The sequence below is a fragment of the Bos javanicus genome, chromosome 27 (genome assembly GCF_032452875.1).
Source record: "Bos javanicus breed banteng chromosome 27, ARS-OSU_banteng_1.0, whole genome shotgun sequence".
In the NCBI taxonomy this organism is placed as follows: domain Eukaryota; kingdom Metazoa; phylum Chordata; class Mammalia; order Artiodactyla; family Bovidae; genus Bos; species Bos javanicus.
This window is the reverse complement of record NC_083894.1, coordinates 32,070,095-32,358,452: the sequence shown is the minus strand read 5'-3', so window position 1 is coordinate 32,358,452 and position 288,358 is coordinate 32,070,095. Positions and strand designations below refer to the sequence as shown.

The 288,358-nt window shown below is 42.3% G+C and overlaps 1 protein-coding gene and 2 pseudogenes across 5 annotated transcripts; all 3 read right to left on the bottom strand.

Moving 5' to 3' along the window:
* Window positions 1-77,151: 77,151 nt before the first annotated feature.
* Window positions 77,152-85,931, bottom strand: LOC133240109 (small ribosomal subunit protein eS25-like; annotated as a pseudogene).
* Window positions 85,932-86,559: 628 nt separating this feature from the next.
* Window positions 86,560-87,343, bottom strand: LOC133240144 (exocyst complex component 3-like; annotated as a pseudogene).
* Window positions 87,344-94,707: 7,364 nt separating this feature from the next.
* Window positions 94,708-241,143, bottom strand: KCNU1 (potassium calcium-activated channel subfamily U member 1). 5 transcript variants are annotated; one of them, XR_009734066.1, is made up of 28 exons: window positions 240,917-241,143; window positions 237,138-237,254; window positions 222,250-222,311; window positions 221,064-221,154; window positions 219,724-219,835; window positions 218,495-218,570; window positions 216,543-216,618; window positions 212,488-212,658; window positions 211,292-211,383; window positions 208,801-208,911; window positions 196,492-196,597; window positions 194,865-194,947; window positions 193,735-193,804; window positions 192,405-192,557; window positions 184,335-184,447; window positions 183,874-183,942; window positions 180,267-180,356; window positions 180,034-180,128; window positions 168,601-168,709; window positions 123,990-124,086; window positions 120,203-120,427; window positions 118,685-118,871; window positions 111,199-111,270; window positions 107,972-108,111; window positions 101,506-101,700; window positions 96,931-99,096; window positions 96,042-96,175; window positions 94,708-95,050 (listed from the first exon to the last, which is right to left on the bottom strand). XR_009734066.1 is itself a non-coding variant. In XM_061404456.1 (26 exons), exons 1-26 carry the CDS (start codon window positions 241,103-241,105, stop codon window positions 98,938-98,940), a joined length of 3,060 nt encoding a protein of 1,019 aa, XP_061260440.1. In that variant the 5' UTR covers window positions 241,106-241,143; the 3' UTR covers window positions 96,461-98,937. The 5 variants fall into 5 exon arrangements, 3 of the variants coding, with proteins under 3 accessions (XP_061260440.1, XP_061260441.1, XP_061260442.1); XM_061404456.1 differs by lacking the exons at window positions 94,708-95,050; window positions 96,042-96,175 and having other exon boundaries at window positions 96,461-99,096; XR_009734067.1 differs by lacking the exons at window positions 94,708-95,050; window positions 96,042-96,175; window positions 96,931-99,096 and adding an exon at window positions 103,096-103,218 and having other exon boundaries at window positions 101,634-101,700.
* Between the last annotated feature and the right edge of the window lie 47,215 nt (window positions 241,144-288,358).

Here is a 288,358-nt window from a genome sequence, read left to right as displayed (position 1 = left end):
TTCAGTCGTGTCAGACTCTTTGTGACCCCATGAATCGCAGCACGCCAGGCCTCCCTGTCCATCACCAACTCCTGGACTTCATTCAGGCTCACGTCCATCAAGTCAGTGATGCCATTCAGCCATCTCATCCTCTGTCGTCCCCTTCTCCTCCTGCCCCCAATCCCTCCCAGCATCAGAGTCTTTTCCAATGAGTCAATTCTTTGCATGAGGTGGCCAAAGTACTGGAGTTTCAGCCTCAGCATCAATCCTTCCAATGAACACCCAGGGCTGGTCTCCTTTAGAATGGACTGGTTGGATCTCCTTGCAGTCCAAGGGACTCTCAAGAGTCTTCTCCAACATCACAGTTCAAAAGCATCAATTCTTTAGTATTCAGCTTTCATCACAGCCCAACTCTCACATCCATACATGACCACTGGAAAAACCATAGCCTTGACTAGACAGACCTTTTTTGGTAATGTAATGTCTCTGCTTTTGAGTATGCTATCTAGGTTGGTCATAACTTTCCTTCCAAGGAGTAAGCGTCTTTCAATTTCATGGCTGCAGTCACCATCTGTAGTGATTTTGGAACCCCCAAAAAATAAAGTCTGACACTGTTTCCACTGTTTCCCCATCTATTTCCCATGAAGTGGTGGGACCGAATGCCATGATATTCGTTTTCTGAACGTTGAGCTTTAAGCCAACTTTTTCACTCTCTACTTTCACTTTCATGAAGAGGCTTTTGAGTTCCTCTTCACTTTCTGCCATAAGGGTGGTGTCATCTGCACAATTGAGGTTATTGATATTTCTCCCGGCAATCTTGATTCCAGCTTATATTTCTTCCAGTCCAGCGTTTCTCATGATGTACTCTGCATATAAGTTAAATAAACAGGGTGATAGTATACAGCCTTGACGAACTCCTTTTCCTATTTGGAACCAGTCTGTTGTTCCATGTCCAGTTCTAACTGTTGCTTCCTGACTTGCATATAGGTTTCTCAAGAGGCAGGTCAGGTCAGGTGGTCTGGTATTCCCATCTCTTTCAGAATTTTCATCATGAAGCCTAGACTTATGCAAAGGGGGTCTCCGGGATTAAGAAAGGAGTTTAGTTTACCAGAAACCCAGATGATGATGATGTCAATTACACATATTATATTCAAATTTTATGCCAATCCTAATTCACAAATGGAATGTTACATTGATTTCTTAGAGATTAAAATAATGCAACGTCACAATATTTGCCTTTTATGAAAAATCTTTTCATGGAAACAGAATTGGAGAATATAAAAGGTATTCTAGAGCCTTCTGATTCAATCACACACATCACACAAGAAATTCACTTATAACTGAGTGAAATGAAATGAATGAATGAAATGGAAACTCATTTATAACTGCTGCAATTAGCAACAGAGCACAGTTAAGAGCATGAGTTCTAGGTATGAGCAGACCTGGGTCCAGATTCTTCCAACGCAATCCTAGCTGTGTGACCTATAACAGGACTCCCCTGTTGGCCCAGCTGGTAAAGAATCCACCCACAATGCGGGAGACCTAGGCTCGATCCCTGGGTCGGGAAGGTCCCCTGGAGAAGGGAACAGCCATCCACTCCAGCATTCCTGCATGGAGAATGCCATGGACTGTGTAGTCCATGGGGTTGCAAAGAGTCGGACATGACCGAGCCACTTTCACTTCTTGATCATACTGTTCCCTTTTCCTCTAGCCTATAAAATGGAAGGACTCGTACTATCAATTCATATGTCTGTGGAGAAGATCAGTTGATCAGATCAGATCAGATCAGTCACTCAGTCGTGTGCGACTCTTTGTGACCCCATGAATCGCAGCACACCAGGCCTCCCTGTCCATCACCAACTCCCGGAGTTCACTCAGACTCACGTCCATCGAGTCAGTGATGCCATCCAGCCATCTCATCCTCTGTCGTCCCCTTCTCCTCTTGCCCCCAATCCCTCCCAGCATCAGAGTCTTTTCCAATGAGTCAACTCTTCCCATGAGGTGGCCAAAGTACTGGAGTTTCAGCTTTAGCATCATTCCTTCCAAAGAAATCCCAGGGCTGATCTCCTTCAGAATGGACTGGTTGGATCTCCTTGCAGTCCAAGGGACTCTAAAGAGTCTTCTCCAACACCACAGTTCAAAAGCATCAATTCTTCGGTGCTCAGCCTTCTTCACAGTCCAACTCTCACATCCATACATGACCACTGGAAAAACCATAGCCTTGACTAGACGGACCTTTGTTGGCAAAGTAATGTCTCTGCTTTTGAATATGCTATCTAGGTTGGTCATAACTTTCCTTCCAAGGAGTAAGCGTCTTTCAATTTCATGGCTGCAGTCACCATCTGTAGTGATTTTGGAACCCAGAAAAGATCAGTTGATACAATTCATGAAAATCAATAAGCATCCAACGGCAGTTGCCTTGGAGGTTATGATACCAGTGTTCTCACTGGGATCACGTCATCATTACCACCATCAACATCCAACTATTGTTTCAGTTCAGTTCAGTTCATTTCAGTCACTCATTCCTATCTGACTCTTTGTGATCCCATGGACTGCAGCACACCAGGCTTCCCTGTCCATCACCAGCTCCCAGAGCTTGCTCAAACTCGTGTCCATTGAGTCAGCGATGCCATCCAACCATCTCATCCTCTGTCGTCCCCTTCTCCTCCTGCCTTCAATCTTTCCCAGCATCAGGGTCTTTTCCAATGAGTCAACTCTTCGCATCAGGTAGCCAAAGTATTGGGAGTTTCAGCCACAGCATCAGTCCTTCCAATATATATTCAGAACTGATCTCTTTGAGGATGGACTGGTTGGATCTCCTTGCAGTCTGAGGGACTCCCAAGAGTCTTCTCCAACAGCACAGTTCAAAAGCATCAACTCAACTACTGTTTGAGTATATTTAATGAAGACCCATATCCTACAATGCAATGCAGTTCATTTTGTTGCTCCATAGCTCTCATTATTAGCAAGCATCTGCCAGTAATGCCTTACTGGCACTTTAATGTCCCCTCTCTGAGCGTCCTGTGCCTCAGATGTGAAGTAAAGCAAATATTCTCACTGAGACTGCCAGCTCTCCCCTTGAGAGTGTCAGTCAGTTCAGTTCAGTTGGTCAGTCGTGTCCGACTCTGCAACCCCATGAATCGCAGCACGCCAGGCCTCCCTGTCCATCACCAACTCCCGGAGTTCACTCAGATTCACGTCCATCGAGTCAGTGATGCCATCCAGCCATCTCATCCTCTGTCATCTCCTTCTCCTCCTGCCCCCAATCCCTCCCAGCATCAGAGTCTTTTCCAGTGAGTCAATTCTTTGCATGAGGTGGCCAAAGTACTGGACTTTCAGCTTTAGCATCATTCTTTCCAAAGAAATCCCAGGGCTGATCTCCTTCAGAATGGACTGGTTGAGAGTGTACTGTCACTTAAATAAATCCTCTCTTGGCTTTCTTGACCTCCTGTCAGCTCTACATTCTTTCTGCAATGAGACAGGAACATACCCTGCAATAATACATCGCTGGTGGAGCCAGCCAGGAGATTTCAGCAAGCCTCAGTTTCTCATCTCCTTTGTACTTGAGAGGCACTGCCTGAATTCCTGCTTCTCTCTCTCTTTTATGCTTTCTTACTGACTTCAGCGTTTTTGGACCTACTGCCACAACCATGTGGAACCATAAAAGTCCCTAGGGTGCTCGCCCCAGAAATCTCCCTGGAGAGGGCGAGTCCTGGAAAGTACTAGCGAGAGAAAAGGTCTCTCAGCCCTACTTCTTACTCTTAACCTGACAGCTATCCCAATATTCCTTTGCACATGAGATTTGTTGAACAAGACTATGGGCTAATGTGGCCTACAACCTCAAGAAACATCTCAAAACCTTATACCCTGTCTGTTCCAGCACAGAGGCAAGGACCTAGGGCTATTTGGCTGAATGCCCCAGGAAGTTGACCAGATGGCCGCAATCAAGGTCCCTGTGTTCTCGCAGTGGGTAAGTGATTCCTCACACCTACCATGACTCCGGACCAGTGTATTTCCACAGCCCCACTCCTGACAGACAAAACTTGAATTTACATCAAAAAAGTTCTTTCCTGTAACCTCTCTGGGGCACTAATAGGTTTTTGGCCTAAGATTTACTACATTACAGCTTCATGATGAAGTTGGAGACAAAGAGCTATGTTTTCAGAGGCTCTGTCAATACCCAGCGGGTCCCCTCCAGACAATGAGGCTACTGTGAGGAGATAACCTGCTGGGACGGATTCTGGGTGGCTTGATTTAGGAGGTGCACACACCTGCCAGGCACCACAGAGCCATCGCAATGCCAGAGGAATCCGGATTTCAGAGGGAGATGGAAGCACTGGAGTTGCGGATCTGCTTCATAGGGGCACAGCTGGGGTTCTCATTTCCCTCCCCGTTTTAGGATATGTACTCTTCAGTAGCTGGATGGTGTTTTCAGTGTAGTCCTAACCTACCAAGTGTTTCCACAGTTGATTCTGACTTCCTGTCCTCTCATTTCGTCTTTACCAACCTGCAGAGGTTCCAGTTCAGGACCGCAGGGACCATGTTTTCTTTGAACTCTGTGCTCTGGGACTGAGGTCAAACCAACACCTTCATAACCTTGAGAATGCGATTACTGCCAACTCCCTTGATCACTTTGAAGTGAGTCACGATGCCATCAACATGCTATCAGGAGAGCCTTTGGAGTGTTTCAAATAATAAGTTTTGAAATGAAAGTAAGTAGTTACAAATTATAAACACCAGCACCCCAAAGAGGTTTGGAATGAGAATAAGCCGCCGTCACTACTGTTTGGGTCAGAAACACACGATTTTTATTGTGATTTACAGATCAAGAGGCATAACCACCGTGACCCAAAATATTCTTCTCTCTGTCCCACTCCTCATGCAAGCCCTGGCCGATTAAATTACTGAAATTTATATGACTGAAGCCTGTATTTCTGAAAATGTAATTCTTTGCATATTGGTCTCCTTGCTAGAAAGCACCATGAGGCCAGGAATTATATATTTTCATTTTTCTTAAAAAAATGTTTTGTAAAGGCCTAGCACATGGAATTTTTTAAACTAATGTTTATTAACAAATGGATAGAATTTGTGTGTTCTGATTTGCGACATGACACCGAAGAAATATATAACCTTGGTCAAATTTCTTCATATCTCTAAGCATCTAATTCTGTGTCTCAAAGACAAAAGAACTTTTACTAAACGATTTTGGGAGTTTCTTTTCACACCAGAATTCTAAAATACTTTTTCTTGTTTCAAGATGCCTGTGGTTTGGTTTTACCCAAATTTGATTATACCACAAGGGAAACAGTAAAGCTGAAGTTATAGGCCGGTCTCTAGAAATACTTAGAATAAGTTAAGTCAATGGCATTTCTAGGGCCCATTAAGAATTTTAACATCTTTCTCTGTGGTGGGTGGTACAAACTGCATTGTTAATTTGTGCATTAATAATTCCTAGGGCTGAAATTAGAGAGAGGGAAATATAAGTCCTGACAGTGCTTCTCCCCTCTGTCAAATATTAAAAATGGGTGAAACGTGGTTAAGATAAGTATAAATCATCATTAAAAGGCTTAACCTATTATCTTTTCTTTTTCACTTGCCTTTATGAAGGCTCAGAAAAGAAGAGATTTTGAGAGAATTGAAAAGAGAGAAGAGATGACAACTGAAATGCCTCAGAAAGAGCTGAAACATAGGGAAGACAGATCTCAGGTGTATCTCGAACCCACTGCAGTCATCACTTGAAAAGAATTTTAAGTAGAAGAAGTAAAATGTTTTTCTTATGTAAACCCTTTGTCTGAAAGTAACAGGAGCCTACCTATGGGAATTCTAATATACCCCTTAAATATTTTTTAAAAGAATCCACAAGTTTCTAGGATTAAAAAGAAGTGCAGGGTAAAGCTTGATTTGTCCAGTCACCTTCTGCACCAAGTTTCTGTTCTAGGATAAATCACTGGCCTCTTTCTCTTTTTTCTTTAACTGAAGTATAGTGGATTTACAATATTGTGTCAGTTTCAGGTGGGTAGCGAAGGGATTCAGTTTTATATATATATATATGTTATTTTTTAGTCACTAAGTTGTATCTGACTCTTTGTGACCTCATGGACTGTAACCTTCCAGGCTCCTCTGTCCATGGGATTCTCCAGGCAAGAGTACTGGAGTGAGTTGCCATTTCCTTCTCCAGGGGATCTTCCTGACCCAGGGATTGAACCTAGGTCTCCTGCATTGGCAGGCAAATTCTTTACCACTGAGCCATCAGGGAAGACTCAAGTATGTATATATACACAATAATGTATACACACACACACACACACACACACACACATACACATCATCTGAATATATTCTTTTCCATAGTCTCTTTCACCCCCAGCTCTGCTGTCCGTTCCCTGAAAGGACTCTTCCCCTGCGTGGACACACCTTCCTTCTTGACCCATCAAGCATCACTAGCCCAATGCCATTGGGTGTGATAAACTTAGTAATATTTGGAGTGAAATGGAGGGCTCCACAGGATAGCACAAAACCACGTATAACCTGAAGCCATGCTTTCAGCCTTCTTGCTGAGTTTTCAGAAAATACTTGGGCCCTGCCAGTGGTTGGAGCAGCTTCCACCATTGCTCTAGGATGGTCCCCAGTCTCTCTCTTGTTCTCCATCTCAGTATCCCCTTTCTCTTCTGAGGCAGCAAAGAGAATGTCCCAGCCATTTTCTGGGTTGGATTTGACTTAATCCTTAGACTTCTGTTACTTTTCCATCATTGGAAGCGTCCAGAGAGACTCAATGACACGCACCCTGTGTAGTCAATAGAGAAAGGGCTCAAATTTCTAAAATGGCACTTTTATCTTGCCTGGACATGGGCATATACAACCCCTAATATTTGAAACCATTTTGTTGTCTTCATAATGATGTCTATTTTTGCCATCTGAAGTGGCTTGCATCATATTTTGACTCCAGTTGGCCAGCATTTCCCACCCAAACAGCTACAAGAATTTTTTTTTCAGTCATCTAAATATTTATCCCTTTGCCTATCCAAACTTGACCATACACCAGTGTCATCTACGGAGCATTTTTAAAATGCATTCTCTTGAGTACCATCTCAAGCCCAGTAAGAAGGATTTGGGGAGGGGGGGTGTGTCCTGAGTTCAGAGTCCATGATTCCCAAATTTAGAACTCTTCACATGGTATGCTTGGGGGGCTGCCCTCAGGATCGGTCATTCGGAGCTGCCGCCATAAAGCACGATGGTCCGCTGTGGTCAGTCCAGTTTTCTCTGTTCTTTCATGCTTTCCCTTCCCTTGTATGTATTCTGCCTCCTCTTTCCCTTCTCACCCATCATGTACTAAGTTCCCAACATGTGCCGGGTACTTGGCCTCTCATCATTTTGCCCTGTTGTATTAGAGTCAGCCCACTTTTAAGTCTTCCTGTTACCCCTATCCCCAATTGTAAGAAAGCAACCTTGTCTTCAGAAGCATCTGTCGCCTAAGTCATCATCCCCCTTCTCGTATCCAAATATTTCAGGAGCATTTGAGAAGTCTTTCCCAAGTTGCTATGACACTGCTTTGGAAATATTAAACTGTGAGTCTTGTGTCTCATTGGATGGTGACCATTATCATTTACACTGGGTCAGCTCTTCACTTCCATCTTTTAAAAAATCATTATAGCTGAAAATGTCTTAATGACCCAGTAAGGCTGAATGCACCATTTATAATAATTTCTAGTTAAGAGACAATGAGGAAGATCCATCTCTTAGAAAACCAGTTTGGCACCTCCCAGGACAGTCCCAGGCCCAGGCAGAGGATACCCAGCTCAATCTCTCTCACTTTCTTTTTTATAAATTTTAATACAATTAAACCAGACCATTTAGGAATTATTCTAATCCCAGTTTCAAGTCCCATCCTTTTCTCCAGTCATGCACGTATTTAGACTTTTTATTCCTTCATTAACAAAGGGAAAATGCAGGCCATTATGACAGTTAGCAGACATAATTTTAGACAAATACAACTTCTTATCAAATAAGCCTGCGATAAGTATTTGATGAACAGGGCTCTTCAATATAACTTCCAACACTAATTTAATGAGAAGTATCAAATGAATTTTTTTTTATTCTGATGTCTCCCATGAGACAAATGATACTTTGCAGGCCTATTTTTAACAAATGAATTATTGACTTAAACTGGCACAATTAATCACAATATAATGGGATCAGGGGATGTTAGGGGCTCATTCATCACAGTTGATGATGAGTACCGACTCTTCCGAGAAATGAAACTCTTTAATCACTCCTAGATTAACAGTTACATGCTTTCAAATTTCGATCATAAGGAACTGGCAGCCTAGAATGAAAAGGAGCCAGTGCTGGAGGAGAAAATGGAAAGAGAGAATACAGAGTTTGTTGTTTGCGGTCAGAAATCCTACTTTTTGCCAGGACTCTTCGGTGAAGACAGAAAAATGATTCATTAGAAAGGTGGTGCTGGGGATGGGCAGAACATCAGAACGACAGTGAACATTCTTGCCATCTGGGCTTAACTCTCTCATTGAAAAGCTGTGTGACGGGACTTCCCTGGTGGTCCAGGGGTTAAGAATCGACCTGCCCGTGCTGGGGACATGGTTCAACCCCTGGTCTGGCAAGATTTCACATGTTTCAGGGCAGCTAAGCTCAGGGACCACAATCACTGAGCTCGCACTCTAGAGCACAGCCTCTGCAACGAGGAAAGCCACCGCAACGAGCAGGCCAGGCGCCGCAGTGAGGAGTAGCCCCCCACTCACTGGAACTAGAGAAAGCCCACTGAAGGTCCAACAGAGCCAAAAATAAATGCTTAAACTTTTAAAAAATAAATAAAATAACACATTAAAAAAAAAATCTGTGTGACTCCTGACAAACTGCTTGACATCTCTGAACTTCCTCTTCTTCGTCTGCAAGATAAATATGGTACCATCTCTCCAAGAATCAAGCCACATAACCCACGTCCTCAAGTTCTGGACAATTAGGAAGCAGAGCTCCTTTCATGTGTTGCTTATCGTTGTTTTAGGAATTGTTTGTTTTCCATCTCCAGCACCCATACCTGCTAGACATTTTTTGACTAATTGGAAAAAGATACACAGTAAAATGTGATAGCCAAATAAGGAACTCAGAACTAAGGGTAGGTCTATCTGCTATCTCAACGAGCTTGACAACTTCTCTCCCAAACCCTGCTGTTATCGAAAGATAAGTCACATGTGACTCTTGTTCTCCAGGAGTTCACAACCCTATTAGTCAGACAGACAAGAGAGTCACATCATTTGGACATAAGAAAAAGTAAAAAGGCAAGCCAGTGAAGGATTTTTTTTTTTTTTAATTCAAAGCTACGCGAACAGTTTGAAGAAAAACAAATAGCACAGAAAGGAAAAGCAACTGATCCCTTCCCCATGTGGTGACTGTACTTTGCCATTTGCCCAGTTCATTCCAGGTTTACACTCATTTTCTTTCTTTCTTTCTTTTTTTTTATTTCTTAAAGTTTTGCTCTAACCCTTCCATATTTTTATTTTTTAATGAAGTATAGTTGACATATACTAGTACCAGGTGTACAAGATAGTATCTTGACATTTTTATAGATTATATATAGGCTATATTCCCTGTGCTCTACATTACATTCTTTTTTTTTTTTCCAAGTACAATTATTAATGCTATCCACTTTTACTCTCAAAAGTGTCTTGGTTTTGACAATTTCGGTTAAACTAATTTTAGCCATTTCTTTCTTTTGTTACTACCAATATCTAAATAACGTGGTTATATTTTGATTTTCTCTTTTTCTAAACAAAAAATATTTTACTTATTCAGCTGTGCCACAGGATCCTCTTTGCAGCATGTAGGATCTTTAAGTGGGACCTAGTTCTCTGATCAGGTATTGAACCCAGGCCCTCTGAGTTGGGAGTGCATAATCTTAACTTCTGGACCACCCGGGAAGTCCCTTGATTTTCTTTAATTTATCATTGTTATATATAGTCCGCAGACTTTTTACCTATCTAGAGATTTATGTAGTTCACACCTTCCCTGCTTTCTTGCCCTTTCTCCCAATATAGTTAAGTAAGAATCCTAAGTTTCTTCCTTTGTTCTATCTGAGACTTCTAATTAAGCCTCCATGAGCTATTCTGTAAATAATATTTCTCTGGACTCCTGATTTTTGCAGTGGTATTAACACCCCATCATTCCTCCCATTTCTACATCCTCTTCTACCTCTTAACGGGCACCTGGGATCCCTTTCCTTTTACATCATCATGTGTCATGACTGAGTGCTTCATCCCAACACTCAGAGTTTTTCTGCTTATCTGACTGGACACAGATTGATACAGTTATCATTGGAATAGGCAAAGAAAAGAGTTTTAGAAAGGCAGGGAGAAATTAACAGAATTACAATAGTAGTAGAAGACTATAAAGCATATTTTTTTAATCAAATAGGAAAAAAATGTTATGTAGGTCCTGAATAATATAATTAATAAGGCAGTATGTGTAAATATGTATATATTGATCTTTGTATCCTGCAGAGAATACTCTTTATTTTCATCATCAATAAAGCATTTATGAAATATTGATCTGCATTATGTCCCAAAGAAAAAACTTAAAAAAATAATTATAAAAAGCAGGCACTTGGATCAATGGATAAGCCTGGGTATTTGTAACAGACGTCACCAACGATGGTGTGGTGCAGGATTAGAAAAGATGTGAAAGATTCAAAAAAGCATTTGTTTAATATTGTGACCTTGTGAAGGTAGGCAGCCTTGACCCTCACTTCCAGGTACTCGCAGCCTCACAGGGGATGGGGGGCATTTGAGGCAAGCATGGGGCTGAAATTAAGCACTGTGTGTCTCTTGGGTCATGCTGAAGGTGACGATGCTCTGTGTCAGGGAGTGATCAAAATAAGGTTGTTTCAAGAAATCAGATAGCGAGAAACCTAAGAGCATTTTAATTTTATCCAGTTGGATGTGGGAGCCACTGGTGGTTTGAAATGTTTTAGGAGGATTAACTTCAGGGGTGTGTAGGATAGATGGCTGTTGGGGGGCAGGGCTGGGGACAAATTGGAAAGTGGGATCCCACTAGAGAGAAGAGCTTGGCCACAGAGGAACTCGTAAAGAGAGACTGAACTGCAGGTGGTGTTTTAAAAACGTGGGGGCTGCTTTGCTATAGGGAGGAAGAAGATAGTTAAAAGTGACTCTACAGATGTATTAATAAAACCTGGATGACCACTAGAATGGGGTCAAGACTGACAGAAATAGGTTATTAGTGTTTTCCAGTTTCTAAAATGCATTTTCAAACTTTTAAGAGAGATAACCACTTTACAAGCATCTAACTTCTTGCCTCTAAAATCCGGCAGATATTACTCAGAAATAATCATGGGGCTTATTCTGCATTGGAAACTAGGAAATGATGCAAGACAAGCTCCAGAAAACTGGAGGTAATTTTACTGGATAAATGAGGGTAAAAATCTGTAATATTTGGCCAAGAAGAAATGCATTTTTGGCATATGGAAAAGCAATTTTCTTGCGAAGTAAGCAGAAGAGACCCAATCAAATCCTTCCATCTCACCCACGAAAGGTTCTGGGCAGTGAATGTTTGAGAATAGACACTCTCTGAAATGGTCAGGAGGGATATAGACACCCATCAGTTGTCCTTGGTACCAATTAGGCTTCAGAGGCTGCACCAAGCAGATGGCTGATGGGGACTCTTAACCCTGGAACAGACAGCAGAGGACGAAGAAAGGTCTCCAGGAATTTCTGACTGCCCCACCACTCCTGGGACAAATTCACCTGCAGAAACGCCAAGTGACCACCAACCTGGTATTTCCATATTTCTCTAATGTGGGTGAATTCCAGTGCAAGTCTTTCTCTTTTCTTTTGGGGGCCAAAAATATTTTTGGTACAACATCCATGCCAGAAACCATGTCAGCTTATAATACCTTAATAACTTCAACTCTTACCTAGCACACAGAACTCTTTTTGCCATGATTTTTAAAGAATGAAATAACGTTGGTTTAAAATATTATGTTCATTTTAGGTGTTCAGTATAGGTGATTCAATATTTTTACAGACCATACTCCACATAAAGTTATTACAAGATATTGGCTGTACTTCTTGGATTGCACATTACATCCATGTATTTTATTTGTTGTTTTGTTGTTGTTCAGTCGCTAAGTTGTGTCCAACTCTTTGCCACCCCATGAACTGCAGCATGCCAGGCTTCCCTGTCCTTCGCTGTCTCTCTGAGCTTGCTCAAACTCATGCCCATTGACTCAATGACGCCATCCAACCACCTCATCCTCTGCCATCCCCTTTTCCTCCTGCCCTCAATCTTTCCCAGCATCAGGGTCTTTTCCAATGCGTAGGCTCTTCACATCAGGTAGTCAAAGTATTGGAGCTTCAGTGCCATCATCAGTCCTGCCAAAGAATATTCAGAGTTCATTTCCTTTAGGATCGACTGGTTTGATCTCCTTGCTATTCAAGGATAGTTTGTACCTCTTAACTTCCTTCCCATCACACCTCGCCCCTTTCCCCAGCCCTCTCCCCACTGGTAGTGGCTGGTTTGTTCTCATGCAGAACTCTTTTTAAAAAATGCACAAATTGAGAAAAATCACTGGCTCAAAGATATTCTACAGTTTAAAAAGACACCATTCCACAGAATCAGAGCAAGTTTCTTCCTATAAAACTCAAACTGCTGCAATTGCTGAAATTTTCTAATGTACACTCTCTGCAACACTTAAATAGAAACTACATTTTGAAATTTGAGCAGTATCACAGAAGTAACAATGCAAAATCATGAAAGACTGAATGAAAATTTAAAAACTGCAACTATAGAATTTAAAACCTGCATGTGGCAGTGAACAGCTGAGGGGATACTGCCAACAAGCTGAATTTTGAAAATAAAGGCATAATTCTAGACACTCTTTCAGAACTGAAAGGAGCAAACAATAAATGAAAGTGGCGAGGGAACTGTGAAATGATCTGGGAAATCCGAAATGTGCATAAGGGAGTGAAGCAAGCAGAAAAGCAGTGAAAGGAAAGTTTCTTGAGAGAGTTCACAGAGAGCTAGAGGATGAACAAAAATCATACCTTAAACACACTTGATGGAATCTGGAATTGAAGACGAATTTTCATTATCTAGGTCTAGATCTATTTTCTTACCAGACTCTAGACACTCATGTTCCTGTTTTAAAATGTCAGTCTCTGGGGCTTCCTTGGCAGTCCAGTGGTTATGGCTCTGTGCTTCCACTGCAGGGGACACAGATTGGATCCCTGTTCATGGATAAAACCCCACATGCTATGAGGAGCAACTAAGAAAAAAAAAGAATGAAAAAAAAATCAACATTCACTAGTTGTCTGTAATGAACATGTATTGCTTGTAATATTAGAAAGAGAACAATCTATTAAAAATAAAAAAAGAATTTTAAACATTATCAACACTTAAAATGTGTAAATGGAACTTAATTGCTTGGCTTTTGAAATCAGTTGATAAGCTTCATGCAATTCCAATAAAAAATTCTAAAAGAATTATCTTTTAACTTGACAAAATAATCAGAAAGTTCATCTGGAAAGTTTTTGAAATATTCCACAAGGAAAAATATATACGGAGATGCATTTGTAGATTTCAAAGGATTTTATAAAGTGGCTGTAATTAAGCAGGGATAACAGTAGAATAACATAAAAAGGTCTGGAACAGACCATAGTGTATAAACTAATCAAATGAAATTTAACACTTTAAATCAGTGGACAGAGATGATTATTAAATAAGTGGTGTTGGAACAATTGGCCAACAACTGGAGAAAATAACTAAATTCTTGCTTCATATCACTTATCAAAGATATTTTTAGATGGATTAAAAAGATAAACATAAAAATGAGTCACGAATGGCTTGGAAGAAAATGTAGATTGGCATCTATCTGATATCACATAAAAGCAAAATGAGAAAATATGGAGGAACATACTGATAGATTTTAAAAACATGAAAGAGTGAAAACCCATATTAATCAAAAACTATAAAGTTAAAAAGTTTATGATAAATTGGGGAACTATGTGCACTCCTTATATAGACAGAGGTTGTTGTTCAGTCACTAAGATGTGTCTGACTCTTTGCAACCTCACTGACTGCAGGCTTCCCTGGCCTTCACTGTCTCCCAGAGTTTGCTCAGATTCATGTCCATTGAGTGATGCTATCTAACCATCTCACCCTCTGCCTCCCTCTTCTCCCTTGCCTTCAAATTTTTCCCAGCATCAGGGTCTTTTCCAATGAGTCAGCTCTTCACAACAGATGGCCAAAGTATTGGAGTTTCAGCTTCAGCATCAGTCCTTCCAATGAACACTCAGGGTTGACTTCCTTCGGTCAATTAGCTAGTTGGATCTCCTTGTAGTCCAAGGGACTCTTAAGAGTCTTCTCCAGCGCGGGCTGAGGCGCCTCGGCCGGGAACCGAGGGGAGCGGTACGCGGCGGGGCCATGAGCGGCTCCAGGGCTCCGGGCCCCGAGGTGGGCGCCTCCGGGGCAGAGCCCCCCGGCGCGGCGCTGAGCGTGGACGTGGCAGGGCTGCTGGCACAGCTGGCGTAATTTAAAAAAAAAAAAAAAAGAGTCTTCTCCAACACCACAGTTCAAAAGCATCAGTTCTTTTGCACTTAGCCTTCTTTATGTTCCAGCTCTCACATCTGCACATGACTACGGGAAAACCATAGCTTTGACTATACAGACCTTTGTCGGCGAAGTGATGTCTCTGCTTTTGAATATGCTGTCTAGGTTTGTCATAGTTTTCCTTCCAAGGAGCAAGCATCTTTTAATTTCATGACTGCTGCCACTGTATAACTATACATGTACAAATATGAAGTTATAAATATGCTTGGAAAATTTGAAGGGAAAAAATTAAATTCCATAGTAGAAAATGGGAAAGAAGCATAACAGGTAGGCATTTTCAACACAGAAAGAGTATGGTGGTCAATACATTTATGAAGATTGGTTAAATCTAATGGATTAGTTTGCTACGGATGCTGTAACAAATCACCACAAACTTAGCCATGTTTAAATGTTAAGCATGTAAAGCAGGGAACCAAACTATGATTCAAATCTTGTTAAAATAGATTTGAAGACAACTAAATGCATACCCTCACCTATGAAACTGGAAGAACATACCCACTTAATGTTAATATTAGGAGCGGATATCTCTGAGTTGGGAGATTATGGCAATAGCTATTTTTCTTTATATGTATATATATATACAATGCATATATAAATATATAAATATGTATTATATATAATATAAATATAAATATATAAATATAAATATATATAAATATATAAAAATATATATATTGCTGTGAACACATTTTACTTTCTTTTTAACTCTATGATCCCTGTTATGCTGAGGATATGCATACCCTCACCTGTGAAACTGGAAGAACATACCCACTTAATGTTAATATTAGGAGCGGATATCTCTGAGTTGGGAGATTATGGCAATAGCTATTTTTCTTTATATGTATATATATATATATATAAAGCATATATAAATATATATAAATATATATTATATATATAATATAAATATATATAAATATAAATATCTATATTGCTGTGAACACATTTTACTTTCTTTTTAACTCTATGATCCCTGTTATGCTGAGGTCCTAATCGCTGTACTACTTAACCATTTGACCAAAGTGAGATGATACGAGTTGGACAGTCTTGAGAGAGGAGAAGCAGACAGTGATTTTAGTTTTTTATGGTAAAATGATAATGGGACATCTGGGTATCACTTGAACATGAACTCTGGGGTCTCAGTGATATGGTGGGGATGGAGGTACAGACACTACCAACTCTGGAGCTGTACGTGGTGAAGCCCTAGAGGAGCCATGCTAGCTTTCTGGCACCATGGAATATGATTCTAGTAATCTGTAATCCTCAAAACCCTACGATTATGAGCCCAGATTCTTTCTACTTTCTTCTCTTTGTGTACATCTGTGTGCACTGGCTGTCTGACCTGCAGTAACTCATTTCTCCAATAAAACATTAATGAGTGAAGATCTATATTTCATACTGAATGAAATATTTAAAATGATCATTACAGTTATATTTTCCTTTAGTTATTTTTCTTGTTTTGTGGAGTGGCCATGGAGTGCAGCCTTTTGGGGTTGTCTATCCCTAAGAAATGGAAACTGAAGCCCTGTAATCAGGCATATCTCAGTTCTCCTTGCTCAAAGATGCATATAACAAAATCTGTTTCAGACATGATGTTGCAAAAGAGAACATGACATGCGATATGATGGTTGCTGGGGAGCGTGCATCATAGGAACACAGACTACCAGCTCTGAGAGAGATCTACATTTGGCATCTAGGAGTGTAATATTTCCTTCTCTCCTGAGCAAAACTGGTAGTGAACTGCAGAGTGGCATTTCACAATAACTGCAGAACTGAACACAGGGCTCTGGGTGGAAAGCAATGATACTGTAGAAACCAGTAGCTCCTGCAGTGCCTGGCCCCTGCTTCTTGGGCAGAGGCCTGAGGAAGCAAAACAGGACTATAAGGCACTCTTCACAGAAACTCTGAGAACCCAGCAGAATAGCGGATGAAATCAGATATCATAGGACAAGTGAGGCTAAGACGATGGGGGTTGATGCTGAAGTGGCCACATGGCTATAGAGACATTGTAGCGTCACCTTGCATAGACTAGCAGCCAAGGGCCAGCAAGGGAGGTATGCGTGTCAGTGGACACCCCTCTAGACAGAAGACATCAAGGTCCAGATGTCTGCCCCAAAGGCCCTGACATTGTTTAAGAGCCTTGAACTTGGGTGCAGCTCCAGAAAGGTGGGGGAAGAAGGGCTGAAACGACTCATTTGATGATGAGTTTATTCCTCCCCACCTGACTGGGGTTTCAAGTTGTTATTAACCTCATTTCATGGACTGGATTCCTGCCAGCTGAACCCATCAGCCCATCAACTGGGTCTCCTTCCTTTTGGAATGAGGGCAAATCTGGGGGAGAGAAGACAGTGGGGCCTAGGCCTAAGACGAAAGAAATTGCAGCTTTTTGCAGCAATTTCTATTATGCATCACGATCAGGTCAGAGGGAGCTCTGGGCTGGCCGTTTGTACTTTTGAGCAGAGGCTGAACTTTAACTCTGGAATCGATGCTGTTCCTAAATATCTCAAGGGGGGCTGGTAGCCAAAAATGCTTTTATTTATGGCCATGTCAGGAAGTTAGAATTGAGGGGAGAGGCCTTGGTTTACAGAGGAGAGGAAATCCAGGGGCCCAGGCCTAGGGCTGGCCCTGTTTTCATTCACTGGTTCCATTTAACAGCTTCTCACAACATATGCCGTTTACATTATGGTATCCGGCACATGTAGACTTTGGCTGGGATTATCCTCTTGAGTTTAGAATTTATGATGGTGCAAATAGACACCAAATTGAAGACTAGGCAAGTGGGCATGCCAGAAGAAATGAGTGGGAAGGGGATAGACTTTATTCTCTTTCTTCTGAGTCATGTTCACTCTGTCCTCATGAACCCAAGAACAAAGGGATCTCCTTTTCCCCAAAGGGAGGCTGGGCAGGAAATGAATACTCTGAGATTCTGCTCCAGAATTGGGGAAATGTACTGAAAAGTTTCTGACTCTTTCTCTTTTGGTTCCCCAGAGCAGGACGCTTAAGAAGGGAAGGGAGGCTACTAAGCTCCCCTTTTTTTGTTCTGAGAGAAATGAGGTCATTTGAGCAAGAAAATAAGCAGACTAGTCATTTAACAGCAAGAACCAGAAATCTTATAAATACTTCCTTGTTAGGGCAACACAGCAATTTACAGCCAAACTCAAAACAGGGACCTTTGAAGTGAGAGGGAGTTAAGTTTGCTTAAAGGCTGTGGGCATGTTGGTTGGTGTTGCTGATGAATGATGTTTAAAAAAATTACTTTTGGAGAGTTGATCCAGTCTGTGTGTAATTACATTTGGTTAAACAGAGAGTAGTTGGATTTTTTTTTTAATTTTACAAATATTTATTTGCATTTACATTATTCATACCTATTATTTATACGTTGTTAAATAGAAACCTCGACATTCAAAAGGGTGTGTGTGTGTGTGTGTGTGTGTAGATCGTTAGTTTCAGTTGCAGAAACTAACGATTTCTGTTAGTTGCAGAAACTAACGATTTCTAGTTTCAGTTGCAGCAATTTCTAGTTTGTTACATGCATGACCATTAGAATGGCAAAAGCCGAAGTTTTACGTTAAAGTACTTGATTTTGTGAAACAGCAAGAAGAGACAAGAAAATTGTTTCTTTTATATTTTATAAGAAAATTAATCATTTTATATATAAATATAAAGAGTAAAATACTAGCAGAATTTCAGAGATATAAAAATACCTATAATTAACATCTGCCCCTTACATGTGATATATAGTATAACCAGTCAATCCCACAGTAAAACAAAAAGATGAAGTACAATCTAATATTGTGTTATGTTGGGCTTCTATTATATAAATTGTTTTGAAATGAGTAGGCAAAAAAATGTTCACTTAATTGTATGGGGAGGGAGGTGGGAAGGGGGTTTAGGATGGGGAACACGTGTACACCTGTGGCGGATTCATGTCATGTATGGCAAAACCAATACAATATTGTAAAGTAATTAGCCTCCAATTAAAATAAATAAATTTATATTAAAAAACTTCTATCTAAATATTTTATTAAAAGGAATTAATATGTAACGGGTATCTATGTACATAATAAAAGGAAAGGAATGTAGCCATTTAAAAAGTTTGTCTAGAAGCTTCCCAAGGACCACTGGTGCTAAAAAACCCGCCTGCCAATGCAGGAGATACAAGAAGCACGGGTTTGATCCTTGGGTCGGGAAGATCCTCTGGAGGAGGGTATGGCAACCCACTCCAGTATTCTTGCCAGGAGACTCCCAGGGACAGAGGAGCCTGGAGGGCTACAAAGTCGGACACAACTGAAGGGGACTTAACACACACACACAAATACTTGTATCTGAGAGTAATTGTTAAGTGAGGAAATCTGATATAAGGAAAGAAAAAAAACTTGGAACGCGATGATTCAAGTGATGATCTGAATACCATATGCAAATTATAATTTATTTTATGTTCCCTGGGAGCATACTTACTTCTTATATCATGAGAGCATCTTTGGGCTGAAGAATCTGAGGCGGCATCAAACACGACGTCTGGGTCCTTTTTGAATTTTCACCATGAGGAAGAGAAGAGGCAGTGAAAGAGAGCTGGCATTTAGCTAGTCACCTGACCTTGGCCAGATCCTGTCAGAAGCGCTTTATTTTTGTGTTTGTTTCCACTTTATCTGTAAGGGGACTAAGGCACAGAGAGGTTAAGTAACTTCGCTAAGCCCACCCGGCTAGAGAGAAAAGGATCCTGATGTAGAACCGAGTCTGTCTTCCTGCCTTCTGTCCTCATCCCACTCACTCTCTCTGGTTTTAATGTCCGCCAATCTGTCTACACTGATTTTGGTGGAGTCACTACAGATCTTAGTTGCCACAGCTGACCAGCACTTTTTAATATTTCCCTTCTTTGGTCAGTGGTGTGTCACACGGCTGACCACTCATTCCTTTCCTGAAATGCTTTCCTTCCTGAAGTTTGGTGGCTTTATCCTTTCTATGAAGTGTCAACTTTCTTGGCTTCATCGTATCTGATGTGGTTACCACAGATGGTAAGGTTCTTAGCAATATTTATTAACATGTTCTAGATACTATACATCATTCTTTCTTAAATTTCACAGCTATGCTATGAGGTAGTTATTGTTATTAGCACTAGTTAGCGGAAAAGAAAGCTGAGGCTCTGAAAGGTTTGTGTGTGTGTGTGCTAGTCTCTCAGTTGTGTCCGACTCTTTGGGATCCCATAGACTGTACCCCTCCAGGCTCCTCTGCCCATGAGATTTTGCAGGCAAGAATACGGGAGTTGGCTGCCATTTTCTATTGCAGGAGATCTTCTCAACCCAGGAATTGAACCCAGATCTCCCACATTGCAGGCAGATTCTTTACCATCTGAGTAACCAGGGAAGTGCCTGCAAGGTTTAATAAGCAGAATAGAATGAGGCAGCCACTAAACTATGGAGCCAGGATGAAAGCTGAGGTGGTCAGGCTCTCATCACAGGCTTGCTGGGATTCCTGTGCCTTTTCACGTGCTATGTCCTCCACACACTTGAGTAATCTCACTCCGGGTCATGCCTTCCTCTCCCTCGTAAACGTTGATGACTCTGTATCTTTCTTGAGCTCTAGACCTTGAGTCCAACTGCTGAGATGGACCTGGTCACCTGGACCTCCCCCAGGCTCTTCACCCTGAACTGGGTCCAGATGGTTCCCCGCATCTCCTTCCTGTCACCATCGAGGCTGTCACCTTTCAGGCAAGTTATTTAAGCCAGAAATGGGGTGGAGTCCTTAGAATCCTCTTTTCTCTGGACTTGGTCACACCCGACCCCAGACAGGGAGAAGAACCCTCCTAAACCCCTCTCTCTTTTGTTCTCCGTTCCCTCTCCTCTCATAGCTTGGGCTTGAATAGCACACTCTCAGCTTCTCCATTAGGCCCATTTGGGACCCTCCTTACCTGCTTTTCTAACTTTTAGCCTGAAAACCTCTATCTCATCAGCAAGTTGTGACTGTTGCAACATCAAGTGTTATATCATACTGAATTCTTCAGGGCCAGCATACTAGGCTCCTTCCTTCCTTCCTCTATTCCCTCTTCTTTCTTTTCTCACTCTACACACTCCTTCTTTCATCCTTCCTGCCTCCCCTTCCTTCCTTCCTTCCTCCCTTCCTTACCTCCTTTTAAAGCAGGGGACTCCTATTTGCCTTGAGACTAATGAGAAGTCCTGATATATACAACAGATGGAAGCACGGAAGCAGGCACTGTAGTTCACCTGCCCGGCCTGCCCCCTCTTCCCTGTCTGGGCTTCGTCCACTCACTCATGGGTACCTGCTGGCTGAGTGCCAGCTCTGCACGAGCCACCCTGTCCTAGGCAGTGGGAATAAGGAGAGCAAAGATAACCCTAGGCCCCTGCTGTCCTAGGGCTCACGATCCTGTGATGGTAGACATGTAGGAGAAAGGCGAGAAAAAAAATAAGGGAATGCATATAATGTCAGATGGCGAGAAGAAAAATGAGGCATAGTAGACTAGGAAAAGCTGGGGTGAGGGTGCATTTGTTGCTTAGCATAATGTGGCCAATTTAGCTACTACTTCTCTAGCAGCTAAATCTCTGGAAGGAGGTGACACAGAGGGTCACCTAGGCCCTCCAGGCCTGGGGGATGGAGTGTCAACACGCTGAGGTCCCAAAGCTGGGAGGCTGGTGTGGCTGGCGCTGAGTGGGTGAGGGGACAGGGCAAGGTCAAAGAGACGCAGGGACACCCAGGAAGCCACCTGGACGTGGAGGGTCGTTGTGCTGACTCAGATCTACCAGTCCTCTGAGCAAAGCACAGAGCCCCTGCAGAGTTTTGAGAAGATCAACAGAATGTGATTCTGAAAATAAAGTGAGGACTTCCCTGGGGGTCTGATAGTTCAGACTTTGCTTTCCAGCGCGGGGGGTGCAGGTGCAGTGGTCGGGGAGGTAAGATTCCCACATACCTCTTGGCCAAAAATTCAAAATGTAAAACAAAGGCAATGTTGTAGCAAATTCAATAAAGACTTTTAAAACAGCAGGTGAAAGATGGTGTGGTCTGAGCAGGAGAGGGAAGGGTGGGCGGTGGAGTGTCGGTGCAGACCCAGGACACTGTCAGAAAACTACACGTCTGGGAAAGAGACACTTGCGCGCCTTGATGAGAACCAGAGAGTGCCCTGGGACCAGGTCGTCACTCCATGCCAGCCTCCTGGGCTCCCATTGCCCTGCACTGCACAGGCCACAGTGATGCTTGTCACATCCACAGCCTACCACACTGTGCCCAGCCTCCTCCTGCCTTTTCATGCCCTGTTTCTTCTTCCTCCATGTTGACCACTTTGCAAACTCAACCTTTATTTCAGTCATTTATTTAATTTTATTTTGGGCTGATCAGGTCTTGGTCGCAGCTTCTCTCTAGTTGTGGCATGTGGGCTCAATAGTCTCACCCCGTGGACTTAATTGCTCTGCTCATGGTCTGTGGGATTCCAGTTCCCTGACCAGGGATTGAACTTGTGTCCTCTGCATTGGAAGGCAGACTCTCTACCACTGGACCACCAGGGACGTCCCCAGATTCGATCTTTAAAACCCAGTTCAAACACCGCCCTCTCTTTGCAACCTCCCCTTCGTCCCCACGTCCACGTGGATGCTTCTTCCTCTATGTGATTCAGTTTGTTCCTTATCCATTCAAGCCATCACTTGGTGTATCATAACGAATTGCTGCTTTCTCTCCTACATCGTTAAACTTCCTAAATGTCTAGATTGAATCGCTTCATCTGGTCTTCTTGGGACCTCCTAAGATGCCGGCGTGTCATGGGCATTTTATAAGCACTTATTGAATAATAAATAAATGTTTTCACTTCCAACATCATTCCAGAGTATGAGTCTAACTTCAGTAATAAGACTCGACCCTTGGGGTCAAATGTTTCTCTAGATTTTTTTCCATCGTGTGAGAGGAAGTTTTGGGATGCAACTCCAATGGAATGGTCACAGGTTTGCTTTTTTTTTTTTTTAAATGTAGATCATTTTTAAAGTCATTATTGAATTTGTTACAATACTGCTTCTGTTTTATGTTTTGGGTTTTTGGCTATAGGTCATGTGGGGGTTCGCTGCATTAGAAGGAGAAATCTTAACCACTGGACCACCAAGGAAGTCCCACAGGTTTGCTTTTACAAGAGATTTGCACATAAAGTATCCACCAGCAAGACCCTTGAGTTGGGAAAATGAGAGCTGGAGGAAGCACAGTATTGACTTAGAACATGGGCCATCCACTGTTAGGGACTCCTTGGCCATTTGGGGAGCTTTTATGAAGTTAAATGAGTGAATACAAATTGAATTTTTGTGATAAAACCTTTACTTTCTGCATCTTTACTTTCTGCATCTACCGTAACACGTATTTGGAATACTACCGCAATGTCAGCACCCTGTGTGAAGACACGCATGATGAGATTCATGAACCATGCATTGCTCATCAAACACCTTCTCTGAACTGAGCGGTTTCTTTAGGAATGGACATCTCTGCTTCCAGTCTAAGCCTTAGCTTGACACCATGGCTTGAGGTGTTACTTGTATCATCACATGTTTCTTCAAAAGTGAAAACCAAAACATTTGGATCAAAGACTTCTATTTCAAGACAGGTCTCACAAAAATACACGTGGAACCACGTTGCAATCTGCCAGCTGTCAGTTACCAGGAAAAGCTTTGCTGGAAATTCATTTTCCAGTGCATTTTTAGTAGTTGTTGATTTAAAACCAGGGAATAATGGAATGAAATAGATTCGAAGTAGGATCTGCATGTCCCTAACAGTGAGAAATAAAAATTATTATGCACTATTTCTATCCAAGCCATGTGTTAGACAGTTCACATATTTTATCTTATTGAATTCTGTTGACAGCTTTTCAAGGTATTTTATTCTCACTTTCCAAATGAGAAATTAGAGGTTTTAGGGTCACATAGCTAGTTAGGGAAGAGAGCCAGTTTCAAAGCAAAGCACTGTCAAATTGCTAAGTTCTGTCTGCTGTACCCTGCTGCCTTCCTGCCTTGGTTACTTCTTATAATGAACACTTCTATTCCTCAGATACATGCACTGTTTAAATAAGCTTTATGTGGTGTTTATAAATCATCTTTGAATAAGGTGATCTTACGGCTCGCTTTGCCCTGGATGGATACCTCTGAAGTATGTTTGTTGCCTTGGTGACATTATTAATGACACTGCCTTTCACTCTTAGAATTGTCCCGGTCTGGAAGGTGAATTATATGGTCACCTTCTCTTTGAACTTACAGTTTACACTGCTCATTCAGTTGCTTCCTGGTGAATCCTTTACCCAAGTCTTAGGGGTAGTTTTTCTTTTTAATCTTAACGGCTTGGTTCCTAGGATCGTCTAGATCTTCATAAATGCAAGAGGAAAATCCATACAGACTCATTATACCACAGAGCCAACAAGGCAGTGCAAGCTGACTTTAGTTCACTGAACAGATTGAGTGAACATTTTCCCAGTTGTTCATCTGGAAAACCAGATTTAAATCATGTTGTGTTAGAAACAGCGATATGTTAAAAAAGATTTTTCTATATACATATAAAATCTAAATACATATATAGATATGGATTTATATAGATAAATTGTGTGTATATATACACACACCCACGTGCACACACACACACATACCATGGTGGAGAACACATCTCCGAAGATTTGGCAGTTGGCAGGCAGAGACTCTGTGACTTTCAAATAAGAAAGAAGTTGATCCTCTAAGCTTATTCAAAAATAACTTATTCTGTATTTCTTTCGATCTAGAATCTTCCTTGGAGGGTAAAGCATGACCCTGCTCCGGGTTATCCAGGAGTAAAGCTAGAAAACGCAACCTTCCTTTTGTCTTAGTAAGCCTGGTCATAAGGATAAAGATCTGGCGATAAGCCTTTAAAATGTGGGCTAAGCAATTCCCTCGAGCCACTCCACTCTTCCCAGCCACTGGCTTGCCTTTTCAGGGCAGCCATTCTTCATCTGTGCTAGCTAGTCTTGTGGGACTCCACTTCCTGTTTTGTTCTGGCTAATTGAATTCCCTTGTGGGATGAAAGCATTTTGCGCTGGCTTGAGAAAGGAAGAATCCAAACGCATAAACTGTAAATACTGATGACAGCAGAATCTCATCCCTCCTGTTGTTATTTATTTTGAGATTTTTGCTGGAGCAATAGTTTTACGTTTGACATTTATATAGGTCATGGTGAGTTAATAGCCATCTGCCATCTGGGAACTCTTTTGTAATGAACATTATAGAAGACCATGGAAGAATGCTCTGGCATTTCTGATTTGCACACAAGCTGAGATGGGGCTGATCTCCACAACATGCTCTTCCTGCTCACGAGTCACGTGATCCACCAAGGTGCTCACTCAGTGCTCAATCAGGCAGGCATGGTGCCCTGGGATGCTGGGCTGAGCTTAAGCTAATTTCTCAGTCATTCTCAGATACATTCTTTTGCCAAGAAGATGAGCTCTGGATTTCAGGCTACTGACTTCAAGAAATCTCATGTGGATCTAATGGTACCTGGGCTAGACGATGGGCTTCCACTGAACCCTGCTAAGTCTGTGATAGATCTTCAAAAGAATAATAACTGCAGGAGACCATCTCAAGTGTGGTGCCTGCCGACAGCCTGGTGCCGTTAAAAGCGCACGTAGTGTCCAATTAGTAGGACTGCACTCATTCAAATCACTCATTTGAACCCTTGAAGCTTCCATCTATGAAATATCAGCCTTACTTATTTTGAAAATTATATGAAGCACCAAACACACCACTAGGTAAATAGGATTTCCCCTTTTAGTTGTTCTTTTCCCTCTTTATTCTTCTTTATCTCCTCTTCCTTCCTAGTGAGGATAGGAAGCCTTAGAGCGGTACATGTGGATGAGGAAGGAGAAACGCTTCTTTTTAATCCATGTCACTTCTTTAGTTCTGCCATTAACACTCCGGTCAGTGAGGGCCCGAGAAATTCTGACTGATGTTGTGGGTGTTGGTCAGCTCGGTTTAGTTCACCAGAGGTGTGGTTTCAGCAAGCAATGGAGCAGACAAGTACTTCACTTTACTGTGCTTTACAGGTACTGCTTTTTTTTTTTTTTTTAAACAAGTTAAAGTTTTGTGGCAATCTTGTCTTGAACAAGTCTATTGACATAATTTTTCCACCAACATTTTCTCACTTAGGATCTCTGTGTCACATTTTGGTAATTTTCATAATATTTTCAACTTTTTCATTATTACTACATGTGTCATGATGATCTGTGATCAGTGAACTTTGATATTACTACTATAACTCGCTGAAGGCTCAAAGGTGAGCATTTTTTAGCAGTAAAGTATTTCTAATTAAAGTATGTACTTTTTTAGACACAATTCTATGGCACACTGAATAAGCTCCAGTACAGTGTGAACATAACATTTACACTCACTGGGAAACCAAAAAAATCCATGCAACTTACTTTATGGTATTATTCACTTTATTGCAATGGTTTGGAACCAAAAATGCAACCTCTCTGAGGTATGTTTCAGGCTTTCTTTGTGGGCTGTTGCCTGAGAGACCCTGCAAATATTGAATAACTGTATCCCCTGTGTGAACTGTGTAAATAATTTAACATTATTTAATCGAGTGTTTATTGTCCACTTTGTGCCAGGAACTGTGACAAGCTTCGGGCATTGCTCTGCCCTGCTCCTCTGAGCTTTCTTTCATCCAATAATGATAAGATGACATAGAACAACTTACACCCCCTTTGGGATTCCAGGTCTTTCTGGGACCCATGCTCCTTGTTTGTACCCTGTAGACAATTAGATGGGCTTCCCAGATGGCTCGGTGGTAAAGAATCCGCCTGCCAATGCAGGAGACACAGGTTCAATCCCTGGATTGGAAAGATCTCCAGGAGAAGGAAATGGCAACCCATTCCAGTATTCTTGCCTGGAAAATCCCAGGGAAGAGGAGGCTGGTAGGCTACAGTCCATGAGGGTTGCAAAGAGTTGGATGTGACTTAGGGACTAAAAAACAACAGACAATGAGGTAGATGTGCTTTGGTCCTAATATTAATTTTTGTAAGTCTCTCTGCTCAATCCCTCTCATTATTTCTTTCTTCTCTGGACAGTCCTCTCTTTTTTTCTGGGATTTTCTATAGAATGTAGAATGTTCCTGAATGGGCATATTCCCAGTGTTTCCACAATTAGATGAAGGAGTCCAACTTCAGCGGTCTTTCATAAACAGGAAAGGTGGCTGGGATCCATTCAGAGAGAGATAAATTCGCAGAATCCTTTTCTTGCCTCCCGAACCATTGTCTCTTGGGTCTGGAAATGCCCCAACACTTTTGCACATAGGAATCCACAGCAGTCTCCCAACCATATGCCAGAGATGCTAGTTTTAAACATTGGCACCTTATATTTCTCTTCATCAACGTTTGCATATGGTTTAGTGAAACTATAACTCACAGGTCACGTTGGGCATTACACCTCTCCCCCTCCACAACAGAGTGGGGAGCTGGGCGTCGGGGAGTTCCTCCATAAGCCCAAGGCTTGTAAAGAAAACAATAAAATGAAACCAAAGCCCAAATCAGCAAAAAGCAATTGGGACGCTTAATTTTATTTCCTTTATTTGGAGTTTAACAGTAAGTCCCTGTTTCTGATTAAGAAACTTCTGAGTGGGAACAAGGGCCTTTAAAGAGAAACATGCTGTGTTTTGGCAGAAAAACTTAATGACTTAGGACATAAAACTTTGGTCAAAGGAGCAGTGGGCCCTGATGTCAGAGAGCACCAGGCTGAGTCTAGTAACTCATGGGGAGGGGGTCCTTCATTTGCTCTCTCTTTTTAGGCCAGGAAACAGGGGGCCTGGAATCGCTCTCATGTGAATGAACTGGCTTTGTCATGTCTGAGGGGAGGCCTATGCCTTTTCCTCCACTGAAGCCAACCCTGAGCCTGATGAGAGCCTAGTGCAGACTTATGGGAAGGAAGATGGCAGTCATGTCTGAAGGTGAAGTGAATGTCTCCTCTCGACTTGGAAAATGGCAGCGGGTGGAGGACATTTGGCCAGCAAGGGGGCTGCAGGGGTAAACCATGGAGCTGGGAGTACATTATTCTCATCCATGTGCTTTTATTTATTCATTTTTTCAACATTTATTACAAACCTTCTGCTTTTCAGACTTGACCCCAGGTCTTGGGCTAAAGTGGCCCAACAGGCACTCACAGAACCGTCCCTTGAAGGAAACTGTTACGCTGCCAGAGAAGTGGAGCAGAGTGTGCTAGGCTCTGTTTTTGAAGTTCTATAGGAGTACAGGAGAGGGAAAAATTCCTTCTACCATGACTAGGGTAGGGATGACACCACGGCAGTCTACCCAAAGGAGGGATGTTTGTGCTGAACCTACAGGGAAACATAGAAGCTCCTCGGGTGAAGTAGAGGAAGCTTCTTTCAAGCAGGAGGGGAGGTAGACTTATGAGAAATCACAGCCTGTGACTGAATTGGGCTGGAGTTCAGGATGTCGTGAGGTGTACAAGGTGTGTAGGGAGTGTGGCTGGAAGTGTGATCTGGAGGTCCTGGGTGAAGGAGTTCAGTCTTGATCCCAATTGAGAGGAAACCAGGGAAGAGCTGTGAGTAGGGAGTTAATCTGCCTGAGCTGGTAACTGGGTAAAAGTGAAAGTGTTTGTCACTCAGTCGTGTCTGACTCTTTGTGACCCCATGGACTTTAGCACCCCCAGGCTCTTCTGTCCATGGAATTCTCCAGGCAAGAGTACTGGAGTGGGTTGCTGTGCCCTCCTCCAGGGATCTTCCCTACATAGACGTGGGTTAAGAGGCTGGGGAAATATTGCAACCGTGATCAAGATGGGAGGGTAGGAAGTTCTGAAGTGCAGGGGTCAAGGCAAAGGAGAAAGCAGATGGCTCCTGATGGGAGACTTAATCCTTCCTCATTGACAGCTTTTCTCCTTCCTGTCTTCCTCTCCTTTCCTGTCTTTGCCCCATTCTCTTCCTTCTCCACCTCCTCTTCCCTTCTTTCTCCCCACTTCCCCTGTCACTCTTCAAGAAATTGACAACTCTCTTCTTGAAGAAACACAGGGTTCCAATAGCATCTAATCCACCTCTCATTTTCCTCAGAGATCTGAAAGCCCTCAAGGTGACAGAAGGCTGCATTTCCCAGGTCCACAGGCATCCTGCTTCAAGGTCTTCCTTCCCTATGACTGCACAAACTGTCATAAGGTCTCCATGGGTTTCTGATTTGGGGAGATCATGGTGACCGTGACTTCCAGGCTTGAGCTGGTGACCATCTGCCACCCGCCCCCCTCCCCACACTGAATACCAGCGTCATCTTGGGGACAGCAGCCTCACTGGGGGCCGTGGAACCTGTCAAAGGTGACCTGTGCTTCCTTGACTTGAAAAAGTATAAGGTCAGTCCTTCCACCTCCTCCCCACATACCCCAAGGGACAGTCCAGGAAGACTTCCGACACAGTTCTGTGTGTCACGTCTGGAATTGCTTCCAGAAAGGACTTGGGGCATCTTGTACCAAGAAAGGCAGACAAGGTTGAGTCTGAACTGGTCTTGAAGGCAACCATGGGAGGAGTGATTTACCAAGAAGGAAAGAGATATGGAGGACCCCACCCAGGTAAGTGGGAAATTTCAGCTGTTGGCACTGAGGCAGGAAATACCATGCATGTGTAGCCATAGATGAACCATCCTTCATCCCCAGCTCTTTCCCTACAGTTAGGGATAGGTAGGGACATCTCAGGGGCTGCCTGGAGGAAGACAGCTTCACCAGGGAAAGGGCCTTCATCACTGCAATCCTTAAGCCTTCGCAACAAGGATGTTATTGTTCCTCAGGCTTGTCTTTACAGAGGACCAGGGGCTGACCTTTGGTCCCAGCACACTTTGGTAAAGCCCTAGACAGGAGCCTAAAATCAGCCAGGGCCAGTATCCACATCACACTTCCCTGCCCCTGGAGCAGACAGGCCTTTGGAAACAGTTCGGTAACTGGCATTGAAAATGAATTTTCCATTCTGCCCTTCTCCTCAGTTTGCGTTCCCATGTGCTGGCCCTGGCATCTTTCTGGTGACCTTGTTCCATGCCTCAGCTCTGGGATTTTGTAATCTATGATGAATGATTGCCGCACAGATAAATCAAACTAGGCGTGTTCGAAGGTCAAACCAGTGCACTTGCAGCTCATTTTACACAGTCAGTTGTTTGCCACAAGTTGCCTGGAAATGGCACCTCCGGGTTTACTTTTTGGAGGAGGCAGGCACTATCTGCCAACCCAGCCACCTGTTTGTTCATCATCTGTTGATATGGCCCTGAAGTCTAGCAAATGTTACTTGTCCCTGCCTCCAGCCCCTGAGTGGTGTATGCAAATGTACATACTGTAGAATCTTGCCATTGAAACAATCATTTGTAACATACAAATCCTCCAATAATCGTAAAGTACCCTCACACCCCTCTGTTCTGTGATCTCTCCTTTGGGGGGTCCCAAGTGTGTAGCCCTGTTCCACATGGTGGCTGTCCTTGTGTGTGTATGCCCGCTCAGTCGTGTCTGACTCTTTGTGACCCCACAGACTTGCCATGCTCCTCTGTCTATGCGATTTCCCTGGCGAGAATACGGGACTGGGTTGCCATTTCCTTCTCCAGGGGACCTTCCTGACCCAGGGATCAAACTGGTGTCTCTTACATTGGCAGGCAGGTTCCTTACCACTGAGCCATCTGGGCAACTCTTGTCCACCATCAACTTCATTTCCCACCATCCGACCCTCTTTCTTGGCCACATGAGAGCCTGCTTCTTTGAGGCAGTTTCTTTTCTTGCTGGAGCACTGCCTGCTGTTTGGATTTTTACACACTGAATTTTCATAAAGTGGGGCTCATTTATATCAGGATATTTGCTTTGGCCTAATGATTCGCTAGTAAATTCCAGACCATTAGAGAGAGGTCAGTGTTCTATGTTGGGGGGATTTCAGTGAGTGGGTTTGCTTAATTTGGCCTTCCAACTTCTTTCTCTTTATTTTAAAATTAGGTTTTAGTATAAAACTAACACAGACTCACAACAAAAAATTTGACCTCCCATCTATTCCCCGAGGTAACTACTGTTCAATCTCTTCTGTAATTTTCTGGAACATAAATACATTTAAATAAACACACACGTATTCGATAGAAATTAGATTTTAAATGGCATTTCTTTTTTAAAAGTCTTTATTGAATTTGTTACAATATTTTTTCTGTTCTATGTGTTGGGTTTTTGGCCACACGTCATGTAGGATCCTAGCTACCAAGGATTAAACCTGTATCCTCTGCACTGGGAGGCGAAGTCCTAACCACTGGACCACCAGGGAAGCTCCAGAAATTGGGTTTTATTATGCACACGCTTCTGCAGCTTGCTTCCCCCCCACCCCATTTCACAGGACATATTTTCACCTTAGTGGAGGGAACTAAATCCTTCAGAGCTTTCTTCTTGCCTTCCTCTTCCATTGTGTCTCTTGTGAAAATCTCAAGTGGTGAAATGCGTATGGATGGAATTAGAAGAAACCCAACCAGGACCCAGGTTTAGGAAGCAACAGAGTTCAATGTGAAGCCAAGAGGCGGATGTTGAGAAGTACCTGCAGAACAGGGATGGGCTTTGGAGGGTGTGGATAAAGAGAAGACTGGTACTGATTCACTTAACATGGGTTGATCTGAACTCGGATGAAGGGTGTGACAGCCACAGGGGCTCATTTACATTTTTTTTCCCTTCTAAATAGTGTGAAATGTATCCACTTGCATATGCAGTAGCTTTAGCCTGGTACAAAGTTAGGCACTGGGACAAAATATATCACCACAATTGCTACCATTTCTTGACCACCTGGTTCCCAGAAAATGCCTTTGTAAGACATAACACATATTCTGCATGGTATATGTACGAACCCAGATGCCTGCATGTAAATGGCATTGGTTGCATTTTATAGTTAAAAGGAACGAGCCTTAGGGAGCATAAGCAACTTGCCCACAGCCTTAAACCTCTCATGGAACTGGTACCTCGTCAGTCACTAGCCTGACCACTGCTGGGATCCACACTCTTTCTGCCGCATCCTTTCGGCTCCCATTATGGGGACATCCTTTTAAAACTGAACAAGTCTTTGTAAAGCAGACAGACCCATTAATAAAATAGGAAGTAAAAACACCATTAGGGAGAATGAAACAGGGATTTCCCTGGCGGTCTAGTGGCCAAAACTCCCTGCTCCCAATGCAGGGGGCTTGGGTTTGATCCCTGATTGGGGAACTAGATCCCATATGCTGCAGCTAAGACTCAGCATAGCTAAATAAATAACTGATTTTTTTTTTTTAAAGAAAGAAAGAATGAAACAGCTGAGCTTCTAACATTTTGAATGAGCTTTCAAGCTCAAGCACGCTGCCTGCTCCCTTTTAACCAGCAGGATCCACAACCTAGTCCTGGATGCCAGAGGTTTTTATCAGCGGAGTCCACCCTCGGACTCAGACCCATGGAAATGAAGTCTAGAAGCTAGGCACTAATAATACCTGCTCAATACATGGAGTTTCAGCATCTCTTTGAATTTTTTTGTTAAAAGGAAGATATTTGTGACCTGGTTTAACATTATATTCCCAGTCTTGGTGATATGTCAGCTTCCCTGCCTGATTTTGAAGTTCAGTGTGTCCTTCACATTTAATTGCTTGGGTTGTTGGTTAAAGGAATGTGGTTATATTTTAATTTCTAAAGGTAATGTACATTGATTTCATGTTACAGCTCAAGAAACACTCCAAGAATTTTTCTCAACAAAGAAAATGTGTGCATATGCACACAGAGTTGGGGCTTCCCTGTTGGCTCAGTGGTAAAGAATCTGCCTGTAACGCAGGAGGCCGGGGTTCCATCCCTGGATCAGAACTATCCCCCAGGTGGCGCTCGTGGTAAAGAGCTTGCCTGCCGATTCAGGAGATGTGAGAGATGCGGGTTGGATCCCTGAGTGGAGAAGATCCCCTAGAGGAGGGCATGGTGACCCACTCCAGTATTCTTGCCCAGAGAATCCCATGGACAGAGGAGCCTGGCAGGCTACAGTCCAGAGGATCACAAAAAAACAGACACACCTGAAGTGCGCGTGCATGTGCGCGCACACACACACACACACACACATACACACACACACACGGGGACAGGGTGATTAGATGCAAGCATTTCCACCTGGGGGCTGAGACCAAGTGTCTACCTTCTAGCCAAGGAGCAGCTCTGCTTCCTAGAGCTCCGGCAGAACATCAGGAACGAAGGCCTTTGTGGGTACGCACACTTCTGAGATCAAATGAGTCCCGTCAAAGCAAAGAGGGTGTGCAGCTAGAGCAGCTAGGCCAGCTCACACTCCTCAGCCCCCTCCAGCAGCCGCCTGTGAAACAAGGCCCAAGCCCAGCATCGAGGAACCTAATCAAGCCATTCAAGGAGACAGAAGCCCTCTGCCCTGTTTGATATCTTCCCATAATGATATAAAGTGCAGTTTAATGAAGTCAGAGGGGTCCCGGGCCGCTTGCTGTGTTCAGACATCGGGAGGCAGGGCTCTCGAGCCCACGGCTGATGTTCATTACCCGTCTGCCTCCAGCCGGCCTGGCCGACAGGCAGCCGGAGCGCTCAGCTGCGTTGAAGCTGGGGCTTTGGGGGGCAGTTTTCCGGTTGCTGCAGCCCCGCCTGCATTTTGTCTACATAAATTAGACCTTGTGCAGCATATTGGCCTGTCAGGGGACTAGGAAGAAACTGTATATTGTTTCTGGCATCCCTGAGCCCTTCTGCCCCTGACATCTGCTGTGCCTGTGACAGGGAATACATTCTTGACTCATTATCCGGGCAAGTGGAATCCCACCCTGACAGGACCATTAATCAGAATCAAGCAGTCCGGCAAATAAAAGAGAGAGCCAGCGTGTGAGTGAGAGAGCGACTCCAGGAAAGAAAAGAGACACTTTCTAACTTTGGCTTTCGGTGTCATTCTGGGGTCCGGACAACCAGCAATCTGTCTTTCTGAGTGACAGGCCTGATGGATGGCCTTATTTATGTTTTTGTGTATTAAAAGACAGCTCTGCCATGGGCTTGTCATTTTCACAGAGGTTTACAAAAAGTTGAAATTTAATTTGGAGGCAAAGGAGGGCAGGGATCAGAGGAGGCTGGCGATTTGACAGCCTGCAAGACAAGAGCGGGCGCTGAGGGCATCCGCGTCCAGGGATCGGCTGGACAGAGGTGGGCAGTGAATATTGCCATGTGGGTGGGTGTGCGTGGGTGTGGCTCTCATGGGTCTCGATGGACTGGATCTCTCGGGGTGGGGGCTTTGACATGGCATTCGGCAGGTGTTAATCATTTTATTCAGATGAATGGGTTTTTGATAAGAGAATAGGCTAATGGAAAATATCCTTGAGGTATTTTCCGCATATACCTGTGGATTAACTTTCAGTGATGATTTCCATTGCTTGACACGGGACCTTCATAAATGTTGCTAGTGATGCTTCATCCAGGACACACCGAGTTCTGGATAACAAGTAGTGGTAATTTACCTGGTTCCGCTGATTAAACCACCATGGTGGACTTGTGAATGTGTTCGAGACTGTGAAAGACAGAGCTGGATAATGGGTAAATAATTCTGTGGCACGAATTTCTCAGACTGTGTCATTCCTATGCCCTAGAGTAGGACAGAGGAGAAGGCAATGGCAAACCACTCCAGTACTCTTGCCTGGAAAATCCCATGGATGGAGAAGCCTGGTGGGCTGCAGTCCATGGGGTCGCTAGGAGTTGGACACGATGTAGCAACTTCACTTTCACTTTTCACTTTCATGCATTGGAGAAGGAAATGGCAACCCACTCCAGTGTTCTTGTCTTGAGAATCCCAGGGACGGGGGAGCCTGGTGGGCTGCTGTCTGTGGGGTTGCACAGAGTCGGACACGACTGAAGCGACTTCGCAGCAGCAGCAGCAGCAGAGTAGGACAGAAAAGAGAGAGGAATAAAGGCATAAAGAGGTTACAGGAAAACATATTAATTAATTAATTATTTCCCCAGGTTTATTGAGTGTTATTTTTTCCATTACATCTTACGTAGAAACCCAAATGAACTTTTTGGCCAACCCAGTAATTGGCATATAACATTGTGTTAAAGGTGTACAATGTGTTAATGCATTTATATTTTGCAAAATGATGACCACCATAGCATTAGTGACCATGTCCATCATATCACAAATTACCACTGCTTTTTTTTGCAGTGAGGACATTTAAGAACCACAATTTTAGCAACTTGCAAGTATATACAACAGTTTTGTTAACTCTGCTCACGGCAAGGCCTATAAATAACCTTCAGTTATAACTCTTTGCTCTTGAGTCCCTTCTACTTGGCTACATCCACAGACAACCATGCATCATTTGCTTTAAATTAAAACTTAAAGAACTTCCAATCTTTGGCTTGCTCTTTTTTTACCCTAAGCACCCTGGCTCTGCAAACCTCCTCCCTGAGGGGTCCCCCCTTGGGCTCCTCCAGCACTGATGACATTGCCTGGCAAGACAAGGGAGCCACAGACAGAACAAAGCCCGCAGCTTTAGTGGGTCCAGCATCAGCCTCCAGCGGCTGTTCTTCCTTCCCTTGAATCGCTCTTGTTTCCTGAAAGGAGGTCTATGAGGTCCTGCTATTAAGCTCTGCTTTTGCCAGAATCTTTCTAGGTGTTGTCAGGTCTAGGTCATGACCCTGGAGGATCTTGGGGAGGTTAGAGGATCATTGATATATTGTACGTGTGTGTGAGTTAGTTGCTCCGTCGTGCCTGACTCTTTGTGACCCCATGATCTGTAGCCCACCAGGATCCTCTGTCCATGGAATGCTCCAGGCAAGAATACTGGAGTGGGTTGCCATTTCCTTCTCCAGATATATTGTATTGGGTTGGTCAAAAAGTTTGAGTTTTTCCATATGATCTTATAGAAAAACCTGAATGAATTTTGTGCCCAAACCAATATATTGAGAATATACAGACACAAATCCTGGAGAAGGGAACAGCAACCCACTCCAGTATTCCTGCCTGGAGAATTCCATGGACAGAGGAGCCTGGCGGGCTATAGTCCATGGGGTTGCAAAAAGTCGGACACAACTGAACGATTTTCACTCACAGACACAAATGGCGTGGAATCAGAGGGTGATGATGTTGTAAGGTAGACTATTTCAAGCTGGGGTTAAATTTAGTCTTGAAAGGAAATGTTAGTTCAGGATAAAGTTCTACTACAAATGACTGTATTTTTTTTTTTTTTTTTTCCGCGGGCCGGGAGTGCCGGCTGCCGGCTCCATCTTGGCGGCTCCACACCCCCGGCTCGATTCACTGACCATCCAAATGACTGTATTGTAAGAGCAGCCTTCTGCATTTAAGATGGAGTCATTTGCTCCTCATTCCAATTAACAAGCTGGTCAGAGGCACCAACTTCTGTGTCTAAAGTAACAGGCATTAGGCCAACAGCTGGCTAGTCAAGAAGCTGATGTCAAGTGCCAAGCTAAGTAGGACAACCATGACAGTCAAAGAATTCTCTTGGGTCGGGGAGAGTTATGGTTTTGTGACAAAGACTTATTTAGACTTCCCGAGCCAGCCCCCTTGCTGGTTTTATTGTTAGACAGTCTTGGATCCTAACGCTAGCTCCATCGCTTTTTAGCTTTTCAATTCTCAGTGTTCTTATTGATAAACAGATAATTGTAATTACTTCTTTGAGAGGTAAAGATGAAATGTGACAACATATGTATATTACATCATAAAAATGCTGGCAAATAGCAGATGCTCAAAGAACATCTCAAACTAAAGGATCTATGGGTCTCAAAGGACGAGAGTTCCCTCCTAGAGATTTCACTCATCTCTCTATTTCTTTATGCTTGGCCGGGAAACTATTTCTTTAAAAGACTACCCTGATCTTTCATTTATCATCGTAAAATGTCATATAGGGCTATGAACTATGTCTCAATTTAAAACTAGAAAATTAAAGCTTGAAAGGGCTGAGAAAATAGAATGACCTGGTGGTAAGTATATGTACAGAGTGGTGTGTGCTTGCTAAGTCACTTCAGTCGTGTCTGACTCTCTGTGACTCTATGGACTGTAGCCCACCAGGCTCCTCTGCCCATGGGGTTCTCCAGGCGAGAATACTGGAATGGACTGCTTTCTCCAAGGGATCTTCCTGACCCAGGGATTGAACCTCAGTCTATGGCATCTCCCGCATTGCAGGCAGATGCTTTACTGCTGAGCCACCAGGGAAGCCCATACAGAGTGGAGGCTTTCTAAATATGGCATTTTATCTGTCAGAAGACACCTCATCGTGTTATACTTTAGATTACATAGAGCATCACTGGTATGGAAAGGCACAGAGGCACCGACCATGGGGCATGTTTCTCAGTGGTCCTGTGGGGCTCTGAAGTCTCACCTGTCCAGGAGGAGGCTGCCCTCAGGGTCTCCCTTGGTAACATGGAGAGGAGGGTCATTAAGCTACAGAGATTGCATGGAAAGTGCCCAGTCCAGCACAGTGCTTGGAGTACAGGGCTGAGTGGCCTATTATTATGTCATAGCCTGACTCTCAGAAAACAGATTTGCACAAATGGATTGGTCTTTGACCCAGGGAAAGAATTTGTAGGCAAAAATTGTCCCCAACCACTGGGCTTCCCTGGTGGCTCAATGGTAAAGAATCTGTGTGCAAATGCAGGAATCAAAAGAGATGCAGTTTCCATCCCTGAATTGGGAAGATCCTCTGAGGGAGGAAATGGCAACCCACTCCAGTATTCTTGCCTGGAGAATCCCATGGACAGAGGAGCCTGGTGGGCTACAGTCCATGGGGTTGCAAAGAGTCCAGCACAGCCCAGCTGTGTGATTGAAACTAAGTCCCCAACCACCAGTACCCTTCAAAAAAAAAGCCTGCTATAAACAGATGTACTTACATACCCGTGTTCTCCAACTGAATATTTAAATTTGAGTGTTCTGAAACTTTTTGTCTCTCTTGGCAAGGATAATTAAGAAGAGAGGAACCTACAGGTTAAGCAGAAAGAAAGAGTACAAAGTAGAGCAGAGAACAGAAGCACCTGTGCGATGCTGCTTTAGAAGAGGAAAAGGCAACGAGACACACTAAACCTGGGCTTCCAGAAACATTCTTGTCTTCACAGCAAAGGGGGAGCAGAGACTTGTGAGAAGATGGGCTGAGCCAGTTAGGGTTAGGGTCAGGTCAGGGTTCTACTGTGCTATCAAGGGTGGAACAAGGCTTCAGTACAGGGAGGCAAATGGATTGATAAGCGCCCCCCCCCCCACTTTACTAGTTCAGGAGACCAAACTCCTCTTCATCTCCAGTCCATGGTGGGATCCCAGAGGAGAGAGGCAATAGCTGAGTCGTTACATTGAGTTGGCCCAAAGGTTGGTGTGAGTTTTTCAATGAGATGTCATGGAAAATATTCCATAGTATGTTACTTAAATATTCAGTTGGAGAGCACGGATATACAAGTACATCTATTTATAGTAGGTCTTTGTTTTAAGGACACGGGTGGCTGGAGACAGTTCTTGTCTGTAGATTCTTTCCCCAGGTCAGTGCTCAATCCACTTGGGCACACCTGTTTTCTGAGAGCCAGTCTGTGATATTAATAGCAGATCCATTTATTGAACACCCAACCCTGTGCTCCAAGCCTGGGCTGGGTCACTTTCCATGCAACTTCTATAATGTAATGACCCTTTTAAAGAAATATGGTCCTCTCCAAGGTGCCAAAGAACATTTTGACCAACCCAATAGATAAGACTATAAACATTTGGATGGAGGAGGAGCCACAGGGGGAAAAATCCTCTTGGTAACTGTATCATCTACCACTAATGAAAAGATATTTATACATACCTCACTGAAACTGAGAGCCTGAAAACCTTCTGGCACGGGGGCAGTGGTAGAGTACATGGAAACCATAGTATGGCCAATAGTATATAATTAAACATCTGCGAATAGATTTTTGATAGTCTTGCTAGTTCATTGTCTTCATTTCTTTTTTTTTTTTTTTAGCAAACCCCAAAATGCTCTTAAAGTCTTCCATTCATCTCCCCACCCCCTCTGTTTTTCCCATACTACTTTAAGTCTCTAATTTACAAATTCTTCCACTACGGGGATTTTATGGCTTGGAGAGGAAATACTACAACACCTATTCCATTTTTTTCCAGGTGAGATGGGTCTACAACTTCCTGTTGAACAGATCACCCAACTATTAGGGGAACGAACAGCTGAGTCACAAATTACTCTGGATCTGCTCTGGGCTAGTCCTGTGACCTTAAGCAAAATCAGCACATCATTTAAGCAACCTCTCTGCCCATCCCACTTAGACCTGAAGACTTGGTCATATATTTTAAAATCTTGCTATGCTGCTTTCATGGGTTGTTGAAAAATGCATGCAGATTTCTTAGCACAGTGCCTCACCCTTCCAATAAAGGATTTCTATTCTTATTACTGCATCACATTCCTATGACAGCAGTGATCAAGCCGAAATGGAAAGTCTAGTGCTGATGCATGTTATTGAGGAAGAGGAAGACAAAAGGTCACATGGAATTGGACCACGAGGCAGCGATCTCAGGAAGAGTTTCGGTCATCATTTATTTTCACACAGGAGTTAGCCAATCTCTCGACTTGGTGCAGAGATGCAGAGGTGAAAAGACACAGTGCTAGCACTCAAATTGGAGAGAATAAGTGGGCAAACACGTAATCCCTATGGAAATTGGCAGAGAAAAAGAGACAGATCTGCAAAGAAGTAGTCCCTAAGCAGCCTCTGGAGCTGGTTAGCTGCCCATGTAGTCTCTTTGATTTTTGAACAGCTGAGTACCATGGTCATTTGCTCTGCAGAAAAGGAAACTCTTTCTTGCTTTCAGTTCAGACATTCCAAGCCCTCAGTATCCTTCAAGGACCAATCTCTATTAGGCAGGCAGTTCTTCTGGGGCCCTGAAGCTCATTTGGTGAACTCAGCTGTTTGTGAAACCCAAGGGAGTTATTCATTAACATCAGTAAGGAATGCCTGACTAACATCTGGCTTGTGGGGGGCTGGGCCTGGTTAATTCTACTTGGAACAACACCAATATTAGTTCTGCTTGGATTAACACCAGCACTAATGATGACATAAGACTCTTACTTCATTAGCCTGATGAAGGGAAAATCTTGCATGTTCAGCCCCAGCCAAAGAATGGCGCACAGGTCCAAGACTCAGGGGCTGAGCTTAATGAGTAAATCAAGCTAAATGGACAGAGGAAACAACCCTCTGCAGAGGACTGCAGTGGCGTGCCATAAGGGGTACCCTGGGCCCAAGCAGATGTGTTGGTAATACCCAAGTATTTTACAGGTTATGGGGACTGCAGGCCTTACTGACCTGTCTCGTTTTTTAAGGATGGTTAAAACAACCAGAGAGTTCTTTGGTTTTTATATCTCTAATAATCAGGTCCCTATTGATAAGGGAAGAAGTGGCCTGTTCTCAGGAAAGGAGACCATCAGCAGCTTGGTTTGGAGTCCTCCTCTCCCTTCCTACCTCCACCACTGGGCTCAAGCAAGTATATATTTATAGACATACAGTTTCTCTGTTATCCACTCAGACTCCAAATATTTCATGCACGTGCCCTGAGCCTTGCCTGGTTCCAGGGCAATGGTGTAGATGAGGTCGACATCCCCACTTGCCATGACAATCAGATTTGAGTTGGACACATAAGGACAAAGAAGCAGAAAACTGAAGATACCTGGGACACAGATGGACTAGAGCGTCAATCAGCTGTGGGCAAAGCTGACAAAACCACTGAAGCCGGGGGAACAGAAGCTATTCAGGAGATGGATGCTCTGGCAGAGGGAATAGTGTTCAGGACCCTTCAGAAGAGGGAGGCTGGGGGGCAGAGGGGCTAAGAGACCACTAGTGGGCTTTTTAAAAATTAAATTATTTATATTAAATTGGAGGCTAATTACTTTAGAATATTGTAGTGGTTTTGGCCATACACTGACATGAGTCAGCCATGGGTGAGCATGTGTCCCCCATCCTGAACCCCCCTCACACCTCCCTCCCCATCCCATCCCTCAGGGTCATCCCAGGGCACCGGCTCTGAGCACCCTGTCTCATGCATTGAACCTGGACTGGCGATCTATTTCACATATGGTAATATACATGTTTCAGTGCTATTCTGTCAAATCATCCCACCCTCGCCCTCTCCCACAGAGTCCAAAAGTCTGTTCTTTATCTCTGTGTTTCTTTTGCTGTCTCGCATATAGGGTCATTGTTACCATCTTTCTAAATTCCATATATATGCATTAATACACTGTATTGGTGTTTTTTTCTTTCTGACTTACTTCACTCTGTATAATAGGCTCCAGTGTCATCCTAGTGGGTTTTGAAATAGAACTGGAAGCATAACAAGAGTGGAGAAACAGGCAGGCATCTAACCACAGTTTGCCCATTGTATTAAGGAGTTATCAGCATCTCTGTTTCAGTTGACACCTTTGAAAGTCTCTAACCTAGAAGATTGCCCTGAAATTCACTTTCAGGGAACGGTCAAGTTCTACCAGCCAATATGCTCCTACTCTTCTTTCTTAGGTTTAAAATATTTAGCAAGCTCATGGCTTTGTGGTTTGTCTTCAGATTCCTCGTAACTCCCTTGTATCTTCTAACCTGGAAATGATTAAGTCTTGGGAGCAGTGACTGTGTTTCTGCTCTCATTCTGACCCAGACATAACCAGGACTCCCACCCATGGTGGTCAGTTCGAGAAGAGTCTTGGATGGGGAGGTCCTGGAAAGGAACCAAGGGACCCCTTGGAGACAAACCCCTTCTTGGGGTTCAGTTTGGCTGCCTTCACCTGATACTCAGCTGATGAGGGTCACCTCATCCACATTTAGCTCCAACTAAATAAAGTTTGTTCATCTCATTGTTGAACTAACACTTCAGTCTCAACTGCATGTTTTTGCAAAGGTAATGGGGCCCGTGTCTAAGAGATGGTATCAATGCTCCCGATGCCTCAGAAGGCACATCCCCTTGTATTAAGTCCATATTGTATTCAGTGAGTCACGTGTGCGTCACTTCCGGTCTTCAGAAGTCAGCCGGTCTCATCTGCGTAGTGAAGGGCTGTAATTTATTCCAAAACCACGCATCTCCCTAAGGCAGGCTTTGAAGACTACAGCTGAATTCTCCAATGAACAAACAGAAAACGGTTTGCTAGTGAAACTTAATTGAGTTTATTACAATGGACATTAAAATTAGAAAAATTGGTTTTTTGCTAGTTCTGCTTTCCACTGGCCTAACAAAATGGAAAGAGACAGGAGGCAAAAGCTGGTGGATTTTGTTGTTTCTCTCTGCGCCAGAAGAGCTGAGGTCATGAGGCCTTTGCCTGTTCCCTGGGCAGCAAGGAAGCTTGGAAAGAGAGGCCAGGGGCAGCCGCAGCGTGAATTCTGGGCTCTGAGTTCTCTCGCCTGGTCTGCCCTCGGTTTGCTGACAGTGCCTGTTCACGGGAGGTTTTCAGTGCCCTGCGGCCACCCCTGGTAATGAAAGAAAACAGCTCTCAATGGTTAGCGGGGTCTTCGTAAATGTAAAACTTAATGAAGGCATCACATGAAAGGACAGAGAATCCAGTTTTAAATCTTTGAGGTTTTTTTGGCGCTAAGAAAATACATTGCATGAGATCTGATTCAGGAGGGAAATAGATCAGATTTCCATGTAGATTTCCCTGGAGAGAGGGAGGTTGGAAAGTTCATCAGTCATTGCTGCTGATTAAGAAGAGCAGGGTAGGGGACTTCCCTGGTGGTCCAGTGATTAAATATTCACTTGCCAATGCAGGGGACGCAGGTTTGATCCCTGGTCCGGGAAGTAAGATCTGTGCCGCGGGGCAACCAAGCCTGCCTATCACAACTACTGAGCCTGTGCTCTAGAGCCCATGTGCCGCAACCACTGAAGCCCAAGCACTCTCTTCAAGAGAAGCCTCTGCAGTGAGAAGCCCGCACGCGGCAACTAAAGAGTAGCCCTCACTCGCCGCAACTAGAGAAAGCACTTTTGCAGTAAGAAGACCCAGCGTGGCCAAAACTTAATTAAAAAAGCAGTGCAGGGCAAGTTCTGTATTCCTCCTTGAAAGCTGGTCATCTCAGATACCAGGTCCCAGGAGATACTGAAGCCAACAATCCTTTCAAAAGGGGATCTAATGTGGATTGAGTGTATATATTACATGAATTATATACATGACTTATTTTGTTCTGAAACTACATAGGGTAAACACTGGCCCTACTTATAGAGAGAAAAGTGGAGCTCAGAGAGATAAAGTAACTTCCTTAAAGACATGCAGCTAAGTATTAGAACCAGGACTTAATCTGTTTAAATACAATACTGGTTCCCTTTCCACTATCCATCCCAAAAAGTGTGGGGAAAAGTGATGGGTTTTAATAAATACTTTGGTGTTTAGGTAAGATGCATAACCACCTTTTCTGTGGTGTTTCTCTGGGGAGAGAAGTTAGAAGGATCAACCTTATGGTCACTTCGATGTATCATGAAATGTGTATTCCTTTTTTTTTTTTTGGATGTTCAATTTATTTTTTTTTCTGTTTACAGGGAATTTAAGGTCCAAGTGATTCTGATTGCATAGGTCTGAGTGAGAATCTGTATTTTTTTATTCTTGGGCACATTGAGTGGAATGTGGAAGCTTACTTCCCTGACCAGGGATTGATTGAACCCATGCCCCCTGCAGTGGAAGGTAGAGTCTTAACCACTGGACTGCCAGGGAAGCCCCATGTCTGTTCCTTCTTGAGCTGCATCACTAAAGTGATGTATGATCTTCTGTCCGAAGAATGATCTTCCATCTTGTCAAATCCCAAGGGCAATAGAGCACATGTGGGCCTGAGAGTGGTGGCCACTCTCGCTCTCAGTTTTTTCCTTTTTTTCTTGTCAGTCAGCTGTAGGTTTCCAGGATGGAAAATAAGCCTGTGGTCTGGTCTCTTAGCCAAGGGTCTGTGATATACTGTATCTCTCCTTCCTGACTCATCCTATCCTTGCCCCCACCTAAACTTGGGCAACTTCCCATACCAACACCATCCATGCAGCATCAAACCCTGCAGCACTAAACTGAGATGTTCTCTGGACATGGCTGAGGAACATGGAGGAGGCAATGGCACCCCACTCCAGTACTCTTGCCTGGAAAATCCCATGGGCAGAGGAGCCTGGAAGGCTGCAGTCCATGGGGTCGTGAGGAGTTGGACATGACTGAGTGACTTCCCTTTCACTTTTCACTTTCATGCATTGGAGAAGGAAATGGCAACCCACTCCAGTGTTCTTGTCTTGAGAATCCCAGGGACGGGGGAGCCTGGTGGGCTGCCGTCTATGGGGTCGCACAGAGTCAGACAAGACTGAAGCAGCAGCAGCAGCAGCAGAAGAAGAAGAACATCAAAAAAGATTAAGAAAAGAAGCAACTCATTTATCATGGATCATTTCCATTTACCTTAAAACCATTGATTTCCCCTGAACATGAAGGCATTAGAAGAAACATGAGGTAGATGTCTAGTTCATGCAGAACTATCGAGTCCTAGAAAAATTAAACCCTGGCTGGGTTTAATTTATGCGAGAAATTCCCTAAGATCAGGAATTGAGAAGCACAATCCAGCAACAATCATTTAGACCTAGAATAAGGAGGCCTGGATGCTAATCTTAACTCTCTCACTAATAAGTTACATACCCAGGAAAGTTACTTTACTTCTGGGCTTCAGGTGACACGTCTAAAATGGGGTTAACAGCATCGGTTTTGTTTACCTCCCAGGGACTTTGCAAGGCTCAAATGAGATAAAAATTGTGAGAATACTTGGGGAAGCTTGAAACATCTCAGCTACTGTGTGCCTTTTTTCTAGGAAGCAGACAAGAATTTGGGCTTGTTTTATGTAGACTGATCTCAACCTTGGCTTTGGGAGGGCTTTTGCCTCTGAATCCACCTTCTCCTCAGTAAGTCATTGGGTTTAGAGTCTGCAGACATCGCCTTATTCTTAACATGCTTGAGATCCCAGGTAAATATTACTCGGTTTGAACCTCAGCTTTAGCAACAGGATTCTTCTTCCTATTTAATGTAATCATGTGAAAATGTATATTGAGAAAGCATTTTTGAAATTACATCCCTGGTGGCTCAGATGGTAAAGAATCTGCCTGCAATGCGGGAGGATCCCTGGGTCAAGAAGATCCCCTGGAGAAGGGCATAACAACTCATTTCAGTATTCTTGGCTGGAGAATTCCGTGGACAGAGGAGTCTGGCAGGCTACAGTCCATGGGGTCACAAAGAGTCAGACACAACTGAGCAACTAACACTTTCACTCTCAGACATTTTAAAAACATTTATTTATTTATCTGGCTTGACAAAGTTACCTAGTCTAGTGGCTTTCAGACACTTTCGATTATACATACATACTCTCTCTATATATATGTATGTATATATAGACACATATATACATATATTAATATATGTAATACATATAAATATATGCATCTATACATATATGTATCAAATGTAATTTTTGTTGTACACATTTGGAATCAACTTAATTGATTTTATAGCAAGTAATGGGTCATGAGGGCTTCCTGGTGGCTCACTGGTAAAGAATCTGCCTGCAATATAGGAGACATGAATTAGATCCCTAGGTCAGGAATATCCCCTGGAGAAGGGAATAGCAACCCACTCCAGTATTCTTGCCTGGGAAATCCCATAGAGAGAGGAGCCTGGTGAGCTACAGTCCATGGGGTCACAAAAGTCGGACACAACTTAGCGACTAACCAACAAAAACAGTGGGTTATGACCTTCAATCCCAAATCCCTGATTTAACCTTGCATTAGTCCCAGTTTCCTGAACTGAGAAAGGGGCTTGTTGAAGACGCCAAGCAAACTCATGCTCATAAGAGACTTCACACATTAAGCATTGGATACATTAGCAATTATGTCATTTGTAAATAATAGCTCACCAGAATTTATACCACAGGTAAGTGGTAGAGACAAAATTCAAGCAAAAAATTGTTGTCTCCTTTCCATGTTAGCCCAGTAGGATCATTTAATTATTTTTTCTTTCCTCTCTTCATTCAGTCCAGTAAGAAATATCTAGTGTGAAATATGTCACAAGCGCTGTGGTAACCCTGGGAACAGAGGATGAATAAATCATGACTGCTGTTCTTACACAGCTGGAATATCTAGAACTGTAGTGTGCAATAGTGGCCACTCACCATATGTGGCTATTTGCATCTACATTTAAATTAATTAAAATGTAATAAAATTAAAAATTCATTTCCTTAGTCGCACTAGTCACATTTCAAGTATTCAACAGCCACAGGTGATTAGTGGCTACTATATTTATCAGCACAAATATGGAAACCATTCATCATCACAGAAAGTTCTAAAGCACCAGCAAAGAGCCTTGGCAGGATGGATAGCTACTCCTCAGATTTAGAGGATGAAGAGGAAAAGAACTCATGTGAAATGGTCTTTATCTTTCAAGGGAACTTGAGAATTTCTCAAACATTTCAGAATGCCACCTGCTGATACAGTTGAAACCTGCTTTCAGTTTGCCCTGGTCTCACATACCTGAGCAGGTGCCCCTTGCTGCTGCATCTCTGCAGCTATACTTGGATTGGAAAATAGAATCCCATTCACGAGGAAGCAAGATGAACATGCTTGATTCCAAACACAGACATTAGTCTGAGCTGGATTCATTGCCTCTCCACCTCTGCCCAGCTGCTGGATATAATAAATCCCTCTTTGGATCCACTGAAAGGCAGACCTTTTGGGGAGCATCTTGTTTACTGGACTGAAGGTCTAGGGAGTGTCTAGCCCCAAGGGCCAACTGCGCATGGGACTATGGTCCCTATCCATCACTGTGTGTTGACAGTCTGACTGGATCCTGTTTCTTGATGGTAATAGAGCCTGCCTGTTCATCTGGTGGCCTTGACCTTCTGCCTGATAACTTCCAGCTCTACTTTTGAGGTTAGATTTGTTTTGGATATTTACTGGCCAGACCCCACCTTAACTTGAACAATTTCCCCTGGACAGGTGGTCCTGACAGCCCTTTGCAGCATATGTCTACTGAAGCCTAGAAGCATTTCTCTGACATACTGCTCACATATTAAGAGAGAACCAGCACTTACAAGAATTGCTGGAGAGCAGAAACGATTCTGATCTGGACTTGACAACTTGGTGTGGATGGGATCCACTGCATTCAATGTAATGGAAAGAGGGAGACCTTTGGAAACAGTCCTGGGTTCAAAATCACAGTCATTTACTAACTGAGATCCTGAAAAGTTACCCATTCATTCCCACCATCAGGACATTTGTTCTGTAAAACAAGATATGCAAGTAGACACGTATGTTGTCTAGGATTTAATGATGTTAATGAAGGTGAAGCCTTGAGCTGGGTAAGGCTTGATGGCACTTAAGTGTAAGAGCTGTTCACCTCTGAAGGCAAGTTCCCTGGCACAAAGGAACTGATGACCTGGGGACCAGCCAATTGTGAGAAATATGTTTATACAGTCAGTTGGTTTATTTGCAACTCTGCAATGAGAAGATCCTTCACATGGGGATGAGGAACATATAAGAGAGACTGTCACACTGAGTGGTAAGTCAGAAAGAGAAAGACAAATATCCTATGAGATCATTTACATGCATAATCTAAAAACATGATACAAGTGACCTTATTTGCAAAACAGAAACAGACTTAGAGAACAAACTCATGGTTACCAGGAGGGAAGGGAAGGATAAAGGGATAGTTAAGGAGTTTGACATCAACATATACACACTGCTACATTTAGTAATATAATGGATAACCAACAAGGACCTATTGTACAGCACAGGGAACTCTGGTCAATATCATGTAACAACCGAAATGGGAAAAGAATTTGAGAAAGAATGTATGTGTAAAACTGAATCACTTTGCTGTATGCATGAAACTAACACACTATTGTTAACTAACTGTATTCCAATATAAAATAAAAGTTATAAATTGATTAAAAAATAATTGAACTTCCCCCAAGTGGAAACATGACAGGGTTGATCGATTCATTTCTGAGGTCACAATGGTCTGTTCAGCTCTTTTCTGCTCTATGACCCTCATACACATGCTCCTCTACCAGAAAGGCTTTTCTCCCTCCCAGTTAGTTTTTGGCTGAGCCTCCCCATTGAACACTCATTTCTCAGCTGTCTGTAGAGCCATCCTTTATATCCTCCAAAGAAAAAAATCCTTGCCACCTGCCTATTCTCCTCCCTAGGAGTGCATGATCTATTCATAATGCTTGTGAAAATGTGGAATCACTGTATGTGTTCATTTGCATGATTATTTGTTTAAGTTTATCTCTTGAACTGGACTAGAATCTCCATAAGACCATGAACCCAAGATTCAAGCATAAGCCTGTGCCTGACTTTGTCTGTCCTGCATGTACAGTGTCTAGCCTCATAGCATCATCCCTGTTCTTGAGGTGTGCTAGTTGATGATAGAAGAAGGTTGCGGTCTGGGTATACACTGTCCCTGGTTCATTTACATGATGAACTCTGAGAATAGATACAAAACACTGAGAAGATGTGAGCTGGGGTTGGAGATTGAATGCAGGTAACCTTGGTTATTTAACTTATATGCAGAGTACATCATGTGAGATGCCAGTCTGGATAAAGCACAAGCTGGAATCAAGATTGCCGGGAGAAATATCAATAACCTCAGATATGCAGGTGACACCTCCCTTATGGCAGAAAGTGAAGACGAACTAAAGAGCCTCTTGATAAAAGTGAAAGAGGAGAGTGAAAAAGCTGGCTTAAAACTCAACATTCAAAAAATTAAGATCATGGCATCCAGTCCCATCACTTCATGGGGAAAGTGGGGAAAATAGATGGGGAAATAATGGAAACACTGACAGATTATATTTTCTTGGGCTCCAAAATCACTGCAGATGGTGACTGCAGCCATGAAATTAAAAGACGCTTGCTCCTTGGAAGAAAAGCTATGACAAACCTAGACAGCATATTAAAAACAGAGACATTATTTTGCTGACAAAGGTCCGTCTAGTCAAAGCTATGGTTTTTCCAGTAGTCATGTATGGATGTGAGAGTTGGACCATAAAGAAAGCTGAGTGCCAAAGAACTGATGCTTTTGAACTGTGGTGTTGGAGAAGACTCTTGAGAATCCCTTGGACAACAAGGAGATCAAACCAGTCAATCCTGAAGGAAATCAGTCCTGAATATTCATTGGAAGGACTGATGCTGAAGCTGCAGCTCTAATACTTTGGCCACCTGATGCGAAGAACTGACTCATTGAAAAAGACCCTGATGCTGGGAAAGATTGAAGGCGGGAGGAGAAGGGGATGACAGAGGATGAGATGGTTGGATGGCATCACCAACTCAATGGACATGAGTTTGAGGAAGCTCCGGGAGTTGATGATGGACAAGGAAGCCTGGCGTGCTATAGTCCATGGGGTTGCAAAGAGTCGGAAATGACTGAGTGACTGAACTGAACTGAGGCTTTGGTAGGCAAATCTGGAGAAAGATTGTATGGAATATAAAATTAATGAACTAAGAGGGCATTGACAATCTCCATTAGAAATTAGGAGGAGCAGTATAATTACGCATCAGGGAGATGGTGTTGGGACTGGCTTGCTAAGGGACCTGTTAAGTTTGCCTGCATTTATTAGTGAGGCAACACATTTCCCTGGCCATGTCCTCTTGGACTTGTGAATAAGCCTGTGTCTGGCTCAATAAATATTTGCTGAATAAATGGTAGAGTTCAGATAGCTTTGAATTAAACTAAAAATAACTATTAAAAAAGCACAGGATAGTAAGTGTGTTCTATTTTACAGGATTTGGTATAACCTTGTGCTACCAGCTGGCTTTTTGAGGAAGGCTGGATTAGAGGCTCTCTGAAGTCATTTCCAATCAAGAATCCGTGGCTCTTCCAGCAACATCTTACCTTCATTATGAAAACTGCTTCGGTGAGAAAGAGATGCTGAGTTCCAGCTGAGCAAGTCAGGATACATGCCCATTCTGTTAAATAGAGGAACTGATGAGCTTTCTTCCAAGAGGAGGGTTATGCTCCATTTGGTCATAACCCTGAATCCATTGCTCCCAGGGTGTTCTGAAGGATGAAGACTGATTCCTCTGGGAGTTGAGGAAGGGTGTAGGTGGAAGTGATAGGGGTGGCTCCTAAGATAAACTGATTTCTTTCTCTCTCAAGAGCCGTTGATTTGGTGTTTGTGTGTCTGGAAGTGCCTCTACAAGCAGAGTGATGAACGTGTTGGCACTTTATATTCTTCACTGTCTGCTGTCCATCAAGGCTCCCTCTGGGGCCCAAGGAAGCAAAGTTTCCTCTCATCCTTCATGATCCAGTTCAATTCTCTGCCCTTCCCTCCATGATGGCTCACCTAACAACTCTCAAATCAGATGTCCTCTCTTTCCTCTGATATCTTAGCATTTGTTATGCCTCTTGTTCTTTCACAGGATCTTTTAAAAAAATGTTTATTTTTGGCTGCACTGGGTCTTCATGGATGCGTGTGGGCTTTCCCTAGTTGCAGCGAGAGGGGGCTACTCTGTAGCTGCGGTACATGGGCTTCTCATTGAGGTGGCTGCTCTTGTTGCAGAGCTCAGATTCCACAGCACAGGCTCAGTAGTTGTGGCACATGGGCTTAGTTGATCTGCAGCATGTGGGATCTTCCTGGACCAGGGATGGAACCCGTAGGGAAGTCCCTTTCACTGAATCTTAATCACATACAACCATGTTGCAGCTCTTACCTGGTTGAAGTATACTATCCCTTGAGGATGCCACAGTAGACCGAAAAGTGTTCCCGGAAGACATCCCCATCCTATTCCTAGGAATGTATGAATATGTCAACTTACATGGCTAAAAGGACTTTGCAGGTGTGTTCAGGATTTTGAGATGGTGAGATTACCCTGGATTATCTGCGTGGGCCCAGTGTAATCACTAGAGTCTTTCTAAGAGGTGGGATCAGAGGGTAAATTCGGGAGAGAAAATGTAACAAGAGAAACAGAGCTTGGCATGATCAGCATCAAAGATGGAGGGAAGGCCACGAGCCAAAGGACACAGGTGGCCTCTAGGCACTGGACAGGGTAAGAAAACGGATATTCCAGAAACTTCAGAAGGAACGCAGCTCTGCTGGCACCTTAATTTTAGCACATAAGATCTATTTTGGACTTGGAACCTCCTGAAATGTGAGACCAAAAAAAAAATGTGTGTTGGGTTAAGCCTTGACATTGGTGGCGATTTGCTCAGGCAGCACAAGGAAACAAATACAGACTGGCTCAGCAAACACTTGTCTGTCCTGATTAGGCCTTGTGGGACATTCTGCAGGCTGATAGAAGTTTGAACCTATTTGGAAAACAATGAAATGGCCATGAAATTTTTATGTAATCTGTTAGGAAAGTGTGGTTGTATTGTAGAGAGCCTAAGAGGCTGGCTAAGAATGCCACCCCAGCCTGCTCTGAAACTAACAGTTGGGTCTTAGCCATGCTCTTAGCCTGAGAGACAATTTGCTGGGTGGTTTGGAGCAGTTGACAAAGAGACTCTGTGTAGCTGCCAGTAATCTGGGAAGAGGAGAGAGTTTGTAATTTAGCTGAGAGTGGGCAAAGCCGCTGCCACTGACATCATGGAGCTTGTCCCAGGCAGAGGGACCAGCCTCTCCTTTCCTGCTGGACTCTCTCCAGGCCTCCGGTGGAGGCAGTGCAATGATCCCTGTGGACCTCAAAAGGCAAACTGCAGAAATGGTGAAGGAGTCCAGCTCTGTCTGGCTCCTGGTTGAGATGGTGGTAGTTAAGTAGATTTCCTCCAAGCCAAGGAAGCACAAGTCTGCCAGGGAAATCAAATTAAAACAAGGAAGGTGGAGAAATGATCTTCATTAAGAGCATACCTGCCACACTATTTCTCCAAGCCAATTTGGCACAGAACTTTGCCTCGACTGCTTTTAATAGGTGTGAACTGATGTTTTATTTAACTGTCCACCTTCTCCAGGCTCCTGATGCTGCCTAGAAAAATAAAGGTTTTAAAATTTATTTCTGAGTTAGCTGGCCATGAGTCCAGGCTTTTCCCAGGGCTACAGCCTCGGGAAAACATTAGAAAGAACACTCGTTTTTTCAGAACTAGGTATTTCATTCAAAAAACTACTGAGCTCCTATGAATCACATTGGGAACTGTCTGAACTCTGTCTGTTTTTTGGAGGGAGTGCTATTTTTGTTTTTGCAATATTTTGATTTTTTTCCCCCAGTGGTTATTCATCACTTAAATGTTCTTACTTTTTTGAATGTTCTTACTTATAATTTGCATAATTTACATTTTTTCTATAAAATTTTTAATTTTCATCCATTTTTATATTTCTTTTAAAAAATTTATTGAGATATAACTGACTTACAATGCTCATTTCAGGTGTATCACATCGTAACTCAATGTTTTTATACATTACAAAATGATTACTATGTCAAGTCTAATTACCATCTGTTTCCATACAAAGTCATAACATTACTGACTATATTGTCTTTGCTGTATATTACGTACCATTATTTATTTATTTTATAGCTGTATTTTATCCATTTTTCAATTTTACTAGTGTAGTATTAAATGAAGGCTTTTTAAAAAAGTCTTCCAACGTCCATTCAATCTGTAAATATAAACCCTTTATCTTGTTCAGTAGTGTAATTGTAAACTTGTGTTTTACTTTTTGTTTCTTGATAGATAAGTTAGTTCAACTGTTTTGCTGCTAGATTTTACAAAACCCTAATTCATTGACTTTTAGAGTTTTTCTTTATTTTAAAAAGTTACTACAGAATATTTAGCAGAGTTCCCTGTGCTATACATCAGGTCCTTGTTGGTTATCTGTTTTGACTTTAGGTTTAATTCATCAGCATTTATTTCCTATGTTTACTTATATTTTCTTACTTATACCTCCAACTTTTGGAGCTAAATATTATTTATATCCATTTTGTTTAGAAATGATGCCATTTAAGGCTATGAATGTTCCTCTGAGTACGATTTTGTTCACATTCACTAATTTCAAATGTGAAGTTTCTTTTATTGTTATTTAATGCGTAAGATTTTGACATTCTCTTTGACTTGAGGTTTTTATTAGTGTTTAAAATATTTCTGTTTGTGAATTATTTGTGCTTCTGTTATTCATTGATATCTCTTGTTTTGTTGCATGTGGTAAAAAAAAGTGTCTAGTTATCTTTGAAATTTATTTAAATTTTTTCATGTTTTATATGATCAACTTTTTAAAGTAATGTAGCATTTACATGTAAAAGGTATTAATAAGTATATTTTTATTTATGAGATTTGAAGCTTGATATACAGAGTTTAAAATTATATAGTATACACCATTTACTTTTGTTTTGAGATAATTTTCTTATTGCCTGTGGTCTGTGCTTGCTTGTGTGTCTTTTGCTATATGCTTATGTTTCTTGCGTGTCAGTTTTTTGTGAATTGCACTTTGTGTCTCCTGATTGTGAATATTTGATGTGTTTATAGTTATCACTTAGTGAAATTGAGAAAGCAAATAATATTGACAGATTATTTTCTACTAAAGATACAGAAATTAGATCATTTACACTTTACTGTCTGGATTTTGTTCTATCTTTGTATGGCTTTTTTAGTGAAAGTATTATTACTACTCTAAATTACTAAATTATATATATATAATTATATATACTAAATATATCAAATTACTAAATTTTTCATTTTCTATATTACATACCTTGACCTTGAAGAATTAGATATCTACAATCTTTTCCTTCAACATAATTAGCAAAATTACTTGAGCCCAACTTTGTGTTCATACACATTCAATTAGCTTATTCCAAATATTCTTCTTTGGGAGATTTGTGTTTGCTTGCTTGTATTGTGTGTTTTCTGATTCATTATTTTTTAAAATTTACTTATTTATATTAATTGGAGGATAATTACAATATTGTGATGGCTGCCACCCATCAACCTTTTCTGGGCTTGCAACTTCCCCAACTGAAGTGAGTTCTTGTTTCTGTTTTCAGTTTACTTGTATACCAGTTTAATCTCCCCTTTAAATTTGATCTGGAGCCTGGATGATGGATTGAAATGATTAGTTCAGTTGTTCCGCAGTCAGTGGTGGTGGAGCTACCGCCATCGGCAGCTAAAGAATTTGGTGCAAATTCAGTCTCTCTGCAGTAATGGACACAACACCACCAGGGCTGTTTCTGCTTCAAACCATGTTCTTCACATTAGGAAGAGTTTGTCGTTGCTGCAGTCAGCCTCTGTCACCATTAGGAAGTCATGTTAGAGAGAAAAAACTGGGGCACGACCATGCAAACTTCTGTCCCCACTTACAGGGTGTGTCTGACCTCAGTCAGGAAAGGAACAACCAAAGTAGGTTGTCCGCTTTTTTGCTTATGGCTTGACTGAGCGACTGAACTGAACTGAACTGAACTGAATTCACATACTCAATCTTCATTTTCATAAATTGAGGATCAGAGTCTTTAGAAAATTATTATACAGAATTTCTTGACAAAAAATTCACAAGTAGCTGTTGAACAACCTTGGACAGGAAGACACTGGAACCCACCAAAGAAAGATACTCCCCATCCAAAGACCAAGGAGAAGCCACAAGGAAATGGTAGGAGGGGGAAAATTATGCTAAAATAAAATCCCATGCCTGCCGGGTGGGTGACTCACAAACTGTAGAACAATAATAATACCAAAGAGGTTCTCACACTGTTGTGAAGTTTCTCGGCTCCACATCAGAATTTCTTAATCTTCCCATGACACTTCATAGATCTCTTAGGAACTGAAGATGGGTCGTCCACCTTTGATGACTCATTTCAGCTTGGATCAGATTGTCTCTGACACATATTTCTCAGGGCTTAATGATATAAAGTAGATCATTCCCTCCATTCAGAATAATAAAGTAGTTTTCTCTTCTGCTTCTTTTGGGTTCTTTTCAGTAGTGTTTAGGATGGGAGTTTTGTAAAGTTTCATCTACATTGCCATCCTTCCCCAAAATTCTCCGTGGCACTCTGCTGTTACTTTGCTAAGCAGCTAGTAACACAGTAATCTCTAGTGCCTTCTCTTTCCTTAGCTAATCTTATGCTTTTTCCTTTTCCTAGAATAACAACCACCTCTGTTTTGTCTGAGTTTTATATATTAAGCAAAAACCTAAAAGAGTCTCTCTCACTATGTGAAATCTTTCTTGAACATCACACCCTCCGGTAATCTTTCCCAGTTTACATAATCCTCAACATTTTACATTATTACTGGGTATAACATTTGGTACTTGGAACATAAAAAGATATACTATTTTTCTGTGTGTGTTACACTCTGTCTTCTCTCCAGCTATATTTTAGTTGCCCAATGCGAGGCATTACACACAATAGGTTGCCATACATTTTTGATGCTTATAAAAAATAACTTTTAAGCAGCAAAAAGAAAAACTAGATCTTTATAGATCCCTCCCCAATAATGACCCCTGCCCAACCCCTTCCTAGTCTGACCACCTGGCTTAGTTTAGAGTCCACAAAATAGTTTTCATTACTTTAAAGTTTATTTGGTTTTAAATTTTTCTCTGAAATCTCAATTTGAAGGGTCATCAGTAGGTCAGCTGTTTAAATATCTCTACCAGCAATGTAAATAGTGAATCAAATTACCTATTCACACAGGAGCGCTTTAATTCCTCCTACCTACCCTCCTCCCTTTTTATTGTTCTCTCTATTTTATCCCTGTGGCAAGAAAAGTTAAATGAGACTGAAAAAAAATTGCAGCTGATTAGGGCAGATAAACTGAGCTCAGGGAACTGTCTTCCTAAGCCCAATCAAGTCTTTAAAACAGATCAATTTTGTTTCCCACAGACAGCTTGGCACCTGAGATATGGATGATTTTAAAAACTAATTCGTTTGGGCTCTCTGGCTGAGCTTTAGCTTTCTAATGCCAAACACAGGAACAGAGAAGAAGGAGGAAGAAGCAAGTTGTTAGAGGATTAATATTTTCTTGATTTCCTATGCCTCCTTCGAAGATCTTTCAGTAAGTCATTTCCAAGAGGTCTTGGACATGGCAGCCTTGTAAAGGGAGGTGATGATTTAGAACAGAAATAGAGAGGGAATGAAGCTGGTAGATCTAATCCTATGTTTTATGTGCTACACACACACATGCAAACTCACACCACACTATAAAGCAACTTCTCATTGACCATTCACTCGCCCGATAGGTCAGGATCAGTCCATGAGATTGTGGCTGCCTTTGGGCTCCCCTTGGTGGCATTCAGGCACTTGCCATTCCACCTGCACAGAAACTCTTTAGGAATTCGGATTCTGTCCCTTTTACCTCTGTTGCTGCCAAAGACTTGCATTAGGGCCCACCACTCTTCCCAAAGCAGTGTGCCCACTGTTTTCATGCTGTCTTTTTTCAGATGAGGGAGGGGTAAAGAGAATGAGACCAGGATCTGCCAGCGGTCACAGGTGCTGGTAAGGCCTGGAGCTGTTGACAGAGAAACCAGCAGAGACTCTCAAAGCCTTGTTGACAAACTGTGTATGAAAAACCTCCAGCTCGGTATCAACACTTCAACACTTTCATATTGCCTAGATGTCAGGCACTATGCTGGATCCCTCTGGAGAAGGGAATGGCAACTCACTCCTGTGTTCTTGCCTGGAGGATCCCATGGACAAAGCAGCCTGGTAGGCTACAGTCCATGGTGTCCAAACAGTTGCACATGACTGGGCAACCAAAGAGCAACAACATGCTGGATCCTTCAGGCACTCACATAGGATGGAGGAGAGAGGATATACATAGATAACTAAAGTATGCAGGTCAGTTCAGTTCAGTTCAGTTCAGTTGTGTCCAACTCTGCAACCCCATGGACCAGTCTTCTCTGTCCATCACCAACTCCTGGAGCTTGCTCAACCTCATGTCCATCAAGTTGGTGATGCCATCCAACCATCTCATCCTCTGTCATCCCCTTCTCCTCCTTCCTTCAGTCTTTCCCAGCATCAGGGTCTTTTCCAATGAGTCAGTTCTTCACATCAGGTGGCCAAAATATTGGAGCTGCAGCTTCAGCACCAGTCCTTCCAATGAACACCCAGGACTGATTTCCTTCAGGATTGACTGGTTTGATCTCCTTGCAGTCCAAGGGACTCTCGAAAGTCTTCTCCAACACCACAGTTCAAAAGCATGCAGGTAGCATGGATCGATACAAAGTAAGGGCTCATTGAAGTTATGTTTACATGTGTAAAATTATGTTTAGGGTGAGAAAATTCACAAAACAAATAGAAAAAAAATAACAAACCCCCAGTGATAAAGTAAGATGCCCCATCCAGCTGGAGAATGTCACTGTCCTTCTTGATCAAGGGCTAAGTTTCTGACTTAGCATCCTTGGCAGCCCCACACATGGAGGAGCTCATGATTAGGGGACTCTGGTGAGATGATGAGGAAAGAAGGATCTTCCAGGTCACTGATTTTATGAGACTATAAGGGAGGGGAAGCTGATTATGGCTATTTTACTGTCATCCTTCTACCTTCCAAGGAGAAACTTGAGTCAAATATCCCAGCAGGTCATAGGTCAGCAATTCCAATGGGGCCATTGGTAATATGTTAGAAGTAAGGAAGACGTCAGATTTCAGCAATTTAGAGCTATAAAGTGTGGCCTTTGCTAATTCTGCAAAGGCAGATTGAGCAGGCCAAGGCAGAAGCAGGATCTCTTGAACAACAGTATCTAGGTTACACGATGTGCCCAAAAGTGCGGGAGCACTAGAACTCTTCCAAGGCTTGGGACGAGAGTTAGAGGCGCTGATACAGCATTCCCGTCTCAATGGTTTGATGCTATTCTTACTTATCAGTTCTATGCTCTGTTGCCTACCCCATCATTAATACTCACAGTCTATTGCTTTCCCTCTTTTTCCTTTTGCTCCTCATTTTTCCATTTGCTTGTTGTTTTTGTTGAGTCTCTAAGTTGTATCTGACTTTTTGTGACCTCATGGACTGCAGCATGCCAGGCTACCCTGTCCTTCACTATCTCCTGGAGCTTGCTCAAACTCATGTCCATTGAGTCAGTGATGCCTTCCAACCATCTCATCCTCTGTTATCCCCTTCTCCTCCATTTGCTTAGAGCAAGAATTCTCAGGTATGATTTCCAGGCCAGCAGCATCACTATCACCTGGGACCTTCTTGAAATGCAAATTATCCAGTCCCACTTTAAACCTCCTGAACAAGAAATTCCAGGGCTGGGTCTCAGCAATCTGTGTTTCAACAAGTGACTCTGATGTCTGCTAAAGTTTGACAACCACTGGCTGGGCATTGGTGTTCTAGTCAGTAGCAGATGGTAACACTCAGGAAAGGAGATGACGATGAATATGCATCGGTAGTCTGTCTGATGCTCCCTGTGAGAGATGCTGCTAGTTGCCTTATAAATACTTGTCCTAATTTTCTCTCTCAAAGGAAAATTGATTTTTAGCCAGACACGTTGTGCCTTGACTAACAAATGTTTCCTGGCCTCCCTTGCAGCTAAGCATGACCATCTAAGTTTTGACCAAGCGACTGCAAGTAGAGAGGTCATGTGGAAGAGGGGTTTGCTTTCCTGATTCTCTTTGTCCATCTTGCTACTTTGAAATCAATGTGATGCCTGGAATGATGACAACTCTCGAGCCAAGTGGACAAAGACTACATCCTGGGTTTTGTAGAAAGAGCTTAATTTCAGACAATTTAGAACTACTGTTTGAGTCTTGGACTTATCTTCTTTCAACTATTCTTATGTGAGAGGGAAATAAACCTTACTTAAATTACTCTTTTCTGGGTCCCTGTTACTTATGGACAAGCTTAATCCTAAATAATGTCATACTTACCGAGTCTGTGAAACAAGGCCCTTGCTTGTACTTCCACTTCCCTGATCCTTAAGAAAAGGACGTGATTTCATATTATGCTGCTAGTTGCCTCACAGGAATTCAGAGCATTTGGCAGAAAATTGCTTAATTTATCCATAGAGTTTAGGTTTAGCTTATTGACTGTTAAATGAAGCAGTGTGTAAAAGGTAAAAATAATTTTCTCATGGGTTACTTTTCATTCTGCAATGCAGTACAGGCTGCTTTGACAACTAAGGGAATATTTAGCCTCTCACCAAAGGATGAGGATTGTTCTCTCTGTTTTGCAGATTAATCAAGTCTAAGGAAAGAAGTCACAATTTAGATCATGTAATTGTACTATGAGCTCCTTGAGGGTAAAGATTGAGTCTTATGACCTGCATGCCTGGAAAAAATGCTTGGGATACAGTAAGTCTTTGATAAATTTTGTTGAATGAGTTAATTAAATTAGAAAAAATGGGGACCAAACTCAGCCTCCTTGCCCATTGTCCTGTTTATGGAGATGAATCCAGTGGAGATTAATTCTGGGTTTTCAGTGATCTGAAATGTGTTTTAGCCTGAATTTAATTTTAATTTGGAATACTGGAGAAGGGGAAAAAGTGATAATAGGAAATGCTGAATTTCTAAGAGGGAAAGCATGGCAATTTTCTTATTGTGACAGCTGAAGGTCTCTTTACAGCCTTTGTTTTTCCTATAGTAAGCTCTAATAACAGACGATTCAAGAAAATTTGGTCTAAATTGTATCTAGTTAACCAAATTCTACTCTTTGACTATTTATTGTGGACTATGTCAAGAAGAGGAAGCATTTTGATGTTATTAATCTCATCATTAACCCCCAGTCTTCCCCACTGTGGACTCCATCACTAGCCTGTTCAACTCAGCACCCCTTCATTTCTAGACTCTGTCATTGACATGACACCTCACCAAGCCTGTGAGTTCGAGTCTTTGGTTCTAATTAATGATCTAGTTGAGTGGTATCTGGTTGCAAATGTTACTCTCTAGCTGTGTGTTGGGTGAGGCACTTAATCTCCCTGGATCTCATTCTCCCCCTATTTAATGTATGAATGATGACACCACATTCACATGGTTGAAATAAATTTAAAATGAAGAGCATTTTGAATTACTCCTTGAGGAAGTTTTCATTTTCCTTAATGCCAGTAAACCCAGAGATTCCAAGTTTGACAAAATTTGTGACCTTGGAGTTCCCTTCTCCTTGAGGATTTCACCCTAATTTCTGCTCACTGTTAACGTTTAACCCTAAACTGATAGGCTGAGTTATTTTTAACAAACCAAAGAGAGAGGGAGAGGGATAAGGTAGGGGGATTTTTTTTTTTTTTTTTTTTTTAGTGAGGAAAATAAGCATGAAGAGTAAGATGCAATTAGCTTATATGGGTGCAGCTCATTCATCTGTAACACACGCCCATGCTTATTATGTGTCACTAGATGCCAGGCACTGTATAGCTCATGGCTGTTGAACCACGTGGATGTGTGTGTCTTTGATCTTACAGAACTTGCAGTCCGAGCATCTCCTTACCTCATTTCCACCTATCCTTTGTGGGAGGGATCATCTTTCTTTGATCTTCTGGAAACACAGTAAAAGTGGAGACTTGAGAGAGTGAGTCAGGGTAAGGTAATTTTCCTTTCTGGGTAGTTCAAGACTAGTTCTAGTTTCCTTTCTAAACCCACCTCTTTTACAGGTACTTGCCACTCAGGAAGTCGTCTACTCACTTCAGGTAGAGACCTTGCTTGCCCTCAGTCAAAAGGTTACGGGTCCTTCCCATATTTTACAGTTGTCATTTCAGAACACAGTCAAAAAGAGAACCACAGGGCACTCTTATTAAATCCTGTCCTGAGCTTACCATGTAACCTGTATCATGGACTTCAGTTCTGTTGCTCATAAGAACATGGGATGCAAAGAACTTTTCTTTGGAGCCCTGGTTTTCTACTCTCTAGCATTACATGTCATCACTTCTCTACTTGAATTCTCTATTTTAGCCTAACTGGTCTACGTATTATCCATAAATCAAACTGTGATTTTATTTTCCTCTTGAAAATTTAGTTCATTTTTTGTTCATTTATTTAAGTCTTTCCTTTTCCTTCAAGATTACCTCAGTTTCTACTCCATCCAGGAAGACTTCCTGAATGACCTCAGTGCATTAAGGCCTCCTCCTCCTCAGTATTTATTATCACATCACCTGGTCAGTATTTATTTGTGCCATGGCATGCTGCTGCTTATCTGTTATGGCCAAGTCTTATTTTTCTGATTTGGTTGTATTCTCTCTGAAGGCAGATGGAGATTATAGGGTCATAAGTATAACGTATTCCCAGTAAAATCCATAAATGTTGAAAACAAATTTTTAATGAAATCTCACACTCTATTAAAAGTATAGTGTATGGAATTTTGTTTTTTAAGTTTTTAAAATTATTTTCTAAACAACTCAAAATGTGGCAATATTAGGGTCAGTGGACATTTTTTTCTACTGTTAAAGAGTAGGAGTTGTAAATCTACTATATAAACTTAAAATCTTTAGCTGAAAAAAAAAAAAGGAGTAGCAAGATTCTGTTTCCAGGAAGGATGAGTAGCTCCTATTGGGTCAACTATTTCATGGGTAAGAATTATTAATTCTGGACAGAATATAAAAAATGGCTACCCAAAGACATTTATGTTTTTCCTACCCAAGTCAGGAACCAGCATGGAGGTCTACACTTGACAGAAGGTGAATTGGATAATTTTTTTTTTTTTAAGGTTTGTTGGCTAAGAGTAGACCTTAGTTTGGCCTCATGTAAAGTAACTGAAATTCTGATAGACCCGTGCAGTTTTGCAGACTGAAGAACCACAGGAATGACCACAGAAGCCAGAAAGTGAGAGGGCGTGCCTTAGAAAATAGATATACAGAGAGCAAGAATCACAGATTCTGCACATAAACATCCCAAATATCTGGTTTGTGTCTGCACCACACACGTACAGGACAGATTCCAAGCGTTAAGTAGGTCTAAAGAGCTAAATGGAGATATTAGCTGGTGTCCGTTACAGAGAAGCAGAGGTTGGTGATTGAGGCCTGAAAATTCAGACTGTTAGCACACATGCAAAATAGCAACATTCTTTGGAGGAGTAGGAATACAAAAGCACCTTCAGTCCCTACAATTATCTTTTACAATGTCCAGGATGCAATCTAGAATTACTAAACATGTTCAATAAGGAAACACGAGCTATACTCAAAAGAGAAGGCAATCGACAAAGGCCATATAACGGCTAGCCTTAAATGAGGAGGCTGAGAAGGCTCTAAGGGGCTGGGTGGCGGGGGAGGAGGGGTGGTCCAGTGGTTGGGATGACCATGGCAGGTTGTATCAGAGCTGGAGGTAGAAACCCAGCAAGAGCAGGGACATAGGAGAAGGAAGGAGAAACCAAGCACCTCACAGAGATGCTAGACTGTGGGAAGGAACACAGGGAGGGAAAATCAGCTTTGCTTAAGCCTTCTCATCATCATGGGGTATTAGAATCCTCGAATTTGCGTATTATGAACTCTATCCTCCATTCCTATAATGACAGACCTGTCAGCTTCTGTGCATGTTGGCAGGCACGTATAAGAAGGAAAGGAGATCTTTCATCAAGAGGGCGCGCCCCTGGGAGGCCCACACTCACTTCCCCGCACAGAACACACTTCTCCCATCCGCCCACTTTCTTCCCTTCTACACCTTGTCTACCACGCCTTTCTCCTGCCCAATGGCTCGCCTCTACCACCCTGAATGAATGCTTCTTTCAGCAATGGGATTTTTCCAGCTGGTTGACTTGATGAAAGCTTTATGAGTTGACATTATGGGAAAAAAGAACAAAGTGAAGTCAGTGTGTGTGTGTCTGTGTGTGTGTGTGTCTGTGTGTGTGTGTGTATGTGAATGTTTGTAGGGGCAGAGGTTGCAGCAGCTACAAAGAGCTGCTGAAAACTTTATTACAAGCTAAGAGACATTAGAAGCAATAAATCACTCATGTGTCTGCCACAGGGGAGCAGAAAACAGGTCTGGCTTTCAGGTAGAATTGGACATACACACAACTCCTCTGCTAACAGTCAGGGGCCCTGTTCCCCCTAGAGGAGATCTGCACATGGTCACAGACCTTTTCCTTTTTCTATTTCTCTCTCTTTTCTTAACCCAAAGAATAAAGAAAATCAGTTGAAAGTGTAGAATAAAAGAAAAAGCCCTTAGCCACCCAGGAGGTGAGGTGTTTAGTTTCTCCCTGCCTGTTAGGGGCAAGTTAAGAAATTAGGCATTGGAAGCCAAGGTCTTGGATTAGATGTGTATTTCTCAATTTGTTTGCATGTTTCTTGTTCTGGGGTCTTAATTTTTATCTTAATGGGGAAGGTGAACATGCTTTGCCCTTACATTATTGCGGGTTCTTCCCAAAGAACATCAGGCTTCCTCATGACCTTCACCCAGACCTTGGAATTGTCTGTAGCAGTGAGAGTACCACATGCTTTTTTTTTTTTTTAACTACTCACCCTCTCACTCCTTGAAGACAGTTGCATCTCTTTGCTCCAGTATTCTGGAGAGATCAACCCCAAGAAAGATTTTTGAAGCTTACCACAAACGACCATCGGTTTTGTTCAATGTTCCTTGGCACCTCATTCTCCAAGACACTTCTAAAGCTCCTGGGCATTTCTTGACACTCACATTGTTATCCCACAAGGCTCTGGACATTAACTAATCCACCTGTTTAATTAAACAAAGAGGCCATTAACCTGAGATGCCTTTCATGTCTTTAGAAACCCAGTAAGCTAATCAAAACTGAGCCTGAAATGCCTCAAGGTTAAGAAATCAAAGCTGAAGGACAGACAATCACAAACAGTCAATGTGTTTCTTCCAAATAAGGTAAATGCTTAAGCTATAGCCAATCCAACAATTTTCTTGTTTTGCTTCTGCAACTTTCTTATAAAATCTTCCCCTTAAGCCCCTGTTCCTGGAGCACTCCTAACGACTTCTGGTTTGGTGCTGCCTGACTCAAATTGACTTTTGCTCAAATAAACTCTTAACATCTTTTGATTTGCCTCAGTTATCTTTTAACACACTTCAGGCTGGCTTCTCCCAGGTGTATTTAAGGAAATGGACATCTCAGGGAAAGACCCTCCTTTGGATTAAAGGGCCACTGGAGCCTTTTAGTAAAAAGAGCCATAATTGTAATTGAGAGAAAAGATTATGGTTGGGCGAAAATGCTGCACTAACTCAATGATCGTTAGGGACAATTTTATTCTGTATTGTAGCATTCAAAAGAAAAATATATACTCTTTGAAGAAAACCTAGGGGAAAAACCATAAAGAAAAGAGGCCAGAAATCATTCATAATTCCATCACCTGAAGCTGTCCATTGTATCTCTGCAACATGTATTTATATATGACTGTGACACATAATATTTTCACCTCTGCTACACTTGGAATTGTTTTTGTGGCAACCTCCTGAAAGACCACCAGTTAGCTTCACCATTGGTTTGATGTGCACTGGAAACATTAAAAGAAGGCAAATCACTCCTTGGTGGCCCAGGGTGAGTGATTCTTCACTAAGTGATTTAAAAAGCTGCTATGGGGTCTGGTTCAGAACATTAACATTTGAAAATATCATTAGCAACTATTGTGACCAGAACTTGTTTACCCAGCAAACTCCATGGGAAAGACCATCAAGGAGAAAAGTCTTCAGAATTAAGAATAAATGGGTTTTTGGAGAATGTGGTTCCTTTTGCTTTTGAAAGAAAACTATTATCATTATTATTATTACCATCCCAACTCACCCTGTAATTGTTATTACAATGGCAATTTTACACTGCTTAAAGTTAGGGAAGGCATGAGTTAAAGAGAGTTGGCTATCAGGTCTCATTAAGTGCCAAGTGCAAAGCTAGATCATTTTTTGGAGGGGTTGGTTGGTTGGTTTGTCTTGCTTTGCTGAACAGCACAGCATCAGGATCTTAGTCCCCCAGACAAGGATCTAACATGCTCTCCCTGAGAGGAACCTCAGATTCTCAACTTCTGGACCCCTAGGAAAGTCCCTAGATCTTATTAATAAAACAGTTCTTTTGTCTATAGAGCTAGTTCTTCTGCTGTGCCTTATTCCACTGGATTAGCATACGACAACCTCCATTTTATGTCATGCAGTTCTTACAGAAGTTCTTTAAATTGTGCATTACTTATCCTTCTGTCTGATAGAACTGTCTGAGAACACATGCTCCCTTAATTGGAAGGGTAAGTCAATCAATGACTTTTCATCTCATGTCAAGGGCAACTACTTGCCAGGGCTGTAAACACACACACACAATCAAAACAAAAAACATCACTGTGCACAGGACACGTGGATCATCTCCTAAAATGAGGTAGGTAAGGAAGCCGACTTGCTCCCTTGAAGGATTATCCTTGGTTCTCTGCCAGCCCCCGATTGTCCAAGAGAATCAAGACAGGGAGACACCCCTAGAAGAGTGCTCTTAACCGCAACTCCACCACCATCTCCCTCTCAGCTTCCCTGCCCTGCAATTATCAGCATAACCAAATTGCCAAGCAAAGCTTTTTACAATCCACAGACACGGCCCGCGCCCTCCTCCTCCACCTGGTCAGGCTGCTGCGCTCTGCATAGGCTGTGCCTGCATTCGCCCTGCTCTGGTCTCTAGGGCGCTCCTCTCTGGGATGCATTTTGCAGCATAAGCTATTCTCCTGCTCTGTGAAGCAAAGCCAAGAATTCAAGACAAGCCTGAAATTAGAGCTACCGCAGCTCTGGGATTCAGAGAATCATAAAATCATAGAATTTTTTTTTTTTTTTTAAGTCGGAAGGGACCGTTGAGATCTTTTCAACCTGCTGATTTTACAGGATGGGGAAGTGGAGGCGGGGATTCAAGAAGGAGAATGTGGAGGAGAGCTGAGAACCCGAAGCCCTGGTGGGTGGGGGGTGATGCTAAGTGCTAGACCAGGAAGTGGGCGAGCCCGGTGGGAAGACTGAGGGTAAACATGAGAGTTTTCTAGTCCACCCCTGAGTCCTTAGAACTAGAACCTCGGTCACTCTCTCCCTCAGCCAATCACATACCACGTGTCTTCACTTATGTGACATGGCCAAATGCTTTCATCCTTTAGATCTGGGCAGAAAAGGGACATTTCCCTGCAAATCATAGCATATTAAGCTTCAGCTCATTTATTCATATTTTCAAGCAAAGCCAGAAAAGTAGTGAAAATGCTCTGGGGGGCGGGGCGGTCTTCTGCTGTGCAAAGATACTTTGTAAAAATCCAAGGATCATCTGTACCATTTTTCTAGACCACATATATGTGTTAATATATGATATCTGTTTTTCTCTTTCTGACTTACTTCACTCTCTAAAGCAATTATACGCCAATAAATTTTTTTAAATCCAATTAGGAAATTAAAAAAAAAATCCAAGGATCAATTTGTTTTTCTTGCAACAAGGGACTGAAGTCAATTTCAGGGAATGTGAGTTAAAGTGAGAATGGCATCCTTTCCAGATGTTAACTCTTGCTAAGGGCTGACTTCTACAGAAATGTCTCATTCCCACCCAAGGATTTCATTCTACTTGTCTTCCCTGCCTATTGAAAGATCGAGTCCAAGCTTCCAGGGGCCATAGGATGCTAAGAACCCATAGGTAGATCCTTGAGGCCATGAATGGTTTGCAAACTTTTGTGTGTTTGCATATTTTTTCAGAGTCCCTAGCTTTCAGCATTTTCTCAGAGGGGTGTGTGATCCTTAACGTTATAAACCATGAACCTAGATTGTTAGGACTGAAAGAGCTTGGGCTCAACTTCCCTGTATTAGTTTGCTAGGGCTGCTATTTTGGGTTCTGGATCCAATTCCAATGTGTGGGAGCAAGTCTCCCCTCCACACACTACCAAGCAATTCTGGAGACACCAACTGGGCATCCTAAAATTCATCTCAGTTCTGACCACGTCTACCTGGAGATTCCATGGGTAAAGAGCTCAGTCCCACAAGACCACCCTCCACTTCTTCTGATGCCAATTGCAAACTCAGGTTGTACCTGGGCTTCTGACTGAAAATCAACGTCAAAGTCGCTCAGTCGTGTCTGACTCTTTGTGACCCCATGGACGGTACAGTCCATGGAATTCTCCAGGCCAGAATACTGGAGTGGGCAGCCTTTCCCTTCTCCAGGGGATCTTCTCAACCCAGGGATCGAACCCAGGTCTCCCACATTGCAGGCGGATTCTTTACCAGCTGAGCCACAAGGGAAGCCAGGGCTTCTGACTGACTGGCTATAAATCAGAGAATGCCCACTCCTTGGGTTCAACAATTTGTTAGAGCAGCTCACAGAACTCAGGAACCCGTTCGCTCACTAGGTTACCAGCTTGTTAGAAAGGTGCGTGGGGACAAGGATGACAGAGAGGCCACTTCTGCCTGAGGCCACGTGTCCAAGTGCTTCTAAAGGCACAGCCCCTGTGTTCCCTCCCTCCACAGGGAGGCAGCATGTAGCGATGGAAAGAAAACCGGACCAGAAAATAAAGCATCTGTGTTCTGGATCCCAAACACACCTCTGTGACTGCACTTCACGGAGGTGGGATATTTGAGGTGGGAAGAAGCAGGTGCTCAAGGAGGGACAAGCCAGTCTCTGTCACCAGCCAGAGGTGGCGCATTCAGATCTCAGGCTTGATGATAGGTCCCTGATTTCAGGAACCCATTCTCCCTTTTCTTGGGGTAAAAAGCTTCCGCTTCATGCTTGCGAACACTAACAAATGAAGCCAATTGCAGCTGGCTGTGGATCACCTTTCGAGAGCAGGTTGACAGAGAGAACGATGCACTAGCTGGCGGCTGGCGAGTCTTCGGGGGAGCATCTGTCATCGTCTTTGCAGTGAGTGTCAGAGGGGTTTCAGGCTCCCTGTGACTGGCAGGAGAGAGCCGGGGAGAGGGGTGAGTTCAAACCCGCTGACACTCCTTGAGTGAAACTCTCAGCTTCCTCTGCCTCCTCTGAGTCTCAACAGAAACAAGTTTGGTGCGAGTTCAAGAGACTTTCAATGGCAACAATTGCATACTGCCAATTAGTGTTTTCTCTTTTTCCTGAAGGGTAGTCACCCTATAGAACACCTTTATATTCCAGGCCACGTGATGGAGAAAGGGTAGCTGCCTTCTCTATATAGCAGTAGACATTGATGCCTACATAGAGCAGTCGTTCCTGCCTTCATTTCTCTGCGGGTATTTTCTCTGCTCGAGGTGGTCTTGAGCCTTTTGGAAGATTCATTTGGGTTATTTGGGAGCCAGTGAGCAGAAATACATGCTTACTGCTGAGTCTCTGGTGAAATTGCCCTTCTATTAGCGGGATGACCAGGTGACAGGGCTGGCAGGGGTCTCAATTACTGGGAGATTTACCCTGAAGCACAGGCCATAACCCACTGACATGCAGAGTCCTTGCATTTTTCAGAGGACGGGAATTAACGGCACATGCAGGACTATGCAGAAATCCCAAGGCAGGGACCCATTCCTGTAAAATTCCTGCCTCCAAAGGTTTACCTGCTGGCAACCCCCCAGAGGTGGGGTCCAGGGGGCCCTTCTTGAAGTGGAGCCTCTTTCTTAGGGGTCCTGTTTCCCTGTGATGCTCAGAGGTGATGACACTATTTGCGAGTTGGGTACTAGGTCATGGTCCCCGCTTTCAGGCACCATTTCTGCCAGCTTCCTCTATGATCTGCTCTTTGGCAAGACCATAACTTGAGCATTTCACAATTTCCATCCTGTTGGATGTGACGGTACCTGCTTATAACTCAGGTACCATCGTATCCATACAATGTATTTTTAAAATAATAAAAGTGAGATGGAAAGAAACCTTAAAAGCCATCAGTAAGAGATTCTGCACCACGGAAAGGAGAAAAACACCACGACGACCTAGGAGAAAGAACTTCTGGAAATGAAAGGGATGAAAAAGCCATTCCAGGATCCATCTCCTGCCTCTGGCTCGGGACTCCCTTGGGTGGCTCTTGGCCCATATCCGACAGTGTAAACCAGAGATACTTTATCCTGCAGAGCGGCTCTAAACACTGAAGCTTCTGTGAGTCCATTAGTCCAGGAGTGACAGTATGCCTATTGTATCTCTTCTGATAAAACAGCAGGGTGCAAAATCCTTCTGGTCTTCCTTCTACCTCACCAAAAACATGGCTACTCCCGGAGAAGCATTCTGTGTTCTAAAAACCTAATGGCCAGCTTCCCTGATGGCCCAGTGGTATAAAGAATCTGTCTGCCAATGCAGGTGATTCAGGTTTGATCTCTGATCTGGGAAGATCCCACATGCCACAGAGCAACTACTCCAGTGCCACCACAACTATTTACCTGTGCTCTAGAGCCTGGGAGCCGCAACTGCTGAGCCCCACGTGTCGCTTTACTGGTCTGCATGCCCTAGAGCCTGTGCTCTGCAACGAGACAAGCCACTGCAATAAGAAGCCCCCGCACCGCAACTAGAGAATAGCCCCCACTCTTGACAACTAGAGAAAAGTTCAAATAGCAATGGAAACCCAACACAGCTAAAAATAAAGAACATAATGACGTTCAGAAAACGAAGATCATGGCATCTGGTCCCATCACTTCATGGGAAATAGATGGGGAAACAGTGGAAACAGTGTCAGACTTTATTTTTTGGGCTCCAAAATCACTGCAGATGGTGACTGCAGCCATGAAATTAAAAGACACTTACTCCTTGGAAGGAAAGTTATGACCAACTTAGACAGCATATTCAAAAGCAGAGATATTACTTTGCCAACAAAGGTCCATCTAGTCAAGGCTATGGTTTTTCCAGTAGTCGTGTATGGATGTGAGAGTTGGACTATAAAGAAAGCTGAGCACCGAAGAATTGATGCTTTTGAACTATGGTGTTGGAGAAGACTCTTGAGAGTCCCTTGGGCAGCAAGGAGATCCAACCAGTCCATCCTAAAGGAGACCAGTCCTGGGTGTTCATTGGAAGGATTGATGCTGAGGCTGAAACTCCAATACTTTGGCCACCTGATGCGAAGAGTTGACTCATTGGAAAAGACCCTGGTGCTGGGAAGGATTGGGGGCAGGAGGAGTAGGGGATGACAGAGGGTGAGATGGCTGGATGGCATCACTGACTCGATGGACATGAGTTTGGGTGAACTCTGGGAGTTGGTGATGGACAGGGAGGCCTGGCATGCTGCGATTCATGGGGTCGCAAAGAGTGGGACACGACTGAGCAACTGAATTGAACTGAAGTGAATGACAAAATCCCCTCCCTCAAGCTCTTGAGACACTGGCTAAAGGTCCTTTGTCTACTCTTTGCTTTAATGAAAGAGCATTCAATTAGGAAGTCAAAAGACTTGTTCTGCCACCAATTCATTTCAGGAAGGTATTAAATAACTCGGTTCTAAAAGATTTTTTTTTTCATTGTAAAAACACCATGAATTCCCCTCTCTGACTAGCACCCTCCAGCCCCACTTTTCCACTCAATTCCATTTGCCCCTTTTCCATTAAGTTGCCCAGGGGCTGTGCCCTCCTCAGGGGCCCTTGGTTTGTCCTTTTTCCATGGGTTCTGCAGTGCATCTGTTCTATTAGATGATGAGCCTGATGGTCATTGACACCTAATAGCTTTTCTGAACATGTCTTTGAGTGAAGGCTTTCATGATTGATCCTCGGAGGACATGGTGTCCAAGTCTCCTGGACCAGCACCCTCTGTCCTGGCCTCCAAACAACAGCCACTCTGTTTTCCATCTCAGGATCACTGCAACTGCCCTCACTTATAAAAACTAGGATTGGAAGGACTCCCCTGGTGGTCCAGTGGTTAAGGCTTCACCTTCCAACGCCAGGAGTGTGGCTTCGATCCCTGGTCGGAGAGCTAAGATCCCACATGCCTCGATGCAAAAAGAAAAACAAAACATAAAATAGAAGCAATAATGTAACAAATTAAATAAAAACTTTAAAAATGGTCCACATAAAAAATAAATGGTGCATAAAAAAAATACTGATTGGAAAAGGACTTTGGAAGCAATCTGAGACCCTAGGACAACATATCTCTTGGACACAAATATCAGTGAAGGTTGAGAAACACAACCATTTTCGAGAAGGGAAGGAAATCATGGAGAAACCTTGGCAAAATGTCTGGATCTAGGAATGAGATAGGGACGCCAGATGGCGCAGCAGAGGATATGAAAATATTGAGCATTAAGTCTTTCCTGGGCTCTCACTCATCTCTTATGGATGAAGGTAAAATATGACGGCGTCAAAGTGCAGAGAGATATCTGATCAATACCCTGCGATGATTTCTGAAAGAATAGGATGCTGCCATTGCCTTTTAGAACTGCTGCTTCCCTATGTGTTTGGATGGGCACAGGGGGCCTTCTGGACCTCAACTCCAGTGACCTTTCATGAAGCCTGGAACTTGCTGCTCTTGGGGTTCAGTGGTTGTCCTTGGGAAACATGGAATCATTTATTTTCATGCTATGACTCTAAAACCAAGCTATATTCTTCTGCAGAAAACCCTTACAGTATTCTGCTAAGTTGTGCCTACTTTTTACAAAGGAAGGCTGTTTGCTTGAAGAAATCCTAGAGAATAGGTATTAGCAAACTTCTCCTGTAAAGGTCTAGATATTAAATAATTTAGGTGTTTGGGCCACCCAGACTCTGTTATAGCACAAAAGCAACCATAGATTATGTGGCAACAAATGAGCCTTACCATATTCCCATAAAACTTTATTTATGGACATTGGTAGTTGAAGGTCATAAACTTCCCATATGTCCTAATACGTTTTGATTAAAAAAAAAAAAAAACATTTTAAAATATAAGGGACTTCCCTGGTGGTCTAGTGGTCTAGAATCCACCTGCTAATGCAAGGAACACTGGTTGGTCCCCGGTCCGGGAAGATCCCCCTGCAGCGGGGCAACTAAGCCCGTGTGCATGGCAACTACTGAGCCCACGCTCCAGAGCCTGCGCTCTGCAAGAAGAGAAGCTGCTGCAATGAGAAGGCCAAGCGCCGTGACTAGAGAAAGCCCACACGCAGCCATGAAGAGCCCAAAATTAATTAATTAAAAATAAAAACAAAAGAGTCATTCTTGCTCACCGGCCATACAAGAATCAGGCAGCAGAGCAGGCTTAGCCAATGGGCGGACCGATGCTGGCTGTAGAAGAAAGCTATTTACTGTGGGCATCTGTTCTTTCTAGCACTGAGTAGGTATTGACACCAGCTCTCGCTCTGACAGCCAAGGTAGGGTGTCTCTTCAAATCTGTGAGGCTAAATAAATGAGGGCAGGCCCCTCTTAGCATCTAGAATGCAGCGTGTGTACACTGGTGTGATTTCATGTATCAGATGCCTGCATGAGAAACACTGTCATGCCATTAATAACCTTCGGAGGAACACCTTGAAACTTGACTTGCCGAGGGCACGTTGCAAATGGGCTCTAATGGCTTTTATTTCTCATTCTTGTCACCTCAGATCTAATCAGCTGTTTTGTCATTTTTAATTCCTGTTTGGCAGGATTCTCCTACTCCCTCGGTACAGGCTCAGAGGAGAACTAAGCCCGCAGGCCTCTAGGAGCAGGGAGTAGGTGGGGGTGATGGAAAGCTGAGTAAATAAGGACCTTCAACCCTGGCTGATTCAGGAGGACCCAGGAAGGAACAAAAATTGCTAAATGACCCCCATTCCACCCTCACCTCTCTTCTGGGATTCACACATCCTGACACTGCTTTCTCTGGGGAAAAATATCTTTCACTCCTCAATGAGGAATGAGATTCAAGTCTTGTATCATTCTGCGTTGGCTAGGAAGAAGATGAAGGTCTGACTTAGAGGCCTCTTAAGTGGGTGACATTTCATTACACAGAGCAGTTTAGCTGTGGTTCAGCTCCTCTACATAGAAACACTGACTCCTCCCATCTGGCCCAAGCAACCAAAGGCCACCCTTGGGGTGAGCTTACTTCCCTTGGAAGGCAGTAAGGAATTGTGAATAATGGAAAAGAATCCACTCCATAAAAATAAAACTACAACGAACTGCGTGATAATTAAAAATCAATAAATAAAACTCATAAAAGCTATTTTCTAGTGTTTGCATGGTGCTAATTATCTTACCTATATTAGCGTATTTAACCTTTACTCCAACTCAAGAACATCATTGTGTTCATTTTGTAAATCAGGGGAAAACTGTCAGAAGGCAAGTTGTGTCTTAAGGTCTGCAGCTGGTAAGTAGCAGAGCAGTTTACCAGTACAGATGTATCTTGCTTCGGAGTCTATAATCTTAATTACCTTCTTGGTACCTATGCATCTTTGCTAAATCATTTCACCTCTCTGAGCCTCATTCCCCTCAGCTCTGAAATGAACTCAAGAGGATGAAATCTAACCTCCTACATCAAAATTCTGACTATTATTTTCACCCCTCCGCCTGCAGGAGTGAACAAAAGTAGACACATGAAGTCAAACACTAACTTAGTGAAAAATTAAAAGTAAATTTCCAGGGTATATCTTTGAGTCAGTACGATCTGTGTGCTGTGCTTAGTCGCTCAGTTGCGTCCTACTCTTACGACCCCATGGACAGCAGCCTGCGAGGCTCCTCTGTCCACGGGGATTCTCCAGGCAAGAAAGAATACTGGAGTGGGTATCTTTCCCACCCAGGGATCAAACCCCAGTCTCCCCACACTGCAAGCGGATTCTTTACCAACTGAGCCACAGAGAAGCCCACAGACTACTACTGGTTTAGTCACTAAGTCATGTCCCACTCTTACGACCCCATGGACTGTAGTCTGTCTGGCTCCTCTGGTCCATGGGATTTCCCAGGCAGGAATACTGGAGTGGGTAGCCATTATACGTATCTTCTCTTTTAAAAATTTTTACTGGAGTATAGTTGCTTTACAATGTTGTGTTAGTTTTTACTGTACAGCAAAGTGAATCAGCCATACATACACACCCTCTTTTGGATTTCCTTCCCATTTAGGTCACCACAGAGCACTGAGTTTCCCATGCTATATTGTAAGTTCCCATTAGTTATCTATTTTATATACGGTGTCAACAGTGCGTATATGTCAATCCCAGTCTCCCAATTTATTCCATCTGCTCCTTCCTCCCTTGCTACCCATATCTTTGTTCTGTGTGTCTGTGTCTCTATTTATGCTTTGTAACGAAGATCGTCTATACCAAGTTTTCCAGATTCCACATGTGGTGGGTTAGTCGCTAAGTCATGTCCAAATCTCTGTGACCCCATGGACTGTAGCCCACCCGGCAGCTCTGTCCATATGATTCTTCAGGCAAGAACTAGAGTGGGTTGCTGTTTCCTTCTCCAGGGGATCTTCCTGACCCAGGGATTGAATCCACATCTCCAGCATTACAAGCAGATTCTTTACTGACTGAGCCGCCAGGGAAGCCCACATATATGCGTTCACATATAGTATTTGTTTTTCTGTTTCTGAATACCTTGTTAATATAACACTGTGATGCAAGTAAGTAACAGTCCGAAAATAGTAACCACCCTCTGCTGGACTCAGTAAGGAATTGAAAAAGACCTGTTCTGATCTGACCTGCAAAAAAAACCATATAAACTATCTTGAAGGTATAAGATATAAATCAGAGCAAAGAACTTTCCATTCAAAAAGTCGCGATTCTGAATTATTTTTTAAAAAGCATTATGCTTATCACAGTATATTTTCTAAGATGAACAAGACTTGCTAACAAGATCTTCCAGGGAGGATTGAAGCTCTAGGCACTTTGGAGGCTAGCAGAAACTCTAATTCCTTTAAATGAGGGGTATTACTGTTTAACTCTGAAACCCAAAGCAGCCAATTAACTAAAGCTCCCATTCCTGGAATGTTCCAGTATTGAGCGTCAGAGACAGAGGGAAGGATCAGGGCCGGGATGAGAAAATTCAAGGCCTTCCCCTGAACGCTTCCTGACCAGAGATGAGAGCAATTTCCTTCCAGCCAATTAAACTCAGAAAACTAGGATCTATCACAGCAGGGAGATGGGGGAATTGGCTAACCTCCAATCTGTGATGCTAGCCAATCAGCTCACAGGGAGAAACCGGCATTGACCTCCCAATAGGACACGAGCTATGGCCCTAAAAAAAAAGAATCAAGAGCAAATATCTGGTAGAAGGCAGATTTCCTTTTTTCTCTTACAGACTCTACCAAGTGACCTGCTCCAACTTCACTGGTATGCTTCATTTTAGTCTTTCAAATATTGATTTTTAAAATATTCTCCAAGAGAAAGCCACTTGGGGACCTTTAAGTTGGGGTCTTCAAATGGTGCATGCCCAGATGTGTTTATTACAGGATGGAAATATGGACTTTTCCCTCTCCTCTTTCCCCTCTACCTAAGTATCTCTTTATTCATTACTTTAATTACCTAATCGTAAATTTCTTCAGGGGGTTACTTAGAAAGAAAATTAGCATCAAAGCTTGGCAGTAAATTCAGGGTCTTTTGGAGACAGTCCAAGCTGTTTCACCTGTGATTAATTAGATGATTTTTTTTCCCCCTTTAAGTGCCAGAAGGCTGTTGAGGTCTTTAAGCAGTTACATGACTGCTGGCACTAGTACAATTATGATTGATGCGTGCGTCTGGAGTCTTTGCAGCCCGGCTTTTGTTGATGGTACGTGTGTGTGTGTGTGTGTGTGTGTGTGTGTGTGTGTGTGTGTGTGAAAGAGAGAGAGAGAGGCAGAGACAGAGAGATAGAAGGACAGAGACTGACTTGGGAAGCACTAGCTTGGAAAACTCCAAAGGTTTCCAAAACCAGGGAGGTGCTTTTTTAAAAAATATGCTTGCAAGCACAAGTCTAAAAGCTCCAGGACAGGATCTTTTTATCAAACTGTCTCAGCAATTTCAGAAATGTTGCTTGAGCAGGCCTCTTCCTTACCATGAGCCACTGCAGTCTTCGTGGAGACTTTGCATAAGCTCTTTATGCTGTGCACCAAGGAATGCATATTTTCAACAAGCCTTTTGCCATATATAAAGCAGAACAGTCACACCTGTTTTCATATTTCACCCTGGTGAAATTCAACTGGGGGAGAATGTAGTCTCTTTTCAAAATTCATCCTGTATAAAATTACCTCCCCAAATTGACATAAAATCAATGTAACCTCTTAGTATATTTAGAAAAAAGGGAATCTTTCTCAGTCACAATGAACATGCTTTCAAGGATGCAACAGAGAAATATAAATTAAATGACTGCTTGATTGAGAGTGCAAGATTTTCATTTTTTCTTTATACTCTGTATATGAGGGAGAGAAAGGATCCTTCAAACCACCTGACTCAAAGTAGCAGAAAGTTCAGTGTTGGCCAACTTTTGCTGGTATCTATGTAATCTTACAAATGCCTCAGCACCTGAATTGAAGATCATCTGACATTTTCTCCACTGTCCCTAATGCCCGTGACAATGTTTATACAGTAAATTTAACATCTGCCACTCACCTGCCCTCTGAGGACTAACAGGAATGTTGGCCACATGAATTGGTGGCAGCTTTTCTGCCCAGAACAGGGGTAGCCCAACTCTTCGTAAAGAGCCAACTCTTTATTTCAGGCATGCAGGACACAAGATGTCCATCATAACTTCTCAGCCCCATGACTGCAGCAAGAAGGCCACCGAATTAAGAGATCAGCAAATGGACATGCTGAGTTCCAATAAAATGTATTTGCTGCCCCTTGGCCTGGAGTGCTGCTTCTCAGACTTTCACAGGCACAGGAAACGCCTAGGAATCTTGGTAAACTGCAGGTTCTGGGACTTCCCTGGTGACCCAGTGGTTAAGAATCCACCTTGCAATGCAGGGGATGTGAATTTGATCGCCAGTTGGGGATCCCACTTGCCATGGAGCAACTGATAAGCCCGCACACCATTGGAAAGTCCATGCACTGCAGTGAAGATCCCACGTGATCTAACAAAGACCTGGAGTGCCACATCTAAGACCCAATGCAGCCAAATAAATAAATAAAAAATTAAAATGCAGATTCTGATTCAGCTGGTCAGGAGTGCGCCTGGGATCTGCCTTCCTGACCCTCCAACCAGATGGTGGTCTTGATGCTGATCTGAGGACCTCACTTTGAGCAGCGATCTTATAGTGTCTCCTTGGAACATGCCCTTCCTTTATGTCCTGGGCATTTCCAAATACCCTGAGGCTCAGAGAACAGAGCTGGACTCTGGGTTCATTAGGAAGATGGCTGTAGGAGTAGTATTAGGTTTATACCCTTCAAATCCAGACGCTTCGAAGGTGCCTCCAGCCCGTGCGAGAGCCCAGATTTTCCTCTCCTGAATATCCCCTTCCTTGTTTTTCACCTCCGGGCTGGTTGTTTAAGGTCTCCTGCTCTTACATGGACAGATGGCTTGGCCTCAGTGCATCTGCACACAGCGCGCATCAGAGTCATCTGAACCTGACTGCCAGTACCTTTCCAGCCCCCGCATGGCAGGATCTAATGGCCACGCACAGGGCCCTCTGGCCCCTGCCTAATTGGCTGAGATGCAAAAGCTAATGTAGGTTGAGAGACCAATTAACTGGGCTTGTTTCTCCCGCCGCAGCATCTGCACATCAATTATGCTAAACAACATGCTGTATTAAGACGTTTCCCTGTCACTAGCATTTGCTGTGGGACACTCAGATCAGGGCAGAGAGAGACCACCTCTCACAACCTGCCTGAGGGATTTTTCTCTCTGTCAGCACAGACAGCTGGCAATAGGGAGCCCAGGCCTCGAACTGGGAAACCCACGACGCAGGGACACATCTGACACTAACTGGTTACCTCCTCTGGGCCTCAGTCTCTATAGATTGTGGGGAAGACGGTTCAAGAAGCCAGCCAACAGGTTGGGTGAGGGATGCTGATAACCCTGGCATGTCACCTGCTGATTCCACTAAGAAACAGAAACCCCAAGGCTTCTGGATGCTCACAGGGTATGTTCCCTAAAACTTGAAAAAAAAAAAATCCGTAACTGAACAGTTGGGAGGGGGAACATCGTTGTATTTTCTGCTACAGGTTGAGCCGTTTGTTTGTTCTGATTTCATATAGTTTTATTTTGCCAAATGCAGTTGGTGGACTGGGTTCCTGCATCTTTACCGACAGCTGGGGCATCTCCACCCTTGGAGTTTCTGGAATAAATTACTTGAGCTCTGTGCTTTGAAAGCGGTGTACTAAGTCCTTTACTAAGGAGTTCCTGAAGGGCTGCCCTGGCCAGGGAACTAGGGTTTCTCGGTCTCTCAGAGACGACAGCTGGAGTTACAAGCTTATAGTTGGGAGCTACTTTCCAGGGTGTCATATGTTGCTTTGTCAAAGAAGACTAGGTTATTGAGCTCGTTTCCAACTTTGCTTCTGGAACACTTCTGTTTAGGCTTGCCCTGAGGTTTGTTCACTGGATCTTTGTCTTGCTTGGCTGACTTTCTGGAATCTTTCTTCTTGTGCTCCTCGGGTGGCAGAGTGAAGTTGGGAGAGCAGCTGCTACTGCTGTCGCCTCTCTAAGATGTCAGACAGAAAAAAGCTGTTTCTTTTAAAAGCATATTTTTTATTTAACCACACCAGGTCTTAGCTGCAGCATGCAGGATCTAGTTCCCCAACCAGGAATCGAACCCAGTTCCCTTGCACTGTGAGTGTGGAGTCTTAGCCACCGGACCACCAGGGAGGTCCCTAGCTGGGGCCGCTTTTGTATTCCATTCCTCCCTCCTTTGAAGCTTCTCTCTGAGAATGCATTTCTTGATCTTTTACAACAACAATTTGGTTTAGAAATGCCCAGTTCATTTTGAGGAAGCTTACCAACTTTAAGACACGATGCAGTCTACAGTTGAGTTGGGAAGGCTGGACTAATTCAACATTGACTCATTTACTCAATCATTCATCAAATATTTGTTAATCACCCAGTATACATCAGGCAATCTGCTGCGCTAGAAGGCTTTTTTTAAATTCTAAGTTTATTTCACAACAGAATGGGAAAGACTAGAGATCTCTTTGAGAAAATTAGAGATACCAAGGGAACATTTCATGCAAAGATGGGCTCGATAAAGGACAAAAATGGTATAGACCTAACAGAAGCAGAAGATATTAAGAAGAGGTGGCAAGAATACACAGAAGAATTGTACAAAAAAGAGCTTCATGACCAAGATAATCACAATGGTGTGATCACTCACCGAGAGCCAGACATCCTGGAATGTGAAGTCAAGTGGGCCTTAGAAAGCATCACTATGAACAAAGCTAGTGGAGGTGATGGAATTCCAGTTGATCTATTTCAAATCCTGAAAGATGATGCTGTGACAGTGCTTCACTCAATGTGACAGTGCTTCACTCAATATGCCAGCAAATTGGAAAACTCAGCAGTGGAAAAGGTCAGTTTTCATTCCAATCCCAAAGAAAGGCAATGAGAAAGAATGCTCAAACTATCATACAGTTGCACTCATTTCACATGCTAGTAAAGTGAAGCTCAAAATTCTTCAAGCCAGGTTTCAGCAATATGTGAACTATGAACTTCCAGATGTTCAAGCTGGTTTTAGGAAAGGCAGAGGAACTAGAGATCAAATTGCCAACATCTGTTGGATCATCAAAAAAGCAAGAGAGTTCCAGAAAAACATCTATTTCTGCTTTATTGACTATGCCAAAGCCTTTGACTGTGTGGATCACAATAAACTGTGGACAATTCTGAAAGAGATGGGAATACCAGACCTCCTGACCTGCCTCTAGAGAAACCTGTATGCAGGTCAGGAAGCAACAGTTAGAACTGGACATGGAATAACAGACTAGTTCCAAATAGGAAAAGGAGTACATCAAGGCTGTATATTGTCACCCTACTTATTTAACTTATATGCAGAGTACATCATGAGAAATGCTGGGCTGGAAGAAGCACAAGCTGGAATCAAGACTGCCGGGAGAAACATCAATAACCTCAGATATGCAGATGACATCACCCTTATGGCAGAAAGTGAAGAGGAACTAAAAAGCTTCTTGACGAAAGTGAAAGAGGAGAGTGAAAAAGTTGGCTTTAAAGCTCAACATTCAGAAAATGAAGATCACGGCATCTGGTCCCATCACTTCATGGCAAATAGATGGGGAAACAGTGGAAACAGTGTCAGACTTTATTTTTTTGGGCTCCAAAATCACTGCAGATGGTGATTGCAGCCATGAAATTAAAAGATGCTTACTCCTTGAAAGGAAACTTATGACCAACCTAGATAGCATATTAAAAAGCAGAGACATTACTTTGCCAACAAAGGTCCGTCTAGTCAGGCTGTGGTTTTTCCAGTGGTCATGTATGGATGTGAGAGTTGGACTGTAAAGAAAGCTGAGAGCCGAAGAATTGATGCTTTTGAACTGTGGTGTTGGAGAAGACTCTTGAGAGTGCCTTGGACTGCAAGGAGATCCAACCAGTCCATCCTAAAGGAGACCAGTCCTGGATGTTCATTGGAAGGACTGATGCTAAAGCTGAAACTCCAATACTTTGGCCACCTGATGCGAAGAGTTGACTCATTGGAAAAGACCCTGATGCTGGGAGGGACTGGGGGCAGGAGGAGAAGGGGACGACAAAGGATGAGATGGCTGGATGGCATCACCGACTCGATGCACATGAGTTGGAATGAACTCTGGGAGTTGGTGATGGACAGGGAGGCCTGGTGTGGTGCGATTCATGGGATCGCAAAGAGTCGGACATGACTGAGTGACTGAACTAAACTGAACTGAAGTTTATTTCTAGATAGAAAGGCGGGTAGACAAATGAATAATAGTAATTCTGGGTAAGATGTGCTATTATATCTATGACAATACTCATGCTAAAGGGGGCCTGATACATATAAAAAACACAGAACAATAAAATTATGTCTGTGCATTAGGGCATTAAACTATAATGTATCCTTAGAGTAGAGTGTTATGCCCCCTTCCTCGTGATGCTTATTTCAAAAATCTGCCACTCTCCTTAACTTTTTGGAACTTTAAGAGAAAATGAGGCATAAGCTCCCTCAGTTTCCAGCATCCAGAAGCTATTTATTTTTGCATGTATTCTCATATCCATATTTCTGGCCTTGCAGAAAGAGATGTCGTTTCTTGCATTAAGGCCATTCCCTCTTGACTGACTCTGCCAGCAGTCCCCAACTTTTTTTGCACCAGGGACCCATTTTGTGGAAGACAATTTTCCATTGTCTGAGGGTGGGGGGTGGTTTGGGGAAGATTCAAGTGCATTACTTTTATTTCTATTACTATTATTATTACATCAGATCAGACCTACTGATCTGACCTTACTGCATCTCTGCTCTCTTTCTCCCTCCCAAGTTGCCAACTTTGTCCCCATTGGTTCCTTCTGCATAGCATTCGATTATGACCGAGCCTGGGGTCCATCTTAGAAATAAAGTCCTCCCTTGACCCTGCGTTGTACTAGCTACTTAGTGCTCAGGTTTGGAACAGCAAGTAGTTTTTTCCATGTGTGTTGTCCACAGTCTAATTGGGAATGACTCTCCTTAACTTCCAAGCCTAGAATTCCTTCTTTGCGTTTTTTTTTCTGTTATTTCTACTTTCTGCTCACTTGTTCTTCAAACGTCTGCAGTCTATGTTTGAGTTCATCTTTTCTGATCACGGGCCTGATATTTTATTTTTTAATTAATTAAATTGGAGAATTATTACTTTACAATATTGTGATGGCCTGGTATTTTATCTAACTGGCTGTTCAATTCTATGACTTGTCTCACTTTGCTTCTTCCTAGATCTCTACTGCTTCACTGACCAGCCTTCTCCTGTCATCTGTGGAGTCTTAATTCTCTTCAAGTGCCTTTTCATATTGTTTTGTATGACTGCTTTTTCCTTGGACTCTTCGCATTTCACAGCATCTCCGGGTGATACCTTCTTATCACCTGCTGTCACTTACCACCGTGTTCTTCCTTTCAAAATGTATTCAAGTTAACTCTTCTCCTCTGAGAGCTGGTTCCATCTATCTGCTTCTTAGGCTTCTCAGCTTGCTCCAAAGTCATTAATTTCCCACCAAAGTCTGCTATTCCTTCTGTGTTGAGGAATGGCAGAATTATAAAAAACTTGGATGTTATCATCTACTCTTATCCTTTCTCACCCTGACACCCCATCAATCAATAAATCCTGCCAATTCTATTTCTTGAGCATCTGTTAGGTCTGTCCTCTCTTCCCACTTATCTTGCCTTAATTCAGGTCTCATCTTCTATTTGGATAAAAGCAATTATATTACTATCTGATGTCTTTGCCTTTGATAAGATCTCTGATTTTATACCCTTTCAGTCTATCCAACACACTGTGGCCAGGGTCACCTTTCCAAAATACAAATCTGATTGAAGACAAAAGCACACGTGAAATATTCTGCAGTGAGCTATGACCTGTGGTGCTCGTCAAGGTATAGAGGAGAGATTCAACTGAGCCATCTGAGCAGCTGCTAGGAAGGGGAGAATAGAGGGTTAATTAAGGATGTCAATTCTAGGCTCCTATTTCTGCCCTCTGCCCTCACCCAGTATTGTGCTGGTAGGTGCTTAACAACTAACTCTCACAAAATAAACAAACCCCTCATTTGTAGAGTGTACTGGGTTCTGTAGTACAAAAACTACCACTAGGGCCAGTTTCAAGCAACCGTCACCTGAGTTTGGAAGACATTTGCAATTGACAATCACAACTTTTGTTCTCTTTCCTCATACTGAGTATTTCTACAGTGGGATCTAGGCTAAAAAAAAAAAACAATGAATTCCCTGACCACCTCTGGTCCATTGTAGGGGAACTTTCTGGCAAGCTTCAGCTGGAGTCAACTGAGCAGTGGATGAGTAGAGCCTTGCTGGGGACTGCACTGGACTTCACAGAGAGGCAATGATGGGCAGAAACTGAAACACAAATTGACGAGATGCTTGGGCTCTGTAAGCAGAAGATGCAGTGGAGTGGATGCTGACAACCTCCTGTGCAGCTGTGGAGGCCCACTATGCACAGAAGACCAGGAGGCTACAGAAAGCACAGCCCTTGCTCTTGGGCTGAGTCGCCCTCACACTGCTGCCCTGTGGCCAGCCTGCCTGGAGCCCACCCTCCCGGGTGACATTGCCTCTGCTCCCCAGAACAACACACAGATAACTTTTTTCCCCCCCATAGCTGTGACCGAATGGATTACTCCTTTCTGCACAAGATTGTATGTCATTGTCAACATCAAAAACTTCCCCCGCTTTGCTCTGGCAGCACCTGCCTTATTGATTGGGTGCCTTCTGAACAACTCACTCACACAAAGCAATTAAACCTGTCTGACTTCAAAAGTAAGGTAAGACAAGCCACGTCGAGCGGTGCAGCACTCACCTAATATGATTATTTCTCTTCTTCCTGGTGATAATAGAATTATGCAAAAGCGGCCTTGACCCAGTAAGGATTTTTCTCTTCAGAATCAAATCTCCACTCCCTCCTCAACTCCCAGCCCTCCCAGCCCCCTCCTTTCCTGTTCTGCAGCCACTCCCTAGGTACTGAAGTTCTTTGTGTACCAGCCCGCGAATCTAAGAGTTTCCGACCTGTGAAGCAGCACAAACTGATGACAATGTGGCCGGATGCCTCTAGTAGGTAAATGATGAAGCAAAAACATCCATCTCCGGCTATTAATTCATTCTGAAAAGTTTATTGATTGCCTCTCGTGTAACTGCTCAGGTGACTAGATTTCATTTAAGGAGTGAGGCTTTTTCCAGCTATTTCAGAATTCCCCTGTTTGACATTATCCTCAAATTGTCTGGATTCTGGGCAGAGGGAGGCCCTGTCCCTGGGCTCTAGTAATAGGAAGGGTAACAGCCGTATGAGCATTTGTATGGCAATGCTGGTTGATATATCATTAAAATAGTTCCCTTAAGGAGCTTCCCTGATGGTCCAGTAGTTAAGATTTTGAGCTTCCTGTGTAAGGGACCACAAGTTTGATCTCTGGTTGGGGAACTAAGATCCTGCATGTACGTAGCGTGATCTAAAAATCAACCCCCCCCAAACTTCCATGATGGTTGGTAAATAGTCATTGCCTTAAGTCAGGGGTCCCCAACCCCGGGAGACTGGGTCCATGGCCTATTGGGAGCCCAGCCACACAGCAGGAGGTGAGCAGCAGGCAAGTGAGTGAAGCCTCATCTGCCTCTCCCTATCCCTCCCCATCCCTTGCTTCACCTCCTGAGCCCTCCTCCCCTATGCCCAACCCCCACCACCTTCTGTCCCTGTTAAAATTTTGGAAAAATCAACTGAATCAGCTGATGTCCTCATGTGTAGCCTCTCTAGTGACAGCAGATCCAAATACCAAACACAGGGAAAAAATCCCTGTGTAAAATCAACTGACCATTCAGAAGAATTGTTCAACTGTTAGGTGACCTTTCCTGTTCAAAACAATGGAGCAGTCCCTGCTAGGGTAGAAGGCAGCCAGATACAGGGGGACTCAGGAGATCCAGGTCCTCTCCTGGATGCAAAGGCACTAGTCTGGTCTAATACCAGCCCTACTCAGTTACCATGGAGAGACCGACAACCTGGCAGGTCCCAGAGGAGATGCAGGGAGTAGAAACAGGAAATATAATTTCCTTGCTTCTGTAATAGATTACCTTAAGTCACATTTTAAGAAAGGTAAAAGAAAGGGCATAGAAAGAGGAATTATATAAGAACTCCAGAAGCAAATAAACAATGTTATGGAATAAACTGTATATGTTCCCTCCCTACAGACAGCATTCAATCTGATAACAGAAGCCACTGAGCCACGATCTCTGCCAGGGAAGCCCTTTATAAGGATGCCAGTGTACACACCAAGAGGGCTTTTTTCTTACCTAACTCCTTCAAAATGTAACTCCTCAAATGTCAGATAGTTTGGGAATTCAAGAATAGTTGATTGGCATCCATCGACCCTGCCCCCAGGTCACACTTTCACTCGGGCCCTGCACAGCACTGCTTTTGGCCAGAGTTCATTTGCTTTCCAGCCAAAATCAGCTAGGACTTTTGCTTCTGTCATTAGGGTCGATGGGTGTTCTGGGGAGGCGCTCTCACTGCAGAATAAATACACCCTGCAGAGAAAACGTGCTTTGAGGCATCGCTAGCTGCCTCTCTTTGGAAGTGACTGAGAAGGGGTGGCCTTACGTACATTTTAAATGTTTGGTAGAATTCAATAGTGAAGCCATCTTATCCTGGACTTCTCTTTGTTGGACTATATTTGTTCCCTGTTAGAATTCAAAGGGCATTTCCCACAGAAATTGAGCAAACAATTCTGAAATTTGTTTGAAACCACGAAAGAATGTAAATTGGTGCAGCCACTATTTTATTAGTTGATTGTTATTGGCCTTAAAAATTTTTTTACATGCTTCTCCTCTTTTTGATTAATCAAACTTTTTTTTTCATTTTGCTCTTTTCTCGTTCATTATGCATTCCTTGTATTATTCTCTTAGTATTTATCCAAGAGATTATGATGTGTGTCTCTCACTTAATAAAGTTACTAAAAAGTAGTATTTTCACCACTGTCTTCTATCAATTTCCAGCAAGACACAAATGTTAGTTATCTTAAATTCCATTTATCTCTCTCCCATGTTTATTTTAAATTCCACAAAATGATATTACTATGCAAGGAGATCCAACCAGTCCATCCTAAAGGAGATCAATCCTGGGTATTCATTGGAAGTACTGATGTTGAAGCTAAAACTCCAGTACTTTGGCCACCTGATGTGAAGAGCTGACTCATTGGAAAAGACCCTGATGATGGGAAAGACTGAGGGCAGGAGGAGAAGGGGACGATAGAGGATGAGATGGTTGGATGGCATCACCGACTCAATGGACATGGGTTTGGGTGGACTCCGGGAGTTGGTGATGGACAGGGAGGCCTGGCGTGCTGTGGTTATGGGGTCCCAAAGAGTCAGACACGACTGAGTGACTGAACTGAACTGAACTGATTGTTTAAAAAAAACAATGTTAACTTGTATTTATCTATATATTTCCTTTTTCTGCTCTTCATTCTTTACTGCATTTCCATTTATGAATCTTTTCTTTTTGTCTAAATAATTCCTTTTAGCATTTCTTTTAAAATATTAGTTTGAAGGTGATAAAATCTTTTACTTTCTGTCTGGTAATTTTTATATTTGGCATTTATCTATAAATTATCATTCTGGGCATAAAATGATAGGTCAGCTTTCTTATTTTTAGAACTTTAAATGTGCTATTTCCCTGCTTCATTGTTTCTGTAGAAAAGTCGACCTTCAATCCTGTTGTAACTTTTTTGGGTATAATGTGTCTTTAAAAAAAAAAAAAAAACTTCAGATGCCTTTAAAATCTTCTTCTGCTGCTGCTAAGTCACTTCAGTCCTGTCCGACTCTGTGCAACCCCATAGATGGCAGCCCACCAGGCTCCCCCATCCCTGGGATTCTCCAGGCAAGAACATTGGAGTGGATTGCCATTTCCTTCTCCAGTGCATGAAAGTGAAAAGTGAAAGTGAAGTTGCTCCATTGTGCTCTACCCTCAGCGACCCCATGGACTGTAGCCTTCCAGACTCCTCCATCCATGGGATTTTCCAGGTTTAATTCGAAGATTTTTTACTATGATGTGTTTAGGAATTTTTTTCATTAGTCATGGTTGGGGTTCACAGAGACTTAAATGCATGTGTTGATGTCTTCAGTTTAGGCTAATTTTCAGTATTTCCTCAAATATTTTTCTCTGTCCCACATGCTCACGCTTTCTCTCTCTCCTATTTTTCTTGGACTTTAAGTACATTTTTGCACCTTATTTCCATGTCTCATATGTCTCCTAAACACGTTCATGCATGTTTTTCTTTTCCAGGATTTACTCTGTACTTTTTTTCCCCCTACTAACCTGTCTTCCAATTCACTAATTTTACCTTCCTCTCCACTCAAACAGCTGTTAACCCACCTCTGACATTTATAATTTTATTTCTTGTACTTTTAAAATAGTTTTTTGATAGATTATAATTCTCTGGTAAATTTCTCCAGTTTGTTTTCAGGTCTGTGGAGAAGTTTCAACTCTTTTATTAAGCAGCAGGGTGGAGACCCCCAGGGAAGGAAGACAGAGCCTCTTCCTTCTCCACATGTCTTTTCCACTGTGATAAACGTTCAACCATAAGGCATTTTCCAGCAGAGTCCTGCCTCTCAAAGGATATTTACACAGAAATGAGAGAGCTAAAGGAACCACAGGCAGTAGGGCACTTGTTCTTCAAAAAGCCGTGTGTTCTGACATCTTGCAGACATCAGCTAGACCCCACAGCAAACAAACACGAGGGCCTGAAACACCCACTGAGAACCACCAGAATCTCTCGCTTTAGCACATTTTTGAGGGTGGGGGTGGTGCATGCAGAATGAGCTACACAAAGCTGGAAACCGTCAGGCTACTTGAGAAGTCACACCACGTTCAGACTGAGAGTTATGATTCCCTTGAAGATGGGCACATAGCTTGGATTTCCTGCCATCAGGCCCTGCTCCAGAGCCTCACTGATGGTTGACTTCATGTCCTGGTAGGTGCCCCCTTGGGTGGCCAGCAGTGGGCCAATGCAGTCATCCTTGGTGTCTGGGTATTTGCTGATCAAAGTTGAAACCTCCAGGCAGAGCACAGAGGGTTTGCTAATTTGATGACTTCTGCAAGGGTGGCAGTAGTGATACTCTGCCCACCTGCATCTTTACCAAATCTGGAGACTTCCGGAACAAGAAGTGGAGCTGTTCCGCCTCCCTGACGGTCTTGTGCTACCTGGCGCTCCAGGATGAGACGTGCTTCTGTGTGGTGGCCGATAGGGACCCCACCCCCACTTGCTGTCACCCTCTTTCTATATGATTTTGAATTTTGGCAACATCATTGAAATATGCTTCCATAGTAACACAGACAATGGCTACAGTTTTGAGCCTAACAGCCACTTCTTTGCCATTGGCTCATCTAGATGTTGCTCCAGATCCCAGAAGACCTCCTCCAGGTAACTGCTGCAGCCTCCTTGCAACAATGGTATCTAAAACCCCATCCATATTTGGTTCACTCTTCCATTTCATTTTTTTAAGTTAATTTATTTTAATTAGAGGATGATTACTTTACAATACTGTGGTTTTTGCCATACATCGACATCAGTCAGCCACGGATGCACATGGGGCCCCCCCCATCCTGAACCCCCCTCTCACCTCCATCCCCATCCCATCCCTCTGGGTTGTCCCATTGCAATGGCTTTGAGTGCCCTGCTTCATGCATCAAACTTGGACTGGTCTTCTATTTTACACATGGTAATATGCATTTTTCAATGCTAGAAAGATGGGAATATATTCATGGCAGCAAAAGAGACACAGATGTAAAGAACAGACTTTTGGACTCTGTGGGAGAAGGTGAGGGTGGGATGATTTGAGAGAATAGCCTCCATTTCATTTTAAAAATACTTTCTCTTTAAACTGACCAGGAGTTCCATAAATGTCTGGCAGTTGTGACAATTGCTGTCATATCCTGAACATAACATAACCCGTAACAGCGTGGGTGTTGCCAGTATTTCAGATGTTCTATCTACAACTGAGTTTCATCTCTATAAGAGTCAAATTCATAGAGTCAGAAAGTACATTGGTAGATGCCAGGGCCTGGGGCGGTGGGGTGGGGAGTCAGTGTTTAATGGGGACAGAGTCTCAGTTCAGGAAGGTGGAAGATTCAGGAAATGGATGACGGTGAGAGCTGCACAACAATACGAATGTACTTTAGTCTCCTGAACTGTACAGTTAAATATGGTTAAAATTGTACGTTTTATATTGTGTGACTTTTACCAAATGCAACATTTTTTTAAAAAGAAAGAATTCATTTACTGAAAACACTAACTAGTTCCTTTATCTTAAAATCTTCACTTATCTGGGTAACAACTTAAAGAATCTGTTGGAAAATCTAGAAGATGATGGCAGGGAGTGTTCCCACGTGGGTCAGCTCTGGGCTCAGTCTCTTTCATGCCATCCTTAGTGTCTGCATCTAGTGATTTCTGCAGCCAGACAACGGTGTTTGAAGAAGGAGCTGACATGGACATACGAAGCAGTTCAGACACCACATCTGAAGGAAGTATAACCTCTAGGCACTGACGTCCATTTCTGGGACCAGCTCCATGTTCCCCACCATCTCTGTGCTTGTGTTGGTGTTCAAGACCCACGTCAAACAGGCTCATCATTTCTTTTGCTTCTAGATCTTCCCACGAGATTTGTATCCAGGTTCTCAGAGCTTGGTGGTTGAGGAGGTTTCTGAAAATCTCATAATGGGGAGGAAAGCACTCAATCGTGGGGTTTTTGGTAGCAATGAGGTCATCCAGGACATGCTTCCATATGACTTCCAGGTGGGAGATGGACCACTCCTTGTTGGATAACCTGCGGTCTGCCTCTGTGCCCTCAATTCTAGCAGCCTTGATTCTGTCCAAGAGCACAAACATGGTTGTTGTTCAGTTATGTCTGACTCTTTGTGACCCTGTGGACTGCAGCACACCAGGCTCCCGTGTTCTTCACTATCTCCCAGAATTTGCTTAAATTCATGTTCATTGAGCTGGTGATGCCATCCAACCATCTCCTCTGTCACCCCCTTCTCCTCCTGCCTTCAATCTTTCTCAGCATCAGGGTCTTTGCCAATGAGTCGGCTCTTTGGAAACATTTCCTCCTTCCAATTCTTGGACCTTCTAGGAAGAACAAAGCTAGTTTGCATTTTTTTTTTATGGTTAAATATGCACCAATTTTTCTTTCCTTGCCAGATCCAGACAACAGAGACCAGCAAAATGGGGTCACAGGGACGGTGGCCAGGGACTTCTGTAGCATCATCCACAGCTGCTTGGCCAGCTCAACTGAGATCCCCTGTTTTCTCCTGAAGGAGCTATGGATGAGGGTCATGTCCACGTGGTGGTGCTTATGCATCAGCTCATCCCAGGGGCACCCCTGTTTCAGGTCCCTCAGGTTCCAGGGGGCCTGCAGGAGCACCCCTTGCTTAATGAAGTCCAGGGACTCCCTCACAATCTGGGGCCCCAAGAAGATATTCTTGAGGTTCTCCACAGCTGTAGTGAGCTGTCTGTGCTGCACGATTGCATCCTCCCTCCGTACTTTTTTGTTCGGCTGTGCTGCATCTCACTGCAGCACGCAGGGCTTCTCTGGTATGGCACAAGCACTTCTGCATTGCGATGGCTTCTCTTGTGTTGGAGCATGGGCTCTAGAGCATGGGGGCTCAGTAGTTGCTTCACAGCACATGGGATCTTAATTTCCCAATCAAGGCTCAAAGCCGTGTCCCCTGCCCTGGAAGGAGGGTTCTTTAACTGATGGACCACTAGGGAAGGCCCCGTCCTTCACTTCCTTGATGCTGTCGACCGATGGTGTGGATGATCCCTCCCTCTCTAGTCCTTGCCGATCTTGGCCAGGGCCCTCGCGATGTCTGTGACTTTATTCAGTGCATTTTGAAGCTGGTTCCAGCCCATGTGGTTCCCCGCATGGCTCGCCGTCCAACTACGACTGGATAGCATCCTCAGTTCACACAAGCCTTTCTCCGGACCTGTCTTCTGTGGTACTGCTCCACTTTGTCCTGCTGCTCCAGGCCCCAAAGCACCCCAGCAACCTTTAAAAAAATTTTTTTTTAAATGATAGAATAATTGTTTTACAATGTTGTGATGGTTTCCGTCGTACAGAATAAGTCATGACTGTGTATATATCCCCTCCCTCTTAAGCCTCCCTCCTTTGGGATCATTGTTGCACCAGCCTCCCAGACTGTCTCCTTCCTGGTTAGCAAGCAGGCAGAAACCCCTCCTTCCCTGTGTCAGAACAACATTATCCCTCAGCTCTGCCACTGGTGTCCTGTGGGAAGTGGCATCCAGTTTCTTGAACGTGTCTGTTACAGTTACTTTAAAGTCTGTCTTGCGTAGTATATCTAGATCATCTGTGAGTCGTCTCCATTATCTGTTTCTTTCCTCTTGATTTGAGGCCATTTGAATCTCTCTAATATCATTCCTGGGCTTCCCTGGTGGCTCAGCAATAAAGAATCTGCCTGAAATCTGCCTGCACAGAAGACTCTGGTTCGATCCCCAGGTTGGGAAGATCCTCTGAAGGAGGGCATGGTGACCCACTCCAGTAATCTTGGCTGGAGGATCCCATGGACAGAGGAGCCTGGCGGGCTACAGTCTATAGGGTTTCAAAAGAGTCAGACGTGACTGAAGCATCTTAGCTTCAGTAAATGGTAATTATTTACTTATTTATTGAAGGCAAAAAAAGAAATAAAAGATACTGTGGACAATGCTGCGTCTCAGAAACCTGAAGGCAGCAAGGCTTGTTGGTCTGTCTGGAGGCTCATTTATCTTGCTCAAGAAAAGCATCAAACAAGGCAGATATGAGACTGACTCCAGTTATTTTTATTGAATGTTGGATTCCGTACATAAAAAAGTGTAGACACTCTGAATCATGCTAACTTCCAGCAGAGAGAATCTGTTGACTTTTTTACTCAGTGAGTTACTTAGAGTAGGGGTTGGTCCCCTTGATACAGTTTAGGAATGGGAGGCATTAAAGCTGATTTCAGGCTTTGTGAGGACTGGTCTACTTCTAGTCTGAAGTCGAATCCCGAAGGAAAAGCTTTCAAGAATCTCAACTGAGAACACTGGGCCCATCGCCCTCACCCAGCCTTGGATGCCAACTTCACCCCACCAGCACTTTGAAACTGGCCGAAGCTCTGCTTGGCTTTTTAGATTCTTCATTGGCCTTTCCTTTTGTTTGCTGAGCCTCTTATGTTGGAAGTATTAGTAATAAATAATATCCTCAAACACACACTCATTGTTTCCATTCTCTTTTCTCTAAAACTTAGTCCCTTCAATTCCCACCTGCCTGGATAAACCTCACCTCCATTTTTTTTCCCGTCCACCCCCATGTGTCTGCTGAATGCCCTTAACCTTGAATTCCAACCTGATCTCTTGCTTGGTCTCACTTGGCCAGTGCCCTGAGGGAAAAACATCAGAGAATGGTGAACTCACCTCAGTGCTTTTCTTTTCTCTTGGATCTTAGCCTTTGAAGTTCTTACTGACTGTGTGGCTCTATGATTACTTCAAACAGGTATTTTAAAATCTTTTAAAACCAATTTTAAACATTTTTTCTTGGAGTAGGGGTTCATCTGCTATAGTTACTCTCTCATGACTATGAGAAACATATTTAACAGCATCATATTTTATGTAAAAATCAGAATTCTCAATTTCTCTTAAAATTAAAAAAAAAATTCTGGACATCTGGACCCACATTCTTGCATAGAAATAATGGCTACAGGTGAGTAGTCTCTGTCCTCAACTTTTAGGTAAGATGCTCTGCAGTTTTATTATGTGGATCACTCACTGAGCCCTGAGAGTGAAAAAAGAAGTCCGCAGTAAAGATTTGAGTGATGCTAATACCTAATCACGTTGTATAAAAGGCAAGTATATAAAGTTGTATAAAAGGGAGTGTTGAGGATGTGTAGTCAGGAAAGTGAATGGACAATTAAAAGATGGTTGTATCACGCAACTCGAGAGAAGAGAATGTTTCCGAATGGGACAGGGGTTGGGAGGAGCAGCTGTGCGGAATCCCACTCAGGCTGCAAGTTGGACAGTACTTAATACTCTCCTCAACCCAGTGACTTCAAAAGAACTGATGATCTTACGGTCTTTTTAGCAGAATCATGGGAGTTGCAACCAGAGCCTGGGGTGGCTTAAGGAGTGAATCAGAGCAGTGGGAATCAAGCAGTGATGTAGATGACTAGTGAAAAAGCCTGGCCGTGTCTGGAAGGCAAGAGAAAGACTGGCGTCAGGAAGGATGGCAGCCAAGGAATACATTTCAATGGTCCTTCTTCTCTGCCTTCTTGATGCATCTGCTGGCCTTTCCCGGGTTTCCTGCAAGATGAAATGCGGCAAAGATATTTTCTTGAAGATGAGAAAGAGGGAAAGCTGATCAACATTTCATATTTCAGGCAAGAAAGTAACAAGGCTTGCTCGGCTCTCCGGAGGCTCCCTGAGGTTGCTGGAGAACAGAGGAAGTGAAGGCAGAGAGAAAAGCCCGACTCTAGCCACTCACCTGAGCTGAGCCGCCCTGCCCTGTATGAAGTCATCCCCCACCCCCGCCCTGACAGAGGTAATGAACAGAAGACAGCAGCGAAAAGGCTGCCTGGTTTTGCCTTTTCAAAAACCAGAGGAGGCCTGGGACATTTCCCTCCCCCGCTCTCCACCCCCCGCCCTGCCACCTCGAGCTTCAGGGGTCTGTTAATTGGCGCCCCAGTAAAATTACAGGAGCAGTCTGCCTGATAATGATTGTAAATGACAGGGACGATCAGGTTTACCTTTTGACGTCCCCAGGGGACTGCGGTTAGTTTAGTCTGAACTTAGCATCAGCTGCTAGGTTCCTTTCTTCTCAGCAGGCAGGGCTGGACTCATCCTGTATCCTTTCAAACCTCATTAGTGTGAGGGCTTTTCCTCCCTCTCTCTCGCCTCCTCTCCTCTCTTGCCCGTGATCCTTAAGCATGCCAATCTAGGAACCCACACAGCCGGCTTTGAGAGGTTCCGCTCTTTGTTTCATTGACCTGGAAGGAATAACCCATGCCTTGGTGCTGAAGGTTGTTTATTATTCCTCCAGGAAAATATTCACCAACTTGACTGAACTTTAACCTCCCTTAACTCCTTTATGGTTTGAAAGGTACTCAGCTTAAGGATTTTATAACTAATTAGAGATGTTTGGAATGTATTGTAGGTCTTAAATAGGAGTGAACACGCCAAAGAGCTAAATGTTGCAGGGCATAGTTTTTATTAAAATCCAAACCTCCAGATCTTCTCATTTGCCAGGAGTCACCACGTGTGCATGTGCTTATGTGTGTATGCATATGTGTATATGTAGGTGTTTATGTGGATGTGCAATTTATATTACAGATATATATCACATATATCTATGTTGCACATATATACATAAACACATATATACTCCTTGAAAGCCCTGCTTCTCAAAGTTAAACGTATGGATCACTTACACATCTTGTTAAAATCAGAATCAGATTCAACAGGTCTGGGATGGAGCCCACCTTCAGGTATTGTAGATGTTGCTGGTTTGGGGACCACATTTTGAACACCAAATCCTAAAGAGATCATCACACATCGCCTTCCAGCTTCTTCAGGGTAACCTGGTTGTCCTCCTTCTTAGTCCTTTAAATGCTGCTCCAGTGTTTCTCTAGGCTTACGTGAACCATCCATTGGATAGGCGGCATTTTTGCTATTTCTCAAAATATCTGAAACAAGTACTCTGGTCTCCTGACTCCCATGTCCTTTCTGGTGATCACTGCACTGGTTATTGAAGGTCTATATCAGGGGTCTGGGAAGATGATGGAGAAACTGTAGGGTGACCCATGACCTCCCTCTCATTTATATGATATCTTTTATGTAATACATACATCTCTTAATTTTCTCTGGGGAGGAAGACTGTAGCTTTCATATAATTTCAGAAAGGTCAATGTCTTTTAAAAAAAATCATAAAAACCACTGAGTCACATACTGTTAAATTCATTGTACATTTTATCTTGTCTTCATGTCAGTCCTTCAATTGATAAGAATTGAATAATCATTATGAATTAAGTATCTGCCATATTACCAAAGGATCTAGTGTTATGACTTGTATTAAAATGTAAAGGGTACATTATATCTCTAGGTAAAGGGTTTCGTTCTAGAGTTATGGTGTCACTTGGCACATAAGTCTAGGAGGTCCTCTGTGAACTTTATTTTTCAAGACTGGCAACAGAAACGCTCACATACTGGCAATGGTTGCATATACCGCCATATTTCTTTAGCCATATTTTTGGTACCCATTCCTCTAAAATGCTGGCAAGTAAAGAACTTTTCATTCAAATTTCTCTGCTACATTGAAAGTGAGACCATTTGAGGGCTAAGTTTTTACTCTGAAGGTCCAGAGGCTAAGTTTAGATTAGAAAATAAATATAAAAACTATTAGTCTGTGCATATGAATATGCACAGGGCTTGTCCATCCCTTCCTAGGCATATTTTGTTTCTACTGAAACTGCTATATGGATAAAACGGCTCAGGGAAATGTGGCAAAGAAATAGTACTGTCTTTGCAGTAGATATTTGGTGGTACCTCTTCCTAGGTCATGAACTAGCCTCCCTTCCCTGAGGACAAGTCCTGCACTCAGAGGTACCCTGTTCCTCATCCACTGATAGCTGGGATGGAGAAGCCAAAGCTTAGTCCTTTCCGTACTTTCTTTCAGAAATCAAGATCTGGTACCCTGTTCCTCATCCACTGATAGCTGGGATGGGGAAGCCAAAGCTGAGTCCTCTTCGTACTTTCTTTCAGAAATCAAGATCTGGTACCCTGTTCCTTATCCACTGATAGCTGGGATGGAGAAGCCAAAGCTGAGTCCTCTTCGTACTTTCTTTCAGAAATCAAGATCTGGTACCCTGTTCCTTATCCACTGATAGCTGGGATGGAGAAGTCAAAGCTTAGTCCTTTTCGTACTTTCTTTCAGAAATCAAGATCTGGTACCCTGTTCCTCATCCATTGATAGCTGGGATGGAGAAGCCAAAGCTGAGTCCTCTTCATACTTTCTTTCAGAAATCAAGATCTGATACCCTGTTCCTCATCCATTGATAGCTGGGATGGAGAAGCCAAAGCTGAGTCCTCTTCATACTTTCTTTCAGAAATCAAGATCTGGTACCCTGTTCCTCATCCATTGATAGCTGGGATGGAGAAACCAAAGCTGAGTCCTCTTCGTACTTTCTTTCAGAAATCAAGATCTGATACACAGAAACAGGACAGTTAAATCTCTGATGTGCCTTCAACTCTAGCTGTAACTTTGGAATTGCAAGGAAATATATTTTGCCGTGTATACAGAAAAACAAAGAAAGTCAATCTGTAAAAAGAGAAAGATGAAGATGACTTAGCTAAACTTGAAAAATTTTAAAAAGGATCCTTGGTCTCTGACAACTTTTATTACAATCACTCTTTTTTCCCTACGTATATTAATTTCATTACAATGAAAGCTTTCCCAATACAAATTTTTTTCTCATAGATGAATATTTTGTTTCATTTCCTCTACTTGTGTTCTTAGAGGCACATGTTTATAGGTGCTGGGGTTGAATTAACTAGGTTTAAATATGGATTCGATCACTTACTAGCTAAATTCAGTAATTTGGATGCACTCATGCTAAAGTTTGTTGTTTATCTGAAATTAAAATTTAACTGGGTATCCTTTCTGGGAACTCTATTTGTGACATGGTTTCTTCCTTTGTCAAATGGAGGTAGTGATACCAAATTGACAAGGATGTTGTGAAAAACGTCAAGGATATCATAAACATTATGTAAAACCACTTAAGAGAAATAGAGTTTATTATTCTCTTTCCTCCTCCTTTATCCCTGTATCGTATTTATAACACAAGAAGGCACTTCTTGCCAGGCTCACTGTGCATGTGTGCTAAGTTGCTTCAGTCTTGTCTGACTCTTTGCGACCCTACAGACTATAGTTGGGTGACAGGCTCCTCTGTCCATGGGATTCTCCAGGCAAGGATACTGGAGTGGGTTGCTATGCCCTCCTCCTGGGGGTCTTCCTAACCCAGGGACTGAACACACATCTCTTATGTCTACCTGCATTGGCAGGTGGGTTCTTTACCACCAGTGCCGCCTGGGAAGCTCATGAGGTTCACCAATTGGGAGTAAATACTTCCTGGATGTGCTGAACTTTTACTCTGTTAACAGAGTAATACCCAGGCAAAATGACCTAATTATGCAGTTTACAAGGAAGTGGACTGGTTCCTCTTGGAACACGGGGAAATGTTTTATTACCTCTCGTGAGCTGCCTTTGTTCTTCAATAAGATGATCCGGAGGGTTATATATTTCAACCTACCTGACTTCACCCAGGTACCCCATTTGAGGACACTCTAATATTCATTTTTGTGCCAGGCCATGCCTAGGCTTTCATTATACACAAATTGCTTTCCAGTTCAAACAAGTATCTCTCCAAGTGGCCACTCTCATCTCCTATAGAAAGAGATGAGGAAACAAAAAGTAAGAGGGAAAAAGAGAAGATGATAATATACTAGTTCACTAGTTGCTTGTTTGAAGATAAAGAATGTAAGATGCTTGATTTGGGGCTCTTTATGTCTTGTCTCTTATGTCTAAGTCCTTCTCACTTTTATCTTGATGACTCATATCCTCTGTCTGGAGGAAACCCAGTCAAGTACTGAAGAACGTCTTTGACATAGCTCCAACCATCATGTTTCCTGCCTAAGAGATACAGAGCGATGCACTTCCCTTACAGAGGCATTTATCATCTATTTCTTTATTTATCACACCAAGTCCAGTGGGATTAAATCAAACTTCTGTCTCTTCCTAAACAGTGTGGGCTTGCTGGTCTACCCGCCACTGCACAATTGGCGCACGATGGCAGACTTCCATGCTTATCTTCCATGTTCAAAGTCACCATCTCTGGAGATGCTGTGTAAAGAGTGAGCCAGGAGCCCCTGGGGAATAGCGACAAGTTTAGTCTAATGGTGAAAGGCATAGGCATCTTCCACTGTGGTTTCCTCCATGCTTTCTTTTCCATTTTCTTCCACAGTTTCACCTGGGTATGTGCAGTGGTGATGAGATGAATGTTTACTGCCCAGAGTCAATATTGCTTGCTTAGAATCAGTAGCAGGGATTGGTTTGGGCTCCAACAAAGGGACTGGCCTATGGGGCAGTTGTGATACACTCTCCCTGGCCTGGGCAACTAGAGGTGTTTGGTCAGGACTTACGTCTGGGACCGTCTCTTTTTTCAGTGGCATTATATTTATAATCTCATATGGAGCTGAAGCTTTACTATCCTTTTTGTAACAAGAGGTGCTGAAAGGGATGGCGCAGAACACGAGATCCGAGGGCAGCAGGCTGAACTCATTTTCTGGCCGGGTAATCACAAACCTGTAAGAAAAGCCAAACTTGAATTCTGTACCCCTGCAGCTGGGACAGTGTGGGTGCAGGGAGTGACCAAAATAAGAAAGTCAGTTGGCTGGGGGACAGAAAAGGAAAGATTTGTGTTGCTTTGCTTTATTTGGTTTCTGATTAATAATTAAAAAAAAAAAACAATCTTTGGTGTGGTGCAATAGGAGAGGCCCTGGACTAGTAACTGGGAGACTAGTATTTTCATCCTTTCCTCTGAAACCAACCATCTTTGATCTTGGACATGCTGTCTCCCTTCTGGGTCCTGCTCTTCCCATCATTTTAATGGGAGTGAGGTAGGACCACGGTTTGGGCTAGTCATTTTCTGATGGCTTTTCTAACTCTAGGCTCTGGGCTTGCCTATTCTCCCAATCACCGCAGTCCACAGCATTTCCAGAGGTGTTGGGGGGAAGCGGATGGAGCCCAGACATAGACAGACAGAGATGGAGGGAGGAGATGTCAGTATCATTCATGCTTTCCAGTGCCATTTCCTGAGCATCATACTCCTCTGCCATCTTTGTGGTCAACGCTCTACAGCCATACCACCCTCCCTCTTGACTCATCAGTGTCATCCACAGAGCTCCATGTTTATTTAAGCCTTTGGCACGTGGGATGCGTTTTCTCTCCAACTCCAGGGCCGCTGTCACCTGACGTGCCTGCAGTGCCTGCATGATTTATGACTCCAACAGGCAGACCAATTTCTTTGACTTCCACTCCCCAGCGATCTTTATCTCCTAACCACTTTCCTGGCCACATACTGATGTTATGACTTCCTGACATATCCTGCCAGCTACAATCTTACACTTCAATCAATCACTCTCTGCCCGCAACTTCCCATCACTCTTTCTCTCTCTTGTTTCCTTACTCTGAGGACCACTGATCTTGAATTTCATCAGGATTTCCCATTCCCCTGTCCTTTTGTAGTTTTGCTTCTACGAATCCACCATAAACTCCTTCTTCCATCCTTTGCAGCAATTACTGTACCTTTTACCTCTGTTTCCACTCCCTGTGAACTTTCCCCTCTCTTCTCTCAGCAGGGGCTTAGCCATCTGTTGCTGAGAAATCCTAGTGTTATGTTATGTAAACATTCCCGGAAGCTCAACCCTCATCTGCAGCCAGGTTGACCTTGGCATCCTTTCTTTCCCTTCTCTTCTCCTTTGAGCCGAGAAATTGTCTTTCTTTGTATTCACCACAATTCCACTTGGAGTGATTTGACTTCCTTCCCCTTTCTCCTGAAACAGTCCATTTCCACTCTGGTATTTTTAATTTCTCCTTCTCTACCAAATCCTGCGCACTCCCACCATGAGACTCTCAGCCTGGAAGTCCATCGCTGTGCTGTCTACAAACGGCACCATCTTTTTTTACTCCTCCTCCCTCCACATACATTTTCTCTGTCTTCCCTCCTGCTGTCACATTGATCTTTCTTTAAACTGAAATCTCTACATATCGCTCCCAAGACTTAGATGGACCAAGCACAGTGGCTAGAAGAGGCACTCAATAAATACTTACCCAGTGAGCCCAGCAGTGAACAAGTGGATTTTTCAAAGTGGACAGTGGCTTTCAGCTTTAAAAAGTTGCACAGCCATGGGTCAGGGGTAACTTGCAAAATAACTCAGACTTAAAATCTGGGTGTACATCTCAAACTTCATTGGGGATAAAGATCCCATTCTCTTCACATGGCCAGTACTAACTGGATCCCAATCATCAGGGTTCATTCCTATTATTGATACTGATCCTACATATCTACTTCCCCACACCCTTCATTGCAATGAGAGGCCTTGAATTCTGGCCACCCCTTTCATTCCTGAATGAAGTAGCTTTGGCCTTTATGTTTGGATGGGGGCCCAGCACCTTTTGCACCAGCGTACTTCCCTTTTGTGCTCTGGATTGCGCTCTTCTTCATCTATCATGCGGTATAAGCCGAGGCACAGGATTCCAAGATTATTTAATGAGCCGCAGAATATTTGTCCAAAAGTTTTTCTTGGCTGGGGAGAGAAAAGAGAAAAACACATGCCCAGTGGCACTTAAAATTAAGCCACAGCAAGCATTGGAGTTGTCATCTGCCTTTCCTCCCGGTAGAAGCCTGGCAGACCCGAGAGCCACCTCCTAGTACCTTTGTGGTGGTAAGTGGCCAGGAAACCAGGTTTACCATTAGTCTTGAGCATCTCATACCAGCAACTGTTTCACTCTGGTCTTTGAAGAGCCTCTGATGCACGGGGTGTTGCGAGGTGTTATGCTCGCTTTTATCAATACTGATATGTTTTGGTAACGACTAACAAGGAACAATGAGCGCCAGGTTGGAAATGCTGTTTTCAAGGCATGCCATGAGCTGGGATGTTAAGTGATCTCCAGAGAGCAGTCTTCTTTTGACCCTGCTCTCAGGTTACTGCCAACAAGGCGCTACAAGTGGACCTCAGCTTTCCAAAGCAGCAGCAAATGGATCCTGGGAATTTGAAAATGAACAGTCTGTTTAGGTCCGTGATACCTCAGGGTAAAGAACAGAGCGAGGCCCACACATCAGTGGAGAAGAAAGGGTTTACCAATCTACTGACACCTCTGGCACCAACAGGATGTGGCCAGCGGCAGCCGTCCTGGGCTTAGAATTGCTCACAAGTCAACCTTAGACGAGGAGCCCAGGACCACAGAGATTTGAAGGACTAGACCACGGAGGGAGCTTTGGAATGCTGTGTGTACTGGGCAACCAGATGCACAAGGCATGGGGTTCACCCTTCTTGGTGGTACCTGCCGAGACACGGCAGGCACAGAGGCTGGAGGTTTGTGAAGAAGGGGTTCTGCTCATGTCCCTATAAAGGCCAGACTCTGACAGCGACACTGGGGAGCCGAAGGCCACGCCACTCAACACCAAACCCAGGGGCGTCACACTGACAAGTGGACTCCTCTTTGCAGGGCTGGACTTGACTCAGATCCCCAAATGCCAGATGCCTCACTAGAATTTTCCAGAATTATCTTTTCCTTGCTGTAATCCACTGTTTGCTAGTTCTGAGGATCGAGAAAACTCAGGCATTTTTCACTGGCTGGCCCAATAAGATTCTTAGACCGAACACGGAGTCCTTCTGCCTGATTTCAGATGACATGATCCAATTTCTTTAATAGCTAAAGTGTAGGGAGAGTGGGCGGGCCCTTGGTCAGAGTGCCTTAGAGGGACCCTGCTTGGCCACTTGGAGACAATATGGTCTCAGGTAAGTACCTCAGCTTCTTGATCTGTTCAATGAAATTAAATGATACCTACCTTGTAAATCCTTGGATAAATTAAGTGATTTAAAAAAAAAAAAAGCAGACAGGTCTAAGCAAATGCTCAGTGAATATTAATCATTACACTTATCATTAGTATCCTTGTCAAAGGACAAAGTTGTTGAACCCCTCTGATGCTTCCAGCGCACTTTATTTTTTGCCTGGAAGATGAGGATCATATCAACTGCTTGATATAGCTCAAGATAAATATAACATGTGAAAATGACTGTAAACTGGAAATAACTATGAATATGTTACATTAATTTTTGTTATCATTGTTATTATTTATACAGTATAAGCTGTCTAGGAACGCAGACAGGTTGGATCCTTTCCAAAACTCAGGGAGGTAAGGACATGGGAAACTATTGTGAGAAAGAAGAGCTGTACAGCCACTTTGGAGAACAGTGTGGAGATGCCTTAAAAACTGGGAATAGAACGGCCACATGACCCAGCAAACCCACTGCTGGGCATGCATTCTGAGGAGACCAGAACTGAAAGAGACAGATGTACCCCAATGATCACTGCAGCACTGTTTACAATAGTCAGGACATGGAAGCAACCTAGATGTCCATTGGTAGATGAGTGGATAAGGAAGTTGTGGTACACATACATAATGGAATACTACTGAGCTATAAAAATGAATGCATTTGAGTCAGTTCTAATAAGGTGGATGAACCTGGAACCTATTATACAGAGTGAAGAAAATCAGAAAGAGAAAGACCAACACTGTAAATTAACACATATATATAGAATTTGGAAAGACGGTAACAACAATCCCACATGCAGGGCAGCAAAGGAGATACAGATGTAAATAACAGAATTTTGGACTCAACGGGAGAGGTGAGGGGGGGATGATTTGAAAGAATAGTGTTGAAACATGTTCATTACCATATATAAAGTACATAAAGACCAGTGCGAGTCTGCTGCATGAAGCAGGGCACGCAAAGCCAGTGCTCTGGGACAACCCAGAAGGATAGGATGGGTGGGAGGTGGGAGGAGGGTTCAGAATTGGGGGGAACACATGTATACCTGTGGCCGATTCATGTCAAAGTAGGGCAAAAACCATCACAATATTGTAAAGTCATTATTCTCCAATTTAAATAAATTATTATTTTTTTTTTTTAAAAGAAGAGCTGACTCACTTCAATGTCTGACAGGACGGTCTGGTTTAAGGAGAGCAGCCCCAGCTTACACCGCATCTTTCCAGGTAAAATCGTAGAGTAGCTGGTATTCAGCCCAAGTAACTTTTCTTTATCCAGATGTTGTTCCAGCTGAAAATTCATCCCTCCTGTCACTAGCATCTGAAGTAACTCTACAACATGGTAGTTGTAGAAAGCCTGGAGAGCAAGGAGAAGGCACGTACAAAATCAGAAGAGCTGCTCTGTAGACCGTGGAGGTGAGAGAGGTGGGAATTACTGGGTATGGCTGACTGAAATGGATCCGATGGTTCAAATCTCTGTCTCTCATTATCATTAATTTTGTTAAAGATTTTTTTTTTTTTTGGACATGGATCACTTTCCAAGTCTTTATTGAATTTGTTTCAATATTGCTTCTATTTTATGTGTTGTTTTTTGGCCTTGAGGCATGTAGGATCTTATTCACTCTCCAACCAGGGATTGGATCTGGACCACCTGCATTGGAAGGTGAAGTCTTAACCACTGGACCACTAGGGAAGTCCCATCATTGTCCTTATTAAAATCAACCAAAAGCTGGTGGTTTGGGTATGGTGCTGGGTTAAGCAAAGTGCAGAGAAAATAACACTTACCGTATTCCCGCTCCTGAGGGAGGGCTCTAGCAGAAGAAATTAATGGGTAAATGATACTGACACCATGGTAGTCCCCACTTCCAAAAATGATCAGAGGAGAATAGCAGGCCATAGACACCCTAATAATATCAACATGTATTTAAAAATATGCATTTAATGAGACATCAATATTTTCCTTAGGTGGTGGTTGTTTAGTTGCTGAGTCATGTCTGACTCTTTTTGACACCATGGACTACAGCATGCCAAGCTCCTCTGTCCTTTACTATCTTCTGGAGTTTGCTCAAATTCAATTCCATTGAGTCAGTGATGCTATCTAAGCATCTCATCTCCTAATGGCCCCTTCTCCTCTTGCCCTAATCTTTCTGAGCATCAGGGTCTTTTCCAATAAGTCGGCTCTTTTCATCAGGTGGCCAAAGTACTGGAGCTTCAGCTTCAGCATTTCCTTAGGGGACTATAGATATTATTATTGTCTATTCTTGAATCTTCTGGATGTGGATCTACTTACATTCCTTTTGATTCTGACCTATGTGAGGACAGGTATTATCTCTCATAGCTATTATAGAACACTTCAAAAACTGTATGTGTTGAGTAAATGAATGGAATTTTAGAATATTTGACATCAAAATGAAGCCAGAGATTGATGTGTGGTCAACTTAGTTTGAAACTAGCTTGAGTCGGAATAAGCATAGCCATTTTCTTAAGCTTCTTTTCCAAAGGATTCCTACATAGTGTGTTGACTAGGCAGTGACGTACATGGAAACATCACTGTAATAACTGCCCATGAGGTTTTCTCAAATCTATTGTTATCTATGTAAAGGTTTTAATTTCCTACCTTTGTCTTAGTTAAATTGGGCTTTCATTCCAGTAGAAATAATTTACGTGGCTATATAGCGCTTATGTAAAAATCAGTACTTTTGTTTTCATTATAAACAATAGGAATGACTTAATTGCTATTGAGAAATTTTACCATTGACTTTCTCTGTCCAAATTCAGGGATTTGCCTCCTGAAGCCTGGGTTGTGAGAGGGGCCTCTTTACGAGTCTTCTTCTCATTTGCGATCCATCACTCAAAATGCTTGCAGAAAGATTGTCTAGAAATACAAATTTGGACTTTCACTGTCAGACCTCTGCTGGAAAACCGAGCTCAGACTCATTTCTGTGGCATTCAAAGATGCACAAGATCTGACGTTCCCTCCAGGGCACACTGGTCTCTCTGCAGCCGCTCAAGCTACACACTTACTCCTTCATGCCCTTGTTTTGGAACATCGGCTTCATCTTTCCTTTATGAAACTGGCAGACTCTTCACGGGCCTCCTTATCAGAGTGAAATTTTCCTTGCTTTGCGATCCTATGGTCACTGGCTTTTATTCTACATTTGAGAGCTAACTGTTTGTAGGGAACATATCCAGGTTTGAATCTTGGGCTGGTGTGTTCTAGCAGAATACCTTTGGACAAGTCATGCATTCTCTTAGCCACAGTTTTATGATCTTAAAGCTGACATGATAATACCCATTTTTGAGCACTATTTGTGGGATTAAATGAGATACGCAGCGTGCACACTGAATTCTATTATCTCTGACATTGGTTCTCAGGGACCTAGATCACCTGGAGTGATATTTGTGAGAGCAGATTTCCAAGACCCCTGATCTACTGGATCAGAATTACCAAAGAGGAGTTGGAATCAAAATTTAAAGGACACCTTTGGTGGTTTGGACACCGGTGGTCCTCAAACCACACTGGGAGGGAGCAACGCTGCCTTAAATGAAGTGGTCTTTCAGACAGACATAATCTACTCAATATTCATGTTCTCAGGAGTGCATTGGACCAAGCAGGTGTAAAAATACTAAGTGCAAAGATGGTTTCAAATAATTAATTATTGTAAATAATTTTAAAAATTGAGTGCAAAAACAGCTGTAAGAATATTGAGTGCAACTGGCAGCTGATTTTTAACAAGTAAATGCGTATTTCTAGGAAAATATAGAGACCACTGGAGAAGGTAAGCTGGGAAAGAATATAATCTAAGTCAATTAAGAGAAAATAAAAAGAATTTCTATAATATTTTTCAGATTAAAGATGACTTCAAATGCTTTCTCCATCCTCACATCCAGACTGCAAAGATTCCCTAAGTGACATTCCTTTCTGTTGTGTCCTGTGACCTCCCAGAAGGATGCTTAAGGATCCGGCTCCCTGAAATCCAGGAGGGTGCAGAGGTTGTAAATCCAGGCTGGGCCACAATCCGTTTAAGAACAAGTGGCTGCGGTGCAGAATGATCAAACATAATGCTGTTAGGATAATTCTCCACTGATTAAAGAAAAAGGTGTAACTTCTAGGGTTATCCTGGTGTCCATGGCTCTGGGGAAACGTACTTTACATATTTAATGGAGAGAGGCTTAGCTTTTGAATATATCATTTCTTCAGTGTTGACATCAAAAGGCTTGCAATTCTATATTGGGGGAAATAATGGGATTTACATGTCACCCTTACCCTGCGAGCTCATCTAATATCCTTATTATTCAGGATTTCATAGCACTACCCTATGGGTCTCTTTCTTTTTTTCTTTCCTCCCTCCCTCTCTTTCTTCATTGTTTCTTTCTTTTTTTTTTTTTTTTACTTTGTCAAGAAAATATGCAAGTTGAAATGTGCTTGAAATAGTCTAGGGCTCCTAAACTTGGAGAATGTTTCTAATATAATCAGATTTACTAGAATTTGGAATTCCAATGCTAGAAAATATTGTAGAAAAGGGTTTTAACTTTGAACTACAATGAAGCTTGAGGTCTCTCTCTTAACCCAGGATATCACTCCTTAACACAGATGCTAGCAGCCTAGCTACTTGCTGCTTTTTCTTCCGAGAGTTTCTCAAAAGGCCTGAAGACCAAGATTTTTTGAGTAATACTTCTGAGAATGAGGCTATATGGGAGGAAAAACTGAGTGAACTTGAGAAACCAGATAACTTCTGTTACTGTCCTTACCTTCTTATAAGTAAAGGAAAATGCCTTCTCTTTTATGTCTAGTTCTGAAATTTTATTATTATAAAGTTTTGCTCCCATGGATGTGTGTGTGGAGGTGGTCTGGGTGCCCCACCCCTAGAGTTTTTTATACTTTGATTTTTAAAAATTTGTATTTATTTTTGGCTGTGCTGCATCCTCACTGCAGCATGCGGGCTACTCTGGTGGTGGGGCGTGGGCTTCTCACTGTAATGGCTTATTTTTGCAGAGTACGGGCTCTTGTGCTCAGGCTCAGTAGTTGTGGCACACGGGCTTAGTTTTTCCATGACATGTGGGATCTTCCCAGATCAAGGATTAAATCCGTGTCCCCTGCATTAGCCACCAGGGCCCCTTCCAGATTTTAATCTTTATAGCATCTAACTATAAAGGATTTATCAGTTCATTTCAGTTGCTCAGTCATGTCCAACTTTTTGCAACCCCATGAACTGCAGCATGCCAGGCCTCCCTGTCCATCACCAACTCCCGAAGTTCACTCAAACTCATGTGCATCAAGTCGGTGATGCCATCCAGCCATCTTATCCTCTGTTGTCCCCTTCTCCTCCTGCCCCTAATCCCTCCCAACATCAGGGTCTTTTCCAATGAGTCAACTCTTCGAATCAGGTGGCCAAAGTATTGGAGTTTCAGCTTTAGCATCAGTCCTTCCAATGAACACCCAGGACTGATCTCCTTTAGGATGGACTGGTTGGATGTCCTTGCAGTCCAAGGGACTCTCAAGGGTCTTCTCCAACGCCATAGTTCAAAGGCATCAATTCTTCAGCGCTCAGCTTTCTTCACAGTCCAACTCTCACATCCATATATGACCACTGGAAAAACCATAGCCTTGACTAGACGGTCCTTTGTTGGCAAAATCCTTTATAAACTATAGAGATTAAAATTACACGTTATAGGTGTGTTTCTCCAGCTGGGCCAGGTGTTTACAGTAATATTCCAGGGGATACCTGAAAGTACTGTGTTGGCTGAATCAGAATATTTGGAGGAAAAATCCACTATTTTTTTTATTTTAAAAAATGACAGGTGTATCGGGATAGAAGGGAGAAGTGCATGAAAATCTCAAACATAACATCAGTGCTTCCAAGTAGGGACGAGTTCACACCACTTTATTCGGGTGCAGCTCTCTCCCAGGACATGTGAGTTTCTTCTCCTTGTGTTTCTCACTGGCTATTTAGCACAGAGCAGTTTTCAGAGGACTTGTGAGAAGGGGGAGGAAATAGAGGCAACCTAGACTGGGGTCAAGGAGGGACCTCGCCCTGTTCCAGAAGCTGCAGAGGCGTCAGCCCCCTTCATCCGAGGCAGCCTGTCCTGAACACACCTGTCGGTAGCCCCGCCCTCTGCAGAGGAGGGCACGGGGGAAACACACATTTTGATTCTAATTATAACCTCTGACTCTGCAGCCATGGAAACCGAGCTCTTAGTGCATCAAGCTGGACAGCAGGCAGGAAGAGCCCAGTCTAGAAGATGCTCCTTGCGGAGGGAAATGATGGGATGAAATGGACATGTGGCTGAGTGGCAGACGAGACTCCTGACTGGGACCTGGAGACATGACTTGGAACAGAGGGGAATAGGAATCTGGTTCTCTTATTTTCGGCCTGTCGGTCAGATTCTCTAACTTCTAAGTAGTAGTTTCTAAAGTCTTCTTTACAACTGAAATCCTTCTTCTAATCAAGCCATATGCAGAAACCTCATGCGGGATCCAGCTGAGAGTAGAGCTGTTCTGATTGGGGGAAAGTGGTGGGGAGACATTGGGAGCTGGAGCATCCTGGTCCCCTTCTCCCTCTCCATCCCATGGCAGCTCTGGAGCACCCCGGGAGGCAGATTCCTCCAAGCACAACCTCAGTGTACTGAAAACACACTCATCATCACAGAAAGAGACTTCTAGAGCAGCAGTGGATCTGGTTGCAAGATCTAACTCTGGAACCTTAGGGATTTGTCACGTGTGAGTGCAGTAACCTTTTGCACCTTATTTACCCCTTTAGGCTTCAGATTCCTGATCTAGGAAACAAGGCTAGTGGGACTTTCCTGGTGGTCCGGTGGTTAAGAACTTGCCTGAGAATGCAGGGGACACAGGTTTGATTCCTGATCAGGGAACTGAGACCCCGCATGCCACGGGGCAACTAAGCCGGCGAGCCACAACTCCTGAGCCTGCACACCCCAGAGTCTATGCAGGCACCACAACTCGAGAAAGCCCATGCCCAGCAATGAAGTCCCAGCACAGCCAAAACTAGATAAATAAATAAAAAGAAGGCTAGGAATTATATCCTCCTAATTGGGTGGATGGGAGAATTAAACAGATAATGTGGGTAAGGCATTTAGCAGAGAACTTGGGCCCAAGGAAAAGCCTGAGGGATGACGTTATGACTGTTCCTAAGGTGGGTTCCCTGGTGGCTGAGATGGTAAAGAGTCTGCCTGCAAAGCGGGAGACCAGGGTTTGATCCCTGGGTTAGGAAGATCCCCTGGAGAAGGGAATGGCAACCCACTCCAGTATTCTTGCCTGGAGAATCCCATGGACAGAGGAGTCTGGGGGCTACAGTCCATGGGGTCGCAAAGAGTCAGACATGACTGAGCGACTAACACACGCTACAAGGCGGGTTCTATGCTGTTGATGTGCATATTCCCCCTGGTATTGAGTGTCCTGGCTCCAAGGGCTTTACGTTTCTAATCTTAAAAATGCAAGCTTCCCTTGCCACACAGTTATGAGAAAAGGCAAAATAATGTCAAGTGTTTCTGGAAAATCAGAGAATGCAGAATTGCGAGGCATCAGTTAGCATCATCCCTGGACCCCCACGTGCTCTGCCCTAGGCAAGGGGCTGGTCGTGTGGGCTCCTGGGCTTTGTGGCACTCACCGTGGCCAGGAGAGAATCTAAGAAGCTGCCAGAAAAGACGGTGCCAGTGGCGAAGGAAGTGCTCAGATGCAGGTTCGTTCCAGAGAAGTTCCATTCCATCCCACTGAGCTGTTCAATAAAGTGGATGTTGGAAGGATTTTCTGCAAGAAAAGAGGCAAAAGGGAAAGGCAGGCAGACAAGTTTAGGAACACAGGACTTTCAGAGCAGACTGACCAAGTGCGGGGGGTTGAGGGGAGGGGGGAACCATTGCTCAAAGGGACAGATGCCACTATGGGGTCCATGTGGGACCTGCCTCAATTTTAGTACTTTTTTTTTTTTTCTTTCCGAGTATCTTCATCCCCTGAAGATGGGATATCCTTTTGAGTACCTTCACAATCAAGGAGTTATTCTTGGATCTTAGGCTCAGTTTCTCCAAGCAAGTATCCTGAAAATCACTCTGTATAATTTGTCTTTCAAGCCAGGACACTTTGAGGGGAAGGTGGGGAACACTTTCAATGATCACACAGGTATAAAAGACATAAATAGAACATCTGCTCACCCCTGTCATTGTCTTTTTCTCCATATACTGTTTCACAGATGGCTTGGTATTTACTTAGGTTCTTAGAGTCATGTGGGTCTAGAATGAGTTAATCAGGGCTTCCAAAACTTAGTGTGCAAAGTGAACTAACTGGGGATCCTGTTATGACACATCTTCTGATCCACTGGGTCTAGGGTGGGCCTGAGCATCCGTGTGTCCAACAAGCTTCCAGACGCTGCTGCTACAGCTGATGTGTGGACTACACTTTGAGTAGCAAGGGCTTCAAGAATCATCCTAACCAAACCAGGGTGGCAGCGGCCGGATTATCCATTAGCAAATCTGTGCCAGCCTCAAGCTACAGCTCAGACCCCTGTAGGCAACCTCTGAGCTCAATGCAATCATTCATTTCTAGGACAGCAGAGGCACTGACTGTCTTCGTTCCATGACTATTGCTTGAAAAATGTTTTTGTATAGAGGACAGCATTGGCAGACAGTGATAATGTCTCCTACCAGAGCAAAGGGAAGTCACGCTTACTGCCCATTATAAAAGATTCTGGTACCCGAAGCTCAGGGTTCCTCTCCAACAATCAATTCATGGTGGATCCAGGTGTTATTTGGTCCTCTTCATGCCCCTTTGTGGGAACTAAGTCTAGGGAAACCAGCAAAAAAATAAGGATGCTACTGCTATTGCTGTGGGTGCTAAACTATTCACTCTCTCTGACCCAGTGGTCTTGTGTCTTCCATAAACTGGGCAGATTAACCTGTTATTATAGCTTGCAAGTTGCATGATGTCTTAGATCCTTCAAAGTTCTTGACTGTCCTATTACTGATCCAAACAAATCTATTGGACATGCAACTCAGAGCACACTCTTTCCTGAGCTTGGATTGGTCCCTCGTTCTTAAAATTATTCCTTAGTCAAGTTTGGGGGAAGCAATAGACTTCTGGTATTAGGGAATAATTTGCTTCCAAGAACTATGTATATTTACAAAAGATGAGGGAGGTATGACTAATATCAACCCAAATTTCCTATGCACACATACTTTCTTCCTCTTGTACTGCCAACCCTCAACACACACACACACACACACATACACACACACACCCCAGAAGCCCTTGTCCCGTTCTTGCTGTGTCATCCTAAACCAGTGGCTTCAGTGTTCCCAGTCGTTATCCTGCATTGTACACTCTGTACTGAAATGCTGGCTCTCAAATCCGCAGCTCTTATGTCACTGTGATCCTTCCTTGCAGCCAAAGAACAGAAACTGAGTGAACTGGCAGGAGAATTGTTCGGCTAATTTGACAGGTGCTGCCAGGTGCCAGAAAGTGTTTAGTTGAACAAAGCTGTATGTCCCTGGAGAGTGACCAGATGCATTTCTGGGGCCAGTGAGAAGCTCGCTGGTCCCCTCCCAACCACTCTAACTTATACAAAACTTAGGGTATATACACATCAGGGTGACAGATGGCTCAAAAGGGAATAAAAATAAAACAAAAAATGAGAACTGTAGCCAACAGCTTTAGGGTGGTTACGGACAGACTGGCAGGCACGAGTCAGACTCAAGGGCTCTGAGATCTTCCAACCTGGATTTGAAGGGCTAGGGCTCCGGGGCACAAGGACTAGACTGTTGCCCGCCCTCCTATGCACAGCCACTCCCAAACCACAGAGTAGTGTCACCCACTGGTTCCTCTCTATGTTCACCTGCTTCATTTCTGGAACTCTGACTTCTGCTCATCTGCTTGGTTAAAGTTTCATTTGGCTTACATACTCTGAATCATAAAATTCCCACTAACACATTTGTTACATCCTTGAATCAAGTCAAATCTCATGCCTGGGGCCAACTTTAGAGATTGACTTTGAGCTGATCCAACCTATGTTAAAGGTACCGCCCCTTCTTCCGTAACCTCCCCTTTTCTCACCAACTATTACCAGTATTAAACCCAGGGTCTCCCTGAGTGCCTCACAAACACCCCCCAGTATCCTCGAGCACCGCCCCCCTCCCCCGCCTCCCCGCCTCCCCCGGCCCCTGCCTTTCTTGCTGCCCCCAGGGCTGCTCACATCCGGGGAGGTTCCATATACATTCGTTTTCCATAAGATGTTGGTGAGAGGTAACAGCCTGGTCTGTTATTTCTGCTATGGAGCATTTCTGTTTTATAAGAGCACTGCTCAGGGCTGGGATCAAGAAGACACAGGGGACTCAGGAGCAAGCCTCTTCCTAAAGTCTGCACCCCGGGGCCTCACTGGCCTCACCCCAGCGCCTGCCCTGGGGTCATCACAGGAGAGGAAGGAGCCTGATGGGCAGAGAAGCTGGTTCAGGGAAAGCCTTTCTAACAGTTTTCAAATCAATGCCCTCCCCCCACCGCCGCGGGGGTTCCCTCTGAATGAGGCTAAGACAAGTGCTGGTCTCCTTCCCCTGGAAACTGCAGGAGTGGGGAAGGCAGGAGCCACCTCTGCCCCAACCGCGGGCCCCCGCAACACACACACACACACACACACACACACACACACACACACACACGACAGGCTCTGCTGGATGACGTCAACATCACCAATCCAATAAAAGCCTAACATAATGTCCTGCAAGCACAGAATGGTCTCTCAGTCTCCTTCTGGGTCCTCAGTCCTTTGCCGGTGGATCCTAAAGGCAACCCTGGGTCATCGAGCACACAGGCAAAGACCCCTCCCTTGAATTCTGCCCTTGAAACACAACTTACTCAGTTCGGTGAGAATGGGGATCCTTCGGTACTTTGATTTCCTGGGATTGCTACTGAAGCACTGGGCGAACTCTGCAGAACAGACAACAGGGAGGAAAGGGGTCGATAAACGTAAAGGCGGTGGCTGGTGACACAGATAAGGATGCGGAAGCGCACCGTGGCTCCTGGTGCTTTATCTCAGCAAACCGACCCTCACGCCCAAATCCCAAATCCTTTTCTATAATTAGAAAAAAAAAAAAACAAGTCTCAGCCTCTGCTTTCCAGTTTAGTGGTGTATGTGTGTTTCCTAAATCAGCAATCCTCAACTTTTTTGGCACCAAGGATTGGTTTCACGGAAGACAATTTTTCCATGGGATGGTTTCGCGATGATTCAAGTGCATTATATTTATCTCACACTTTATGTCTAATCTAAAGCCACGGCTGATCTGATGGGGGTTACCAGTCCGTGGCGCAGAGGTTGGGGACTCCCGTCCTAAATGACCTTTCAGGTGAATTGTGAAAACAGGTGGCGCTCTCCCCATCGTTGTTTATTGGCGAACAAAGTTTAAACATGATTGTTCTGCACCGTGTGGGGTCCCAGGTGATGGCTCAGGCAGGCAGTGCTTCAAACCACATCCTTTTGCTTGTAGAACTTTCAGGAAACTGTGAATAAGCAGGAGTGCCTCCCCAGGAGCGCTTGGGGATACACAGTCACTGGAGGGCTTCTGCTCCTGGTGCTTCTGCCTCTTTGGGGTCCTCCTGGCCTGAGGCTCTGCCCACATCCTCTTTCTTCTTCAGCAAGACTGCCTGCCTTCCAGGTCTGGTTGGTCTTCCCAATCCGTAACGTCTCAGGAACGCCTTAAAGACTGGGACTGGAGGTCACAGGGGCCTCCGTACTTTGCTTTTAGTTCCTGCCTTAGGAAACGAGGCCCTTCCTCTCAGTCCACAAGCCTCGAATGCCAGAGAGAGTCGGTGCCCAGCCCCGACCCAGAACACAGCCTCAGCTCGTGTTGACAAATGAGGAGTTTCGAAAACAAGAATGACACCAGAGTCTTGGTCGCCAAGTTAAACCCTCAAAAAAGGTAAAGAAAGAAAACGGAAGAGAGAAATAGGAATCTAAGATCCTGATTAAAAGCAAAGACACACAACCAAGCAAAACAAATACACGATGCTCTCATTGGGAGTTCTGCTTTAAAACTGCTGGTTAGGGATTCCCTGGCAGGCCAGTGGCTACGACTCTGGGCTCCCAATGCAGGGGGCCCAGGTTCAATCCCTGGTCAGAGAACTAGATCTTACATTTCGAAACTAAAGATCCCGAGTGCCGTGTGCCCCAACTAAGACCCAGTGCAGCCAAAACAACCAAAAAAATGCTCATTACCTTTCTTGAACTGTACTGAGAACACTATGCATGTAAGAGGGAAAAAATATCGTGAAACTTAACAGTCTACTTGTCATCAAGATTCTCTGTTGCCTTGGAAGAAGTTGAAATATGTGGAGAATCTTTTGTTTCCCAAGCCAGGGAAGTGGTGGGGAGGGAGAGTGAGATGAACAAGTTTGGTTTGGTAAGAGAGTCTGAGAAACAGACCGAGGCGTGGTCATGGGGAAGCTGGCCACTGAGACAGGTCTGGAAAAGGGGAAATCCAGAGGGAGGTTTTGTTCCCAGATGGAATGCTAAGCTCTGCAGTGTTTACCACCTCTCCCATCTCCCCCAGAAACAGTCAGTAAAAGGGCCACTCCTATTAATGCAGAGTAGAGCTGAGTACATTTCTGATTGCCACCAAAATGCTGAGTAGATTTAGGGTGAACACAGAAGCCACACGGGGTGGGGGCAACACATGCAGTTAACAGTTAGATCCGGAAGCAAATGGCCTTAGGATGTTAGCAAAACCCTTTTGCTCTCTGGGCGGAAACAGATGCCCTGGGGCAAACCTCACCCACACAGCTATTAAAGAGGATGGTTTGCCTGATGGCTAGAGATCAGATATCCAAACTCACTGGGAAATCTTATTGCTGATGGGATCTGAATACATTCAACTCTTTTTCTTAAATTTCTGGGATTGTCATCATGCAGAGAGTCTTGGGGGAACTGAGATTCTATTTGATTTTCAGAGCCATACAAGGCGTTTCATTTGCTTTCTGTCCCTTCCTTCCTTCTTCCCTCCCTCTCTTCCTTCCTTCTTTCTACCCTCATCTCCTTTCTACCTGTCCTCTGTCTATGATTCTTTAAAGAGTATCAGCTCCAGGTTAGAACTGTGAACAGCCCTTTCCCCAATTACTACGTGTTGCAATATTTGCAAATTTTTTGCAATTTGCAAATAAATTTGCAATAAACAAAATATTTTCAGATAGTGAAGAGCACTATGAAAAAACCTAAGTTTTCGGGACTGACAAGGGAGGTGGCCTTACTTAGGGTGTGAAGAGGTTTCTCTGACATTGAAATGCCATCCTGAGTGGTAAGCAAAAGACATCCAACGAGAGGGGACTAAAGGCAGGAAAGAGCCAGTATAAACAGGCTGAAGGAGGAGGAAGTTCAAGCTCCTTACTGGCCTGCAAGACCCTACATGGTTTTCCTATAATAGTTATGGGTCACCATTATAGGACTGAAAGGAGGAAACTGATAAATTTATTATCTAATAAATACTTTCAAAAAATCCCTCTGGCTGCTGTGAACAGTAGAAACGGCAAGGAAGTAAGAATGATGACATCGAATGGTTACATGCAATCTATAAATTATGTCCCACAAGATCACCTTTGAAGACAAGGAAACTGACTCAAGGTTTATATACTTTGCCCAAGATTATCAGATCAGATCAGATCAGATCAGTCGCTCAGTCGTGTCCGACTCTTTGTGACCCCATGAATCGCAGCACGCCAGGCCTCCCTGTCTATCACCAACTCCCGGAGTTCACTCAGACTCACGTCCATTGAGTCAGTGATGCCATCCAGCCATCTCATCCTCTGTCGTCCCCTTCTCCTCCTGCCCCCAATCCCTCCCAGCATCAGAGTCTTTTCCAATGAGTCAACTCTTCCCATGAGGTGGCCAAAGTACTGGAGTTTCAGCTTTAGCATCATTGCTTCCAAAGAAATCCCAGGGCTGATCTCCTTCAGAATGGACTGGTTGGATCTCCTTGCAGTCCAAGGGACTCTCAAGAGTCTTCTCCAACACCACAGTTCAAAAGCATCAATTCTTCGGTGCTCAGCCTTCTTCACAGTCCAACTCTCACATTCACACATGACCACTGGAAAAACCATAGCCTTGACTAGACGGACCTTTGTTGGCAAAGTAATGTCTCTGCTTTTGAATATGCTATCTAGGTTGGTCATAACTTTCCTTCCAAGGAGTAAGCGCCTTTTAATTTCATGGCTGAAGTCACCATCTGCAGTGATTTTGGAGCCCAGAAAAATAAAGTCTGACGCTGTTTCCACTGTTTTCTCATCTATTTCCCATAAAGTGATGGGACCGGAGGCCATGATCTTCTTTTTCTGAATGTTGAGCTTTAAGCCAACTTTTTCACTCTCCACTTTCAGCTTCATCAAGAGGCTTTTGAGTTCCTCTTCACTTTCTGCCATAAGGGTGGTGTCATCTGCATATCTGAGGTTATTGATATTTCTCCCGGCAATCTTGATTCCAGCTTGTGTTTCTTCCAGTCCAGCGTTTCTCATGATGTACTCTGCATACAAGTTAAATAAACAGGGTGACAACATACAACCTTGACGTACTCCTTTTCCTAGATTATATTGCTTGCAAAGATTATATTGCCCAAGATTATATTGCTTGCAAAGGAGGGATGGGTTCTTACTCACCAATTAGGACTTATTTCAAAGCCCACGCTCTTTTAAGGGCTCCTTTGTAGCCCTATTAAAATATACCAGGTTGGGTTGGCATTTTCAATAAAACACTGAGATCAGTTTCCCTTAAAGGGGAAATCCTCCTTCAAATTCCACTTTCTGATTCCAATTCCCTCTAAAAGGGCTTGGAAAATCCCGACTTTCAGAGGCAAATCTTCTTCTTGGATAGAGATGTGTCCACATCAGCTGGCGTAACTGTATAAGTATCTTTTCTGACACCAGCTGGGGCACAGAAACAGTTTCTGCCTGAACTCCATCCTTCCTTGTAAAGTAATGGTTAATGTGAATGGCAATTTGAATATGTATCTGATGACAGCCTGGGTACATTCTACTAATGTCAATATTTTTGCCACCTAGTAGTACACAGTATTATACCTGAAATCTTCCAGGCTGGCAGGGTGCTATTACAAAAGATTGCTTAATTGTAGATTACTGCTGTATGTTTAAATTTCAGTAGCATATTAAGTTGTCAGACTTAATTACCGTTATATGTTTAGATTATGCCACAGATTATTTAGTTCAGTACCTAGGTTTGCCAACCTGCTCTTGTGACATGACAGGGCAGTAATTAGAGCATCAGCTGAAAAATCTTAAGTTTGCCATGATGTCGTCCTTTAGCGAGTCTTCGGTCTCTCTGTCCTTCCATGTCCACCGTCCCTTGGGGGACCACTGGATGCAACAGCCTTGCTGGCCCCAGACAGGTTTTATGTGTAACTTTGGCATGGTCATGAAGACATGGAAAAGCCCGCTGAGGCCACAACAGGCTCAGCAGACATGTCCAGAGCAAGAGTTCTCAGTCTTGATCTTATCGACATTTCACACTTGTACACTGCAGGATATTTAGCAGCATCTTTGACCTCTACCCACTAGATGCCAACAGCACCACCCCCCAAGCTGTGATAACCAAAACTGTCTCCAGACATTGTCAGCTGACCTATGGGGGTAAAACTGCCCCTGGTTGGGAACCACTGTCTTAGAGGAAGGAAAAGAAAATTGCCAGGATGCTAGATGCATGTTGGTGCTCAGCGTGGAAGAGCTTTTCTCCCTCCCTTCCTTTGTCTTCCTCCTTTCTACAATTGTGAAATTGTGGAATTTCACAATCTTTTATACTCTCAGTTCTTGGAGGTGATAATTCCCATCGCCACCTGCTTGGTCTGGTGCAAGGGGAATATTAGTATGAAATGGGAAGAATGGTTAAGAGAACTGATCAGGCTTCTCTGAGGGTTGGGAATTTCTCTATGCAAACTCCAGGGAGATTCCTGTGATGCCAGAACAACTGATGAGGTTTCTGAGTGACAGTCTTTGGCTATCTCCATGTGTGTACAACCTGAGTTTACTGCTGGCTACCTCTCTTAGGTAGCACAGGAGAGCCTGTCCAGACCTCTATTTCCTCATCACACAATGGGTGCATTGACAACCACACAAGGAAATAAGCAAGGTCTACACAATATACTTTTCTCTAAACCGTCCCTTTTGTCGTTGGGGAGAGTACCTACTCATACTTCGCGATGATTCAAACACTGTGACATCTCTTCATCATCTTTCTCCCTCCCAACCCTTTCCCCTCTTTTCTCTCTCTCTTTCTACTAAACCCATCATTTGCTCTTTTAAGGGTAACCTAGCCTGCAGCAGAGTATGTGACACATACAAAATGAATATATTCTTGTTGAATGAAGAAATGCATAAATGAGAAGAATCACTAGATACATAATAAAAGAGACTAGAAGTAAAATCATAGGTTTCTATATGGTTTAGCCTGTATAGGATGTAAGATTAAAAAATAATAGAAGGACAAGTCACCTGATGATTAGCTAGGTGGCTTACGACAGTCCACCCCCAGCTGTTACTGAGTGAGCGTTTTCATCTGTATATTGATGACATTGCCTTCAGAGTGAATATTTCTCTGTCCAATTTTAGAAAGTTGAAAGCATGATACACACACACACACACACACACACACACACACACCATACAAATTTTGTGTAAATCTGAGTGCCCTCATTGCTAAGCTAAGGACTGACATACAGAACACAATGTCATTTGTATGCATCTCCAGATTAGCTCAGCAAGGGTATGGTTCACATTTTCTTAGTGAGGATTTTCAATGTAGTTTGATATTCAGGAACTGCTTTGCTATTATTTCACTTAACAAAAACCCCTGAAACTCCGGTTTAGGTTGAGTGGTGTTTGGCTGTGTAGTGCAGGTCTATGCAGTAGCTGACTTAATTCACCCACCAAAGATTTGACGAGATTATTCATTTATTCCTTTGTCCCAAGAGCCCTCCATTTTCCTTCCTAGCAACAGTACTAGGAGTCAGAGAGTGGTCTTTGGGTTTCCTGATTTCACTCGTGAACATGTCCATCCACTGTCATGACCATGAAAGCTTTGTGAAGGCTGGACTGTCTGCCCTCTTCAAGTTCCGTGTGAAGTAGGACAGCTGTGGTCAGCAAGCCACGTGGTTGGAGGACAGAGTGCCCTATCTTAATACGAAGCATCCACATCCCCAAGGGAAACAGTTGGATCTGGGGTGGGGAGGCGCCTCCAACCAAGGGTTGTGTTCACTTCATGAATTGAAAATCTGTTCTAAATACTGAAAATTATTCACCATAATATTTTCATATTAAGTGGCTAGTCATAAATTTTTGGAAATGGACTGATAGCTAAGCCTTTTCCCAATTTGGGGAGAAGGTAAGCCACGAGTCTGCCGCAGGAATATACCTGAAGCACATTTTGGGCAAGTGAGATGCATGAAAACTCCTCACAGTCCACCTACTGGCTCACTTAAGTTGACTTAATAAGTGCATGTTACGCATCCACAGATGCTTCACAAGGGCTTTACTGGTGGCTCAGCTGGTAAAAATCCACCTGCAATGTGGGAGACCTGGGTTCAATCCCTGGGTTGGGGAGATCCCCTGAAGAAGGGAAAGGCTACCCACTCCAGTATTCTGGCCTGGAGAATTCCATGGACTGTACAGTCCAAGGGGTCACAAAGAGCTGGACACAACTGAACAACTTTCACTTCAGGCATCTACGGAATGACCATAATTGTACTCAGAGGAGTATAAAGGAGGAAGAGATGCAAACCCCATCCCGAAGTGATTTCCCCACTTCTCACCATCGCTTCCCAACCTGACACTTTTAGTTTATAGCAATTAGAAAGGACTTTAGGGCTAATCTTCTAAAAATTCATGTAGTGAAAGTATCTTGAAGACTGAAAGAGAGTTAGGCTTCATTCTGTCCAAGCACAAAACTAAGAATAGTAACTTTAACGTCTACTAGCTCCAACGAGAACTAACTGGCAATAATAATACTTGTTATTAACAATAATGAAATACCAATGGCCATGTTCACTGATAATTGATTCGTGACAATAAACAGCACTTACGACTCCATGATTTTCCTTAATATGAGAAAACAGTGTTAGGGGCATTCCAGTTAGGAGATGAACGTCACTTTTCACTGGACTAGGGTTCCCCAGGACTGAACTGTCCACTAACCACTAATCCTAGTACAGAATTCTCAGAGCTGGATGGGATTTTCCAAGCCATCCAGCTCCATTTCTCCTCCTCCCCATCATGAGCGTTTTTTAGAGAGGAGTTGACTCCCTTTCCTCATCCTATCCTCTCCAGCCCCTTTCTATCGGGGTGTGGTTCTTACGTGGCCCTGAGGGTGTCCGGGCCGAGCAGCTAATTCGCAGGTATCCGATGTTGAGCGTGGCCATGATGGGCTCTGTGTCCACCAAAGTCGGGCCACTGGGTGACTTACAGGAGGAGGAAAAGACAGCACACATGGAACACTCCTCTATGTTGACCGCGTGGAGGTCCCCGGAATAGAGTGCAGATCCCTAAGGAGAGAAAATCCGGTGAGAGGACACTTCTCAGATGGCGCTGGTGCACTGGGGATGATGCAAGCTTCTGAACCAAAGCTGGCATCGAGTCACCTAGATGACTCAAGTGGGAGGAGAAGGGGGCGACAGAGGATGAGATGGTTGGATGGCATTGTCAATTCAATGGACATGAACTTGAGCAAATGCCCGGAGATAATGAAGGACAGGGAAGCTCAGAGTACTACAGTCCATGGCATCGCAAAGAGTGAGTCACAACTGAGTGGCTGAACGACAACTCAGGATAACAGTGGTGAGGAAAACATCGCATCTAAAGATCGAGAGGTCACCTCTGCATCCTCACAATGCTGCTTTTGGGGGCCCCACCTGGAACCTGGATCAATTAGTAAAGTGGCGGTTGCTCCTTTGGTGGAGAAATAGGGAGAGATCTGGTCCCACCATTAGGTGGCTGAGATGCAGTTACTGGTGATTCCTGACACCAGCTGAATCTGGAGACTTCTGGTCATTTTCTTTCCTCCCTTTCGACGGACTGAGGTGGTGCAGGGAATTTTATGGTGACTTTTTTAAAAGCAATACAACTTGCTTCCTGAGACAGCTGCTTTTAAAGAATACTTCTGATATATTGATAGCATTTCTTGAAAAATCAAACGCTTTGGTGCATCTCACACTGCCTATGTATATTTTAATCCAGGAAAATGGCGGCCTATAATGAGATACAGATCTCTATGTTGGTTCAGAGCAAAGACGATTACAACCCACAGTACCACAGGGGCCTAATGGACCCGTTTCTCAGAATTCCTCCTTTTCATACGTCTATCAAGGACCACATGGCACTATGCATTCCATAAAAGACAAGTTTGCAGAGCACAGCCTAGGAAGGCTGGCTAGGATCAGCTCAGGTGTAGACACTAGGTCAGAATCAGATTCAGAAATGCAGATAAACTCTTTACATAAAGGCCACACACATGGTCATTAATATAAACATGAAAATATGTCGATTCAAATCCTAGTCCAGCTACTTACCCACCGTGAAAACTTCGACAGGTAACTTCCTTTCTCTGTGCCTACAGTTCAGCATCTTTAAAATTTATACTATGGGGTTATTTGGAGGGTTAAGTGAATTAGTATGTGCAACCTGCTTCAAACCATTTCTGGTACCAGTAAGCACTGTATAATTGTATAAAATACTGTACAATACATTATTGATGTATTATTAGTATCATGATTAATCTTAACTAGTATTATAGTAATATATATATATAATATATAATAATATAATGTTATTATTATAATCATTATAACCATTCACTATTCCTTACTGTGACACTTACAGGCAGAATGTATATCTGGGGAAAATTCCGGATAAATCGCCATTCTCTCTGCAGGTAATCCAGAGACCCAATGAACACAATGTCCTTCAGCTCCTGACGGGTATAGTTGCTAGCTCTCAATGGCATTACAAAATTCCGAAGTCCCATCAGTGTTGAGTGGGCATCTCCAAAGATACATGCTACAATGTGGTCCCGAAACTCGTATTTTGCCTTGTCAGTTCGTTTCTAAGCATAAGCAGGCCAGACTCTGGTCATTTTTAGAAACAAGATGACAGTCCCTTAAAGAAGGCTCCTTCCCCACATTCCAACTCTTCCAGGTATATTAACACTAGCACTTTCATAACAGTAATCAGATTCTGCAAATTCTCCTAATAATATGGAACATGGACAATTATACTTTATATCTTTTCCTGGTGTTCCTGCTTATTTCACTTTTTCCAGTTTTATATTAGCTTGGAGTGCCTCCATGAAAATTCAGATTGGTATCATTCCTCAAGTTGTGAAACCACTGAACCAAATGGGGAAAATAGCTCTCATTTTCATTACATGTTTTTAGCCTCATATACGCGCTCCAGTGTTCTTGCCTGGAGAATCCCAGGGATGGGGGAGCCTGGTGGGCTTCCATCTATGGGGTCACACAGAGTCAGACACGACTGAAGCGACTTAGCAGTAGCAGCAGCAGCGTGCTATAGTGGGCTTCCCTGGTAGCTCAGATGGTAAAGAATCTTCCTGCAATACAGGAGATCTGAGTTTGATCCCTGGGTCGGGAAGATCCCCTAGAGAAGGGAATGGCAACCCATTCCAGTATTCTTATCTGGAGAATTCCATGGACATGGGAGCCTGGCTGGCTACAGTCTGCGGGGTTGCAAAGAGTCAGACGTGACTGAGCAACTAACACACACACACACAGAGACACACACACACTATCGTACAACTCCCTGAAAACTTAAAACATCCCAAATCCTGTTGCTAAACTTACGTCTTCTAGCGAATCTTGAAAATTACACCACGTTGTACAGTATGATGCAGTTTTCAGTGGATTTTCATACATATGAAGACACATATATTAGTTTGAACCACATGAAATTGCCTTCTTCTGGGTCAAAAATGGTTGACTACTGGCAACTTCATGTGGTTCCACCAGCTACACTAAATGGATTCCAGAGAACTCCAGAGTTGAGGAAATTTATCATGAAAAATACACAAAATAAAAGGTTACATTCTGTTTCATCTCAGTCATCTGATTATGCCCTCAGAATCTTATCAGCATGGCCGATTTTTAGCATCTCTCCTATACTTTTAAGCTAAGATAAAACAATATATGTGACGGATATTTAGATCAGGTTTCTCCCACATTCACAGAGACTTTTAAAAACAGTAAGCATCACTTTTATTGAAAGGAATATTTTTTAAAGGAATATTTCTGTAAGAAACATTTTAAGTCTCTGTGATTGATCTCAGGGAATGAGTCAATGTCATCTTTCGTGGTGCTGGGATGGGTAGAAAAAGCACTGATTTTGTATTCTGGTTGTCATTCATGTATGACCATAAACTAGCTAGCCTCTCTAAGCCCCAATTTCTTTACATTTAAATGATTTAAAAATAAAAGTTAATTCTGTTGTGGAAATGGGATAATAGGTTGAAATTTCAGTACTTCTGTCTTTAACTGTTTTCAATAACTATTTAATCCAATCTGAATCACACTGAATTCCTAGATTTTCAGAGAAGGACTCTTGGAAACTGGTAGAGAACTTGCTAAATGCATTGACAAGCCGTTCCTGCTTGAGAGTGTTCTACATTCCTGAGTAGATGAAAACTCAAAATATTTCAAAGGGATGTATCATTCATCCTTATGCCAGTCCATCGCTGGTTAAAGAACAAGCTTCTGTGAAACAGGGGCTGCTGAAATTTAACAGGATAGATAAGTCACATCTGACATCTCAACAATTAGAGTTTGTTCTATTAGCATAGACTGGGAAGTACTCTTTCTGAAGGGAATGGCCCCGTGAGGGGACACGAAGCTACTCATCTGGAGATCCTTTCTAGAGAGTGATATGAATCTTAACCAAATCCATTAAATAATTGTCTCTGGCTAATCCGATTAGTTTTAACTTGAATAATGATGCCTCTAACAGTATTTAATGGAACAGCTCTGAAGTCCAGAAATCGCTCTTCTGAGTAGAACTAAACAATTAGGAACAAGATACATGGCATAGGGCATTAACGGGCACAGCTAGCAAGGCAATTTCTCCAGGGAACTGTGGCACAAAACTGTCTTCCCACTGAGAAAGATGGTGGCTTCAGTAGGAAAGAGGGGAGTGCACTATTTGCTCCAAGTTGTTACTTTTCTGCAAATCGAACCAAGTTCAAAGTTGGCCAGAAATTTGCAACCTATACATTTCTCCTCTATGATCACAGTTTCAAAACTCTTAGAACCTCTTAAACTAGAAGCCCTTCTAAATTCATCAGAAGACTCGGTTATATTTCACATCAAGTGCCATAAGGGGACATCTCTCAGCAAGCTATCTGGGGACTTACTAAACGGGATAAAGAAACATCTGCTATTTCCATCTCTTGGTCTCTTGAATGCTTCCATCTGCAGTCACCTCCCAACCTTTCTAAAGATGTCCCTCCCACTGAAAACATGTTTGCCTTCCTGCTCAACGGATGTTTGTTTCATTTAAAATAAGACATACTTTCTAAAATGATGAGCTTAGGCAGTCCTAATAGTCTTCCAGTTGATATGACAGCTCTGACAACTTTGTGCTTCTGATCAAATGATTGATTATGCTTTTTATAAGAACTGGAACGTATTTTGTCAGGACATTGGCACTGAGCACAAGGATTGCGTGTGTGTGTGTGTGTGTGTGTGTGTGTGTGTGTGTAACAGAAAAAAGTGAACTAAACTACTTTTGGAAAGCAAGAAAAATACATAGTTACCAATTAGTCATAGCTGAACAAATTATACAGGGTTCTTACAACATGTAAGTAATCTTTTATTAGCTTATTTTAAATTAAAAAAAATAACCTTTTGTTAGTTAAATTTACCAGCTACTGCTTGAAAGTAAACCACTGAGATTGTACTTGAGTTTCCAACTCTGAGAATAGATGGAGATCGAGAAAGTGGGTGTCAGAGCCTGGGATTAGGATCTGAGGTGTTTACATCTTGGTTGCCGGCATTTCACTGAACTCAGTTAGTTTGTCTCCTTGGAAGGACAGAGTCAAGGACAGAATTCTACATCTATATGAATTCACCCATGCTGTGTGCTGTGGGAAGGCCAAGCACTACAGAGCTACATCCGTGGCTAATACATTCAGTATACGTATAAACAGCTTTAAGAAAAAATACTATTAAAAAATTCCAACTTTGAAAACAATAAATTAAGGAAACATTTATCTACTTTAAAAAAAGGGAAAGACTGCAGAGTTCTTGTAAACAGTATGTTCCCCTGGTACATGTAAATTAACCAGATTTACTAGCAAAACAGAAAAGTTTCAGGAGAACATTATTCTGAATAACTGACTCAGCTGAACTATTAAAGGAAGGAGAAAGTGGTTGAAGAATCTGAGCTAACGTGTTTTAAACCCTGGCATATTACCCACAAGGTTGTTGTCAAATGCCCCATCTGTTAACCTGCATATATTTAGATGGCTCGTGAGGCTGTATTTTTCCTTCAAAATGCACAGTTTACAAAGAGAAAGGGCAAGTGCTTATGACTAGCAGGAGGACACCATCTACCCTAAGAGAAGCTCGAGTCTATCTGAGATTTGGCGCCAGGTCACCTACCAGAATCATCTTGTTCAAAGGGGTGGCTCTACACCAGTGAAACATGCCGCTGCTATCGAGGCGGTCAGACTCCTCTTCCATTTCGCAGAAAAAAGTCCTAAATGTGGAGAAGGGACAGTTAGCCTGGGAACACTCGGGGCTCTGGCGAACAATGCCTGATACCAAACTTGTTGAGCCCTGAGCCCAAAGGGAATAACACAGGGAAAGCAACCTTAGGTCTGTGAGACTCCAGAATAAAGATTCATGTCTGAAGGACAGCAAGGGGTCATGTCTTCAGAGCTGAAGGCACATTAAGCACGCTGGGGCAAAAGCCAACAAGAATTGTGTGCACGTGTGTGTGTGTGTGTGACATACCAGTCTCTCTTTTTACCTTAGATTAGATGTGTTCTAAAGGTAGTTATGTCTGCTTAAGTTTTGCCCTTAGTTTTGTTACTGTTTTGATGCTACTGCTGTTTGGGAGAGATCATGAGAGATGTTTTGTGCACCCTAATCTAGAACTTAAAGCGTTAGGAGATCCAGTCATGAGTGCTATATCTCTCTCCTTAGCCTGTTTTCTTCTCCTCTCCTGTCCAGATCTTTTCTTATGGGTCCCGGTTGAAACATCCTTACTCATTAAATGCATTTTGCATCCTTTACAGCTTGCATCTCACTGGCCTGCATTTGACTAAAACTTGCTCAAACCTTGGTCTAAGTCTTGGCAAACCCTTCCATATGATCGCCCCACACTGCAGTCAGCCACAACACTTGTCATGCCATAGAGTCAATCACCAAAAAGGCTGGAGGAGGCTTAGAAAAATTCCACTCCCATCCTGAGGAACATGTGCCTGTGAGAGAAGAAAGGACACCCTAAAGGGATCACCGAGAGGTTTGGGTTAGAAAGGACTATTCAAGTTGAGAGAATCCAGGCACAGGCTGCAGAAACAACCTCAAAATCCCAAGGGCTTAATCCAACATGGGTTATTTCTCACACACACTATTCATTTTACTGAGGTGAACAGGTGTCTCTGCTCCACACAGTCACTCAGCGTCTTAAAAGGAAAGAGGATCTACCATATTAAATTGATTGGCATGCCCCCCTGGAACTCACATCCTCCTTTGTCATCAAGGCAAGAGAAGAGAAAGAGATGAGAGAGTCAGGCTCAGGCATTTAACTGCCTTGGCCCAAGTCAACCAGCCATTGTACCTCACATTTCACTGGCCAGAACGAGTCACGGGGCTCCTGCAGGCTTTATGGGGCTGAGGAATCGGGAAGCATTTGAAATATCTGCTGAGCATTTCTGTCTCTTTCAGAGACTTTACCCCTTAGTTCATGGATAAAATTCAAAGAGCTAACAGACTGAAACCTGACACTTGAATATACTGATGAGGTTGAGATTACTGGTATTCACAATTTCCCATTCTCCTTTCCTGCCTTAGCAGATGGACAGGTTAGGTGAGGCCACGTGATTCGCTCTGGCCAATGACATGTGAGCAGTCATGGTTGACATAGGGAGAAGTCCTCAGGTGAGCCTCCATACCTCCTCCTAACCCATTGCAGAGATGACCAGCCTGAGTATATGAGTGATGATGAGCTGATTCCTTGCCTTCCTGGCCCATGTTGGACATGTAACATGAACAAGAAATATGGGTTGTGCCAAGCCGCTAAGGTTTCTTGGTTGCTACCACAGTATTAGTCAGCCCTATTCTAACACAATTACCTTTTCCAAAATATTCCATAATGTGAGCAACTGAAGAAGTCCCTAACACATGTTTTCTGGAGGCAAATAAATTTTGAGAACAGTAGCTCCTCTTTGAAATTTACCCCACACCTTAGCATATGAAAGGTTCTGAAAAGTCTTGCAAAAGAGATATCATTTGAAATTTGTATAATTCAGTGTTTTACACACTTCTTTGACCATAGAAACGTTACTATTTACTTAACTACCTATACTTATTTAAACACGTCTGTTACGATGCCTTTTCCAACATACTGTACCATGGCACACTATGGGTTCAGCCCTGGTAACCTGTAGCTTAAGATAGCATTCTCCTGTAAGATTTTACTATTCATCCATAGAGTAATATGACCTATTTCTCTTTGTGCTGAAGGGTTAGGGGTATTCTCTGTGAATTAACACAGCTTGTTATTTGATACCTGGTCAAAGACTCAGACTCCAACATAATAACAAGCAATTTTTGCTCTCTTTGACCAGGTTAATTTCTAAACTGCTATGTAAAACCATAATTTTTCTGACAAAAGAACTTAGATTGACATGTCAGATCTAAAGTAATGGGATAGAGAGAGGACACAGATAGAGAAGCTGAGGTAGGAGGCTTGAGGCAGAAGGGTTTAGAAGGGTTTGGAAAAGCAGAGAGGCTAATTGCTGATGAGATCAGCCAAGGACTAGGTGCAATTCTTAATTTTCCTCTCCATTTAATCTCCCTACAAGCTTAGTGATTCCAGTCATCTACCTAGCCAGAAGACGTTGTAATATAAGCCTCAAAGTCAGCTTGACTAAAATAAGCTACCTTGTTCATTCAAATTAATGTGGCTTTTTGTGGTTTCAATATCCATAAGTCATGAGCCCCAACCCAGAACCCTAAGAGCCAAACAGGCACACTCTTAATGGTGATGGCTAAACAGGACCATGGTGATCATTAAGGGGAACACACCAAAGACCCATATCTGGTTTTGATTTTTATCAGGACTTGGAGAATGGACTGTATTACTCATTCATAGAATCTTCTTCTCCCATCATGTGTAGCTTTCTCGACACTATGCCTCAAGTGCTAATATAACGTAGCTAAGTTACCGTCAGGAGGCGGCCCTCAGTGCCCAAGTCTGCAACAACTGTGCCTACTCTTCTGCTCACTTTCTTCAGCTTTTTTTTTTTTTTTTTCCGCTTCCTCTCGTTCTTCCTCTCCCAAGTGCACCCCCCATAATGAATAAAGCGTCCTTGGTCTGGAAATGAAATGCCTTTTTGGCAAATGGAAGATGATCTCCTTCCAAGCACATTTTAACTTGACTCAGAGTAGCAAATAAGTCACTGTACACATTTCTATCATAATAAAAAGCATGATCTATGTACGCAAGCTGTCACAGACAACGTCTTTCTTCATTCCGACGTTATGGAAAACAGATAGGCCTTAGAGGAAACACCTGTTGGAGACCGGCATTAAAGAGAAGGCTGAGAAGGAGACCCGCTTCATCATAAAGGCATCCATCTGGTGTCTTCGCCAAAGCAAAACCTGATGTGATTCAGTTCACCACCCCTTAACTAAAGCACCTTCCTGCCATATGTCTCACAAATGACATGATCCTTGCAGAAATATACTTCCCTAAAGAGACGAATAAATCATCCATGAGAATGTGGAGCACCAGCAGTCTGAGGACTTAGAAACCAGGACTGGAACCTAAAGGCCGGGTCTGTTGGACGGAGAGGTAGCCGCACGGCACCATCCAGGTTATCAGAGCAACCTGAGGAGCCTCTTGGGTGAGGGCACTTTCTGTGTAAGAGAGCCTGGCAAGAAGCCAGGTGGGAGTCCCCTGAGAGGGCCCTGTTTGGGATGAGAGTGGGGGTTTGGTCACAAGACCGGCTTCTTGTTGTCTGAGCCAAGTGGGAGAACCAACCTCCAAAGGGGAGACCCCAGGAGGCACTGAACCTTGATATGTCCTTGGAGTCAGGTCTCGCCTTGTGCCTTGGGGAGCTGATGGGCTTAGTGTGCTGGGTGGGAACAGCATGACAGCCGCCCACCAGGGACGTGGGGGGCAGTACCGGGAGGAAGCCATCAGCGATCTTTGCTGACAACTGCCTTGCTTCAGGCTGCTTTGATGTTCATGAAGCAAACATCTTGTGAACCCAAGCTTGGACCTGTCCCAGCTAAGGAAGGCAGGCTCTTTCCTCTCTGCTCTCTGGAACCATTCTGAAGAAAACTGCTACTCTGCCCAGGGCCACAGCAACCTATCGTGTATGAATCCTGTCCCTTGGCAGCCGTCCCCAATCTTTTTGGCGCCCTGGACTAGTTTTGTGGAAGACGATTTTTTCCATAGTCTGAGTGGGGGGATGGTTTGGGAATGATTCAAGTGCACTAAGTTTATCATGCATTTTATTTTGAACATTATTACATCAGCTCCCCCTCAGATCATCAGGCTTTAGATTCTGGGAGTGGAGACCCCTGACTTAAAGGAAAATAGAAATAAGGGACCATGTTCCTTTGGTTTCCACTGGTGGCGCCTGAGGTGACAGAGATCCAGCCGTGCAGGGAAACCTCTATGCATAAGGCGGGCGAGGTTTCAGGGCCAGGTTGGGAAGCAAGGTTTCCCAGAATGTAAGTAGGCTTCCATATTTCCTCCAACAAACATTCTTGACTCTGATTATTCTTGAAAATGATCCAATAGAGGAGATCCTCCACTGATCACAACATCTATTAGAAAGTTCAAAAGGCACCCACAGTTCCTTTTTTGGTTTGTTTTTGCAGGGTTCATTTTTGGATGTGTTAGGAAACCCTGGCTTGCCACCCTTCCATGTAAAACCTCTCTAAAACTCCACAGGTGGCTTGTAAATTCTGAGGAGAGAGGTTGCTGGCCTGGATGCAGAACCATATATTTTTTTGCTCAAGACTTGAGTTGAATAAAAATAACATGCTTCGTCAAGTCTTAGCACAGGGAGAAGGACAAGTCCCTTGGCCGAGTGTTGGGGAGGAGAGGAAGAATGGGTCCCTGTGTCGGGGAGTTCCAGTGCCCTTCTAGGCTCAATCTTTGGGAAAATCCACTGCTACTCCTTCTTGAAAGCAGTGTTCAAGTTCTCACCAAAAATGGAGGGGGCAATCTTCAGTCCCAGATGCCTCTGGAGCTGCGGAGGATTTTTAATCTTGTGGGCTATAGCTGCTTTCTCCCCAAGGACTCAGCACAGACGTAGCGACAGGGCTTTGCAGTTCATATTTAACCCAGAAATAGTCACTTATCATCAATTCGGACTACCATCTTTTGTGTTCTGGGAGAGAGGAAATCACCTAAAATTGGGGAACATGAGGGCATTTTGCCTACTCTCTGCTTCCCCCCGCCTCTCTCTCAAACTTACACACATATACATACATCACACACACACATACACGCATGCTAGAGTCAAACTTCAGAATATGAGCCTTTATGGTCATATTATGATTTCATTTTTCTGGGTTGCACCCTGTCGCCATTTACTCATTTCAAAGCATTATTTTCACCTTGGAGAGAAACTTAAGGTATAAAAACATGGATAAATTTTGCAATCCTTTCACCTAGGAACCTGTGGATAGGCAAGCAGAAAAGGGCCCCTGGGAGCACTGAGAAGCCTTCTGCTACTGCTGCTGCTAAGTCGCTTCAGTCGTGTCTGACTGTGCGACCCCATAGACGGCAGCCCACCAGGCTCCCCCGTCCCTGGAATTCTCCAGGCAAGAATATTGGAGTGGGTTGCCATTTCCTTCTCCAATGCATGAAAGTAAAAAGTGAAAGTGAAAGTGAAGTCGCTCAGTTGTGTCCAACTCTTAGCGACCCCATGGACTGTAGCCTATCAGGCCCCTCCATCCATGGGATTTTCCAGGGAAGAGTACTGGAATGGGGTGCCATTCCCTTCTCCGAGAAGCCTTCAGGACCAAGTAACTGTGGCGGGAGCTCAGGAAGGCAAAGGGTCTATCCCACCTTCCCTCATAGAAAGGCCTCAGGGGTCGCATCCTTTTCAGCAAGAAGGGGAGAGCACGCACCAGGCTCCGTGCTGCCCCCAGCCTCCAGTTTGACCGGATCTCCTTGCTGAGAAACCTTTACTGGGTAAAAGTGAGAAAACCCACCACATACTTTGACAGCAGGCTGGTTATCTAGAAAGCACCAAGCTTTCTTGGTTCTCATGTGGGAATCTTAGGGAAGGAGAAGAAATAAGAAACACAGAGGCGGGAGGGATGATTTGGGAGATTGGGACTGACATATACACGCTACTATGCAGAAGGTCAAGAATCTGCCTGCAATGCAAGAGATCTGGGTTTGATTCCTGGGTTGGGAAGATCCCCTGGAGAAGAGAATGGCTACCCATTCCAGTATTCATGCCTGCAGAATTCTGTGGACAGAGGAGTCTGGCAGGCTATATAGTTCATGAGGTTGCAAAGAGTCAGACATGACTGAGCGACTAACACTTTCACATATAAAACAGGTAACTAATAAGGACCTACTATTAGCAGAGGGAACTCTACTCAATATTCTGTGATACCCTATATGAGAGTGTGTGCAAGTGTGTGTGCTCAGTTGTGTCAGATTCTCTGCACCATTTCCTGCTCCAGGGGATCTTCCCAACCCAAGCATAGAACCCACATCTCTTGTGTCTCCTGCATTGGCAGGTGGATTCTTTACCACTAGCGCCATGTGGGAAGCCACCCTATATGAGAACAGAATCTTAAAAAGAGTGAATACATGTGTATGTGTAACTGATTCACTTTGCTATACAGCAGAAACTAAACATTGTAAATCAACTATACTCCAATAAAAATTAATAATAAGAAGAAAAGAAACCCACTGTGGGGCAGCTAGGGACTGACTGTGGTTGGCTAAAGACTCTAGTGTCTCAGACAAGAGGCTTAAGTATTAATACTGGTCACTTGACAGCTAGAATGGGGACACTTTCTCTGCTAATCTGAAAAGCTCGTAGACAGAGAGGAAGAAGGAGGAAGGAAGAATAAAGCCTTGGAAAGCTTGAAAGCCCAGAAAAGCTTCCACATTGCCGCTGTTGTTTAGTTGCTAAGTCATGTCCAACTCTGTAGTCCACTCTGTGGACTGTAGCCCACCAGGGTCCTCTGTCTATAGGATTTTCCAAGAACTCCAAGAACACTGGAGTGTGTTGCCATGTCCTCCTCCAGGGGATCTTTCCCACCCAGCGGTCAAACCCGAGTCTCCTTCACTGGCAGGCGGATTTTTTTACCACTGAGCCACCAGGGAAACCCTGAAAACTTTCCACACTTCTACCTATATATAGATAAGTCTGGCTGATGTTCAACTGAAGAAAGGACACTGGGGTGACTGGAATTCTGAATGTTTTAAGACAAGTAGGTTCTGGTGAATTACACCTTCCAACTTCCCTCTGGATCCTGTCTCCTAATTCCTGGCATATGTAAAGTCTTCACAAAGTCATTGAAGAATGATGAACTTCGGTGGTAAAGAGTGTTGGTATGACTTTTTTAAAAAAGTCAAAATGGTATTTTTTAAAAAGAGAGGTGTTAACATCAGGACATCAGCATAGTCTTCTTTCAGTCTACTCAGGAGAATGTAAACTGTGTTCCGATGTAAACCAAGCCAGCCGTGAGGAGGGCATTTTGTTTGCTTGTAAATGCTGCTTTCCAGATGGAGTTGACCAAATCCGCGGCCTCTATTTTCCATGTTTATCACGTGAAATCTCCACGAAGACATTTCTTTCCATCCTCTTGCCTTAGAAGTTAGACCTGAGGTCAGAAGGGCCCCGGCCCAGGTGAAGGCAAGAAGGGGAGGGTGTTTCCATGAGATTAACCCACATCCGAGCTCACATGCGAGCATCTCTCTGCTAAGTTTTACTATATTTCTGATGAGTGTAAACTGACGGATTCTCTGCAGAGCATATTCTGTGAAAGCATTCATACAGGCATCTCAGAACTGAAAATTGTTACCAGACAGGAGATGGAGGAGAAAGATAAAAAAGGACAATTCCTTGTTTCCTCACCCATTCCCCAGATGGATCCTCATTTAAATCTCTTTTTATTTTATGGATATTGCATTTGGGATTTCCTACAACGTGAGGACAAATGAGGCATGACCTGGAGCAGCGGATGCCTTTAATAAGGCTGGAGACTGTGCCCTGGGCGAGAAGCCCGGGGTTGGGGTGGGGCGGGGCGGGGGTAAGCCTCACCTCTCCCGGGAACCATTTCCTTAGCTAATCTTTGTGGCATGAGGTTGTGTTTTCAAGTACTCTTTCCAGCATGTTCTAAATATCAAATGACCCCGTAAACACAGAAGTAGATTGGAATGAAAAATACGTTCCTCCCTCAGACAGATTGGGATACAATTTTCCCTGTTCAGTGGGCTAGGAACTGAATGATGGAGTCAGTTACTCGAATACTTTTGATCTTAAAAGGAAAACACATTACAGAAAAAAAAAAAAAAGAAAAGAAAAGAAAAAACACGTTAAAGGAAACAAATGCATATTTCAGGCAAAAGATTTCGTTTTGGCGGAGAGGATATACAAGTGGGAAATAGGAAACTGAAATATCTGAAAAGTAGTTTGTTTTTCATTATATTGATGTACTTTCTGAGGTTTTAAAGGGTTGAGCCTGGGTCAGATTAGGGTGACAGAAATGCTTTCCTTATGCAGTGGGGCGAGAGGCTTGGCCTTGACAATTACTAATAATAATTCCCCCCTCAAGAAATTAGGACTGATGAAGAACAGCATCCATCATCAAAATGTTACAGTTGTGAGTGTACACGTATTCTTGAGTGTGTGTGTCTGTGTGTGTAAGAAAGAGACAGAAAGAGAGGGAGGGGTATTAAATTGAAAGGGACACAAATTGTGTAGAGCAGATAAAATAATTCCAGGGTATACGGATATTACTGGATTCATTTTCTGGTAATAGGGTGTTATTTGCGAAGACTTCTTATCTACATTCCTTAGTTTCTCTGAAATCCCTGAGGCTGAAGTTCAAGATGGAGACAAATTATTAGTGTGCTGGTGATTACAGACTTTTGGAAACCCTGGAAGGACTTAATGATGTGTCGAGGGCCACGGACTTTAGACTTTTCCCCACATCTGGAAGCCATCTCTGGAGGGAAGCCTGTGGAGTAATGGCATTCTGGGTGCAATAGCATTTTTCTTTAGCACCTGTGACCTGTTATGAAGCAAGGGACGGCATGGAGGTGGAGGCCGCTCGGCATCTGTCGTGATGCGAAGCCCTCCTCCTGCGTTGGGTTTTATAGGATGGCTATTTTTAAAAAGTGGTCTGCCTTGATTAAAAATGAAAAGTTAGGATTAGTGGGCTCTGGTGGGAGAGAAATGGCTGTGATTAAAGTGATTAAACTTGGGCTGATTTTAGTGATGAAAGCTAAGAGTCCAGTTTCTTTGGTGGGAGACAGGAGTCCCAGGATGAGAGGGGGGAAGACAGGTCTTGAGCATTGTTACTGAGATGTCCCCTGGGTGTTAGGTCTTTACATTAAAGATGAGAGACAACGAGGGGAAAGGAGCAGAATGTTGATTCTGTTCTGTTCACCTCTAGCTTGAAACTGGGGCTTCTCAGTGGTACAGTGGTAAAGAATCTGCCTGCCAATGCAGGAGAAGCAGGTTCGATCCCTGGGGCGGGGAGATCCCTGGAGGAGGAGGAATTAGCAACCCACTCCAGTATTCTTGCCTGGGAAATCCCATGGACAGAGGAACCTGGTGGGCTGCAGTCCATGGAGTTGCAAAGAGTTGAACACGACTTAGTAATTGAGAATGCACACACAGTTTGAAATTAAGTTCCTGTAGCACATCAAGCACTTGACTTTCCTTATGTGTGACTATGGAGGTGACACTTATCACTGGGTTTCTGGAGGCTGAGGCCTGCTGCACCAGGAAACCATCTGGATACCCCATCACTTACCCCTACTGCCTAAGGTCCAGATGGAAAATTTGGGGAGTCATGTTTGCCTTCCCAATATTGTCTACTTGGGTGCAGTCATTTATAGGAAGGAGAGAGGGAGGGAAAGAGAGAGGGGGAGGGATTATATAAACTTTCTGGAAACAGAGAACAGATGTGTGGACATGGTGTGGAGGGAGCAGGGGTGGGAAAAATTGGGAGATTAGATTGACATACGTACACTACCATTTGTGAAATAGATAGCTAGCAGGAACCTTCAGAAAAGCATACTGAGCTCAGCTCGGGGCTCTGTGAGGATCTAGAGGGGTGGCGGGGGGTGGGGGAGGTTCACGAGGGAGCGATATATGTATACATTAAGCGGATTCACTTCCTTGTACAGCAGAAACTAACACACTGTTGTACATCAACTATGCATGCATGCTAAGTCGCTTCCGTCGTGTTCAACTCTATGTCACTGTATGGGCTGTAGCCTGCCAGGCTCCTCTGTCCATGGGATTTTCCAGGCAAGAATGCTGGAGTGGGTTGCCATGACTTTCCCTGGGGGATCTTCCCAACCCAGGGATGGAACCCCTGTCTCTTATGTCTCCTGTGTTGGCAGGCAGGTTTTTAACAATAGTGCCACCGGGGAAGCCCATAAATCAACTATACCTCATTACAAAAATCAAAAAATGAAATCACCACCAAATATACACACATTGAAATGCCTCCTGTCCCATAGAACCATGGTGAATGCACGTAAGTGAGCTGTAACTTGCATTTTTCTTGCTGCGTCTCACAGCAGGGACAAGGGCACCCAGTGGTCCATCACGAGGCCTCCAGCAGGGAGAAGTGCACGCACGCCCCTCTTCACTGCCTCTGGAGACCACATGGAAGACCCCAAGGGATGCACTGTCACGGGTTTCATCTAAGAAGCTTTGGCTTTTACAAATTAGAGTAAACTGGCATCTGTTTAGAATTATATGGCTACTTAACACAAACACAAGTAATATTTAACTAGCCAGTGAGTCATTTCCGGACTGTTTGGCAAGAATGCAAATTCTTTCTTATCATCTTTCTCTTCCATATCAAAATGTCCATGGAAAAAGATTCTAAATTATGCATGAGCTCTCATCACCCTGTGAAAGAAGAGAAAATAAACTACATGTCCTGTGACTTCTTTTCTCAGCCTCTTCTATTTGGTCATCTGCCAGGGGCCTGTTCTCCTTTACTCAGGATTCCAGAGAAAAAGTGGAACAAAACCACACCAAATTTCAGATGTCTTGATGATTACTTTGACTCTTTGATTCTTGTATCTTTTGTGGGTGTATATTAGTTTTAGTGGGAAATTGAGGCTATATAATTGAGGAGTCTGACTCTTTGCGACACCATGGACTGTATTCTCCAAGCCAGAATACTGGAGTGGGTAACCTTTCCCTTCCCAGGGGTCTTGCCAACCCAGGGATTGAATCCAGGTCTCCCGCATTGATGTTGAAGCTGAAACTCCAATACTTTGCCACCTGATGTGAAGAGCTGACTCATTTGAAAAGACCCTGATGCTGGGAAAGATTGAAGGCGGGAGGAGAAGGGGACGACAGAGGATGAGATGGTTGGATGGCATCACCGACTCAATGGACATGGGTTTGGGTAAACTCCTGGAGTTGGTGATGGACAAGGAGGCCTGGCGTGCTGTGGTTCATGGGGTCGCAGAGAGTCGGACATGACTGAGCGACTGAACTGAACTGAATTGAGGAGTCAACTGCATGTTATGACACTCTTTATTCACTTCTACTTTTCCAAGCTATTCAACACCCTATTAATCTAAACACAAAACTTTTAGTAAGAGTTTGGAATAAGAATTAATGTCTTTGCAAAATTATCCTGAAATTAATTTGTGCCTATTATTTCCAGACATCTGATGCAATAGTGGTCAGCTTAACTATCTAGAACAGGATCAAAACAATTTTTTTTTCCTGTAAAGGGCCAGCTTTGCAGGCCAAGAGACAAAACTGATATTATGTAGGTATACAGCAAGACAGAAAATAATTTTTCACAATTTCTCATTGATGATATTCATGATAATAATCATAAAGTGAAAGTCACTTGGTCATGTCCAACTCTTTGTGACCCCATGGACTGTTGCCCACCAGCTCTTCTGTCCATGGGGACTCTACAGGCCAGAATACTGGAGTGGGGAGCTGTTCCCTTCTCCAGGGGATCTTCCCCACCCAGGGACTGAACCTAGGTCTCCCATATTGCAGGAGGATTCTCTACCATCTGAGCCACCAGGGAAGCCCCAATAATAATCATAATAAATATAATTTTCTATTATAGATCTAATAATGAAAAGAAATAGATTTTCAAAAGTACTTTGATTAACTGGCAAACAAAATTAGTGTTATCATCAAAATCAATTGCAAATGCTCACATGCTAATGCTAACAAGATTTAATTCAAAAATGTATCATCTTGAAAAAAGTTTTCACACAGATAGGTACTGCCAAATACTGATACTGCCTCATGAACATATGATTCTAATTGAGAATATTCATCACTTAGGAGACATTATTAAACCCTTCTGTCTATATCTGCCTTTAGCATGTGATCATATGACAGATTAATCACCTGCAACCGAGATAGGTGGAAACTCCTTACTCGCACTGCTAAATGAACTTAAAATACAGATGTTTCCATTGCCCTCACATCAAGGTCCAAATGAACTAACTACTGGAACTGGTAGGTCTACAAGATCAGAAAATATATTCACTGCAAATATGTGTGGAAATAGCGATTGCACCATTAGTTTTAATTTCTGACATCATGGGGAATGTATAAAGGAGCATGACGTTAGTTGTGATTCAAAGAACAATAATTGTCATTTTAGTGACTTTTATCATAAAACAAGTTTCATATATAAGCTGCTTTGTCTTTTAGTTTTATGTTTGATGGTTTAAGAAAAACAGTGAATGATAGATTCTGAAGAGATCAGTAAAAGTGATCAAGGACAATTCTTATTCAGAAAAATTTCAGTCTTGACCCAGAGTTCAAAAACTGTCAAAAAATCCTTACCACTACTAAGCTCTTAGATGGCTTTGCAATAGGGTAAGTCAGGATATTCAGCTTCTGTTTCTGACAAAAATTCACAGGACTAACAATGGTGAAGTCTGGAAGAGCCAATGAAGTTCACTACTGATGCTGCTGCCCTAATAACTCAGGATAAATTAAAACATTTTCCACAAGCTACTGGCTGATTAAAAAATACATATATTATATTCATGAATATAATAAACACACACAGTACATGCCTTGCATTTTACACGTTTTGAAAATTTGTGTCACTGAATTTCTACTCCACATGTATTTTTATCAATACCACTATCAGTTGTAATACATCTTAGTAGATTCCACTTCAGATTGTACTGAATGAGTACTTTCTCACCTTTTCTGAATGTATTTTCATGTGGACGTTGTGCCATGCAGACTATTCACAGAGGATAATTTTCTCAGTTACTTCAAATTCGGCATTTGTTTCTTTAACTCACAACAATTAAACGGTAACATTTATTGACTCATAATGAGCTAAGGGAAACCCCTCAAAATCATTTGTCTTATTTTTTAAATGGCTATTGATATAGTTTCCAAGGTCAACTATTCAAACAACCATTATTGCTGGAAAATTAATGGTATTAAATGATTTCATTTTCTATGACACTGTTACTGGTGTTGCAATCAAACAATATAACTGGCTCACAGTCAGTGACTTCCCTTGCTTGGTTACCAAATGAGCCACTTATAAATAAACTTTGTTTGCAAATTCTGTTGTGATGAGATAGTCTTTAAAATTTTTCTAATTGTAACAAGTGCTTTTGAATAGGAATATCGTGATAAGTGCCTAATCTGATACCATCAATATATATTTCATTCAGTCACCACCACGAAATACTGTCACTGCGAATTAAACAGACTGCTTTGCCGTTGCAAGCCATTATACAAAACAAGTGGTAGGCTGGGGATTTAGCCTGCAGGCCATAATTTTCTAGTCCCTGACTAGAACACACCCTGACATCATTTTTTAAAACAACATTTGCACAGACTAAAAATATCACAAAGTCCACGTGGCATCTAATGGTAAATTTTTGCACGTGTTATCTTTAATTCTAATATGCTTGGGTTTTTTTTGATTTGCAAATTAAAAGTGTCAAATTATAGTTGAAGAGAGAAGTTGCTGCAAAGAGATAGTTTTATATCACCTTAAGTGATCACTGAAATTTTAATAGAAAGATAATAAAACTAAACTAGAAAAAGTAGACTTGGAGAAAAGCACTTCCAGATGGCAGTAAGGACCTCCAAAACTCCGCTCTTCCATAATAGCAATGAGAATACTGACAAAAATTCTCAAAATCAACTTTTTCAGAACTCTGGAAATTAGCCAGATGCCTGAAGCAATCTGAGAAGTGTACAATTCAAGAAAAATGACAGGATCTTGATAAGAATGGTAAGTTTTGTTGCATTGTAGCTTGCCTTATTCCCATCCCCTCTCCCCATCTCTATGGTAGCCTTGAAGTCCAAAAGCCTCACAATCACGGTGGGCAGGAAAACCAGCTTTTCAGCATCCACTGGAGGGAGAAGAATGGATTTGAACTTTCCCCCAAAGCCCTATTTACAGAAAATGTCACCATTTAGCTTATTGCGGCTCCCTGGAGACACCCTATCACAGGACTTGCCTTTATTTGACCTGACTCCAAGTTTCCTCAGTGGGAATAACTGGTTCTCCTGGGAAATTTCCCAAAAATGATGAGCAGCAGTTGTTTAAAACTGTAGATACTTGAGGCAAAGATAACAGCGTGGCAAACAAGAGGCTAATCAAAATCCTTAAACAGAAAAGCTGGAGAATAAGTCCATGGGGGTGGGGGCTTTGAACTTATTCATTCTAGGAATCTAAATCAACCGCTCGCACGTGCAAAGCTCTGCACACGATATCCAGGAAACACCTGAGGCGTCTTTCAACCCTCATATCTGGGTGACTTTGAGACTGCACAGGCAGGAAGTATAGGCTAAGGCAGAGATGGGCACTGCTGGGGTGTTGAAGGCATTCCCCAACATGCATACAGAGTACATATGATAAAATATTGCAAAAATATATATCTGATAAAGAACTTGGTCAGGAAAAATAAATAACTCTTAGAATTCAACAACAAAGACAACCCAATTAAAAATGGGTAAAAGCCTTGATAGTCATATCAATGACCAATAAGCACATGAAAAGATTCTCATCATTAGGCCCCAAGGAAATTCAAATAAAAACGACAGTGAGGTACCATTTCACTCCCACTAGGATGGCTATAATAGAAAAGACAGACAATAGCAAGTATCAGAGAGATTGTAAAGACATTGGAGCCCTTACGCATTGCTGGCATAGTCACCAATGATGTATCAGCATTGCAAGATAATTTGGCAGCTCTTCAAAATGCTATGAATAGAGTTATCACATAACCTAACAATCCTACTCCTGGGTATATATCAAAGAGAACTGAAAACATATATCTGTACAAATATTTTCACATGAATGTCCACTGCAGCATTATTAATAATGGCCAAGGAAATAAACAACTCAAATGTTTACCAACTAATGAATGGATAAACAAAACGTAGTGGGCTGATACAATGGAATACTGTTGTTGTTCAGTCACTCAGTCGTGTCTGACTCCTGGCTAACTCATATCCACCGAGTCGGTGATGCCATCTAACCACCTCGCTCTCTGTCGTCCCCTTCTCCTCCTTCCTTCAGTCTTTCCCAGCATCAGGGTCTTTTCTAACGAGTCAGCTCTTCGCATCAGGTGGCCAAAGTATTGGATATACAATGGAATATTATTCAGGCCTAAAAAGGAATGAAGACTAGACACATTACAACATGGATAAACCTAAAAACATTCTGCTAAATAAAAGATGTCAAATACAAAAGGTCTTATACGACCTAATTCAATTTTTACAACATGTTCAGAATGGGAAAATCCATAAAGACAGAAAGTATATTAATGATTTCAGAGGATGTGGGAAGGGTTGAATGGTTTTTTCCAGAGGGATGAACCTGTTCTAAACTTAGATGTGCCAGCTGCACGATTCTGTGACTATAAAAAAACCACTGTACTGAGCTACAAAGGGTGAACAGTATAGTAAGTGAATTACATCTCAATAAATATTCATTAAAAAAACAAAGTAGTCAACAGAAGGGACAAAGCGAGGTATTCTATTTGCCTTCCTGCAGGGTCAAATTCTCCTCCAATTCAGTTAACTATAACTGTACTGTGTACTATGATACATCCAATCACTGACATTAATAACGAAAACTGAACAATCCAGAGGTTAAATTATAGTCAATACATTCTTCCATAAAGAATCAGGAAAAGTGCCTACTATGCTCCTAGGAATATTTCTACCTAAAATTATGTAAACCATAACGATGCTTAGATAAGTTCTGGGAAAAGTTATCCAGAATGATTTATTCCAAGACTTTAGATTCACTGAAGTTGAAGATATCTTGCAACTATTATAAGTATCTCATATGACACTGAGATTGACAGAAAATCAAAGACTACTGGCATTTCCTCTCTAAGGCTTACAGAGAACTTCTGCATGCTTGAGTTGCATGAGAACACAGATCATGTGTGTGATCTAGCATATAATACAGTGTTTGGCACATTATGATTCAGAGGACATCCACTGAATTCCCAGTAAATATTTGTTGACTTACTGAGCGGAGAATGAGTAGCTGATGAAAGCCATTGTCTGTAAACTTGGCCAGTTGTGTTGCCATGTTACTGGTTTAAGAAAGTTACAGTAAGTCCAGGGCATCTCTCCTACTATCAGGAAATTCAGAAACAAAATTCAACTGCTTTATAGTTTACACCTTCCATGATTTTAGGGAAATTCACCATCTACTTGTAGATATATGGTAATTATAGCAAGGTGTGTTCCTGTCACCCACAAACTGGGAAAAAATAGGTGAATCTTAAAGTATAAAATCCACAGGATGAATACCATGCAACACTCGTGAGAACAAAGCAGCGGGTTATCTAGAGCTCCCCTGTTCCTTGGGAAATAAAGGTTCAGGATAGCAAGTTTAATATGATTGTGATTTAGTAGTGAACTTAATAAATACTTTCTACAAAATCTTCTCTAAACAAATCTTCCTTTGATCTAGGAAATGAGTAACTGCAACCAACATCACCTATCTGACATCTTCTGTTTTACCATAAGAAAAGTTTCTCTTCTTCTTGGACTCAAACTCTTGTGGCAACAGGTTGGGAAGATGGCTCTGAGCCTGACGTGTAAATGCAACAGGCTGTTATCAGCCTAAGGGTCCTTCAACCAACCCCTTCTGCTCTAATTTCATGTTGGTCAGGCACAGGCAGATGAGGGTTTCTTTCATCATAGGGGCCATGTATTGAATGAGCACTCCTGGAAAGACCTACCCTACGTGCTTCATGTGTATTACGCTAATCCTCACGTCGACTCTGCAGTTGCCTAAGTTTCAGATGAGGAGGAGCTAGATAATTTCATTAAGATCCTGTCATTGCTCTGTGAATAAGGAGAGATGCACTGGCCACGCCAATCTGAGCATTTAGGTTCTTAGGTGGTTTTATTGTAAAGTAATATACAACTGCTTGGTTGGTACACATCTTTTCCCAGACGGCAAATCAAAGCCTATCAAGCTGAAAACCACATTCTGATGTGTGGCAAGTAACCAGTATGAATAACATCCTACGAAAGGGCTTGAAAGCAAGCAAATATTGTTAACTTCTCCAATTCAAACATTTATATCAACATTAAGAAAGGCAAAAGTATTAGAAATTCCTTAAAACACACACACACACATTTCTGCAGTATGATGAATTCATTAGCGAACAAACAGGATATAACTCTATGTTTCAAAAGAGACATAAATTTGATCTTGTTTATAAGCAACTATTTAGCCTGAGTTTTGATGGGCAGATAATGTCTTTTGTTTTTACTATCATTATAGTCTGGCCTTTTCCAGAATGTCATATAATTTGAATCATAAAATATGTATGCTTTTTCACGCTGACTTCTTAGAAACAGACAAAATTTAAGATTTATTCATGTCTTCTTGTGTCTTGATAGTTCAGTTTTTTAAATTGCTAAATAAAATTCAATTCTGTGGATATAGCAGTTTATTATCAATTCATCTATTAAAGGCCATCTTGGTTGCTTGTAGGGTTTTTTTTTTTTTTTTTTGGTGATTCTGAATAAGCTGCTATCACATTCACATGCACATTTTTGTGGGGAGGTAAGTTTTCAAAGGTCTTGTAGGTCACCATAGAACCGTTTAACTTCAGCTTCTTCAGCATTAGTGGTTAGGGCATAGACTTGGATTACTGTGATATTGAATGGTTTACCTTGGAAACGAACAGAGATCATTCTGTCATTTTTGAGACTGCACCCAAGTACTGCATTTCAGACTCTTTTGTTGACTATGAGGGCTACTCCATTTCTTCTAAGGGCTTCTTGCCCACAGTAGTAGATGTAATGGTCAGCTGAATTAAATTCACCCATTCTGGTCCATTTTAGTTCACTGATTCCTAAAATGTCTTGCCATCTCCTTTTTGACCACTTTCAATTTACCTTGATTCATGGACCTAAAATTTCAGGTTCTTGGGATTTCTTTGGAAGGAATGATGCTAAAGCTGAAACTCCAGTACTTTGGCCACCTCATGCGAAGAGTTGACTCATTGGAAAAGACTCTGATGCTGGGAGGGATTGAGGGCAGGAGAAGCAGGGGATGACAGAGGATGAGATGGCTGGATGGCATCACTGACTCGATGGACGTGAGTCTGAGTGAACTCTGGTAGTTGGTGATGGACAGGGAGGCCTGGCGTGCTGCGATTCATGGGGTCGCAAAGAGTCGGACACGACTGAGTGACTGAACTGAACTGATGCTTAATCCTCCAGGGAGGGCTGGCATGCTGAAGTCCATGGGGTCGCAAAGAGTTGGACATGGGCTGAGGGACTGAACTGAACTGAAATGATGTTTAATTTTATAAGAAACCTCCAAACCATCTTCCAGAGAACTTTGTCCTTTTTCATTCCCACCATCAATGAATGAGAGTTCCTGTTGCTATGCATCCTTGATATTGTCAGTTTTGTTGAATTTTTGCTAAATGAATAGGTAGGTGGTGGTACTTCATTATTATTTTAATTTGCAATTCTGTCAGGACAAATGACTTGAGCATCTATTCCATATGCTTATTTTCAACCTGCATATTTTCTTTGGTGAGCTGTCTTTTCAGTTATTCTACCCATGTTTTAACTGAATTGGTTTCTTATTGAGTTTTACGAGTTCTTTGTTTATTTTGGATACAAGTCCTTGTTCAGTTATGTATTTTGCAAACATTTGCTCCCAACCTGTGGCTTATATTTTCATTTTCTTAACAGTGTCTTTTGAAGAGCAGATTCTCTTTTGTTTTCCTATTTTCATTTTTATTGATTTATCCTATAATTTTATTATTACTTTTCTTCTTCTTGCTTTAGGATTAAATTTTTTCTTTCTTTATTGTCTTATGGTAGAATCTTAGGTTAGTAATTTTAGTTACTTCCTCTTTTCTAATATATACACTTAATGTCATAAGTTTCCCTTTAGGCCATATCCCACCTATTTTGATAACCTACATTTTCTTTATAAATCTTCCTTTAGATCATCTTCTTGTACTTATGTGTTATTTAGAAGTTATTTCTACCTATTTGGGAAAATTTTCAGCTCTCTGTTACTAATTTCTTTCTGTTAGTTTAATTTCACTGTGTTCTGAGAAATATTTTTTATGATTTCAATGCTTTTAATTTTTAAATTTTTATTGAAGTATATTTGGTTTATAATTCTGTGTTAGTACTGTACAGCAAAGTTAATCTGTTATACATGTACATATACATCTACTCGTTTTTGGATTCTTTTGCCATATGGATCATTACAGACCACTGAATAGAGTTTCCTTGTGCTGTATAGTAGGTCCTTACCAGTTATCTATTTTATGTATTGCTTGTTGTCTAGTTGCTAAGTCATGTCCAATTCTTTTGAGATCCCACGGGCTGTCCATGGGACTTTCCAGGGAAGAATGTTGGAGCGTGTTGCCGTTTCCTTCTCCAGGGGATCTTCCTGAGCCAGGAATCACACTCACGTCTCCTGCCACGTCTCCTGCATTGTACGCGGGTTCTTTACCACTGAGCCACCAGGGAAGCCCATTTTATACATGGCAGCATATGTATGTCAATCCCCATCTCCCAGTTTACTCCCTCCCGACCTCCCCGCCAACCATAAATTCGTTTTTTACATCCGTGACTCTATTTCTGTCTCATAAATAAGTTCATTTGCTCCATTTTTTGTTAGTGTATTTTCTGTAGCCCAGGGTGTAGGCTGCTTTGCACACTTAAGAATGTGCATGTCACTACTGCTGGTAGTGAGACTACTGCTGTCAGTTAGAACAAGTTGATTGATAATGCTGTTCGGATCAACTACATCCTGTATGACTTCCTGCTAATTTGACCAATTACTCAAAAGGGGGTCATCAAGTCTCCAATTTTGAGTGGATTTATCTATTTCCCCTTTTATTAGCTTCAACAATTTTTTGCCCTGTGTATTTCTATGTTCTTTATGTATTTTTATGTAAACATTTAGGGTTGTTATCTTAAAGGATTGACTTCTTCATCATCATGTAAGTCCCTCTTTATCTGTGACAATTTTCCTTGTTTTGAACCGTTTTTGATTAAAATGAATTTAGCTACTCAAGCTTTCTTTATGATTAGTGTTAGCATGGTTTATCTTTCTCCATCTTTTCATTTTTAACCTATGCAAATACTTATGCTTAAAGTGGGTTTCTCATGGATAGTAGGTAATTGGGTTCTGTTTCTTTATCCACTCGGACAGTATTGGTCTTTGAGTTATTTTATTTGTGTGCTATGTTCAGTTGCTTAGTCATGTCTGTCTCTTTGCAACCCCATCGTCTGTAGCCCGCTAGGCTCATTTGTCTATGGGATTTTTCAGGCAAGAACACTGAAATGGGTTGCCATTTCCTCCTCCAGGCAATCTTCAGGACCCAGGGATTGATCCCATGTCTCCAGCATCTCCTGCATTGGCAGGTGGATTCCTTACCACTGTGCCACCTACTAAAAGTGATTATTGATTTATTAGATTGTCTACTATGTTTTATAATTGTTTGCTATTTTCTGCATTTATTCTCCCCTTACCTTTTCTGCCTTTTTATCTCTTCTCTTACTCATATTCTACTAAAAAAAAAAAAATTGAGTTCTTCTACAGCTTAAAAGTGCATTCCAATATACATGAGGAGCAAATATTGTTTGATTCCACTTATAGGAGGTACCTAGGATTGTCAGTTTCACAGACTCAGTGCATTGGTAGATACCAGGGGCAGGGCAGGAGCGGTACAGGGGAAACAGGAAGTTAGTGTTTAACGGGGGTGGAGTTTCAGTTTAAGAAGGTGAAAAACTCAGGAGATGGATGAGGGTGATCGTACGTAGAGCCCCTGAACTACACAGTTAAATGTGGCTAGGACAGTATGCTTTTTATTATGTGACTTTTACCACAATAAAAAATTAGAAAAAGAGAATACAAAAAAAGAGTAGGAGTTATCTTCAAATATGCAACATATATCTTTAACTAAACCAAGTCCATCTTCCAGTAACACTGTGCTGCTTTCTGTTCAGAGCTGGTGCTCGTAACAGAGTATCCCCTCTTCCTCGTTCCCATCTCTTATGACACTACAGTTCATCATTTCAAGTACTTCTGTGCTATAATCATCCAATACAATTTTAGTAATTTAAACACATATATTTTAGTTTAACTAAGAATAAGAAAAATTAAAATATTGTATTTTACTTGCATTTATCCCTTCTCTAATGCTCTTCTTTTCTTTATGTAGACCTGAGATTCTGACCTAGATCAATTTTTTTCTTCTTGGAAAGACCTTCTTACTTTCTTACCTTTCTTGATTTTTCTTGAAGGAGAGGTCTTCTGGTGATGTAAACTCCCTAGGTTTTTGTCTGTCTGAGAAAGTGTTTAGTTTTCCTTCACTTCTGAAGAACAGCTTCACTGCGTATAAAATTTTAGGTTGAGGTGATATTTTTTTTCTTTCAATACTTTAAATATTTCACTCCACTCTCTTCTTCCTTACAGTTTCTGACACAAAGACCACTGTAATTCTTAACCTTGTTTCTCTTGAGGTAGAGTGTTTTTTTTTTTTTTTTCTCCTCCTCTTCCTTCTTTCACAATTTTGTTTCGGGGTTTGTCTTTTTTATTTTTTTTTTTAGCAGTTTGAATATGATATGCATAACTGTAGACATTTTTATATTTATTATTCTTGGTGTGCTCTGACCTTTCTGTATCTGTGATTTGTTGTCATTAATTTTGGAACATTTTCAGCCAATATTCACTTCAAATATTTCTTCTGCTTCATTCTTTCTCTGTTCTCTTTATATTCCAATAATGCATATATTTACACATTGTGAGAAATTGTCCCATGTTTCTTCAACACAGTTCTGAGTTTCTTTAAATCTTCTTCTCTTTGATATTGGTCTGTGGAGTTTCTGATGACATATCTTCAAGCACACATTCTTTCTTGTGCTTTGTCTAGTCCACGAGTGATTCTATAAAGACATTTTTGTTACAGCGTTTTTATTTTCTAGTTTTTCCTTCTGATTCTTTCTTAGAGATGCCAATCCTCTGCTAGCATTATTCACTTGTTTTTCTGCACTGCCTACCTTTTTTATTCAGAGCTCTTAAATAGTAATCACACTCATTTTATATCTCTTACTAATTCCAAATTGATGACACCGATGAGTCTTCGTCTAACACTTGCTCTGTCTCTTCATAGAGCACTTTTCCCTTGCCTTTTAGCATGCTTTGCATTTTTTTTGCAATGGGATATGACATATTAGATAATAGGAACTAAGGCAAACAGATCTGTAGCATGAGATTTTATGATATTCTGGCTAGCAATTACACTCTGTTTAATGTCTGCTGTAGCTGTAGTTTCCAAGGATTCAACTTCCTTTAACATCTGTGCTTCTGTCTCATCTTAGGGTTTCTCAGAGAACTCTTTCTTAAATAGTGTCTACATTGAAGCTCTTTTGTCTATAATTCACTGTTGTTATACTGGAGCTTCACAGTAGTAATGTATGGGAGAAAGGAAGATTGTGTAATTTTGTGATTAAATCTCAGTTTTTCAGTGGCCCTGCATCTTGGGGCTGTAACTGTTAAGGGTATATTTTATCTCTGCCTGTCCCCTGCTCAGGTGAGATAGGAGGGCTAGAGGAGGCTGAGTGGGAGAAATGCCACTCCCTCACCATTCCCTTAGGTTTTAGATAAGCATTAGAAAACTCTTTTCCCAGGGAGAGTAGGACTTTGTTCCAGAAAACCCTCTGGGTATATTTTGCTATAGTCACCCTTCGCCTCCTTCTTCCAGTTGTTGAGGGGATTTTTGTTTGTTTGGTGGGAGAATTTGATAGAGCTCCTATAGGTGAAAGTCCCTCAAAGTGTGGATGTCCCTCTAAGTCTCCAGCTCCCCAGACCTTCTCACTCTTCACCTAGGCCACACTCAGTTCAGTTGAGTTCAGTCACTCAGTTGTGTCCGACTCTTTGTGACCCCATGGACTGCAGCACACCAGGCTTCCCTGTCCATCACCAACTCCCAGAGCTTGCTCAAACTCATGTCCATCAAGTCAGTGATGTCATCCAACCATCTCATCCTCTGTAGCCCCCTTCTCCTGCCTTCAATCTTCCCAGCATCAGGGTCTTTTCTAAGGAGTCAGTTCTTAGCATTAGGTGGCCAGAGTATTGGAGTTTCAGCATCAGTCCTTCCAATGAATATTCAGAACTGATTTCCTTTAGGGTTGACTGGTTTGATTTCCTTGTAGTTCAAGGGACTCTCAAGAGTCTTCTCCACCACTCAACCTCCAGCAATTAATAAAAATTACTATTTACATGTTCCTACCACTTTATGGCTCCAGCGGCCCTTCCCCCAGGAAAGCAGACCTCACCTGTAACTCTCTGCGTTCCAGGGCGACAATCTGCTTTATAACCTCAGTGTTCTGATGGGGGAAGAAAAGTCTAATTTTCAGTTTGTTCAATTTTTTTTCCTGTTGTAAGGACAGGAGTGATGACTTCAGAGCTCTTCACATGTTGAAGCTGAAACTGGAAATTTGGTGACGCCTTTCCTTATTCTCCATAATGCCAGTTTCAGAGGCTGATTCCTCCATGTCACAGAATCAGGCAGCTCAGTTTTCAAATACAGCTCACATTTCAGCACATCCCCTCTCTACCTGTCTAATCTGAGAACTCCCCCTTCAATAATTAAATATACTTTCTTTATGAGTCATTATGATGTGATTTATGACACGTATGTAATTGTCAGGATTACTGTGAGTAATTAAAACATGAAGCGAAGGCTGCCAGAGGCTTCAGTCACTCTCGGTGCCCTCATTAAAAATCAAGAGCTGACCAAATTATACATAGACTAGTTTGCACAAGTTTCCAGCAAAATCTAATTATGAAACTTATCCTTTCTATCATAACTCACTCCATTAGTCATGCAAATTCTGAAAATGATTAAGCTATTTCATGTGCCAGGACTGCGGAATTAATAATAAAGAGGTGAGTTGTGGTAATTAGACCTCACTATGAAACTTTATTACAAAAGGTCACTCTGGGTCATACCGCACCTTTTCCCGATCCCACACTCAACACAATATGCACACATATGTACGCACACACACACTCATGCACACACATACCTGCAAGATGGTTTAATGAATGGCATAATGGTTTTAGCTGATTTATGATAACTTTTTAAGCGAAAGCTAACACCAGGAGGAGAAAGATTTGCAAATGCCGCATGTGCATTGTCTTGGAGTTGATCAGAGAAAGAGATCCTTTCTCTGATCAGAAAGAGCAAAGCACCACAAGAAGAAATCATTTACTGTGGGGATGTTTCAAGCTACGGCAGCTGGAGCAGGAGCAAGTGATAACTTAAATCTTGAAAGAGCTTTAGATGATTGTGTTTCATCTCATCTAGTTTTACTGATAAAGGACTTAGCCTAGAGAACATATGTGGCTGCCAGTGAATAAGAGAGCCAGGTTCCAAGCTTGTCTGTTTTAATGTATGGAAGGCCCTGGACTGATCAGGAAATCGGAGAGCATCAGGGTTTTCTCAGCATGGGACCGGGTGAGAGAACATGGAAAGCAGGTCCACATTTAGTTTGCAGAGTACAAGAAAGGTAAGTCACTGTCTGGCTTGGAGAATTGTGGCTTCAGCTGAGATAAGGGAGCTGCTCTATGGAAACAGAAATACTGCAATGCCTATCCAAAAGAGGCTGAGAACTTTGAGTACATTTCTGGGGAAGCAAAAGCAAATAACAATTCAAAGATAAGGAAGGAAGAAGAGAGGGATATAAAAAGAGAGGGAGAAGGAAGGAGAAAGGAAGAAAGAAAAAAAAGACAAGCCTACTTTAAAGACAGATGTAAAATTCAAGAGCTGATACACGTTTACACATCAGACGCTGGAGGTTCCGCACTGCCAGTGTGGTCAGGTCGATGTCCGTCTGCGGGGAGCCATGAGGGCAACAAGGCAGGCGAGAGAGATGTGTGCAGGAATACGGAAATTCAACTAACTGACTGCCCTTATCAACTCCTGAACTGCCTGAAAGTTACCCTTTTGTACTCTCTCCCGGAATTAAGGGCAAAAAAGTTTCTATGCTGCCGGACAGAGAGAACTGAAATGCAAGATAGTGAAGCTGTGAATTCTGCCTAGAATGAAGCAGTCCTTGCTGTCCTGCCTGTCTCACTCAGGTATGCCTGAGTGTACCCAGATGGCATCCTTGTGCAAACGTGACACATCAACAGACAGAAGCTCGTATGGAAGGACCTTGGGAAGATGACACAGAAGAAGAGAAGGGGGGCAAGGGAGTCGGATGCTCAGCACGAGAGAACGGGTCTGGTCACTTCAAGCAGCTGCGGAAGCTCTGATGGCTTGTCTACAAATCCCTCCCAGGAAGGTGACAATGTAAAGAGGTGGTGGAGGGAGGGTTTGACATGATGGGGATGAGGAGATGAGCCAGAGGGTGATAAACTCGAGAAAACGCAGAGCTTTATAGGAGGGAACTCAAGAGTCTGGTTTCAACATGGTGGTTAAAACTTTTGACCCATGAAAACCCACTTCTGACAAATGTAGGAGTGAATAGCCTTTAAAGTGTGCATGTGTGTGTGTATTGTATGATTTGACTTTTTGCAGCAACATTGTGAGGTCAGCAGGAAAAACATCCTGTCCACAATTTGGGATGATGCAAAATTAAGTGTCTCCAAGTCCCCAGATCAGAAGCAGTGAGTCTGGGTTCCAGTCATCCAGACTCTGTGTCTACTGCTTCTCTACAATATGGGAGCACTTTACAGAACTTCTCAGAATGCATGGAGTGGAGTGTAGGAAGGTAAGTGAATAAAATTCACATTCGCGTCCTCTTAAAAAGCTGGTGGGCTTTTTACTGGGTTAGTTTTCTCGCCTCTTCCAATGGTGGCGGAAGCTCAGGACCCTGAAGGGGATCTTGTATGACCATTAAGCAGCTGCCCGACCCCTCAGAGGAGGGGGAGAAGACCTACGGGCTCCCCAGGGCATATACACTGCAAAGTGTACTAGGTCTTGGAGACTCTGTTCTGCTTCGTCCATGAAAGTGAAAGAAAATGTTAATTGCTCAGTCGTGTCCAACTCTTTGTGACCCTGTGGACTATAGCCTGCCAGGCTCCCCTATCCATGGAATTCTCCAGGCAAGAATACTGGAGTGGGTAGCTGTTCTCTTCTCCAGGGGATCTTCCCAACCCAGGGATAGAACCCAGGTCTCCTGCATTACAGACTGATTCTTTACCAACTGAGCCACCAGGGAAGCCTTGTCCATGAGAGGCCTCGAAATCCCCATGGGACTCCTTTGACTTCCTCTACATTGATTCCAAGGACCCCCCCCAACAATTCAGATGGCACAGAATCCTTTGTGAACCCCCATGTCCACCCCCCAGGATGCCTGCTTGTCTCTCACTCACTCAAAAACGTATCAAATCCTTTCAATGCATCTTTCTTTTGGTTCTCTTGGCTCTTTCTGAGGTTTTTTCTCCCCCAAATTTCTCAGCTTCGTAGGAAGAGAGTATGATACATTCACCTCCAAATGGGGAGCTGTCTCAGCAAGAGGCACTCTAAGAAAATAAAATGCCTCTGAAGACGGCATTTGTTGTTTCACTGGAGCAGATACCGCCACCTCATCTCTTGCTTGGAACCCAAACAGGGTGACTGCCAGTCAGGGATTCCAACCAGCTGGTGGAATTGGCCTGAACCATCTGACAAAGGGATCCCTCTTCCTCAACAGCAGCTTCTCTTCTCTCTCTTTCCTTTTTTTTTTTTTTTTGCTGGAGAATGCACAGTTTTGCATTTGCCCTTCATACAAATAACTGGAGGGTGGGAATTATTCAGAGAGCTCGTGTTCGACACCCCATCTGTTCATTCCTGACAGCAATATATAATGTAAGGCTATAAAAACTTGAAAAATAATGCAACATAAAAAGGGATTGACTCAGCTCCAAGAGGCCATAAATGGTAACAAATACCACTGGATGATTTATTTCATGCTGTAATCTTTACAGTAAGTCATCTTTCAGACATTTCCTTGTGACAGGTTTTAATAATATTAATGCCCAGAGCAATCCAAATCATCGCCAATAGACGTATTTATCAAGCTGCCAATCCGAGTAAATGAAATTCTATAAGCAATAATGTAACATGTTTAAAGGAAGCTAATAAAACAAGTCAGCAGAGAAATATTACTTCAAAGTATTCTCTCTCTCTAATCCAGTCCTGTATGTTATACAGCCAAAATGCAAATCTTTCCATGTTTGATTTATTGCTCCAAAAATACCAATGACCTTTTCCCAAGCTTCTGTATATTCGCTCTCACACATTCATAAAGCCTGCAGTGCATCCTGCCAGGCTGCTGAACACCAGAGTGCTTAGCATTTATTGTTATGTTTGTCTTGCTTCGACACAGGTACTTGATTGGCAGCTGCAGTGAATAACATCTAAGTTTCCGAGCCTTATTAAAATGTAACAGCTATCTGAGCTATAAACCAATCTTTACGATGCCCACTCTAGGAGGCCCGTCAAGCACACCTAAGAAAGTGACTTAATGGTTTACCAGCGGTCACGTAAATTTCACAGGAGGGAAAGCCAAGCTGCATTTTCCTTCGATCGAGCGTGCTTTGTATTAATTATTTCTCACTCACGCGGGTTGCGGGGGTGCCAGTTGTTAAAGCATTTGGCGTTTCAAACCCAGCTCCAGATCCACCTCCTGCAGGAAGCCTTCCTTATTAATCTCACCAATTCTCTGATCTCCAGCACACTGCTTGACCCACCCCACAACACAACTTCCTAAGTAATGAATCCTTGAGGGCACAATGCACATTAAAGGCACTCACCAGATATTAGATGGAAATATGCATTGCATTGATTTATTTGGTTCATGCTACAATTAATTGATGCCTATTTTTTTTTTTCTTGCTTCTCACACACATGCTCCTTGAAGACAGATTTAGTGTGTTTAGTGGGCACCACAAGTGTTTGCTATACCATAGGGTACCCCATAGGATCATAACATATTATACATATATTATTATATGGGTATTTTATGTATCTCCATACACATGTATCTATGGGCTTCCCTGGTGGCTCAGATGGTAGACAATCTGCCTGCAATGCAGGAGACCCAGGTTTGATCCCTGGGGCAAGAGGATTCCCTGTAATTTTGTAATGTTAGTCCCTAATTTGGCATAGGGACTTGGTTCCAGAATCTAACTACTTTGTCCACTTCTCTATATATTCTCTTCCCTCCTCTTCCGTTCAACGTTAGCACTCCCATCACCTAACCTCACATACTATGGGGCTCAGAGTGAAGACAAGTCAGCCAAGGGAGCTATGAAATCGTGGGTCTGGGTTGGGAGACATTTTGAAGCTGTCTCTTGCCCCCAAAAGTGATATATCCATGCATCATTCCCCTGGGAATTAGTTTCCTTCCTTCTCTACTCTTCTGTTATTTCTTGGCTTGGAAAACAATACACCTGGAAAAATACTACGACAAGATTCAATGGCTGAAATCATAAACCAAAGAAGAGTAAAGAAGGAGTAAGGTAGCTCCACAGACCTAGAGGTGGAGACGAGAGCATCTGGTGAGACAGTGGCTGATAACAATCTTTCTTTACACTCCTTCCCCTCAGGAAAGTAAAAGGTACTAGGCAGGAAAGTGGACCTTGAAAAAACTATCTAGTTGGTAGAGATACTCTATTTGTGTGGGTTACATATAAATAATTTCCTTAAATAGCTCTTAAGAGTTGGACTATAAAGAAAGCTGAGCATTGAAGAATTGATGCTTTTGAAATGTGGTGTTGAAGACTTTTGAGAGTCCCTTGGACTGCAATGAGATCCAACCAATCCATCCTAAAGGAGGTCAGTCCTGAGTGTTCATTGAAAGGACTGATGCTGAAGCTGAAAGTCCAATACTTTGGCCACCTGATGTGAAGAGCTGACTCATTTGAAAAGACCCTGATGCTGGGCAAGATTGAAGGCGGGAGGAGAAGGGGACGACAGAGGATGAGATGGTTGGATGGCATTGCTGACTCAATGGACATGAGTTTGAGTAAACTCTGGTAGTTGGTGATGGACAAGGCAGCCTGGCGTGCTGCAGTCCTTGGGGTCATAAAGAGTTGGACACAACTGAGCGACTGAACTGAACTGAAGATTTAGTCATCTGACTAAACTTTAACTTTGAAAGCAGATGAATGCAAACTCACCCGGGATGGTTTCTGCCTGTTTTACTCTGTAATATGTTCACCATTTCCTCCCTACAAATTAACTGTTAAAAACAAAAATAAAACAACCCACAGAATCCATATGGAGAGGTCAGAACCTTCTTCCAGTAGTTTCACGGATTTCGTTTTGTTTTGTTTTGTTGTTTTGGCTTCCCTCAGAATGCCTTCCTAGATGAGCTTAAGGGATGCTGATGGAAACCAACTACTTTGAGTGGAGAGTGCCAAGAGCTGTTTCTGGAAGAGTGAGCTCACAGGACAAGCAGATACTGACCTGGCCCTACACATCCTTTCTGGGATTCCCTGGTGGTTCAGGCGGTAAAGAATCTGCCAGCAATGCAGGAGACCTGGGTTCGATCCCTCAGTTGGGAAGATCCCTTGGAGAAGACAATGGCTACCCGTTTCAGCATTCTTGCCTGGAGAATCTCATGGACAGAGGAGCCTGGCAGGCTACATGGCTGCAGTCCATGGGGTTGCAAAGAGTTGGACACGACGGAGCAACTAGTGTGTGCACGCGCACACACACACAAATCCTTTCCAGTTATCTTTATCTCTGAGCCATCTCTAAGTCTCTGATTACTGATTACTAACACTAATCCACAAGCAGGATTTCTCAAAGGAGTAAAACAAGTGAGAAAAAAGGAAATGCCAGCCATGGTCCTGGAAGTTGAATACCTATGCTGTGGGATAAAGCTGCAACCAGGGATATTTAGAAAGGTCCTAGAATATTCAGATTTACCCCCAGTGTAAAAGCCAGGCACCAGGCTTGGCTAATTGCGATATCTAACAGAATATTTCAGTTCAGAAGCAAATCTAGCTAATCATTTCGGAGATGGTTTTCATGAAATAGTTTAAGGACTAGAAATATTAATAAGCTCTTTACATGTAAAAAAATGAAAACATACAGGTATTAATCATGATGATCACATTAACACATAAATAGGAACTGAGAGCATTTTAATGTTGGAAGACCGTTTGCACTGCTTTCGATTACAGAGCCTCACCAATGGATTATTTCAAATGAAAGTCTGTGGTTTGTCCCTTTTCACTTCAATCTTTCCTAGATCTTCCTGTAAACATGGACACCTGAAACGTGTCTCCAGGTGAGTATAAACTATGAGTGTGTAAAGTGGACCATATACATATATATGTATAGATATATGGGATTTACTTTACCCACTGATTCCTGTGCAGTAACACCGGAATCTTTCCCCAAAGATTAATTTATCTGCAATATATGCGTTAGTGATTCTAAAGGATATGCATTAAAAATTTCTTCCATTATCTAAACTGAACATTTTAGGAGAAGTTTGAGTCTAGAAATGGCACCTCCTCTCACACTTACAAATTACTTTATGATTTTTTTTAAACTAGCTTTTCCCCACTGGCACCTTAAACATGCATGAGCTGTAATAACACCTCTGTTTCATGATGAGAAAACTAGAAAGCAGAGAGGGAGCAACCGCCTGTGGTGATGGTGCTAGAATCAGAGTCTTGGGAAGAGAGGCAGCGCCTCCCTGACCCACGGAGGCTCCTGCAGCAGAGAAAGTCCAGCTCAGGGCACAGATGCCAGAGTCCTCTGACCCAGCCAATGCCAGTGGTGAACCCTGTGACATCTTATCTGGAGAAAGAACTGCATTCTCAATACAACCCTAGGAGCAGAGGAAACTCCAGGTTTTAAAGTGAATAAAAGGGAGGGGGTATTTCTTATCTTGACATAAGGATTTTCCATCAAATGATATAAAATAATCTACTCATTTAGAGCAATAAACAGAATAATAGTTAGAAAGGATATGTGATGTCTACATGCTTTAAGGAACATGGCTATTGCTTAAAGAGAGACAGGCTTGTAAATAAAAAGAATGGTGACTGCTCAGCTTTTCCTGGGGCTCTGAGGCGAATAGAGTAGGTTTCCAGGGAGCCAGGTTATTTAGTTCACTTTTTAGCACTATCTGCAGCAATATTTCAGAGCAAAATAAGTAAAATATCTGTTCCTTTTCATCTGGCAGCAGCAAAGATCTCAGGGAAAAAAAAATAAATAAATAAGAAATATGTAATCCCCATGGTGTAATCCTAGGGTATGGAAACTTACTTCTCTTAAATACCTCCCTCTGGCGTAATTGACTTTTCATGTGCATTTTAATAATGATATTTCAGCAGGTTGCAAGCAAGTTTTGTTTTTTTTTTTTTTGCTTCTGTTGTTGTTGTTGTAAATTATGGTTTTGGGGGAAAAAAAGTGTTATAAATCTAATTACATTTTCACTTATATTAACAAGTCAGCACAATCTTCTAGCACATTTACCAAGCAATTCCAATATTTACAGCTGACCTAATTGGTTGTGGGGTAGAAGCAATGTGAAATGGTTTATTGTCCCAGTAGCTGCGCATGTGCTGAAGGCAGCTGCTAAGGTATAAAGCTGCCTGGCGACTCTGAGGTTTTTCCTGCCTCGAGTCTGCCTTCATCAGCCAGTTACAGAATGGGAAAGAAAGTGGGAGGGAAAGAGAAAGGGGTTCTGGGGTGGGGAGAAGAGGAGCTTATTAAAGATGTCTTCTCTGAATCCTTTTTTGGCAAGAAAGTACTTTGCCAGTTACTTGGAGCTGCCTCAGACCCAAAGTTTACCTGCTATTGGCAAGTTTGCATGAAAAGGTATAAATACATTAAAGTCAATAATATCTTGAAGTTAAGTTAAGGCCAACCTTGGCCCTGCTCTTAACTTTCACAGTCAAAGCCCGTGTGGTCTTTAGCAGGGGTCCCTAGCCCCCAGGCCGTGGACTGGTTCTGTACCGTGGCCTGTTGGAAACCAGGCTGCACAGCGGGAGGTGAGCATGTTGAGCAAGCAAAGTTTCGTCTGTATTTACTCCCCATCACTCGCGTTACTGCCTGAGCACCTCCTGTCAGTTCAGCGGTAGCATTTGATTCCCATAGGAGCAGGAACCCTACTGTGACCTGTGTAAGCAAGGGATCTAGGTCGTGTGCTCCTTATGAGACTCCAACGCCTAATGATCTGAGGGGCAGCTGAGGTGGTGATGCTAACCCTAGGGAGTGGCTGCAAATACAGATTATCATGAGCACTCTAAATGCAATGCAGTTGAATCACCCTGAAACCATCTCCACCCCCATTTGTGGAAAAATTGTCTTCCACGAACCTGGTCCCTGGTGCCAAAAAGGCTGGGGACCACTGGTCTTCAGGACCCAGGCATGGGTCTAACATAGGTTGGAAATTCTCATATTCTTATGTCATTAGAGAACAGGCTGAAAAAAAAAAGAAAGAAATCGCTCCTACCAGTCAAAGACCAAACTGCTTCATGGGGAGACAGAAACTGGGTCTACCTCTCACGTTACCTGAGGTGAGTTCTGCTACAGCTTTGTTACCCCTCAGGCTTAAATGAAAATCTCACTTATCTTTACGTCCTCTATCTTTCCTTTTAATGCCACTGATGTGAACACAGACGCACAACGCCAGTACAATGTTAGCAGAGAGCTGCTTCCAGGCAAGTCTCCAGTCCACGGGTTCAATTATTTTGTGGCCAAGCGCTGTTTTCTGGGTTGTGATAATGGCTAACACTTACTGAGTGCTTACTCTCTGCTGGGAACTTGGCCAAGAGTCTAACGCTCGGTCTTCTCATCAATCCTAGGACACTAGTTGCTGTCGTTCAGTCCCTTAGTTATGTCACTCTTTTGTGACCTCGTGGACTGTACCCGCCAGGCTCCTCTGTCCATGGGATTTCCCAGGCAAGAATACTGGAGTGGGCTGCTATATCTAAAATGGATAACCAACAAAGACCTATTGGATAGCTCATGGAACTCTGCTCAACGTTATGTGCCAGCCTAGATGGGAGGGGGTTTGGGGGAGAATGGATACATGTATATATATGGCTAAGTCCCTTCACTGTTTACCTGAAGCTACCACCATATGTTAACTGACTATAGCCCAATGCAAAATAAAAAGTTTAAAGTTAAAAAAAAATAATACTGGAATGGGTTGTTGTTTCCTTCTCCAGGGGATCTTCTTGACCCAGGGATTGAACCTGCATCTCTTGCATTGCAGGTAGATTCTTTATTTCTGAGCCACCAGGGAAGCCCCAGGACATTGGTACCACTTGTTTCACAGATGAAAAGTCTGAGTCACCATCACATGGAAGTCACAAAGTCACTGAGATCTGATCCTAACCCATTCACTTTTGGAGTCCCCACCACAGGCTCCTTCTTTATCACTCTTGCCTCAACCTGCAAACTAAGATGCCGCCACACACAGCAGGCTTCAAGGCGTGCTTTAGATGCGCCCAGGAGATCCTTACCAAACATTACCTCGAATAACACCTCCCCATCTGAAATCCCCCAGCTAGGTCTCTGCCCTTTAGTTGAAATCCCTGATCTTTGATGAAAGAAAAGGTACCCCTGGGAGGAGTAATAATCGTAAACTTCTGTTTTTGTGAACGATGCAAAAAGCACATCTTGAAGCTTGTTGTGTATGATGGCATCTTAGTTCTCAGGTTGAGGCAAGAATGATAAAGAAAGAGGCTGCCCATGGCCAAGGCTACAGTAGAGACTCCGAAGGATGGTTCAAATAGTAGATATGGATGAAAACAGGGAGTAGCTGGAGACTTTGAGTCCCTGAGCAGAGGTGATGGTGGACATCAAACAGAGAGCCCAAAACACAGAATGAAAAGTCTGTGGCAATTGTCCAAGTTGCATTTATTTTTCCCTAGAAATTATGCCATCTCCTTAGTCCCTGGATAGTTTTTCTTATCTTAAATAATTTCTTTTTAAATTGGATATAATTGCTTTACAATGGTGTGATGGTGTGTTAGTTTGCTGTACAAAACATTGACTAAGGCTCTCGCAATCTTCACCCTGTCTGGTTGCGTTAGCTGGTCTTTTATATATAATCCTACAGGATGAGGTCTCATCCCCACCTTTTAGGAGATTACAAATAAGAAGAATGAAAACATGCAAAAACCAATTACTTAATTCAAATAAATAAATACATTCGGTAATTAATCAGTTGTCCTAGTATTTTTATTACTGGGTCCTGGACTGCTTCCTCATCTTATCCTCTAGCTAAATCAATGGAAATTTCCATACCCATAAGTCCTAGGAGAATTTGACTTCATTTTTCTTAAAACCTGTCCACATATTCACAAAGAGGTTTTTAAAAAAGGCCTTTATCCCTCTTTGATTACAGCCTTCTAAGTCAAACAGACAGGGAGAGAAAGAAAAGAATAATGAAAGGAACATGTTGAATTGTCCATGGCATTACTCTGACACTTTTATGAACCCTAAAGCTCTTTTGTCTTCTATTTTAAGTAATAAGAATAAAATATTGTTTGTTAACGTAAAGAACTCATTTATTCAATACATATCTGATGAATTATTCCTATACAGGCAGACCTCAGGGATATTTTCCAGTTCAGTTTCAGACTACCACAATAAAGCAAGTATCGCAAGAAGGCAAGTCACACTAATTTTTTGGTTTCCCAGGGATACAAAAGTTATGTTACTGTCATCTGTTAAGTGTGCAATAATTGCATCATGTCTAAAAGGTGTGCATCCCTTAATTAAAAAATATTTTATTGATAAAAAATTCTAACCATCATCTAAAACTCCAATGAGCTGTAATCTTTTGCTGCTAGAGGGTCCTGCCTTGATGCTGAGGGCAGCAGATTGATTAGAATGATAGTGGTTTCTTAAAATGAAGCAACAATGAAGCATTTCTCTGGAGCAGGCAATGCGGTTTGATAGCATTTTACTCCTGGTAGAACTTCTTTCAAAATTGGAGTCAGTCCCCCAAACCCTGCTGCTACTTTATCAACTAAGTTTACTTACTATTCTAAGATTCTTTCAGCCGTCTTCATCAGGAGTAGATTCCATCTCAAGAAACCACTTTCTTAGCTCACCCACAAGAAGCAACTCCTCATTCATACTAGTCTATCACGGGACTGCAGCAATTCAGTTACATCTTCAGGATCCATTTCTAATTCCAGTTCTCTTGCTCCTTCTGCCACATCTGCAGTTAGTTCCTCCCCTAGAGTCTTGAACCCCTCAAAGTCATCCATGAGGGCTGGAATCAACTTCTTCCAAACTTGTGTTCATGTTGATATTTTGACCTCTTCCCATGAATTGTGAATGTCCCATGAATTGTGAATGGCTTTGAGAATGGTGAATTCTTTCCAGAAGGCTTTCGATTTACTTCCCCCAGATTCGTCAAAGGAATCACTATGTATGGCAGCGACAGCCATACAGAATGTATTTCCTGAATAACAAGACTTGAAAGTCAGAATTACTCCTTGATCCATGGGCTGCAGAGTGGATGTTGTGTGAGCAGGCGTGAAGACAACATGAATCTTATTGTACATCCCCATCAGAGCTCTTGGGTGACCCAAGTGCATTGTCAATGAGCAGAAATATTTTGAAAGAAATATTTTACTCAGAAGTAGGTCTCCACAATGGAGGAAATACTCAGTAAACCATGTGTGAAGAGATGTGCTGTCATCCAGGTTTTGTTGTTCCATTTAAAGAGCACTGAGGGTAGATTTAGCACAATTGTCATCTAAAAGACCCTAGGATTTTCACAACAGTCAATGAGATTTGGCTTCAACTTGGAGTCACCAGCTGCCTTAGCCTCTAACAAGAGTCAGCCTGTCCTTTGAAGCTTTGAAACCAGTTTGACTTCTCCCCTCTAGCTATCAAAGGACTAGGGCATCTTCTTCCCATATATATATAAAACTATTTCATCCACACTGAAAATCTCGTTTAGTGCATTCACTTTCATGAATCATCTAGGCTAGATTTTCTGGATCTCTTCCTGCATCATCACTTGCTGCTTCACCTCACACTTTGTGTGATGGAGATGCTTCTTTCCTTAAACCTCATGAACTAACTTCTGTTGGCTTCAAACTTCTTCTGCAGGTCCCTCACCTCTCAGCCTTCAGAGAATGGAGGAGAATGCTGGATTAGGCTTTAGCTTAAAGGAATGCTGCAGCCGGTTTGATTTTCTGTCCAGACCACTAAAACTTTCTCCATATCAACAATAAGGCTGTTTCACTTTCTTATCAACTGTGTGTTCACAGGGGTAGTGCTTTTAATTTTTTTCAAGAACTTTCCCTTTGCATTCTCAAGTTGACATTTGGTACAAGAGGCTTGGCTTTTGCCCTGTCTCTGTCTCCCTCACTGAGTTTAATAATTTCTGGGTTTTGATTTCAGGCGAGAGATGCATGGCTCTTCCTTTCACTTGAACACTTAGAGGCCACTGTAGGTTTATTAATGGGCCTAATTTCCATATTGCTGTGTCTCAGGGAAAGGGAGGCCCGAGGAGAGGGTGAGAGATGGGGGGACAGCTGGTCAGTGGGGCAGTCAGAACACAGACATTTATTGGTTAAGTTCACAGTCTTATATGGGTGCGGTTCATGGTGCCCCAATTACAATAGCAGCATCGAAGATCACTGATCACAGGTCACCACAACAAAATAATAATAGAAAACTTAGAAATTACAAAAACTATCAAAATGAGATACAAAGTAAGCAACTGCTTTTGGAAGAATAGCACCAATCCACTTTGGTGCGAGGTAGCCACAGGCCTTCAATATGTAAAAAAAAAAAAAAAAAAATTAATAAGTGAAAATAAAGAGAGAAAAAAGCAGTGTATACAAACACAGTTAAAGTGTGTTTGTCTGTATGGCACTTTGCTGGAGTCTGGCACACTGCTTCTCAAGAAGTCAGATTTTCGCCAACAAATCTGAGACAAGAACTAGAAAGGCACTGTTTGGAAATTTCAAAAGAACAAATCTACTCATTCTTCTCAAATTCTTATTCTTTTATTCTCTGAAATGCCCTTTCATCTATCTTTGATACTCAGGCTCATGATGCTTCAGTTCAGTTCAGTTCAGTTCAGTCACTCAGTTGTGTACAACTCTTTGTGACCCCATGGACTGCAGCACGCCAGGCCTCCCTGTCCATCATCAACTCCCAAAGCTTACTCAAACTCATGTCCATTGAGTTGGTGATGCCATTCAACCATCTCATCCTCTGTCGTCCCCTTCTCCTCCTGCCTTCAATCTTTCCCAGCATCGGGGTCTTTTCAAATGAGTCAGTTCTTCCCTTCAGGTGGCCAAAGTATTGGACTTTCAGCTTCAGCATCAGTCTTTCCAATGAATATTCAGGACTGATTTCCTTTAGGATGGACTGGTTGGATCTCCTTGCAGTCCAAGGGACTCTCAAGAGTCTTCTCCAACACCACAGTTCAAAAGCATCAATTCTTCGATGCTCAGCTATCTTTATAGTCCAACTGACACCCATACTTACTACTGGAAAAACCATAGCTATGACTAGACTTTGTTGGCAAAGTAATGTCTCTGCTTTTTAATATGCTGCCTAGATTGGTCATAACTTTTCTTCCAAGGAGCAAGCGTCTTTTAATTTGCTTAAATATATCATTCCTTGGAGAAGGAAATGGCAACCCATTCCAGTACTCTTGCCGGGAGAACCCCAGGGTCGGCGGAGCCTGGTGGGCTGCCGTCTATGGGATCGCACAGAGTCGGACACGACTGAAGCGACTTAGCAGTATATCATTTCTAGATGTGTCTGTGTCTATCTTTATCCCTACCCCAATATCTATACCTATAATTGGACACAGATATATTTGTATCACTGGGTTTTTTTTAACTTTTTATTGAGACTTGATGAAGCTGCTTATTAAACTTCCTGGCCAAAATACACCCCTGCTAGTGATTCCTATGTATCAATTGAATATCAATTGAAATGAGGAAGGCATCTTTAGAGGTTCTAAAACATAAGGCTGGAAACAAGAGCACTGGGAACATAAGAGCTACCTGGCCTCTGAAGAAAGGTAATTCTGGGAGATAAAATGCTGGCTACTCAGTACTAAGCAGGTGTGGATTTCTAGAAGGTGATATGAAATCCTACAGTAAGGGAATACTCAATAAGTGTGTACGAAGGAAAGAAGTAAAGAATGCTTCTGATTTACCAGTGATGGGCCATATTTTATGTAAACAGAGAAGTCTGTGCTTGTCTAGAGGGAAAGTTATTTTAAAAGCTTAATATGGACAAAAGGGAAAAAAGTACCTACTCAGATAATCTCACTTGGTTAGCTTTGCAGAAAGATCAGACAAGGTGTGGAGAGAGAAGAACCACATATGGTGATTCATATCCAAGCTCCTTCTCTTGGAAAGACCCTAAAAGCTGGTCCTCAGTAGGAATTCAGACACCACTGAGGTTAAAAGATGGCATTTCTTCTGTCTGGATCATCTGAAGCACAGAATTCAATAAATGTGAAGAGCTGAGACTAGAAAGAGAGGAAGGGCCCAGCTTCCTTTCCTAATATCAGTGTGTGTGTGTGTGTGTGTGTGTGTGTGTGTAAGGAGCATGGTACCTGAAAGTGAAAAGTTGTAGGGACAGACATCCCAGGAGCCATGGCGGGCAGAGTACCCACTGGCCATTCTGATGGACTATAATTTGCTCAGAACCTGAAGGCTGCCATGGGATTAGCTGGAAGACCCTGGGAAAGAGCCAAGGAAGGAGCTGGAACCGCCACGGAAAGAGTGTTCTGGAGAAGACATGGTGAGCAACGAACAGACTTGGGCAAAGCGAAGTGAATATGCCCATGGGAAGTACCACATCACAGACCTTCTCTGGAAACCCTGATGACATGCTTCGCTGAGCTGATGGTCTTGGCTGGTGGGCCATAGACAGTACATGAAATTTGGGAAGATCTTAAACTTCAAGCCCTCTCCCCTTGAAGGAGGAAGAAACTAGTTGCAAAAGCATGAAAATCTACCAGCCAGAGAAATGAAGGCAGAGGGAAGAATCACAGCAAAGGAACCCCTTTTCGCTTGCTTGATTTTTGCTACAATCCTCACAACATTTCAATTCGGTTCTATTGTTATCTCTGCTTTACAGATGAGGAAATTGATGGTGGGCTCAAGTCTGCCATGGGGCAATGATCACTTGCTTTAAAGAGCTAAGGCTGGGCTGGACATTTGGATAAAGAGAGAAAAAATAATCTGATATCTCTAAAAAGACACGGAGAGCATGAAGACAAAGCTGACACTATTCATAAGCCCTTAGCCACAGGTTTCTTAGAGACAAAATGGAAAGGGAAGTTGTGTGGAAACTTATTTGGATTTCACCAGCATCTGTGAGGTTTGAATGTGGCAGACCCAGAAGGAGGGCTTCTACGGAAGGGCCAACAGTCCCAAAGATTTTTCATTAGAATTGGCCTCCTCTCCCAACCCAGATCCATCACACACTGCTTGAAAATTTCCACCTCTCCTTGTTTCAATGATTAGCTATCTATCTGTGTCTACTTGAGTTTATAAACACTCAACTTTTAAAAATACTGAAAGACTTAGTGTGGTTATCCTGCTACTAGTCAGTCACAACATAATATGAGTTAGTTGTATCCCAATGTTTTCTTTCTAATACCTGGTCAAAGCCAGTTTTCCTGAAAAAGTGGATTTTGATCGAGAATAGTCAATTCTGGGTTTGATCCCTGGATCAGGAAGATCCCCTGGAGGAGGAAAAGGCAATCCACTTCAGTATTCTTGCCAGGAAAATGTCATGGACAGAGGAGCCTGGCGGGCTATAGTCCATGGGGTCGTAAAGAGTTGGGCACAACTGAGCACGCACAGACACCATAGTTGTCCTGTGCGACAGTAAAGTGGACAGAACTCTCCTAAGCTCACCCCAGTGGTGTGGCCATGGGAAAGAAATCAGAAGTGAAGGCAAAGGAGGTCCAAGAGGGATTGGTATGCATTTCTATTGACCACCACATTGTGCACGGGGCTCATCTTTTCACCCTGAAAGAAACAAGAGGAAATATTTACCTTCCCCCTTCTCAAATCACATGACCCCTTGGTTTAAGGCCAGTTTCCCTGGTACCTTAGCTGGGAAAGAATCCGCCACAAGGACGCAGAACACAACTAGTGTTTGTCTATTTGCTCAACAAACCATATTTAACTACCATCTATTAAACAGACTTTAGCGTGCTAGTCTGAGATCTGAACTGCTACTTATGACATTGCTTACTGTTGCTTTTTCTGTGGGGAAAGAAAGACACCAGGGATGCAATGAAATATTGAACTATAACTTTTGAGTATGTTAAGGCCGTTTGAACGGCCTCAAGGACTAAGAATAGAAGATAGTATTTTCTGAACTTACCAGAAAACCCACTGGTGGTCTGAAGATTCCATCTTTAAAAACACCAAGCCCACTGTCAGCAAACTTATAAATAACTGTATGCTGTTTTGGAAATGTGCATGTAATACTACTAACACATCAAAAATGGGTCACAAGTTGCACCCATCACACATTTTATATTATTTCCCCAATAATACCTATTCATCTCTATTAGGCCATCAAGTCTCTTTTACCCTCGTGGTTGTTTCCCAGGACATATGTTTGCTAGTTTGCTGGTTGGAATTATCTCTGCCCCACAAAAAGAAGAACCACAACAAAACCCTCAAAACCAGAAAATGAAACCCACTCTATTTTATAGTCCTAAGTGGGAGCAAGATGTGCTGTTCATCCCATTAACACTGGATTTCAGTCAACTGAATTGACCACTCCCTTGATGAAATATCACAGAAAATTCACCCACAAATGGCATTTATCTATTGACATGCATATAACCATCTATTCAGCAGTGTGGCTTTGATCAGTTTCTTAAGCTCTGTAATTCATGAGAATTTGTCTTGCTTTTTAATTAAGAGGTGGAAGATGATTATGCATCCTCTTTAGAGATAATCTGGATGGGACACTATCACTGTCCTTGACCTTCTTTAGACGTAATCAGGAACCCCTAGTCATATAGAGGGCTGATGGGTCCAGTCTGCAGATGGACCAGGCCATGTGGACCAATTCTCCTTTTTTAAAAATTGGGGACATATGTATACCTATGACTGATTCATGTTGATGTGTGGCAGAAACCAACCCTACATTGTAAAGCAATTATCCTCCAATTAAAAATTAAAAAACATTATTGGAGTATAGTTGATTTATAATGTGTTAGTTTCAGGTACACAGCAAAGTAAAGCAGTTACATATATATGTAAAATATACATATATATCCACTCCCTTTTTAAAAAATTTCCCTATAGTTTATCTATTTTACATATAGTATGTGTATGTCAGTCCCAATTTATACGCCTCCCTTATCCCCTGGTAACCGTAAGTTTGTTTTCGATATCCATGACTCTACTTCTGTTTTGTAAGTAAGTTCATTTGTAGCCTTTTTTTAGAGCCTACATATAAGTGACATCATATGACACTTGTCTTTCTGTGACTGACTGACTTCACTCAGTGTGGGAGTCTCTAGATCCATCCATGTTGCTGCAAATGGCATTGTTTTATTCTTTTTACGGCTGAGTAATATTCCATTGTATATATGTACCGCATCTTTTTTATCCATTCCTTTGTTGATGCACATTTAGGTTGCTTACATGTCCTGACTATTGTAAATAGTGCTGCAATGAACACTGGGGTGCATGTTATCTTTTTGAATTACGGTTTTGCCCAGGAGTGGGATTGCTAGGTCTTATGGTCGTACTATTTTTAGTTTTTAAAGGACTTGCCATACTGTTTTGTGTAGTGGTTATACCAATTTAAATTCCCACCAACAGTGGAGAAGGGTTCAATTTTCTCCACACACTCTCTAGCATTAATTGTTTATACATTTTTTGATGATGGCTATTCTGACCGGTGTGAGCTGATATCTCATTGTAGTTCTGATTTGCATTTCTCTAATTATTGGTTAAAATTTTCCTTTTAGATGCCTGCTTTACACCATTTCCTTATTTATTACAGACAATAAAGAAATTAAAGACAATGGGGAAAACATCCATGATTCTGTCCTTAGAGCTGTGTTAAAGAATGGTGAGAAAAGTCAGTGAAACTCAATAGCTGAAATTGGATTTTCTGTGGGTTCTCATTATCCATGACTTGCCAATCCTCTCATATCACAGAGAAGACACAGGAAAGAATAAATGAAAGTATAAACATGGTTGGAGCATTTTATGTGTTGTCACATATGCTGTCTTTACAGTCACAAAACACTTTTCAGAGTGGAATTATGTTTTTGCAACAACTTTGCATTAACACAAATGTAACATACATGCATATATTCACACGTGGGCAATACCAACAACCAAGAGTGCATTCTTGAGAAATCTGAGACATTGTTCCTCACTCCATCATACATTCCCACCCCTAGTCATGCTATTCAGACACAGAGGGCTCCATGTGTTTCCCACGACTTGCCCGTATCACGTCTGTCACAGGACTAGAGATCCCATGCTGTTATCTTTCTCCCAATCCCACCCCACTTCCTACAGGAAACACTCTGGAACAATCCACCCAGCCCCCACTGACCTCTTCCTGCTTGACCTCTTGCCAGAATCATCAGTGTAGACCTGGAAGGGATGCTGCCTTATTTGGCCTCAAATTAATTTATCTGAATGCATCTGGTATACCCAACTAGGTTTCCTGAGGGCTAAAACATGATTTCTGCATCTAACAACACACCCAGCAGAGTGCCTACTGAGCACACAGAGCTACTCACTGCATAGTGCATTACCAACCATTTCCAAGGAAAAGGGGGGCATTCCCCAGCAGTCCAGTGGTTAGGACTTTGCACTTTCATTGCTATGGCCCTGAGTTCCAACCTTGGTCAGGGAACTAAGACCCTGCAAGCCATGCGGCAAGACCAAAAAAGACAGAGAACTATCTACAGATGCCACTGCTAGCTTGCGGATGTGAGTAAGGCAAAATTCCTGAGATTCCATAGACTCTTTCCTCCAAAAAGTCTGTAATCCTTTCATGTAGATTACCTCACTTAGGTTTCAGAAAATCCTGGAATAGAAGGCAATAGCATAGAATAGGAGAACAGAGAATGTAATTTCTAGACTTTTATATGCCTCTCAGAAAGCACACCACCGAGAGATGGCACCTTTGGGGCTCAGACGCCTGACACCTGCCTCGCCTGCTGGACAGGTACAGCAAAACCTCTGTTAACCAGACCCATCTATCCAGAACCCTCCAGTAAACAGAAACCAGACGCCTCATGCATTAAAAGAAAGACGTGGGTTACAGCAAAATAAGATCAAGGGTTTATCTCAAAATCCACATCCCTGGAAGGCTCTGCACCTACCATGTTTGCCGTCCAATTTCATACCCAGATACAAGAACTGTTCATTGCAATAATATGGAACATTTAACGAATGCTTACTCTCAGCTAGGAATCAAGTAAAGTGTTTTAAATACCTCATCTCATTCAGTCATTACAAAGAAGCTCAGGGTCTTCATCACTACTATACTCACTTAAATCAGAACTGAGACACCAAGAAGTAAAGCAACTTGCTCAAGGTCACACAGCTCAGGACCAGTGTTTGCCCTGAACACTGTGTAATGCCACAGCATGATTTCTATGCTCTGAAGAAAATGTAATATTTACTCACAGCTGATGACAATTCTCAATCATGAAAGATTTTCCTGGTATGTTACAGCTACTAAGTTGAAACGTTGCCGATATGCTACAGAATTATTTACAATAAAATCCGGGGTGATAGAACCTTTATATCACCCCTCGATTTAAAAATTAACTAAACAGATCGCACACTCTTCACCTACAACCCTGAATTCAGCTTAATCAGGGTTTTCATGGACTAAAGAGATGTAGGAATTTGAGTAGGGGAGGGAAAATTTATTGGCCCTATTTTGCAGACCTAAAACCAAACACCATCATCAATTTGTGTCTCGCGTCAATTTGCTCAAAATAAAGCGTTGGATTAATAACAGAAAAAAAAAAAAAAAAACTGGGAAAGAGCTGAAATCTTGCCCTGACACACATTTCCAGAGTAGGGGTGATCTGAATGAAAACCAGGTGCATAACCTATGGTTGTCATTGGTAAAAATGATTGGAACAATGCCGGGGACAGGTATATTTGCTTAGCTAAGTGATATTGGGAGAAGCTGTGATGCATTCATTTTGGTGAGGAACAATTGCGTTAGTCAGGATAGGAGCTGATAAAGCTAATATTCCTGTTTAAGTCAAATTGTTGTTGCCCAGCGATTCTTAAAAACTGATAGGGAACCAGGGTTCTCTGAGGTGCTTACTTGGTAGTAACGCTCAAGCCGCTATAGAAGCTCATACGTGTTTCTGAGTAGGGGTCCTGGAGTTCACAGTATTCCTCCTGGCTGTCTCTCATCACCACGACCGTTGTCCCTGCAATGGCAGAGCCATCTTGGTGAGTTGGCATAATACCCCTTTATTCTGGATTATTCCTATTGACTGAGACAGCTCTACATCCTTGACTAGGGAGAGGCTGAGAATTTCAAGCTATAGTCTAATTCTAAGAGGATGGTTGGTAGAGAGCTCTTTAATTTTCCTCTGCAGAGTTAAAGAGTGGGTGAAAATGATTGTGAAGGTGTTACTACCATATGGTCTGTTTAAAATAAGTACACATTGTGTACTTTCTTATCCATTCTGCACCTTTGTAATCTGTCACTCCTCCCATCTCACCCCCGAGTGTAGCGTTGGGGAGCCTTCTGCTGCTAGCGCGGTCTGCAGTCATGAGGTGCATGCTCAGTTGTTTCGGTCATGTCCAACTTTTTCCAACCCTATGGACTGTATGCTGCCAGGCTCCTCGTCCATGGGATTCTCCAGGCAATTCTCCAGGAGTGGGTTGCCATGCCCTCCTCCAGGGAATCTTCCCCACCCAGGGATTGAACCTGTGTCTCTTACATCTCCTGCATTGGCAGGCAGGTTCTTTACCACTAGCGTCTCTACAGGCTCAAAGAAAAGATCTCAGCCAAGTCCCCTTCTCCCTCCCCAGGTACTGGTCAGGCTGAAATTCATTGTCCTCCAATTCTGCCTCCTTTTACTTCATTTTTCCTTCAAGGCTTCCTTTCTTATTTTTAACTTTGAAGGATCTTGATCTTACACGGGATATGTTGCAAAACATGTGTGAATTTCGACATCTGGAAACAACACAAGAGCAGATCACCTTCTCATCTGCAAAATGGGGATGAGAATGGGGCTTCAAAGGGTGATTGAGGAGGATGAACGCACGGACGGGTGACATGTAGTCTTTAGATGAGCCACAGGAAGCTGCTTGGAGATGGAAAAAGCAAAAACGTGACATGTGAGCCATGACTCCTTCCTGCACCCACAGGTTGATACTCTATCTTGTCCCTCTTATTCCAGAGCAGAGATTTAACCTAGGAATCCTTTCAAAGCGCTGGGCTAGGAAGCCATGCTTGCTCAATAAGAATTGGCACTTGGTACTGTGATGAAAAGTAACATTCTAAAGGATGCTTTGGAAGTTAAATGCTTTTCTTTCATGGTTCGAAAACCCTGCATGATTTGCTTTCCTGAACCTGACTGCCAGATGATCAGAGAGGGGGACATTGCCCGGGAAGAAGTTATCAAGGAGATGGACAAAGTCAAAGAAGAGCCATCATGGCTACTCTTCTGCAGCCACCCACCTAAATGGAGAAAAGATACACATTTCCTCCTGGAAATCTAAGACTCTGTCTATACTGAGACTACTTAGAATGCAGAGTTCCTCTGGGACAATCCTTTAAGCCCGCACCTCACCAGGTTTGGGACAATGGCAGACAGAATGAGCCACAGAAATATTCTACTATCCCTTTTCTTTTGATATAATTCCTTCTGAGCCATTTTAATCTACAGAAAATATCAACCGAGTCAAAACACACTTTCGAAAGAAGAAGGACCTCCTTTGCTGATGTGATCTGTCGGCTTAAATCGGCAGTAATTGCGTCATACAGGTGTGCTAACAGCCAGGTTTGGAATAAGATCGCTCCTGACTGTAATCCTCAGAAAGCCTTCACTTTACATATGGAATTTTGATGGGGTTTTGAAGTTGACTCATGTTTCCTTATTCTCTGTTAACTTTTTTTGCCCTGGGCGGGAAAGTGGCTTAGGAAGGGAACTTCTTAAGAAATATCTGAGCGAGGACTAGCGTTTTACCAACCGTCAGCCTTTCAAGGCTAGCCGGCTTAGGGCTCCTGAGAGAAAGTGAGCTGTGGAATGTAGAAGGCAACAAGCCCAAACTGGCCGGAGAACAATGGAACTTTCGGGAAGTCTCTGCTTTCTCAGAGCCTGACTCTCCAGCGGATGATGTGTGCCAGGTATTAAAAAAAGGTGGGAGGAGGGTGGGTGGGTTCAGTGAGTACTAGGTATGGACCTCTCAAAATTTCTGCTAAATAAAGCTTTGACTCTTCCCTTGTGTCCTTTGGGATAAAACCTCTCCTTAGAATACATAAATGATTTGCATAATGCTGGCAGCTTCCTGCATGGACATAGGGGCTGGAAGGCACAGTCTGCCTGAGAATGGGTGGAGTCTCTGGCTGGGTGCTGCTGGCTCCGAATGGAAAACACCTATTCCACATGATCTCTTTGGTCCCTTCATCTCTAAATTCTATAATCATAATGGATTTCAGAAAAGGAGTCTGAAAGTGTCCTCTTTCAGAGGACACTTACCAGAGGAGGCTGTTAAGAATGTGCGACGGTCTATTACTGCCTTTCTCCCGTTTCTTCACTGCTTCAGACATTCAGAGGGCGAGAGCTCAGAATAAAATAAAACTAGGAAGCAAACTCCCCTTCTCTCAAAGAAATAGACAAGCAACTGAGTTTTCTCTGATTTCATTTTCTAAGAAAGTTTGACCACTTGATTTGTTTATATTTTAATCTATCTACAGCTGACAGTGTGGAAAAAAATTATGCTTTCATATTTTAGGCAAGGGAAAATGAAATGAAATTTGCCTAACGCTCTAAGCTAAAGGCTTATTATGACTTCTTCTCTATGGATATTCTAAAGATGGTTTCCTTATAAGCATTAGACATCAAAAAAGACATGGCAGCTAAGATATCTAAGACCTGTGGGCGACTGAACCAAAAAACAAAAGCCCTATGTAACGCCAACATCTTGATTACCTTTCTCTCTTCTTCAAGAAATGATTCCTTGAGAACGACAACCAACCGTTCTCCTTTCCTGGCACACACGATAGAACTACCTTTAAAAACATGCCCCATACATGACTTCCATGTCGAGAGCAATCATTTTATGCCTTTCTATCTCCCTCAAATCTTACCAGAGTCCCAATGAGTGAAAATAACTTCTGCCTTATTTGGCTGATTTTGAATCTGCTCCAGTCTACTCAGTAGGTACACTGTTGGAAAATTCTGCAATCTACCAGTCATTGGGACACACCTAAGAAGTGATACCAGGTCTTCCAGACAAGAAACACTGTTCTTAGGAGCTGCAGCAGCAGCAGGACAAGCAATCAAGCCCATGCCTTCCTCTTGCAAAAGGAGGGATAACATTCATCCATCTTTGATTTTTTATTTATATATCTGTTTCTGATCAAAACTTCAAGAAGATTATTATAGCTATGAAAGATGGCATGGATTGGTTTAAAGAGAGGCTAGATACAGGGAAAGATACAGCAATGATGCTGTATCTTGCTAGATACCTTACTAGATACAGCAAGGATGCTATCGTAATCATTGGGATAAGAAATATGGAGAGGGCCACAGAGCAGGTGGAGATGGACACAGAAGACTGCAGAAAAGGCAGCCCTACAGCCAAGTGCTGGATTGGCCACAAGAACAATGGCGACTGTCATGAGTACAGGAACACAAGATATTGGTGTGTGGTCTTGGTGGACTATTATCAGGTTGTTTTCCATTTTACTGGAATTAGGTGGACATATGATCCCTGACCCTGCTTTAGAGATGAAGAACCACTTAGGAACGCCTGTGCTCTCTCCTGCCCATAGCCATTGGTGCTGCAGGAGATCCTGGACAACTTTTAGCCAAGCTAGAGAGATGAGCTGCTTGACTCATTACAGGGGTAAGAACTCAGGCTTCTGGGTTTGGAATGCCCATCCCTGGGGAACACTGGCTGGGCTGACTCCCTTCTTAAAGAGGTCAATTAGTATGGGATGAAGATGAAAAAAGCGACCCGAGGCCAGATCTAAAGAAAACTGTGAAGTAGGATAAATTCAAATTAGGGCCTCCTATTCAAAACATTATTTTTGCCTCTCCCCGGGGGCTTCCCTGGTGGCTCCGAGTGTGAAGAATCTGCCTGCAATGCAGGAGACCCGGGTTCCATCCTTGGGTTGGGAAGAACCCCTGGAGAAGGGCATGGAAACCCACGCCCATATTCTTTTCTGGAGAATTCCATGGACAGAGGAGCCTGGCGGGCTATAGTCTATGGGGTCACACAGAGTTGGATATGACTGAGCGACACTCACACTCCACACTGCCTGTCTCTGGCTCCGCTCACACCTTCTTTCCAGTTTCCTCTTCATTACTCCTCTCTCCTTTTTGGCGACTCCATCATGAACATTAACATTTTAAGGACGAATATAAATTAGCTCTAGAGGGTGGCGATTAGGGGAGTTTGGACACGACTTTCCTTAAGCCCTCTCTCTCCAGCCTATCTCGTCCAGAGAACCCCGTGTGCCCCTCCCTGCCCTGGATGAGGACCACTGTTCAAAAAATTAGGTATTAAGAGAATTCAGTGCTGAAATGGCAGGCAGTGAACTGCATAGCTGGGGTTGGGAAAGTTTCTGCCCAGTAACTTATCTAATTACATAGGATTCTTCCTGCTCTGAGGGCTGGTCCTACCACAATCTTCATGCTCTGAATCCAAAAGAGATCGAGGAATGGGTTTGAATAAGTATCATCAAAAAAGCAAGAAAGTTCCAGAAAAACATCTATTTCTGCTTTATTGACTATGCCAAAGCCTTTGTGTGGATCACAATAAACTGTGGAAAATTCTGAGAGATGGGCATACCAGACCACCTGACCTGCCTCTTGAGAAACCTGTATGCAGGTTAGGAAGCAACAGTTAGAACTGGACATGGAACAACAGACTGGTTCCAAAAGGAGTTTGTCAAGGCTGTATATTGTCACCCTGTTTATTTAACTTATATGCAGAGTACATCGTGAGAAACGCTGGGCTGGAGGAAGCACAAGTGGGAATCAAGATTGCCGGGAGAAACATCAATAACTTCAGATATGCAGATGATACCACCCTTATGGCAGAAAGTGAAGAACTAAAGAGCTTCTTGATGAAAGTAAAAGTGGAGAGTGAAAAAGTTGGCTTAAAGCTCAACATTCAGAAAATGAAGATCATGGCATCCGGTCCCATCACTTCATGGGAAATAGATGGGGAAACAGTGGAAACAGTGTCAGACTTTATTTTTTTGGGCTCCAAAGTCACTGCAGATGGTGACTGCAGCCATGAAATTAAAAGACGCTTACTCCTTAGAAGGAAAGTTATAACCAACCTAGATAGCATTTTGAAAAGCAGGGACATTACTTTGCCAACAAAGGTTCGTCTAGTCAAGGCTATGGTTTTTCCTGTGGTCATGTATGGATGTGAGAGTTGGACTGTGAAGAAAGCTGAGCGCTGAAGAATTGATGCTTTTGAACTGTGGTGTTGGAGAAGACTCTTGAGAGTCCCTTGGATAGCAAGGAGATCCAACCAGTCCACCCTAAAGGAGATTAGTCCTGGGTGTTTATTGGAAGGATTGATGTTGAAGCTGAAACTCCAATACCTGATGTGAAGAGTTGACTCATTGGAAAAGACTCTGATGCTGGGAGGGATTGAGGGCAGGAGGAGAAGGGGACAACAGAGGATGAGATGGTTGGATGGCATCACCGACTCAATGGACATGAGTTTGGGTAAGCTCCGGGAATTGGTGATGGACAGGAAGGCCTGGCGTGCTGCAATTCATGGGGTCTCAAAGAGTCAGACACAACTGAGCGACTGAACTGAACTGAACTGAACCAAGACGTCTCTGCCAATTCTTATTTCATCTGAATTTCATTGGTGAGCAAAATAATGAGACTCCTTCTGAGTTTGTGTTCCCCTGGGTTCTGTGATTGTTACTGTGTGTGTGTGTGCACGCACGTGTGTGCTACGTCACTTGAGTCTGTCCAACTCTTTGCGACCGTTTGGACTGTAGCCCACCTGGCTCCTCTGCCCGTGGGATTCTCCAGGCAAGAATACTGGAGTGGGTGGCCATGCCCTTCTCCAGGGGATCTTCCCAACCCAGGGACTGAACTCCTGTCTCCTGCGTTGACAGGTGGGTTCTTTACCACTAGCACCACCTGGGAAGCCCTGTCTTACATGCAGTACTTAGTATTGGCCAGGAACAGGTCTTAGTGCTTTCAATATTAATATATTCAATTTGTATACCCTTTATGTACTAATACTCTCACTTAACCCTCTGAAATATATAATATTGTCACCAAAAGATTATTTACAGAAATCTAAAACATGCTGAGAGCTTAAATAATTTGCCTCAAGTCACACAGCAAAGAAGTGATCAATGCAGAACCGAGCGTTCTTAACCATCACATGCTTGCTGCCTCTCTCAAATGCTGGAGTTTGAACTTAAGGGGAGGACCTCTGGTATGATTCTATTCAGAAAAAAATGGAGGAGGGATTATAAATCACAGAACATCAGAACTGAAACGGCCATAGTGGTGATGAAGACAGCTGAGTTTGGAACGGAAGACGCTGACATCCCAAAAGCTGATGTGTCTCTTCCAAAGCACAGCCAATCAGTGGCACAGCTGTGGTCAGAATTCAAGTGTTTTGAATTCTCATTGAGTCCAGCAAGTGGAAGGGCTTCCTTCCCAGGAGGCGCCCATGCAGGAAACATAAGAGATGTGGGTTCGATCCCTGGGTCGGGAAGATGCCCTGGATGAGGGCATAGCAACCCATTCCAGTGTTCTTGCCTGGAGAATCCCCTGGACAGAGGAGCCTGGTGGGCTACAGTCCAAGGGGTCAAGGTTACAAAGAGTCAGTCGGATACTACTGAAGTGACTTTGCACGCACACACGCGTGGGAGGTTGAAGGAGTTGATGGGGCTAAGTGAGCTTGATTAGCTCAATGAAGAGAGAATTCTGCAATGGGAGTGGACCGGGCATACACCTCATCTGATTCTGAAATGTAAAATATTCAACCTGAAATCTGTATACTAACTTGAAGTCAGTAAATTTTCTCTTTTGTCATCTATTGGTACATTCCTAAGTCCTTTTAGAAAGTTGAGTCTCTGGGAGAATTTCCAAAACATTATCATGATTTTTAAATACATAAGGCCTAGTAGTCGCCTTCTACAGTGATGTCCTCTCTGGCACATTTTTGGTTGGAACTCTCCAGATTCATATTCAAATTCAAGTCCACTCCCCTGAACGGCCAGCCCCTGAATGTTTAATGGTACTCTGCTGCCACCATCTGGCAGACTGAAGTAAGAACAGCTAGCTCACTCACTGCCTGTTACTTAAGAATCTTGGTACCAGATTTATGAGAATTGTCCTGGATGCAGTAGAAGTGGTGATGGAGTTATAGTAAGGGAGCAAGAAGAAAAAAAAATGATCCTATTGTGAAAAGAATGAAAGATTCTGGGGAAGATCAAACATTAGATTATAAACTGAAAGGTGTACTGATTCCCTAGATACTATAAATTACTTGTTATAGAAGTGGATGAAATTTGCATTTCTACAAATATGAAGGCATAAGCCTTTTCTTTACACCAAAATCTCTCCAATTCATACTAGAGCACTTAACTTCCTGCTTTGCTACTGCTGCTGCCGCCAAGTCGCTTCAGTCGTGTCCGACTCTGTGCGACCCCATAGACGGCAGCCCACCAGGCTCCGCCGTCCCTGGGATTCTCCAGGCAAGAATACTGGAGTGGGTTGCCATTTTCTTCTCCAATGCATGAAAGTAAAAAGGGAAAGTGAAGTCGCTCAGTCGTGTCCGACTCTTAGCGACCCCATGGACTGCAGCCCACTAGGCTCCTCCATCCATGGGATTTTCCAGGCAAGAGTACTGGAGTGGGGTGCCATTGTTAGAATATAATAAAACACACTTAAAAGACAGATAAATAAAGGGGAAGTTATTCAATTTATAAAACACTTTTTGTTTTTCAAAATGACTGCCAGCACTGCATGCATATAAGTGAGTATAATTGATTTGCAAAAGTTTGATTCATACAATGTGTTTACAGGGATATGTCTACCTCATGAAACCTTGCTGAATTTTCATAAGGGATAAAGATACTATAATAAGATGATACGCAATGTATTTTTTTTCTTACTCACACCTCTTTAATCAGATATTTCTGCATTCAGACTCAACCATCCAGTCAGACTCAACCATTGCCTTAAGAATGATTCATATTGTTACAGAAGGCAAAAGAGTCAACGTTTAACTTTTGAACCCCAAACAGGCTCTTTAAGTCCTTTTGATTAACAGTGTTCTTTAGACTTAAGTGTTCAGTTGCAAATTCTACAGGTAATAGAGATTTCAGGAAATGACACAGGAATAGTTTCTTTCTATACCCAATACCGTCTAAGGTTTTCTAGAAAAAATCCAAAAAGTCAGAGAAAATAAACAGGATTAAGATAGAGCCTTTAGGTTGGAATGGAATCAGAAAAGATCCATGAACCTGCTCCTCCATGAAACAAGAGTAACTAGTGAAAATCAAAACAAACACACACACACACGAGCCCATTTAAAGTCTCTGGAAATTGTCTAGCAGGCATGCAGCAAATGAAGGAAATTTATTTTAAAATTATAACAAATCCCACAGTGTAAAGAGACCAAAAGAACATAAGGAATAAAAAGACTAGGAGTATAGGGAAAGGTTGTGTCATGTACGGATGTGAGAGTTGGTCCATCACATGTACGGATGTGAGAGTTGGCTGAGTGCTGAAGAATTGACATTTTTGAACTGTGGTGCTGAGGAAGACTCTTGAGAGTCCCTTGGACTGAAAGGAGATCAAACCAGTCAATCCTAAAGGAAATCAACCCTGAAGATTCACTGGAAGGACTGATGCCGAAGCTGAAGCTCCAACACTTTGGCCACCTGATGCGAAGAGCCAGCTCATTGGAAAAGACCCTGATGCTGGGAAAGATTAAGGGCAGAAGGAGAAGTGGGCAGCAGAGGATGAGATGGCTGGATGGCATCACCAACTCAATGGATATGAGTTTGAGCAAACTCTGGGAGATAGTGAAGGACAGGGAAGCCTGGCATCCATGGGGTCACAAAGAGTCAGACATAACTTGGTGACTGAACAAGAACAATAGAAAAGGGGGCTTTGCAGACCTCAAGACTGGAGGCTAAAAACTACAGTAAGGTATCAAAAAGTCTACAAATAATAAATGCTGGAGTGGGTGTGGAGAAAAGCAAACCCTCCTACACTATTGGTGGGAATGTAAATCGGTGCAGCCACTATGAAGAAGAGTATGGAGGTTCCTTAAAAGACTAAGGATCCATCAATCCCACTCCTGGTCATATATGCAAAGAAAGCCATAATTCAAAGAGATGCCCACACACCAATCTTTACAGCAGCACTATTTACAAGAGCCTAGGCATGGAAGCCAACTAAATACCTATGGACAGAAGGATGTATAAAGAAGATGTGGTAAATATATACCATAGAATATTACTCAGCCCTAAAAAAGAATAGAATAATGCTATTTGCAGCAACATGGGTGGAAAGAAAGAAAGAAAGAAAGTGAAGTCGCTCAGTCGTGTCCGACTCTTTGCGACCCCATGGACTGTAGCCTATCAGGCTCCTCTGTCCATGGGATTTTCCAGGCAAGAGTGCTGGAGTGGATTGCCATTTCCTTCTCCAGGGGATCTTCCTGACCGAGGAATCGAACCCAGGTGTCCCGCATTGCAGGCAGACGTTTTACCATCTGAGCAACCATTGGTGCACCTGGAGATTATCACACTAAGTGAAGTAAGTCAGACAAAGACAAATATTATATGATCTCACTTATAGGTAGAATCTGGAGGGGTAGAACGTGATATAAGTGAAGTTATTTGCAAAACCGAAATAGAGTCACAGACATAGAAAGCAAACTAATGGTTACCAGAGGGGAAAGGTGGGGAAGAGAGATAAATTAGGAATTTGAAAGTAACATACACAAACTACCATATATAAATAGATTAAATGAGGATGTACTGCATAGCACAGGAAACTATACTCAATACTCTGTAATAGCCTATATGGAAAAAGAATCTGAAAATGTGTGTGTGTGTGTGTGTGTGTGTGTGTGTGTGTTTGAATCACTTCGCTATACACTTGAAACTAACACAACACTGTAAATCCACTATACTTCAGTAAAAGATAATTTTTTAAAAGAAAATTCTATCTGGGGGGAAAAAAAAAGTCTAGTAGCTATGGCAGGGATGATGGATTTCAGCAAGGAAGGTGACCTAAATCCAGGAGGAACAGTCGCTCATTGCTGATGCAGAGGCCACAGAAGCGGACAGTTACAGAGCTCAGGAGCCAGTAAGGATGCTCCTGTCCACGGGGCTTAGCAAGTTTATGCCTGCATTCAGAGAGACTGCCACTCGGGAGAAGAGAAGAACCTTAGGGAGAAGAAGAATGCTAACGGGAAATTCAAATTCTGAATTAAATGCTGAAACACTGGGAATTAACCTAAACCATCTTTAATGTACCTGAAAGAGACTAAATTTTCAACCAGAAGGGACTAAATTATTGTGAGTTCTCGAGGTTAACTCTTCCTTCCATTAAGTGGTAAGGGTTTGCTGGTGAGCTATCCCGTTCAATTTGAGTAAAGGGAGAAAGTTTCATTTCCTCATTACTGTGTCAGAATGAGAAAATTTTACACTCCTGACAATCCGCAAAGGAACAGAGTCCTCAGGGAACGGTTTTGTTCCCAACACTAGAAGAAATGATAACTATGCCCTGTGACAGAGGTGTTAGCTAATGCTACAATGGCAATCATATATTGTGATATAAATGTTTCAGTCAGATCATGTTGTACACCTTGCTGCTGCTGCTGCTAAATTGCTTCAGTCGTGTCCAACTCTGTGCGACCCCATAGACGGCAGCCCACCAGCTCCTCTGTCCCTGAGACGGAGAATACTGGAGTGGGTTGCCATTTCCTTCTCCAATGCATGAAAGTGAAAAGTGAAAGTGAAGTCGCTCAGTCATGTCTGACTCTTCGCAACCCCAGGGACTGTAGCCTACCAAGCTCCTCCGTCCATGAGATTTTCCAGGCAAGAGTACTGTTGTATGTCAAAGACATCTTAATAAAATTAAAAGAAAAAAGAAATGGTCATGAGGGGCCACCCTTACGGCCCACCAAGCCGTCAAACAGAGGCTGAACTTTCAGACTAAAGGGAGGGAAATACATAGAGAAAAGTCAACAGGCTCATCGCCCGTGTGCCTGGGACTGAGTTGGGAGGAGGCTGCAGCTGGCTGTGTGACCTTGGATAAAATTAATGCATCTCTTCCAGAGCTCATTTGTCTAGCCTGTGAAGGGGTTGTACTAGAGAACTAGAACTAGTGAGGTTTCTTCCAGCTCTAAAAGACAGATTCTCAGGTCTGGGATGCCCAGTGGGGAAGTGTCTGTCTCTTCTTGGCCAAGTTCAAGAGAATACCTTCTTTAAGAGATGAAGCCCCTCCCCTTTCTTTGGCCACACCCCCCGAAGCTGGGCTGAGGACACAGAAAGCGCACTTGCCTGTCGCGCGTCGAGCCTTGCTTTTGCAGTCACATTTTTCAATTAGCTCGGGAGTCTGCACATCGCTGTGACAGATGGCACAGTAAAAGAAGGCTCTGGACAACGAAAGCAAATCAAGAATGACTTACGTGAGGTTTCACGCAGAAGCAGCACGGGGCTGACTCAGCCCGTCTGTCATTAAATTGTATTTGCTTTAGGGCTTTCTCCCCGTAAAGTGATAAAAAAATTTTTACCTTTTGACATCCTTTGCAGATTCAGCGATAAAGAACCCTAGTGTGTTCTTACGGAGCTTAACTTGAGCAGGTGGATTTAATATCAGCCCGCTGGAAACAGAAAATAAAAATACAGTAATTTCCCCCTCCAAATTCTGGGGCAATATCTGTTTTTACCAATGGATTCTCTAAGTTGCAGAGTTAATAGGACTCAATCCCCTTTTACTGCAGGAATTTACAGTAGAAAATGGGGATTTGACTGCATTTAATTGATCGATTGTGGACAAATATCCTGAGAGGGAGCCAGGTCAAAACTCAGTACCTGAGCTGCATACATTCCCTGGACTATGCCCTGAATCAGAAACAGTCAAAGCAATGCAGATGCAGGAAGCTTTGCTAATTTGAGATATCCAAAGCCAAAGAGGCCAAGGCTGCACAGTTGCTGGTCTTACTGTCATTCTAGTGGTGTACATACATCATTAGGCTTTTTGCCCTTTAGAAAATTCCTTTTATTGGCCAGTACAATTTTTAAACGCATGTCTTTGACTGCACTTTTGTCTTTGACTTCACTTTCATCTATCTTGATTGTAAGATTTTTGAAAGCAGGAACCACATGAACTGTTTCTATTTCTGCACCACTTGAATATTTTGATTTTCTGTTTTCTTATGGTTTGGGTGTTTGCAAACACTGTCTTATAAATTTCAACCATAATATTTTTTGATGGGCTACTCCATTGTGACTATCTGAATTCCTCAAACTCTCCCTGTTTGTCAGGCTCTCCCATTTTTATTTTCTTTAATTTAGACCTCCAATATTGTTAGGTCTTATAACCCTGTGCCTTCCCTCACTTTGTTTGTACATGATCAAAGTTCTCCTTTCCTCCTTTAAAACACACCCTTCCTATCATATTCACAATGGAAAGAGGTCAAGTCTTCATTTGGGCAAAACTTAGTCTGTTGTTAGGATATTGCAAAGTAATGTGCAAGTATGAGAGCCTTACAAAAATAAAAGAGCTTGTGCAACAAAAGCTCTTCAGATCTATGCCGAGAGTAAAAGATGCTGAATAGCTGTGTTCAAGTAGATTGTTATATGAAACCCTGTGTGGCGCTTTCTCTGAGTACTGACTGACTAACACATTCATGGAATGATTGCTTTTAAGCCTGAAAAGCATGGATTGTGCCTCCCCTGCTCCAATATCATGGGCTGATGTCCACCGCTCAAGAAGCATATGCTCAAGTTGCATCTTAATATGTCCTTTTCTAAAGGCAGGGTCCTCTGAACTCAAATTGAATACTTAGTTATGAAGATACTGTCGTGATAACTTCTCTGGTTGCATTTGCAAGAAAAGGTGAACTTTTTCCAAAGACTTGCCCCTGTCTTCATGAATCACAACAAGCTGCTCTGTTAGAAAATGCTGGCCCCTGGAACAGACTCAGGAAATTCTCTAACTGGGATCTGATCCAGCTTTACCGCTTACCAGGTGATAAATTATTCCCCAAGACAGACTCTGAGGATTACCCAGGGCTTTTGCCCATCCTAGAGCCTACTCAAGTGTATCAATTAGAAAAGAAAATAAAAAGTGAGGAGAGATAGGTTTCCCCTAGTTTTTCAATATACTTGCCTAAAGTGCAGCACTGAGTTGCCCTGCTTTTATTCTGTGTAATGACTGGGTGGATTTAGCACAGCTAGGTGACCAGAAGAGCTCCAATCACGTAAGTGCCCAGACTGAGTTCAGAGTCTCCTTTGCCCCTTGGGTGTGGTGCGAGCTTGGGAAAACTATTTACCTTTTCTTAGCTCCTTCTCCATAAAATGGAGCAAATAATTGTACCCTTCTTACAGTGTTGTTGTGAGGATTCGGGAGTTCATGTAAGTGAAATGCTTAAAGTAGTGTTGCTCAGGAACCAGCAATCATGTAAGACTGCTATTACCAATATCTTTGCCAAATCAGGATTTTATTCTTTTGATGCAACTCTGACTCTTTCAAGAGAAACCAGAGTTAAATCTATGTCAGAGCAGGGGTCTCTCTCCTTGGGGGTGGATGTCTGCTAGGAAGTAAACAGCATCAGAACTTCTTGAATATACATGAAACTTAGCTGCTCACTCATGTTTCTGGTCCACAGTGTCCTAACAGTCACCCTAATAAAGTTGATAGAAATCTGGGATGTTAAATGTGGAAACGTATTAAGAGCATTTGGCCCAGTCATTTCTGACTGCCAGTGAACAAAAATGACTGTATTATGGAGATTCAAAACCAAATCACAGATTTGGGTTTTATAAGTGGTATTTTTGAATTCTATGTCTATTTTTCAGAAGTGGGGTTTTGAATTCTCTGTCTTTAAAACTTTGCAAATAATTCTGATGTATAATCCCAGTCATTGAAGGCCAAAGATGTTAAAACCTGATCAGATGTTAAAACCCTGATCAAGCTTCTGGCTGCTCTGAAACTCAAACTGCCTTCCCTGTGAAGTAAGACACCAGCTTCCTCACTCACATCTATTTCCAGCAGAAAGGGAACTTGGACATGGGTTTAGATTTTGAAATTTTCATGAGTATGGTGGAATTGTTAAATAAAATGTAGCAGCCAGAGGATACCAGTCTTCACTCTCCTTAAGGACTTGCTTTGTGACATACCCTGCTGAGTCCTTTCCCTCAGATACCTTCTACACTCTTTGTACATGACACATTATTCCTTCTTTCTAACTTTTCAGATACTTGTACTGATATCATTCAAATTACTGAATTTTTGAGGGTTTCCTATGATTCTAGGTTCCTGGTAACGTCCGTCTTAGAGCTGGAAGTGATCCTAGGAATTCATTTGCGTGACATCCTCATTTTACAGGTGACGGACACTTCTCCAAGGCCACTGATCTGGCAAATCAGAGCCAGGTTCTGAACCTAGTCTATTGATTACAATTTACATCAGAATTAAAGGAAGTTTTCCACTAAAAAAAAAAAAAATACAAACAAGCCGCATGTTTCTTGTTTCCCATTCCACTTAAGCCCCACTTTTTCTTGTTTTCCAGCATCTTTTATCTCTAAATCATTGTGGCTGATTCTGGATTTTCTTTTTTTATTGTATGATCACTTCTCATACTTCTTATATTATCCTATGCATTTTCAGGAAATGCTTATGGTCTAATAAGGGTAACTCTTTCTTTCATCTACCTGATCAATAGCAAACTTTGCCCCATAGGTCAGTCAAATCCCCATTTTTTTTTTCATATTTTTCAGATTAGTTTCTAAGGCTTTCTAAGGTTTGTGGGAACACTTTGATCACAAATAATTCTATTTCATTGTATGATCTACGGTCAAGCCTTACAAGATCTGGGAATATATTAAGAGGAACAGATCTGAGAAGGTGATCTTGTCGTCTCTCTCTCCTGATCATGAAAGACACTGGGGCAAGACCACCGCAACAGAGGCAAAGCCTTTGCCCACCCACTAGGGTAACCTTTTGAACCCCAGTGTTCATAGATAGTATCAAAGACACCACAGCTGCCTGGGTGCCTGAGAGGCCAGCTCTCACCACAGGGCCACAAGCTTAGTTACGGCTCTGTCTCTGCCAAAATCATAATCTTTAAAGAGTGTCCTCAAAGAATCTGAAGAGGTTCGAAGCCTCACTGATACCAGTAACCGTGGCAGGCGGACTTGTACTCGATGGCGATCAGCATGAGGTGCATCTTTGTGAAGCAGAGCCTGGAGAGAAGACGAGGAGGGGGTGAGGTGAGACAGGAGAGCAGAGCACCCGCTCACAGTGATGGGGGGCTGGGTGCTGTGCTGGGCTCTGCGCCCGGGGGGACACCGCCCCTCGGCAAGGGGAGGGCCTCTCAAACAGGAAACGTTCTCTGAAAGTTTGGACATTGGTGGAGAGAGAGTCCACCCTGGAGGAACTCACAGCTAGGGAGCCAACTGGGACAGCCATGAACCTGTCCCGCACGGACTGTAACCCCCAGCCCAGGTGGCAGACGCTCCAACTTACTCATCATTAGGCCTTCGGGGCCTGTCACCAAGCCTACAGCGAGCCCTCCGTGAGCTTTGGGGAAAGAGCGCGTGGCACGAAACCGAGGAGTGGTTTTCCCTTCACTTACTGGCAAGCGTCAGGAAAGGTCATCCCAGCAAAGTCATTGGAGAGACGTTGCGTCAGGATTTTGTTCTTCAGGCCGTTGCAGAAAAGCTGCTGCCAGGGCTCGTGAGGACAGATCTGGAACACACAGCCAGGCCACGGGAGGCAGGGTGACGTGGAGTTCAGGGTCTACTAGCTCAAGCTGTGTGCTCTGCCCAGTACCAAACCAGTGCCCACTGGCATTCAGGTCCCAGGAAGGACATTTGTCGGGACTTCCCAGGTGGTCCAGGAGTTCAAACTTCTCCTTCCAAAGCAGGGGGTGCAGATTTGATCCCTGGTCAGGGAGCTAGGATCCCACATGACTTGTAGCCAAAAAAACCAACACATAAACAACAGAAGCAACAGTGTAACAAACTCAGTAAAGATTTTAAAGAAGTCCGTATAAAACATTTTTTTTTTTAATGAAAAGAAAGGAGCTTTGTCCTCATGATTAACTGGACAAATGTCAAAGGAAGAACTAAAACTCCATCGTACATCTCAATGACTCTGATAACGAAGAGGAAGCATCATGATTTACTCATGCTTCCTGCTAGAAATGAATTCTTCTTCCAGTTATTTCAGCAGGTAGACTGGTTTTTGAGTCAGGAACAACAAGATAAGAAGGGGAATGTGCACTCTAACTCATCTCCTCCTAGATATGGCTGTTTAAGATTATTAAAAAAAATATTAGTTTCCTAGTCATTGACTAATCATATACCACAAGGATGAAAACATCGATGACTTCTGCTCAGGATCAGAACCCTTCTTGGTTCTAATAAACTCAAAAAGCCATCCCAATGCTTGGACATGACAATGTAAAAATCAAGAACAGCGGCAGGTTTCTAGACAAAGGGGAATGTGATGGAAGGATTTCTCTCTCAGAAAAAGCTAAATGCTGCTCTCTTCTGTGCAAGACCCCCAGGATTCTGTTTTTCTCTCTGTGCATCATCCTCTTCTTCCTCCCCATGCAGCCATGAGAATCACCATCACGCTGCTCTGAGCAGGACAGGCCCCTTAAAGCCCAGAATCTCCCATGAAGCCTGGAATTTCTAGGAACTGTGAAACACTTTGGTGCTGGAGAGTTAAGGCCAGCCCAGAAACATGCCTCAGATGGCCATCTTGTGGTTCAGGGAGAGAAAAAAAAAAAAAAAAAGAAACAGATGAACAAAAAAATTCTGCCCTGCTAAAAAGGACCACTTCTTTCCAGCATACCTCATCTGAGTCCCAAGCTGCAGGCTCTCCTGCATTTTCCCATTTTCTTTTTTAAAAATTACCATTATTACTGGCTTCACTGGGTCTTCACTGTGGTGCCCGAGCTCTCTCTAGTGGGTGCATGAGGGTCTCAACTTTTAGTGCACAGGCACAGCATTGGGGGTCTTAGTTCCCTGACCAGGGGCTGAACCTGCATCCCCTGCATTGGAAGATGGATTCTTAACCACTGGACCACCAGGAAGTCCCCTCCCACTTTCTTAAAATCCTTAATTGAGGAAGGCTCACCTCCTTGGGCAGTTCAGGCCGTGATTTAAGTCCTCATTGACTACAGAACCTGGCTTAGTGCTGCCAACCCAAAGGTTCCAGCTTATGCAATAAAGTAAAACTCTGATGGCTTGGCAGGTACAGAATCTGCCTGCAGTGCAGGAGACATGAGATGTGGGTTTGATCCCTGGGTCAGGAATATCTCCTGGAGGAAGAAAGGGCAACCCACTCCAGTATTCTTGCCTGGAAAATCCCATGGACAGAAGAGGCTGGTGGGCTACAGTCCATAGGGTCACAAAGAGTTGGACACAACTGAGCACATGGCTCAAAAAATAACCATAGACATGAAGATTTCTTGTGTCATTTTTTTTTAATCAGAAAAAGAAACAGGAAGACAAGACAGATTTGGGATTTGGATAGTAGACTCAGGGAGTTCAAGTAAATCAGTTGGATTAAATCTAATCCAAGTTTAAGTTTAAGGCAATGCTATGCTTAGAACCAACCAGAAATGCTGCTCAGACTTCAGTTTCTCACCATATATTCAATATAGATCAGTAGAGTCAGAATATGTGGCACTGACCCAAGGCTTTCTAATCTGACTGCTCAGAAGTTTTACAAATATTAATTCAATACCTGGGAAAAATCAGGTCACAAGTAGAATGCGTGCTAAGTTGCTTCAGTCATGCCCAAGTCTTTGCAACCCCATGGACTGCAGCCCTCCAGGCTCTTCTGTCCATGGGATTCTCCAGGCAAAAATACTGGAGTGGGTTGCCATTCCCTTCTTGCCGTGATCTTCCCAACCCAGGGATCGAATCCACGTCTTTTATGTCTCCTGCATTGCAGATGGATTCTTCACCACTAGCGCCACCTGGGAAGCCTACGATTAGATTGAAGTGAAGTGAAGTCGCTCAGTCGTGTCCGACTCTTTGCGACCCTGTGGACTGTAGCCCACCAGGCTCTTCTGTCCATGGGATTCTCCAGGCAAAAATACTGGAGTGGGTTGCCATTTCCTTCTCCAGGAGATCTTCTCAACCCAGGGATCGAACCCAGGTCTCCCGCATTGCAGGCAGACGCTTTAACCTCTGAGCCACCAGGGATTAGCAAGTCTTATTTTACAGATGCAGAAACTGTCAGAGAAAGTTTAAATGCCTTATCCGAGCAAAGTAGGCCTTAAGACAGTGGCATCCTGACCATTAAATCTAAGTTAATAGGTTTAATCAATTTCAGTTAATAATTAATTGAATTAATTTTAGTTAATTAAGTTAATTAATTACAGAATCTAAAGCACCAAAGTGGAGTACAACATGAGAAAATTTTGCCCTGACTCTGACCAGTTTAGAATTCCTGAAAGGGGGTTTCAGACTTCAATTCCCTGATCAACAGATGATCATGACCCCAAGTCTCTCTTAATTCCTAGCTTCCAGAAGCCACTGTATGAATACTGACAGGTGCCCATCATCACTGAGGAGGTTCCAACTTAGACAAACAGTAGGAAAAACCAACAACAAACAAGGACAGAAAACAAAGCCACAACAGGGCAGGCTGTACATCTGTACCGTCTGTATTTCCACGAAGGAGACAAAGTCGTCATGTAGAGTTCTCACTCTCGTTTCTCCAGACACGGAGAGTAAAATCACAGTCATCACAACAGATACTGAGTTAACTCTCGCTTTTCTAAACTTATAATGCACAGGCGGAGACAATGTCCTCCCCAGCCACTTTCTGGGTCACACACAGTGACCGCTAAGTGAACGTTAAAGTTTGTTCGCTGTAGCATCACCAAGGCTCACGCTGACTGCCTGACGGCTGGTTCTACTTCTCTGTATATGTGTGTGTTACCCGTCAAGTCGCTTCAGTCATGTCAGACTCTTTGCGACCTTTTGGACTGTAGCCCACCAGGCTCCTCTGTCAATGGGATTCTCCAGGCAAGAACACTGGGATGGGTACCATGCCCTCTTCCAGGGGATCTTCCCATGCGGGGATCAAACCCGCATCTCTTTCGTCTCCTGCATTGGCAGGCGGGTTCTTTACCACTAGCGCCATCTGGGAAGCCTCATCTCCTTATATTCACAGAAGGAATTCTGTGGTTGCCAGTGAGCATTTTGCTGGCCAGACTATCTTTTGAATCTTTCAATTCTTTTGCTTTTTCTTTACAGTATTGGAGAAGGGACCAGAAAAGGAATGCCAGTTTTTTAAACATTTATTTGAAAAAAGGAAATAAAGTGCAAAGAGAAGTCATAAAGAAAATTGAGCATAAGAAAAGTCAAATGTGGATGCATAATTAGATGGAGAGAAAGGTCACTCTCTGGAGAAACTTTGAGTTTTCCAGACCCAGCTGAGCGTTAAGAATATCTTTCCTGGAAGTGCTTCATGGGGATGGCATTTGGAAGGCCATGCTATGTGCTATCATATTTCATCCTGGTGGTCCATTGAGCCACTTAATTTGTCTCAAGCAAAGGTATCAACAAACCTGATGTAGGAGACTGGGAGTAGATATCCAACAGCCAGAGGCACATGGCACAGTAGTAAGACTGTAAGTCAGACAATTTTCTGTCTGTTACTCATTAACTTATTATACAGTCAATTAGTTAGCTTCCACAACTGGGATACTCCCTTGAAATACTAAGAGAAACATCAGGTCAGTTCAGTTCAGTCACTTAGCCCTGTCCAACTCTTTGCGACCCTTTGGACTGCAGCACGCCAGGCCTCGCTGTCCATCACCAGCTCCCAGAGCTCAACCTTATGTCCATTGAGTCGGTGATGCCATCCAACCATCTCATCCTCTGTCATACCTGTCTCCTCCTGCCTTCAATCTTTCCCAGAATCATGTCTTTTCCAATGAGTCAGTTCTTTGCATCAGGTGGCCAAAGTATTGAGGCTCCAGCTTCATCATCAGTCCTTCCAATGAACATTCAGGATTGCTTTCCTTTAGGATTGATTGGTTGGATCTCCTTGCAGTTCAAGGGGCTCTCAAGGGTCTTCTCCAGCACCACAGCTCAAAAGCATCAATTATTTGGCACTCAGTTTTCTTTAGGCTCCAACTCTCACATCCATACACGACCACTGGAAAAACTATAGCTTTGACTAGATGGACCTCTGATGGGCAAAGTAATGTCTCTGCCTTTTAATATGTTGTCTAGGTTGGTCACATCTTTCTTCCAAGGAGCAAGTGTCTTTTAATTTCATGGCTGCAGTCACCATCTGCAGTCATTTTGGAGCCCAAGAAAAGAAAGTCTGTCACTGTTTCCACTGTTTCCCCATCTATTGGCTATGAAGTGATGGGATCAGATACTATGATCTTCATTTTCTGAATGTAGAGTTTTAAAGAAGCTTTTTCAGTCTTCTCTTTCACCTCATCAAGAGGCTCTTTAGTTCCTCTTCACTTTCTGCCATAAGGGTGGTATCATCTGCACATCTGAGGTTATTGATATTTCTCCTGACAATCTTGATTCCAGCTTGTGCTTCATCCAGCCTGCCATTTCCCATGGTGTACTCTGCATATAAGTTAAAAAAGCAGGGGGTCAACATAGAGCCTTGATGTACTCCTTTCCCAATTTGAAACAAGTCTGTTGTTCCACGTCCAGTTCTAACTGTTGCTTCCTGACCTGCGTACAGATTTCTCAAGAGGCAGGTCAGGTGGTCTGGTATTCCCATCTCTTTCAGAATTTTCCACAATTTCTTGTGATCCACACAGTCAAAGGCTTTGGTGTAGTCAATAAAACAAAAGTTGATGTTTTTCTGGAATTCTCTTGCTTTTTTGATGATCTAATGGACGTTGGCAATTTGATCTCTGGTTCCTCTGCCTTTTCTAAATCCAGCTTGAACATCTGGAAGTTCTTGGTTCATGTACTATTGAAGCCTATCTTGGAGAATTTTGAGCATTACTTTGCTAGCATGTGAGATGAGTGCAATTGTGCAGTAGTTTGAACATTCTTTGGCATTGCCTTTCTTTGGGATTGGAATGAAAACTGACATTTTCCAGTCCTGTGGCCATGGCTGAGTTTTCCAAATTTGCTGGTATATTGAGTGCAGCACTTTCACAACATTATCTTTTAGGATTTGAAATAGCTCAGCTGGAATTCCATCACCTTCACTAGCTTTGTTCATTGTGATGCTGCCTAAGGTTCACCTGACTTCACATTCTAGGATGTCTGGCTCTAGGTGAGTGATCACACCATGATGGTTATCTGGGTCATGGGGATCTTTTTTGAATAGTTCTCCACGTATTCTTGCCCCCTCTTCTTAATATCTTTTGCTGCTGTGAGGTCCATACTTTTTCTGTCCTTTATTGTGCCCATCTTTGCATAAAATATTCCCTTAGTATCTCTAATTTTTTTTAAGAGATCTCTAGTCTTGTCCATTCTATTGTTTTCCTCTATTTCTTTCCACTGATCACTAAGGAAGGCTTTCTTATCTCTCCTTGCCATTCAGATGGGTTTATCTTTCCTTTTCTCCTTTGCCTTTCACTTCTCTTCTTTGCCCAGGTGTTTGTAAGGTCTCCTCAGACACGCATTTTGCCTTTTTGCATTTGTTTTTAATGGGGGTGGTCTTGATCACTGCCTCTTGTACAGTGTCATGAACCTCCGTTCATAGTTCTTCAGGCACTCTATCAGATCTAATCCATTGAGTCTATTTGTCACTTCCATTGTATAATCATAAGGGATTTGATTTAGGTCATACCTAAATGGTCTAGTGGTTTTCCATAGTTTCTTCAATTTATGTCTGAATTTTGCAATAAGGAGTTCATGATCTGAGCCACAGTCAGCTCCTAGTCTTGTTTTTGCTGACTGTATAGGGCTTCTCCATCTTTGGCTACAAAGAATATTATCAATCTGATTTCAGTATTGACCATCTGGAGATGTCCATGTGTAGAGTCTTCTCTTGTGTTGTTGGAAGAGGGTGTTTGCTATGACCAGTGCGATCTCTTGACAAAACTCTGTTAGCTTTTGCTTCATTTTGTACTCCAAGGCCAAACTTGCCTATTACTCCAGGTGTCTCTTGACTTCCTACTTTTGTATTCCAGTCCCCTATGATGAACAGGGCATCTTTTTTGGGTTTTAGTTATAGAAGATCTTGTAGGTCTTCATAGAACTGTTCAACTTCAGCTTTTTCAGCACTAGTGGTTGGGGCGTAGAGTTGGGTTACTGTGATACTGAATGGTTTGCTTCAGAAATGAACAGAGATAATTCTGTCATTTTTGAGATTGCACCTAAGTACTGCATTTTGGAGTCTTTTGTTGACTATGAGGTCTACTCTATTTCTTCTAAGGAATTCTTGCCCATGGTAGTACATGTTATGGTAATCTGAATTAAATTTGCCCATTCCTGTCCATTTTAGTTCACTGATTCCTAAAATGTTGATGTTCACACTTGCCATCTCCTGTTTGACCACTTCCAATTTATCTCAGGTTCCTATTCAATATTGTTCTTTACAGCATCGGATTTTACTTCCATCACCAGTCACATCCACAACTGGGCATTGTTTTCACTTTGGCTCCATCTCTTCATTCTTTCTGGAGTTATTTCTCCACTCTCTTCCAGTAGCATATTGGGCACCAATCTACCTGGGAAGTTTATCTTTCAGTGTCAGTCATTTTGCCTTTTCATACTGTTCATGGGGTTCTCAAGGCAAGAATACTGAAGTGGTTTGCCATTCCCTTCTCCAGTGGACCATGTTTGGTCAGAACTCTCCACCATGACCTGTCCATCTTGGGTGGCCCTACATGGCATGGCTCATAGTTTCACTGAATTAGACAAGGCTGTGGTCCATGTGATCAGTTTGTTTAGTTTTCTGTGACTAAAACATCATGTATTTAAAATGTATGACACACAGTATACATTCAACACGTGGCTACTCTTATTATTACTGCATAGAATGCCCCAAAGTAATCTGCAAAATTAAATTTTAATGATTATTTGTATAATTATTTCTCGATGAAAATAATTATTTATTATTGTCCATTACTTTGTATTTAACTTATATGTTAATATATGAAATCTCCACTAATAAGTTTTATTTTCTATTTCTACCTTCAGTAACTCAAAGTGCTTCTACATTTATGAATACATTTAGTTTCATAACATCATGGAGTGCAAGGAGGAAGCAGAGTTATGGTTTTTATTTCGCAAGTAAATATTTTTAGGTAAGAGCTTCCCCAGTGGCTCAGCAGCAAAGAATCCATCTGTCGATGCAGGAGACGCAGGTTTGATCCCTGGGTCAGGAAGATCCCCTGGGTAAGGAAATGGCAACCCACTCCAGGATTCTTGTCTGTAGAGTCCCATGGACAGAGGGGCCTGGTGGCTACAGTCCATGGGGTGGCAAAAAAAGAGTCAGACATGACATAGTGACTAAGCAACGATAATAATTCTTGGGAAAGACTCAGGTAAACAACTTCTTTAAGGTCAGTGTGGTGCCTGGGACTTCAATCCAGATCTCTCAATCCCTTCTCAGCTTAAGTAGAAGCCAAATCTCACTTCTCAGGGCCTTCTTGCTTTCCTCAATTTTTATTTTCTATATCTGATCTTACATTTAGGAGGACATGGGGACAGAGCCAAGATTCAACATCAGTTTACAAGGTTACCTTCTTGTTTTGCTCAACAAATAGAGACGTCAGGAAGGTACACAAGCCTGGCACCAAGCAGCCCTGGGCGATGAATCCAAGCTTTAGTTCAGCAAAGCAGATGATGTTGTCGCCAGCGTTCCAGTTCCAGCTGGGGATCTTTGGCAGAAAGGCCTGTTTCAGGGTAGAAAGTAAGAGAAACAGTCTCATGGACACAGAAAACAAGCTAGTAACAAGCTAGTGGCTATCAGTGGGTAAAGGGAGGGAATGACAAGACAGGGGCAGGGAATTCTCTTAACACCAACTGCTACGTATAAAGTAGATAAGCAAGGATATGCTGTATGGCAGAGTGAAATATAGCCATTATTCTGAAATAACTTTAAATGGAGTATAATCTATAAAAATTTTGAATTACTACATCATTTCACAACATATACAAATATTGAATACTGTACACCAGAAACCAAAATGACATTTTACATTAACTGTTCTTCAACAAAACAAAGTATTGCTGTCTATTTCTCCCTTTAGATTTCTTCACATTTGCTTTATAAATTTAGGTCCTCCTATGTTGGTGTCATAAATAATTACAAAAGTTATATCTTCTTGCTGGATTGACTCCTTTATCATATGTAATGCTCTTCTTTTAATCTGATTAAAGTCTTTGTTTTAAAGTCTATCTTGTCTGATACAGGTACAGCTTCTTCAGATTTATTTTGTTCTCCATCAGCACGTAAAGTATTTTTCCATCCCCTCATTTTCAGTCTTGTGTGTGTCCTTATTTCTCCTTTTCATTAGTTTTTTTTTCTGAGGTTTAATCTTATTCTTTTCTTTGAAACATAGTCCTCTGTTTCTTCCTTTTATTTGACTCTCTGTGTCGGTTTCTATGCATCAGATAAAATAGCCATCTCTCCTAGTCCTGAATGAGTGGACTTGTGCAGTAGATGAATCTCATTGTTCAACCCTGCCCTAGCCCTTGGCTGTCTCTTAAACCTTTGTCACTGTCCAACCTGACTACTTATTTTAGTGGCTCTCAATATTTAAGGCTGTGTCAAGATCTGTTGGTGACCCGAACGGAAGGATCTGAGTCAGCATCTAAATTCAGGATGAGCAGATTCCAGACCATCAGGCAGCTTTTAAAGTATATAAACATAACTCTTGCCAAATTGACATTTTTATATGGTTAATAATCTTAATGAGATTCCCAATTTCACCTACAACTGGCAAAAACCTTTTGTGTGTAGACCCACTAGAAAATAGTAAGTTCATATATTACTTGGAGGAACTAAGGTTCATCTAGGTCTGTAGACCAAAATAGGAGGAGACTGAACAGGCTATAATGTTGCAATACCTTGTTATGGGACTGAAGTATCTGTATGATGATCCTGGTGTTAGGGTAATAGTTCTTGATAGAGAGCACCCTACATAAACAACAAATATTCTCATTAGTGATGTGCCATGTCTAACATCTTTGTAATATAATTCAATTCAAAGTTAAACTGATGTGTGCATAAGTACAGGAAAAGCACATATTACAAAGTTCTTTGTTATGATCTTTAATAGCATACATGTGGAAGAATACTATGATTTTAGTGACTTAGCAAATTATATCTATGGTAAGGCCAGCTCTTGGTATTAATAGCTGTGGTCATCTGGGACCAATTCTTGAGGAGGAATTTTCATACATTGTAGCTTTCAAACTCAAACACATTAATTAAAAAAAAAATAGGGACTGAATTGCTGTCTATCATTGAAGTAGCTCATAGACTGTCTAACACAACTTTCTCAAAATAACTTTTACAAAATAAGAAACTAAGATCCTTCTCATATTTACTGCATAGCTGTTTCTTGCTTTTTGTAGAGTAACCTTCAGCTATATACATTTATTTTGCTCTGAGCGCCAACAGGTTGTCTGGATTAGGTTCAATGGCATTGCATTTAAATCTGTTACCACAAATTAAGCTCTTGCTCATGGATAGTTCAGTTCAGGATGGTAACACTACCCATAGCCATCTTGAAAATACAGCCAAAAGTCAAAAGTGCACCATACTGAACCACACACAACCTTTCACTAAGACTCCTAGAAAAAAAAACCCAGTAAATAAAGTCTCTGAATAAGGTTCACAAATCACACGTGCTATCTTTATTTTTGAGATGACGTTAGTGAGAAAGGCGCTATCTGAACAGTTTATCAGTTATCTGTATGTTTGCTTTTTAAATTTACACAGCTGTTATTCATATAAAACTACAGGAAAGTAAGTGGAAAAGCACATCAACATACAGGAAACTGTATTTTGACTTCCTTTTTTCATACATCTGCTGTCTCTGGGGGCAAAAAATAAGGCAGAAACCTGGAATATGATGAATCCTCTGTGCTATGATAGATGACACCTGTTTAGTCCTATGTACTGGGCTTTATTTTAAAGGAGAGAAAATAAAGACCAGAATCTGAGCATATAAGACACAGCACCGGCTTCTTACCTCATAATGTTTGAAGAGTCTTCAGCATGTGAATCACTGCATAGGGGGTTGGCTATGATCAGGCACGCTTCTGCAGAGTCCACCTATTCTTCAAGATGAAACGGCAGTCACCTTGTTAATTGCATGGGCCATGCTTGCCTGTTCCCGTTTGGGCTTTTCTTAGGGTTCTGTTACCTGGTGCATGCTCAGTCACCCAGTCGTGTCTTGACTCTTTGCAACCCCGTGGATGGTAGCCCTCAAGGCTCCTCTGTCCATGGAACTTCCCAGGCCAGAATAGTGGAGTAGGTGGCCCTGGAGTAGAAGATCCCTACTCCAGGGATCTTCCCGAACCCGGAACTGAACTTGCGTATCGCATATCTCCTGCATAGCAGGTAGATTCTTTATCACTGAGCCACCTTGACAGCCCATGGTTTTGTCATAGAATTCCAATGAGAGAGAAAGCGCACTCCAGAAGGACTGGTGATAAGGATACCTGAGAGAGGCACCTTAGATGGATCAGGGTCCCTGACACAGATGCAGATTGCTTTAAAATGGGAATAGTGCATAGTGATATTTTTCCTATCATCCAAAAACATCAATTTATGAGCAGTGATGAGCAATAAGACCTTTTAAGCAATTGCATGAGCAATAAGACCTTTTAAGCAATTGCCTTTCAGTTTAGCAAAAAAATAAATAAATAAATACTGAAGAGGTTCTTATCCCAAGTTGCAGGAAGGAGAAAGATTATTTTGCCTGTGTCAGTTTTTGCTTCACTTCTTTGTGTTGACTCTGTAAATCTCTGCTTTAAAAACTGAAGCTTTTGGTATATATGATTCTGTGAAACCTAAAACATGAAAGGATGCTGGCCTTGGCCTTAAATGAAAGATATCTGGAGGGTTTGTATCTGTCTTAATCTCAGCCTAAATGGGATCTCTGCTATCTTCATTCATGCCCTTTCTATGAGAGGACCTATCAGTGTGTTTAAGAGAAGTTGGTGAAAGCTGACAGACTCCTAGAAATCTGTCATCTGGTAAGAATCCTACTTGGATAGAAAGATCTAACAGACTTCTGCTATCCACAACTTTTCCAGATCAATTAGAACAATAAAATAAAACTGCTGTAGACAGAGATTTCAGTGAAATAAAAATTTAAATGTAAGTGTATGTAAACAGTGAGGTCAATTTGGTATTTGTCAAGAAGGATTTGAAGGCCAATTGCTAACATTTCCTCTACGATCAATAAGTTGAAGGAGTTGTATTTACTCCAGTTAAGAGTCTGGAGTAATACCTTTGGGAAGACCAACACACTATCATCTTAATTGTTGTAGCTTAGGCACCCCACTCCAGTACTCTTGCCTGGAAAATCCCATGGACGGAGGAGCCTGGTGGGCTGCAGTCCATGGGGTCGCTAAGAGTCGGACACGACTGAGCGACTTCACTTGCACTTTTCACTTTCATGCATTGGAGAAGGAAATGGCAACCCACTCCAGTGTTCTTGCCTGGAGAACCCCAGGGACGGGGGAGCCTGGTGGGCTGCCGTCTATGGGGTCGCACAGGGTCAGACACAACTGAAGCGACTTAGCAGCAGCAGCAGCAGCAGCAGCAGCAGCAGCAGGGAAATGACAAGGAGGAAAAGAACTAGATCTTACCGCAACTCGCCTCAGATCCTCCCACTTGAGTGCAGACCCAGAAATGAAGGTTGTATAGGCCATGTGGTGCTTAAATATGGTTTCCAATTCCAACGAAGGAGAGACCCTGGACACAGGATGCCGTGCCAAAGACGGAAAAAGAAGAGTGGCTTCGGTTTAGAGACCGTTATATTATTTAGTGCATTTAATAAAAACCCTAATACTCTTGGAAAATATACATCTTCCATTACTAATCCCCATGCTCAGGTGATGTTGATACCATTAGCCGAAGTCTAGGAATGGGTCTTGAGCTCAGGTACATCAATCATAGTGACATGAAAAGATACAAATTGGATTAATACAAAAAAAAAAAAAAAGAATTACTAAGAACAAGGAAGTTCAGGATCAAACGAGAATATTTCAATTATTCAAAAAGACATAGCATTTTAAAACAACTAAATAAAATAGTTTCTAAATATGTAAACATTTAAACAAAATTGGAGACACAAATAGATGAATCTGCCACTGTAATAAAATATCTCAATGCATCTTCTCAATTATTGATGGATCAAAGGGGAAAATGATAATTGTTTGATATTTATAAATTCTGCAAACAACTTTAGAACATTTTTCATTTTTGTTGAGGCAAAATTGACAATTAAAATTGTAAAATATTTAGTGAATCTGCCTGCAGTGTGGGAGACCTGAGTTTGATCCCTGGGTTGGGAAGATCCCCTGAAGACGGGAAAAGGTACCTACTCCAGTATTCTGGCCTGGAGAATTCCATGGACTGTACAGTCTGTGGGGTCGCAAAGAGTCAGATACAATTGAGCAACTTTCACTTTTTCACTTTAGTGTATGACATGATTTGATAGATGTATTTACTGTGAAAGACTCCTCCCACTGAGTTAATTAACACATCAATCACACCTCACGCATTCACCTTTTGTGGGGGTGATGACATTTAAATTCTACTCTCTTAGCAAATTTCAATTATACAATAGTGTTATCAACTATAATCACCATGTTTTATGTTGGATCCTCAGACTTTATTCATCTGTACCCTTTTACCAAATCTCTCCCTATTTCTCCCAATTCCCAACCCTTGGCAAACCATCTCTCCATTTTGTTTATGTAAGGGTGACTTTTTTTTTAGATTTCAGATGTAAGTGATAACATATTCTAATTTAACAATATGGATGAATGGAAGATTAATATACAAAAGTCAATTTTTTTTATACCAAAAGCAAACAACTAGAAAATACAATTAATAAGACACTGTTTCCAATAGTATCAGAAAATATTAATTACCTATAAAATGTCATATACATTTATTACAATATAAATATGTAAAATTATATAATATATAATAAACACAGCAAGCTAGGAGATTTTGCAATATTATTAAGAAACACTAATTGAGAACTACATAAATAGATAACCATAAGTTATCTTAGAGTTAGAAATAGAAGTCAGAGTTAGAAATTGTAACACAAAGAAGTAAATTTTGAGTCAAAAATGCAATGAGATTCTCATCAATTTTTGCAGTTTTTCATAGTTCATGATAAAATGATTATAAAAATTATATGGAAGATAAAGGGCCAAGAAGAGCTTGTCAATTATTGAATAAAGATAAGCAAGGAGGAAAAACTTGCCCTAGGATATGTAAGGATTAATTATGAGCCTTAGTAATTAAAAAAGTATAGTATTAACGCAGTGACAGATAAACTTATTAAAAAAAAAAAAAACAAAAACAGAAGAGATCTATTCAACTGGCAGCATGTCAAATCAGTGAGGGGAAAAGGATTCATTCAAAAACTAGCATTGATAAAATTGGTGTCTATGGAAAAAGATGAAATTTTATTCATGTGTCATGTCACACAAAAAGCAAATTGCTGTAGAATTAGGAATTTAAAACAAAAAAAGAAAATCCAAAATTCTTTATAGGAAATGCAGTTAATTATCTTATTTAAAGGGACTTCCCTGGTGGTCCAATGGCTAAAACTCCGAGCTCCTGACGCAGGAGGCCTGGGTTTGATACCTTGTCAGGGAACTAGATCCTACATGTGGCAACTAAGAGCTCACATGCTGCAACTAAAAAGACCCCTAATGCTGCGACTAAGGTCTGGTGCAGCCAAATAAATAAATAAAAATAAATATTTTAAACATCTTTTAAATACTGGGATAGGGAAAAATTCTAAGCAAAAACTAAAAAGTTTTAAAATACAGTTGAAAATATTGAAAATATGAACTATAATATTAAAACCTTTTGAATATCAAAAGACATCTAATACTCTGAGAAAAGACAAGTTACAAACTGGAAGAATATGGCTACAGTTCACATCATTGATGAAGAATTAGTGTCAGAATATTTTAAGCTCTCCTAGAAATTATGTGGAGAAGGCAATGGCACCCTACTCCAGTACTCTTGCCTGGAGGATCCCATGGACGCAGGAGCCTGGTAGGCTGCAGTCCATGGGGTTGGGAGGAGTCGGACATGACTGAGCGACTTCCCTTTCATTTTTCACTTTCATGCATTGGAGAAGGAAATGGCAACCCACTCCAGTGTTCTTGCCTGGAGAATCCCAGGAACAGAGGAGCCTGGTGGGTTGCTGTCTATGGGGTCGCACAGAGTCGGACACGACTGAAGCGACTTAGCAGTAGCAGTAGCAGAAATTAAGTAAGAAAACCCCCACCAACAATCCAGTAGGAAAATGGGCAAAACGCATGGATAGGCATTTCACAGAAAGATGAAACACATATGGGTAATGAACATGAAGAGAAACTATACTCTTCGTGATAAGGGGCATGTAAATCAAAACCGCAATGAGATTCCATTTTACATTGATTGCATTGCAAAGATGAAAAAGTATGACCATGTCAACTGTTAGAAAAAAGCACAGATGTTTAGATACACAAAGTCCCTTACACATTGCCAGTAAGCTTCAAACATGGTGTAAACACCTGGCAAAACATGCTATTATCTCCTAAAATGAACATTCACATTTTTTTATACCATTAAACCTCCACCACTCCTCCCCCCATACACATAGACACTCTTGCACAGATCCACCAAGAGCCATATACAGGCCATGTTAATAACAAAACTACTTCCAACAGAAAAGTCTAGAAACAACTCAAATCAGACCAAGAGTGGATAAATAAAGTTTACTCTGTCAATGAAATCTTATAACAATGAAAAAAAAAAGTAAAAGTGTTAGTTGCTCAGTCGTGTCCGACTTTTTGCAACCCTATGGACTATAGCCCTCCAGACTCCTCTGTCCATGGAATTCTCCAGGCAAGAATACTGGAGTGGGTAGCCATTCCCTTCTTCAAACACCAATTAACTATAGCAACACTCAGAAATATGAGTGTATCTTAGAAATATAAAATAAGGAGAGTCTAAGTACTACAATATTCCATGGGTGAGATCCTCCTTCTGCAAAGGTAAATATATTTAAACATTTTAAAGAGTATATATAAATGTAATAAAACTACAGGAGAGATAAAGAATGATAATAATGATGGACAAAAAACTGAGAGCAGGATGAAATGTGGGAAAGACCACATAGTTAGATATAGATTGTGTCCTAAATTTTGTATTGATGGTGACTTCATACATGCTGTGCTGGGTTGTCATTTGAGTTGTGGCAACTCTTTGCAACCCTATGGACTGTAACCTGCCAGGCTCCTCTATTCATGGGGATTCTCCAGGCAAGAATACTGGAGTGGGTTGCCATGCCCTCCTCCATGGGATCTTCCTGACCCAGGATTGAACCCACATCTCTTATGTCTCCTGCATTGGTGGGGGGTTCTTTACCACTAGCAGCACCTAGGAAGCCTGGTGAGTTCATGTACTGGGCTTAGAACATTATTAAAACGAACTAATCAGAAAATTAAATAACCACAATGTGCTTATGTGTAAGTCAGTTACTAAGGCTGTTGTAAGAATTATGATAAATCCAATTCCAATTTCTCAACACCAAGAAAGAAAACTAAATCTGATCATGTCATCCCTCTGCTCAAAATCACCAAGAATTCAGAACTGACTTGGAGAAAAGACAACTTCCTTAAAGCCAAATCCTTACGATAGACTATATAACACTTTTATCATCTGGCCCACTACCAACTGCAATATTTTGAAATTCTCTGAGTAAAAGAGAATTATCAATCCTCTTGACTAAAACTTCCTTTGTTCCCTTAAAACATATGTGGACAAGTGAGAGCTTTGCATATTCCCATATATTAAATATCACTAGAGGTGGAACTTCTGTTTCTAGGAACAGTAAATTAGGTAACTTCAGCCAGTCTTCTACTGAGGATATATAAAAATAAAAATACTAGATGAAATATGAAAACATCTCCTAATAAATCATAAGAGATAAAACCAGACCATGAATAATTACCAGGCCAAAACTGAGAACAAATCAAGGTCTTAGAGGTTAAGTCTGGTTTTGTTTTTCTTTTTTTTCCACCCCCTGAAAGCACTGAGTAATTCAGAAGAAGCACTAACCAAAATGAGCTAACATATATAGCTGATTCATTTTGCTGTAAAGTAGAAACTAATGCAGCATTGTAAAGCAACTATACGCCAATAAAATTAATTTTAAAAATTCCTATAAATTGAAAAAGAATAAATAAGTAAAATAAACATGTGAACCATGCCATCACCATGCTAAATGTCAGCTGGTGGTATCACAGGGCAACAGCTCTGCTGATGTACAAAATGAAGAGTTTGATAACGCCTCCAAATTTTAACCTGGCATAACTGAAGTATGGAGACATAGAAGTGTAAAACTGAATAAGCTAGTTTTCAGATAAGACTTCCATCCTTAGCTTGTCGCCTGCATAGTACAAAGAACCTCAAGCCTTGAATTTGGATTTATGTGGTCTTGAGACAGAAGTGCCCCATTGTACTTGGAAGAAGTAAAGAAATACCCTTTCTGTAAGAATGTAATATTTTTCTAGGCCACAAGTTATCTACATATATTTTTTAACATAAGAGTCAGCACATAATCTATGATAAGAAAGCACACGCAAAAAACAAGATACTATGTGTAACATCCAGTAAAAATAACTGACAATAAAAACCAAAGACTTATTGACAAGTACACAGTATTGATACTATGTATAAAATAGGTAACTAACAAGAACATACTCTATAGCACAGGGAGCACTACTAAATGCACTGTGGTGATCTGAGCCGGAAGTCCAAAAGGAAGCGGATATATGTACATATATAGCTGATTCATTTGCTGTAAAGTAGAAACTAACGCAGCATTGTAAAGCAGCTATATGCCAATAAAATTAATTTTAAAAATTCCTATAAGATTGAAAAATAATAAATAAATAAAATAAACGTGTGAAACATGCTATCACCATGCTAAAGGTCAGCTGGAAAAAAAAAATAAAGACTCTAGGCATCAAATTACTAGTCACAAATTACAACATAATTATATTTATTTTATTGAAATAAATGATAAGCCTGGAACACAAGAATCTAAAAACAGAATATCTGAAACAGAACCAAATAGAAACTCTAGAAAACTAAAAAATACAATAACTGAAATGAAAAACTCAATGAGTGAGTTTGTAAACTGATTAAACACAAAGAGAGAAGTAGTAAACTGGAAGGTAGGTCAGAATAAATTATCCAGAACGTAATACCAAGATACAAAAAAAGAAGGGAAATATAAAAAAGAAGATAAGAAATACATTTGGTACAGTGAAGAAAAAGGACTCATTCACGTAAAATTGAATCCCCAGGAAAGGAGGATGAAGAACATAGTGACAAGGGCAATATTTGAAGAAATAATTGAGAATCTGCCAAAAATGGTGGAAAACACTGATCTGGAGACTCAGAAAGATTCATGAATACCAAGCACAATCAGTTCAGTTCAGTCAGTCAGTCGTGTCTGACTCTTTGCAACTCCATGGACTGCAGCACGTCAGGCCTCCCTGTCCATCACCAACTCCTGCAGTTTACTCAAACTCATGTCCAAGCACAATAAATTATCAGAAATTCAAATCTACACACATCATAGTCAAAGTATAACATACTTTCATATTAAGTACTACATATAATCTTTTATGAATCTACCTGCAATACTGGAGACCCTGGTTTGATCCCTGGGTCAGGAAGACCCCCTGGAGAAGGAATAGGCTACCCACTCCAATATTCTTGGGCTTCTCTGGTAGCTCAGATTGTAAAGAATGCACCTGTGATGTACAAGACCTAGGTTTGATCTCTGGGTCGGGAAGATCCCCTGGAAAGGGAAAGGCTACCCACTCCAGTATTCTTGCCTGGAGAATTCCACAGACAGAGGAGCCTGACAGGCTACAGTCCATGGGGTTGCAAAGAGTTGGTCACAACTGAGTGACTTTCACTTTCATTATGGTCTTTTGAGAAGAAAATTCATTAAAGATCATTGAACAGACTTCTTAATAGCAATAACAAAACCAGGAAATCAACAGAATAATACTTCATGGTTCTCCAAGATGAAAGGTAGCAGTTTAAGACCCTATATTCATAAAATCATCTTTAAGAATGAGAACAAAATCAAGATGTCTTTACATTTAAATAACAGAATTTGTTACTGGCAGATCTATATTTAATTCAGGATAAAAATGAGGGGGGAAAAGCATAATGGAAACCAATATGAAGAAGAATATGTATATATACGTATAACTTAATCACCTTGCTGTACACCAGAAACTAATACAATGCTATCAATCAACTACACTCCAATTTTTTAAAAAAGGGGCAGGATAACAGTAATTTCATAAGAAGGAATCCAAATGGCTTATACATTTGAATATATTCTTGACCTCATTACCAACCAGAAAAACGAGATGAAAAACCACAATATGAGACAATGTCTTACAAATGCTATTCTGAAGAATGAATGGCTCAAATGAAGAAGACTGATGTATCCAAGCATCAGGTAGGGTGGGAAGTTACGTTTTAACTGGTAGTAAGGCTACAGGGCAGCAGGCACTCTCAGGGCTGCTGGGGAAGTGCAGACAAGACAGAAAAAGCATTCTGGACGACTGACAGTTCTATTACAGGAAGATTTAGTACCCTGCAGCTTTACTCCTGGGGACCAGGGCACATATACAAGAACTTTCAAAGCAACATTCTTCATAATAGCCGAAATTGAGGAGAAATGTCAACCAACAGTAGAACGGATTAAGAAAAATTGTGGTGTATTCACATAATGGAATGCTTTACCGCACAGCAATGAAAATGAATAGGTACCGCTATACCCAGCTGCAACAAGGACGGATCTCACAAACGCAATATTGAGGTAAATCAATCTGTATCCCATTTTTGTGAGTTTAAAAACAGGAAAAATGTCAGGAGATATGAATTAATAAATGTAAGGTATCAAGTCAAAATCATAATTACCTCTAGGAGCTAAAGATGGGGCAACAGACGGGGAGGGTTTTGCTGCAAAGCTGGCAATAGAATATATCTTGATTTTGGTGATGGTTACATGGATGTTTGCATCACAATAATTCATTTTAATGTACGCTGTAATTCTGTGTAATTTTCTGAGTTATAATTTAGGATAAAGAGTTTTAAACATGGTACTTAATTATTATCTATGCTCCAATGACCCATGCACAACTGTTGGGAATTTTTCACTTAACTTTTACTCTTATGAAATTATTTAATGTTGAAGAAATTAGAAAATATTTATTGCTACGCATGTGATGTGGATATTGGAAAATATTTAATGATACACATATGAAAATGAGGTGACCACTACATACTGAAAAAAAAAACAAATTTGAGGAAATGTACTGTTATCATAAAACCAACATTTATTAGCCATAATGATATAAATACTCATTGCTGCTGTAATTACAAATTAGAAGATAACTCTGTTGGAACAAGTGAAGGAGACAAAGCGGTGCAGAGGGCTGAATAATATTCATCTGAAAAATATCAGGTGATGAGTAAATACTGTGTACAACTGAGGAGTCCAAAGAGTGATAAAACATAAATTTAAACTTAAAAGAAATATTAAAAATGAAAGAGGTTAATTATCTCTGAGTAGTAAGGCTGGAAAAAACTGTAAGAGATTAAATATTTGGTAGTAAGCATTGAAGTCCCAGTATAATGGTCAGCTGGTGCCAAGAGCTGACTCGTTGGAAAAGGCCTTGATGCTGGGGAAGACTGAAGGTGAAAGGAAACGGGGGCAGCAGAGGATGAGATGGTTAGACAGCATCACCAGTGCAATGGACATGAGTTTGAGCAAACTCAGGGAGATAGTGAAGGGCAGGAAGCCTGGTGTGCTGCAGTTCGTGGGGATGCAGAGTGGAACACGACTTAACAACTGAACAACAACATTTTGCTATTGATGTGCATGTTCATATGTTGCCTTCTGGAGCAGTTCTATCTTCTGGATTCCTACATGGATCTGCTCCACCCCCCAATGATTGTTGAATTAGGTGTCTCTTACATGTAATGACAATGTGCCTGTATGTACATGATTTAATGTGTGATGACAATGTGCCTGTGTGTACACGGTTTTCCTTTATCCTGATCAGCATTACGGTACCTTTCCAATCTGACAACTGATATCATTTTTTGGTTCTAGGAAGTTTTTACTTTTTCATTTAATTGTGAAAAATTGCATGTATACAAAGTACATAGGATGCATACATTCAATACAAAGAATAACAAATCAATATTTGTGTTTGACTGAGCTCAGCTGGGTGGTTTCATTGGAGTCAAGTACGTGACTGTGTTTAGCTGAGAACCCTAGTGGGAACAATTTCTGAAAAAGTATCACTTACATGTCCATTAGAGCTGAAATTTGTGGCTCAGATGATAGAGAATCTGCCTGTAATACAGAAGACCGGGGTTTGATCCTTGGGTCAGGAAGATCCTCTGGAGAAGGGAATGGCAACCCACTCCAGGATTCTTGCCCAGAGAATTCCCATGGGGTCACAAAGAGTGAGACACAACTGAGCAGCTAATAAACATACACACACACACACACACACACACACACACACGTCCATTCCCTCGGCTGGACTTCCGGAGGAGCTGGCAGCTGCATGGCCCTCATGCCCTTCAGAGCAGCTGAACTTCTCACATAGTGTTCCATGGCGTCAAAATACTGAGTGCAGAAGCGCCCAGGCTTCTTATGGCTTGGTTCTTTAACTGGCTTGGTCATTTACATATATTTCACAGGTTAAAAGGAGTCAAAAGGCCAGCTCAGATCAAGAGAAAGGAGATTAGAAGACTCCATTCTTGATGGGAGGAAGAGAATGTGTGTAAACAGCTGGGAGGTATTTCTGGTAGTTATTAAAAAAAAAAAAAAAAAAAAAAACAACCTACCACTGTTTCCGTCTGCTACATTCTCTATATCAAGTTAAGTCAAAGGCCAGCCCGGATTCACTGAGAGAAGCAGTATGAATGTACAGTGAGGAAAGGCAACGTGAACTTTGTCATCAAAGGAAAGTCCACCAGAATTACAGACTGTGATAATCACTTTAAAGCCAACAAATGGAGTGATGAGATAGGAGGATTCCAACAGGCTAACTTAGACAGTTTGGCCAGAGAAGGACTCTGAGTGCTGGGGCATGAAAATAAACCATTCACATCCAGTAGGAGAGCTTCTGAGCAAAAAGAACAGATCAATAAAGTAGCCTTTATAGAAGTTCAAGAGAGACAAGATAGGAACTTTGAATCGGGTTATGATAGCGGAGCCTGGCGGGCTATATACAGTCCATGGGGTCGAAGAGTCAGACATGACTGAGTAGCCAGCACTCTCACCTTCAGGGCAGATGAAATGATAGCAACAGAATTAGGACACGTACACAGGGTCTGAGGAAGAAAGGAATGTCCAAGACTACGCTTAGTTTTCTGTTTTAAGGACTGGCATTGATGAGATGCCACTTGCTGAGATAAGTAATGCTATTTGCTTTCTTTCTTGTTTTATTTTTAATTTGCCTTGTGAGATGGGAAAGCTGGACTTGAGATGATGAATTTACTTTTGAAAATGCTGAGTCTGAGGGGTCTTTGAAACACTGGGATGGAAATATCCAGTAAGCTACTAGCTGTGTGACTATGAAGCCAGAAAGAATGTCCAGTGGGGATATCAATTTTGGAGTCTTCAGAAAGTGAAGTGAAAGTTGCTCAGTTATGTCCGACTCTTTGTGACCCCATGGACTATATAGTCCATGGAACTCTCCAGGCCAGAATACTGGAGTGGGTAGCCGTTCCCTTCTCCAGGGGATCTTCCCAACCCAGGGATCGAACCCAGGTCTCCCGCATTGTAGGCAGATTCTTTACCAGCTGAGCCACAAGAAAAGCCCAAGAATACTGGAGTGGGTAGCCTATCCCTTCTCCAGCAGATCTTCCCAACTCATGAATTGAACCAGGGTCTCCTGCATTGCAAGCAGATTCTTTACCAACTGAGCTATGAAGGGGAGTCTTCAGAATATAGATGTAATTGACAGAGTCTGGACAAGCCACTCCCAATGTTTGTGCCATTTAAGACATTTCAATCATTATCTTGACAAGTACCTACAATAACCTACGTTATTCTATGAAAATACAGCAGTGGGTAAAAGATGTAACTTTCCATACATTTAATGATTTCCTCTCTGTCTCAACTGGATTACAATTATTAGTGTTTTATCACTGGTTTTAACACTTTAGGTCTTTTGTTTGTTTACTATGTTTTAAATCAGGGGCCTAGCAATGCAAAATTGCTGAAAAGACAGGCATGACAATGATTCTGAAGCAGAACTCTTGGCTATCTATCCGCAGCACCATAAAGGAATTCAGAAGGCTTACTGGTCATCTCATAACCGAGAGCCTAAGGTAACGGTTGGTTGAAGGTGTCATAATGTAAAGAGTACAGTGTTCAACTACGAAAGGCATGAAGAAGGCTGAGGTGACCCCACATGCAATCATGGATAAGACCAAAATGTCATCTCATAGCTGCTTGACTTTAGTGAGTGATCTCTGGATATGGATTGACAATTTAGAAAAATAAAGAAGTTAGTTCTCTACACATTCGCGTGTGTGCGTGCTCAGTTGTGCCTGACTCTTTGCAACCCCTTGGACTGTAGCAGACAAGATTCTTCTGTCTCTGGGATTTACCAGGCAATAATACTGGAGCAGGTTGCCATTTCCTTCTCCATGGGGTCTTTCCAACCCCGGGATTGAATCATATCTGTCGCATCTCCTGTTATTGGCAGCTGGATTTTTTTTTTTAATCACTGAGCCCTCCCTATAAATTACACAAAGTCAATTCCAGAGAGCTTAAATACAAAATATTTCAATATAAAAACCTAAAATAGTTACTTAATTTTAGAACAGACAGATCAAAGAACATCAGAAAGGCAAGAAGTCAAAAGGGAAAGAGTTGATAGATTGGAATCTGTGTAAATTGAATGCTTCTTCCTTAAGATAAAAGCACACACAAAAATTAAAAGACAAAGGGGAGGGAAATTTACAACATATGACACAAAAAAGCTACTATAAAAGTATACTAAGTGCTTAAAAGTCAGTGAAGTAACAGACAACCCTCCTTACATAAAAGAAATGAAGAGAATTCCAAAAAAATCAGCAAATCTTCAAAACACAAAAATTGCTCAACCTCATTAGGAACCAAAATTGTAAATACAGAACAATTAGAAACCATTTTGCCTACTTAAAACTCTTTTTGTGTTAAAAAGGCACTTACCAGTGTTTCACAAAATATTTGACTTGGACTCTGGTCATAAAAAGATAAACCACAAAGAACAAACACATGCCTTCTGCGTCCAGCTGGACTTTGCATTTGCAATTCTGAGAACTGACAGAATAATAACCATGAATTGCACCAGACTAGCGCACAAGATTATGGTTATACATAATAATACATGCTATTGTTGTTGTTACTTAGTCACTAAGTTGCTTCTGACTCTGTGTGACCCCACGGACTGCAGCACTCCAGGCTCCTCTGTCCTCCACTCTCTCCCGGAGTTTGCTCAAATTCATGTCCATTGAGTTGGTGATGCTATCTAACCACCTCCTCCTCTGGCACTCCCTTATCCTTTTGCCTTCAGCTTTTCGCAGCATCAGTCTTTTTCAATCACTTAAATAATATTAAAACCTGTACAGAAAAAAAATCCGGCAATTTATAGTCCAGAATAATATTTTCATAGGTTAACTCTCGTCATGAACTGCTTTTTCTTTACTTTTTGCTGATTAATTACTTCCTACTTTTAAAGATCAATGGCGGAAGGGCAATTTTCTTCCATTAAAAATATTTGCACATATTTTAAGTGTCCCCCACTCATGGGCCGTACAGATATACTTACTCTCCCAGGAATACAATCTCAGTGTTGATCTCCCCTGCTTTGTGGCGGAGAAAGTTCCTCAGGAAAGCCATCACACTGTCCACAGTGATGTTTCCACACACCACGATGAACCTAGAGAGTGAGAGCAAGGTGTGGCGGGTCATCCCAGGAACAGTAGCATCTTCCAGTCTAGATTTAGAGATGGACTCTTAAATAGCATGTTAAAAAAGCAGAGACATTACTTTGCCAACAAAGGTCTGTCTAGTCAAGGCTATGGTTTTTCCAGTGGTCATGTATGGATGTGAGGGTTGGGCTATAAAGAAAGCTGAGTGCCGAAGAAATGATGCTTTTGAACTGTGGTATTGGAGAAGACTCTTGAGAGTCCTTTGGACTGCAAGGAGATCCAACCTGTCCATTCTAAAGGAGATCAGCCCTGGGATTTCTTTGGAAGGACTGATGCTAAAGCTGAAACTCCAATACTTTGGCTACCTCATGCAAAGACTTGACTCATTGGAAAAGACCCTGATGCTGGGAAGGATTGGAGGTAGGAGAAGAAGGGGATGGCAGAGGATGAAATGGTTGGATGGCATCACCGACTCGATGGACATGAGTTTAAGCAAGCTCCGGGAGTTGGTGATGGACAGGGAGGCCTGGCATGCTGCAGTCTGTGGGGTTGCAGAGAGTCTGACATGACTGAGCGACTGAACTGAACTGAACGTAGCTTAAACTTAGTTTTAAATAAAGCTGGTATATGTTCCACCAAGATTTTAAATTTAAAAACACCAAAGACTACATCTCTAATATACAAAAGCAGGCTCAGATTCTGTAGGGAATGATTCTACACTTTGAATTGCACATAACTTTTTAGGCATATGTGGGCAACTATTGCAACCGCTAGATTTTTCTTGCTTATTTACAACCTATGATGGACGTGCACGTGTGTTCATTACACTTGATTTTCCACTTGACTCCTGATTGGCTGGTGTAGTCTTTTTTCACTGACAAACCACTGATCATTGGAAAGTCTCACTGATTTTCCCACAGTCACATAGTATGGTTGAGCAGCACCAGAATCCAGGTTATTTTGGTTTATCTCCTGTATCTAAAATTACCCAGTAGCCACAAAAACAGTGAGTCCAGTGGAGAGACATCTCAGAGTGGCCCACAAATCTATGCATGTAACCTTTACAGTGAAAAAGAGCTGTCAGTTTCCTTAGGCTTAGTACACATAAGGAAGCTGTTCCACTCCACCCTATTAGTTATGTAAGAAGCTGAAAGTCTAATTTTAGCCTCAAACTTAAATTTTTCAGACCTCACTGACTTGGCATGTTTTATCCCTTTCTTCAGATGGGCCAGGTCAGATTTTGGCTTATTTAGTTCATTTCATTGTTTTCAATATTTGTTTTTCATTCATCTTGGCTTTTTATTTTCTCTCCCTACTCCTGAGTCAATCTTGGTTTTTATCCAACTGTGTTAAGACATCATTCCATAGGAGCTCATCTCCACTGTGCCTCTTTCCTCAACAGCAGGTAAGAATTGTTCCAAATTTAAGATCTCCAATTCATTATCTTCTTCTTGTTCAGTCACTAAGTCATGTTTGACTCTCCATGACCTCATGGACTGCAGCACATCAGGCTTCCCTGTCCTTCACTGTCTCCCAGAGTTTGCTCAAAGTCATGTCCATACAGTCAGTGACGCCATCCAACCATCTCATCCTCTGCCACCCTCTTCTCCTCCTGCCTTCAATCTTCCCCAGTATCAGGGTCTTTTCCATTGAGTCGGCACTTCGCATCAGGTGGCCAAAGTATTGGAGTTTCAGCTTCAGCATCAGTCCTTTCAATGAATATTCAGGGTTGATTTCCTTTAAGATTGACTGGTTTGACCTTTCTATTAGGTGTGAAAAACCACGATGGCAATGGAGGTAACATACATCCACTGAGAAATCGTGTAAAAGTAACTCTGACTTCACTTTGCTCCTGGGAACAAATGGCTGTGGTGTGGACAGAACAGGCAATCTGTGAAGGACTGAAGAAAAGAGACTCCTCCTCACTCGAGCAAACCTCTTTCTGTCATGAGCCCCACAAGCTTTACGGGAGTTTGGGCTGAGATGACTGAATTGAATTATTTTCAATTCAAACCATGACTTTAACTTGATCAATTATGTAAAATTAGTCATGAGTCAACCACATGATTAGAATGAATAAAACCATTAGTAATGGATCTAAGAGAACAGTCATGATAAGGAATGTGCAAATACTGGCACAATCAACATTTGACACTGAATGACAACATATCTGTAATAATTTTAACTGATTTAATTCTTACGTGTCTCTAGATACGTGAATCAAGTGGCAAATATCATCTTCTCGTGGTATCTACTCTAGCACAGCCCTCTTTTAGGGAGTGAGGACCTTGCCCATACATCCACCTAGGCCAGGCAATAGTGTTCAGAAAGAGACAGTGACCAGCAGAGTATCTCAAACTGCAGAAATTATGCCGTAAAGCTACTTACTTCTTCCCTTTGACCACTTCATAGGAACTGGTATATTTCCTCTCGTTGGCAAGAAGTTCCACCATTTCGGGGACATAGTTGGCGAACAGTACCTAGAAATGATCAGCAAATAAAACCTTAGGTCTCACTATGTCCAAGGATACTCCAAAATTCCAAGATGACAAAGGAGAAGGAAGGTCCATAAAATATTCTTTCTTATAACAAAGACATGACTATGAACCGTGCTTTTTAAAGCACAGTTTAAAATTAAAGAAATTTCTTCCTTTACTTCAGGCTTTGGACTTGGTTAAAATTCAACAGAATGCATTTCAGCCTTCAAAAAGATGAAAGCAAAGACAAGCAGTAAGACAACCTCCCCATCCATTTGGTCCTGCCATCACCTCTAAAGGCCCTTCTGACTCTTCCATTTGATCCTATTTGGGGCTTTGGGGAAAAAAAAGCAATGGGACAGAGTGGAACCCCACTAAGGGAAAATGATAGAAATGAAGGGATGTAACAATTATGTGGACAGCGGGATGTCAGAAAAGTAGACTGGACTGGATGGGAGGGGAGTTTGGGGGAGAAAGGGCACATGTATATGTATGGCTGAGTCCCTTTGCGGTCCACCCAAAACTATCACAACATTGTTAATTGGTCATACTCCAATACAAAATAAAAAGTTAAAAAACGAAAGGTAGAATGGAGAACTCTGGGATGGTCTTTAAAGAATTGAAAGTAAAGTCACGGAAAAAGGAGGCTTCCTTTGTCCTGGACACACTCCTGAACCAAACACAGATGTTCCCTTATCTGTAGTAAAATGTTGGTGTGGAGAGAGCTTACTCATCTGAGCTGGAAAGAACACTACATCCAGCAGATCAAACCTCAAGTCCCCTTCCTCCTTGGAAGAAAGACTTTAATCTGATGGGCAAAAGATGAAGGAAGATGAGGTTGCTCCGATCAGTGTAGAGGCTAATTAGGAAGGTCTGCTCTCCTTTATTTACTACCTTCATCCCTGGCAATCAAGCAATTATGTCATGGGCTCCAGAGGATGCAGTCTGAAAAACATGGGATTCATTTATCCCTTCATTTTCATTTGACACCTGCTCTGAACAACGCAACACTTGCTCTTAAACCTACATCACTTTATTTCTCCCCATTAACCAAATGTTTTGGGTGTATGTAAGTGATATTCAAAAGATATAGGAAATACTCTTCACCAAACTCCCGAGGGTGAAGACTATGATGAAAATCCGTCCTAGGTATGTCTTGGGTACCACATCTCCAAAACCGACAGTTGACATTGTTGCCATGATCAGGTAAATGGACTCAAAGAATGAAATGGTCTGTGAATTTCTCCCTTGGAGCCAAGGATCACCGGAGTTTTCCACCTGTCCAAAGAAAGAAGACTCAGGCAAGGTCTGTAAATGGACTCCAAGGGAACGTTTATAAAGAAAAAGCAAAACACTGGATTTGTTTCACTTAATTCAATCCAAATGAAATAGTACATGATTCCCAGGTTGCTGTGAAGGGTGTGCAGATCGTGGGTAGTGATTGTGAAGTCGTGTGTCCCATCCAAAGTTTTGCAGATTGTGGGTAATGATTGTGAAGTCATGTTTCCCTTCCTTGTGATTATTGCTCAGATCTGAGGGGGCATGTAACTTGAGCCCACAATGGGATGCTCTCTGGAGAAAATGGCTGACAACCTCTCTTTTCCTTTCCTGTGGGTACCTCATCCAACCGTGGAGCCATGGGACTCGGAGGCTGTCAGGCTGAGCACTTATTATTCAGTCTCATTTTACAACAGATCAGGATCATCATGAGAAAATACACAGTTACACGGTCACTTCATGTCAGGGAGCTTATGCACATGGATGTTGATGCATAAGGAAGCGCAAAGAAACTTTCCAGATTATTTTTCCTCTCTCCCTGGAAAAATATTTTCAGTGATTAAAAAGTAACTCTGAAATAAGCTGCAAGGACACACTGTATAAAATGGGGGATGTAGCCAATGTTTGATAGTAACTATAAATGCAGCATAATCTTAAAAAATTGTGAATTGCTATCCTGAAGGCTTCCCAGGTGGCACTAGCAGTAAGAAACCCACCTGTCAATGCAGGAGACATAAGAGACGTGGGTTTGATTCCTGGGAAGATCTTCAGGAGAAGGAAATGGCAACCCACTCCAGTATTCTTGCCTGGAGAATCCTATGGACAGAGGAGCCCGGGGTCGCAAAGAGTTGGATATGACTGTAAATGGTGCACAATCTTTAAAATTGTGAATCGCTATATTGTACACCTGTAAATGATATAATATTGTATGGAAACTATACTTTAATTAAAAAAAGAAACTCTGATAAATGTTTCCTCTGATTTTCCCGATTAGTCTTCACTTTTTTTTTTTTTGGCCACACACACGCAGGATCTTAGTTCCTCGTGTCTTCACGTTTTAAGGAAACTAAAAGTTTATCAGCTTTTTTTTTTTTACATTAAACAAAAAGAGCAACTGAGGCAATGGCATTTGTGCTAAGTCTTTTCAGTCATGTCCAACTCTTTGAGACTCCAGGCTCCTCTGTCCATGGGATTCTCCTAGCAAGAATGTGGATTCTAGCAAGGAGTGGATTGCCGTTTCCTTCTCCAGGAGACCTTCCCAGGGATCAAACCCTCATCTTTTAGGTCTCCTATATTGGCAGGTGGGTTCTTTACCACTAGCGTAACCTGGGAAGCTTTGTGGTATGTGCTAGTCGCTTCAGTCGTGTCCGACTCTGTGCGACCCCATAGACAGCAGCCCACCAGGCTCCCCCATCCCTGGGATTCTCCAGGCAAGAACACTGGAGTGGGTTGTCATTTCCTTCTCCAGTGCATGAAAGTGAAAAGTGAAAGTGAAGTCGCTCAGTCGTGTCCGACTCTTAGCGACCCCATGGACTGCAACCCACCAGGCTCCTCCGTCCATGGGATTTTGCAGGCAAGAGTACTGGAGTGGGGTGCCATTGCCTTCTCCGTGTGGTATGTCTAGGGTGCAGCTAATCCACTAGGACTGCAGGTGGCCTTCTGAGAGCAGGTTGCCAGAAATGTGTGTTTTTGCAAAGAACCCCAAAGTCTGGGTTTTTAATGTGACTTCCTTTTAAAAAGGTTGGCAACATGTATATTATCATATGTGAAACAGATCGCCAGTCCAGGTTTGATGCATGAGACAGGGTGCTCGGGGCTGGTACACTGGGATGACCCTGAGGGATGGGATGGGGAGGGAGGTGGGTGCGGGGTTCAGGATGGGTAACACATGTACACCCATGGCTGATTCATGTCAGTGTATGGCAAAAATCACTACAATAGTATAAAGTAATTAGCCTCCAATTAAATCAATACATTAAAAAATAAAAATAAAAAGGTTAGCGACCAATACAAAAATAGCAAACACAAAATGCAAAGCATGTTAGGGCCAATAAATAGGGCTGCAGGCCCCATTCAGCCTGGTAATTGCTACTGAAAGCAAAAAAACAAAAACAAACCCTTGTCACCATGGTTTCTCCTTTAGCATCCTCTTGCCCTCTGTTCTGTGAGGGCCAACAGGTCTCTACAGGGAGACTGGTGACTGCTTCTCCCGGGGTGGACCCACGCCCTTGGGCTGACCTTCTAGATGTAGGAATCTACCTTTACTACTGTGACATTTCTCAGGGAAAACTGTCTCCTGCCTGCAAGAGGAGGAAGGATGTGGCAGCCTTCATAATTCCTTTCTTCTTTAATTGATGTACAGTTGATTTATAATATTATGTTCATTTCAGGTATACATCGCAGTGATTCAGTGATCTTCTTCTGATAATTTTTCATTATAGGTTATTACAAGATATTGAATATAACTCCCTGTGCTATAAAGTAAATATACAGATATATATGAATATATAAATCTGCTCAGTTGTGCCCAACTCTTTGTGACCCCTTGGACGGTAGCCCACCAGGCTCCTCTGTCCATGGGATTTCTCAGACAAGCATACTGGAATGGGTTGCCATTTCCTTCTCCAGGGGACCTTCCTGAGCCAAGGATCGAACCCACGTCTCCTTCATCCCCTGCATTGGTAGGTGGGTTCTTTACCACTAGCGCCTCCTGGGGAGCCCTATAAAGTAAATACTTCTTGCTTACCTATTTTGTGCATTGTAGTTTGTTTCTTGAAACACCAAACACATTTGGTGTTTGACATTTTCCTTGATGAACTGAACATGGCTAAGTTTTTTTTTTTTTTTTTTTACTTATTTTTTCCTTTTTCTTGTTATTTTGAAATGGATTTTTGAGAGAAGAGCTCAAGTGGAAAAGACTTCTGGTCTGTTTTCTGTTTTGCTTTGCTTTTCTCAAAGGCCTTTGCAAGCTTTTAGCAGCCCACTTTAACTTCTGCATTTTCTAATGACCTCTCCTCAACTTTCCTGGAGCAGTTAAGTCCAGGAGTTTCTTTCCTATTGCTGAAATCCATTTATTATGTTGCTGATTATGTGAGATGAGAGCTAATCTTTCTTGTAGACAAAGGAGGCAGCTGCATACACAGATTGATTCCAGGAGGACCAAGAAAGTCCCCAAACTCCCCTTTGCAACTCAGCAACTGCTCCCCCTGCAACTCTCCAGCTTTTCTAAGTACGAAATTCTCTCTGACCCTGTATTTCTTTATTTCTCTATTTATTTTTTATAATGATATTTATATCATTTATTACTATTTATTGGAGAAGTAAATGGCAACCCACTCTAGTATTCCTGCATGGAGAATCCCATGGACAGAGGAGCCTGGCAGGCTCCATAGGGGAAAGTTAAGTCCATGGGGTCACAAAGAGTCAGACATGACTGAGGGACTAAACACACATTACTATTTATATTATTATATTATATGTAAGTATACAATATACTCATTATAATTTATAACATTGTTTATTATGTCTTTACTTCTTTATCTCTTTATTTCTCTGATCCTTTATTCTTTTTCAAATTGCTGGAAACCCTATGATACAGTGATACATTTTACCTGTTGCTTATACTTTAGATGAATGCACTTATTAAATCCTTCTCTAAGAACAGGTTTTGAGAGTTTGGAGAAGACACATCGATACTGTGAGTGCAGGAGATATATGCTTGTGAGAAATATGGAGTGGAGAAAACCCACCCAAAGGAGGTAAAAAGACAGACCTCACGCTGATCACAATGATGGAGACAGGAGCTCGGGAGATTTGCCTCCATTTTTCACAGAAAAGACATGCATGCTCACCAGCAACATCACAGGGTTGGATGAGATGCTCACCAGGTGAATGAATCCTGCAGCCGTGAACCAGATGCTCAGAACGATGGATAACAGCTTGCAAAACTTCACTGAATTGCTAGGGGAAGAAGGAGTGTTGCTGGGTTCTGGCAGGTTCCAGAACAATACAAATACCTCATCCTCTAAACTCCTGCTCCTCAGAGCTTGCTTCTAGACCAAGAGCAATGATACACCTTCCTTGGGAGCATCCTGGAAATGCAGAGTCCCAGGCCCTGCCTTTATCTCTGATCTGCAATATTCCTGGATCCCCTCTCCTTATGCATATACACCTTACAGGTGGAGAAGCACAGCCCCGTGACACACTTTTGTTCAAAACCCTTGGTAGATTCTGGGGGATGATCCCTAGCCTGATATTATATTGACCAAAGGCAGAATCTCAAGAAGCCAGAGAGTGGATTTGCAAAATAAAATTTTGAGTGGATCACAGAAATGAAGAAATGGATTAATGGAGAAATGGATTAAATGAAGAAATGGAAGTGGATTACAGAAATTAAGCTCCATATCGCTAAACTCACAAGAGGATCCTTGGAGGAAGAAGATCAAACAAGCTCCTGTCTCCTAAAGAAAGCCTCCGAGTTTAGCTGAAATCTCTGGGGTTCTCAGCAAGGCTGCCTGTCCCACAAAAACAGCCCTTTCTCCACAAAGCATCAACTTATAGCAGTGAGACCCAGCTGGCCAGAACTATTTGATGATGCTTCTAGTGAGAATGCAGGGTCATGGAGATGGTGCGTACGTAATGTTAGACCAAAATGCTTACAGCTTTAACAGGACTGGAGCTTAAAGGTGCTGGGTTGGCCAAAAGGTTTGTTCGGAATTTTCCATAAGATGTTACAGAAAGACCCAAATGAACATTTTGGCCAACCCAATATTTGGATTTTTTTTTGTAACTGTAATTTTAATTTTGTGGAGACATTTAAATGATTCTATTTCTGTAAGAATGAGTTCATTGCTGCTACTGGGCAGCTCTCAGGCTTGGAGAAACTGTCATACATTCCTAGACAGCTGTGGTGTATTTCATGACAATGAATGTGTAGAATTAAAGTATCTGAGTTCTTTGGTGATCCACTGATTATTTAGTAAAATATTGTTTAGCCTCCATGTGTTTGTATTTTTTATAGTTTTTTTTTTCCCTGTAATTGACTTCTAATCTCATAGCGTTGTGGTCAGAAAAGATGCTGGATATGATTTCAATTTTCTTAAATTTACTGAGGCTTTATTTGTAGCCCAAGATGTGATCTACCCTGGAGAATGTTCTGTGTGCACTTGAGAAGAAAGTGTATTCTGCTGCTTTGGGATGGAATGCCCTGTAAGTATTAAGTCTATCTGGTCTAATGCATCATTCAAGGCTTGTGTGTTCTTATTAACTTTCCATCTAGATGATCTGTCCATTGGCATAAATGGGGGGTTAAAGTTCCTCACTATTATTGTGTTACTGTTGACTTCCCCTTTTATGGCTGTTAGCATTTGCCTTAAGTATTGATGTGCTCCTATGTTGAGTACATTCCTGTGTACAACTCTTATCTTCTTGGATTGAACCTTTGATCGTTATCTAGTCTGTGTCTCTTTGATCATTATGTGATCTTTGTCTCTTTTAACAGTCATTATTTTAAAGTCTATTTTGTCTGAATTGCTTTGATTTAAGAAAAAAAACTTGGGGGGAGGGGGAAGAGTTAAAGCCTAAATGAACGGACACACTGCAGGTCCAAGAAACAAAGAAGAAACAAACTCTTTAAGATGATTGCAAACTTCCAGCCAGTGTGTGAGGTTAATGCAATGGGAGAAAAGTAAGCGAATGCTACCTTGGGAAGTGAGGGATTTCATGACGTTTCCGCTGAAGTTTCTGATGGGAAATGAGCTGAGTTGAAGGTTCAGTTAACATTTGAATTTCCTAATCCAAACGAGTAAGGCATACTTGGGGCAGGCCTGGCATTTACCTGGTGCTGATGGCTCGCAGAATTTGCAAGATTTGAGGGAGTTCCAGCAGCCGCAATGCTCGTAAGAACCTTAAACCTAAAAGCAATCAAAAAAGAAAGCTGCAGTCTGAACTACCCCACACCTAGGACTGTTCATGTTCTCTCTCCCTGAAATGCTCAAATATATCACAATGTCATCAGTTTAAGACCATGAGGACTAGTTCAAATCCTGATTCACTTAATGGCTATTGTCATCTAAAGCAACACCCTTAGCTCCTCTGGTTCCTCATCTGTAAAATGGGAATTATAATGATACCCACCTCAAAGTGCTGCTGAGAATTATCATTACTACAAAGCATGTAATAAGCACAACTCACATTTTACTCTGTTTAACTCTTTTTTAGAATGGAGAGCAAATGATCCGTAAACCACTTAAATTCCTGACTGCAGAATCTCTGTGATACACTCCCCAGGGTTTACATGCTATTTGCATTTATATGGTTTGATAACAGCATCAGTAAGGAATATTTTTGTAGATAATAAATAATACGATTACATAAAAACTGACAAAGGCCACAGCAGACTCATGTACTGTCAATACAACTACCTTAAAGACAAAGTAACTAATTTTAAAAATCTCTAACAGGTCACCGCATATCTGGATATGAGGATTTATAGGTTTTAGATCTGGGAGGCTTTTCACCTCTCCCGTCACGTGGGATCCTAGCACAAAGGTGCCGAGGTGGGTGGTGATGTTGGGTGGTGATTTCCCTCCAGGAGCAGATAATCCCTAAACAATAAAAACCTTAGATATCAGATGACATCAGGCCCATCACTAGGGGCTGGGATGAAAAAAATGGGTTCTGAAAATACATTACAAAACCATACAAACATGGTGAGGAATTTTTTTAATGGAAATAAGGCTTTAAATGGGGGCTTCCTAGGTGGCGCAGTAGTAAAGAATCCACCTGCCAATGTAGAAGATGCAAGAGATGAGGGTTCGGTCCCTGGGGCAGGGAGATCCCCTGGAGGAGGGCATGACAACCCACTCCAGTATTCTTGCCTGGAGAATCCCATGGACAGAGGAGCCTGGCGGGCTACAGTCCATATGGTCGCAGAGTCAGACATGACTGAGCAACTGAGTGCACACAGGCTTTGAAAGTAAATAAAGAATACTTCGGAATGAATGTTGAGGGTTTTTTTTTTTTTAATTTTTTTGAAATTGCTTCTAACTCCCACAATTCACTTACCTAGCCAGTTACTCTTCAAGTAATAAGAAATAAAGGTGGGTGGGATGGTAAAGATGTCTACAATCGAATTCATCTCCAACCAGAACTTGACCTTGTCATCTGCTGCCAGAAACTATGAAATAAAAGCACAAGACCCTGAATTCTGTTACCCTCAAGAATTTTACAGTGAACACTAAAGTGGCTTTTTCCAGGTACTTTTCATTCATTAACTGAAGCCCTGAACTCATTGTATCACATACATACATTATATATATATATATATGCATATACACTTATATGTATTTATATAACTATATAGGTGACATAGTGGTGAAGAATCTGCCTGTGGGTGCAGAAGAGGCAAGAGATGCAAGTTTGATCCCAAGGTTAGGAAGATTCCCCTGGAGGAGGAAATGGCAACCCACTCCGGTATTCTTGCCTGGAAAATTCTGACAGCGGAGCCTGGTGAGCTACAATTGATGGGGTCGCAAAGAGTCGGACATGACTGACTGAGCACAGACACACAACAGATAATGTATATTTATGTGTGGTCTTCAATAGAAAAGGTCTACAAGTTCGGCTGGCCAAGGCTGTGTTTATGAATTTCCCTATTTAGATTAAGAAAGGAAGCACTTCCAGAAGGGAGGATCTGCTATAAAAATAAGATTGTGATGGCTATTGCGGTTGAATAAATTTTGAAGCGAGGTCATAGAAATACATATATATCCTTAAAAATACATGCATATTTATACACATATATGTGTACACATGTTTGCACGTATATATGCACATATGTGAGAGTGTGTGTACATATATATGTATATATACATACACATCTCTCTAAAACATGGAATAGATAAATCTAAAATCTAGATCTAGGGTGGGCCCTCAAAAATTGCTTGTGGAATGAGAGAACTACTGAATATATGAATGCAACAAAGTTAAAAGCACAGAGTCTTTTATGGAGTTATATGGCACAGAAGCCATCAGTGGAGCAGATGACAATTTCAGAGGCTTCTTACCCAGGTTCTGCTATTTTGTGATTACTAGTTGCTCTTACTCGGTGGCAGGTGGGAAGCCAGTGAGAAAAATTCAGGATGACAGGACGATGATATTTTCTAAAGGAATCCTTTCCACTCATGCTGACATTGTTGGCCTGGTTTACAGGCTCAAGCGCAGGAGAGAGTTTTGGGGTCTCATTATAACTTTGACAATTCAGGACCCAGACCCTCTGGCTGTAGAGCCTGAGAGCCGAGGCAGATTGTCTGAGGAAGGCATCTCCTAGTATCACACGGATCTCTTCTGGACATGCCAGTGAGCGCCTCTGTTTACTCCAACATTCGATAGGTATACGTACTTACTCTCAGCCCAAAATAGAAACTAAAGAAAGCGTTGAAGGTCAAATCAATCGGGATGGTTCTGTCTTTGTATGAAGAACAGCTTCTTACTGGGCTAGAAAAGAAACAAGGACAGTTTATAAAGATGGACATTTTAAAAGCTGTGACTACAGAGGACACAATAGAGAATAGGTGGGCAATTTTCTATTTATTTACCATGAATGGTCAACCCAGACTCTTATGTGCACATCTCGAGGAAATTACTTTTCTCTTGGGAGCAGAGGTCTGCATGAACAAAACCACCGCACTATGAATGGAGCTAAGAAAAACAGAATTACCTGCTCTTCTTTTCATAGGGTTTGTTGGTTGCATTTCCATTTTATCAATGGGATTGAGCGGCACATGGCTTACATGGCTTTTTAAGGTTTGCAAGACCATCTACCCAGCCAGGACATTTTGGCTTCAGTATACTTCTGAGAGAGAGCTACTCCAGGTCAAATGAACTGATCTGAACCAAATTCCAAGAAAACGTTCCTAATAGATCAGTAAGGAATTCACGAAGCAAAGATGACTAGTTTCTGTAAGATCTCTGAAGTTGCCTGACTCGTGTGGCCCTGTAATCTCATTTTACTTTAGCTGGAGCCCAGTGCAGTTCCCAGAGGATCAGCATGGAGTTCAGACTCTGTTGGGCTGTGTCCCAGAGGCTGTCCTGACTGTGGCAGAAGTGAGGGGAGTGCCTGCAGGGAAGAACACAGGATAATGTGCTCCTATGTTCCTGACGAGGGCTAGAATTTTCTCAAGACCATCCAAACTTGTCTGAAATCTATGAGAAACGCTGAAATGCCTACCGAACTTCTGCGTCAACACCTAAGGAGCCCAAAGCCTGTATGGCCCACATAGAGGATCCAAAGGAGGCGTAATAGCTAGAGGCTTGTAGTCCCAGAAACTAAAACAGTCTTATGCACAGCACCCCAGCTTCTAGCAGTGCAGAATGACAGGATACAGAGGAAACGCATGCATTTGTGTGTGTGTATGTGTGTGTGGAGCTGGGTTTAGTACTTTCTGGGGGAAACGAAACACTTATCCTTTTTTATGAGCTTCTGTGTGTGAGTATCTGTGAAAGTATATTAAACATTATTCCTGAGAGAAAATTCCAAATTAGCTGGCAGCCTACTGATATAAGCAGACAAGACTGGGGAAATTTACTCACTCAGTAGAGTTGATGAAATAGATTATAAGAGACCCGATGCTTAGGACAAAGACAAGGATAACCTGGAAAAAAAAAAAAGAGAGAGAGAGATGTACAGATCCGTTTTGTTAACATGAACATAGATGAATAAACATACCAACAAAATTATGTTTTCCCTTTTTCCCTTCCTTATATATCTGTGGCCATTTTTTCAAACATTCATTCATTCATTCAAGAAAAATGGATTGGTTCAGACAAATGCTGTTTGAGTCCACCTGTATGACATGCCTGGAGAAGTTGAATTCATAGAGTCAGAAAGTACATTGGTAGGTGCTGGGAGAGGGGTGGGCGGGGGGGATGGGGAGTTAGTGTTTGATGGGGACAGAGTTTCAGTTTAGGAAGGTGAAATTTGGGAGACAGATGATGGTGAGAGTCACAACAATGTGACTATACTTAGTGCCACTGAGCTTTCCAGCTGAGTATGGCTAGGAGCATATGTTTTATGTTATGTGAATTTTACAACAATAAAAAAAATTAAATAAATGACAAATTTAAATAAAAACTGACTGGACCTTTACTATAATCAATAAATGAACCTGTATCCTCCCATAACTTCCTTAATTTTAACTTTCACACAGTTCAGAATAAACAATTGGTCCTTTCTGCTGCTTCTAAGGTTTTCTGAGCTCTGGAAGTCCTATCGTTCACTCACGCATTCACCAAACATTTATAGTGCTTAATATGTGTTATTCACTTTATTACACGCTAGAAAATGAGGGCCATGGCATACAGACTCTGAATTTGAATTGCCAGTGATGGTGGAGAAGAAACAGTCCCAAACCTGCCCCTCTAAAGGACGATCAGACTCTTGACAGGAGAGAATGTGCTATAAAGTGAGAAGAGAAGAACAAGTGCTTGAACTTGCCAATGTATCCAGTCTGTAAAATAAGAACTTGTGGAGTGCAATGAGAAATCTACCCATTCAGAATCTTCAGTGCATTTGGATGAAATCTTTTGCAGCCTCCGTGATTTTTTAGATCAATTATACACAATCAGTTAGTTCTAGTTTCCAAACATTAAAAAAAATATGTTCAGTCCAGTGTAAAACTCAGAATTTTATTTACAATTAAAGCTTCACTCCCCTCCAACTCAGGTGCCTCTTGGACAGGCTACCTGTATTTGAAAAGTGGTCAATGTCTTTTCTCTGTTAAGCTTTTTTGTTTTTTAGTTGAAGGCGATGGCAACCCACCCCAGGACTTGCCTAGAAAATCCCATGGATGGAGGAGCCTGGTAGGCTACAGTCCGTGGGGTCGTGAAGAGTCGGACACGACTGAACGACTTCACTTTCAATTTTCACTTTCATGCATTGGAGAAGGAAATGGCAACCCACTCCAGTGTTCTTGCCTGGAGAGTCCCAGGGACGGGGGAGCCTGGTGGGCTACTGTCTATGGGGTGGCACAGAGTCGGACACGACTGAAGCGACTTAGCCGCAGTAGCAGCACCAGCCTAGTGACTAGGCTGCCTCTGGCCTCTAGAGACTTGAGATTCATGATCAGTGTCAGGCAGTGAATCGAAAGGGGAGGTAGGACAGGTAACAGCCAGAAATGTTGGACCTGGCTGGTGTTAGATCACTAGGCTCTCACCCTTGGGCTCTCCAGGCAAGGGAGGTGTTAGTTTGCTTTCCTGGGTTGATTCATTGTTTTGTAGAGATCCCGTTTTAATTTCTATTCCTATTCAACAGCTATTTGTTTCGTACCTCTCATGCCCCAAGAATCATTCTGGGGATTGGGATATATCTGTCACAAATATACACAAAGATCCCTGCCCTATGGAGCTCAGGGTCTGGACAATGAAGTAATTAACATGTACCTTAGGTGATATGTGAGAAGATGCGTGCTAGGAAAAGAAAGGAGAGCAATTGAAAAGATCAGAAGTGCAAGGTGAGGGGGCAGACTGGCTGCCATCTAGATAATATTTAAAGCTAAGTGTCCCCACTGCGGTTCTCCTGCGCTGAGTGGAAGCATCTTCTCTCGCTGGCTGCTCACAACTCCTTTCTCAGTGCACTTCCCACTCCTGATTCTGCTGGGACTCCTCCCTCCAGAGGCCTACTTGGACAGGTTCCAGAAGACTCTCCCCCGTGACCCATGTCTGGCCCAGGGACCAGCTTGAGCACCCTGTGCCCCAAGAAACACTAGAAAAGTGAAAGTGAAAGGAAAGTGAAGTTGCTCAGTCGTGTCCGACTCTTTGCAACCCGTGGACTGTAGCCCACCAAGCTCCTCCATCCATGGGATTCTCCAGGCAAGAATACTGGAGTGGTTGCCATTTCCATCTCCAGGGGATCTTCCTGACCCAGGGATTGAACCTAGGTCTCCCACATTGCAGGCAGACGCTTTAACCTCTGCACCACCAGGGAAGCCCTTAAATACAAGAATACAGTCTCTCAGAAAACCTCCTATAGAGACACAGAACTTCAGATCCAAGTACTAACATCAAACATTTCAAGAGAGGAAAGGAAGCCAAGTTGAAAGAAGAAGGAGGAGGAGGCGGGGGGTGGGGGGGTGCCGAAAGGGGTGGCCTTACAGACGTCTCCTGCCACCTACAGATACCCAGGCGTTATGGGACTTTTCTCTGGGACTCCAGAGAAGGGAGGACTGGAACTCGGCCCTACCAGAAATCAGACCAGACCAGAACCAGAATTTGAGTTCTCTGCCAAGAGGAGGTGATCAGTAAATTGGAAATTGGAGGGAGCTCTTATTGTGGTGGGGTGGTGGTTGGGGGGGGGGGCTTGGGGCTTTCCTTAAGGACCGATTGTCTTCAGGGTGGCCATCTCTCTTCACCAATGAACCAGACTCAGCTTCTGCATCCCCAAAGGTCTAAGAGATGCAATCTGATCTTTCTAAGTGGTCTATCACTTGCCAGGAGAGGAAAGTCCCATGCCCCCCCCCCCCAACCACCACCCCGCCACAATAAGAGCTCCCTCCAATTCCCAATTTACCCTGATTTACATGGGATTGGTCAAGATGCTAAGACTTTCAAATGGTTTTCTTTCAACTGCTTTGTAAGTGGCAGAAGCTGTAGCTTACTGGGAGTTACTGACATCTATTTTTCTTGGGGTCTCAACTTTTACTGTCAGTTCTAACATCTGAATCATGAATCAATGGAGACATCACTAAGTTAGTGGGTCTCATGGAGATATTCAGTTGCAAATGTAGTCTGAAGTTCAGGAAAATATGTTGGGGGTGAATATATATAATATATATATATATATATATATATCAGTAGATTAATCATTATTAATAGTTTTCATGAAATATTTTTCCTTCTCCTTACATATAATTACATATTTTTCTCCAAGGCTAAATTCCATAAGTGATTATTTATGTGTAAATCATGTATTGACAAGTCTCCAGAAATATGGTGGCAAGGCCATATATTTACAGCAATCCACAACATAGGAATTAACAAAAAAATAAATAAAAGAGGGAAATTTTAGCTTTATTCAAGAAGAACATCAACTTCATGTAAAAAGTAAAAAGGATGTAAATGTAAAAAGGATGATCCAGAAATTATGTGTAACAAACAACAAAATGTGTACCAAAGCAGAGTAAGGCTCTGGGAGCTAACAGCTTGTGAAGGCTGTTCAGGTGAAAATGGGAGATATTCTGAGAAGACTTAGGAATTTCCCTTGGGTTGAAGGAGCAGAGTCTGGAAGTGCTGGCTGGCTGGGAGAGGTGGGAAGCCCTCCATCTGGGCTTTGATTTCTACCTGCGTGTGTGCATGCTCAGTCCAACTCTCTGAGACCCCAAGGACTGTAGCCCACCAGGCTCCTCTGTCCATGGGGTTTTTCAGGCAAGAATACTGGAGTGGGTTGCCATTTCCTTCTCCAAGGGATCTTCCCGACCCAGGGATCGAACCCATGTCTCCTGTATCTCCTGCACTGGCAGGCAGATTCTTTACCACTGAACCACCTGGGAAACCCCAGTGGGGCTTAAAACCCCTGTTCAGCTGGTGGATGGTTATGGGTGTCTTCAGAATACAAACAGCCGCCAATGCAGTTGACAAGGGGCGCTATGAAAACCCTAGATCTTCCTTTGTGAAAATGAGCAGACAACAGAAAATTGACAATTACATAGAAAGGATAAGAAAACAGGAAGATCAGGCCGACAAAACAGACTACATAACTTCCAGGGAAAGAGTGAACACAGAATATATAATCAGACATTTCAGAATTCCCATTAGTGTTCCGGTGAAATTCTAAAAATCTGTGAAACAGTACTGGAGGATTGGAAAGGCAGAGGAACATGGGGTAACACAGGCAGTATTGCAAGAAGCTGTACCCCCGGGTGCTGGGAGATCAACAAAGAAAGGTCAGGATTCTCAGTATTTAGCATCTTAAAAGAGGTGCCCTTTGGAGGTGGGCTTCAGACTTGGGCGGAGGCGTCCTGGATTGGCTACTGAGCTTTGGTTCCAGCAGTGTTGGCAAAAACTGGAAATGGAAACCAGACATGGCTGCTGGAGTGAAAAAACTTTGATGAAGTGAGGCTGAAAAAAAACAGACGCAAAACACAGGAGCAGTTCCTCCCCCCACTCTAGAGCACAAGGGAGCTGACAAGGGACCTGTGGCTGCTGAGCACTAGCCTCACATGCCAAAGCAGAGGAGAGAGGGGGGATTCAGAGACCAGAAGCAAGGACATGCATCTAGCAAGTATCCTTAAGGAGCCAGGACACTTTGGAACAGCACTTCCAGAGATTTTAGGGAAAAGGATTATAAGCCAAGAATTCTAAACCCAACCAAATTATAGTTTACTTCTGAGAGCAACAGAAAAGAATTCTTGGACATCCAAGAATTCAGAAAGTACACACCTACAGTTTCCCTTGCAAATGAATATGGCAAGTACTCAAGAAAAAAAAAATAGAAAGTTAAAATAAGTTACGTAAGAAAAGTGATGCCTAATAAAACAGGTAAAATTAATGGAATTTTTAACTCTAAAGAAAATATTAAGAAGGAAATCTTATGAGTTGTACAATGCTAAAAGCCAAAAACAAAACAAAACAAAGCCCCTAAAAAACAGTAGCAATCTGGAACTGAATGTTCAGATTAATTCAACAATTTCAGGAAGGAAAGAGGGGTGGTGTGGAGGAAAAATGTGCCAATAGTCTCATGGGAGAGCAGTATACAGATATAAAACACGCAGAGGTATGATTGGAGAGAAATATAGGTGGGGAGTTTGTTCTGAACTTCATTTACTGAAATGCTTATGATATTCTATTAAAAATGGAAAAACCCAAGTCAAAAGATGCAAAAGACGAAGAAGGAAATGGCAACCCACTCCAATAATCTTGCCAGGGAAATCCCATGGACAGAAGAGCCTGGTGGGCTACAGTCCATGGAGTTGCAAAAGAGTTAGACACGACTTAGCGACAAAGCAACAACAACAATAACAATTTCAACACTCACGAGGCCACTTGTGTATTGACTTAACCACAATTAATTCAGCCCAACTGCTAGAGGCTTGTCACTAACACTGAGAGGGGTTTAAACCAACAACCACATCCAAAACAGATAGGCAGAACAGGTAGCTGAAATCCAGAAGTCTGTCATGGGAATACTAATAGTGGGTCTGTTTGCTGTTCCATGGCCACTTACAACATGGTCAGGCCAGTTGCAACACTGTAGTCTAAGCCGCTTCACCTGGGAGGGTGGAGATGCACCAGTGGCTCCCCTTGATGCCGTAGGCTGATGGATTCAGAGCTCACAGGCCAGGAGCTAATGCTGCCAGGCAAACACAGGCCTCTGGGGGAACGAGGCAGGGGATGAGCCCAGAGCTAGGTAAAGCCCTCTGCCCTCTCTGGTCCCAAACTGCACATTCCTTCCACATACTATTGCCGGGAGCCGGCGAGAGACATTCCACTCGTGACAAAGGTCATGAGGAAGGAGGCTCGGCATACGCAAAGGCGGGATCGAGCCTCAGGAGTCCCCCTGGATATTCTCGAGCATCTACCCCCAAAAAACCAGAGTCTGCCTACTTTATTGCTTTGTGCTCTCACCTCTGACTTTACTGGGGGCTGTCCCCCATCACCATCTCGCTCTCTCTGTCAAAGAGTTAACTTACAGCTCCAATTAATAAAGTTCCTGGGCATTAGGAGTGTTTAAATCCAAACCCCTCAGATAGCTCTCTAACTCGCCTGACAAGTTTACCCGGACTCCTACAGCTATGCACACGATTGTTTACAGTCTCCCAGCTTCGAGAGGCACGGGAAGCTTAAGATATTCAAATAGCTTAGAGCCTCTCAGAGAGTTAGAAACTGTCAGAATAAAACTAGTAAAAGATTTCATTGATGAGCCAATGCTTGTTGCCAAGTTTTCACATCCCCTGAATTGTATCCTTGAATGTGTATTAATTAATACAGTTGGTATGTAGAAAAAATAAGCAGTGGCCTTGGTGTTAGTAATTTTAGACCCTTAAGGTAATAAATTCTTTCCTTTGTTGTAAACCCATTACACATCCGCCCTATAGGAATGCAATTTTATCTTCGGAAGATGGCGCCAAACCTTAAAATAATTACTCTTAGAGAAAATAAGTCTTTGTGGATAAGTCTTTGTCAAGAGTCATAAAATGTTAATAGGCCTTCTGACCACAAGATGATGTAAATCACCTAAACCATTTGTATACGATAAATTTGCAGGATAGAAACCCTAGTTTTTGATAAGGATCAAAGACTGCTGACTTTGCATCCCCTATTATCCTCTATGTGTAACTTAGCGTATAAAAGCCCCTGTTGAAAATAAAGCTACGGGCCTTGCTCACCAATGCTTGGTCTCCCCATGTCATTCTTCCCCTTAACTTCCAGCTGAGTCTCCATCTGGAGTGCGGATATCCTCTGCGACCATTTATTTGCCTGGGCTTCTAAGACCCACTCGAGAAGGTGTCTAAGGTGGGGCACCATCCGCTATTCGAGAGGGTGCCTGCGGCCTCCGTGGTCAGAGCTAACCTGGTGTCACAGGTTATATTGATTTTCTGCGTAAACCAAGCTACTCAGCTTCTTTTCTCCACTGAATTCCTACTGAGCTATCCTCATTCTATTATTCTTTATATCTTTGATAAATAAATAAATAAATAGTCGCCGACGCCGTCTCCCCTTCGAATACCCTGGATCAGCCGGGGCTGGACCTCGGCATACTATCAAAGTGTGATGTGAGGACTCAGCTCCAGGGATCCCAAAGGCTTCTCAAAGGAAATCTGTGAGATCATTTAATGGCACCCCACTCCAGTACTCTTGCCTGGAGATCCCCATGGATGGAGGAGCCTGGTGGGCTGCAGTCCATGGGGTCGCTAAGTCGGACATGACTGAGCAACTTCACTTTCACTTTTCACTTTCATGTTTTGGAGAAGGAAATGGCAACCCACTGCAGTGTTCTTGCCTGGAGAATCCCAGGGACAGGGGAGCCTGGTGGGCTGTGATCCATGGGGTCGCACAGAGTCGGACACGACTGAAGCGACTTAGCAGCAGCAGCAGCATTTATTTTCTAACTACAGACCTACATGAAGCTGGGTTTTCTTGGCATGTTTCAAAACAACATACTGCCTGTAGAAACAAATTTAAGATTCTAGCTGTCTTGAACTAGACCAGACAGTAAAGACATTTGCAAAATTATAAAAACAGTACTGCTGCTGCTAAGTTGCTTCAGTCGTGTCCGACTCTGTGCGACCCCATAGACGGAAGCCCACCAGGCTCCTCCATCCCTGGGATTCTCCAGGCAATAACACTGGAGTGGGTTGCTATTTGCTTCTCCAATGCATGAAAGTGAAAAGTGAAAGTGAAGTCACTCAGTCGTGTCTGACTCTTAGCGACCCCATGGACTGCAGCCTACCAGGCTCTTCCATCCATGGGATTTTCCAGGCAAGAGTACTGGAGTGGGGTGCCATTGCCTTCTCCGAAAAACAGTAGTACTCTTCTAATTAAGTTTTGGAAAAATTTGACTTTTAAAATAAATGCCATTCATATTACCCCCAAAATGCAAAAGAAATAAAATTAATAAAAACCAACAAATGAGGACCAGTTGGTAAAAAATCCACCTGCAATGCAGGAGACCCCGGTTTGATTCCTGGGTCACTAACATCCACTGGAGAAGGGACAGGCTACCTACTCCAGCATTCTGGCCTAGAGAATTCCATGGACTGTATAGTCCATGGGGTCGCAGAATTGGATACGACTGAGCAAATTTCACTCACCTCAACAAATAAGGAATGTAGATATCATCCAATTGTCAGTATTTAGTACACCCACGACCTTGATGCTGGGAAAGATCAGAGGCAGGAGGAGAAGGGGACGACAGAGGATGAAATGGTTGGATGGCATCACCAACTCAATGGACATGAGTTTGGGTAAACTCCTGGAGTTGATGATGGACGGGGAAGCCTGGTGTGCTGCAGTTCATGGGGTCGCAGAGTCAGACACGACTGAGCAACTGAACTTAACTGAATGAAGGGTTTACAATACTCCCTGCAGCATTTTAAGGAAGTTTATAGTCAAGGCTATGGTTTTTCCTGTGGTCATGTATGGATGTGAGAGTTGGACTGTGAAGAAGGCTGAGTGCTGAAGAATTGATGCTTTTGAACTGTGGTGTTGGAGAAGACTCTTGAGAGTCCCTTGGACTGCAAGGAGATCCAACCAGTCCATTCTGAAGGAGATCAACCCTGGGATTTCTTTGGAAGGAATGATGCTAAAGCTGAAACTCCAGTACTTTGGCCACCTCATGTGAAGAGTTGACTCATTGGAAAAGACTCTGATGCTGGGAGGGATTGGGGGCAGGAGGAGAAGGGGGATGAGATGGCTGGATGGCATCACTGACTCGATGGACGTGAGTCTAGGTGAACTCCGGGAGTTGTTGATGGACAGGGAGGCCTGGCGTGCTTCGATTCATGGGGTCACAAAGAGTGGGACATGACTGAGCGACTGATCTGATCTGATCTGATTCACATTATATGAAAGAAGTTCAGTTTGGGAAAAATTAATCTGCTCAAGATGAAGTGCAGAAGCCAATGTTTTAAGTTCACATCTTTCAAAATTCTCAATCACCATGTCATTTTGCCTCCCCAGTAAGGAACAAATACGTTACAAAGGTTTTAGTTGTTTATCCAACACCCACTCTCCCTTTTCTTACTAACAGAACTCCCGTTTGTTTGCTTAAGCCACAGATATTTAGATAGCCTATTATGCAGTAAATTCAATCTCTAAATATTATAAAGACCAACAAAACAGATCACCATAAAGGAAAATAATTAAATCCTCCTGGTAAATTAACAAATAAATGTATTCTTAAATCAATAAACACAAAAATCCAGCTACATGATATTTAAAGAGACACATAAGAGGAAATAAGACATAAAGACTGAAAGACGCTGGGCAAAGACATCCCAATCAAGTATGAATAAAAAGAAAGCAATGTTACATGCTAATATTATATCCCAAAATATGCCAGGAGTTAAAAAAAAAAAAAAAAACTACAAAAAATCCCCACTCAATGTGACAAAAAACACCTAGTCAATGTGACAAAAATGGATATTTCATATTAGTAAAATGCACTATCAACCATGGATATACAATAGGTAACTATGCATCAATTGATGCTATATAAAATATCTAAATCTGATAGAAATGCAAGATATTTGATAAAACTATAAAATCATGAATGAAAAATTTTGACATGCCCTTTTCAAGCAGTCAGCAATTAATTAAGGGTAGGGAAAATACATATAATTATAGTGCCTATATGTCAAACCATAAACATTCTCTCAAAAGTCCATTACACAGTAATAAAAATTGACCATGTACTAGGTAACAAAGAATTTCCCCATAAATTTCATCAACTAGAGATCATAAAGGCAGTGATATTCTTGGTCCATCAATTCCACCAAAATAGAAAAGAGAGTTTTCCATTCCTAAGGAAACAAAAGCACGCACGCTTCTCAATAGAATAGGAATCCAACAGGAAATCAAAATTAAAACTGAAAACAACTTAAAGACGATCAGGCATTTTTAAAAACCAGAATATCACTTGCCAAGGCCTATGAGATGTGACCAAAGACGTGCTCGGAGGAAGAAGTTTTTATAAATGAAATTCAACTGAATAACCTGTTGAAAAGCACTCAGCCCAGATGACTGGCCAGGTGCAGGCTGCGCAGGCGCAGTGGGACTGAGCTGGGCATGCGCAGTACCGTGATGTGGCTTCTAGGCTGCGCCCGGCCAGATGAGGCCGCCAAGGTTCACGGTTCAGGGATCTCCAGGTTGACAAGAAAGACGACTGGTGGCCCACGGCAGAGCCGACTGGGGAGGAGGTGTGAGCACGAGCTCGGGAAAACCAAGCTCATCCAAGCTGCTCCAGTGACGAAAATAAGCCCAGTGATCAGGAAATTGACCAACATGATGATTTAGGAGGAAACGAACTGTGGAATACGTGAACCGTGAACTTCCAGATGTTCAAGCTGGTTTTAGAAAAGGCAGAAGAACCAGAGATCAAATTGCCAACATCTTCTGGATCATCGAAAAAGCAGAGAATTCCAGAAAAACATCTATTTCTGCTTTCTTGACTATGCGAAAGCCTTTGACTGTGTGGATCACAATAAACTGTGGAAAATTCTGAAAGAGATGGGAACACCAGACCACCTGACCTGCCTCTTGAGAAACCTGTATGCAGGTCAGGAAGCAGCAGTTAGAACTGGACATGGAACAACAGACTGGTTCCAAACAGGAAAAGGAATACGTCAAGGCTGTATATTGTCACCCTGCTTATTTAACTCATATGCAGAGTACATAATGAGAAACGCTGGGCTGGAAGAAGCACAAGCTGGAATCTAGATTGCCGAGAGAAATATCAATAACCTCAGATGTGCAGATGACACCACCCTTATGGCAGAAAGTGAAGAAAAACTAAAGAGTCTCTTGATGAAAGTGAAAGAGGAGAGTGAAAAAGTTGGCTTAAAATTCAGCATTCACAAAACTAATATCATGGCATCTGGTCCCATCATTTCATGGCAAATAGATGGGAAAACAATGAAAACAGTGAGAGACATTTTTTGGCTTCAAAAATCACTGCAGATGGTGACTGCAGCCATGAAATTAAAAGACACTTGCTCCTTGGAAGAAAAACTATGACCAACCTAGACAGCATATTAAAAAGCAGAGACATTACTTTGCCAACAAAGGTCCATCTAGTCAAAACTATGGTTTTTCCAGTAGTCATGTATGGCTGAGCGCTGAAGAATTGATGCTTTTAAACTGTGGTGTTGGAGAAGACTCTTGAGAGTCCCTTGGACTGCAAGGAGATCCACCCAGTCTATCCTAAAGGAAATCAGTCCTGAATATTCATTGGAAGGATAGATACTGAAGCTGAAACTCTAAAACTTTGGCCACCTGATGCAAAGAACCAACTCATTGGAAAAGACCCTGATGCTGGGAAAGATTGAAGGTGGGAGGAGAAGGGGATGACAGAGGATGAGATGGTTGGATGGCATCACCAACTTGATGGCCATGAGTTTGAGTGAACTCTGGGAGTTGGTGATGGACAGGGAAGCCTGGCGTGCTGCAGTCCATGGGGTCACAAAGAGTTGGACACGACTGAGTGACTGAACTGAACTGAAGTTATTGGCCAGGACCCCGGGACAGAATGAGGAAGGTGTGGAAAGGAAGCAGTCTGAGAAGTACCACACTGTTTCTGCAGAGGAACAGAGAGACATCAAACTCCATTCCTGCACTCTCTTGCATGGGGCACTGAGAAACTGAGCCTGGGATGGGCAGGGACCCGTCCTCAAAGGTGCCCATTCCTACCAGGCCCCTGTGATACGAGCTGACCAGTGTGGTGGCTTCCTGGCCTCGAGAGGAAAAAGTACCTGTGGATGGTGTTGTCTGAGGAGTGTCACGGTTGCTGCTGGAGGCTTCTGGGAGCCGCAGTGATGATCTAAAGGAAGCGTGATGCATACAAGATGGCCAAGGCCACCTCTACCCGGGCTGGGTACCACAGGTAGTAGGGGGAGGGCAGAGCCTCTTCTGCCCCTGGACAAAATGCAGCTTCTATCACCTTAACCAATAGGTAAGGATTGGCCACATGATGCGAAGAGCTGACTCATTTGAAAAGACCCTGATGCTAGGAAAGATTGAGAGCAGGAGGAGAAGGAGACGACAGAGGATGAGATGGTTGGATGGCATCACCAACTCAATGGACATGAGTTTGGGTAAGCTCCGGGAGTTGGTGATGGCCAGGGAGGCCTGGCATGCTGCAGTCCATGGGGGCACAAAGAGTTGGACACAACTGAGTGATTAACACACACACACACACACACACACACGTATATCATGAAACAAACTAGTTTGCCTTTGACAGTTCCTTTATTTTCAAACTTTAGTGCCTCTTGAATTTCTAAAACATAATTAGACTGTGTCAACCCATGCTTCTTAAAAACTCCTCAATGACTCCCTGTTGCATCAGAATAAATCCTTCCATTTGAGCAACCTACGCATTGCAGGGCCCTCCCATCTCTACTCAGACCTCACTGTTCTCCTACCTCCTGGCCTCTGACACAGGAACCCCATTTGGCATTTACCGTAATTTGAGCCCTTACTTCCACAAGTCTCTTCTCTCAAACAGGAAACTTGTTCCTTCTGCTCTTTAATCTCTTTATTCTTCTGATTCTTCAGGTCTCAGCTCAAATCTTACCTTTTCAGAGATTTCCTCTCAGATCACTGCATCTAATGTGGTCTAACTCCAAAACCACCAAAATTCTCAAACATACCCCTCATCATTCTCTCACTGGTAACCATCTGAATTTATCCTTCCTGTTTATGTACATATTTATCATTTCTACCTCCACGAGAATTTCAGTCCCATAAGTGTAAGACTCTCGCCTGCATTTTTCACCATGTCTAGAATATATGCTTCGCATGTAGTTGCAAACAATAAATATTTGTGGAAAGAAGGAAGAAAGGAAATTACAAAGGAAGGGTGGGTGGAAGGAAGGAGCCATTCCCCGCCCCCCATCCTTTCATACACACTTGCTTGGAACCCTCACAGAGACTCTCAATTCTGTCTTTCAGTGCCAGACTATTCTGCTTCCTGTTTTCCAACTATTTAATCATAACCCATGTCAGATCAAAAGAACAATTTTTCCATCATTAAAGAAGTACTATATATTGGCATGTACTCAACACTTACTCCTTGCCACCCACTCTGTATACGCAGTGCTTATATGGTAGACGGTGTAGAGTTCTCTTTTGCCTCACCCCAGTCACCTTGACTACTTTAGTCCCAACATTGTCCACATATAATCTAACATGATTTGAACACTTGAAGAGATCTAACCAACAAATCCGTGATAAAATTTTAAAAAAAGAACCAGAAAATCCTTCTTTAACAGGTGTTGGGGTTAAGGATTTCAAAAAAGAGACCAGAAAAAAAAGGAGAGGCACATTCTCAGATGACTCAGTATTCACTGCAGAGTTCATCAACGCAATTTTATTTATGTACTTTAAGTTTTAAAAGCTGTTAGATCTGAATTAAGTAACATTGAGTTTTCTAGAAAAGAGCGATGTATGAATCACAAAAGACGATCGTTGTTGGTTCACATACATCTCCTTCCACTGTGTTACCACGTGATGGCAGCACACCCTCACATTACGGATTCTGATTTTGAATGTTTCAGATCAAACAATACTACTGAAATGATGATCAGGGTGATATTCATTTACAGGGCGTCTGCTATTTCCAGACAATGGGGTATAAACTTCCCCCCATCCCCCCCGGCATGGTCTTTTTCTCTCAAGGAGCGCATGGAGCAGTGCGGGGAGACAGGCTTATGCACAGATAATTTTAAGAACAGTGGAAATGATAGAAACCTAGAGGTGGGGACTCTTAGCTTAATATGGTGGTTGCTGTTTAGTTGCTAAGTCGTGTCTGATTCTTTGTGACCCCTGGACTGTAGCCACCAGGCTCCTCTGTCCATAGGCTTTTCCAGGCAAGAATACTGGAGTGGGTTGCCATTTCCTTCTCCAGGGGATCTTCCTGACCCAGGAATTGAACCCAGGTCTCCTGCACTGCAGGCAGAGTCTTTACCAAGAGAGCTAGGGAGATAAGGTAAAATTTCCCTGATGGGATGATGCCTGGATTGAATTTTAATGCATCAGAGTTTACCTGGGTGAAAATAGGAAGTAAATGATAAATATTCAGAGGCAAAAAAGACTAGCTTTTGAAAATTTACTTTTAATTGGAGGACAATAGCTATACAATGTTGTGTTGGTTTCTGCTGTACAACAACATTAATCAGCTATTAGCATACATACATCCCTCCCTCTTCAGCCTCCGTCCCAGCCACCCCTCCATCCCACCCCTCCTGGTCATCACAGAGCACTGAGCTGAACCCCTTGTGCTATACAGCAGCCTCCCACTAGCTATCTGTTTTACATATGGTAGTGTATATATGTCAACGCTGAAGAAAGGAAGCTGTTAGCATCAAAGGAGGGGGAAATACCTGTCCCTTACAGAGCAGAGAATCCACTACAAACCAACATTATTTGAGCATCAGCTATATGCCCGGCATCGATCTACATTACAAAGAGAACAAACCATCTACATACAAGGAGAACAGAATGCACACAACCTTTGCCCTAATAAAGTTTTTCTTCTGGGGGATAGACTGACAACAAATAGAAAACGCAATGCCAAATGAGTCTCTTCACTCCAAAGGAAAAAGCAAGCAGAAGCGTAAGTTGGAGACCACAGATGCAGGGAGACAGCCGTTGGGAGGTAGTGATGTTTTGGGAAAGGCCGCCAGGGCACAGCAGATGCCTTTACGTGGACCATGCATCACAGTCATGGCTAAAGTCTTTTAGCAAGTGGTCACTGGAAACGTACTCACCAATACCTGTCCCACCAAGGTCTGTGCCGAGAGCAGCATTTCTATACGATCACGAAAGTGGCTCTGGAAGGTGAGACTTCTTGAATGTTTACGTCTCATGTTACCTGAATTAAATTCCTAGAAGCAAGAGAAAGAAATGGAGAGTGAGCTGGGTCTCAGAAGAGGTCATGGGTTTCATGAGTGGTTGATGGCATCTCCTGCTGTGACATCAGCCAGAATCTCTCCACCTTGTCCCACCCCAGGAAACTTAAAGTCCCCTCTTCCATATTTCACGGATGAATCTGACTCGGTTTGCATTTTACTGCTCTTCTGCAGTAGTTTCATTCCAACCCCTGCAGTCTTTGCCATGTTTGTCTCACATCCTTCACACTGACTCTGTCGTAATGATCAGGGTTGGGAGAAAAGAGCTTCCTTCTGCTCTGGGAATAAGTGTCTTATCCTTTTCCATCAAGATACATGGACAAAGAACAAAGATTACACGTGGATTTCTAGGTGGTTACTTAAGTATCTGCTTTTTTTTTTTTTTTTTGAGCAAGAAAGAAGAGGAAAATGTTTAGGCATTTTATATTGATATTAATTCCTTATCTGGTATCCTATCCTGTTGAAACTATGATCCTTCCTCACATTTATAAAATGCCTTTACTTATTATACAATCTTTGGGTTCCGCATCTGCGGATTCAACCAATATCAGATGGAAAATAGTTGGAAAAACAATTCTAGAAAGTTCCAGAAGACAAAGCTTGGATTTGCGGGGTTTGGGCCTCTAGTTACACAGCATTTACATTGTATTTGGTATTATAACTCATCTAGAAGTGATTTGAAGTGTACTGGAGACATGCCCAAGGAAGGTGCAAGTACTATGCCCTTTTATATAAGGGACTTGAGCACCCTCAGATTTTGGTATGGGGGGACGTCCTGCAACCAACCCGTGGCTGATACCAAGGGATGACTCTATTTGAAATTTATAATAATCTTATGAGGTAGACAAAGTAAGTCTGATTGAATCCATTTTATACTGAAGGAAACTAAGGTATCACAAAATTAAATAAGGAAACTGAGGTATAGCAAATTTAAATGACATACTCCTGGGCAGGCAATGAAAACAGGCTGGAGGCTGAATTAGCCGCTGGGTCTGTTAGTCTTGAACTAGTCCCCAGAAAGGCACACATGAATGGGCATTGACCTCACCATGTGAAATAAGACCTCTGAGTTTTAGAAAAGCTCATTTCATGTGGAGCCAGGCTTTTGAAATGATATAATTTCTCTATCTATGTTTTCTGAATGGTAAGAAGTTTCATTAAATGACTATTTGATAGAGTTCATATCTCCATCAACGATTGCCTCTAATGCCTATGACTCATCCTGTGCCTTCCTGGGAAGTTGTCTGGACATCGATTTTTTTTTTAAAAGATATTCAATGGCATGAATGTGGAACACTCATTTGAATTCCATTATAAAACTGAGGTGCCTTCTGTGGGAAAACAAATTGGCCCTAAGATATAATAAAATTGTACATATGAATGTAGTAAATCTTTTAAAATGCACATTTAAGGAGAAAATTATGACTCTCCAAATAATTTTTTTAAAACAATTTTCCACAGTACCTAGCTTTGTGGCATTTTTGCATTAGGCCAACATTCCCAAAGGCTTAGAGAAAAATACAACACTCTCAATTCAATTAGATCTAACAAATTATTAAGAAGTCATTCAATTGTTATCAAACTCTCTCCTCAGGATTTAAAAGAACAGCACAGTCTGTTGGTTGCTAAGACCCCACTGGTGAACATTTTGCAACATCTTCTTCCTATCTGAAATGAAAGGTACCTCTGGACTGGAAGGCAGACATAAATTATATCAAAAGAAAGACATGAAAAATACAGCAAATGTTTGTAGACAAATGGGTTCCCACATTTTTGTAAACCACAGAAAAACGAATATAATGGGGGAGAAGATACACTTCTGGAAGCAGAAATCTAAGGAGACTAAATAATTCTACCAATTCAGTTGTGCACTAAAAAAATAAAATAAAGATAGAAGGCAGGTTCACTATATCCACTACCCATTTGTGCTTCCCATTAGTGTCATTAAGCAGTTAGAACCCAGGATTCTTCTCCCAGTTGTAATGCCACTGCTTGTTGTTTTTAATCTAGAAATAATTAGTAATAGCACTGGGGCTTCCCTGGGAACTCAGTGGTAAAGAATCTGCCTGCAATGCAGGAGACAGGCAAAACTTGGGTTCGATCTCTGGATGGGGAAGATCCCCTTGAGGAGGAAATGGCAACCCACTCCAGTGTTCCTGCCAGGAAAATCCCATGGACAGAGGAGTCTGGGTAGACTGCAAGTCCATAAGGTCACCAAGAGTTGAACACGACTGAGCACACAGCAAACTCATTTAGCAAAAAAAAAAAAAAAAAAAAAATCTGTAAACTTCCATATTGGACACTTCTCAAAAGCAGACACCTGAATTTCATGTAATGACACTGCCAATGCCCTGAAAAAATTACCAAGTTATAAATTCTTTTATGTCAGTGTTTAGCATCAAGAGTCAGTGCTTCAAGGAACTGTTCAGGATTAATTGCAAAACACAATTGAAATGTGTTCTATTCTGGAAATCAGAGAAATGAAGCTGGGGGAAAATAACTGAGAGCATTCAACCACTGGTACTAGAATAGCCATTATGTAGCATTTGAGTGTTTCTATTCCTTTAAGCCAGCTTCCCTGATGGGGCCATGGTAAAGAATCTGCCTGTCAATGCAGGAGACAAGGGTTTGATCCCTGGGTTGGGAAGATCACTGGAGAAGGGAAGTGGCAACCTAACCTGGAATACTTGCTTGAAAAATCCCTATGGACAGAGGAGCCTAGCGGGCTATAGTCCATGGGGTTGCAAGGAGTTGGACACGGCTTAGTGGTTGAAGAAGAAGAACAACAGTCTCTTAAGCAGAGCTTTCCCTGGATAAGATACCTCTTTACCATCATCATTTTCCAGCTGTTATGCAGCAGCACCCACCCTTGCAAAGCTTGTTTGGGCATAAAAAAGTGTCTCTGCATTTGCGGCTGGATGACCCGTGCCACGTGTGCATGGGTTTCTGTGGGTGCGTGTGTATAGTTCCTTGTGTTGTTTTAACATGTATGAAAGGCAGTGTATACTTCTGAGTACCTGAACCTCTTGCACGAACGATCCGGGAAAGTGAGATTGACCCCGGCGTCTCTTCTGCCTCCCTCATCGTACCTAACACGACTGTCATTTTAAAATTTGAAACAGAGGCACAGACATAGTGCTGTGGATGCTCAGTCACCCGGCCATGTCTGACTCTTTGCGACCCCACGGCCTGCAGCCCCCCAGGCTCCTCTGTCCTTGAAATTCTCCAGGCCAGAATACTGCAGTGAGTAGCCATTCCTTCCTCCAGGGGAATCTTCCCAACCCAGGGATCGAACCCAGTTCTCCTGCATTGCAGTCAGATTCTTTACCTTCTGAGCTACCAGGGACTCAGTGTTAGTAGATGTTTTTTTCAAATTAGTGACCTCTGTTTCCAGAGCTAACATTCTGCATCATCCACATGAGGCATTGCTTCTCCCAGAGGTGGGAGAGGAGGCCAGGCCTTGTAGCTGTGCCCTTTGGAATGAAGGCCTGGGGTCCTGCCCCCTGAGCGGGGTGGACACCTTTCTAAGTCACTCCACCACAGCTCTTGGCCCAGGAAAACTGGGTGATGCCTTTGTGGTCTTCTAAACACAAACTCAAGCCAAACCTGTCTCTGATCTTTGTAACAGGGGAACTGACCAGGAAAATTCCCTTGCTCTTTTTCCATTTTTTAAAATTCCTCCCGATGAACCTGGATATGAATAAGATGAGGAATCCACAGAAGAAGATTACAATGGAGGAAAGAATAAACACTGCCTGGATCTCAGTTGTACAAGACAATTTCTCCATGCTTTCCTCAAGTTCATCCTTTGGCTTGGTTACAAACATCTTGAGACAGAACTGTCCGGCGGCCTCCTCTGTGATGTCATGATCACACGGTAACGATTCCAGGAATTAGAGTTCAGTGCGTCAGGGTCTTAACCTCCTCGTGCAGCAACAGTGAAGGGGTCTGGTAACCAGTGAGGTGCTGACTCACAGGATGCAACTGAATGAGCAGAAGGTCCAGGACGTGGGTCTTTGGAAGACCGGGATTCTAGATGGGATGCTCTTACTGATTTTCTCCATGACCTTGAGAAAACTGCATCCTTCGTGGCCACGGTCAACTGGCCATCTATCTGGTTTGTGCAAGCAACTTTAGGAGAACTTTTTTTTTTGAGTGAGATGACCTTGAACCACGCCTGAATCCACAGGCTGACTCTTCTCCTGAGTGATACCACAGTCTCAGTAACCTCAGAGGAACAGAGGAGAGGAGGACTTCAAGATTTTTGTGTATCCTCTCAATCAGAAAGGCAGAGTACAGGAGTTGCAGGAGGCAACTTTGTGAGGGGGAACACTGGTTGGTTGCTTTTTAGCTCAGGAACCCATTCCCCCCATCCCTTCTTTTATGGGGCCCTCTCCTTTCTTGCTTTTATCCCTGCCCTGTCCCCAGACCCTTTGGTCCAGTACAGGTAGAGTTCAAAATGAGAGCAATAGCTTTTATTTCCTCTGGTGTTTTCAAAGGTGTAAGAAATGTCATGCCTTTCAGTGTGCACGAGTAGTGGGCAAAATTTCAGTGCCCGGCAGAGGGGCTAGTTCCCCCCAGTTATTGTGAAGATGAGTCATCTTCATGCTGTTGTCCTTTGGGGCCCGCCTTGACTCAGCTACCTGTAGCAACTGATAGCGATAGCTTTTCCTAGAAAGGCTGCCATGGGCAGATTGCCTTCTCTTCAGTTTACCTATAATTTTCACAAAAGGCTGTCATTAAGCTCGCTGGCTAGCAGAGGGCAGCATGATAAAGAACTCTGTTCTAGGAGTCCGAAGCTCTGAGCTCCAAACCCAGCCCTTCTGTTAAGTTACTATGTGGGATCTTCCAAGTCACTTAGTTTTTTATAGTCTTATTTTAAGATAATACAGACTTGATGCCATCTTTAAGAACTCCATAAGGTAGTGGGATCGTACTGTGAAAAGTAGTGCTTAGCTAGTAGAGTTCTTTTTATGAATGGCATTGATTCTAAAGAAAAGGAGGAAACAGGCAGATAAAGGAAGGAAGGGAAGCGGGAAGGAAAAGAGGGAGGTAGGGGAGAAGGAAGGAAGGAACAAAGAAGGAAGGGTTTTGTTCATATCACACACTCACACTATATGCCCATAGATACGTGGTAAACAAGATCACAGTTTCCAAGTTGAAGTTCATTCACATTGTTGACTTAGTCTGATTAAGCTGTCATCACCAATGATATTTTTCCACTTCCTGACGTTTGTCGTTAAATATTGTCAAAGTATTACTGTCCTCTGAAAGAAGTGCTATCAGCCGAGTGTGTATATGCACAGGACATGGTGGTGGGGTGTGTGTGTGTACACAGTGGCATGGTGTGTTTCTGTGGGTATGTGCCTCCTAGCACGCAAGCAGATACTATATTCCAAGAACTGTAAGCATGATAGAGAATAAAAAAGACTAGTTCACCCCCTCCCAGGGGATCCAGTTGTCAAAGGAAAACAGTTAAAATTAGAAACTGGCCACATGTCCGGGGAAGAAGTCAAGTAAGTAGAAGCAGGACCCTCACCCAGCTGAGGCTCCCCAGATGTGCTCAGGAGGCTGCCTTGAGTATGCCGATTGTGTTTGAAGCTGGGGTCTGAAACGGGGGAAGCTACCTAGGCCCAGAGCCCCTGTGGGCTTGGGGGAGCTGGACAAACGCTGTGAGGCTGCGGGTCTCTCATGAGTGAAGGTGGAAGGGAAATGGCACTTCTGCACAGGCTGGTTGGTTGGAAAGCAGTGGCCCAAGAGAAGGCTGGGGATGTCAGGAGGGAAACTTCGTGTTCCAGTTTTCGATTAAAAAATATATATATATACAAAAAACTTTGGGACTTCCATGGAGGTCCAGTGGTTAAGAATCCACCCCAGGGCACAGGAGTTGAGTGCCTGGCCTGGGAAGAGCACCCCTGCTGCGGAGCAACTCAGCCGGTGCACCGCAGCTACTAGCCCACGGGGAAACGGCTGAAGGATTTTAAAGAAGAGAGTTAAGTGAGCGAATGCCGGTCATAAAAGGATGGTCCTGGCTTCCACGCAGAGAAAGCACTGGTCCAGAGAAGAGGTCAGTCCAGGCAAGATGCTGGGTGGAGGCAAGTGGGCAGGGGTGAGTCAAGGCAGTCCAGGGAGTCAGGTCTGCAGGCGGGGATGAGGGCGTGGCCACGTCCAGGCTGACCCCTCCCTTTGCCTGGTACTTCCGGGTGGTCCTGGGGGGACCTTTCATTGCTATGCCTTTAAGATTGCACTTAAGAAATGAAGACTCTGCTACTGATGAACTTTCTTTTTTTTTTTTTAAGTTCAGATGAATTTTTTAACATGCCAGTGATTTCATTAGAAAAATAGCTTCACTTTGTACACATCTCTGTAATTTACCTCTGGGCACTCAAATATTCTGGAAAAATTATACTTTATAATGAGACTGAATAAATGTTTCATTTAAAAAATTTGCTCTCTTCAAGAAACATGCATCTGAGAAAGTAAGAACTTCATTTTTTAAGTGTACAGAGCAATACTCACGAACGCGTGTGTGCATGTGTATGCCTATGCTTTTAATGCTTCTGAAAATAACAAATCATATTTCCATGTTATCTTTTAAGGGCCTAAAAGTATCCATCCCAGTTAATGATGCAACCCTCCCTTCCACTTTGACAAGCAGGGGTTTATTTCATACCCCCAGCTACACCCACAGCAATGGTCAAACACACTGGTCAAGACGTATTAGGCCTCAGTTCAGGCAGCTAGTCAATGACAAAACCAGGTCTAAAGTCAAAGATGAAGATGGTGTCACCTCCACGGGACACTCACTCCACAGAAGAAGCTGTTTCTGAGATAAGCATCTTCTTGCTGACTTAATACATCCATCACTTTGGAAATGCTACACTGTCTCTCAAGATGTTTCCGAGAAGCTGTTTTAGTCACCACATCTTTACCTTTCAACTTCTTCAATTTTCATTTTTGGTTTAATTCCTCTCTGTAAATTTGCATGGAATAGGCAAGATAGTAGATGAATCAATTTTAAGGAAAGCTTTCTTTTGAGGAAATACGATTTAATCCATATTCTATTTACATCTCTGAGCTATTGAAACCCACCCTTTAAAAAAGACATTGCACTTTTTCCCTTCACTCTGGTGTTCCCCATTTATTCTAAGTGGACAGAGCACAGAAGATGGTCCACTGTGGTAGGGATTTTAGCCCAACAGAATGCCCATTCTATTTTTGGTGAGCATATGTTTTTAGGAATTATTGGCTTTTTTATTATATGTTTTATAAACAATGTACTTGTATTTAAAATCCAGACAGAAACTTCCAGTTTTGTTTTTTGTTGAATTAGTTGGTTTACTTCTGAAGTGGAAGTCTTGCCATGGGCTTCTAATGCACCTCCGATCCTAACCATTGCCTCAGTAAAGTGAGGAGGCTATTCTGGTGTTTGAGATTCTACCAGCTTTGACACATTATAAATCTTTAATTCTGTAAACCCAGATTAGTTCTCTAATAGATTGTAAACATCTTTCCATATTCCACTCTCTGACCTCATTTCCCATATGGATTCTTTTTCAAAATGAACAAGAAACTCATACAATGCAATATCAAAGGAACCCAAACAACCCAATTAAAAATGAGCAGAGAATCTGAATAGATATTTTTTTCCAAAAAAAAACTTACAGATGGCCAACAGACACATGAAAAGACGCTCAACATGACTAATCACCAGGAAAACGGCTATTTGATTAGAAAGGTGCTGTTTTGGGAGAGAGGCCATGTCTTCCTATCTCTCTGCTTGGTCTCCCATCGCTTCTCACTAATTTGCTTTCTCTGCAGACTTACACTTCATTTTGGGTATTTTCAAACTGTATACATGGGTCAAATACATGGGGTAGGTAGGTTTACTTTGGGTGAACTGCTAGGTTCAAAGTAAAGAATTTCCACAATATCTTTAAATTTCTGATTTTTTATTTCCGATTATTGTACTAGACATTTGGAGAGTGGTCCTCACAAATTCCAGTACGAGTAGAACAAAAGTGTTGAGACAGGAGCCTTCCCTGTTTGGCCAGTAGATGGAAGTATTTCATAAGGAAATAGGCAAAAGTAGGGTTTTGGTTGGCTGGTTCTTGTTTTGTTGTTTTTAAGAGGATGGACAAAGATGCAGACAAAGGCCCATCTAGTCAAGGCTATGGTTTTTCCAGTGGTCATGCATGGATGTGAGAGTTGGACCATAAAGAAAGCTGAACACCAAAGAATTGATGCTTTTGAACTGTGGTGTTGGAGAAGACTCTTGAGAGTTCCTTGGACAGCAAGGAGATCCAACCAGTCAATCCTAAAGGAAATCAGTCTTGACTATTCATTGGAAGGACTGATGCTGAAGCTGAAACTCCAATACTTTGGCTACCTGATGCGAAGAGCTAACTCCTTGGAAAAGATCCTGATGCTGGGAAAGACTGAAGGCAGGAGAAGAAAGGGACAAAAGAGGATGAGATGGTTGGATAGCATCACCGACTCGATGGACATGAGTTTGAACAAGCTCTGGGAGTTGGTGATGGACAGAGAAGCCCGGCGTGCTGTGGTCCATAGGGTCACAAAGAGTCAGACACGACTGAGTAGCTGAACTGAAGAAGATGGAAGACTCATCCCAGAAAAGAAGTAGAAAGGAGAAATGAAAAACAGAAGCTCAGAGACAAGTTCTATAAAACACAGAGCTTCTAAACTGACTAAAAACCCATTTTCTGTTGAGGTTTTCTCTATTCTCTGTGACTCTGTCCCTTTTGAAAGAATAGAAGGATAAATTAAATAGTTCATAACTCTGGAGTTTTTGTTTTTTTTTTTAATACAATCTCTGTGGATTCTTGAGAGTCTGAAAAAAATCTTTTCAGGAGAGTGAATAATGCAATCAGCCTCTCCAGCAATCATGCCAGCTGAACATGAAGCTGGTGACCTCACTGGAATGCTTAATGCCCATCAGCAAGAGTGGTATGAGAGGAACCACAGGGAGGCCTGTGTTGGCAGCTCCAACCAACGATTCGGGCTGGGGTTCCAGTGCAAGAATCACAAAACCATTGCTGTGTCCTTCCTCTTGCCTGCTCCTGTTTAGAACTACTGGTCTACCACAGACAAGCTAAGGTGGATAACCAAGCATTGTACCAGCAGCTGGTTGCGTGAGTCCTCTGGGTACTGTATGAGTGTATTTCTAATATCTCAATTTCAGTGAACTGTGTGTTCGAGTTTCTAGGCAAAATCATATCCAACGTGGAAATTAGATTGAAAAACGGAATTGTCGCCAACAGCAGAGGAGATGAAAGCCATCATTTCTGTATCAGCTCCCACTGAATTGGTGCACTCATCAACACACCCCTCTCCAAATGCCCCAGTCTCCTTGTGAGTTTCAGCAGGAGATGAAGGACTGGATTTTTAGCTCTGTGTTTGTTTTGGGGAAGCAATCCAACAGTTTTCCAAGTATGTCAGGAGAGAAATGAAAACTCTATAGATAAAAAATAACTTCTAGAAACCAAATTTCTTTTCATCTACGTATTTTTAAAGAAAATCCCAACAAATAACAAGCATGCATGAGGCAAATGAAATGCTCTGAGACTGGTTAACATCTTCTAAAACAGAGCTCAGCTTATTCGCCCAGCTCTATTATTTCTCTCATCAAAGGGTAATGTTGCCCTCTTTATTAGTATTTCTGACTTTTTTCATCAGCATTGTGATTTTAATTGCATTTGTCTAAAAACTGCCTCTATAAGCAATGCCCTTGATATAGAGTTTCAATGTAACTGCTGCATTAATACACTTATTTTCTTCTTGTAGTATGTCCTTGAAGTAAGGGCTTTTAAAAATATAATATGCAAAAACTATGTAGATAAGCATTGAGGTATAAGAATTATTGAGCATTAAATCTATTTATCCCCAAGTTCTTTTTTTTTAAATGAGAAGATTGAGATCAAGGCAGAGGAATATATTCTTCAATTTATGAAAACAAAGTTACCATCCCCACCCCTCGCCCCCCACCCAATCCAAATGCATGGCATTTTGGAAGGAAAAAGATAAACCTACAAGGGTTAGTCATCGTCAAGCTCCAATGGTCAGTTTCTTTGGTAAGATCGTTGGGCCTCCTAAGTATTTTAAAACATCTTTTGATCTCACTTCTAAGAAGCAATGAACTTATTTGGGGGGTGGAGCAGGAGAATGCTATAGAAGAACGATGGATCGCAGCCTTTCTGGACAGGAGAGACAGGGAAAGGAGAAAGCAATTTGCTGGCAACGTATTATTTGCTGGTTGAGAAAGCCAAACTCCATGGAGCAGCCATAGCTGAGCAAGCTCCCTGGCCCCTCCTCATTTACACTGTCTATAACCACTAGAGCCAAGAGCTGGGGCTGGATGCCACTGCACTTAACAGTCAGCCCTCCGTATCTGTGGATGTGAAACCTGGCAGATTCGAAGGGCCAACCGTCCCATGTCATTTTATTTGAGACTTGAGCATCTGGGGTTTTGGTATGAGTGTCCTAGAACCAACTTTCTGGGGACACCAGGGACTACAGTACTCACCAAAGCAAAGATGTGTATGTGTGTGTGTGTGTGTGTGTGTGTGTGTGTGTGTGTGTGTGTGTCTGTTAGTCACTCAGTCATGCCTGACTCTTTGTGACCTTATGGGCTATAGCCTGCCAGGCTCTTCTGTCCATGGAATTCTCCAGGCAAGAATACTGGAGTGGAGTGGTTTGCCATTCCCTTCTCCAGGGGATCTTCCTGACCCAGGGATCAAACCCTTGTCTCCTGCATTGCAGGCAGATTTTTACCATCTGAGCCACCAGGGAAGAACACCAAAGCAAAGGTAGCTCTTTGGAAATCTTGCCATTAGGGAGCAACAGCGACTAATTTTTGCCTTCAAGGCCCTCCCAGCCCTACTTCCCTCCCCCCACCCCTTTAAAAAAAAGGGTTAGGGTGTTTTCTGTGTGTTTTTTGTTTGTTTTTTTCCACCTTGGGGCACAGGTGAATGAGCCCTTCTAAAAGCACACTTTTGCAGTTTCCTGCTCAGAGCTGGGGAAGAAATGGAGTCCTGAGAAATGGTGGATAAAACAAAGCCTGTGTTTCTCCCTTTGTTTGTCAATGTTGCCTTGGCTCAGCTCGAGGAAGCTGGAGAGAGGGGGTGTTTGGGGCCCTGCACAGGAATCTCATGAGTTTGGGAACGGGTTGCTCTGGAGACCTTTCCCCTCTGGATTTTCAGGAGTCAGACAAACTGAATTTAGGTTTGCAAAGTTAATCCTTGCCCTGAGGCACCATCCTTGGATTAATAAATCTAATGAAAGAACCAAAATAGTAAATCATTTTACTGCATTTCCACTCAAAATGTTTTCTTCTGCTTGGACCTTTCTTGCTGCAAACACTATTTTATGAGTGATCTCAACCATAGATAATCCAGATTTCCCCCAGAAATTAAGAAATAGGGGAATCTTTATTTCTGGGCTTCCCTGGTGGCACAGTTGCCAAAGAGTCTGCCTGCAGTGCAGGAAACATGGGTTCCATCCCTGGGTCAGGAAGATCCCCTGGAGAAGGAAATGGCAGCCCACTCCAGGATTCTTGCCTGAGAATCACATGGACAGAGGAGCCTGGTGGCTACGGTTCATGGGGTCACAAAGAGTTGGACACGACTGAGCGACTAATAGTTCTTTATAAGAATCATTAATGAGATGATACAAAACAAAGCACCAGGGGTTGCCAGAGGGGAAGGATGAGAAGGAGGAATAGACTGGGAGTTTGGGATTGACAATGGTTTTGTTAATTATTCAAAGTAATCGCACCTTTAATACAGTTGCTAATTGTTTCCTATTTTAGAACGCATATTTGGCTACCACACTGTGTTCTGTATGATCCATTGTAAACTACTGATACCAGTATTTTCAAGGTTAAGAAGGAATGAGTTCAGTGTCTTCTCATCCCATTAAAATCCAAACATTCAAAGTACATAAAGAGAAAAAACGTGAGTGAGCCTCCCTGGTGGGTCAGCTGGTAAAGAGTCTGCCCGCAATGCACGAGACCAGGGTTCGATCCATGGATCTTGGAAGATCCCCTGGAGAAGGAAATGGCAACCCACTCCAGTATTCTTGTCTGGGAAATCCCCAGAGGAGTCTGGCAGACTACAGTCCACGGGGTCGCAAAGAGTTGGTCACGAGTGAGTGAATATGCTTTCTTTCAGCTTTTTCACTTGAACTGGTTTCATCCATCCACCCAAACATCATTTCATCAAATAGATATTTCTGTGTTCTCTGTGCTTTTCCTCCTCCTGATGTTACACTAACATTGGGGATACTAGAATAAACAACAACAAAAACAAACCAAAGCAGAGAAAGGTAGAAGAAATTCAACAAGTCTCCCCTAGAAAGACAGGAGTGCTGTAAGAAAGATGGCCCAGGACTCTTGCTTGGCTTTGAGAGGAAGGATTTTTCCTAATCCTTTCTGCAGCTGAAGAATAAGTTTCTGGGGGCCCTTTTGGTTTCCAGACTTTTTTCCCAAATCTGCCACACGTTGGTTGCCATTCTTTCTCGTCCTATGTCCCCCACCTGCTTCTGGAGTGAGGCAGCAGTTAGCAGTAGGGATGCTTAGAATCTAGTACCCCAGCCCAGCCAAGCCACACTCCGATAATCATATCATTAACCTTGTGATCGGATGTGGGGTTGGGGACGAGCCAGGTCAGCTTCCCTGAGGGCTGAGACTCCCTACTTTGAAAAACATGCATTTCTATCTAATGGGCAATCTGTCACTTGCCTTCTAATAGAAATCAGCTGCTCCTAGAATAATCATTAAACAAACTGACAGCATGAGAGAGCTGGACTTCCCAGCTTCGGTGCTGCCTGCCTGAGTCAAGCACGTGGAATGAAAACAAGCACGACACATCACTGCACATCCTTTAGAAGCTCATCAGTCACAGGAGGATCACAGGCTCTGCTGACTCTTCCCCTGGAGAGTCTGGGGGTCCTTTGTGGCCAGGGGCCAGTGCCCTGGACCCCAAGTGATGGCTTTGAGTCTTGACTTTGCCACCTACCAGTGCTAGGGCGAGAAAAGTCTCCTGGGAGATACAATACCTACCTCAAAAATGTCTATCTCATGGATTGCATGAGAGTCAAGTAGCTGTTATGAGAAAAAGCACCTTGTGAATTTAAAGATTTAAGCTCTCAATGCGATGGCAGTTTGGACACTCCATAATCACAGCTGTCAGGGTTCCATATTAAACACTTTATGCAGATGGTCTCACCAAATCATCACAACAGTGCCTGGTAGATATCAATTCCCCTACTTTAGAGATGGAAGATTTGGCGTCCAGAGAAATTCAACATTTCGCCCAGGTCTCTGAGCTAACAAGTGGTGAAGATGATTCAAAGCCTAGTCCACGGTCCAGCTGACTCCGGAATCAGTATTCTCATTGATGGGGTTTGGGACAGGTCACTCCAAAATATGGCAACTCAGCATATTAAATATACTAATGAATTTTTTTTTTTAACGGGCAGAAGCAGTTTTTTTTTTTTTTTCCTAACTGCCTTGTCATCCTTCTTCCCTGAAACAGGTCATAAAGCTCCCCTGTGAAAAGTAACTCTCCCTATGCAGGGCAGGACAAAAACACTCTTATCACCAGAGACAGGAAATTTAGGGCCAAAAAGGCTGTATAAGTGAACCTTGCTAAAGTCACCCTTATCTTTCTAGTTATTTCTTCTCCATGAATCACCCCTGGCCTAACCCCTTTGCGTCTTTTCCATTCTTCACAAATTTACTATTTCCTGGACAAATAGCTTTTGGATCTGGTCACTTCCTCTGTTTTCATTCTTCAGTGATCGCCTTCATCCCCATGTAAAAATTCAGTTCTCTTTGTATGCTTTTCTCTGACTGTCTTGGTCAGATTGGTTTCCAGACCAAGCCAGGGACCCTATGAGGATGGAAGGAAATGTTTTTTCTTCCTCAACATCACGGTTTCCTCCTCTGCCTCAAGAGGATTGAGGGAACTTTGTCCTCTTCTGAATCACTGTTCAGCAATGCTGCCTGACAGTTGGCCGGTTACATACAGACTGCTGCCTTTATCTTGGGGCAGGGGAGCAGATAAAACTCTTGGCTTCTGAGGCTGCTTCCCTGCAGAGAGGTTAAACCTCCTTCCTCCTCTTAGCCCTCGTGATTCATTACAAAGGGGCACTCGATACTAATGAAGGCTCTTTAATGGCCTTTATAGAGCTATCCTGATTGCCTCCAGTGCTCTGATTTGGAGATCGTGTTGTTTCTTAGGGGAGCTCTTCAGACTAAGGAGGAGAGAAGTGGGCATGACTTGGAGGCAAAGAGGGGAGGGCGCTGAGGGATGAGGCCAGTCCCTACACCTAATTAGCAGCATTTTGCAGCTGCCACGGAGGAGAGCTCTTCTAAGGAGAAGTCACAGTAAGATGCTGTGATGCTTTAATGGCATGACCATCTCCTGGGAGATAGGGAAGAGAGGACTCTGGGTGACTGGCCCAGGTCCTCTAGAACTACTTTGATTTGAGGTCTCATCCCTGGAAACTGTTCATAACAGGGAAAGAGCTCTGATACACTGAAATGCACTGGGCAGAAGGGCAGATAACCTGTCAAACATCATCTGACATTGAGTATTTGAAGTGTGTAGTTGGAATTATATAGCATTACTTTTAAGGTACATGATTCTTGTTTAGGGTAGGGTTGGCAGTAGGCATTTACTTCTTGCATATTTGTTTCATTTTGAAAAAAAAAAATGAGTTAGCTGAGATTTATAGATCTTCTTTGGCTCCTCCACTGCATTTTGCAGAATCTTTTCACAGTTTTAAAAAGATGGGTTTGGTGGAGGAGATGGCTGTGCAGAGAAGGCAGACACACAAAAACAGAGGGAAACTATGAGGAAGCTTTTAGTGCTTAATTAGAACCTCAGGTGTGCAGCCCTAAAGAGGGACATGAGACCAGATGATTTTTCATGGAGGAGACAGTAATAAGGAGCAGGCAGAGTTCAGAGGATGAAGGAAATAGAGAAAATCATTCCAGCTGAGAAAAGGTCATGAAATTCAAGAATGAACATACATGCAGAGGGGAGGGGGAGGAGAAACATTGTGAGCGGACTCAGACCACTTGGGAAGCTTGGTCCTCGGGTCTGTCTGCACATGAGAATCACCTGGGATGCTTCAGAGTCGACACATGAGCCCTCCCCATGGATCTTTTTGTTTTAGAAATTTATCTGCAAATCTCATTTCTCTTATACAGAATCTAGCACTGCAATTAAGAGGAGACATAGTTTAAAGGAAAAAACAAACAAACATGCTTTGAGATCTAAAGGTCAGTGCTTCTATCCCTGACCAGGTCTATGATCTTAACGACAAGGTAAAGAGCATCCTTGAGTAAAGTGGGTGTCATCTAGGGCTATTATATAGGAGATATTGGAAAATGGCTAGATCTCAAAGACACTGGCCTCTACTTAAGCTGTTTGGAAATGGAATAAGGTGTGTGTGTGTGTGTGTGTGTGTGTGTGTGCTTATTAGCATCAGACTCTTTGCGACCCTCTGGACTGTAGCCCATCAGGCTCCTCTGTCCATGAGATTCTCCAGGCAAGGATACTGGAGTGGGTTACCATTTCTTTCTCCAATGGGGGCAGGGAGGTCTTCAAAATCCAGGGATTGAACCTACATCTCCTGTATCTCCTGCACTGGCAGGTGGATTCTTTACCACTGGTGCCACCTACAGAAATGGAATAAAATGTATAATAATAAAGACTATTAAGTATCTTTCTGGGACTCAAGAACCACAAGACAATAAAACAATGGCTTCTTGACTTTTGTGGATAACATTTAAGATTTTGACTAGGAATATATAGCTTCATTAGTAATTTTGCAGACCTTATGAATTTGAACTTAATGTTCTAGAATTGGCTAGGATACTGAGTGTCTTGGTAGGTGAGCTTAACAGATTCTTTGTATCTAAATCTTGACTCAACTCTGTTGTCTGTCTGGCCCTGTGTATTTACTACAGTTCATGATTAAAAAAAGTTAAAAATAAAGCAGCACCAAAAAAGCTACCCGTTTAGATCTTTTGAAAAATGACCTTGAGAGACAGTCAACAACTAAGTTTGGGATAAAAGTTAAGGTGCTCAAACTTTATGTTTCTCAGCCAGAAAATAATATTAAGGACTCAAATAGTGAGTTCAATGCAGAACTATAATGTACTCTAAAGAGAGACAAGGGTAAGCAATCAGTGATATCTCAGCAATTGCTTCCACCAGGATTAATTTTAATATCTGTATAAAAGGCATTAGTACTGAATTTACAGAATCAGTCATTGTCTAAGGGGGTTACTTAAATTTTTACATTATATCTCATAACATTTTATGGGGACAATGATAGATAATGGTGGTATTTTGAAATTTGTGGATTTAAGGTCTTGGGACATTTCCCATTGGAATGTGTATTTCTTAAAGTATTGATGATATGGTCCAGATAAGAAGAACAAAAGAATCTAGAGAAGAGAGGATGTAAAGCAGTTAAAAAAAGAATTCCCTGAACCCTGTCAGATATAGATCTGGAGATAACAGTCTGAAGGACTAGAGTCCTAATAGGTTGATAAGGGTAATGCAGATGAAAAGACAGAAATGTGCTGATGCAGGTAGGAGGCTGGACACTCCTCAAAATGCATGACATGAGTTCGGAAATTTATGTGAGCAAACTCCAGGAGCTATAAATGGGGAGTTTCCAAGACCAGGGCTAGAATTGCAGTCCAGTCCGTTCCTAACTCTGTGACTTTGAAAAAGTCCTTTATTCTCTTTGAACCATAACTTCTTTTTCAATTGGTTGTGACCCATAGCATGTGGAATCTAGTTCCCTGACCGGGGACTGAACCCTTGCCCACTGCAGTAGAAGCCAGAGCCTTAACCACTGAAACACTAGGAAAGTCCCTTAATTTCTCAGTTTGAACCTATATTTCTTTATCCGTAAAATGACTGCAGGGGCCTGGGTGATAGCTGAGATACAGTTCAGTGATTTTATGGCTTGTATATAATCATACTATATACAGGTATGCATCTATTTTTCTCCTTCTACTGTACGTTAGATAGTGAATATTTTCCATGTCACTGAAATTACTCTAAAACATTGTTGCAAAGACTGTGTAACATGTAATCTATTAATTAGCCATTTTCTAGGTATTCGGGTTTTCAATGTTTTTAATTATAAAAATGCTACCATAAGTATCTTTGTAAATATTTGTCCCTGCTGTAGTGACTTCCTTGAATAGAGTCTTAAAAGTGAAATTACTATGTCAGAGAATATAAGCCTTTTTTTAGACGTTTGATATGTATTGCCAGATCTCTTCTTGGAAAGCTCTTATCATTTTTATTCCCTCTTGAGCTCCTGGGTCTTCTCTTTTCCACCCACATTGCTGTGTTTCATGTTTTCTGTGTGTGAGTTCGGGTGATAATTTCATGTATCTTACCATTTCAATTTCTAGTTCTTCTTTCATTTTTAAATGGAATGTTTATACACATGCATTTATAAGTCACGGTCCTTCATGCAGGGCAGAAAAATATTTTTCCTCAACCTTCTTAGGGTCACTGGCTGGATCTGAAAATTAAACTGACAAAGACAATCAGAGAAAAACAGACACTTTTTATTGAGTTTTTTACATACACAAGGGAGTCTTCACCAGAGAATGAAGACCAAAAGAAGGGACCAGAGCAGGGAGCTCTTATGACTTTTAGACAAAGAATCGATACATTTGCAAAGAATTGACAAGACAAAGGGTTTGGACTAGAGATGGTAAACAGTGAAGAAGTAACTAGGAAAATAAGGACTTAACAATGGTTTGTTTGCAGAATGCACTGGTGCCATATCTGTGCTAATAAAAATCTATTTCCAGAAAGGAGAGTTTGTATTCTTGCTTCAGGTAAAAAAAGGAGAGCTTTTTTGTGTTTACTGTTTCTTAATTGCCTTCCGTTCAAAATAATTTTTATGTGAAAGATGCATATTTCGGGGGTGACATATCTGGTTTCCTATATTCACTAGTAAATTATCTGTTGATATTCATTGACTTTTTTTTTTCCCATTGGAAAGACAGTCCTTTGTTTCAGTGTTAAGAATACTTTTATGTTAGTGATAATCATTGTCTTTGTCTCTTATGTTGGTAATCCATAGGTGTCTTGGTCTCACCTATCACTGGTGACAAATTTTCTGCCAATCTTAATGTTCAGAGTCTCAAGCAGTTCTGGGGTCCCCCTTGCCACATTATTCTTTAGGAACCTGGTTAGGGAAGGGGAGGAACTCACATAGGGATCAGATATCCATACCTTTTCTTGATGGCAGCTCCTTCTGTCTCTAAGTCCCAGACAATCAGCCTGATGCTTTTCACCATATTCCTGAAGCAACGTGGGGACTCTTCTCTCTGGTCAGTCTGATAGGTTCCTCTACATTTTTACGCTGCTCCTTGGAAGAGGTTTCCCACTCCAGGGTAGTGAGATTCCCCAACTATCCAGCAGGCTGGTGCCCCCTTCTCAGACAGCACAAGTGTGCCAAGGGTAGAGGTGGTGCTGTGGGGGCCAGGCCAAATTCAGATTTTTCTTAGAAGTCATCTTCCTACTGATCTCGAGGTTCTGACACTTTCTTTCAGCAGACACACAATTTTCCCCTTTCTGTCCAGTCTACCTGTCAGATCTGCAGACACATTGGAATGTGTCCAATAGTCATGTTCTCTCTTTCAGACTGGTTCCCAGAGCCCTCCAATGCAAGGCAGGTTGCTGCATCCCTTTCCTCTCGAAGCATCCCCTGACAGTTGGGTAGCTTGTCCGAAGGTAGGGCTGTTCCCTCCCAGAGCAGTGAAGGAAGTGCTACGTCCTGATCTCAGGAGGACTCACAGTGTCCGTTAGATGCCCCCTCCCCAAATACTGCTACGTGGCATGCCAATGCTTCTCCCAAGTTTGTTACTGATTAAAAAAAAATTTTGTGTGTGTGATGTGGACCATTTTTAAAATCTTTATTGAATGTGTTACAATGTTGTTTCTGTTTTCCATTTTGCATTTTGGGCCTCAAGGTATGGGAGATCTTAGCTTTCCCACCAGGCACCCCCTGCACTGGAAGAGGAAGTCTTAACCACTGGACCATCAGGAAAGTCCCAATACTGATGCTTTCCAAGTACAGAAGTTCATATTTTTATATAAACAAATTTAGGATCTTTCTCCCTTCATGATCTGTTCCACTTTCATTCTACATTGAAAATGCCCACAAGTCTGAACTCTGTTGTTCATCTGGAAAAGATTTTCAATGAAAAGCTTAAAAAAGGAAAAGCAATAACTTGCCCCCATCGTTTACTGCAGGCTTCTTTGGGGGTTCAGTGGTAAAGAATCAGCCTGCAAGGCAGTGGGGGCTGGTTTGATTTCTGGGTCAGGAAGATCCCCTGGAGGAGGGCATGGCAACCGCCTCCATTATCCTTGCCTGAAGAATCCCATGGATAGAGGAGCCTTGCAAGATACAGTCTATGGGGTCACAAAGAATTGGGCATGACTGAAGCAACTAAGCATGTAGCACATCATTTATTGCAAAATTTATCAGTTCATAGTGATTAAAATCGATCAATTTGCCAGAACTATCAGGCATATGCATCCAAGTGACAGAGGAAAAAAAATTATAAAATAGACCATATGTAAGAATGTAATGAGTAATAGAGGAAACACTGCATGTGAGTGAGAAAGAATCCTATTATTCTGTGAATAGTATGGAAAATTGGCTACTTAGATAAAACACCAAGGTAGAACTATAAAGTACATGTACAGCTATTTTAACCCAAGTTCAGGTAGGCAATTTTACTTAAGGTGTCAGATACTGTTTTGGGTATTGAGGACACAATTGTGAAATAAATAGACAAAAACTCCGATTTATTCTAGCCAGAGAAATATACTTCAAGTGAATGAAAAAATAAGTTAATAAACAGTTTTACAATATAAATGCTACAAAGGAAATGAATGTGGTGAAGAGTTAGAGAAGTGGGGAGGAGGCAGAATGACTTGTGATGAGGTGGTCCTGGAAAGCGTCTCTAAAGATGGAGTCTGAGCAGAGGCCACAGGAAGCACGTCTTCAGTGAAGCAATGAGAAACAGCAAGAAGTCTGCAGGTGACGGCAACTGGAGGGGTGGCCCCTCTAGTCTGCGCTGATGGTCTGAGTATCAGAGGGGCGGGGATGGTGTGAGAAAAGCAAGGAAAAGTGTGGAAGCGGCAGTGAGAAGGAGAATACACCGCCTCACTGCCCTGCAGTATTGGGGAGGAGAGGGAGATAAAAGGCCTCCCCTTGAAGAAAAACTTGGCAGAAATGGAGTTCTTTGGAAAAAGATGGTTTTCAATAAAGGTAAAGCCATGAAGCTGGGAAAGATTGAAGGCAGGAAGAGAAGGGGACGACAGAGGATGAGATGGTTGGATGGCATCACAGACTCAATGGACATGGGTTTGGGTAAACTCCAGGAGTCGGTGATGGTCAAGGAGGCCTTGCTTGCTGCGGTCCATGGGGTCAAAAAGAGTCGGACACGACTGAGCAACTGAACTGAACTGAACTGAAAGCCATGAAGAGTTAGAAGATTTACTTTTTCCAGAAAAGGAAATCCAAGGTGCACAGTAGAAGTTTTGTAGGGGCGGGAAGGTGTGGGGAACATACTGTATGATGGGATGTTCCAAATAGGAAGAGGATGACAGTGGGAATAGCAGTAAAGAGATGAGAGTACAGATGGTACTTAAGTAGGGAAGCAGGGCATTGTGGGATTATCTCTTATCCTCTCCTAGAGGAAAAGTCAAAGTGTTAGTAACTCAGTCATGTCTTTGAGACCCCATGGAGTGTAGCCTGCCAGGCTCCTCTGTCCATGGAATTCTCCAGACAAGAATACTGGAGTGGGTAGCCATTCCCTTCTCCAGGGAATCCTCCCAACCCAGGGATTGAAGCCAGGTCTCCTACACTGCAAGCAGAGTCTTCACCATCTGATCCACCAGGGAGAGGTAGGGGAATGCTTATTTCTACTTATAGTCCCAAGAAATTAACTGAATGAAGTGGAGTGATGGTTCTCTGTAACTCCAGATGATGTTTGTATAATTTGTGTAACAATCTTGACTGGGGACTGAGGCATGAGGAGCAGGTTGGAAGATTCTCACTGAGAGTGAGAAGCAAGGTGTCGGTCTTTGGGTGCTTATTTCCTCAATCATTTTCTTTTATAATGGTCAGTCATGAATATAGGGATTATTTCATAAGCTAGAGTTATAGTCACTGATACCAGAAGTCAGAGGTGAGACTGTCCAACAAAGAAAAAAAAATGCATAAGTTGTTAATTCTACTAAACAGTGCCAGACTATGAGCTGTAATAATTTGGGAAAGAATTTTAAACCCTAGGAAATGTCATCGGGTATTTGTCAATACTGCTGAAAATCATGTGTATCAGTCAGCTTTAGTTGCAAGAAACAGAAAATGACCCTTACAAAACAAAAATGAATTTATATCAGAATATTAGCTACTCACAGTAGCTTGAATATCTGAGAATGCTGGACCAGTAAATGTGTGGACCATGGAGCCAAAGCAATGGAAAACAAAAACAACACACATATCTGGTCTGTTGGGAAACCAACATCGTGGCCAATTGTAATTGGCAAAATGGAGCCCAACGAAGTCCACGTCCCAATCCCTAGAAACTATAAATAGAATACTTTATGTGGCAAAAGGGGCTTTGCAGATGTAGTTCAGATAATGGACCCTAAAATAAAGAGGCTACCCTGTTTTATCCAGGCTTGTCCAGTCTCATCATGTAAGCCTTAAAATAGAGAACTTTTCTGACCAGAGGCAGGAGAGATGTGGCAGGGGGAGAAGTCAAATTCCAAGCATGAGTAAGACTCTGCACCACTGATGGTTTGAAGATGGAGCCAGAAACATGATGAGAAGTGTAGGTGGCCTTAAGGAGCTGAGAGAGGGTCCTGTATGAGAGCTAGCCAGAATGCGGGGAGCTCAACCTGCTACTGCAAAGAACTGAATTCTGCCAGCACTTCGAATGAGCCTTAGAAGTGGATCATCAATGACACCCAAGAAAAGGCAAGGGCAAGACCAAGACCCAACTGCTTCAACTTGCATTTCAGCAAACGCTGGGCCTCAGTTTATTACCTACATAAACAGCAAGATGGAAGAGCAGTCAGAGGTTCTGGTCCCACACACCAGAGTGGGAACCTCTCAGATTCCCAGAAAGGGTGACATCTCTCCATCCCAGAAAGGATGACACTAAGCAAAAGCATCCATGTAACTATAGTGCAAACTGTGGACTACCTCATTGCTAAGGCGCCAATTCAAGGCTACAGCTTATCCTCTAGCTCTATTCTGATGGGGGGAAGGGGCAGGGCAGAAAGTCCCATACCTCATCATCACCTAGGAAATGTCTTACAGGAAGATTAAGTGCAGGGGAAGATGATCTCACAGAAGTTTCCTACGATGCTCGCATACTCTCTTGCTCTGGGAAGATCACGGGCACCCTGCCCAGGCTCAGAAGAGCTGCACTTCAGGCCTTCATCTGCTTGGTCTATGTGGAAACCTGCAGGGTCAGCAGAGTGCATGGCAGAGCCATTCCTGTACATGGAGTCTCTCTCAGAGTCTCCAGATAAGAGCTCAGGCAGGTCACCACCTTGATTGTTTTTTTCTTATGAGACCCAGAGTGGGGAAATCAGTCATGTCATCCCAAACTTCTGACCTACAGAACTGCCAAGAGAATACATTTGCATTGTTTTAAGGTGCTAAGTGTTAGTCTCAGTCATGTCTGACTCTTTGCAATCCCATGGACTATAGCCCGCCACGCTCCTCTGTCCACGGAATTCTTCAGGCAAGAATACTGGAGTGGGTTGCCATTTCCTTTTCCAGGGGATCTTCCCTACCCAGGGATCAAACCTGGGTCTCCTGTATTGCAGGCAGTTTCTTTACCAGCTGAGCCACCAGAGAAGGTTCCAAGGTGCTAAGACGGCTGTCATCTGTTACACAGCATTGGACACATACGGGCTTCCCTTGTGGCTCAGCTGGTAAAGAATCTGCCTGCAATGCGGGAGACCTGGTTTCCATCCCTGGGTTGGGAAGATCCCCTGGAGAAGGGAAAGGCTACCCACTCTGGTATTCTGGCCTGGAGAATTCCATGGACAGAGGAGCCTGGCAGGCTACAGTCCATGGGGTCTCAAAGAGTTGGACACCACTGAGCGACTTTCACTCTCTCAGAACACATATGAGCTCTATTCACCAGGACAGTCAGGGACTTAACTGAACGCTGTTGCTGGCATTTCAGGTGTTGGTGTTCTTGGAAAATGGATGCGCCCACATCTACTTTCAGAGAAGTTCCTCCTGCCTCGATTTTTTGCTTTACCAGTTCCTTCTTCAAGGTCCAGTGGTTGCTCGGTATTGGGTGTGCAATCATATGCCCGTGTGCTGACTACAGGGAGGGTTTGGAAGGGAGTGTCTGAGCTTTTGGGGTGGAATTAGGCTCTGCTTCTCTTCCACTCATAATGTGAGAAATCCCCCAAATAGTGAAATGAGATTCAAATTATCATCAGGAAGAAAGTGTTGTTACTGTTAATTATCACTCTTTTGTTGTCCAATACCAGGAAATCCAGGCTCCTACGGTTTCCAGATTTCACTATTTCAGAATAGTGCTTCCCTGAAGAGACTCGGGAACGGCCCCATTGAATCTGAAGCTATAACGCACCTGGCTACCCTGAGCTTTTCCAGCAACTGACTAAACCAAAAGAAATGTCTGTGATACGGGAATACTGATCAAGAACTTGGTTAATTAATGCATTGTGCTACTGCATAAGATGAAATTTGTGAGATGGTTATTATGTGTGTAAAACTAAGAGGGGATCCTTTCACTCTGATTTCTTGGATCCTGCACCTGTGGCTTCAGGAAGGAAGAGCTCCTTTCTGGTTGTTGGTGTGGAGTGACTTCCAATTCTATGCACAACACCTCTGTTTTGCTGGGTGTTTTCCCTTAGTTAACACAGAGTCTTCACGAAGCACTCAACTGACTTCAACGGAGTTAGCTGCTCCTAGATGATGGATTGGAGGATAAGATCAGTAAATCCTAAGGGATTCTTTCACTGTAAACTGAATTCACTGAAAAGTGAGTTTCTTGGAATATTACTCTCTTTTCTAAAATTTATTTGAAGTGCTTCAACTTCGCAGTATGGGGCATGCGTGCATATCTAAATTAACATTGATCTAGAGTGCAGGAATGGTCGCGTAGCATGTGAAGTATGTTAGTTGCTAACTTACATTTCAGAATATATCAGAACGGGTTGGTTAGAATCTGAAAACCTTACTGTATAGTTCACACTCCACTACAGTAAGTACCTCACATATCAGTCTGATTTGGCACCAGAGGGTTTATTAATTAACATAAAGAATATTAAATTATGTCATTGGAGAAATGAATAGTGTCAATATATGTCAGGCAGAAAGATTTGAACAGAAAAAAAATCAATGCTAGTTTGATTAACACTCTGACAATCCCAGCAGGCTAATAGTTTTTGAGCAGTACCCTAGATTTTGAACTCTACTCATTCCCGAGTTCCCCACTTTATAGAGAATTCTTTGCTCTAATAAAACTAGGAACATAGCTGTTTCTGCCATCAGAATACTTGTTGGGGCTGGATGAGCCTTTAGTGCAAGTGACTTGCAGAGTACGTAGAGTGTGGAAAGGGTGGAGAGTAGGGCTTCACTTGAGTTGCAAGACCACATTATTCAGATATCTTAAAACCTGCTCGCCAATCAATATTGGTACTTATGGCAGTATTTGCAGCAATATCAATGGTACTTTTGGTAGCATCAACATTGGCACTTAGGTACGGTTTTTGCTTTCTTTAAAGCACAATATCTGGCAATGATATTGCAGAGAAAAAAAACGGCTCCAACCATCAGTGATCACTGGAGGAAACCAATATCAACCCCAAAGAACCTAACAACTCTGAAGAGCTGGTTAACCTAGGTCAGCCTTAATAAAGGTACCATTAGGGTGAGTAGGGCCATACTGCTGATAGTGGTAGGTATATGGTGGCCACGGATCAACATTTCCTGGCGATTCCCTGGGTCGTTTCACTGATACACAGGAATGAGTTGGCTTAGGTCAACCCTGGCCTCCTTGTGGGTAGTGGCTGCTGCCAAGTGTCTCAAAATAGGTCATTTGTCACTTGCAGTGCCATCCTCCGAAAGATGCTGAATGCTTGACCAATCTACTAAGAGCCACCACATCCTTGAGATGCCAAATGAAGCCGCATTGTCTTTGAGTCCTTCTAGGGCTGGAGCCATGGGATAACTTGAGGAGCAACAGAAAGAAGGACAATCTTCCTGACTCTGTGTTGACGTTCTCATCTGAGCACTCTTTGGGCTGAGAGTCTCACAAGATCTCTCAAGGAAAGAACTCTTTTATCCTGTGGTTTTTAATGCCCTTCTCCATGGAACTGAAAACCCACAGCTCAGGAAACACTGAGCGTGGGAGCCATTGTTCCAAGACCTTTGTATACCCAAAGTCTCTGCATAACATGACTTCCTCAAGCCAAACAAACATTCTATGTATATAAACTCATGCAAATAGATACCGAAAGGAAATAAGTGCTCATGCTTGAGGTTATATGTGGGGAGACATATCAGCCTGTCTTTAGAATGAGGTCATATTACAGTAATGCATACCAAAGTGAAAAAATTATATTTTGTGAAGATTAGTCATTATTCAATCTAGTAGATTTCCTTGTTGTGTCTAAGTCTTTTGATACTTGCAATACTTCAGGACATTTATCATACCTTATTTTTTATTTTATTTTTTTGCCACGCTAAACAGCTCTCAGGATCTTAGTTCCCTGACCAGGGATTAAAGCCAGGCACTTGGCAGTGAAAGGGGGTGTCCTGACCACTGTGCTGGCTGGGAGGTCCCAGAACACTTATTGCAAAGTCAACTCCTGCAGAGGCAACATCGCATCTGCAGATACCCTAAGGTAGCTCATAGGGTTGTCTTGTTCAAGCCCAGAGAAATATCCAGAAGGGTCCAAGGTCAGTGTTTTTAAGCTTTAAAAAATAAGTTGTTAACCTTTTTAAATAGTTAAATTTCACTTTAAAATATTTGGATTTCTACATATACTTGAAAAACAAATCCTGCACCCTTATTCCCAGATGGCAGGAATAGGCTATGACTTTTAGAAAGGGCATTGGTCTCCAGTTTTTATATACTTTCCACCTTCCCACTTAATTCTGTAGGTTTTTGTTTGTATTCTGTGCTTCAGAATCTCATTCATGTGGTGCATTTATGTGGAAGAACCCAGACAAATGTCATAGAAATCAATTTACCAAAAGCTCTACAAATACCCTATGACTCTTGACTATAATTTCATATTGTCCAGTGGGTTCCAAAAATCTGGTCATGGAGCAGCACCTTGATGGCTGCAGGGAAACGAACTGGAGGAGTTTTCTGAATTTAGATGATCAGGCTCCTGCCCTCAGAGATGTCCATCTTGTTTAAAACATCTAGAGTAATTCTGTTGCACACGTGTGTTGGGAACAATTGGTTTCCTCCAGCCGTTCTGATCCTGGAGGGAGGGAGGGTGAGATGGGAGGGGCATGGGAGCCCAATGATTATTGCAGCTTGACTGCCTGGCAGGTCCAGGAATACTCATACATTGAATTAAATTTCCTGGCATTCAATTCAGTTCAGTTCAGTAGCTCAGTCGTGTCTGACTCTTTGCGACCCAATGGACTGCAGTACGCCAGGCCTCCCTGTCCATCACCAACTCCCAGAGTTCATTCAAACTCATGTCCATTGAGTGGGTGATGCCATCCAACCATCTCATCCTCTGTTGTTCCCTTCTCCTCCTGCCTTCAATCTTTCTCAGCATCAGGGTCTTTTCAAACGAGTCAGCTCTTCATATCAGGTGGCTGAAGTATTGGAGTTTCAACCTCCACATCAGTCCTTCCAATGAATATTCAGGACTAATTTCCTTTATTAGTAATTTTATTTTGATCTGTTAGATGAGCCCATTGAATGAAAAGATCAAGATCTAAAAGAAACATGGCTGAAGTCAAAATTACAGAAGCAGTAGCAGCTCAGAGATCTGTGTTCTAGGTCTCTCTGTTTTCAAGAGTACTTTGGCCTCTTGGTTTCCCCAGACTTCTTGTACATTTTCAAAACCCTCAGCAGGGTGATAAGCAATTGAGTGATTACTGGGTTTAAAATTTCTCTAATTTTACCTCTTCTATTTTTCCTTTAAGCTCCTCTGTCCATAGGTATTTTTTGAGGTCTTTGCACAGTATCAAGATGGAACACTGACATTCTGATGGTAGGTCAAGTAAATATTTCATATCTAAATGTTGATATTGATCTATTTTTTTCAGGTTTTTCTAAGTACTTTTTCTAAATATTACCAGCTGAGCCACAAGGGAAGTCCAAGAATGCTGGAGTGGGTAGCCTATCCCTTCTCCAGCAGATCTTCCTGACTCAGGAATCGAACCGGGGTCTCCTGCATTGCAGGCAGATTCGTTAACAACTGAGCTATCAGGGTAGCCTAAATTTTGATATTAGTCAATTTTTTTCAGGTTTTTCTAAGTATTTTTTCACTGGATAATATTCCACATGTATTTCCTGATGTACATATTTTTTATACTCAGAGGAAAGACGTAAGGAGGATGGAGAAAAAGAAATTAGAAGCTTCCAATTAGAGTCCAGGATTTCCATGGTTTCAGAAACCTGATCAAAGTCTTTACCAAAAAAAAAAAAAAAAAATCACCTCACTCACACCTCCAACAGTCTTAAAAAGTACAGCATCAGTGTCCTAACAGACACAGGGAGCAATAGTGTTTGGATATGAGGGCTTAGTCAAATGAAAAGTTGATCAGTGAGACTGAGTACCTACCCTTTGATAGAAGCCAGATGCTGCTTCTGTGCATATGAGCTAATGGCAAATGAAGGACTTTCTCCTGAATTGTAATGTGTTCTTTTATCTGTATGAATGGGGCTCAGATGGTAAAGAATCTACCTGCAATATGGGAGACCTGGGTTCGATCCCTGGGTCAAGAAGATCCCCTGGAGAAGGGAATGGCTACCCACTCCAGTATTCTTGCCTGGATAATTCCATGGGCAGAGGAGCCTGGAGGGCTACAGTCCATGGGGTCGCAAAGAGTTGGACACAACTGAGCAACTAACACACATGACTGAGCGATTAACACACACACATACACACATCTGTATGAGTATTTCAAATCTAGAGCTTGACAAAACAGAAGGAATGCAACATAACTTTTGGGACCGTGCTGAATGCTACCAATGCAGCAGCAACCCTAGTTAAATATAATACAGGATGCAGGACTGCCATGAAAAAAGTGTCCGTATGTTCAGGTCCTCTCTTCTTCCTTCCTGCCTAGTTCTCCCTCTTCTTTTTCTTATTCCTCCCCCTTGTTCCTTGCATCACTTATCTTTCTCTCTGCCAAACACCACCCCAAGTAGAGTAATTTAAAACAATGAACACTTATTTAGCTAACGGTTCTGTGCATCAGCACTTCTGTTTTCAGCTTGCTTAGGTAATGCATCTGTGGTCAGCTTCCAATCAATGAGGAGCTCAGATCTGAGGTTTTGGGGACAACAGCAAGTACCTGTTAACACACAGCAGGCTAGCCCGTGAGAGGCACAACGGGGGTTTCGAGGATCTTGAGAGGGAAAAGAGGCATGCAGGGCATGTGGAGAAGGAGGCTCAGACCCAGTACAGCAACATTCCTGACACGTCCTCGAATCAAAGCAAGAACAGCCCAGATGCAAAGACTGAGGAAGAGGTTCTGCCTCTTGCAGGAAGTCCTGTAAAGTCACATCGCAAAGAGGCATGGATAAAGGTCGGAGTGAAGCATTACAGCAATTTTTGTAATCTATCATCTCTCTGTTGCAGGTCTCATGAGTCTCTTGGTGACTTACAATTACTGCAGTATCTGGGTGTATAGGTGTTGTGTGTGTGTGTGTGTGTGCACGCTCAGTCATGTCCAAGTCTTTGCGATCCCATTTACTGTAGCCTAGGCAGATTCTTTACCACTGAGCCACCTGGGAAGTCTGTGTAGGTGTTATAAGGAGTGACAAAAGGAAGAAAAACTATTGTTGCTGTATTCAAGTTCCTAATAATCTACTGGGGAGATAAACATCTGCCTCATCTAAGGTCTACAGATTCATGCATCCCTAGCTTATAAACACCAAACACACGTGTGCTAGGGAGACATGAATGAGAGGCTATTGGAAGTAGGGAATATTTGAACCACAGTCAAATTTGTTTAGCTACTTCAGCTCCCTGTCTATCTCCACCATAGACTAAGCTCTTCTGCGGCTGCTAAGTCACTTCAGTCGTGTTCGACTCTGTGTGACCCCATAGATGGCAGCCCACCAGGCTCCCCGGTCCCTGGGATTCTCCAGGCCAAAACCCTCTTTAATCCTGCTCTACTTGAATTTTAAACATATTTAAAAGCAAGGAGAACAGTATAACCACCCTCCACATACTCACCACATAAATCAAACAGCTGTCAATATTTTGCCATATTCTATCGTATATACATGCCACACAACCATACATACACAGATATATGTATAATATTTAAAAACAAAATTCGTATATACATTTTAAAAATCAGACATTTTCAGCTGAGAGAAATTTATAGTTCTAAGTGCTAATATTAAAAAAGAACAAGTGTCACAAATGAACAGCCTAACTTTATATCTTAAAGAGGGAGGAAAAAAAAACTAAAAGCTAGAGGGAAGAACATAATAAAGATTAGAGCAGAGGCAAATAAAATAGAGAACAGCAAGGCAATAGAGAAAATCAATGAAACTAAGATCCTTGTTTCTCCTTCAAAAAGATCACAGAATTGATGATCTTTAGCTAGATTAACTTAGCAAAAATAGAGAAACGCCTCCAAGAAGTAAAATCAGAAACAAAAGTGGGAACATTACTACTGACTTTACAGATATAAAAATAATCATAAGGGACTACTATGAAGAACTGTATGCCAACAAATTTGATAACTTGCAAGAAAAGCACAAATTCCTAGATGCATGCAACCTACTAAGTCTAAATCATCAAGAATTAGAAAATCTCAATAGATCAATAAGGAATATGGAGATTTTATTGGTAATTAAAAAAAAAAAAAACCCTACAACAACAAAAATAGTTCTGGGTCAGATGACTTCATTAGTGAATTTTATCAAACGTTTAAAACAACAGAATCTCAGATTCTTCCAAAAAGTTGAAGGGGAAGGGACACTTCCTAATTCATTCTATGAAGCCAGAATTATCCTGAATCCAAAGCAAAGAAAACTATAATACATACCAATATTGCTAATGAATACTGGTGGAAATATTCCCCCTAAAATACAAGCAAACTGAATCCATGTTAAAAAAAAAAAAACAAAAAACCCATGATTAACAAACACTTATACCTGGAAGGCATGATTGGCTCAATATACAAAAATTGACTGATATAAAACACTACATTCTTTTTCAGATTCTTCTCCCATATAGGTTATTACAGAATATTGAGTAGTTTCCTGTACTATGTGGTGGTCGTGGTGGTGGTCGTGGTGGTGGTTTAGTTGCTCAGTCGTGTCCGACTCTTGCAGCCCCATGGACTGTAGCCCACCAGGCTCCTCTGTCCCTGGGATTCTCCAGGCAAGAATACTGGAATGGGCTGCCATTTCCTTCTCCAGCTATATGGTAGGCTTTGTTGATTATTTTATATATAGTAGTTCTTGCCTGGAGAATCCCAGGGATGGTGGAGCCTGGTGGGCTGCCGTCTAGGGGGTCGCACAGAGTTGGATACGACTGAAGCGACTTAGCTGCAGCAGCAGAATATGTTAATCTCAAACTCCTAATTTTTCCATACCAACCTCCATGTTTCCCCTTTGGTAATCACAGGTTTGTTTTTGAAGTCTGTGAATCTGTTTCTATTATACAAATATGCTATTTTGTATCAACTTTTTTAGATTCCATATATTAGTGACATCATATGATATTTTTCATTCTCTGTCTGACTTAACTTCACTAAAGACAGCGGGCGGTATGGTTGTTCCCAGGGTCTTGCAGAGGAGAGGACTGGGAAGTCCGTGTTTGGTTAGTACCAAGTTTCGGTGTGGGACAATGAAAACAAGTTCTTGAGATGGATAGTGGTAAAGGCTGTAGCATAATATTGACTGTGTTTAAGGCTGCTGAATTGTGTGCTTAGAAATGGTTAAAACAGTTTTATGTTTTGTATATTTTATAACAATTTTAACAAAATAAGTTGTTGCTGATGTTGAGTATTTTATGTTGCATCACATCAAGCAGCACAAAATGACTAGCTGACCCATTATTCATGGCGGAGACAAACCATTCCTCCATTGTGAGGGGATATTGTCCCCTGTACAAGTGGGACTTCACCTGAGTGGCAGCATTTTCAGCACAGTCACTTTTCACTTAGTGATTTTAGCATTCATCAGTGATCCTTGCCTGACTCGAGCTAGTCAGTGGTGGTGTTTTTCTCCCTGTCGTTTCATCTACAATCATTAGCTGATTCTCTTTTATAATGAGATATTGTTTTCTCATCAATTAGGGCCATCTGGTGACATGTCATAGTCAGAAAAACAAAAGTATAAATGCCTAATTAATTCTTTCTTATTAATCTACTTTTAAAGTCAGAAGTTAGTATAACTGTCATTTCCAATGAAAGCCTTTTTCATGTGTGTAATTTCAATTTCAAATTTCAATCCACAGTGTTTTATATATACATATGTATATACATACACACACTTCCCTGGTGGCTCAGCTGGTAAAGAGTCCGCCTGCAGTGCAGGAGACCTGGGTTTGATCTCTGCGTTGGGAAGATCCCCTGGAGAAAGAAATGGCAACCCACTCCAGTATTCTTGCCTAGAGAATTCCATGGAGGAGCCTGGTGGGCTATAGTCCATGGGGTCACAAAGAATCAGACACAACTAAATGACTAATTTTCACTTTTTCATACATACACATACACACATATGGGCTTCCCTGATGGCTCAGATGGTATAGAATCCGCCTGCAATGCGGGTGATCTGGGTTTGACCCCTGGTTTGGGAAGATCCCCTGGAGAAGGGCATGGCAACCCACTCCAGTATTCTCAGCTGGAGAATCCCCATGGACAGAGGAGCCTGGAGGGCTGCAGTCCATTGGGTCGCAGAGTCGGACACAACTGAGCGACTAAGCACACACACCTGTATTTCACTGGGCTGAAATTGTATATTCACAACATGCTACAATGAAATACATTTATTATTATTATTTTGCTCATATTGTTTCAAGTTTGAACAGTAGAATCTCTTTCAACTAGGTCCTGGGTCCTTTTGACAGAATTCCATTAGTCTTTGAATGCCTTTTTGTTTTCTGGTACAAAAAAGATGTCCCAATACCTTTCCCTTGCCCTAGCAGATCTGGAGACAGTCATTTTTAGAAAAGAACACCGTCCCCTTTAGTGGAGAATGGTATTGAGAAAACAAACTTTGGATACAAGTGGTACTCAATTTTACTTGGATATCACTGATCATCAACCCTTTCGTGAATGCCATAATTTTTTAAAAAAATCTTGCATCTATCTATACAGTTTTCATTTCAAGGATGACATAAAAAAAGTTACTTAATTTCTTGAACTTTAGATCTGTGTCTCTTTTCCCATACAGTGAAATCATGATACATAAAAAATGATATGGAAATGACTATTTATTGTAGCATAATACAATATTCACAAGAAAGTTTCAAAATAAAATAAGCATTACTACTGAAATAAAACTACTGAATAAACTTTAAGATTTCCTTGTACTTCTTTTTAAAATAAGTTTATCAATGTCTTTTAAATTGTGGTAAGAACATTTAATATGCGCTCTATCCTCTTGGCAAATTTTTAAGTGTGTAATGTAGTATTGTTCATTATAGACTCGATGTTATAATGATTCTGCTGTGACACCTCTTTGTAACCTCACACAGACTCAGTTTAGCCCTGAAGTATTCCAAGTCTTCTCCAGAAATCTCCAGCCTTTCTTACGTTACTTAGAGTGCTGGTCGTTGCACACATACTTGTGAACTGTAGGACATCATTCCTCTCTGACTCAGGGCAGCCCTTGCTTTTCAACAACCTGATCTGCTGGGTAACCCATGGGAGGAAGGGCTCATCCGTTCGCACCCGACATCCTCTATTGCTTCTGTTCTTAGGAATCTGGAATTGGAATCTACATGATTGATTTCTACCTTAAAATATCTCACCGTTGTGAATCCTAAAGATTTTCTGAGCTTGAGGTTATCAAACTCTCTTCTGTTTTTCTACGGTTAATGGGCAAAGCAATTCTCGTGAATCCTCACTGAGCCCAAACTGCCTAGTTCTGGGAAGAGAAGAAATATTTAAAGTCATTGGATCATACTGGTTCAGTAACACTCGAGCACACAGGCACAGGTCTCAACCAAACAATGATTCAAACATTGCCTAACTTGCTGAAATAGTGCTTCAAATTTGAAAAAGGAATTGCGTTTGGATTATTCCAGTGACTTCTACGATTCAATACCATGGAATCCTTGACTTGTTAAACTCTGTATTTTAAGATACACGAATTTTGTTCTTTTTAATATTTACTTCACTTTAAACTTTAAGTGAAGAATATCTTAAAGCAAATTCTTCTTTTTTTTCTGGGAAAAGGTGGTATGTATTGATATTTTAAACTAAGAGTTCATTGTTCTGCCATGAATGGAGGCCCCTAACTCTTCTTATCAAGTTGCAATCTCAATTATACGTGGAACTTAAAAACATTGAACTTACAAAAACAGAGAGTAGAATGGTGACCCCCACAGCTTGAGGTGTTGGAGGAATGGGGAGATACGGGTCAAAGGGCACAAACTTTCAGATATAAGATGAAAATACCCAGGGATCTACGGTACAGCGTGGTGACCACCGCTAACAACAGTGCTCTGTCTACCAATACAATAACAATACTGCTTCACAGACTGTTGCTATGAGAGTAGAGCTTTAATGTTCTCACTGCAACATAACGGAAACAAGAAGAAAATGGTAATTATATGAACTAACCTTGTTAACTAACTTTATTGTTGTAAGTATTTGGCAATATATACATGTATCAAATCATTACCTTGTATAACTTAAATGCACACAATGTCATTATGTCAAGTATATCTCAGTAAAGCTAGAAAAAAGAATTAAGGAAACTTCAGGAAGATGTAAACACAATAATTAATTTGGTCATTATTAAGGGACACTGTATGATAAATGCTTATAACTTAAAGACAGTGTGATCTCCAAGTTCTGAGTATTATTTCTTCAATTAAAAAAAAACAAACAAACAATCATTCAGTTCAGTCCCTGAACTCAACCCACTACCAAGAAAATAGAAGAATTCACTCGGGGTAGGGTAGGAAAAATCCCCTAGAGAAGAGAATGGCAACCCACTCCAGTATTCTTGCCTGGAGAATTCCAAGGACAGAGGAGCCTGGTGGGCTACAAAATCCATGGGGTCACAAAGAGTCAGACAAGACTGAGCAATTAACACTTTGGACTTCCCAGGAGGTGCTAGTGGTAAAGAACCTACCTGCCAATGCAAGAGACATAAGAGACCCAGGTTCGAACCCTGGGTCAGGAAGACCCCCTGGAGGAGGGCATGGCAACCCACTCCAGTATTCTTGCCTGGAGAATCCCATGGGCAGAAGAGCCTGTGGGCTACAGTCCAGGGGATCACAAAGGGTCAGACCATCTGAAGAAACTTAGCACACGTGCACAGGAGCTGCCCATGCTCTGAAGAACAGAAAATCTGTACACACTGGATGTGTTGGTCCTGCCTGCTCGGTTACTCTACACATCTGATCAAAATCCAAATGAATTCTGGGTCTGGACAAAAGGCACGCCACAGCTAAAAGCTTCCACATGCCGCAACAAAGATGAAAGATCCTGCAACTAAGACCTGGTACAGCCAAATACATTTTTTTAATTTTACTTTAAATGTCAGGTGACAGGAAAACTCAGAACTGGCTTCTAGTTTGGCATCTGTGCTGGATTATGATTTCTTCCGGACTGGGCAATATTCTGGATAAACCCCAAATCCCATTTTATGCAAGAATCTAAGCTCCTACCTTTGTCTTCCAGGTCCTTTGTTTCACAGCTGAGTCAGGAGACCAATGTGGAGGATTAAATCCATTCAAAGCTTGTGCAGAGACTATTTTCATTTTCCCCTGCTGCATTTTTCAAAAGAGGATAAGACCTATTAAGAGAGATTTATATTCTGTCAAGCTTTATTTGAGAGAATGATATTCAACATTCCAACCCATTTTTGCTAACATATCTGAAGAGAAAGAATTTTTCCCTTTTAACGTAGTGAACTTGTCTCTTTGGCTTAAAATCTTATGATGAGGTCACAGATATCTGATGGAATCTCAGACCAAATTAAACAAAGGAAAGAACCACTTCTTAAACAGGATTATCTATAGTGTTGTGATTGAATATATATTATTTTACTATTTCAAAATTTACTTCATGCATCTTCTGTACCACATAAATTTTCTTCCCACTCACGCAGTCTTGAATTACAACGTGGAACGCAGAACACACCTCCTGGAATCCAGGAGGCTGAAGTTACATCTATAGATTGTTGCTGTTCTTATTTAGTCTCTAAGCTGTGTCTGACTCTCTTGTGACCCCAGGGACTGTAGCCCGCCAGAGTCCTCTGTCCATGGGATTTTCCAGGCAAGAATACTAGAGCAGGTTGCCTCTTCTTCTCCAGGGGATCTTCCTGACCCAGGGATCAAACCTGTGTCTCCTCCACTGGCAGCAAGTTTCTTTACCACTGAGCCACCAGGGAAGCATCTCAGCTAAAGATATTTCTCCTAATTATAAAAGCATCCTCTTCCCATCTTCAGCCCCTGACCTTTCATGTGCCTAGAGAATCTAGCAGAGCTTCCGAGGAAAAAATATGACCACGGTCCATGCTTTCCTTCAAGTCAGAAGGACTACCAGGGAACTGTTGGCAGCCAGGGAACTCCTAACTCCTCCCCCCTGGGGAAGAAGCTTCATCCGGGCAGAAGTCTCTGGAGAGTGACCAAGTGCTAACAGCCCTATCTCTTTTCTCCAAGACATTTTATTCACCAGCAAGTGCTTTTGGATGAAGAGATTCCTTTCTTGGTTTCTCTTGTTAAATTTAACATCTCTCAAAAGAATTAATTTCAGCAACTCAATACTAGCAAGTGACTAATGAATTACTTTGGCCACCTGACACAAAGAACTGAGTCACTGGAAAAGATCCTGATGGTGGGAAAGATTGAAGGCAGGAGGAAAAGGGGACGACAGAGGAAAAGATGGTTGGACGGCATCATCAACTCAATGGGCCTGAGTTTTGACATGCTCTGGGATTTGGTGATGGACAGGGAGGCCTGGCATGCTGCAGTCCATGGGGTCGCAAATTTGGACACAACTGAGCTGAACTGAGCTAATGAATTCTATAACTATTTTCTGGGAAATTATAGAACAGAGAAAAAGGGAAAATTAGAGTGATGAACTCTGATTGGAGGAATCTGCTTTACCATGTCAGAAGTGCCTTGGCACAGGTGACCCACTCACCTTGCTGAGAGTATCAGCAATCAGAGATGAGGCAATCAGAAGAGGGAGAAATGGAAATTTTCCAAAGACAAATAGGGCAGTTGCTTCACCCTCCATGGGAGGGTGCACAGCAGTCATGGGATGTACACATAGAGCGGGGTGCAGGATGGCTTTTTCCTATCACCCCAAAAATCAGCGTGAGAAGCCATCAGCCTAGGAGAAGAAAGGGCCCTTTAACTTAGTTTTCCTCTGAGGTTAAGAGAATATTGCCGTTTTTGTTTAAAAAAATCCCACAGATAAATTTCTCCTATTTCACCACTGTAGGCATTTTCAGTGGCTTGAATTGAAAAGCCATGAACAGTGATGAGAGGAACATCACATTTCAGAAAATCGTGGTAAGAGATGAAAGAAACATGGGGACTGGCCACTCAGGTGGACGACAGGGTGTGTGTCAGTGGTATGATGACACCGGGGGACCCTGGAGCTGCCCCTCCTGCGTCTCTGCTCTTCTTGAGCACTGGGCTGGCTGCACCTTTGCCTCACTTTTTAAAAAAAATTATTTTTATTGGAGCATAGTTGCTTTACAGTGCTCTGTTAGTTTCTACTGTTCAGCAACGTGAATCAGCTACACATAAAAATATTCCCCCTCCCTTTCGGATTTCCTTCCTATTCAGGTCACAACAGTGCATGAAGTAGAGTTCCCTGGGCTATAAAGTGTGTTCTCATTAGTTATCTACTTTATCAGATCAGATCAGATCAGATCAGTCGTGTCCGACTCTTTTCGACCCCATGAATCGCAGCACGCCAGACCTCCCTGTCCATCACCAACTCCCTCCCGGAGTTCACCCAAACCCATGTCCATCAAGTCAGTGATACCATCCAGCCATCTCATCCTCTGTCGTCCCCTTCTCCTCCTGCCCCCAATCCCTCCTAGCATCAGAGTCTTTTCCAGTGAGTCAACTCTTCACATGAGGTGGCCAAAGTACTGGAGTTTCAGCTTTAGCATCATTCCTTCCAAAGAAATCCCAGGGCTGATCTCCTTCAGAATGGACTGGTTGGATCTCCCTGCAGTCCAAGGGACTCTCGAGAGTTTTCTCCAACACCACAGTTCAAAAGCATCAATTCTTCAGTGCTCAGCCTTCTTCACAGTCCAACTCTCACATCCATACATGACCACAGGAAAAACCATAGCCTTGACTAGACGAACCTTTGTTGGCAAAGAAATGTCTCTGCTTTTGAATATGCTATCTAGGTTGGTCATAACTTTCCTTCCAAGGAGCAAGCGTCTTTTAATTTCATGGCTGCAGTCACCATCTGTAGTGATTTTGGAGCCCAGAAAAATAAAGTCTGACACTGTTTCCACTGTTTCCCCATCTATTTCCCATGAAGTGATGGGACCAGATGCCATGATCTTCGTTTTCTGAATGTTGAGCTTTAAGCCAACTTTTTCACTCTCCACTTTCACCTTCATCAAGAGGCTTTTTAGTTCCTTTTCACTTTCTGCCATAAGGGTGGTGTCATCTGCATATCTGAGGTTATTGAGATTTCTCCCGGCAATCTTGATTTCAGCCTGTGTTTCTTCCAGTCCAGCATTTCTCATGATGTACTCTGCATATAAGTTAAATAAGCAGGGTGACAATATATAGCCTTGACGTACTCCTTTTCCTATTTGGAACCAGTCTGTTGTATACATAGTATCAATATTGTATATGTGTCAATCGCAATCTCTCAATTCATCACACCTGCTTTCTCCCCCTGGTGTCTATACACAAGTTTCCTATGTCTGTGTCTCTATTTCTGCTTTGCAAACACGATCGTCTAGACCATTTTTCTAGATTCCATGTATAAGTGTTAATACGCAATATTTGTTTTTCTCTTTCTGACTGACTTCTCTCTGTATGACACTCACTTCATTTTGTGCCTGCTGCGTCCCTGACCTGGACAGTAGCATGGTTTTCTGTACTTAGAAGGTGTAGGTCTCTTCAAGCCCTGACTGTGATGGATTCCTCATGTGTAACCTTAAGGGAATATCTTTATCTCTTGAGAGATGATACCACATGATTACCACTCATTGTTGGAGACATTAGGATCCTATCACCTGAATAGGGTTTTCTCATTGACAAAGTCTTTTCAAAGGTTATTTCTTCCCTTTCTGCCCTTGTTTCCCCAAATTGAGGTATAATGAAATGTTCTCTGAATTTATCTTTCACAAAAGCTCTGTTACATTAAAATCTATGAGTCAGGTAAAGGCAAGCAATGAAACTAAAATGGTATAGTTTACTCCACTGGGGCTTTATATATATATTGTGTGTGTGTGTGTGATTGATGGATTGATTGATGCATTTTTGCTTTCAAATAAACACAACTTTTCCTATTGTAGATCCCTGGCTTTATTGTGCTTTTCCTGGAAGATTTAATAAAATCGTGCCTTTCAGCATTTGTTTTAGAGCTTCCATCCTGATATTGCACTGGTGTGGGTGATGCAAAGAAAGCAAAACAAAACCTATTAACCTTCTTCAAAATTGTTACAATATAAGTTTCTTCTTCGAATAGATACGCTGCTGGTTGATCAGTTGTCCAAGAAAACTTTTCTAGCCACTGCCCTAGAGCTCTCAGCAGTGAGAAGTTAGGAGATTTCGGCTCAAGGAATGAGACCGTATTGACATCAACCACAGTATCCTGAAACTGATGAGAATATGTCTCTTAAATATTTAGAGCAATGGGCTAGATGTAAAGGGAATTAAAAAAAAACACACACACAGATATTTTCTCAGGGAATGGGACAAATTACCCCTTGGATCTAAAATAACACCTATTCATATGAACCAGAATGATAAAGCAGAACTTCCCAACCAGCCCTAGGGAGATGCTGAGCAAAACTATCAGTGTTGATAATTTCCAATAATTCTCAGCATGCACGTATCTTATAATTCTCGAAGTACACTTAATGCATTTGACTTTGCATTTTCCTCCTGAGAAAATTATCACTATTTATCAATATGTATGGCATTATAAAATAAGAATTAGGTCAGCCTCCTTCACACTTTGGGATCTAACATGGTAGTAATGCTTGTTAGACATTGCTAATTCCGTTCCCCCCAATATCTGGTCTCCTCTTCTTTAAATGGGGACCTCTGACTTTTAGTTGAGCACATTACAGCCCAGAATAAAAGACTCTCTTCCCAACCTTCTTTACCAGCTAGCCATGGCAAAGGGATGAATCTTTACCAGGAAGATGGATGTGGAAATGTGTAGAATTGTGGAAAGGCTGCTTGAAAAGAGCTGTCTCAGCTGAGAGAGGGGCCCTTTATGCTCCTCTGTCATTTCTCCTCCTCACTTGACACAGTCATGCTCACCACAAGGTGACCCTGGGGGAGGGGGAAATACAGACTAAGGATGGTAAGGTAAAAAGGCAGGAGCCCCAAGTCCTGCCCACGCATGGAGCTCTTCCCCAGCCCTAAGCAGCTGACTCAGGACCTTCTCTACTCAAGTCAGACATTTCTCTTATGGAAGCCACTGGTTGCTTTGTCTGCTCTATGAAGGTAAATCTTAAATATAAAGTATATCAATAACAATGTTGTGGAGGGTCATGTTGGAGCCTGAAATAAGAGGAAATTCAGTAAAACTGATTCTGTCTTTAATTTAAAAGTTCTGACCTTTTGTTTACATGGATTTCTTGGCATACACTTTGATTTGTTTAAATACTTCATTGGGATTGCTGCTTCTTGGAAGATAAATTAGACATTTTCCCCTATTCCTCCTAAGTACAACTAAAACTTTTTCATTATATATATGTAAACCATGGACTTTGGATTATATTGATGGTTTAATGCAAGTTCATCAATTGTGAAAAATGTACCATTCTGGTGGGGGATACGGATGAGGAGGGAAGCCATACGTGTGTCAGGACAAGGAATATATGGGAGATCTCTGTACTTTCTATTTAATTTTGCTGTGAACTGAAAACTGCCCTAAAAAAAATTGTCAATTTTAAAAGAATTTAATAGAACTGAAAGGAGAAAAAGGCAAAAGACCAAATTGTATGTGGAAAAATCAAGACCCTTGTCCTAATAAAATGATTGGACAGAAAATTAGCACGAGTACAGAAAAACTCAGTATGATCAGTGATCAGGATATAATCCATTTTCATAGAAAAGAAACCACATAGGGGCCATACATCCAACCTCAATAAATTTAAAGAAAATTTAATTCAGATTGAGTGTGTTGACTGACTACAAATGAATTATATATTACCCCTTAGTAATATTTATTAAAATCAATATATTTAGTTCTCCTCACTCTCCAAATTCTTTCCAAAGATAAAAAAAATCAAGGACATGTCTTTTGCTGCTGCTGCTGCTGCTGCTAAGTCACTTCAGTCTGTCCGACCCTGTGTGACCCCATAGACAGCAGCCCACGAGGCTCCAGTCCCTGGGATTCTCCAGGCAAGAACACTGGAGTGGGTTGCCATTTCCTTCTCCAATGCATGAAAGTCAAAAGTGAAAGTGAACTCGATCACTCGTGCCCGACTCTTAGCGACCCCATGGACTGCAGCCTACCAGGCTCCTCCATCCATGGGATTTTCCAGGCAAGAGTACTGGAGTGGGTCGCCAGTGCCTTCTCTGGGACATGTCTTTTAGGACCAATGTAAAATTAATCAGTTAGCAAATATTATTTAAGAAAAATGTTTCATTAATTTTATTGTGTGCATGATGTGCTAGGCAATGTATACATGTTAAACATTAAACATTTTTTAAACAAATCATCACAGAGGAAAATTTCCACTTAAGGTATTATGTTCCTAGTTAGTATGCTCACTATTGTGTGTCACAATAACTGACTCTAAACAGCTGATGCAGATAAAAGATGTGACCTTTGAATGATCTCAATATCCTAGACCCTTACTGGACCTTACTGGGCTTCTCTGGTGGCTCAGATGGCAAAGAATCTGGGTGCAATCCAGGGGACCTGGGTTTGATCTCTGGGTCGGAAAGATCCCCTGGAGAAGGGAATGTCTACCCATTTCAGTATTCTTGCCTGGAGAATTCCATGGACAGAGGAGCCTGGCAGGCTACAGTCTATGGGGTCACAAAAAAGTTGGACATGACTGAGCAACTAACATTACTGGACCTACCTGAAGACATTGTCCAAAAAAGTGAACAATGAGGCTTATTTCAACTAATCATACTGGATCCATGGACTCATTCTATTCTATCTATAAAGCTAGTCTTCAGTTAACAATTAACTAGCAGAACCACCATTAACTCTGACTTTCCAACACTTAAAATCCCTTGATTTCTTTTTCTAACCAACAAATAAATGAATTTCTCCATTGCTGTATGTTCCCTTGTTGGCAAGTTAATAGACTCTGATTTGCAACTTAGAAAAAAGATAAATTTATTTTTCTTCCCTTCTTTGGTAACTGGATAAACCAAGGTCTGCAGATTCTGAGCCCAAAGCTCTTGTATTCATCCTGTACTGCCTGAGTGCCCACCACTTCCATGGAATATGCATAAGGCACACATTTAAGAAATCCAGCCCTGACCCCACAAGAGGCCGTTGATCTGTTGAAGTAAATAGAGATGAAAATAATAACATGAAAAATATTTCAAGAAAGCAAAAAAATGCAATTGCTGAAGAGTGGAAGATACCAAAAGCACTGGGGACTTGAAGGGAGGAGAAGCAGAATGAAGAAAGACTCTAGGCAGGAATGCAGAAAATAGGCAAGTAACACCGAGATCACTAACGCTCCTGTATCAGAGGCTGATCAAGCTGAACAGGAAGTTGTAGGGTCAGGTGTGGCTGAAGTTAGCACTAGGAATTTGTATTTCATTTTCCAATCTGACCCACCAGGGGAATGTGCCCTATTTATCTCAATAATACAAGATGACACAACAGTGGTCCTTCAAAAAGGGATGAAATGGGAAGAAAGTGAAGTCGCTCAGCCATGTCCAACTCTTTGCGACCCCATGGACTATAGCCCACCAGGCTCCTCCATCCATGGGATTCTCCAGGCAAGAGTACTGGAGTGGGTTGCCATTTCCTTCTCCAGGGGGTCTTTCCAAGCCAGGGATCAAACCTGGGTCTCCCGCATTGTAGGCAGATGCTTTACCATCTGAGCCACCAGGGAAGTCCTATGAAAGGAAGTCCTATGAAATGGGAGAGGAGGTTAAAAATTGACCACTGACTCACTGCTATAAGCCATGGGGATCTGCTGGATACCTTTGAACCGGGAATGACGTATAACGACAGTGGTGTTTTATGAGATTAGTAAGAAAAGGAGCAGAGGGCAAAAGGAAGAGGGATGAAAAAAACTGATGGCATATTTTAATCAAATCCAAAATTTGTTCTGAGTTGCTTATATCTGTCAAAGAATTAGAGGATGGAATTAGAACTGCTAAAGCGAACTGAAAGAAGTCCTCTGATGGAATGTGAGCTCTGTGATACAGAGCTGGGTGAGTTATTCTGCAGACAGAGCCTGGGTCAGGGCCTGGCACACCATCAGTACGCAATAAATAGTTTTAAAACAGATGAAAGTTAAATAATTGAATTAAAACAACACTGGAGAACTTCTGGGTTGGGCTTGTAATATGAGAATTTGGCAAATCAAGGACGTTTACATTATCCTGTACTGGGTTTTCTTTGATACTTGTGTCTGCAGATATTCGAGTGGGGACCTAAATTTGAGAAAATAGAGTCTTTTAATTTTTAAGTTGAGTTTCTTACACTGATTCTGAGGTTTTATTTCATTACAGAGAGTTTGGAAGTGTTTCAGGAACTAAAATGAATACTTTCAGCAAAAGCTAGGTTTGTGAGTCATCAGATAAAGTTATTGTTTTTAAACTGAGAGAACTTCTCAGAAATAAAAGTCATTTAATAGTCAGGATCTGACCCCAAGATCAGACCAGCAAGATCCGGATAACTTCTGACCTAAAACCTTTTCCTCTCATAGAAGGCTCACCTAAGTTCACTGTATTCAGCCTTGCACGCAGCACCATGTGGGAACTTCTCAAATACCTATGTCTGCAGCTGCCCTCAGATATCCAGGTATCACATGGTCCGGAAGCAGGGGCTTGGACATTAGTATTTTTTGAAAGTTATCGGGTGATCCTGCTATGCAGACATTATAGAGGACCACCCCCTGCTAACTTTATCTCTCCCACCAACTGCACCCCATGCTTCATTTCCCTCTAAAGTCACCAAGCCCTTTCACGCTTCTGTGCCATTACTCACACTGCCCCTTGTCACTCTAACTTCATCCGAGGAATACCTGTTTATTTTCTTTGTGACTCAGATTAGATCCATTTGATCCTGGACATCTACTCTGCTCTCATGGCCAGCTCTGGCTTCATCAATGCCTCTCTATCCGATGTTGCCACAGCTCTCAGCTGACTTATATACAGTTGTCCATTTAATTTTGCCCCCTGGGTTAGGAACTCACTGAGGGCAAGAAACATGGTTCATTTCTGGTAGTATCCTGATCACTTGCCACTTGGTAAATAATTAATAAATATGTATTTGATGGAATCAAAATTATTTGAAAATATAATAGACAGTAATGTCCAGATTATGTTAAAGTCCCATTCAAAGTTTCTTTCTTTCTTTTTTTTTTTTAAAGCATGCTTTGTGTGTATTTTGTGCATCAGGACACAGAACTGAAAACTGAGGGTCCTATTTTCTGGTCTGGACAGTCCTTAGGTTTCCCTGAATTTTAGTTTCCTCACCTTTGAAGTGAGAGAATGGTTTCAAATACATTCTATATTCTCATTAATTTTTAAATCAATTCATAGCTCACAGAATATAAAATTATAAAATAGCCTAATGGGGTGGTAAGAAAACACGCAACTTTCTGCTTGTAAGCTATTTATATGCTAAATGCACATTCACCTCCTGAAATCATATCTTCATGGACTGGAACACTCTTTGAAGCACAGAAAATCAAGAAATGTGCTGCTCTGTCAGCCTTTATTAACCATCACTTAATGGATGCTTACCAAACATTAGGAAATTCACAGCTGGGATGGTACCGTAGGTGTCTGCTTTACTTATTGATCATTTGTCTTCAAACTACAATAGTATTAACATATTCTATATTCATGCTAGTAGTATTGGTTGGGCAAGCAACATGGATTTATCCTTCGTTACCCTAAAAAGATGAATGTTAAGTGAAGCTAGTTTCAGAGGATCACACTATTTATTCTAAGAGAACACAAGAGTCCTTACTCAAGAACAGAGAATTCCCAGTAGGAGAATAAAATTATGTAGCATTTACTGAGCACCTTCTATGTACCTTACATTCTACTTTGCTTGTTCTCTCATATGTATAATTTTATACTCATTAACATGGCAAGGTAGATATTTTTTTTTTTTATAAATTTGATTGTGTTTTAAATTCATTTAAAAATTTAAAAATTTTATAATGAAAAAAATTTAAATATGTAAAATAACAGTTTAGTGTAGTGAACATCCATGTACCTATCACCTAGATTTAATACTTTGTCAATGTTTTTCCTTTATCTGTTTTGTTTCAGGTTTTTAAAACTAGAGATATTCTGACAGTTTACCTTAAATTCTTTAGTATCCTCTCAAAAAAATAAGCATTGTTGCTGAAACAATCATTCACAATACCACTACAGCACCAAAATATTGAAACATCTCCTTCATATCATCTAACATTAAGTTCACATTGTATTCATGTTCCCAATAGTTCTCAGAATGTGTGGTATTAAAAAAATACATACTGTCCGAAGTAGTTCTGGGCTGGGCTGGAGCGGAGGAGGGAACAGTGAGCACAGGGGCCGAGTGTGCTCACATCCTTCTGCCCCTCTTTGGGGGGAGGCTCGTCTGAGACAGGACGGCCCCTTTGAGTCACCAGCCGGCAGGATTACTCCCACACCCGTGTGCAACCTGGCACAGCGGAGACACACAGCACACACACACAAGGGCAAGCCAGTCCCTAACGGAATATCCCGATGGGATGCTTCCAGAAGCTTGGAGAAAGCTAAGGCCACACTAGGTGAAGACGAAATGCTAGAACTTCCACGGCGCACAGTGGAGGGCATGATCAAAATGCCCAGGGAGAGGAGCAAACTAGAGAAAGCCCAGTTGCATTCTAGAGGGTCTGAAAGACACTACAGTTGCCAATGAGATGAGGAATCCACTGGAGAACTGAGCAAACGTATCATGGGGTTGCTGAGTGGTACCTGCCTTCTGAAGGCCAGGGAAAGTTACACAGTTGGGCCCCTTGATATCAGTGGGTTAAGATCTGATCTTATATATAAGATCTGATACATAAGGTGGCCGCACTTAACAGAGTAAAGTCAAGTGGGCACAGTTATTGTAACGAGTGTCAAGATATGAGCAGTAGCTGAGAGTCTGGTCTGCAGGCAGCTATGAAACGGTTACCAGGATACAGTATTCTTGGGGGCAAGAGAGACAGGCAGCCACCAAGAAAAAGACTTACTTCATACAACAATAAGTCAAGAATAAATGACCAGGAGGCTGAGGAAAGCTACCCCGTATGATACCAAATGTTCAGCATTCTTGCTTAGTTTCCAGACATGAGCCAGTTCTCGGGCCCAGAATTCATTTAACAAAGAAGAGGTGAGTCAAAATGAAGAAGGATTCTGCAGCAGTCTGGCAAGAACATATGTAGAAATTTCCCAACCCTCCCTAGAAGGACCTACCATCATTTTCTCGGGTAAATGTACACTAAGGACGGATAGTACATAGGCCTTTCAAGAACTGTTAGATACCAGGTTCATGCTGACAGTGATATTCTGAGATACAAAGTTATCCTGTCCCCCATTAAAGTGGGATATATGGGGTTCTCATAATACAGCGAATCTTGATCCAGGCCTGGCTCATAGTGGATCCACAAGGTTCTATTCGTGGTTAAGAGCAGTATTCCCAAGCGGGGATATGCTGGCTTCAGATCCTGAAGAGCTTGAATAGGCACCGAGCTTCCCTTTTAGTGAAAGAGGTCCTAGAGGCAAACTGTTTTTTATTTTGGAGAGAATTTCCTACCATAACCCAGACCACTAGATCCCTAATAACATGACCAATAGAGGAGGCCTTAGTGTTCATATGGAGAAGGCAATGGCACCCCACTCCAGTACTCTTGCCTGGAAAATCCCATGGATGGAGGAGCCTGGTAGGCTGCAGTCCATGGGGTCACTAAGAGTCGGGAACGACTGAGCGACCTCACTTTCACTTTTCACTTTCATGCATTGGAGAAGGAAATGGCAACCCACTTCAGTATTCTTGCCTGGAGAATCCCAGGGACAGAGGAGCCTAGTGGACTGCCGTCTATGGGGTTGCACAGAGTCGGACACAACTGAAGCGACTTAGCAGCAGCAGCAGTAGTGTTCACAGGGTTTATCTTCCATCTTCTGAAGCACGTTCTCACCAAGACTTCTAATGTCATTGCCATGTTTTGGCTCACTTTGGTCAATTAACATTATGTCAATAAGATGGACCAATGTAATATTCTGTGAAAAGGCCGGATAGTCCAGGGCCTTTTGGAATGAGGGTGGAAGAGATGACATGTGACAATGTAAGTGTATTCTGTGGCCAGTCAGCACCAGTTGAGCCAGGCCTACTTCTGAACCTCCTTTCTAATAGGAAAAATAATGCATTTTCCAGATTAATAGCATGGACGCTCTCTGGAGGTGACCACTGACCATATCTGGGAAGGAAGCAAATTCTTAGGAGTGGAAGTTCCCTGAGGTCAAGGCCAATGCCCCAAGAGGTGGGAATCTGTGAGCAACCAGGGCTAGTGCTCTCATGCAGCTGGGCTGATTGGGTGATGGTCCTGACAAGGAGATCCAAGTGGGGACCACTGTAGCTATGCTGTGTGTACTTAGTCACTCAGTCGTGTCCGACTCTTTGCGACTCCTTGGGCTGTAGCCCGCCAGGCTCCTCTGTCCATGCGGATTCTCCAGGCAAGAATACTGGGGTGGGTTGCCATGCCCTCCTCCAGGGAATCTTCCCAACCCAGGGATTGAATCTAGGTTGCCTGCATTGCAGGTGGATTCTTTACTGAGCCACCATGGAAGCCCAAGAATACTGGAGTGGGTAGCCTATCCCTTCTCCAGGGGACCTTCCTGACCCAGGAATCAAACCAGGGTCTCTTGTATTACAGGTGATTCTTTACCTGCTGAGCTACCAGGGAAGCCCACTGTAGCTATAACAGTAACTAATCCCCACAGTCTAAGGGAGAATAACTTATGTAAGTTATGTAAAACCCAGAAAACACTATTAAGATTTTAATATTACATTTAGTTGCTGGATTGGAGAAGAAATCTAAATCTATGAAGTAAAACTGATTTTTTGGAAAGTTCTGTTGTTTCTATCAGTAATTTTTCCTTAGTGAAATGGATCAGAAATGCAGAGTGTTTAGCAAGACCTTCTTCATATTGTTTCCAGTTGCTTTACCCTCTCGGTGTGTGTATTTTAAGTTAATTTGACCCTGTCACTTGAAGAGGGTTCTCACTTGGATCAGAATCAATCTATGGATGTGAGTAGCCTTGTCCATACACGGAATGCTGACACTTTCCAGCAGGGGAGAAGACTATTACCAACGAGAATTCCACACAGAGGACCTGGCCGACTTTTGTAGGTAGAAGCAGCAGAAACCTAAATTAAGGCTTGTCTGTGATAGTGTTCCAGCCAGGACTAAATGCAATAATGCACATATTGATTGACCTCGCTCGTCTAGCCTTTGCAGTTTGTAGATGAGAACAATTTGATTTCTTTGTTTCTGCCTTCTGTAGTGCAGACAATTTCCTTTGGCCCTTGGGGGACATTTCTAAGAGGGAGAACAGCTCATCCTAAATCTTATGATGGACTTTGCCTGGGTGAATAAAGAATAAAATTTTACTTCGCCTCTTTCCCCCACATGCTTGGGATTTAAATGTTGGAGAAGCAACTCATTTCCTCTAGGTCTCAGTTTCACCGTTTTTAAATGAGGAAGTTGAACCCATGATAATTGTGTACACTTCCATCTCTGAAATTGTTTCTGAGGTCCTGAGATCATTTTTCTGTACTGAGACTACCTGAAAATCAGTTTTCACTCCTGTTGGCCAATGCATACCATATTCAATGGTGTTTGTAACAAAATCATATTATTATTATTATTTTATAAAAGCAATACATGATTTTCAGGAGTAAGCCTCTTTCTGAAGCCAAACACTTAAAAGTAACAGTTAAGACACAAAATGACCAATTGAAACTAGGAACAAGGGAAGTGAAGTTCCTTTCCCCAAACTCATCTGTGAAAGGAAACTGGGGAAGTGCTGCTGCTGACAGTTCCGTGAGGCGACATCTCTAGAGAGAGGATGAAAGGACATGGACATAGATTTAGACCAAATCTGAAGACAGTCACCCATGGGTTCAGTACAAGACCAATGATGTCTTGAGATCACCAAGGAAAGACTAAGTTCTGAGCTGGGAGCTTGGAAGAAACTGAGCAAAGATAGATGCTGTCAGCTAGGGAGTGGGCATAGGTGAAAAGTAAAAGGCAGAAAGCCACAAACCACAATTCCAAACACAAACACACAGCTCACACTAAGAAAAAATGCAAAATTACAATAACCAGAACATAAATGTTCTTTAGATAGTATTAAATAAATAACTCTGAAAAACTGCTATAAAATAATCATATAATCTAGGAGTTAAATGCATAGCAACTATTAATGGGAGGGAAAAAAACAGGCATAAAACAAGAACAGGTAGAAAATGAGAAATGCAATTACTGAAAGAGATTTTTTAAAAATATTTAAACCTTAGACTGAACACAGGCATAAAACTAGCTAACTGAGAGGTAGTTCTAAGGAGATTATGTAGAGAGTCTTGATTAAAATGTAATTAGACTGTGCTCAAGTTCTTCCCTTTCAGAAGTTAGTTGTTGTTAGTTACTCAGTCATATCCAAGGCTTTGTTACCCCATGGACTATAGCCTGGCATGTTCCTCTGTCCATGGGATTCTCCAGGCAAGAATACTGGAGTGGGTTTCCATTTCCTTCTCCATCAGAAGTTAGATACAGGCAATCAATAATTTAAGACTTTGTTAAGAAATATATAGTTAATTGCTCAGTCGTGTCTCTTTGTAATCCTATGGACTGTAGCCCACCAGGCTCCTCTTCCATGGGGATTCTCTGAACAGGAATACTGGAGTGGGTTGCCATGCCCTCCTCCAGGGGATCTTCCCAACCCAGGGATCAAACCCAGGTCTCCCGCATTGCAGGTGGATTCTTTACCAGCTGAGCCACCATGGAAGCCCAAGAATACTTGAGTGGGTAGCTTATCCCTTCTCCAGGGTATCTTCCTGACCCAGGAATCGAACCGTGGTCTCCTGCATTGTAGGTGGATTCTTTACCAGCTGAGCTACCAGGGAAGCCCATATTTTATAATAATAAATATTTATTATAGAAAATTTGGAAAAGAAAATAATGGATGAAGATAGAAAGGAAACTCTCATATAACACTGTCACCCAGAGAGACAAAAAAAAACCACACCAATATTTGATATAATTCCCTAATATATATGCAATTTCCTCATGTATTATTTAATCCTTTCATTTATATATGTGGACATATATGAAGGAATTGGGGCTTTCCTGGTGACTCAATAGTAATGAATCCACCTGCAGTGCAAGATCTGCAGGAGACTCAGGTTCAATCCCTGGGTTGGGAAGATCCTCTGGAGAAGTGAATGACAACCCACTCCAGTATTCTTGCTTGGAGAATCCCATGAATAGGAGCCTGGTGGGCTACAGTTCATAGGGCTGCAAATGATACAAATGAGCAACTCTGTAAAAGTCAGGCCATACCCGTGAGGAAATCATGTATATAAAGTATTAAAAGATAATTAATAAAGTCTCCCACGTCCACTTGAAATGCTAGAGTTCACTTCAAGGAGTTCTGTTATTATCCCATAAGTCTTGAAAGTTCCCAGTACATATATTATTGTCAATGCATACCTTCAAACTCACCTAAACTTATGTGCTATACTAGGTTTGTAAGAAATATGAGTCCTGTCTTTGAGCAGTTTAATATAAAGAATAAATCTGAAGTAGATTTATCCAGAACCTCACCACTAGTACGTCTACACCTAGGGGGAAAAAAGAAAACAGGCATAAGTTAGTTTTTATGAGCCTTGTGGCCAAAAATTCATTTTATGTTTCATCCAAAAGAGATGATAAACAATCTTGTCAACAAGTTAGTACTTGTTAGCACTTCAGGAACTTTACGTAAACTCTGATTATAGAATATTGGCAAAGCTTTAAAAAAAGTATTCATTCCAAGAAGCATTTGGCTTGCTACTAATAAACAGATTGGCTTTCCAATATAGGGTACAAATATGAGAGTAGATTAACTGCTACCTGCTTCTCTTCTCACCTAAACTTTTCCCCCATAGTCAGATTACTATGAAAGTTGTAATAAAATTTGTAGCTGGTGTTTCATTCACATTTC

Excerpts from the sequence above, each read along its gene's own strand:
- KCNU1 (XM_061404456.1), bottom strand. The coding sequence starts at position 241,105 with ATGTTTGTAACCAAGCCAAAGGATGAACTTGAGGAAAGCATGGAGAAA. Across the intron at positions 196,598-208,800 it reads GAGATTGTATTCCTGGGAGA|GGTCTCTCCTTCGTTGGAAT; the intron begins GTAAGTATATCT and ends TCCTGTGTCCAG. Across the intron at positions 183,943-184,334 it reads ACCTTTCCTGACGCTTGCCA|GCTCTGCTTCACAAAGATGC; the intron begins GTAAGTGAAGGG and ends TCTTCTCTCCAG.